The sequence below is a fragment of the Cricetulus griseus genome, chromosome 2 (genome assembly GCF_003668045.3).
Source record: "Cricetulus griseus strain 17A/GY chromosome 2, alternate assembly CriGri-PICRH-1.0, whole genome shotgun sequence".
Taxonomy (NCBI): Eukaryota; Metazoa; Chordata; class Mammalia; order Rodentia; family Cricetidae; genus Cricetulus; species Cricetulus griseus.
The window spans coordinates 434,620,065-434,847,700 of NC_048595.1; the positions used below are offsets into that span (position 1 = coordinate 434,620,065).

Here is a 227,636-nt window from a genome sequence, read left to right on the forward strand (position 1 = left end):
ACCAGATGTCTCCATCTCCTCCTTCCCTCATCCACACTCCCCCACTCAGGGTCAGACCTGGGTTTGTTTGCCTGGTTCTGCTCACAGTCCCAAAGACATCAGTCCGGAATAGATGGCCCCTGAAGGGTAGGACTGATACAGGCCGGATCTTGCAATTTTTCTTATGTTCTTTTACTGAAAAATAGTATTTTCCCCATACAGTATGTATTTCTGGGAATGGAGTCTGCCCTTGGAGAAAACTAAGTTTTTGTTTGCTAGTGGCTATCAGTTGGAGATAGATTCTGGCTTAGAGATGGGGGTATGTGTTCACTTCTCCTTTCAGCTCTAGGTCTCCAACTGGTAGAGGCCTATGCAGGCCCTTTGTCTGCTGCTGCCGTGGTCTCTGTGAATCCATATGTGCATCAGTCCCATTGGGTCTAGAATGTCTCATTTCTTTGATGTCTTCCATTCACTCTGGCTCTTATACTCTTTCTGCCTTCTCTGCTGCAGTTCCCCAAGCCCTGGAACTTGGAATTTGATGGAGACATCTTTTTCTGAATGAGTGTTCCAAAGTCTCTCACTCTGCATATTTTCTGGCTATTGGTCTCTATTTTTTCCCATCTCTGATGATAGCTGAGCAAGGCATCCATCTATGAATATAGCAGAATATCATTAGGAGTCATTTTATTGCCACGTTCCTATAGTAGAATAGTAGTATTTGGTTTTCCCCTAGGTCCCTGGCTTATCTAGTCTCAGGTTCTTGGCCACACAGACAGTTTTGGGCATGGGTTCCATCTCATTGAGTTGGCCTTAACTCACATCAGATATTGGTTGGTTACTCCCACAAGTTTAGCGCCACTATTGCACCAGCGTATCTTGAAAACAGGTCGCTCTTGTAGATTGAAGGGTTTGAAGCTGGGTTGGTGTCTACCTTTCTCCTTTGGTAGCGTGCAGAATACCTTCCAGTATAATGAATGCTGGTCTGTATATGTGAAAGGTTGTAGGACAGCACCAGCTCAACTTCTCCATTTCCTTGTGTTTTCAATCCATCAGTAGCTGAATGCATGAATGTGGAATTCAGGATCGAGATACACTGGGTATGCTAATTATGTTTTCCTTGTTATTTGTGTTGTTTAGACTTTCTATTTTTTACATTACTTTTTGTTACCTAGGTCTACTGTGAACTAAGAAAACACATGAGAATCTCTTTCTAACATATATTCCACCCATGCTTTGTTATATAAAATTGTTTTTTCTATATGCATAAAAACTCTATTCTTAGGCATGCATATTCTCCAAACTGTTAAATCCTCACTCTGAATCACATTCTTCATAATATTAAAGGATTCATACAGTTATTAAGATGCCCAGTTGATAGGACCTATGATAGTTCTGTTTCCTTTCCATTCACCTTTTCCTTGGTATTCATATTAAGTTTATAATATCTGTTATTACACTTTAAATGTACTTTGAAGTCTATAGATTGGTTTATCAGCTATAAATGATATAATTCACCTCTTTACCCAAGAGATCAAAGAAGTTCCGTTAAGTTCATCTAAACAAACTCCATTCTCTATCCACTAACTGTCCTTTCAGTGTGGCTCCAGCCTTCTTTCACATGTTGTGTTGCTTAGAAACAAGGACACCTTTGTAATCCTGTGAGAGCACCAGATAGAGCCCATGACTGTGAGAACTAAAAGGTATGGAGCCATTTTGGAACCTTAAGAGTTTAGCTTTGGAGCAACCAGACAGAGCTGGGCTGAAAGCAGAAGCCTAAACACTTGAGGAGACAACATTGTCCACAGGCAAAAAAAGAGGGTACCTAGCATGGTAACAGTAGAATAGAGCAAGGCAGACTTGTCAGCGAACATATCCAATGTTCCCTGAAGATGCTAAAGAACGAGAGCAAAGCCTTCGGGGGTCGGGGGTGAAGTCTCTCGATTCAGTGAGGAGACTGAATCACAAAATGTTAGTTTCAATAGTAATGTGGTTATGGTGACCCCCAGGCTAGACAGGTTCTGAAACATTTGGACAGCATCTAAAATTAAATGTGACTTGATGGCAAAACACATTTTCCATAGGTAAACAGTGAGGTTTCTTTGAAGAGAAATTTGGGAGGTCATGGTGCACACGTGGAGCTCTTGTGCAGTGCTTACAGATGAACACATCTGCCTTTAGTCACTGAAGTCAGAACTGAACAAAGAAGAAACTGTTTATCCAAACACCAATTCATTTGAATTAAATTGAACCTCATTTTATAGCCTTTGTCTTTCTGCCCTATTCTGTGATATACACATGACAATACACACATGCATATGTGCACACACTCACTCACTTTCCCATAATGTGTCTTAGGATCTCTCTCTCTCTCTCTCTCTCTCTCTCTCTCTCTCTCTCTCTCTCTCTCTCTCTCTGTGTGTGTGTGTGTGTGTGTGTGTGTGTGTGTGTGTGTGTGTGTGTGTGCATGCGCGCGTGCGCGTTTGCCTGCGCACAAATGTGCAGGCATGTAAACGCACTGTTCATGTGAATGTGGTGAATACATGCCACAGTGAGTGTGTGGAGGCCGGTGGCTCTAACCTTCCACCTTCTTTGAGACAGGTCCTTTCATCGTCATAGTATACTAAGCTAGTAGGCCCGTGGATTTCCCAGGATTTCTTCTTTGCTTCCCATTTAGCTGTGGGAACCTTGGGATCACAGCATTTGGATTTTTGTGGGTTCTGAAAAGCCAAATTTAGGACCTCACACCCACTGAGCCACCTCCCTGAGCCCAGTGTCCTGGGATTTCTTGTTCCCTCCCTAGCTGTTCTTCCAATAAAAGCCAGAAAAACAGTCCTCTTGTCACAGACACTTTCCTGTCCAGCCCCATCCCACTCCTTCCTCCTCTGAACGGCCCCAATGCTTCATCTCTGTCTCTCAGAGAGCTTATCTCTTTCTTCTCCATGCTACAGCTGCTTGTGTTATTGTACAGGGAAAAGAAGAGGAAAGAAAGCCTGTTGGCTCTAGAGGCAGACACATCTGAGGATGGAACCCAGGTCCATTCTTCACTTGGTGGGTGGCCTTGGGAACGCACCAACTCCTGGGAGCCTCCAGTTTTTGTTTGGCAAAACATGAATTAGTCCTCTCTCTCAGAATTGGTTTAAGAATTTGCAATAATATACGTAAAGCAGTGCTTGGTAGAATGTAAAAAGAAAGCAGTCCGTATCATTATTTGGATTGTTACTGGTGATGTAATTTTAGTTATTTCTAACATCCTCTAATTATTTATCCACTTGTTTGGCAGATATGTCTTGATTGCAAGTTATATACCAGGCAGCAGAGACCACATGGGAACAAGCAAGGGGAACTTTAGATATATATAGAGAGAACGTAAATAAGCAAACAAATGACAGATAACTTCGGGTGAAGATAATGCTATAGAGAAATTGAAAACAAGACGTACAGTGGATAGTGATAGGAGGTACAAGGATTAGGAGAGGCCACTCCCAGAGGGAGCATTTGAGCTGAGAACCAGCTACAAAGGGAGCACCTGTCAAGGGCTCTGAAGCCAACGTGCTCTATCTCTGCAGGGCCTGGCTGGCCCGATGAGCAGCATGGGATTTTATTCCCACTGGACCTGGGATCTCTGGGAAAGCATGGCTCACTGGGTGTGCTCAGCATTATGTCTGCCATTGTGTCTGCCTCCCAGAGAGATGTTGCCCAGCAGCTGGTACTCAGGAGTCCCTGAAAAGCAGAGGTGGAAAGAGGAGGGGGAAAGAAAGGAAAGAGCAGAAAGGAAATGGAAAGAAGGGATATCAGAGGAGATCTCCAGACAGATAAATTTCATGGTTTTCAGGGACTGGAGTTCACAAAGAGATTGGCAATGGGGGGGGTTCCCCTCCGGTGAGCATTTGTTGCCATACTGATCTCTTTCCTGGGGTGGACCCAGATGGCTGCAGGGCCTGGGAAGCCAGGAGGTCTTGCTCATCAGTATCTCTGGCACTTGTCACTGGCAGTTTGGTGTCTCGGGTCGAAGATAACAACTGTCAGATGGTCTTACTGTGAAGCAATAAGCTTTCCTCTAAACAAGGAGGCAAGCCAAGCTCCAGAGAGGCTGAAGTCTGGACAAAACACACAGGCCTGGAAAGAATTAAAAGTTTGTGTGTAATTGAATGAACAAAGCACCTCAGAGAAAATGTAAGGAGTTAAAGTGAAGCACACAGTGTCCCTGACACCCTTGATCACACAAGCAAGAGAGTCATCACAAATATTTGGAAAGGGAAAAAAAAAGTAGGAATGAGGAAAGAAAAAAAATGCCAAAAGTTGGCTCAGCCCAGGAATGGAGAGAGAGAGTTGGGAGGGAATAAGAGCAGGTAACCCTCCAGACACAGGCTGAAGACTGCTCAGTATAGTGTTTCTCCAGGGTCTCCAACTCTGTGTGGTCTGGAAGACATTTCAGGGCAATGGAATCTGGTTTGGCAAGATCACCCTCTGCTCTTTAAGACTGAAAGGAGAAAAAAAAGGAAGGAAGGAAGGAAGGAAGGAAGGAAGGAAGGAAGGAAGGAAGGAAGGAAGAAGAAAGGATTATTTATGGAACTTAGACCATAATGAAGAAGAAAAACAGCCTATCCTTGAATATTTCTATTTTAAATTTTTTATCTTAATTGGAAAAAGCATGGAACTCAAACCTAGCCAGCCACAGTAACCTAAAAATTCTAGAGGATGTCCACCCCTGGACCAACATCTCCAAACAATTGTTTGCACTTCTGAACAAAGCAGCAGCATTTGGATGATCCAGAAGTGTGAAGGTGCTAGACTTGGGGATCATATAGCTAGCAAAGGGAAAAGAGATGGATTCAATTGGGGTTTCTACTAGCAGCTGTTCTTCAGGAAAAAAGCACAGTCATTGGAATGAGAGGTAGAGCTGGCTTTGTTACTGCTTACACTCACTTTCCTCATGGATGGGGTTGTGGTGGTTTGTGGGGGCAGGGAAATGGGGGTCAGCAGATCAAGGACTCTCAGGAATGCATTCTAGAAAGCAACCCAACCATGACAAGATCCCATCTTTGGCTTAATTCTGAACTTGCCTTCAGCACACAATCTTTTACCAAAAGACAGAGGTGGGGGAGGAAAGAGGAGGAGGACCTTAAATCGAGAGTTTGTCCCTCCTATAAGGACTTTTAACTTCACCGTTTGTCATGGGGTAATAGACTGTACTGATCTTTGTAAAGATGTCTAGGATGGAGTTTCAAATCGAGACATACAGTGTGTAAGCTGGGGAGGAAGTACTGCCTGCATCTAATGAGCAGCAAACTGCACTGTGAGCAATGACATCCTCAAATACAAAGAAGACAATGGCTCTCCGAACTTAAGTAGTTTTCCCATGATCTTAGCCACAGCTGTTTAATTCCAATGCCAAAGTCATTTTCTAAAAGAAAGGCTCATCTTCTTGTGACTGATCAAAAAAGCTTTAGGAAGGATTTGGGAAGACACCCCAGTTGATAACGTTTTCCTTGCAAACGTGAAGACTTATGTTTGTATAATTCCACCAGAGGGGAGATAGAGGCTGGTGAATTCCTAGAGTTCATTGTTCACCCATTCTAGTCTACATGGCAAATTCCAGACAAGTGAGAGACCCTATCTTTAAAAAAGAAAAAGAAAAAGAAATCAATAAAAGTTAGGTAGTATCTCAGGAATGACACTTAAGGCTGTCCGTTGGTCTCCACCCATATGTGCAAATAGATGTATACTTGCACACACATGCACACTTGCACACACACAAATGTACACACTTGCATACACACGCACAAATGTGCATGCCTGCACACAGAAAGCTTAAGCAACAGATTTCCATTTCATGGTCATCTTTGGAGAAAATCTGCAGTTGTTGGTTGCATTTTAAATGCTCCTAACATGTTCACACAAAGAACAAGCACACAGAGATCAGAGTCTTACCTGAAACACAGTCATGTAGTTTCTTAGAGAATGTACTTTAAATTTATAGTCTATGAAGAGCTGTACACATTTCCATATTTTTGGCTGAGATCATCTTTGTGAATTGTTGAAAATCAACACCAGACCAAGGATAGTAGAGAGTAAAACACAGACTTCCCATCAGTAGCAGCAATAGGACCTGCTTGTTGCTGGCAGAGTTAATTCTTTTCCCGAGTTAGTTCTCTTCAGGTCAGCATGAGTATGAGAGTCTATCTCAGGAGGTCAGAGCCAAGGCTATAGCTGTTGGGAAACAGTCATTCACAGAGGACATTGCAGCTCTAAGAAGGGTTTGAGTCCAGCTGTGCGTGATACCACCAGGCAATCAGTTATCTCCATGCTTTTCCACCCCAGAAGAAATCTCAAATGTGTTTACCCAGAATTTAAATTATTCAAGAAGAAAAGTACCTAGAAAAAAATTTTCAAATAAAAATAGGGGGATTGCTAGACTGGGGAAAATGTTTGTCTAGCTTGGCCAAACAGATTTTGTAGGGTTTGTTTGTTTGTTTGTTTGTTTGTTTTCTTTTTATTGAGAAAAAACCGTCTACATTTAAATCCCCCCATTCCCTCTCCCTCCTATCCTCCCATGCCCCTATCACTCCCCACCCGCTCCCAAAGGATGGTGAGGCCTTCCAGGGCATCATCAAAAGTCCATCACATCATTTGGGGGAGGGCCTAGACCCTCCTCCGTGTATCTGGCCTGAAACAGTATCCCTCAACAGAGAATGGGCCCCTGAAGTCCATTCGTGCACTAGGGATAAATACTGGTTCCACTGTTAGAGGTCCCATAGACTGCCCAGGCCTCCTAACTGGTACCCACATTCAGAGGGCTCAGTTCAGTCCAATGCTGGTTCCCCAGCTTGATGACTGGGGTCCATGTGTTCTCACTAGTTCAGGTCAGCTGGTTTCTCCAACACTGTCTTCACTCCTTTTCTCATCCCTCATCCCTCTCTACAACTGGAATCCAGAAGTATGGTTCAGTGCTTAACTGTGGGTGCCTGCTTCTGCTTCCATCAACTACTGGATGAAGGCTCTAGGATGGCAATTAAGGTAGTCATCAATCTCACTATAGGGGAAGGGCCTCAAAGGTGGCCTCTCCACTACTATCTAGATTCTTTCTTGGGGTCATTTTTGTGGATCTCTGAACATTTCCCTAGTGTCAGATTTCTCTTTAAACCTATACTAGTTCCCTCTATTAAGGTATCTCTTTTCTTGCTGTCCTCTATTCTCCCCTGTCTCAGTCTCTTGTTCTTCTCCCACCTCCTCTTCTCTCTTTGTCTTTTTCCTAACTCCTTCCCTCTCCCCCCATACTACCAATTTGCTCAGGGGTTTTTGTTATTTACCACTTCTTTGGGGGGCTATGTATTTTTCTCTTAGGGTCCTCCTTGTTTCCTACTTTCTCTGATAGTATGGATTGTAGGCTGGTATTCCTTTGCTCTACTTCTACTATCCATATATGAGTGAGTACATACCATGTTTGTATTTTTGTGACTGGGTTACCTCATGCAGGATGGTTTCTTCCAGTTCCATCCATTTGCCTGTGAATTTCAAGATTTCATGTTTTTTCCTCTGAATAATACACCATTGTGTAAATGCACCACATTTTCTCCATCCATTTGTCAGTTGAGGGGCATTACAAACTATTACAAACTGGCTATTACAAACAACACTGCTATGAATATAGTTGAACATGTGTCCTTGTTGTATGAATGTGTTTCTTTGGGGTATATGCCTAAGAGTGGAATTGCTGGATCTTGTAGTAGACTGATTCCCATTTTCCTGAGGAGTTGCCATACTGATTTCCAAAGTGGCTGTACAAGTTGGCACTCCCACCAGCAGTGGAGGAGTGTTCACCTTTCTCCTCATCCTCTCCAGCTGTCATTGGTGTTTTTTATTTTAGCCATTCTGGCTGGTGTAAGATAGTATCTCAGAGTTGTTTTGATTTGCATTTCCCTGATGGCTAAGGATTTTGAACACTTTTTTAAGTGTCTTTCAGCCATTTTAGATTCCTCTACTGAAAATCCTCTGTTTAGTTATGAACCCCACTTTTTAATCGAATTGTTTGGTGTTTTGGTGACAACTTCTTGAGTTCTTTGTATATTTTAGAAATCAGCCCTCTGTCAGATGTGGGGTTGGTGAAGATCTTTTTCCATTTTGTGGGCTTCCATTTTGTCTTGTTGACCATGTCCTTTGCCTTACAGAAGCTTCTCAGTTTTAGGAGGTCCCATGTATTAGTTGTCCATCTCAATGTCTGTGCTACTGGTCTAATGTTCAGGAAGTGATCTCCTGTATCAATTCATTCAAGAGTGCCTCCCACTTTCTCTTCTAAGAGGTTCAGTGTGGCTGGATTTATGTTGAGGTCTTTGATATATTTGGACTTAAGTTTTGTGCATGGTGATATATATGGATCTACCTTCAATCTTCTACACCAGCATCCAGTTACACCAGCACCATTTGTTCAACATGTTTTCTTTTTTCCATTGTATGTTTTTTTATCAAAAACCAGGTGTTCATAAGTGTGGGTTAATATCAGGGTTTTTAATTCGATTCCATTGGACTACCTGTCTGTTTTGTGCCAATATCAAGCTATTTTCATTACTGTAGCTGTACAGTAGATCTTGAAGTCAAGGATGGTGATGCCTCCTGAGGTTCCTTTATTGTACAAGGTTATCTTGGCTATCCTGGATCTCTTGTTTCTCCATAAAAAGTTGAGTATTGTTCTATCAAGGTCTATGAAGAATTGTGCTGGGATTTTTATGAGGATTGCACTGATCTGTATGTAGATTGCTTTTGGCAAGATTGCCATTTTTACTATGCTGATCCTACCTATCAAAGAGCATGGGAGATCTTTCCATTTTCTGGCATCTTCTTTAATTTCTTTCTTTAAAGACTCAAAGTTCTTGTTATATAGATCTTTCACTTGTTTGGTTAGGGTTACCCCGAGATATGTAGCTTGTGTCTATTGTAAAGGGTGATGTTTCTCAGATTTCTTTCACAACCCATTTATTGTCTGTATATAGTAAGGCTACTAAATTTTTTTAGTTAATCTTGAATCCTGCCACTTTGCTGAAGGTGTTTATCAGCTGTAGGAATTCCTTGGTAGAATGTTTTGGGTTACTTATGTAAACTATCATATCATCTGCAAATAGTGAAAGTTTGACTTCTTCCTTTCTAATTTGTATCCCCTTGATCTCCTTTTGCTGTCTTACTGCTCTAGCTAGCACTTCAAATACAATATCGAAGAGATATGGAGTAGACAGCCTTGTCTTGTTCCTGATTTTAGAGGAATGGCATTGAGTTTCTCTCCATTTAGTTTGATGTTGGCTTTGGTTTGTTGTATATTGCTTTTATCATGTTTAGATATGTTCCTGTTATCACTCATCTCTCCATGACGTTTACCATGATGGGGTATTGGATTTTGTCAAAGGTTTTTTCAGCATCTAGTGAGATGATCATGTGTTTTTTCTTTCTCAATTTGTTTATATGGTGGATTACATTGATGGATTTTTGTATGTTGAACCATCTCTGCATCCCTAGGAGGAAGCCTACTTGATCATGGTGGATTTTTCTGATGTGTTCTGGATTTAATTTGCCAGTATTTTATTGAGTATTTTTGCATCAATGTTCTCGAAGGATATTGGTCTGTAGTTCTGTTTCTTAGTTTTGTATTTGTGTGGCTTGGGTAACAAGGTAATTGTAGCTCTGTAAAAATAGTCTGGCAATGAACCTTCTGCTTCTATTGTGTGGAACACTTTGAGGAGTATTGGTCTTAGCTGTTCTTTGAATTTCTGTTAGAATTCTGCACGGAAGCCATCTGGCCCTGGGCTTTTGGTTGTGGGACTTTTGATGACTGTTTCTATTTCATTAGGACTTATAAGTATATTTAAATTTCTTGCCTGTCCTTTATTAAATTTTGGTAAGTGATATCTATCCAGAAAATTGTCCATTTCCTTTAAATTTTTGAATTATGTGGAGTACAGGTTTTCAAAGTATGACCTGAAGATTCTCTGGATTTCCTAAGTGTCCATTGTTATGTCCCCCTTTTCATTTCTGATTTAGTTAATTTTCTTGTTTTCTCTCTGCCTTTTAGTTAATTTGGATAAAGGTTTGTCTATCTTGTTGATTTTTCTCAAAGAAGCAACTCTTTATTACATTGGTATTATTTTCTTTGTTTCTACTTTATTGATTTCAGTGCTCAATTTGATTATTTCCTGGCATATACTCCTCTGGGGGTGAGTTTGCCTCATTTTTGTTCTAGAGCTTCCAATTGTGCTGTTAATTCTCTAGTGTGACTATTCTCTAATTTCTTAATGTGGGCTCTTGGTGCTATGAACTTTGCTCTTATAATTGCTTTCAAAGTGTCCCACAAGTTTGGGTATGTTGTGCCTTCATTCTCATTGAATTCTAGGAAGTCTTTCATTTCATTTTTTATTTCTTCCTTGACCCAGGAATGGTGCAATTGTGCATTGTTCAATTATCATGCATTTGTAGGGTTTCTGCAATTTGTGTTGTTGAATTCTAACTTTAAAACATGGTGGTCCAATAAGATATAGGGGGTTATTTCTATTTTTTTGTATCTGTTAAGGTTTGCTATGTTGTCATGTATGTGATCCGTTTTAGAGAAGGTTCTGTGTGGCACTGAGAAGGTACATTCTTTTGTGTTTGGATGGAATGTTCTATAAATGTCTGTTGGATTCAATTGGGCCATAACTTATGTTAGTTCCTTTGTTACTTTGCTAAGTTTCTGTCTGGTGGTCCTTTCTAGTGTGAGTGGGGTGCTGAAGTCTCCTACTATAAGTGTGTGGGGTTTTATGTGTGATTAAATTTTAGTAATGTTTCTTTTACGAATGTAGGTGCCTTTGTATTTGGGGCATAGATGTTCAGAATTGAGACTTCATCTTGATGTACTTTTCCTGTGATGAAATGAAATGACCTTCTTCATCTCTTTTGATTGATTTTAGTTTGAAGTCTAATTTGTTAGACATTAGGATTGCTACCCCAGCTTGTTTCTTGTGTCCATTTGATTGGAAAATCTTTTCCCAACCCTTTACTCTGAGGTACTGCCTTGTCTTTGAAGTTGAGGTGTGTTTCTTGTATGCAGCAGAAAGATGGATTCTGTCTTCATAACCATTCTGTTACCCTGTGTCTTTTTATATGTGAGTTAACACCATTAGTATTGAGGGATATTAATGACCATTGATTGTTATTTCTTGTTTGTTTTGGATTTGTTGCTGGTAGTGGTATTGTGTGTGGATTTCCCACCTCCTTTTTTCTTTTGGTGTTTGATAAAGTGGGATTATCTATTGTCTATGTTTTTGTGAGTGTAGTAAACTTCCTTGAGTTGGAGTTTTCCTTCCAGTAACTTTCTGTAGGGCTGGATTAGTGGATGTGTGTTGGTTAAGTCTGGTTTTGTCCTGGAATATTGTTTTCTCCATCTATAGTGATTGAAAGCTTTGCTGGATATAGTAGTCTGGGCTGGCATCTGGGGTCTCTTAGTGTTGGTAGACTATCTATCCAGGACCTTCTGGCTTTCAGAGTTTCCATTGAGAAATCAGGTGTAATTCTGATAGGTCCGCCTTTATATGTTACTTGACCTTTTCCTTTTGCTCCTCTTTATGGAGATGAATACTTTACATTGGTAAGGATTTTCATTTACTGATAGAACTTTAAGGTTAATTTTGTGATATTTATATTTCTCCTCTTGCTTAAGTATTGTGTTTATACCGATCTTTTAAAATGTAATGCATAATTAAATACAGATTATATAGTCACCTATAATAGTTAGAACTTATAATTAGGTTAGTTAGGTTTTCTAGATATACAGAGATGTATTTGAGATGGATAGGTATTCTTCAAACCTTTCAAAGACTTACAGAATGTATAGCATTTAAATGGTTTAGGGTTTTTCTTGGCAGTGAGACACAACTGCTCCTGGCACACCAATTATGTCAGAAAGGATGATGGGCATCAAAGAAACTCGTTATGGAGTTTGCTTTCAAAATGGCAAGATTAGCCATTTGGGCAAGAAACTGCTCTTGCCTGGACTGTTTGTTGCTACATAAACTGGACATGCAGGACCCACAAGAAAGTGACTGCTGAACTTACAAAACAAGACAGTACTGAAGTGGTTCTGCTGAAATGGAGAAGTATGCCAGACACACTGTGGCCTACAGGCTGAAGATGGATGCCCCAACGTTACAGAGGAACTTTGGGTGACTGTCCAGGTAGCGAGATGTCTCTGTCAGTAATAGAGTTTATATATCATCCTTCTGTGGTCTTTGATGGAGTTGAGGACAGATAGTTATGGTTATAGTTTTTTCCAGTTATTATACAAGATTAGTTACCCTTCTTTTTATTTAGACAGAAAAGAGATGATAGGGGAGGTCCTTCTGTATATATGATGTCTTATTGGTTAATAAATAAAGTACTATTGGCCAATAGGAAAACAAGATAGGTGGGACCAGGAGTCAAGGAGGATTCTGGGAAAGGTAGGAAAAGGAGCAGAGGCACCATGTGAGCCCAGAAAGACAGGATGCTTGCCGATGGTGTCTGATAAGATAAGTCTTATAAAATATATAGATTTATGATAATTAAGACTGAGCTAGCAGATGAGAAATCCTCATCATTGGCCAAGCAGCATTTGTACCTAATATAAGTCTCCGTGTTTTACTTGGGACCATAATGTGGCAGCCGGCGGAACTTGGGCGGCCTGGCGGAAAGCGCCCATGTGGCAGCAGGGTTCAGGCTTATTGTTACACTTCTTAATATCTTTTTCTTTATTCTGTAAGTTTGTTGTATTGATTATTATGTGGCAAGGGGACTTTTTTGTGGTCCAGTCTATTTGGTGTTCTGTAAGCTTCTGGTACTTTAAGAGGCATGCCATTCTTTAGGTTGGGAAAGTTTTCTTCTATGAGTTTGTTGAGTATGTTTTCTATACCCTTGAGCTGTGTTTCTTTGCCTTCCTCTATACCGATTATTCTCAGGTTTGGCCTTTTCATGGTGTCCCATATTTCTTAGATATTTTGTGTTAGGGATTTGTTGGACTTAAGATTTTCTTTGGTTGATGACTATTTCTTCTACTGAGTCTTCAACATCTGAGATTCTCTCTTCCCTCTCTTGTATTCTGTTGGTGATATTTACCTCTGTTGTTCCTGATCGTTTACCCAGCTTTTCTATTTCCAGCGTTCCCTCATTCTGTGTTTTCTTTATTCTTTCTATTTCAACTTTCATGCCTTGAACTGTTTGAATCTTTTCCTTTACTTCTTTGGTTTTTTTTTTTTTTTTTTTTTTTTTTTTTTTTTTTTTTTTTTTTTTTTTTTTGCTTTCATTGCGAGATTTGTTTATTTCTTGAATGACTTTGTTTGTCTTTTCCTCCATTTCCGGTATTTTTTGTTTGTTTTTTTCTTCCATTTCTTTAAGGGATTTTCTCGTTTCCTCTTTGAGGGCCCCTAATATCTTCATGAAGTTGTTTCTAAGGTCTTGCTGTGTGGAGTCCCTAGATTCTGGTGGTGTCATATTGGTCTTTCTGTTGTTGAATGTGTTATTACACTGTCGTCTTGCCATCCCCTCTTCCAGTGGGTGCAGGTGGGGTCTCTCCCTCTCCTCTTGTCTCCTGGTGAGTGTAGGTGGGCCAAGACTTCGATGTTGACAACTCTAGATGGTCCAGCCTCTCCTGGTGTTCTCCTCATGCAGAGGGGGAGCCAAGATTCAAGGTCAAACTCAAGATGGGGGAATAGGGGGGACAAGACTGCAATTCAGGCAGACTCTGGATAGTTCGGGCTGCCCAGGTGGGTCCACTACACAAGGAGCAGACCCAGGAAGTTCCAAGGAAGGGATAGAGAAATTGGGCCTAGGCAGAACCCAGACTCACCTCAACCCAAGACTTCAGTGTGGGCAGACTCCAGAGAGTCCAGGATGCCAGGGCTGGTTTACTACATGCTGAGCAGACTCAGGAAGTTCCATGAAGGGGATGGGGGGACTTGGGCCTGGGTGAAACCCAGACTCACCTCAAGCACAGGGTGTAGGGGGCCAAGCCAGATTTTGTTTTTTAACAGATGAAGTAAACCAGACTTAGATTTTGTTTTTCACATCTGGGGCATGGAATCCTGCCCATTGGAAGAGATGCCCTGTGATGGGGATAATAGAAGGATGTAAAATTAAGTGAAGAATTTCAATTTAAAGCAGAACATGCTACAGATAGGTTTTTTAAATAGCTGTTTTTAAAGTTCTATTGTTTCATCCTTGAATTGTGTATGTATTTGGCAGGGGTGGCCAGAGCAAGGGTGAGTTAGGATGAGTGTAGGGGACATGATGAAGAATATGAGTGTGCATGTGTGGGTAGAGTTAGGGTACGTGTGCATTTGCATATATTTGACAGGGAAAACTGCATTTACTTCAATGAAGAAAACCCTTAAGAATTGAGCTTAAGAGACAGCAAGACTCACTGCCATCCTTATGTAACCACAAAAGGACTAGAGAAGGAAGCCGGACCCAAGAGTGAGGAGCTGGCAAGCTAAAGCAGACTGGATATGAAGTATCAACAAGCAATTTTCCAGACATCAGTAATGTTCATTAGGATTTCAAAGGCTGTGTCTTTTTATTTCAGTTCCCATGTCTCTCAACTATTATTGGATCTGAGTTAGGATCCCATTTGACAGCCATGAATCCCTAAAGTGGTGCCATAGCTTCTACGTACCCTGAGATGAAGATGAGTTATTTGGAAAATCCTTGAACTGGTTCATTACCGGCAACAGGAGCATGACAATATTTGAAAAAAAAAAAAAGGAGGGGGTGGAGTTATGGGTGCTACCTGGGTGCTCAAAATATCTGATCTAGAAAGGACTTCTGAACACATGAACAAGACTGATGACCCCAGCCTCATGTCTTTACACAATAATAAAAGTTACACCTGAAGACAAATATTAGCGTCTGGAAACATCCCCTGTAGGACATTCCTGTCTTGCCCGCTCTACTTCCCTGCATTTCAGCCTTTGGCTCCTATGAAGAATCTGTCTTCTCCATATCTGACTGACAATTTGACAAACTCTGACTCTGGCACCTTTCTAGAAGTTGACATCTTCAGTCTGTGTATCAGCTTTATACTGGGTCCAGGCAGGTGTCTCCAAAACTGGCTGAGAGGGAACCTTAAGGAAGTTTGGAGATATATTTTAGCCACGCTGATATCAACATGACATTAAAGTCACAGAGCAGTTTCTCTGTGATACAAATCTCACAACTCACCTATGGCAGCTCTTCCACAACACTAAGTGACTATAGAAGCTTAGTGATAAAATTCAGAGGGCTTGCCCTTCCTGTCTCATCTAATGCCAGAATAGAGCACTGTTTTGTTTTGTTTTTTAAATTTAATAATCCTGGCACATTTTATCCTTGTCCTTTAGGTAACCAGATAGCTCACCATCCAGAATGGATATATCTGTCTTCTGCTCTGTAGTTGGTGGCAAGTTAGCAAACAATAATGGAAAAGAAATTCCTGCTGTTTATCCCTGATCTTTATTAAAGTCTTCTTATTTGGGGTGCCATGATATCCTTTGATGTTTCCCTGGCCTTCAAGGAAAACCGACCTCTACTTGAAAGGAAAAACCTTTAACTGGCTTCTATCATTAAAACAATTATTCTATAAAAATAGAGGCAGCAACCAGAAGCACCATCTTTGCCCCACTTCATTCAGAGCGAATTCGCCAAACTGTAAAGTAGCAGTTTAGTTTCTACTTAAGATTCTTAGGTGGATCTTTCCCCTCCTTGACAGATGTCTATCAAGGACTGGGAACTGCATCTAACATCATAGTAACTGTGGTAAGTGTGGCCACAGAGATCTTCTCTAACCATGGTCGTAGCAGGTCCTAGAGATTTCAGGGCAGGCATGCCGCCTCACGTCCCAGTTCCCCCACTTGGGAAACATTGGACCAGGTAGTAAGTACTGCACTTCATAGGCCACTGAGACTCTGTGAAAGCCACTTAACTGTGCTGCTGAATAGCACAGGCACTGTGTAATTGGACTACCACAGTTACATCCCAATGAAACTTTGGTGATAAAAACTTGACACAGACTGGATTGGAAACATCCAGCCATAGGTAGCAACCTCTGATTTGTAGACCACAGGGGTGCTAAGACTGTGGGGATTCACTAATAGGATTTTCATCCAACTTCCTTTGTATTTTAACTATTGCATTGTTTTCTTTCTCATTACAAAACCTGGGATCTAATCTTTGCAAGACTTTATAGAAAAACCATACAAATGCTACCAGGCACACTTACTCTTAGTATTTTGGAACACAATCTCCCATGTGTGTGAGGGGGGTAGGCATGTGTGTACGCATGGCTGTGTGTATGTGTGTGTGTTTTTAAGTGCTGTAATGCTGTGTAATGATATATGTGGAGATTTTCCAGATATCTTTATTCACATCCAATTTCTTTATAAATTTAAGCCAGTTTTACTAATTTCTATCTTAAGAGTTGGCTTTCTTATCAGGGCAGTGAATAACTCAAACTATTTCTTCTCTCACTTTACAATTGGGAGACATTGGTCGTTGAGACTGGGAGCAGCTTACACTCAGAGGGGATAGAAAGGATGTTGTCTATTGAACTCTATAACACATTCCTGTAAAACTGGGGCTCAGGGTTACCCTATATATATGGGTGTTAGGAAACTACTTTGATATTAACAGAGCTTTCTGAGGCCCTTGTTAAATCTGTATAACAATTCTGAGACAATAACAATTCATAACATCATGGCTGTTCTCAGTTCAATCCTCGTGATGCACTGGGCATCTATCAGAGAAGAGAGACTTCTGAATTGTGATGAGCATCAACCATCTGTTCTCAAGTCATGAGGGCTCATCCTCCAGCCCAGATGACTCTGGCACCTGTCTTCCCACTTTTCCCATTGCCATCACTGGTTGTTCTTCTGCTTATCAGATTCCATATCAGACAATATCAAAAGTCCTAATATAGACGGTTTAGTGCAGGTAGAAGCTAATACCCGAAAACACACTGGAGCTGCATGTAGCTTTCACACTTAACTCACTGTTGTTACATCTTCCGAAAATAAAGTCAAGTGTTTCTATTCTGTCACTAAAGAGAGGTATGCCTCATGAGATAAGCAAGAGAAGCAAGAAACTACAATTGACATGAATGGGCTAAACTAGACATAAAGAACATGACCATTTTAGCTTGTGTCTTGCAAGTTATAAGCTGGATAGAGCCACATTTTGAACCTCAAGGGCAAGAACAGTTGTTTCTGCAATGTGGCTAACACAAAGCAGCTGGAGGAATGCTGAGGGTGGGTGTGTGTGTGTGTGTGTGTGTGTGTGTGTGTGTGTGTGTGTGTGTGTTGCTAGGGATCAAACCCAGGGCCTCTTGCATACTAGGTAAGCACACTGTCACTGAATTATAGCCAATTTCAGTAGTTTTCAGTAGTGTTTACAATATTTGGAACATAGTTTTTAAGCACCTGTAAATGAGAGGCTTACTCTCTTATCAACGAGAACATAAAACTTGGCAGCAAACAGTGCTCACTGAGAAGCGGTTCAACCACTCAAGAACCTATGACCAGACACATACCTTTTCTCCCTCTGGGTTGTCGGGAACCAGATAATTGATGCAAATCCTGGTGTACAATAAACACTGACACTGATTTTAATAGAACCATTGAGCTCATTACAAATTCTTCTTGCCTGCTACTTCTCAAAGTCCTTTGTCAGCAACACATTACTTGCTGTACTCTGTCTCTTTATGCGTGTAAAGGTAAGAAGACAATTCTGCTATAAATCACACAATTGTTGCATTCCAACTAGACTTTCCTCTAATTAATGCTAATTAGTGATGTTCAGATGGGATTTCAATAGGCGATAAAGCGCTATTTACTCTGCAATTCTACTACAAGGGAACTATTTTGGTTTTGTTTTGTTGTTGTTGTTGTTTTGTTGTTGTTACTATAAATGGAAGAAAGCAATACCAAATAAAGATCAACTACAACTTCCAGGATGTATTAAGTCAATTTTGTGTGCTGCTTTAAAACAATGAAAATATCAGTTATCCTGTCAGGCAACTCTCTCTAGCCTTTGTACCAAATAAGTCAGTCTTGGGAGCCTCATGATCATAGAAAATAGTACATTTTAAAACTTAACCTTGAATCTGTTTCCAAGATGTCATTCAGTAGCTTAAGTTAGTCCTGACCAACAAGCTATAAAAGTCATCTTCTCTTGTAAGTTTTTAAGCAAGAAAACTCAAAAGAGCAAGGGAAAGGACTTGGCTGCTTTGACACTGGCAAACCAGGTAATTATCTCCCACAGTTCTAGATCTGTCTTTGTGGTGGTTTAAATGAGAATGTCCCCTTAGCCTCAGACATTTGAATGCTTGGTCCTGCATTGACGGTGCTATTTGGAGAGGCTTAGGAGGTGTGGTCTTGTTGGAGAAAGTATGTCACTGGGGGAAGGATTTGAGGTTTAAAAGCCTCAGGAAACCCCCCAGTGTGCTCTCTTGGGTCCCCGCTTACAGTTTAACATGTGAACGTGCAGCTCACTGCTCCAGCCACTATGTCTGCCAGCCGTCATGCTTCCCCATCATGATGGTGATGGGCTCTTATCCCTCTGGAACTATAAGCCCCAGCAAACTCTTCCTTCTGTAACCTGCCTTGGCCATGATGTTTTATCCCAGCAATAGAAAAATAATGAATACAGTGTTGTTAAGCCTTCTGGTGATAAAATCAATCCAAACTTTCCATCTGCACAGAAATTAGGATTTCCCATACTTGCCTACCAGAAAGGCCACATACTAAGGAAAAAAAATTAGTAAACATTCCTGGAGCAGTCCTAATAAGCAGTTATAATGAGCAGACAAGTTTGGGCAACATGTCCTAGCAGAGGTTCTCACTCTGACCTTTTACTAGAATCTCCCATGAACATTGAAAGCAACTAATGATGCCCAGGCCTCACTTGAAGGCCAATTGGACCATCATTTTCAGTGTTGTTCCAGTCATGGCAACTTTTTGAAATCTGCCCAAATGATAAGAAGCCAGGAATGCTTGGCATTTTTGTCTCACTTCTCAGTGTCATGTCTACTGGGACTAGCAACTCAAATCCCAGGACCATGACATACATTTGAACAGAGGGATCTGAGTGCAGATTCAAGGCTGACAAGGGTGTTCCAGTGAACAGAAATGAGAAGGCACATTCTTTTCTCTCCACATTTTCCTCCTTTGGTACCTTCAGCCATCAAGCAGAGAAAAGTCTTTATAGAGCTCTTTTTCTGTTTTGTTTTGTTTTGTTTTTTCAAGACAGGGTTTCGCCTGTCCTGGAACTAGCTCTTGTAGACCAGAATGGTCTCAAACTCATAGAGACCTACCTGCCTTTGTCTCCCAAGTGCTGGGATTAAAGGCATGTGCCACCACCATCCAGTTAGAGCTCTTTTTGTTAAGGTACTCAGCCACTGAATGCAGTCCAAGAAATGCGTAAAACACTACCTGTCCCTGTGAGCATGTGTGGAAGCATGCTCAGAGGGTAAACTGCCCATACCCTGCCATTATCCCTTGTCTGTTCCAGGTACCATAGGGAAAGACAAGAATGACTACTAAACACATCTGTGGTTCATTTAGACAGTTTTCTTTAATTAACGATGAAGACACTACAATTCTAAGTACCAGACAGAATTGGGGGTAAAAAGAATTGAACACAAGCATAACACTGTAAAGAAAGCTTGGAAAAGTGAAACACCTCTAAAGGAAAAAAAATATAAACCTGGCCTGGTACCCATTACATATATACATAATACGTTATCCACATATATACAGTAAATGTTTTGGTAGCAACATAGACCATGCGTCGGTCTTTTGAACACAGATGAAGTAGCACCGTCAATAGCACCACCAACTTCAGATGATAAACCAAACCACACACAGCAAATGGAAAGCTTGATGGCATTCGTTTGGCCCACCCTGTAGCCAAGAGGTATAAGGAAAGTAACTACACAAGAAAGATTCTTCTGGAAACTATATTCTTAGGCCAGTGGCAAAGTTCTAAAATGGACTAAAAAAAATGCTAGCACTACAGATGGATATGCAAACAGACACATTTTCCTGGGTAGTGAATTTGTTCTATGATATGGCATAATGGTTAACACTGGAGAAAGAGACAGTATAGACACAGAGAGGTTTAAATAGCAGGTGAATGGCAAAGGGATAACACACCCATCTCTTGGTGCAGACATCACAAATGCCAAGTCATTGATAAGCTGGGGAAGGGAGATAATATAATGCCTTACCCAAGTCATACATTTTAAAAATCATATTTGCTAATTATAGGCTCTTAATTAAGAGTAGGGCCAAACACCTCCAGCACCTCTCAGTCTCCTTCCAGCATCTATTTGGTGCTCTAATTGCAAGTCATGAGGGACAAATACCCAACACATCGGCTGAGCCACACTTTCTACAGGCACATGGAGGAAACTGATGGACAGAACTCCAGTAGAACCTTCCCAATCTCAGGCTGGGCTCAGGGATGACAAGGGCCCGGTGTTTTAACACTTGGTTCGACCAACTACAAGAAAGGCTGTATTCGATATTTCTAGTTAAGCCTACAGCCCAGCCTGGAATTCTTCCTGTTCCTACTAACAAGGTTATAACTGCTCACACCCCTGCAAGAACAGACTGCTTGCTATAAGTTTCTCAGCAGCCCATATATATGAGTACTGCATCACCTCCTGCTAACTAACACACGCCCTGTCCTGGCAGCACTGGTTAGTCCTGTCTTGTCACTACAAAGAAACTATTTCTTATTTGGTTCCCCCAATTGTCCTCCATGTACCTTCCAAAGAAGCCCTTTCTCCCCAGTGGTGGTGTTAATGTCTGATATCTTGTTAGAGGGCCTCTTTGTATGACCATCTCACCTGCAGAGCTCAGCCAAGGCATCATGAGGTAAATATGGGATCATTATCACCCACAGCCACAGCAAGTCACAACTGTACTATCCCTCATGGCTCTTATTGTCATTGGGGTGGTGAGCCACCTTCCCTATCTTGAAGTCACCTGTTTTAAAGGTGTTTCCAACTACATGGTATATTGCATTCAGGATGTACCGCTGATCAAATAGGACTTCTGCACTATAAAATATTGTTTCTTACAGTACAGTAAAATTGTTTCTTAATACTTTGTCTCACACATAAAAGACAGACGACAAAAGCCTAGGGAAGACAGGCCAAACCTCTCTATTTCTGGCTAGATGATTCTTGAGTAGACCACCTTTTGTAGTGACTAGATTAGTCCAGAGTGGCCCTGACCTTTGAAAGTTAGCAAGAAGTAGCCCCACATGGAGCATCGGTATTGATTGATCATTATTGACCCAGGTGGTTGATCATTAATGGAATCCCCTCATTTCCAGCTGGTTCTGGAGCTAAGATTGTGTCCAAAACAAAAGTATCATCACAGCCAGGGAATATACTTGTTCTTTTCACAAAGGAGAATTTAAAACTCTGTCTTAATCAGTCTAAGAAAGAATTCTGTGAAAGGTTGGTCATGTAAAGAAAAAGCCACTAACTTCCACATTAGCCAGAGGCCACTAGAAGCCCTGTTAACATACACCCTTGGTGGACCTGAAAATACTTGGAAATAGCTAAAAAGCCAACTCCTGTAAATAGGAAATTGAACACAAGAACTTAGCAGCTGATGATTTTAAAGTAAACCCTTCAAGGAGGCAGAGCAGGAGAATTCAGCCTGGGTACCAGCAACTTCCAGTTCCAAGGCAGCCACATTTGATGCTGTCATCAAATCCAGCTCAGGTAACTCTAGAAGAAGCTGAAGCAAGAATGGCTACCTTTGCACTATTATCGACTCAATAAAAAGCAAGAGATAGAGAAACTAGGAGTCCACTGTCCACTCTGCTCTTTTCTGTTCTCACCCCAAATGGCAATAACCCCACATGCAGAGGTGTGAAGTACAGGCTCTGTGAGAAATTATAGCCGGCTTTACAGGCAAATGTTTGGGGCTGACTTCATTCACTGTTCTCTCTTTAGTTACTCAGATCCTTGGGGAAAGAGAACAAGCAGCTTGCTTTCTTCTTACATTAGGAAGAGTTTGAGTCAGAGTGCTTAAAAACTAAAAATGACAATGAGAGTCTTTTCTTACACAATTGTAAAAAACCAACTTTCACATCAGATTTTTCAAAGCCAGTGGGATTTTCTACTGACAGCAAATGATGTCATCCAAAGAGTTCCTTGAAAACAATGTATTCTTATGACTAGAGACCTATTTACTTTAGAAACTGATGAGCATGCAAATGATTAAGATCTGCAACAATGAACATTGTACAACAGTCTGTGAGGTCCATGCCATCTGGCTGACTGAGCACTAACCCTGGCCTCAGCAGTCGGGGGTCTGTTTATCTCTGAATGGAGCAAGGGCTCCTTGACCAGTTGATCAGGGCAATGGTCACTGAAATGCCTTTCAACCCTTGCTCCTTGCTTGCAGCCCCACCTATGCAGCTCAACCCTTCCCAGAAGTAGAGAGTCGTTCCTCCCCTGAAGCAGGGCTAAATTCATAGGGACTCAGAGGGAGACTGATTGTTGGATTAATTCACTGTATTTTTAGGAAGTTTCATGGTGAGATCATTTACACTTCTGGAGGAGACATCTTCAGGTATATTCCCTGCCATTGCTATTTGATAAGGGAAAAATTCCAAGACATGTGGACTTTCCAAATAAGGAAAGGACGAGCGTTTTCACTGCTGGCTAGATGCCTCAATGGCAGGTCACTATATTTTTATGTGCTCTCTGTAAACTGCATTTTATTAGATAACCACTAAAAGCCCAGCAAACACCAGGGCAAATGGGCCTATTGCATTCATCTAAAACACACATAATACTGGAAGTTCTCATAATACATGAGATAGGGAACATAACATGGAGCCCTGGTCATGACTTTAAAAAGAAAGGAAGGGAGGGAGGGAAGAAGGAAGGAAGGAAGGAAGGAAGGAAGGAAGGAAGGAAGGAAGGAAGGAAGGACCTGGAATTTTAATTTCCAGTTAGCAAGAACACACTGTCCTAACAGCCTTCTCCAGACAATGTAAGAAATGAAACACGATGTGTACACAGAGAAAAGGGTGGGGGTGGGAGCAAAAGGCTTATAGAAGTGGGGAGGGGGAGCTCAACAGTGTCTAGTTTATTATGAACAGAAAAACATTTCCAGAATTTATAAACACCCACATTCTTCACTCCAAAGAGAGCTTTTGACTTGAAGGGATCGCTCGTGTCTCCTTCTGTCTACATATATACAATGAAAGTCTGTGGTTTCCTTTTCTTGCAATTTTGCTTCCATTCAATTACCAACTCTAAGCTGACAACTGAAAACATCCCAGTAGAATACATCCTCCTTCCGTTTGAAAAACAAAACAAAAGAAACCAAAAATTAAAAAAAAACAAAGCTAAGATTAATTTTTAAAAGGAACTCAGCTCAACATCAAGTTTATATTACAAGAGACAGTATCAGCAAGTATAACTATACAGTACAGAACCTTCTATGGCTCTATGATTCTTCTTATATTATTTTTTCTGAATTAGAATCTTAAAACAAGGTTCATACCCTAGACTACTCTTTTTTTTAGCCTCCTTTTAAGAATTTGCTCCACTCTTTACAACAGAACATCGAATACCTCAGTTCCACATCCAAAAGAAAAAAAAAAAAAAAAGATGCGCTGTAAGGAAAAGTTACATTTTCATTAAAAAAATTACACATATAAATCAAACCCTATGTTAAATATTTAATACTCTCTCCACCCAACGTGAACAGTTCCATATGAAATAATTTACAGTGGTGTTTCATGGAACACGGCTTCAGAGTAGATGAAACATACGCTGTAAAGGCGACGCGAATAAACCCATTCTCTTGCGGCATGGTGGTGGGCACACCAGCTCATTGTGGCCAGCTAAGTCCTTAAGGTTCAAGATGAAGTTTACGCAGACTCATTGTCCCGGTGTCACAGTGCTTTCTTTTTGCTTGGCACAATATAGAGCGTGCAGTTCAGTCAATGAACTCCTGAGGATTGTACAGAGTAAACAAACTGTAATGGATGCATCGTACCAGCTACTGAAGAGGAAGACGTGAGGTCCTGCTTGTGAATTGTGAAACAGTTTGAGTCTGGGTACCCATGAGTTAAAGGAGGATTTTCTGAGGTCATTTAGGTCTTCATTCTGGAAAGGAAATGGGAAAAAAAAATACGTTAAGATAGGCATCTGGTGATGTGTACTCAATCACAACATGGGAAACTCACCCCTTACAGAAGGGAGACTGTATGAGATAAACTGAAGTTATGGGCATAAGTAGTAGTGTGCACCTACATAAAACCAACACACGGTATTTAAGTTGTCTTTCAAAATGCAAGTGTTTATAGCAACTCCAAACTAAAGTAGCCAATGCTGCAGCAAGCAAATCAATGGGACCCATACATTTCAGAGTTTCGGCAACAAAGAAAATACAAAATTCTTTGGAGTTATGTTTGAAGCAAAAATGCCCATTCTAGCTCTCATTTAAAATATTATAAAATACAACGCACAATTAGAGCCTACACTCAACCTTCCAATTTAGGTGTAATAGAAGTTTATTTAGGAAAAGCATTACATTTCTTTTCCTCAATTGGTGAAAGCTCACCACAGTGGGGCAGTATCTAAAATTCCCCTTCAGGAAGGAGACTCTTTATGAACCCCTGGAAACATCTCTTGCTCTCAAGTTTTCCCTCAGACAGCCCTTCAGAAGTGCCTATTTTTCATGCACTAGGAATTTAATCTATACATTTCAATATCCACAGAGTGCCCAGAAGAGTGTGTAGCAGGGTAGATTATCATTAATACTTGTTGAATGAGAAGATGGTTACATTGAGTGCCATGGAGCACGCAAAGTTAAATTCTGCTGAAGTTTGCCTTCTAGTGGCTTCAGAAAAGCAGGCGAGTTTCATTATAAATAGACTGTGAAGCAAACAGGTGAATTTCACAACAGGTGCACACAGGCAAAAGTCTAAATGCACAAAGGAGAGGAAGAGGGCTTCTAGCTAAGAACATTAGTTAAGTACCTCTCTGACACATTTGGCTGCCTTTAGAAGAAAAGGGATAATCCAGGATGTGGAAACAGGGATTGTCACCCCAGTGTTTCTCCAAAGCTTGCCACACAGCAGGCACTTAATAAATGTGAGCTGAACAAAGGGCAGGCATGCCACAGGCTTGCCATTGAAGACATGATAGAACAAGGCTCAGGATGGGAAGAGACCGGCAATGCATCGTCCATAAGAAGGGTGCAGCTTCATAGGACTGCCAAAGATGGTAAGGGACAATCAGAGTTAAATATACAGATCTAGGGCAGGTACATGGTGAAAATCTCTATGGACAGTCCAGGAGGTCTTTATCTAATTACAGGGATAACAAAGGCACCGCTTTCAGATAAGGTCAAGGTTCACATGAGATGCAAGGAGGACGGTGGTTTCTAAAACTCACAAGCAGAAATACTGACCAATACAACTTGTTTCTCTCTCCTCCCCTTACCTCCCTCCCCCTCCTTTCTCTCTCTTTCTCTCTCTCTCTCTCTCTCTGTCTCTCTGTCTCTGTCTGTCTCTCTTTCTGCTCTCCCAGTTTTGTTTTGCAGACTGGGCCTTGCTGTGTAGCCTAGGATGTCCTTGAACTCATCAAGATCCTCCTGCCTCAGCGTTTCCAATGCTGGGATCACAGGTGTGTACCCCCAACCCTAGCCTCTGCCTCCTTTTGAACAGGTTGATTGTGTCTCTGATCCATTAACATTTACATACTGGATTTTAGATAAGTCAAAATTTACCAAAAGAAGACTCTAATTTTATGAGGAGATTTCTATTTATTTTAAAATATTAACTCTGCCTCTAAAAGACAGGCTACTTTTTACTTCCTAATAAAGACTGCCTAGAGATGCCAAAAGAAAAACAAACAAATAAAAGTGTCCTGGGTTTCTCCTTTTAACTGTAGTGAGATAGAACTTACTTCAGGGGGAGAAAGGACCAGGTCATCCAAAGCCCCAGCTGGGCTATGACACAGCCAAGTTCCAAGTTTTGGGGTTCTCATTTACTTTTAAGTTTCTCCTGAACTCCTATCAAAATATCAACAGACAGCTAGACAGAGATTCACAGCTACGGACCTAAAATTAGGCGGGCCACACTATATTAAACAACCTATGACAAAGAAACTGCCCAATATACAATGCAGAGGGGTGGGGGAGGAATGAACGGCACACAGCATGTTTTTCATTTCATATCTGGCTCTCCTCCAAAAGGGCTGAAGGAACAGCTTAGGTTGGGAACAAACTGTACTCAGGTTTATCACCACACATGCCAAACTGCATGGGTGTACAGGGCAGAGACTAGGGGACCCTGGAAGGGGAGGCAAAAAGACTTAAGTACATTGCTTTATATCACCAGGTCCTGCTCTTGTAATTTCACATAAGCATGTTCAAAAAGCAGGGGGAAAAGGCATAGCCCACGACTTTAAGAAGTCTTTTATGTAAAACCTAACAACACATACTTCAGCCACAAGTAACTCCTATTGGTGTCACCAATTTAGGAACTTAGGAAAAGATGAAAACTGGAGTTGATGTGGAGAGGACGGAACAGAAGGCTACAGAGGAAGCGGAAAGCACACACCTGCCTGGCTTCGTACAATGGTGTGAACCTGTGACTGCACTTGAAGGGAGAACTGTCCTTCACCGTGGCCCTTATGGAGTCAGTATACTTATTTGGACCATGAAGCCATTGTATGCAGCAGGGCTTATGCAACGCCTACTCAAGTTCCCATTTCTTCAGGCCTTCTTAGCCTCAGGCATGGTCTTTGCCATGGTCTCTACAGCAGCCGGTCTTAGGTCTTGGAAAGCACATTTGATCTTTGGGGATAGCCAAAAAGTGTTCATGGGCAAATATGGTGAATTAAGGGACTGAACAAGCAAGGTTGATGGTTCCCAGTGACCTATTATCTAAAGCTAGAGAGCTTCAAGACTGAAGCCACAAACGCTTAATTCTTCTCTTGCATCAGGGAGAGAGAGAGCGACTACAGACAGACCTCTCTGTGGCTTCTGCTCATCTTCCTACATCCTTATCACTACAATCTTGCAGTCTAGACAGACTGAGCCTGCAACATCCAACGCACTGAGGGGGGAAAGACTAAGCTCTAGATGTACAGGTTTTTGTAATTTAGGAATATGTTTCAAAGAAAGGAAAAGAAAGAAAAGGGTAACTGTACTGGGTTCTCACAGTCATTCAATTCAACAAATATCTTTGACAAACACAAATGCAATGATGACGCAGCCATGGGTACATGCAATGTCCTTGACCCCCACAGCCTCCATTGGCAGACACCAGTCATCCATACCAAATGTGGTCATGCTACTTTCCAAATGAAAGAGCTCACTGGCCCTATGCATAAAATGGAAAACAAATGCAACACATTTCCTCAACAGAAGACACTGTGCAAATATCAAGCAGTAATGTCTGCCATACATTCTCTCCACTTTCATCTCTGGGCTGGGGGATAGCTTCTGAACCCAGATATGTGATGCACCTGTCATGAGATTTAGTAGCAGGAAATTACACTCTGACAAACTTTCATCACCACATCAGTATCTACTGTGCCCCTCGCTGTGTATCTTCTTGTCAGATAAAACCCACCTAATCCTGCTGCCAGAAAACAAACAAAAAAATGTAATTTTTAAAGCATTATCAAAAAAATTTTAAAGCACTATCAAAGAAGTCAACACTTAAACAATGGCACTTGAGTCCAACAGATTATTGCATTTTTGCCTCCAAACAGAATTTACATCTTCCGGAACTGTACTCACTTACATTATGCCTACTCGAGCTGAAAAACAGATACTACGGCTTTTGCCTCCTTTCACATTGTTTTGGATGACTGATCACTTTTGACTGTGAAAGCTGAAAACAGCACTCAGCTACAACAGAGGTACAGGGGAAGGGTCTGTACCCTTCCAGCAGCCACTTTTAGTCTTAACTTGAATGCTTTGAAACTTGTTGCCATTCTGAGGAATCAAGTGCAACTTAGTATTAAGTGTCTGACCAGGGTTACTATTCTTGATTCTTAGGAAACAGGAATAAAAAAAAAATGGTTCTAAAGTATAGCCACAAAATAACCCTCCCTCATCTAATGATATTTTCAAAAGGTCTGCAGGGCTCAGTTTCCTTCCATGAAGATCGCTGTTTGCAATATTGCTGTGAATTTAGGAAGACAATTTCCTATCAATAAAATCCTCTACTTAAAGAAATGTGTCAAGGTCTGGGAATGTTGCTAGGACAAGAGATACTTGGTTCTTTTGGCATGTCCAAGGCCCTGGGTTCAAGTCACTGCATGCCAAAAATAGTGTCAAAACAGTACATTGGTTTTTCATTTAACGTAAATGTGTTTTTAGGAAAGTTACAACACAGAACACTGTAAAATCCAGGAAGATCTAAAGAAGGAAAAAAAAAAACATTGTTTATAATGCCTGGCAGCCATGGGTAACTGTTAATTCAGTTGTTTTAATTTCACAATTTACATGGAAGGTTTGAGATTTTGTAATCTCATTTGTGAATGTGTTTTTTAAAATGAGAAAACTAACATTAAAACCATCCTTCCTCACTTTCTCATTCTTAAAAACAGGTGAAGGGAATCATGTGAAATTATTAGCCTGTTTTTTTGTTTGTTTGTTTGTTGGTTGGTTGGTTTTTTTTTTTTTTTTTTTTTTTTTTTTGTGTGTGTGTGTGTGTGTGTGTGTGCCTATCCTGGCACTCGCTCTGGGGACCAGACTGGCCTCAAACTCACAGAGATCTGCCTGCCTCTGCCTCCCAAGTGCTGGGATTAAAGGTATGTGCCACCAACTCCCTGTTATTAGCCTGTTTTTAAAGTCACTCCAGTAGCCTATCCTTTTTCTCATCTTCCTGATTCACTGTTTGTAATTGGAAAGGGGTGGGGGGCTGCTGCTTTCCCATCTTTGCTCTCCCAACTGGGAAAAGGGAGAGAGAAGAAGTGGAAGTTTGAGAGTTCAAACATTACTGTTGGGCACTGGTCTGCCCTCCAAGATGGCAGCTGTGATGCTAACGCTAGCAACATCATGTTTCTTCTTCCATCACTTCTCTGCTTCATATTTTTAAGACTGCATCTCTCACTAAGTCTGAAGTTCCCAGATTCAGTCAGTCTAGTTGTCCAGCAAGCCTCAGGGATCTTCTTGTCTATACCTCCCAGGACTAGGTTTACTTGTACATGCCATCATGCCCAGCTTTTTAAAGGGTCTCTGGGGATTGAACTAAGATCCTCATGCTTGCACAACAAGCACTTTATCAGTGGAAACATCTCCCTGGGTTTGCAGGACTACTGTTTTCTTTCTTCCTTTCTTTTATTTTCTTTCTTTTTAAAAAAAAAATGGCTCTTTCAAGACAGGGTTTCTCTCCATAGCTTTCGCTCTCCTGGAACTCAATATGTAGACCAGGCTGGCCTCAGAGTCAGAGATCCGCCTGCCTCTGCCTCCTGAGTGCTGGGATTAAAGAGGTGTGTCACCACCACCCAGCTGTTTGCTTATTTCACACAGTTACATCTAATATCATGCCACTGTCATTCATTCCCCCAGCTCTCTCCCTAGTGCTGCTACTGCCATCAGTCCTGGTACTACTAATTTAAAAACCACAGCTTCTATAACGTTGATATATCAATATAGCATCTATAACAAACATACTCCAAGAAGACTTTTTTAAAAGCATTCTTCCATCTAGTAGATAAACCTAAAAAGTGAAGAATGGCAAAATAAAGCTCAAAAACACCAGTTGCACATGCTGTCACACTGCAGTAAATAGATAGTCCTTAATTGTAACATTTGTTCCCACACAATCTGAGATGGAGAAACGGAAGCCAACACTAAGAGGATCCTGTGACTGACAGTCAGTGCTCTAACATCCGAGTCAGATGGCAGCACCCAAGAACCAAACACCTCTCTGGAGAGGCATCTCTGCCAATTCTACCAACTGCCCACTAAGGGCGAGAAGGGAAGGGAAAGCTAAGTCCAGAGAGGTTCGAAAGGTTGGGGCACAGGAGAATCTATCTGCTGTCTAGAAGGTGGAGTTAGGAAGCATCCTGACAAGTTGAAACTTTGGAAGAAGGGAAAACTAAGAAGTGAGCAAGTATTGTCTATTCCAATGCCTTCCAGTGATCACACCAAAATAAACCGTTAGGGCTGAAGGAAAGTCAGAGGTAAGGTCTTTGATAGCTGCTACCTGACATTGAAAACTAGAAAGGCATCTAAGCTAAAGAAAGAAAACTTCTTTTCAAACTAGCCAAGACTGAGTTGGCAAGACTAGGTTTCGTGGTCTGAAATGGCAAAGGGCAACCAACCAGACCAAACCAATGTTTTAATGGAGCTGCTTAAATAGCTCTCATGCCTGGTGCCAGTCACATGGGGAGAGCCGGTGAAAATAACAAAGTTGCTGGCCAGACCTTCATGAGCACAGGGTTGCCAGGGAGAAAATCCAGGATGAAGTGCCAACATGTGAGAGGCCATCTCGCTCCAATTCCTCCTTTGTTCCTACAAAAGACTTTCTAGCAGGGCTGGTGACTTCAGGAGACCACCAAGGAAGAAAGGCAAGCTTTATTAAAAAACAGACATCAAGATCTATCTAGGAGGCAACGGAGCCTTTTGATTCCTCTGTGGCCTACCGGGGTGAATGCTGCCCCTGCTGTGGGTTCTTCTCCTAGCTTCCAATGTGCTTTTGAGGCTTCTCAAAATGATTAGGGATGGGGAGAGAAATTTAAACAAAGATGTTCAGTTCTCAGGAAGTAAAGGTGTGCTGTCAACAACAAATTTAAATAAAATTCAAAAATATTTTAAACTGAGGCGAAAGAGATGGCTCAGGGGTTACGAGCACTGGCTGCTCTTCCAGAGGTCCTGAATTCAATTCCCAGCACCCACATGACAGTTCACAACCATCTGGAACTCCAGTTCTAGGGCACCCAGAACCCTCTTTGGGCCTCTGTAGGCACCAGGAATGTATGCAGTGCACATACAAGCATAGAGACAAAACACTCATATGTAAAAGATAAAATTGATTTTAAAGCTCCCTTTGAACCAAAGTAATCTTGCATTTCTTTAATTAATTATAGGGGAGCACAATAATAAAGCAAGTGGTATCAATGGTATAACACACCCAAAATGTGGGCATGGACTCAGAAGTGAATGAACAGGATATAACGGGCTGAGCAACAGCATCCACCCCTCTCTGCCTCCTGACTGGGGATGTCACATGACCAGCTGCCTCACACTCCCACATCCCTACCATGACAGACTACATCCCTGAATCGTGACCTTAAATAAACCCTTCTGTCCTTAAGCTGCTTTGGTCATAGCAATGGGATAAGTTATATGTATGGCCACATATATGACAGGATTAAAGCAGAAAGATTTAGAAAAAGTCTTCTACAATACAAGTCTGACCATAAGTGCATGGGGTAGGAAGTCTTTCACACTCGTGGGGGGTGGGGGTTTGTTTCAACAGCATATTCTCTCTTACTGGAATTACATTCTAGTTAGTTCTAAGGTTTATATTGTAACATCACGTCACTTTTGGATTTGGGGTTTTATTTTGTTTATAATGGTCAGAACACAGGACACAGAATTTATAAATCTGTCCTGGATACAAACCAGTGGGCTTAAATTACAACGGCTTCCTTTATAATGTGGTGTAGAGAGAGTAAAAAGTGTTTGCAACACAGTTTCTGTAATTGGACAAAAGGGAAGGAGGCAGACCTATGGCTGCAACCTTCTTGCTCTCAACCTGGAGTAGGTTTCTCATGCTCACTCTGTCCCTTGAGTCTGCTTGCTCCAAGAAATCAAACCCTTTACTGCATATGAGTAAGTGTCCGGATACCCCATTGTTTCCCAACCATCATCAGTTTTTCCATAACAACTTTCGAATAGGGCCCAGAACAGACATTCACACAGACAGCCCTGGATCTGCAGAGAACTGAGGTAACAATCGTTACCGCAACTGACATCACTTTTGGCAGCAGGAGAAATAGGAAAACCTGTGTTTAATCTAGTTCCTGATTGCCTCAAATGTGAGTCGGAGTCCGCAGTATTATGGTTGTGGTTGAGTTTATGGAAGATTTTGGTAATGCAGGAAAAGTCTATGGAACCAAACAAGAGACTTTTAAAGGAACCTCGGGGTACCTCAGCAGTGTGGCCTGATTCCAGCACTGTAGGTGGTTTAAACAGGTCTACCAGAGGACAACACTACTCCCAACAGGTCCTGGAGTTCAATGTCAGGAAAACACTTTCTTTCTTCCACTAAGCACATCTATCTATCTAACATCTCCAGGAAACCCAGATGTCAAATCAAAAGGAAAGAGTTTGTCTGTTTGGCCCTGTCTCCCTTCTTACTTTGAGGAGACTGCGGGGGGAGGGGAGGCATATTGTAGTAAATTTGATCTTTGTTTGAAATTAAATGAACTGTTCTAAACTGCGGGGGGAGGAGGGGTTATCTAACTAACAACATAACATTTTCTCTCCAAAACTAATTGAAAGTACGTAAGAATATGACATCATTTCCAAACACATTAAGACCCCACAGCCCTCCCTGATCTCAACTTAAGACTCTTAAGAAAATACAATTTAGGAGTATGAGGCTAAATTTTAAACATAATCTTATCGCTCTTTGGCCTTTAAGCTACGATCAAATGCAAAGGAAATAAGGAAAGTTAGAAAACCATGCCACCCACATTTGAAAACATAAGTCCAAAGCTAAGATTCATATGAAATGGGTGGTGTTAAAGGTGAGCTACAGATATTCCTCACAATAAATCAGTGGTGTGTCCTTTGCCTGGTGTTCTATTTTCATTTCTATTGCTGCAATAAAACACTGACAACAAGCAACTTAGAGGAGAAAGGGCCTTGTTTGGCTGACAATTCCAGGCAACAGTCCATCATTGAGGGGAAGAGAAGGCAGACACTTGAAACAAGTCATATTACATCCATAGTCAAAAAGGGACAAAGGCAGGCATCCTTGCTCTCCTGCTTGCTTGTTCTTAGCCAGCTTCTTCCTTTCTCATACTGTTCAGGAACCCTTGCCTAGGGAATGGTACTGCCCACAATTGGCTGGGTCTCCTTAACATCAATTGACAATCTAGTCAATACCCAAAAGATCTGGCCACAGGCCAGCTGGATCTAGAGAATTTATTAAGACTTTAAGTGACTCTTTGATAATGAAAATTGAGCTATCACATAGATTTGATGCCTGCTAATAACTGATCGTTTTGTCTAACTCCAAACTTATTTACAAATTAAAATGTGAATGGAAACTAAGATGACTTCTATTACCTCTCTTGTTATTCTATATTCTGTGCTTTTAGGCAAGTTACTTGCTCTCCAGTTGTTCAATATTTTCATCTACAATATGGAATAACACTAATGGTTGCGCAGGGTTATCATGGACATCTGTTGAGGTGACACATGGAGTCCTCTTATTATGCACGACAGAAGTCCTGAATCTGTGGTTCTTTTGTGGCCGCTCTGATTTAAGAACTAGAAACCCTCTGCACTCAGATATTCTCTCGTGATAACTAAAAACACACCAGCTGACAACAGCTTATGGAACTAGCAAGCACAATTGAGTCCATAGACCACACTACATACAGCCAGTGGCCAGAGCTGAAGGGAGAACTGGGATACTGTTTTGGAAGAGAGATACAGTTATGAAGCATGGAAGATGGCGCAGGAAATGACAGAACAGAAAATGACAGAAAAGAAAGGCAGACAGCAGCAGAGAAGCTCACACTATGCCCTGTGGTATGATTTTATACATGGAGAAGGCACAACAGTAGCTAAAATAGCAAGACAATGGTGCTCATTTGAGGTCTTAATGCCATCTACAAAAGGTCACTCCTGCTGCTTGAATAAATTAGAAGCTGGAAGCCCCTTTGCCCTCTCTAACTCTGGTAATAAAAACTTTAACAAAGAAACTCCACAGACAAGCTTAGAGAGGTGTTCACTGGGGTGTTTTTAATACAGTTTCTAGTTCCTAAGGCGTGTTTACCATTGTGGGGGAGGAACTGGGTGGCTTAGGTTTCTAAATTCCTTCCTCCAATCTCTCATCTGAAGGAACTGAACAGGACAGTGCCCTGACCAGTCAGGGCTGCCTGAGCGACTTGAAAAGTTGAAATCTATGCCAGATACAATGAAGTCTAATTGGTGGGGGGGGGGGGGTTGAAAGACAATCTGAAAGAGTTGATAATGCGTACATGGCTGCCTGCTCTCCCAGGCCTTGGAAGAAGACACTGGTGTAGATTCCTGACTAACTGAACACAGTTCTTTATTGTCCTCACACAAAGAAACAAAATTCTCTCTGCGGGCAAAGTGGGTGACCTTTCACCTGCTGACCCCAGAGGTCCTGTGCCTTTGCTTTCATCTTTCAAGTCTCACTTCCGTTTGACTCTAGAGAAGTGCCCTCCCTGGAGTGTGTGTCTGTCTGTATGTGTGTGCGTGTGTGTGTGTGTGTGTGTGTGTGTGTGTGTGTGTGTATCTGTGTTTGCCAGCACATGTATATGTAGGCCAGAGATCAACTTTGTGTCATTCCTCAGGCATGTAACTTGTTTCCTTGAGACAGGGTCTCTCAATGGCCAGAGGGTCTCCAAACAGGCTAGGCTGGCTGGTCAGAGTGCCCCAGGGTTCCACCTGTCTCTGCCTTCCCAGCAGGGTATGATAAGGGTGTGATCCAAGCCCAGTACTTTCACATTGGCTCTGGGGATTGAAGAGGTTCTGATGTTTCAAAGACCTCTTACTAACCTAGCTATTTCCCCAGGTCCCTGTTCTTTGGAACCTGGAAAAGTCCTTGGTTTGGAATTTACTTCAGCCACATTTGAAGCTGTACTATGTTGTAGTGGTGAGCTGGTGTTCTGGCTGATCCAAAAGATCCCTGAGGACCGCTGTGTCCAATTCTTACTAAGCAGATGGTAACCACTCTTAAGGCATTGTTACAAAGGTGTGTAGATACATTACAGACAAATTGTGGCTTCCTTTATAGTCATCATGTGCTGATATTAAGAAACGGGGCTGGAGAGATGGCTCAGAGGTTAAGAGCACCAACTGCTCTTTCAGGGGTCCTGAGTTCAATTCCCAGAAACCACATGGTGGCTCACAACCATCCATTATGAGATCTGGTGCCCTCTTCTATTGTGCAGACATACATGGAAGCAGAATGTTGTATACATAATAAATAAATAAATTCTTTAAAAAAAATAGAATTCTTAAAAAAGAAAGAAAGAAAGAAAGAAAGAAAGAAATGGGGCCTTAGGACTGTCACTAAACCATGAAGGCAAAGGAGGAATGGTACCCATATAAGACATGAGAGTTTGTTGTCTATTTTGGCTTATCAGGCCACCAACAAACCAGGAAGAAGGAAGGCCTTGAGAGACAGGAGGTTATCAGTTTCTTGGATCTCTCCTTCCCCAGGTACCATAATTGTGGCAAGTAGGTATGTCTTGTTTAGCCTCCCGTATGGTTTGAATCAGAAATGTTCTTTTGGGCTTCTTTGTTTGAATACTTGGTCTAAAGTTGGTGACACTATTTTCCTTTCACAACAAGGTAGAGAAAATACCTGTCCCCACAATCAGTTGGAAACACAGGAAGATATAATAAAAGAAAGATACTGGGAACAAAGGGACAGTTTATGTAAGCCACTTGTGACAATCAGTTCTATGTCCTCAAGCATCTGGGAGTGAAAATAAAATTAGGAATTGGATTTTCACTGTTCTAGAATCAGTTGACTTTTTAGATCAATCCCAGTTCCTAATCTTAAACAGAGTGCAGCTAAATTAGAATGCTGTTACCTAGATGTTCAAAGTATCCACCTTGAAAAATTATTTACTACAAAGAAAACAAACAAACAAAGACAAACAAACAAGAGTTATGATGTAAGACTGGGACCTGAATTCCAGTTGCTCTATTGCACGTCTGCCTGGTAAGGCATTTTCAGGTCTGTTTCTTTAAATTGATCTTAAAGAAAAATAAGAAAAAGTAGTAAAATGGCCAAGAGTCCAGGTAGCATCACTGACAAGACTAGGAAGGGTCCAATATTCTAAACACACAAAAGCAATAAACACAAAGAATAAATTGATTTGTAGATGATTAAACAGTAAGCAATTCAGGCTGATCCCTAAGGTAATAACAGTAATAATAGATCTGCCTTAAATGCAGCCTCAGGAACTGCCACGGTCCCAGCATATAACAAAGAAATGACAGCTTCTATTCTTTCCAGACTGTAGCCTAGAATGCTGAAAAATGTCACACAATTTTGCCTTATTATCAGGCACTAATGGATTGTAATGAATAATTTATGAAGAACCCAAAAGTAGGCTCTCCCTAATTTTGCTTAAAAAATAACAAGAATAACAACAACAAAAAACCCAAATCACCTGAGATTTTTGCCCTAAGCCCATGCCACTAGTGGAACTGTCCTTCCCGGTCAAGTGCTCTCTTGGTGTTTTCTCCCATAAACATAGAAGGAACAGTTGTGATTGGTCAATCTCCATGACAAGCTGGTTCTTTGGGGATGTTCCTCATCTTCCCAGTTCTCCTGGGAATAATGCCCTTTAGGAATCCTCACCACAGCTTCTAGGATCTCCAAAGATTTCCCAATATACAGGATCCCCTTCCTAAAGGCCCCCAAGCAGAGGACCAGTCTTGCTCCAACTTGGCACATTTTCTACCTCAAATGCAGTCAGTATTAACTTGAGGGCCATGTGTCCTTAGTGTACAAGCTGAGACACTTCCTCATGGCCTCTCCCCTCTACTTTTGATCATTTGGCAGTTTACTAGCACTTCCTGCAAGGGGAGAGCCAAGGGACAAAAAAGAAACTCAATAAAATTCCACTTTGTATTTTTCCCATTTGAAAATGCTGTAAAAATGATTTTTTAAAAAAGTGTGTGTGTGTGTGTGTGTGTGTGTGTGTGTGTGTGTGTATGAGTGTGTGTGTGAGTGTGTGCACAAGCAATAACTAAGATAGTCTAGATGATGATGACAATGATTGCAACTTCCATTTTAAATGTCTACCTCTTATTTCTATAAATGACCACACTACCATTTTAAGAGTTCATGGGCTAATAAGAAAGGAACAGCCCAAGCAGCCCCATTCGGGACACTCTTCTGACTGTGTCCTGTTGTGCAGAGTTAGAATGATTACATGAGTTGCCCATGTACATGAGTTGTTCATGGTACTGGCTGGCAGTTAATACTGGGTAAGACTAGGAATCCTGTTCCTCCCCAAAGCAATGAATGTTCTAGCCATACACTAAGGAACCCTAATCTTACCAGTACAGCGATACAGAAAAGTAAAGCAACTCTGCTAGAGGGAGCAAGGAAGTATGATTGCCACAGTAAGTGCTGAGTAAATTTCAAGCAGCCAAATCAACCACTTACAAGATGGGGATTGTTATAAAGGGAAATTTACAGGAGAAAAGGGATGAAAATGGCATAAGATTGTTCATGGGAACAGTTCACAATGCTTCAATACTAATGGCATTCAATGAACAGGGGTTGAGGATACATAAATACTTTGTCAAAAACATTTCCACTCTACTTGGTACTTTCTAAGCTATTGTCAGGACATCAAGATTAGCCTGGGTCTTCACTTCTAAGTCAAAGTCAAGTAAAATAAGTCATGAAGATGGGGGAAACATACTTCTCATATTTTAATGTACTTAAAGTACATTAGAGTATCTCAACCCCATCCCTACTCACACCATAGCCCCCCAAATTTGTTAAAACAGAGATTCTGCTCACTAGGTCTGAGACAGTGTCCAAGTCTCTGCATCTCTAACCAGAATCCAATGGGAGCTAGGGATATCGGTCCAAAGACCACCCCATGCCAAAGGAAGGAAGGACCTATAAGGAAGGGAAAAAAAAACCCTCTGCAAAGTATAGAAGAATAAAAAGGCCCAGATGAAGGACTGTTAAGGTTAAATCATCTTAGTGTTCCCTTCCTCCAAAGGGAAAACAGGCTTCAATGGAAGTTAGAGTTCAACTGAGACATGGAAAATAAAACAAAATAACTCCAAGAAGGCTCTAGAAGTGTTGACTAGAAAAGAATGAGAAAAATCTTTCTTCTTGGGAACTCCTGAACAACCCAGACTTAGATGCCTGAAGATGATACTAGGGACAACAGTCAGAATTCTCTAAAACATAATGGCTCAACTCCTCCCACCTCTATGTACTCTCTCCCCTCTCCTCCTCTCCTTCCCTTCTTCCCATGTCAGACTGACCAAGTGTTACCTCTTCAGTGTCTTAATTTTTATCTCCATCAAGAATCACATAATGGACCTTATAGTTGACTTTATGGCCTGGATACTGGCAAACATGAAAGGCTAAAAATGATCCAACCCTCAAATCTTAGTCTTCTCTATGGCTATGACCCTGACTTTCTAACTACATAGTATCGTCCTAGAAACACAGGAAGGCTTTCTTTTTATGTACATGTCATAAACATTCCATCAGCCAGTCCTGCCCTCTCTCCTTTCTTCTATGGTAATAAATTTAAATAAATAAAAAGACTTCCACATATACTTAAAAAAAAAAAAAACAAATCTGTGTAGGATTCAGACTAACACAAAAGGAGTAAAGTTGAAGAAATTGGAATAGGGAAAAGCATCAAAAATGGTAACTGTGGTAGTCTGAATAAAACTGGCCACCATAGGCACATAGGGAGTGGCACTATTAGGAGGTGTGGCCTTGTTGGAGCAGATGCAGCATTGATGGAGGAAGTATGTCACTGAGGGTGGACTTTAAGATCTCAGATACTCAACCCAGGCCCAGTGTTATTTTCTCTTCCTGTTGCTTGCCCATCCAGATGTAAGACTCTCATCTACCTCTCAAGCTTCAAGTCTGACAGTGTGCCACCATGCTTCCTGCCATGATGACAATGGACTAAACCTCTGAACTGTATTAAGCCTCAATTAAATGCTTTCCTTGTTTTAAGAGTTTTACCCTAACTCAATACATTTCTGTCTTCACAGAGTGAATGTAGATTGCTTTAGAATCAGAGGGTCTCCTCTGAGAGACATTGAGGACTGTTTCATGCATGAGTTGCTGGGTAAAAGAAGCAGAACTAAACAGACATTGCTCACAACACAGTGAGATACTTAAAATCTGCACTGCAGTCATCTATATCCAATGAAACCATAAGGTGTGGCATGAGTCTGGCTCTCAGTACCACACTTTGATAGTTCATGGAGACTAGCAGGTCATAAGAGAGAGTCGGGTTTATTCAAAACATAAGCAGAGCTGAAATAACAAATGAGAAGTGCCTTTAGTTTGTTGTTGTTATTTTGTTTGTTTTATTGGTTGGTTTCTGTGGTCCTGGGAATTGAACCTAAGGTTTCACAATCTAAATAAACTCTACTAACCTCAACCTGGGAGATAATAATTAAACAATAAACAATAAAAAATCTTCAATTTCGAAACTTCAAAGGTGCAGGTATCAAAATAGGCTCTCATCTTCCTGGAACAACAGTCACCATCTTTCTTAATGGCAAAGACAATTCATCATGTAGGTGCCTAGGACCCAGAACCATAGCTGACTAGAGAAATCTAGAAGCAATATATTTTATTTTTAATTGGGGGAAACAATACCACCATGATGATTCAAAAGTGCCAAAGATTAAACACTATAAAGCAAGCAGGCAGTGTTTGTTCTGCAAGGCAGCAGAAAGCAGCACACTGGTCCCAGTTTCTATAGAAAAGCAGGAAGCCCTGCCTCCAGTCTTAGCTCTTCGTAAGAGTCTGTCTTCCAGACAGGAAGATTTTACTACAGTGGACAGGCATTCAGGTTTGATGGCAATTTCTCGAACAAGGCTTGTGTCTGTGATCTCATCTGAAGTGCATTTTTGTTACAGATACTCCACAGGAGCGATTCCCAAACCACTGCCAACCCATGCTATTGACATGTGGAGCAATTCACATGTGTTAATTTCCTAACAAGTTGGGGCAGAGTGAAAATGCTTTTTACCCAGGGCTGTGGGACACAACAGGAATGTCAGCCTCCTGCAAGATACCTTCTATGTGACCCACAGCCACTGACTGCTTCACTGGAAGACCTGGCTTCACTTACTAGTGGACTTCAGACAGCTTATAAATCTCAATGAACTGTGATTTCCTCGTGGAACAGGGATAAAAGTGTGGACTGAATGAGATGGTGACTGCAGACCAGAAAGCATGGAGCTTGACAATTTAGCAATCACATCACAAGTAATGTATTAGCATAAGGCTAGAAACTGTCATCAAGAAGGGACTATGCAAGGGGAAAGAAGATGAAAAGGGACATTTATTGGACACAAACTATTGCCTCTTTGCAGTTTCACATGTTTGCAAAGCGGGGAGCCTCTAAAAAAAATCACAACATCAGAACGATTACACACCACTTGATAACAGAATTTATTTTAATTTACCATGTTATCTCTGGGCATGAAGGTCCTTCCTGCCTTGCCTTTAGCCAATCATGTGTATCAATGAACCATTATTTGGATTGCACTGCTCTTAAACTAAAAAAGACACTCCAAAGCACCCATATTTGTAGAACTCATATTTTTCTACTTCATTTATGTAGAAGACAAAATCATGTCTAGGCACTGTAGCTTCATACTATATTCCAGCTACATCATGAAATATATTTTGTGAAGCTGGAAATAAGGTCACAGCAGATGAGTACCCTCAATAGTCTGTTCTTTATGTTTCCTATATCTGACACTTTAACTGGCCTTGCTGTATCAATGAGAATATATAGGCAAATCTTTAAGAACATATTCATTATCCCAAGGCCCAAGCCATTTGGTTAAGGTTATTTCAGCTAAAGCAAAGAGAACAAGCTTCGAATTTTGTGAAAGACACCCCCTAGAGCTGGCAGTAATTGAAGACAGGGATTTTTCTGGGATATGGCTGAGGGGTAACTATTTGACTAGACTACAATAGTGCTGGATTCTAAGCAGTGCCCCTCCCCCACCCCATGCCATTTCAATTTAATAAGATTCTTAAAAACTCAGTCTGCTTTTTAATGCTACAAACCATGAATCCTGATTTAGAAAATAAGGTGATTTTAGTATTGATGAGAATTGTTTTCAGTTTATAGTCATATCCTCCTCTCTTCCATTCTGGAAGCGCAGAGAGACCAAGTGTACTCCAGCCTTGCCCATAAACACAAATAAAGTTATTTAGAGTCTCCATCATCATTACAGGCTGTAGAGGTTACATGCCAACCCTATACAGAAGGACTCAATGTACATTATTTCATTTAATCCTTACACCAAGATAACACTACTGTTCTTGTTTTTAAAACAAGTAAAGGAAGGATGAGAAAGGGTGAGTATGATTCCTCAAGATCTCACAGCTAGGATATAGGGTGACTGGGATGCAAACCCCATGCTCTTAGCCACAAACTCACAGACAATGCTATAAAAAGAATGGGTGGAAGCATTGTTAGACCTTTCATCTAAATAGAGTCCATTGCAATATACAAAGTTATTTTTATAAAAAGGAAACCAGGGGTAGGCTTCATGTATACAGAGGGTAATGAGAAATTACATGCTGAAATGCCACACTGATAAACAGCAACTAAAACAAAAGCCTACCTAAGAGGCACCTACATATCAGAAATACCTTCCCTGCTGGAAAGCATCTGCAGTCTGCAAAGGAGATTGCTATCACCAAAGCATGCCTTTATCCCTTCTTGTGTGTTCTCTGGGGGACTGGTGGGGAGGGGCACTGAAAGTGCAATCCCCTCATTCCTGGATCCCAACAAACAAACACAAGGAAAGCCAAGGACAAAGACTGGGGCATGCCAGTTATGGCCCCTGTAAGGTAGAATCCTTTTTCCCCCTGTAAGGGACCCAACTATGCTTCCCCACTACTTCTGGTTAAGACCTAGTGGCCATGGGGATATTTTTATCCAGTAGTTTTCCTTCAGTCCTTCTCTTCTTTATTTAGAAAGCCAAAATAAAAAGCAGAAAAACTATACTTAGACGGTCATGAGCCATACGCTATAATAGGTAAATAGAAGTCCTTCACCATTTGAGGCCACAAAAGAACATAAGATTAAAAAGTAAACTATAAACAGCTGCATCTCCCTTCCAATTGTTTACATTCTTACACAGTCAGTTTTTAAAAATATTCCCTGTGTAGATCAAAACATGCTGTGCTTGGAGAAGAGGGAAACAGTGACGTTAGCTTTAAACTACTACACAGTTTACATACAAACAGGGCTAAGTTCATACAGAATATTCTAGTTGTCAGCAACTGAACTGAATGGCTCAAATGGAGGCCTATAATTAAGTGTGCTAATTATCTCCTAAAAAAAAAATACCCATGACACTGTTAAAATGATGTCTGGTGTGAGCGTAAGTTCGATCCACCCAGCTAGATAATTTAAAAAAAAAAATGCTTTTTCAGGTTACCAGATGCTGTGTTCTGAGGTCTAAGTGAGAGCTGGGGATGTGCCTCAGTTGGCAAAGTGCTTGCTTAGCATGCATGAGGTTCTATGTCTGAACCCCAGCACCATATACATGGGACATGGTATTTCATGCCTGTAATCCTAGCATGAAGGTAGGGACAAGAGAATTGGAAACTCAAGGTCATTCTCAGCAACATGAGCTGGAGGCCAGCCTGGCTGGGAAGTCTATGCAGCATGGGCTTGTCTGGGTGAAACTAGGTAAGTTTACACATTACCTGGCACACTGTCTTTTTGTCCCCTCCTTCCTCTCTCCCTCTGCCTTTCCCTCAGTTTTTCTTTTTTTCCTTCCACTTTAAAACATTCTTTCAACTAGTGCCATCCATCCATCCCATCAGTTCATTTCAGATGATCAGGTTTAGAAAGCTGGGTGGCTTCATACCAACCACCTTTGTGTTGTTGTTGCTAAAAATTCTTGCCTTCAAGCATCAGAACTCTAATGAAAAGCTGCCCTTAGGAGGCCAGGGAAATGACTCAACCCAGGAAAGTGCTTGCTACACAAGCCTGAAAGTGTGAGTTTGGAGCTCCAAGGCTGGGTTAAAAAGAAAAAAAAAAAAAAAAAAAAAAAGGTCTAACACTTTAATTCCAGGCCTGGGGAGGCAGAGAAAGGAGGAAGAGTCCTGGGGCTTGATGGCCAAGCCAGGCTACCAGAATCAGGAAACATCCAGTTCAGTGCCTCAATAAGTAAGATAGGGCATGATAAAGAAAAGTACCCAATATCTACCTGTCTTCCATGTTCACTCACATATAAATCCCCACATACTCATATAAGTATATATGCTGAAGGTAATTTATAGGATAATTGAAAGTAAGTGAATGTTGATCTCTTGAATAAGTACCAAATTAGAATTACAAACACAACTTGTGTTTTCTTCCAATATGATGCCGGGACAGGGATGGATCCTCTTAAATCCTCAGAGAAACTGATGTCATACAGAAAGAATTAAAGTCAACCAAGCTATTAATTTGATTTCCTCCTTCGATTCTTGCCTTGTTTGGAATGACATATAATATTTTCAAAGACACATTTATTTGCCTACATTATATTCCACAGTAAAGATAAAATTAAACCATAAAGGGCATGGAGATAGGGAGGTGGTAGAGACGGTTGAGATAAACTGATCAGACACAAATGGTTAAAATGGCATAATTAGGTAAGTAGGACACACTCCAATCATAGACTCCTAAAATATACCAAAAAATAAAATAAAAATTTAATGCTGGATGGACAAAATATCAATATTATCTTTGAAGACGTTTTAGAAGATCTTCTAGCAAAAATGTTCCTTCCACATTACAAATGATTTCATCTAGATATTGTAAAATTAGACATGCCCCACAATAATACATTCCCTTTGGTCTATCAGTCTATGCCAGAGTGTGACTTAAGAGGCCCAATGAAGTACAATGATAAAACAAAACACAACAAAACAAATCCACAGTCCAAAACTGCAGTTAAGAAGGGAAGCTTTGTAGGTTCAGAGCACAAATAAATATTACAATTAGCAAGTAATATTTGTTAGGTACCCATTTGGTTTTGAAAGACAATTCTAAATGCTCATGTCTGTAACTGTGAGAAACAACTGCTCGGTTTTTGTAATGTTATGCTGGTCAATGACAAAGCGTTTCCTGCAAATGAAATGTTCGGTTCACAGAAAACTTTTACAGGGATTTTTTTTTTTCAGCAAACAAATTTCTAAACATAGCACTTCAGTTTAATAAAAGGACACATGCATACTTGCTTCTGGAACCTAAAACTTCAAGGGCTCCGGCTCAGCTCTGATAAGCCATGGCAGAACCATGGCAGCTGGCAAATGTCCTGAGCCATCAACCACCAAACAGCTGCTGAATCAAGGCACATTCCACAACCTACTATTTCCTATAGCATGGTAAATGCTGGCATGCAAGGAAACACATGTCCTCACAAAAGCCAAATGAAGCAAACAGGAGCTTTCAGGATCAAAGCAGACACATACTTTCAAAGGTAATCTTTAAATGAATAAAGAAAAAGGTAGAAATTTGTTTCAAAGTTCTTATGAAGACAATATAATAAAAACCTTTTTTGATACAAATTAAAAACTATTGACTCCTTCATAGAAAACCCGGGGGTGTTAAATATCACCATAGAAGTTTAATAATAGTTAACAAAGCCACAAAAATACATCCGCAAGTTTCATCTCTTAACACTCTGCTAGAAGAAAAGGGAGGGAAAAAATGCTCACCCACCCTCCAAACAAGACCTTTTCATTTTTGTGAGACAATTAATTTTGTTCTGTTTATTTTATACCTTACAAGAAGATTAAAAACTAGGATTCAATAAGTGGCTTTACTAAAAGGTGGTTTGAAATATTATTCTCAAAAGCCAGCCTATGAAAATACCCAATTAAATTATAAAATGTCAATAAACTAGATCTCACAGATAGCAAATTCAATTCAGTCCACACTTCTCTACAAATATACACAGCCATGTTTTTTTTTAACCTCCTAATCTCCCGTGGCTCCATTAGTAAGCCCCTAAAAATGTAACCTGGCATTTACACTCTTGTCCATCTGGAATGTTTCCACGTTAGAGGAAACCCTTGCTCCTCTGCCTCCACAAAAGTACACAGCTGGCAAAGCCTTGCGCACATATGAGGGCAAGCACTTTTATCCATGCATGGACATGGCTCAAACATCTAATCCCTTTCTATTCGTTTCCAGATAATGCTAGGATGGGCACGTGCTTTCTTAAAAGACAGAATTCTGGACCATTATCCGACACCAGATGCTATTCTTTGTTGAAAGATACTGCAAAACAAAGTTTCAAAACTTGCCCTCAAAGCTGTCTGAAGTTCAAGGTGCCATTTTCATCACACCACATTAGAAGACCTGAAACCAAACATGTATAATGCAAAGGCCAACTTGTGAAAGTAATGTTGTGAAATCCACGGCTACCCTAGGTTCCGTCTCAGAGCGGCACTCCCATAGATGAATTTCAGTAAAGATTCAGGAATTGCTAAGGTTCTCCACACTGCTTCTGTGAAAACCAACCCTACTGGCTCAGGATGCCAGGCTAAAATTCAGAAAGTAAACTGGGTTCTGTATCAAGCTTAACCACCTACCACACTGTGGGAAGGAATGTGACGGACTCAGACAGTTCAATTCTTAACTATTGGTTTTAATGAACAAAACAGACTAATAAAATCCAGCCCTCCAGGTATTTGACAACATAATTGCTTTGGAATGCACTTCAGTATTAAATCTAGCTGTTGTAACTGAGGTTTTTGGCCGCACAACTTCAGGGGATGGTATGTATGCCTTTGTGTGTGTCAATACCAACTATACCACAAAGTTGTGCCATACACATGTGACTACAGATTTTATTTAGCCACTCTAAACCAATTTCCAAGAATGCAGTCAGTACCTTAGAACCCTACTGCATGATAGATACTTTTAAAAAAAAAAAAAAATTCTTCCCAGCCACCTTCTTCAGGCAACAGACACCTGTATTTAGAAATTTTGCTTCGTATCCAAACTTCAGTGGAGTAAACCCTACATGAAATTTCAAAGAGTATACCTCTACCTCAAGATAAAAATAAATTGTATATGATTTGGGTTCTAAATGTGAACACAACTAGAGATTTATAGACAATAAGCCAGGCATTCTGTTGTCTTAATTAAGCTCCAAATGATAAATCCAGAAATCATGGCAGATCCTTGATTCCAGTCTCCTCTTCACTGTGAATCTCCAGTGTAACTCAAGGAACTAATAGATCCTACTTAGCATGACTGTGGGTCGATTGCTACCTAGTCAGAATTTTAACCCTGCTAACCTTAATAGCCACAACTCAGGAATCGTTCCATTCAACCCAAATATTGGTCTTCTGATTTTCTTCCTCTCTGCTTTGCTATTACCTTGGCCATCCTCCCTGAAAGTGCTGTGCTCCTAGAAGAGCCATCGGATCGATAACTGAGCACAATAAGTCAGACAGAAGAACATGATTCCATGCCGGGCATTGGCGGCACACGCCTTTAATCCCAACACTCGGGAGGCAGAGGCAGGTGAATCTCTGTGAGTTTGAGGCCAGCCTGGTCTACAGAGCAAGTTCCAGGACAACCTCCAAAGCAATACAGAGAAACCCTGTCTCAAAAAAGAAAAGAAAAGAAAAACATGATTCTAATATGGATAGGAAAAGGTGCATAAGGCCACCCCTAGTTGAGGTACTATTGACAGTTAATGGCTGTTGGGAGGGGCTGGAGGACGTATTTTTCTTCAGGTGTGCAGTCCCTGGTAAGTCATCTTGATCAAGCAAATAATCCCAATACCCATGCTAATACATGATAGGGGAGGTCCTTCTGTGTATATGATTGTCTTATTGGTTGATAAATAAAGTACTGTTGGCCAATAGGAAAACAAGATAGGTGGGACCAGGAGTCAAGGAGGATTCTGGGAAAGGTAGGAGAAAGCACAGAGTCACCATGTGAGCCCGGGAAGACAGGACTTGCCACTGGCGTCCAACAAGTCTTATAAAATATATAGATTTATGATAATTAAGACTGAGCTAGCAGATGAGAAGTCCTAGTCATTGGCCAAGCAGCATTTGTACCTAATATAAGTCTCTGTGTGTTACTTAGGACCTTAACGTGGTGGCAGGCGGAACTTGGGTGGCCTGGCAGAAAGTGCCCATGTGGCAGCAGGGCTCGGGCGGCTTGGCCGAAAGACTTATTGTTACAAATGGGTGACTAAACTCTGAATTATTTAAAAACACACACACACACACACACACACACACACACACACACACACAAACACACACACATACACACACACCATGAAAGTAGGAGGATGACATGTTGAGAAGAAGGGTTCAGAGAAATAAGAGGAGAAGAGGAGGGGGTGTTTATGATAAAAATATATTAAAGTCATATATAAAGTTGTCAAATAAAAGTTATTTTAAAATATGGGTTTTATACTGTTGTGAAAAGACTCTAAAAGCCTGAAACATGTCACTAGTCACAATAAATACCAGAAAAAAAAAAAGAGAGAGGATTAGTGAGGATGGGGTTACCAACCCAAGAAAATGAAGTCAAACAGATCAAAATGATAGGCTTCTGCTGCATCAGCCTCTGGAGGAGAATTCTATGACCATTCGCCTGTTGGGCAGTACTATCAGGATCTAAACGCTATGTGTCGGATGCTCATAACAGAACACAGGCACATTTAGCTCCAGGAATGTCACCAATCCTATATCTAGAACTCTATCTTGCAAACTTTATTTCTTAGTAATTCCCTTCTGAGCCAAAAGAATCTACTTCCAACTCCATTTCCCACTTCTTGAATTATATTCCTTTCTTTCCAAACTCACTGGACAGCTTCATCAATTCCCATTTCTTTCTTAGGAAAAGATTTTCTCAAATTCACCTCCCTCTGAACCTACAGCTGAACTGAAATGGGAACCAGACATGAGATCATGCTGTAGATTTCCATTGACTAGCCAGTAACAAAGTCACAAAGAATGGCTTCCGTTGTCAGAGAGTGTTCCCTGTTCTACTCTCTCGGGGCTGGAACCATACACAGCCATCAGGGCCTGGGAGAATTTGTATGAAGACCCTGTGGGAAAGCAGCATCTTAGCTGGGTTTTCTACAAAGCTGGTTAACATCCTTCTACATCTATGGGTGTTTTCCAAAACAGCCTTGTGAGCATGAACAATTCTCTGTGAGCTCCTAAAACTGAAGACTCCATGGGGTCTTGACATCTGCCTGCTTAACAACTGATCTCAGGGTTTTAAAGCAATTACAACATTGTCTCCATCTTCTATAGCAAGACCTTCCCTCGGCCACCTCACCAGGGAAACTGAAGGTCTGTTCCACAAGTGACAGAGCTGAGACTGGAAGGGAGCTGTGCTAAAAACTAAGCGTGTTAGAAATGTGAGCCCAGTGTTTATGCTACAATGGACAGTTTATGTTGAAAACTAAAGATGAGATACTTGGGAAATAGTTATTTTATCTTATGTTTAACCTGATACAAGCTTTAGTGGATGCAGCTAACAGCAGTCCCAGAGTGAACAAAGCTATCAACAAATGATAAACATGTACTTTTTGGATGTTTTTTCCATCATGTTTCATTTTTGATTTCTCATCCCGTTTTTTACAGGACAATCAAAAAGAAGAGCACTGCCACTGAACTGCTCAGACTTCATCAGTTTTCTCAAGTCCTCCATTAATTTCACCGTGTTTTGGTCCCCACCTCAGGTATCAGAAGCACCAGAATAGTCATCATCTTTGTGCTTCTGTGCCTCCCTGTTTGCTTCACCTGACTGTGCTGGTTCATACCTGCCACCGAGATTTGTGAAACTCATGGTTCTCCGATGGCACTTTCTCTAGTTTAATGAAGCCTGGCAGTTTTTTCAAGATGCACCTTTTTCATACAGAATCAAATGGATAGAGGAGTAGATGCCATTTATTAAATAGAGTGAGTGAAGAAGACAGGAGTCCCTAGTTCATCCCTGAATATTTTTATATCTGCTTCCCTGCTAGGTCCTTAACAATTGCAGGAACTCAGATAATGAAGATCACTCTCTCCTCCCCGCCACCACATGGTAGGATTTGGTGTCATCACCCTCTAGCATGCCTCCCTGAAGCTACTAGCAATAGCTGACCACAGTCATTCAAAACAGGTATAGTCATCGAATTAGTGCCTAAAGACAAATGGTACACCCCCCAAAAAACACTGAAAGTTAATCCGACCAACATAATTTTCTATGAAACAGGAAATATCAGGATTTGAGAATGAGAGGGAAAAAGAGAACAATAAAAACCAAGCAAACCCACTATATCCAATTGGTGCGACATGTTTCTACTGTGGGCTTTAAATATTAAGGGAAAAATGCTTTGAAATATTAGGTGTTGAAGCCCGCTATTATCTAGCATACAGGACAATTAAAGGATTAAAATGAACTAACACTGTACTTCCTAAAATGTAATGAGACTTCCACACAGTGCCTGTCAACTGGTAGCCAAGTGTTATCAGCAAGGCTAAGTTTAGAGTTCATAACCTAAAAACCACTTCCAATAAAAAAAAAAGGGTGCTGAAATACCGGCATGTGGTAAAACAGGCCAGGCAGTGAGCAGGTCACATCAGGTGATATGGACTCCAGAACAAAAAGGAACAATTCAAGATATATTCAAAAACTAGGTCAGAGTATTATAGCTAGTATGACTTTGGGGGATTAAAACAATGTTCTGACCTTAGAAGTAAAGACCAGGCTATTCTTTATCATCGAGATTCAACACTGAAAAAAACGGAGCAATGTCTTGCAAGGTATGTGTCAAAAGTCACTCCAGGGTGTCTCAGTGTCCAAGTAGGATTGGTTCTAAGACCAAATTCTACTGGCAATTCTTAACAGGCGTGGTTTGGCCAATGGGCATTTTAGAGGCTAGAGCAATACATTGTTGAAGCCACTCCTAGCATTTGCCTGGCTGGTGGTACTAGGAATGAATCTATGGTAATCTAGGTAATCTCTCTACATCTAAAAGGTCCTACCCAGCTCATGGGATGTGCCAACATCAACACATAGAGAATAACAGATCATTCGGAACTATACATCTCTTCAACAGAACACCCGGTGGCATGGTGGGTGGTCCTAGCACATTTGCTAACGTTCTCCATCATACTTTGAACAGAACCTAACTTACTGTGGTCTCACAGTCTCTCCAAGGTCTGGCCCAAGTCTATTATTCCACTCCTTTTATTCCTGCTCTTCCAGATGTGCTGGGAAATGCCAGAACTGTTCACATTGCAACCTACTGCAGTTACTGAGCCCCCCTCTCAAGAAACCACCTCACCTGCATACAGTCACAGGCCTACATTCTTGCCTCAACCACACGCATATTTTTTGCTTAAACCTGCCTTCTCTCTCAAAAATAGCCCACTCTATCCTTCCTTCTTTCTCCCTTTATAGCATTCCATGTCTTTTGTGGGTCTTCCTGAAATGATGTTACTTTTGGGTGACATTCGTCTCTTCCATGACAAGAGGACACAAGCCATGAACATACAAACCTATTATTCTTTCCAATTCACCAGATACAAAGATTTGGGTTTATAGTAAACTTGAACAAATATTTACTGATATATGCTGACTACACTGAAATAGATGAATTAAATGATGAAATACTAACTAATAAGGTAGTAAAACTTGGAATGATTGAAACAAACCAAGCCTGGAGCTGGGAACATGGTTCAGTCAGTAATGTAACTGCCACATAAACGCAAACACCTGAGTGTGTCACTCCCCAGCACCTATGTAAGAAATGAGGCATGATGGTATAGGCCTGCAATCCCAATGCTAGGGGGCAGAAGCAGGAAGACACATGGGCTCACTGGCCAACTAGCTGAATCTGTGAAATCCAGGTTAATAAGAGACACCATCTCAAAACAACAAGGAAATAAAAAAACAAACAAACAAGGAGGAGAACAACAGAAGAAGATACATGAGGTAAACCTCTGGCTTCTATACACCACATATACCCATATGTCCCCCAAAAGAAAGAAAAATAAATCAAACCCAGGGAGCTACTCAAAAATTTAGTTCTTTGCATGCAACAGCTACCAAGACTACAATGAGCATGTCTCTGTATTTGTTGACTTTAAAATCCATTTGAAACTAGATCCGTATGTTATAAAGCCAATTTGAATGGCCTTGAAAATTTACTAAAATTTTGATTCTTCCTGGTAAGTGACCCATTCTCCAAAAACAATGAGGTAATGCTCCCATCACAGGACCACTCACAGTCACCATGGTTCATATAACTGTGCTCAGTGTACTTCAGTATTGTGCCATGCACCTGAGGAGACAATGAGAAAAAGGTACCTGGTAATAGAATCCTGTAACAGCAAGCTTTGAATCACCCTGAGGGTGATTTCCCACTTAACACACCAAAGACATTCGGATGATGCCAGTATTCTGAGCACAATTGGAAAGGTGTTGTGACAGGCATCAAGAATGAACAAGTCAGGCCACTACCAAGGACAGTCAATAGTAATGCAGTATGTGGACCCCGAACTTAGGGCAATCCAAATTCAATGACCCAAGAGGAAAGTAAAGCTGAACCAAGAAGTGGAATGATTTCAGAAGCAACTCTAAGGAATGTTAGGCAAAGGTTAACTAAGCCTCTAGAACTCTGTGGAAGCGCAGAGCCATTCTGGGACCTGCCCTTGCAACCAATCACAAGTATGGAAGACCTAGACAAGTAAGTCATGTCATTTTTGCCTTCCTAGGACATTCAAAGGAGTCTTAGAAACAACTTCAATTTGACAACCAGTAGCTAATAGACCTATCATGATCTGTCATTGTGGTGTCGGACTACTTTAGCAAAACTACCCTATAAGTGGGAATAGGAAGACAATGGACTTCTCTGCCAGAAAATGTTGTGTCAAAACTCCGGGAAACACTTATATGAACAACCAATCATAATCAAGTGGACTAGAAGCTTAAAAAAATTCTGAATGAATCCAGACTCTTCACTGAGTATAAAACCCAACCACAGATTGCCTAACTAATAGAGAAGGTCTGGCATTTCCAGTCTTATAGAATATAACATCACAGTGTCAACAATCACCATCTGATAAGCAGTCAAGAAGTCCATTCATCTCCCAGAAGGGAAACAGAATGTTTGAAAGGGGATACTAATAAAGTCCTACGAACCACAAGAGCAGTTTTAAAACTTCATGGTTAAGGCTGACTAAATCATAGGCAGATAATTACCAGTGCTCACAAATTACTGTTAGGTAAAACTAATAATCAAGAACTCTACATATAAAAGAGAAACATCATTTAACAAGCTACCAATAATTCCTTTAATTATTCTTATAAACTATTATTTTTTCTAACCATATATTTGAAGACCTGAATAGCTTCTTACTTGATAAAAGTTTTCAAAAGAAACTTAAAAAACATTAATTTAAAGCTAAATTTAAAATAATAATAATAATAATTAAAAGAACTGGCAAGAAGGCCTAGCAGGTAAAGGCACCTGTTACCACTCCTGATGAACTGTGGTTAATCCCCAGAAACCACATGGTAGAAGGGAAGAATTGACTCCCACAGGTTGTCCTCTAGCTTCCACATGTGTCATGGTGTACATGAGTGCATGTACACACATACACTTACAAATAAACAAATAAATATAAAAAATAACCACCATAATAATACTAAATTCAAATGTGGTCTCCTTAGCTTCCCTGGTAAATTTGCAAGATTGTGCATTTTGTCTATAAACTCCCCCACTTTGCTTTTAGCTGAGTAGTCTCACTATTTTTAAGAATGTCATCAATTATTGCATGTTTTTCTCATTAGAACATAAACTCTTAAGAGGGCAGAAAACAAGTTCTTTTGTTTTGTTTTCTAGACCAGGTCTTACAGTCTGACCCATCCTGGCCTTGAACTCAACATTATCCTTCCTGCAGAGGTCTGGTATTAGAGGCATAAACAACCATACTCCTTTTTTTTTTTTTTCCAGTAATGGGCCCAGCATCCAAACTGGTGTCTGGCATTATAAACATTTGAGGAACAAACGAAGAAACAAGCAAATCTATAACACATTCTCAACTCTGTGTTATTTTGTCCATCCACACGGCAGGCAGACTCACGAAGCTGATGGAGACCGCCCATGTGGGGGTAGGGCTCAGGCGGCTTTGGCAGAAAGATTTATCATAACAAACGTGGTTATGCAGCATATGAGTACAGAGTTATAAAAGAGACAAAATATCATATACAGGTATACCTTTAGAAGCCCAAGCATGGGAGGGAATATGAAGCTAGCAACAAACTTAAAGTGCTCTCCAATTCTACCATGAGATGACTGTACCATCTTGAGCAAGTTTCTTAACATCTCTGACCCTGAGTCTATTTAGGAGTAGAAACATTTTTACTATCCCTAAGGACACTTTCAGCTCTAACGCCTTCCAAAATAAATTTAAGAGACTTAGTCAACAATTTTTATAATCCACTCTGCAAGGACAGCAAAATGAATTCTAAACCCCAACCTGTAGGAGATTGATTCTACATTATTAACCAACCATGTTTAATCTGTAAAACTGGTGTTACAAACCCCCAGACATTATTAGCCAGTGTTTCTCCTTTGTACTCATCTTGCTTTCTTTTTTTCCTTTCCAGGTCTGCTGAAGTTGCCAGAAGTAATTTTGAAACACAAATAAGGAGAGGGAGCTAGTGGACAGCTGGCTAATACCAAGCACCTAGGCACAGAAAAGAGGGCTCAGCTTTGATACCCTGAGCACCTATGCCGTATGCCGTCATTATCCTTCTAGAAATCTCTGAAGTTAACAAACACAAGCCTGAACTATGTATGCAACTGCACATAAATGTATACTCTTCTGATAAAAACAGGGCATTTCTTAAAGTCACAAACAACATAACCACCCCAACATGTTACCCTGGAACAGAGTGGGGAATTGCAGAGGGTTTGCCTAGTTCTTGTTCTCTACAGAGCCTTCTTGTTGGGACATGTAAACTTTAGGTTCTATGGGAGATGTGGAAGAGCTGATCTAGCTTGCCTAGTAAGTAGGTGAACAATGGTATTTCTTTTATCCATCTCTTCAATATGGTCCTCCTTTCTGCCCAGCCCAGACTGTAACAGCGGATCTCCCCGGGGAGGAAAACTGAAGAGTCAGGAGTACAGATATTCATCACCAAGCGTTTTGTTGAAGGAAGAACACTCGGTACTATTTTTTATCTTCTGTAATTAACATGTAATTAAATCCACAGGAACTATATACTGTATAAGTACACACCTCTTTTTAAGTTTAATAAACATGTTTCAGTCTTTAATCCTAACATATAGTAAGTGACAGCTTATAAAATAATTTCACTCACACGGAGAACATTTTTCTTTTACTATGCCAAGCTCATGAACACAACCCAATTTCCTAGAATGTACCAACACACCATGCTCATTCCATGAAATAAATTTCTAAGCTGCAGAGTCAACAGAGAATGGATCAATTCACACCCTCAATCATGATACACCCTGAAGCCAAGAAATCAGGCAAGCTGCCTGAATTTGAAGAATATTTCTAATAAGGAAACAACCCACACCCAAAGTATCGCTGTGATCTGAAGGTGAAAGGGAGTGGGTGGGATGTGTGCAGACCACTGTGCCTGTCCCTCAACCTCCACAGGCAATTCACAGCTTACAAACATGCTTTCATTTGATCCTCAAGACAACACTGAAAGATGGATTGGGGAAATATTGCTTCCTCCACTTTTATGAGCCAGAAAATTAGGTCAAAGAATGACAGGTTCCCCCAAGGAGGCAGGAGCAGGAAGAAAAATCCACACGTTCTCTTCTTCTGACCACACTGGTTCAATTCTGTCACTGGGTCCGTTAAACGAAAGCAGCACCCTGGTATTGCATTAGAGACACATATGGAACTGGTCAGTCTGTACTCTCTAGTCACAACACACAGTCAGGGAATAAGGGGGCATCAGCAATCAGTTTTTCACTTAGCTGAACAAGGACAATAAGTGGTAGGAAACAGAGGGATCTTATCAAGACAGGAGGGGGAAAAAAGGGGGGGTAAGTTCTCCTTGTTTCCTTCCACACACACTTTTTTGAAATTTCTAATCCTCTTACAGAAGACGATTACAAGAACTCCTGGGTCAGGAAAGCAGAACTCAAGACTTAAGCTGCTCTAAGTAGCCTTATCAACAAAACAGGAAGCAATAAGTTACCACTGCAGCCTGTTTCATGTGTTATCTGTATTTTTTTTTCTTCACCACAGAAACTCAGTTAGGACACTCCCCCGGATAGAACCTTCTGCGCTTCAGCTGTCAGCTGAAGTCCTGTCATAAATAGCCCAGCACATGCAATCCTAAGCATCGGGGACACTTCGCACACAAACATAACTCAGTCACTTGGAGACTCGGGTGACAATATGGAATGTGCACAACCAAGCAGTGATGGGAATGCTATAGATGATACCACAAATGCCTGTGAGCTAATGACCTATGGGGCTCCATGTAGACTATTTCTGGAAACTTTGAAATACAAGCCATTAGGAGATACATATTCCTGTTTTTAGCACACAGCTCACAAAAGACCTTAAGATATTAACTTAAAAAAAAATTGACCAAGTGATTCATCTTAGTGAAAGGGCAATGTAAAAAGGGAAGGAAGGAAGGAAGGAAGGAAGGAAGGAAGGAAGGAAGGAAGGAAGAAAGGAAGGGAGCAAAACTCTGGGTTTGCTATTGAAAACACATTTTCCTGTCAAAAAGTATATAGCACAAAAGGGAATGTATCTGAAGAATTACATGTGTGATCCAAGGTTAAAATATATGAGACTCTCTCTCCCTCTCTCACATACATAGTTGTAAGAGATGCCAGCTATAATCTTTATGATCTACTATATCAGGAATGTTATTGCTAGAATTGCAGAACACTCTGAAACCATTTCAGAGAGGTGGTGGGGGCGGGGGGATTCTGGGTTTTCAAAGGTAAAGGAGGGAGTATGTGGAATTGCACTAGGGAGCACAAATATCATGGCTTGGAGTTTTTTGACATATTTTTTTCTGTGCACTCTAGTGACTCCCTTCTTCCCTCCTCTGTCTCCTCCAACCAAATCTTACCCAAAAGGTATAGGATTTTACCCTGGATCCCTGAGAATCACAATTGCCCTAAGATGGCACATAGAGCTCTGCTGTCAGTGAACAAAAAACACCGACATAGAGCATGTTAAAGTCAGGAGAAACAGGAAACAGGAAGCAATCTCCAGCTGGAGCCTAAGATAGTCAGGGGCAGTGCACAGTGGGAGCATGCACAGCAATGCAGGGCATGAAAACCTATGTGTTATAGGTTTCAGGAACAACCACGGGGTTTATCGAAGGTTTGAGAAGAGCCATGATTGAAAACTGAAAATGATTAAAATGAAAGGAAAACCAATGGTTGGCTTCACAAGGGTCTTCAAACACATGAAAAAAGAAACATGTCATAAAATGTCAATCGAGTGGCCAAGCAAACTGTGGTACAGCCATATGGGTTACTAATATGGGTTACTAATATGGGTTACCCATATGGGTTACTAATCATCAATAAAACAAAGGGTACATCCAAGCCATATAAAGATGTAGATCAATCTTTGATGCATATTGCTAAGTAAAAGGAGTCAGATAAAGTAGCTGACATACTATTGCAATTACCATGGCATAGAAATAATGCAGAGACTGGTGAATGCTGTAAGACTGGGGAGAGTTAAATAATGATCAGGGGTAAATCTTAAGACTAAACTACTCTGAGTGACAGTCTAATAGTGAACACAGACATTAAGCACTTTGCAAAACCCATGGTACTTTATAGCATAAACAGAGAACTCAAATGTGAGTCCAATGACCGTAGGATGGAATTCAGAATGTGACAAAAGGCTCAAACTCTACTGCAAATGCATGAAGTTACCTCACTGAAGGAGGCAGAATGGGCAGAAACTAGGTTGCCTGGAAGAAGTTTAAAACAGAGGCACTTGGATAGGACACTCCAGACTTCTGAGCCTCCCTACAGGCTGTGTGCTCTAGGGTTCCCAACTGTAGTGAGCTGTCTCCCATGGTAGTGTGGGCCTTGGTGATACAGCTATCCTTCAGTAATTATGCTCCTGTCGGTAGTCCCATACCCATACCCCTGTAAGTTTGGCTGATCATAGGATCCCTGTGTGGGCTGAGTAGGGGTGTGTGTGTGTGTGTGTGTGTGTGTGTGTGTGTGTGTGTGTGTGTGTGTGTGTGTGTGTGTATTGCATCTACCCAGGAAAAGTTTTGTCACACAACATAGTCTGAACTTGTTGATTTAAATAATGGCTTAAAGGCCTCTATTAAAAAATTTTAAATGCCTGACATATCATGCATTCCCACTAACAAAACCAGAATGAGTCATCTCGGAAGGAATGTCCTATCATAGCAGCTGTTACCCCTACAAAGATATTCTCAAAAGCAACAATATTTCCTCCAGCCAGGTATAGATTTAACAGAAATAAGCCTGAAGATATTTAATTGAAAAATACATAGTGATGCCAAATAAAAGCTTCTTGTGTAAGACCAGTTTCAAGACATTAATCTTTCCTCCCGATTTGTGTTAAGGAATATGCCAGAGAAGAGCAAATGTGTTGAATAATTTTCTCACATTATTTTTTTCAACAGACTTTTGGGAAAGGATTAATATATATGTATATATACATTATCAGTTTTGAACATAATCTTTAAAAGAAAACTTAATATCCCCTGAAAATTCGTAACATCCAACCCTGGAACATAAGCTAGAGTTCATGACCTCCATGAACATGTGGTTTAATACACACTCCTGTTCCTAGCTGCCACCTGTTCTAGATCATTCACCTTGGACAATTTCTCTCAAGCAGACACACAGATTTCAAATGTTACTTGCTTTTATTCTTTATCTTTACTTTTATTCTATATCCTTTTATTCCACATCCTTCTATATCCTTCTATATGTCTATGGCGTCAGAACACCCTGACTTTGCTTCATCTGGGAGTCAGGAGACAGCCTTAATCATGGTTGATAAAGCCACAGGCATACAGGGGTGATGAAATACTGACAAAGAGGCAGTATACAGGGTCATGAGTTTTGTAAGGAACTGCAAACTGGTGTCTCTGGTCAATCCTTCCAGTCCATGGAAGGACCCAGAAGTCCTTGTACCTTCTCTCAGGGCATCTTACTTGTCTCCCCCCTCCCCCCCCCCCCGGGAAGCTGACCCTTTACAGCTTTCTTGTTTGACCTGTTCTCGGGAGCAGAAGATGTAGGAGGGCTTGAAGTATGCACTTCAGAGAACCACTTTTAGGATGTGATAATTCACTGACTCCTCATTATAGTCATTAAGCAGAATATTCCTTCCTATCTGGTCCACAGAAATCCGAGTCTTTAGGAATTCCCCACCACACACTACACAGCCTTCTCAAAGCTGACTCCATCTACCTTGTGAGTACAGAAAACACAAAAGCAAAATGTGGAAGAGTGGAGATGTTTGAGACAATGTACAGACACATTTAGTGTCGGGGGTCAAGAATGTCATTAAGCAAATGTCTACGCTCAACAGGTAGGATCTAGTTTACAGATGATAACCTGCCTGAATATTTCCCATACATGCTCTAAAACACATGGTGCAACACTCATTCATTTCATACCTACATACCACAAACAGGATCTACCAAATGCCAACCTCATTCCACCACGTACTTGAAGGTCACCAACTGTGTGGCCACCGAGAGAAACCACCTCCCTTTATAATCAATACACACCTGTTGGAAAATATCTCCAAGCTTTAGGAATTAGCATAAATGTCAAAGGGTCTGCAAAGGGCCAACAGAAATGAATCTCTATTTAAAATAATCATAATTATGGGATAGAACTTGAGGCATTGGATACTTTATATAAAGAGCAAATGTCTTTGTTGTTACATGTACATTTACATTGTATCTTACCTTTAGTTTTCATACTTGAAATGTCAAATAATGCTATTTATTTACCATTTTTGAGGTAGGGTCTCACTAGAGAGCTGTTGCTGGTCTGGGCGCACAGAGATCCACCTGCTTCTGCCTCCCAGATGCTGGAATGTGGACACTTGCCACCAAACTCAGCCCTCAAATAGTGTTTTGTTTTGTTTTGTTTTTCAGAGGATTTTTTTATTACTTTATTTTTTTACATTCTAATCCCAGTTCCCCCTCTCTCAAATAATGTTTTAAAAAAATTGCTCCAACAGCTGGTAATTGAGCCTACACTACACATTGTATTACTTTGGACATGATACCAACTGACTTCAAAAGCAAATACCAAAATGAACTCTGGGGAACAAAAGGGGAAAGCCACAATTCTTAGCAATTGGGGTCAGTTTCCTGAACCTAACACTTTAGCAGAGTTATTAAAAATGTCCATACAGCCAAATGGATTCATTTAAATGTAATGGCTTCTTCGCCCAGCCCTCCCTACATATTTTAGCTAAGGGTCTAAATTGGCAATAATAATTCCCAAGAGGAATGAAGTAAAGTTGACACATTAGAAGGGGGCTTACGAATCACAAACTGGAGCTCACTGGCCTTTTCTAAAAACAGAGGGAACTAATACATAGCTACTTTGTAAGTACTTTTCTTATGTACTTTTTAAGTAAATTTGCTTTTGATATCTTTTATTTGTTTGTGTTCTGGGACAGGGCCTCACTATGCTGTCCTGGCTGTCCTGAAACTCCATATGTAGATCAAGGGGGCATCCAGTCCATTGAGCACCCCCTGCCTCTGTCTCCAGTGTGGTGACAGTAAAGGCATGTGCCGCCACACCCAGGGCTTTTATATCTTAAACCTCAGTGAAAATACTATGCTGTGACCTGGATCAGTGAGCTACAATTAACATCAGAAGAACTACATTAATAGAATAAAAGTCGATGAGCCGCTGTTGGGGCTGAGAAATAAATCTTGTCACAACACAGCAGAGTTTCTGTCAATCTTCAAATGAGTGGCTTAGGAAACAGGAGAAGTATCCAAGACTTTAAGATACACTGCAGGGGCTGAGGAGAGAGTTCAGCATGTAAAATGTTTGTCACCCAAGCATGAGAACCAGTGTGGCTCCCCAGCATCCACAAACGGTCGGGCATGACAGGGTGTCTCTGTAATCCCAGTATGGGAATGCAGAAAGGGGAGGCTTCTGGAGCTCACTGGCCAGCAAGTCTACCCAAAGAGGCCAGCTTCAGGCTCAGTGAAAGGCCTTATTCCAAAACCAAGAGGAGTAGCTACTATGAAAAATACTCAGTCTCTTTAATTGGGAGGGGGTTGGTAGGGGAGGAAGGGAGGGAGAAGGGAACTGGGATTGTCATGTAATTCAATCTTGTTTGTAATTCAAATATATATAATATATATATATATATATATATATATATATATATATATAAAATACTCAGTCTCAACCACTAGTCTCCACACACACACATAGGAACACACATACACCCAGGCACACACACACTCAAGGACTTGCACATACATACCCCCCCACACACACACACACAAACATTGCAATTTCAGGATGAAACACTTGTGGGATTTCTCCCACATTTTCATATCTGTATCAGATAATAAAGACTATCACAATTTTGCCTATATTTAGTACATATGATATTAATAAATCTAATTTTAGGGTTTTTTAATGTTTTACAGATGAAATGATCTAGGGTACCTAAAATATATTCATCCTATTGGCTTTTGTTGGCGATTTTCCTAAACCATTTCCTTTCTATGATCAAAGGCTCTTCTGTGAACTGTTGATGACGAGTTTTCAATTCAACTGGGCTTTTATGAGTACCAACTTGGACAGTGCAGCCCACTTATACACAGCTCACAACTTGTAGTAAGAAAAGAATGCCAGGAAGCCTGCAACCACACATGAATAAATGTTGCCACCATCCCTCAGTGAGCTTTCTGAAAGAGAGGCGGGGGCTAAGTATGCTTGAACTTGGACATTAAATACTACTATGCCTTTCTGGTCATTTAAATATATGTATATTTTTAATCTTACATTTTACAAACACAATTTACTTGTGCTGGAAATTTGTTCAGAACTCCTTAGATCTATGATGTTTTCCAGATACCTCTGTCACTATTTTTAAAAAACATTCAGCTTGCTGTAGGGGAAAGGAGCATTAAAGTCCTTGATCCTATCAACGGGGTATAGATGGAGCCCCATGAAGCTCTATTCTTACAAAGGAAGCACATTCATTAAAACGTCCACCTAAAGGGCCCAGTGAATTGGGTGGCATGTTTTTGTTTTGGTTTGGGTTTTTGTTTTGTTTTTTTGGCATGCTTGACAACACAAGGACACTTTTCAAGTGCCCATCTAACATCGTGCAGTAGGAATCGGGCTTTGAAGACATAAAGACATTCCTCCAGTGAGTTTCATGCTGCAGGCTAAAAGCATCAGCCATTCATTTTCCCCATCTTGAGACACAGTCTTCACCCATTTCAAAGGCAGAGAGACAACAAGCCTGCATGCTCTTGCTGAAGGTCATCCCTTGTAGGGACTTACTTGTGAGGGACCAAAAGCTTAAACTACAAAATAGTTTTAAAGACTGAGTTTTAGGAATATTACCTTTTTATTACACTCTAGTTCCCACTTCCTTACTTAACTTTTCTCCCAGCCCCCAAACATCTCTCTCTCTCTCTCTCTGTCTCTCTCTCTCTCTCTCTCTCTCTCTCTCTCTCTCTCTCTCTCACACACACACACACACACACACACACACAAATAGGAAACTTTAGACAAAAGAAAATAAAATGTCTTAATTATATTATCAGTGATTTCCAGGGTATTCAACTAACACTTGCAGAAATTACCTCATTTTGCATTCTTTTAAAGATAGGATATTTATTTATAATCCTTACCCTAAGCAGATGGAATGGGATCTGCTTTGTAAGGAAGTTATTGTTTACCTGAGGTTCAAAAGAGTGTTAAAACTGGGAAGAGAAGGGGCAGGTGGTTAAGTAGGGGTGGGTGGATGGGAGCCACCAAAAATCACAGTATAAATGGTACGAGTTCAACTGGCTGCACATAAAACTTTTGGGGCACCCTCCACTCACACCATCAGATACATTTTATACAGTGTCCTGTTTGGTTTTGCTCTCTGATCTCAAGAACATTTAAGGCATTTGTGATTCTGGGAAGAGAAAATGTAAATGGTGGCTGTGAGGAAGGCAGGGCAGTGTCCAGGAAAGTACTTGCCCTGGTGAGACTTAAAGCCACTGCACTGCCAGGAGCTTCACTTGTGCTCACTTGGGGACAGTTTTCTAACCCACTTGAAAGTCTCATACTCCTTTATGGCCCTCGCCTCCCACCTCTCCCCACAGTCTAGTCCTTCACCCAGCCAGTTCTAATCTGGTCCAGCTTGCTGAGTCTGCAGGTGCCAGTGGGAAAGGGATGCTGGGAAGATGTTCTCTAGCTTTAGGTTCCCTTCCTCTGACACCTTAGCTCTTGGGTCTTATGCCAGCCACCTGAGGGCTGTCAGCAAATATGATCCTCTACCAGGGACATCTGACCTCAACCTTTTGACATGGTGACACACAAGTTGTCATCTACAAAGTTCATGTTCTGTAACTGCACAATGAAGTTATCAAAATAAATAAATAATAAGTAAATAAATAAATATTTCCTAGGTTTTAAATAATTGTATACTTTTGTATTGGGCTGCGTTCAGAGCTACCCTGTTCTCTTAAGGCAAGATGGGAGGATGAGTCAGGAAGCTCCCAGGCAAGCTAGCCTGGTATACACTGAAAAGGACAACAAAGAGACCCTGTCTCAAACAAGAAAAGTTAAGGAGTAACACTCGAGGCTATCCTCTGACATCTGCACACTCACTACTGCACACAGGAACATGCAAACATATCTATACATCACACATCATACACATACATACATATTGTACAGACCCCCAAATAGATTTTGCTCACTGAACCATCTTGTTGACACAACAGCAGTTTTTTGTTTTTTTTTTTTGATTTTTAAAACAACTTATCATGGACTATATCTTTCCTGAAAGCCAGAATTAGAACTTCTTACACAAGACATATTTGCTTTCAATACAACATACATTTGAAATGAAATCATATCTCTTTGGTTAATCCAGTAAACACAATGACCACATTCTAAAGACTAAACGATACTGATAGCAACATGACCTGATTATGTCAGGGTAGATAGGAGAACTTGCATCAGAGAGTATCTGGCCAAACAAACAAAACAACTAATGGAACAGGAGTTATATGCAGCATGTAACTGCAAGAAACAAAACTAAATCATGAAATGGTAGAGAGCAATGAATGCAACTCAACCTAGTCAGGAAAACCACTAAACCTCTTCTCTATTGAGGACTGACACAACTAAATGAATGTCTGACCCAAGTATTCCAATCACCTGCCACCAGGAATGGACAGACAGTACAAGGGAAGAAAGAAAAGCACAGCCTTCTCCAAATAAACTTTTTTTTTTTTTTTTGGTTTTTTGAGACAGGGTTTCTCTGTGTAGCTTTGGAGCCTATCCTGGCACTCGCTCTGGACACCAGGCTAGCCTCGAACTCACAGAGATCCACCTGCCTCTGCCTCCTAAGTGCTAGGATTAAAGGCATGTGCTACCAACGCCTGGCTCAAATAAACATATTTTTAAAGCCTATTATTCAAACATCAGTGAGTCATGGAAAATGCACAAATGACATTTATCCAACCAAATTTATTTTAACAAATGGATTATAGCAGAGCCTGTAGCAAGAATCTTATCAAAATGGAAAACATTTCTTTCACTGTGGATGACCAGTAACTTAGTTTTGCCTACTCCACTGTTTCCCTTTCTCTGTGAATACGAGATTGTTGAAGATACTACTTACTTTGTGTAAGACAAAAATTGATGCCAACTGGTGATGCTTGGGAGCCTATCATTTCAAATAGCTTTCTATTCACTTCTTAAACTGTTTCATATTAGACCAAAGTGCACAAGAATTATACTAGGCAGCATTAAGATGTGATTCTGTTAAAAACTGGTAATTATGGTTTTTTTAAACATGTTTCAAACATAACATTTTAAAAGTTTTTAAAGTTGGCCATGTAGCTGTGGATCCATAAGGTAATGAAACAATAAGTCAAATACATAATTATAAATATAAGAGATACCTACTAATTTTAAAGCTCCCTGAAAGTAGCAGCATGAAAAAAGTCACAGAATCTTTAATGAGAAATTGTCTTCAAACCAAATTCCGGATATGTCAGTTTCCTTAAATCTTATTTCCAGGAACTCTCTAGCATGAGGAAATAATCGAGGAGAAGGCTTTCTTTAAATCAACAAAACGGAACCTTAAAATTATGAAGTGCTATTACACTGAATTACCAACCCATCACAATAAAAGGAAACATTGTTTCCATTGCAGCTAAGACATCTGACTGTAGTAGGAAGGCAGGAAAAGACTAAGTAAATAGTTTTAAATGAGAAGTATATAGGCTCTTATTCTAATGACGTATGAAGCCTATGTAGAGATGCGAATACCATGAGAACATCTGGATATATTAATAACTCCACAGCCAAGATAACACCAGGTGAGTCAACAGAATACATGTGTTAATATTTCAGCTAAGTAGTCCAAAATTCCAAAGCACAGAAGAGTCCTGGGACAGCACACACTTTGCTTGCAAGAAAAGCACAGAACTGTTTAATATACTTAAAAGGGAAAAATTAAATTCTACAAAAGGCATATGGAAAGACATCTCACAGTCCCCAGGTGGGTACCCAGAGTTCCTGTTCACTCACTGAAATGGGTATCTCACTGGAGAATTCTGATGCCTCAAATGAGAAACACTATCCATAAACTAACTACAAGAAGCAGAAGATTCCCAACAGAAGAAATGTTGAGCAATGTCACAAACCTACAGCAGTGATAGCCTGATCCACACTGTTGAGTACGATGCTCAATGTCACAGACCTACAGTGGTGACAGCCTGATCTGCGCTGTCAGGTATGACACTCCTGGTGGATGACTTCAGAAAGCAGAAAACTGCAAGTGACTTACATTAACACAGGATATTTCATTTTTAAATGAGATAAGAGGAGAATAATCTAGTCTGGAGATGACTCTAAACACTTAGATAAATACTATCAGGAGTGTTTGCCTCAAAGTCTGTTAAAATATGAAAATGGGCAGATCCCAGCACCCGGGAGGCAGAGGCAGGCAGATCTCTGTGAGTTTGAGGCCAGCCCGGTCTACAAACTAAGTTCAAGGTCAGCCAGGGCTACACAGAGAAATCCTGTCTCAGAGAAAAATACAAAACCCTCTCTAAACAAGAAAGGCCAAAAGCCAGCCCTAAATCAAAGAGCTTTCCTACCAGGCCTGCATCGGCACAAACAGAGGATGGGACACATAGGTAAGAACAGAACAGCTTGGGACCTCAAATGCACTTTCCTATGACCCCAACTACAGCTTCTGGAGAAATAATGCTCAGTACAGATGACTCATTAAAGAGTATCAGTCATTTGCTCCAAAACATCCCTATGTTTAGAGCTGCAAAGAAGGTTAGAACAATGTGGAACGAACTTCTCCAGTTACTGATGAGGAAATAGACCCAGGGAAATTAAGTGACTCGATCAAGGTCACGAGGCTAGAGCTCAAGATCTCACTCCCGGGAGCAGCTTTTTTTCCATTGCATCATTCAAGATAGCACAAACTGATTTTCCAGGAATTCTAATAGACTGGGGAGGGGCGGGGGGAGTAGCATGCTGGTTGGAGCTCAAGTTCTTTCCTGTAAGGCAATATTAGGGTTGTTCAAATAAATGGTTATTATACGGGGATATACTTTTAAAAACATAGGCTACCAAAACAGTGGCAGAAGACAAAAGGTTGAATGTTGCAGTATCTCTTTTCTGCTGCCCTCAAGAAACTTGAGTTGTTTCATACCGAAGCTGTAGGTACATTGGTTTCCACCTGTGCTTTTTCCACAGACACCTCAGGGAAACACTACCCCTGTGACTTAGGAGTCGGTGATGGAGCCTGCTGCCTGCTGCTGAGAAACCCTTTTGAGAGTAGGGGAAGTAGAAAACACTTCCATAGTTTTCTTTTCTTTCTTTTTTTTAGTGCCTTTTCCATCCCTATAGCAGCATCTCATGAAATTTTGCCATGAGGTGGAAGTATAACTACAACAAGCCCCAACAATCAGCCCAGACTGCCCTGGTGGGATATTGCTGGTCAAAAACAAATGTTTGAAAAACACACCCACTGGTCCTCAAAATCTTGAGAAAGGAACATACTCTTCAAGAGTTCCTAATGAATCCACAGACACAGTGTGCAAGCTGTAGCCTAAGCTTTCCTTGCACTACGGGTTCCCTCCTAAGAGGGGTGGGGAGGATCGATTTTCCTTGATCTTATCCAGCTCAGTTGGTTTTAAACCGCAGTACTCAATAAAGTGTATATTGTTAGTTACTGGGAAGAGAGCTTCGGGTTCTTTCAAGGCAAAGGAGTTTTTCTTAGAATGACCCCGAAGCAAGGTTTGTGTCTCCTTCTCCTCCCCCTTTAGCAAGAGACATAAACGTGAGACTCGTGAGCCAGCCCAATCAATCGCACACCACGTGCCGTCTGCAGCTCGCTCCTGTTTGCACATCAGAGATGGGAAGATGAAGGAACGGAGTCATAGTAAACCATAGTAAAGACAGGAGGGAAACAAAATGGGGCATGTCACATGGTCGCGGCCTGAATTTTTCTCAATTAAAAAGAAGAGGAAGTGAGGTGTTTCCGGCCTCTGTCAACCCGCTGCTGGGCCTTTTCATTCTTAGGATTCTGGCAGACATGCATTGGAGATGAAGCACATCGCATCCTAGACTTGGGGGCGGGAGGATGGAGATCAGCTAAGCTGCACCAAGAGGAGGGAAAGAGCTTCCCCAGTGAGGCCCCAGCCTGCCCGCCGCCCCGGCCATCACTCATGCTGATTGGCTCTTGCAAAGGCCAATCGGCACGCGGCGTTCTGCCCGCCGGTCTGAGGGGCGGAGGCTCGGCTGCCACTGCCGCCAACCTCGAGGCCTGGGAAGGGGCCCTGTGTCCCACGACGACCGAGCCAGGCGGGGGCGGGAGCCTGGAGGATCTCCTCCCGGCCGGCCGACTCTCCCACCCCGGGCGGAAGGGGGCTCGGAAGGGGGGGGGGCAAGGGCTAAGCAAAGGGGAGGTGCAGGCAGGAAGCGGAGGTGACCGGTGCGGGGTGGGGGGGAGTGCCAGGCCCCGCGGGTCTGCGCCAGCTCCAAAGGCCATGGGATGGAGAGCATGGAGGGAGGGAGGAAGAGAGGTGGTTGTGGAGGCATGGAATCCTGGAGGTCACAGCAAGGTAAAACAGGGGCAGAAACGAATGGTAAAATTCTCTTTTTAAGGACGCCTTAACAAAAGGATAACAAAAAAGAAAAAGAAAAAAAAAAAAAAAAAGGAACAACCCCGGAGGGTTGACTCCAGTCTGTGTCAGCAAAAGTGTGCTGCCAGGCTGCAGTTTCAACAGTAAAGTCAAATGTAAGGCAAATGCTGGTTAAAGGTATTTGGACCATCATGTTGAGGCCCAGAGGTTTCCTTTAGCCCTCCTCTTTCAGCTCTGAGTTAACCTGGTACAGATAGTAGGCCACAAAGACTGTACTGATGCCAGGACCATGCACTAGGAGGTGGGGACAAAGGGGATGGGGATCTTTCCACAGCACAATCTAGCAGTTCAGAACTAAGTTGGAGGTGACCCTGACATGGACCAGAGAAGGGACACAAAAAAGATTGTTGTTGAATCAGTCAAGTTCTAGCACGGAAGCTAAATGCTTCATAAATGGCTCTCCTTGAACTGACATTGAAACAAAGTAAACAAGCTGGGATATTTAAAAGAAGGGCCCAGAGAAGGTACGCACACACACACTCCTCGTGGCAGCTGTATTACTTTAACCATGCTTTCAGGTTTTTTTCTAAAACAGAGGAAGTAGCAAAGACAGCAAAGGCAGGGAAGGTTAAAATAGCTAACTGATAACTCACTGTGAGCAGAAGCTGTCTGCCACTGGCAGATCTGATTGCACTCGGCTTCTGATGACAAGTGACTAGCAAATAAAACCTTTAAACTTAGCAAAAGCAAGCACAATCGAAGTTGTACAAGCACCAGGTAGCACTACGTGCTCTGCTTGAACACACCACAACACACACACACACACACACACACACACACACACACACACACACACACACTTAAAACTTAGATACACATTGCAGAAAACTGTTTCTGTTACTTGGAAAAGCATGATCTATTGCTATTCCAGCATTGTAACAGACACAACTAATTTTTCTGGATTATCATATTTTCCCTACGAAAATTAAGAATGGAGGGTTGATCATTCAAGTCTTGGCAAGGGAGTGTGTGTGTGTGTGTGTGTGTGTGTGTGTGTGTGTGTGTGTGTGTGTGTATGTGTGTGTGTCTGCGTTCTCCACATAAGAAGGATTTTCTTTTAAATTCCTCTTAAAACAATGAAGATTCTGTTTGGTCATTTTGTTTGTTTCCTCAAAAGACCAAACATTGCTTATTCTGTTTTGTAAAACAAAATCTATAAAAAGTAAGAAAGCAGATTGGGGGGAGGATGTTTTTCTTCTCTTCTTCCTTTACCTACTGTAAACCCCAAATGTGAGTTTTGCTGGATCTGTTTGCTTCAGGTTCTTCTTACCTTATAAAGTAAGCTGTTTACAAGTTTTGCAGGAGTCCCAACCCTCAAAAACCACGCTAGAAGTAACCAAGAATTTTATGTTGTTGACAACAATACATTAAAATCTCTCTGCCTGAGTGATAAAAGAAACTATTGAAATAAATACCAATCAGATAGTTGCTTTCTTAACATCACATAAAATCTTAGTTTTAATGTTTGTGCCTCTATTTATTCCCACAAAATAGAGAATGATGGAAGCAAATCAGGACCATTTTGACCACACAATCACTCCTGTTATTTATTAACATTTCCTATTGATAAAAGCCCAAAACACAAATTAATTTCTTATGAATAGAAACTTATTAAGAAAAAGAAATGCTTTTCAATGTTCTTTCTGTGATGAATATATGAAATTCACAAGGTAATCACTTTTTCAGAATAAACTGCTTCCAATTCTGGAAAGTTCTGATTTGCCAACTCATCACATTATCTGGGAACGACACTGCTCTCCCCACAGTGACCACCAGAAAATGGGCTCACAGAACGAAGGGCAGGCTAACTTCCTATTACAAGTATTTTCTCATTTTTAATACAGCCTTGGCCACAGATGACCTAAAGCCACCTTTCAACATCTCTGAGGCATCTATTCATGAGCTAAAAGGAAAACAAATACCCTATAAATGAAGACCACACAGTTTTCCTTCTCCATTCAACACGCCCCAAAACAAACACCCGCTTTTCCCTGTTTATTTCACTAGAAAAATGTTAAGTAATCTTATAGAAAAATGTACAGTAGCCCCCAATGGTATGTGTGATGCCTCAATACAAGAAAAGGAAGTACAAGGCAATAAGGCTGGGGTGAAGTTCCATAACTCATAGCTCATAATGGGTCCCAGGCACATGGTGTTTGTTGCATATTCCATACAAAAGCAGCCATGCCTGCAAGACAGTAGGTTTGTGTGGGGGGAAAACATTTCATGAATCCTAGTACAAGAACAAAAAGAAAATGTCCCCCACAATTACTTTCTTTGGAGATGTTAGGTAGGTAAGAATTTCTCTCTAAATTCTTGTGCCTAAAAAGCTCTTACTTGTGAATCTTTTTAAGACAGCCTGAATAAAAGTCGCTGCTGTTTACATGATTTTGGTATTGTGAAATCACAGAACAAAAGTGCACACAGCCACTCGGTGAGCTTGCCCTTCAGAACTCTGAGAAAGGATCTTAAATGAGGGCTTGTTGGGCTCTGTATTAGAAAGTTCTCTGTAGCATTGTCCCTACTAAGGGCTGGCCTTAATATTTAGTCAAAAGAAAACTTTGATGTGAAGAAAATGATTCTTGACCAATCTCAGAACAGGTTTTTATAGAACACAAGTTTTACAATGCTGCAGCAGGTACTTCACTTGGGAGTTCTCAAATACAGAAGCCCTTCCGTGGCTGCTCCAACACATTTCCTTGACTATCTGCCAGGTCACTGTGGGGTGAGCATCTGTGTACCCTGACCCACCGGCCCCCACCTCCTGAATGTGTATCCTCCCCAAGGACACTGAGGGAAGGAGTGAAAAGGGACAGAGGTAAAGAACAGAATTCAAGCACCCAGGGAAATGCACTTTTGTCTTTTGACTTTGCCACCAGAGAACGCACCTGCTGTGATGTCCAGTTGAGCTATTGATGGTCCTCTGGCTGCTTCTGGAAGTTGATGCTGGCATAGGTGCTTAAATCCTCACTGGAGCGTCTGGGGGAGCTGCCCTCGTTGTTGCGTGAGGGCTGGTGAGGGGCAGGGGGTGGAAGGGGCTGCTGTTGAGAAGGGCATTCCTGAGGACGCTGTCTAACATCCTTGGCTAAATCCAGGTCTATGTAGTTAAGATTACTCTCCAAACCCCCAGCAGCCCCACACACTTGAGCCGTCTCCTTGGAGGCTCCCCCTAGATCCCCAGGTCTCAGCCACACATTCTCAAATGATGCAGAGCTGTGGCGTTTTACATCCTCACTGCTGCTGCTGCCACCGCCAGCTCCACCGCCACTGCCCCCTACTGCAGCCCCTGCTCCAAAGGACACCGTGTTGCCAGCCCGAGTAGGTGCTGAGAAGGTCTCGGAGCTGTGCCTCCTCCGGCAGCCTTGAGTGTCTGCACGAATCACTTTGGCACTCTGGTTATGGTTGGGACTGAGGTTCACTCTGGTGAATGCACTCATGCCCCCAGGTCCCTGAGGGCCTCCCAGCAGAGAAGAGTGAGCAGCCTGCTCAGCTGCGCCTTCAGGTGCAGCAGGAGAAGCAGAGGCTGTGGAGGATGAAGATGGAGCAGCCCCTGTGGTTCTGGGCAGGCTCACCTTCTCGGCGCCAATGCTTGTCCGCATGTCAGCATAGCTGACTGGGGCCACTGGTGAGGTATCCACATAGCTTTGACGAGGACAACCTATCTGCATGGTCATGTAGTCACCACGGCTACCTGGCACTGACCGGGTTGGCCTGCAAATGGTAGCAGCCCCTGGAGGTGCAGGGCCTACTCTACCCAACTCAACCCCACCACTCTCCTGCCACGTTGCCCTCCGGCCTGGCCCCAAGTCCATGTTCATGTACTCTTCTGAGCCAGTCTCTTCTCGGGGAGCTGGGTGGAGCTGGGGTGGACACCGAACCGAAGGAGAGCTGTGGGAAGTCGCCGGGCCCGCTAAATAGCCAGGCTGGCCACTCCCGAATTCAATATTCACATATTCCCCTGGGCTCTTGGGCTCGGGAGGGTGCAACGAAGGCTGCTGCTGCTCCCGTACCCGGGGTAAGGTACTTGCCTTGGGATCTCCCAAGGAGAGCCTTGTGGGCCGGGGCAGGCGGCGGTTGGTCTGTGCAGCCGTGTCTACCTTTCGGGGCCCATGGGGTTGCACGACATGGTGGTGGGGATGTGGGAGGCCGGACTCTGGCCTAGCCCCACAGTAAGCCCCACCCAGGCTGTCACTGCTGGTAGAAGAGGAAGAATCTTCTGCAGTTGCAGCATAGAGAAGGCGTCCAGAGCTAGAAGAGAGACGAAGATGCTGGTGCCTGGCACCCTCCTCTGGCTCCCCAGGGCGCTGGGTGTGCTTGAAAGACCTTGGCAATGAGTAGTAGGAGAGGACTGGCTTGTGCTGGGGATCTTCTGGGCCATAGTAGCATTCTGAGGGGCTGCTGGTGTTGGAGTCTCCCACTGGTGACATGTTCATGTAGTCGCCTGTGCAGGGCAAGAGCTTGCCACTGCCACTCTCAGTAGGGGGTTTGGAATGAGGCAGGGCATGACTATGGTGCCCCCCTACTCCATTTGTCCATGGCTTCCCGTAGCTACTCCCCGAAGCGGCTGCACCGCTGCTGCTGCTGGACCCACCTCCAATGTCAGGGGAGCAACTGCCACTGGGAGACATCATCATGTAGCCATTGGGGTCCACTCTCTGAGGGTGACGTCTGATGGGGTTAATGATCTGTTGTGGGGCAGAGACACTCTTGGGGCTCATGGGCATATAGTCCCCATTCCCTTTACGGTTGCTTGGCACTGGCGCCACCCCTGGAGACATGGGCATGTAGCCATCATCAGTGTGCAGGGTGGAGGTGTCTGGACGGTGGTGGCCCCCACGACGCTCCAAGGGGTGCATCTCGAGACCCTCTTCGGGGTAGGAGTGGGTGGGCACGAAGGCGGAATGCCGATAGCTGGGCAGTCGGCCTCCACTGCCACCTCCTGGTGGGTAGGCAGCAGGCATCATCTCTGTATACTCCTCAATAGAAGCCACTGAAGACTGCGAGGGGGTCTTCTGATGGGAAATGGTAGGGGACGTGCCTGCGGAGTGAGTTCTCTTCCGAAACCGGTTGTCCAGATCTGCTGCACTGGTGGCTTCATCCCCAGTCAACGCTGGGCTTGTCCCCAAGTTAGCACCTGGGATGTAGCGATGGCCATTGCCACCCCTAGACAAAATGTAGTGACCATTGGGAGCAGTCAGGGTGGAGGCTCCCTTGCCACCCATGCAGATATAGTTGCTCAGTTCTTCCTCACCCCTGGCTGGTGGGGTGTGACCCAGGGAATCTGGGGTGACACTGCGGAAGGAACTGCGGAAATCGCAGGGACTAGAACCATACTCATCAGAAGAGATGAAACCGCCATCACTAGGAGAACCTGACACGGAAGCACTAGATCGTCTCGGGAAGAGACAGTCTGAGGTGGAGCCATGGCCACTAGTGCTACTGGATGACAGACTTACTGGGCTGGTGGCTGAAGGTGAGCAGCGGGAAGAAGGCATAGGGATGGAGCGGCTGTGGTTGAGTGGGGGGTGAAGCCTGGAGCTCCCTCGGTGCCGATGGGCGTGGGTCCTGTTGGTGCTCGGGCTCACAGGACTACCATCCACTGATGCTGGACGGGACATGGTGCCTTCGCCATCGCTGGAGGCTCGCACTCGGAAGGAACCTGGTTTCCCTCCCACCATGCTGGCAGGGGAGGTGGCGGTGATGCTCTCAGTGCGAGATCGGCGAGTCAGCCCCACCTGGCTGGGTGGAGGGTTGTTGAGGTGGTGCCTGCGAAGGGGAACACTGATGGGGTTGGAGCAACTGGATGAAGACTGGCTTTTGCTGCGTGGGCGAAACTCATCGCTCATGGCCCGCATGGCCTCTAGAATGGTCTCATGCATGTTCTGGGCTACCACGGAGTCATCCACTTGCATCCAGAACTCGCCGGGTCCTGTCACGGCAGAACGCCCCACCTCGATGAAGAAGAAGTTCTCTGAGTGGCCACAGCGTCTGATGTTCATTAGCTGTAGCACCACAGCCGCTGCCTCGGAGTTGAGCTTCACAAAGCTGATGGTCTTGCTGGTCAGGCAGAGGCGGTAGATGCCAATTAAGTTCTTTGTCTGACCCAGACCTTTGGGTTTCAGGATAACCTGCCAGACCTCCTTGAACGCAGGTCCTGGGCCCGTGTCATAGCTCAAGTCCTCCCCTGCTTCTCCGACGCCAGAGCTGCCGCTGCAACTACCGCCGCAGCCTCCACCTCCAGCGCCGTCATGGTGGGCCTTTGCTCGGTTATGCAGCTGCAGAAGAGCCTGGTACCAGCTGTCTTGCTCAGCCTCGCTATCTGCCGCAATGGCAAAGTGTTCGTCTCGGGTGTAGAGAGCCACCAGGTGCTTGTTCTTGGAGTCAGCCCGCTTGTTGATGTTGAAACAGCTCTCCAAGGGGATCGAGCGTTTGGGGGCGCTCGACTTGTGCCGCCACTTCTTCTCGTTCTCATAGTATTCCAGGCGCGCCGGGCCCCCGGCCTCGCTGGCTGCCCGCAGTACGAAAAAGCGCTTGTGCATACTCTTGGGTTTGCGCAGGTAGCCCACCTTGCGCACGTCCGAGAAGCCATCGGTATCCGGAGGGCTCGCCATGCTGCTGCGGAGCAGAGGAAGGTGCCGAAAAACTGGGTAGGGGGAGGCTTCTCGATGCGGCCCCGCACATACACTCCGGGCTGGAGCGAGCAGGAACCCTGATTCCGAAATCCTCGCTGTTCTAGGCGCTGGGGAGGGGCAGCCGAAGGACGCGGTAGCTGCACCAAGGAAGATTGCCCGTCCCGAGTTTAAGGGCGTTTCATGCCCAGAGGGGAAGGCAGTGTATCTAGGGTGAGTGCAGCGGCGATCTTCTGAGGATCAAGTCTCCCCGAGTCTCTGCAGCCGAGAAGAAGCTAAGATGCATCCCTCGCCGCCCCTGGTCGAGTCCGGTGCAGGGAGGCAGCGGCGACCGAGGAGTCCCAGCTTGGCCCTTCAGGCGCGCGCGCCTTCCCTCCCGAGTTCCCCTCTGGAAGTAGCGATTCCCGAGGCAAATTAAATATCCTTGGGCAGGAGGAGGCGGGCTGCCAAGTCCCAACGTTGCACGGGGTTCTCCCTCCTCCTCCTTCTCCTCCTCCTCCGCCTCCTCCCACCCTCCAACCGTCCCCGCCGCCACCAGCCGCCCAAATACCAGCTCAATCGCAGAGACCGCGGCGCTGCGGCTGTGGCTGCTGCTGCTGCCGCCCGAGGACGCGTCCTCTGCAGCCCGCACTCGAGCCCATCTCGGCGGGCGGGGAAAGGGGCTTTTCCACGCGCAACGCTACTGGGCAGCTGGGGGAGCAGGGGACGGTCCAGAGGGACAGACTCATCCCTGCCCCAAGCTCCAGTCCGCAAGGGAGGAGGGGAGGGGACGAGGGAGGGAGGCGGTGGCGCGAGGGGGGCGGGCGGTAGGTTTGGGAAGAGATCGGGGGAATACGCCCGGTCCTCCGGAGGCACAGCCGCCGCAGTTACTTCTCTCCTCCCTCCTCCTCCTCCTCCTCCACCTCCTCCTCCTCCTCCTCGGAGAGTTGCCGAGAGCCCCAACCAAAACAAGCGGCGGCGGCGGCGGCGGCGGCGTCTGGCACGGCGCGCCGGCCCCCTCTGACCGCGCCGCCGTCTCACTCCCGAGGAGCAAAACACGTGACGGAGCCTCTGCTCTCGGCAGCCCGGCCTCGGCCGGGAGGCTCCAGCCAGGGTCTCTCTCTCTCCCCTTCTCGCTCTACATTCCAGGCCGAGCCCGCCCCGCGCCCGCCCCTCTCCACCCCCTGGCCGTGCCGCAGAGGCGCCCGCGCCGGGCCTTTGCTGCAGCGCTCAGGCAGCGCCCCTCCGTGGCCGGCAGAGCCCGGGGCACTGCGCCTCCTAGGCCCACGCCACCCATGGCGCCCCGGGCCCGCAGGAATCCCCGCGGTGGGAGGGCAGGCGTGTTTGGGTGGCTACCGGAAAGCAGGAGGGGAGTCTGGGAAAACGGGAGGGGGCGATCTGGGGAAGACGCAGGAGTGAGGGTGGGGGCAGTTGGGGGGGGGGTGCACTGCGGCTGCAGAGCTCCGAGTGGGAGGGCTGGGGAGGAGGGGACGTGGATGACCCTCAGCCTCTCACCCAACAGGTAACGGCGACCTCCGGGAGCCAGCTGGATGTTGGTTTCTAGGTGAGAAGCCTTGGTGGGGAGAGCTACAATTTTTTGGTAAGGTTTTCTAAAGGACTTCTTGGGCCAGCCTTCCACCTGGAATCTCCGGGTGTGCCGCGGTGAAGCACCTGGAAGGAACACAGAGGGATGCCCAAGGGCAAAGACTGTTGCTGGTTTAGGGTCTCTAGGACTCAAGACCGGGAACCTCAAGCCTGGCACCACTGAGATGGGTGGTTGATCAATTAGGAAAGGAATGAAATGTAAATGTCACAGTTTCACTCCCTTCGTGCAGGTGAACAGGAATTCATACTTATGGATTAGGGCCAAGGATGGGGGCAGAGGAAAACCAGCCACCCCTTACCACATTCTCAAGGATATTTGTAATTTTTTTAAAATGATGTTAAGGACATTCAGAATTCCCAAGTCCAAATCCCCACTCTGTACATATTAGCAAATGTTTGTTTCATAGTTTCCACGCGCACTGGACGACCCTATAAATTTTTAACCTTGACCACAAGGATAAACGGTTAGCCTGTACAGGAAAATGGGCACTTCTTGATGAAAACGGCTCAGCAGCCGAGTTGCAAAGCCTGATACTCAGTCTCGCCACAAGCAGACGATCCCCAAAGTTTTTTTTTTTTTTTTAAAGGTGACCTATAAATCAAGCAGGATGTCCCTGTCTTGCCCAGCTGGCATTAAAGACCTACAAAGGTGACGTTGGTCCCGGTGCTGACAGCCAACCCACTTTAGCCCTGGGCGGTTCTGGGTTCCCGCCTCCTTCTCCACGCCAGGAACCCCCCACAGCCTCCAGCTCTCTGGCACTGCAGAATACTCGCAGGCAGACGCAGCAGTAAAGGTGCTGGGCATGCTCAATCCACTAGACCGCCTGGCCTGTAGCATGGGAGTCAGGGAGGCAGGGGGGAGCCCGCCTCAGCCTAAAGCGGGGCGAAAGGCGGGGTGAGTTTCCTGGGGCAGCCTGCTGATTGGTGGAGTTGCCTGTCTTTCCCGTCTTGCACAGATGCGGTAGAGGGGAGACAGGGTGAGGGTACAGACTTAGGTACCAGCGCCATTCAGAGGTCTACGGCAATCGAACTGGGGTATCCCGCATCTACAGATGCCACCTCATCACGAAAGCTGGGAGCCTCTGGTTTGTCTTTTCACCTTCTCTGTCACGCAGGCTCTTCTAAACCTGGTTAATGTATTATCTGGGTACACATGTTGAATTGAAAGCCCTCCCTATTTCCCTCTGACAGCTTGGTGATGCGGGCACACATGCCCACTACAGCAAGGCTATAAATAGCAAGTAATTTGGAAGTGGTACGGAGGCAGCATCGCAGGAATCGGATTCTGAAGGTTTGGAGTGCCACAGGGAGAGGGGAGCATGCAGAGTAGAGACATGTGAAGTTGGTGTGGAAGAGTCACAGTGGAAGGTTTTGCCCAAGCCCCCCCCCCCAACAAACAAAAAAAGATAATAAACAGCTGTTTGATAGCAAGAGCAAGATCGAGATTAGGCCAAAAGGAATTTTTTTCAGGAGGGGGCCTGTAATTCACATTTTGTGGGAAAGCACTTCAAATCCATAGCTTGATTTTTTTAAAAATTTACTTCCTCCTATCCTCTATCCCCAGCCAAAAATGAACAAAGAGTAGAGGGAAAACATACTATTTTTCTTGAAGGAGGGGGTCAACCTAAAAAGCAATTTAATTTGGAAAAATTTTACAAGTCATCTTCACAAAGGGTTAAGGCTTTGATATGAAAGTAATTGTTATTATGGCTGAAGATAAAGCAAATTGCCTTGAGGTGTCCAAGGACCTGGGTTGGATTCCCAGTAGCGCGCGCGCGCACACACACACACACACACACACACACACACACACACACAGAGAGAGAGAGAGAGAGAGAGAGAGAGAGAGAGATCTACTGCCAATCTTAAAGATAGTTAATATTTAAATTGTACTACAATAAGTTCAGTTTTCTACTTTTTTAATTCACAGGTTTTGATAAGTCTGGAAATGCAAATTCACATCCGATTCATGTGAATATACAGAATAGGAACGAAGGCTTTGGTGGAATCTAAGTGAAGTCATGTTGAGCAGATACGAGTATTATCCTGTCACCTTATGCTAAATTAGACTTCTATATTGTAATGAAATACTCTCTATGAAAAATTTACAACTAACAGAAAATGCAGACCAGGCAAGCAACTGATTATCAGAATAAGCTGCTCAATGCTGCCACCTCTAGGCCAGTTAGAGACCACTTGTGAAAACAATAAAGGAAAACTGCGTTTAAAAAAAATACTGAATAGAAATAGTGTCAGAACGAAATTGGCATATTGATGTCTTGAATACAGTCATGATTGTGGGAATTAAATTTCACCTGTGTTTGGTGCATATTTTATTAAGGTATCTACAGCTACCATTAAAATAGGAAAATGGCCCATGTATGACGTTACCAAGAAAATCGTAAATATTGTCCAAGTTATTACATACTAATGAAAGAACAGTGAAAAGCTATAAGGTCATTTGGAAGTTATCGAATCACTTTATATATCACCTTTGCATCAGCAGACATGTTCCGTAATACAAATGGGTCAGCACTAGAGAAACCATTGGAATCTCAGAATTAATGTTGGCAATTTGGAACAATGCTGGAAAGAAAATGAAAACTTATGGATTTTTTTTCACTGCAGCACTATTATTACAATATACATGCTTAGTTACAAATTTCTGAAAGCCTCCCCTGAAAAAGTGATCCAAAACATAGGAGAGAGATTCTTGAAGCTTTAGTACCAAAGATACAAAATAACTGGTATCTAAAAGGTGTGTGTGCATGCACACATATTAAATATCAAGTACCTGACATTTACTCAACTGCAGAACCCAAGTCGATGAAAAAACTGGGAAAAAACTCCTTGGAGGAGAGGAGCCATGAGCTTGAACTCTTAAGAGTAGTTACAACTCATGAAGTGATTAGCAAATATTTCCCTTCATTCCAATTCTTGAAACATCTACTTGTGTGTCCAGCAGTAGGCCAAGTATTGAATTCTTTGAGCATAATGACCTGTCTGTAAGAAAAGCAGTTACTGGTGCCTAAGATCACATACAAGCAATTGTCTTCTGACTTACAAGGCATCCTTTGTGGACAATATGTGTTACAATCATGGGCCTGTACCCTTAATAATGTTCTATCTTGTCGTGAAAATCTTCTATCATTTTGGATTAGAAAAGATAATTAAAAGCGAGCTGCAAAGTCACATTTGGCCTCAGAATCTGCTAGACTGGGGTTTCTCTGACCCCAGGATCTTCTTAAAATGAAGGACCTGCTTCAGAGGATTCAGGAAGGGAGGCAAAGGGCCTGTGTTTTTAGCCTGTTCCCAGTGCTGCTGATTCCAGGGAGTTCTATTACTGATGATGAATTGAAAGGCACAATAGTAAGGTGCAATGAAATACAAGCAGGGTACTTATTTCACAGCTATATGCATGTTCAAAGAGAACAACAGCAATAAACATCCTACTTAACTGAGTGCTCACTGTTCAGGGACTTCTCTGTTCAATCACAGCTATCAAGCATAGGGAGTTATTCTTTCCAAGGTGTGATTAAAATACTGCAGATTTCTGACCTCATCCAAGCCCCTAACCAACATATCCTAGTAAAAATGTACTCATCTAAAGCAGAATTGCAAGAGACTTCTACTTAGACAAAATTTTAAGCAATATTGGCTTCTGTACAAAAGGGAAATTTTTAATTAGGTGCTATGGAATTAAATGGGCATGCAGCTTATCTATTAAAGGTCTCTATCTGTGGGCTGTTCACTACAGCTGGGTGGAGCAGGCAATGACCCATGCTTGGCTGCATCTCAGAACAGCTTTGAGAAAAATCAATTACTGGCAATCAGCTGCTCAGAATCCATCTCTGGGTTTCACCCTGTATCCTGGGGAATTCGGGGAGAGTAAATGCATTGAGCGCTCACCCAGGATTTCAGAAATATACTCATACCCTCAACAATGCCAAAACTTTTTATCATTTTGGGTACATAAAAGCATGAAATAAGTGCATGGGCCAAGTGAAAAACCAATGTCACAATTTAATTCATCCATTTCAGGAACTGTACTGACTGACACCCTTTTTCAGAGCTAAGTCCATACATGGCCTTTGTCTAAATACCTTTTCTTTTGTTTTAATTTCCTTTGCATCTTTTTAAACATGCACTTGATTGTATGTGTATGTTCGTGTAACTGCGTGCATGCCTGGAGGTCAGAATTGGGTATCAGCCCCCAAGGAGCTGAAGTTGCAGATAGTTGTGAGCCACCAGATGGGTGCTGTGAGCTGAAGCCAGGTCCTCTGTAAGAGCAGCAAATGCTCTTCACCACAGAGCCATCTCTCCAACCCTCCTGTACATCTTTATTTTAATTATGTTATTTTAATTTCTTTTTAGTTATCTTTAATACAGACTGGGAGTTTGCCATTCAATTGTATAGCTTGATAATGTCACTCTTTGGCTATGGGGCAGGGGCACAAGGACTCAGGGTTGGAAATTGAACCCAGAGTCTAGTGTCTGCTAAGCTAATCCCCTACCACTGATCTGTATCTCATCCCTCTTGTAACTCTTTATTTTGAAACAGAGACTCAGTCAGGTTCCCTGCTGGCCTTGAACACATTGTAGTACAGGCAGACTTCTAGTTTACAATATCTCTGCCTCAGCCTCCCAAATAACTGGGATTACCAACATTGAGGAAAGCATGGGGCCAGCTCCACACAGTACCTTAAATTTTTCATTCTCCTACAGTGTGCTCAGTCTAAAGTTTGATCCCAAAACTGCCTTTTAAATAGTTTGCTGATTTTTTAACATGTAAATTTCATCAATGGTGAATGTCCCATGCCCTCAAGACTGTGTGGTCAGGGTCTATATATACAACTACCCTGTACAGTATCTTTTGTTTTGTTTGGTTTAGTTTTTGGTTTTTGGTTTTTTGAGATAGGGTTTCTCTGTGGCTTTGTAGGCTGTCCTGGAACTAGCTCTTGTAGACCAGGCTGGTCTCAAACTGACAGAGATCCGCCTGCCTCTGCCTCCAGAATGCTGAGATTAAAGGCATGCACCACCACCATCCGGCTTACTGTACAGTATCTTAAACTCACCTCCACACCCCTTTTTCTCCTCACACTCTCACCTTAAATCTAAAATGATCAATTATGTCTTCTCTCTTTTTTGATATTGAAAAAAAGTCAAAATTGGGGCTCATAAAAATTTTAAAGTAGTGTTCATCACTGACTAAAGGCTTATAAATATTAGTGTCTTTGGTCTAAAAAGAAAAGAGCTCATCTGGACTCCAGAAATTATAATTACATTGCTATATGAGGTAATGTCCACTGTAACTCTGGGCAGAGGCCCTGAGATCAGAATACCCATGGAGTTACTAAAATCATAACTTGATTCAGAAATTGTGTCATTTTTGTGAGGCTGCTCAAAGGTCACAGGGCTTCATAGCCACTGCACACATGTACCCTATTAGTCAAAGAAATCAAGTCCCAGCAGAGTGAAGAGAAGGAAGTCTAGATCACATTTTTGATGAAAGGAGTGTCAAACAAGTTATAGTCACCTTTTAAAACTTATTACAGATTGGAAAGCATGGAGGGATAGAAAAGAAGCAGATGCAGGGACATGGAGAAACTCCAAGCTGAGCTAACAAATGCACATTCACACAAGAGACTGACGTTGAAAAGATGAATCTGGGCTAAAAAGTGTTAACTTTTGTAATTTTTCCAAGGTCAACTGTGATTTGTTTATTAGTGTGGGAGGATTTAAAAATTGCTAAAAACAAAAAGTATTTTTCCTGAAATAGCCTCTCAACTTTATTTTTTTGGATGTCTTTTATGTCACATTAACTAACTCAGAAAGGAACCCCAAATGTGGTTCAGGACCGTGGACAGCATCAAAAAGGGGCACTTTTCCTTAGTCTAGAAGTGTCCTTTAATGTGAAATGTTAGAGTGAGAAGCAATGGATTGCCCCGACTTCCTGAAATTTAGAAGGAATGCTTTCTCTAGATATTTAGCCAGTGCTTTCTGACTTCTCCATTGAGAGCCAGAAGTGGTGGCAGACACCTGCAATCTCAGCACTTAGGAGAACATGGCAAGAGATCACATAGGAATTCAAGGCCACTCTGGTCTAGGTAGTGAGTTTCAGGACAACCAGGGCTACAAATAAAACATGCCTTCTCAACTGCCTAATTCCCTCTAATGACAGATGGGAGGACACTGAAAGTCAATAGTCTTAAGTTGCCAACTGAAAAATGTCCAGCTTCTGGAATTTGCAATTCATAATTTGATATGACTTAAACAAATTTTCACATTATTGAGAACTATGGAATACACCAGACCACGGAAAAGGAGATTTAAGTCATACAGAGACAGCAGCCTTGAGACTGGACAACTATAAGTTCTGATCCCAAGTACCCAGATCTGTCCAGCATCATCCTAGGAATTATCTTGCCCATTCTGCACACACTTAAATTCCCCTTAATATATAGTTTCACTTTCGAGTGCATGTGTATGTGTACATTTGTAGTATTTAGGTAAAACACTAACAGTTCTAGCGAAGAGTAACAGATAAGGAAGAATGAGTATGACATGGAGCTTTCTAGAACCATGAGAAAACTGACTAAGAAAATCCAGTGGTTGACATGAAATACAGCTAAATAACTTCTTTCGCTATGGTGTGGCATAAACTAAAAATTGCTCCAGCTCCTTCAGAGTGCAGTTGAAAATGAGCTACATAAATGAAAACGAGCTCCAGTGTCTACTTCTTTCTTTCTTTCTTTCTTTTTGTTTGTTTGTTTGTTTCTGAAGACAGGGTTACTCTGTGTAGCTTTGGAGGCTGTCCTGGAACTTGCTCTGTACACCAAGCTGGTCTTGAACTCACAGAGATCTGCCTCCTGAGCACTGGGATTAAAGGTGTGTGTCACCATGCCCAGCCCAATGCCTATTTCAATTCCAGAAATAGACCCAGAAATTCCACCTTGGTTTTCTATATATGAGTGGAGAAGAATATACTAAAGTATCATTTTGTCAAAGAGAATGACTGGAAACAACACATCTGAATAGAACTTGCTAGATGATTTATGCTATTTTTCTTTAAGGAAATAGCATATAGCCATGAAAAATAATATGGTAGATCTGTATTGCTGGTATTGAGCAATCCACACTGGAGAAAGGCAGGATGCAGAACTGTGTTGCAGACACTCCCATTTATGTTTTCCACAAATGTACATGGGTGCTCTTGGATATGTAAAAACATTATAGATGCAAAGGAGAACTCTTAGGAGCCATTTTAAAAAATATTTTATATTCCATGTTTGTTTTTTAATGACACCAATGGATTACTATTTGTGTTAAGTTGCTTTATATGCAATAAAAATACAAAGCAAGATGGGTTTGGAGAGATGGGTCAGTGGTTAAGAGATGAAGATGGGGTACTGGATGCTCTTCTAGAGGACGTGGATTTGATTCCCAATGCCCATGTAACAACTCACATAACAACTTCTGAACTCCAGTTCCAGGAGATCTGATGCCTCTCTCATTTCCATGAACACCAGGCATGCACACAGTGCACAGACATACATGCAGGCAAAACACCTATACACATAAAATTTTAAATTACAAATTAAAGCAAACAAAGCAATGTTCTTAACCAGTCCAATTAAAATAAAGAACAATGAAAACTTAAATATGTATTTCTAGTTATCATTTGCTGAAGATTTTCTGTGCGGATTAAGTTTTAAGCCCTGTATACATATTATCTAATTCAATTTTTACAGCAGACCCAGGAGGGAAGTATCCTCAAACTGCAAAAAGAACCTTTGAAAAGGAAATATACTGTGATTCCAAACTCTGTCTCCAAAGACCTTCATTTTAACCATTTTTCCCTTTCACTCCTTGGCTGAACTGTTTTTGCTGGGATCTGCCTAAAATAGTTTCAGTGGATAGAAAACCAAATTGCAATTCATTGGTAACATCCAAAAAAGGATTATCTTGGGCCAACAAGATGGCTCAGAAGGTTCAGGCACTTGCTGTCAAGACTGGTAAACTGAGTTCAAGTCCAGGTCCTACATGATAGGAAGGATAGGAAGGAGATTCAACTTGTCCTCAGGTCTTCATGCTCACTGTGGCACATATGCATCCCCTCCCCCAAGTAGATATATTTAATTTTTAAGAGTTCTCTTAATATACCTAGGAAAGGAAGTAGTAAAATAAATGTTCCCATCTGTACCTGTACTCAGATTTGGTGTGTTGCTTTATTTAAACAGTTAAACAGCACCTCAGAAGCACCATCAGTGGGCAATGCAACAGTGCTCTTCCTTCCAGATAGTGGGGACACTGAATCAGGACAAGGACACCTTCAATCATTCCCATTACATAAGTAGCTCTTGTAGTGTTAGAAGGTGGTTTAGAGAAAAGGAGATCGGAGAAAGAGTGACTCTTGACATGGAATTTTGAGTGATTTAACCCATGTAGACTATGTTTTTTTTGTGTGATGAGGCAATTCATAGAATAGCTATTGGTTCAGGCGTTACGTCTGGAAGCCTGGACACAATTGGTCCTGCCTTTTATCATTCCTGTAAATAGACGGCCTACTTAGGCTTCTTCGTGTCTTGAGTACCAATAACATGGAAGTGAGAGCATCTTGTATTTGTTTATTCTTCTGTGTGTGCTTGCTTTGGATGTGCACCAGGTGCATGCAGTGTCAGAAGAGGGTCCTGAAACTGGAGTTGCAGTTAGGGGTGCTGAAAATTGAACCCAAGTCCTCTGCAAGAGCAGCAAGTGCCCTTAACTGCTGATATGAGCTCTTAAACAGATAGTTGTTACTGTTATCATCAGTGCATGGTAAGTAATAAGCCCCCAGCCATCTCTGGTGCCATTGTTTTTCATCATGAACCTTAAAGATGATTAGTTCTCATTTTCGAAACCCCTCCACTCCACCACAAAACAGAGCATTTATCAGTAAGAAACACAGAAGTGTCACAAAACTTCACCATTCTGGTTTTTGTTTGTTTGTGTCTTTTGAGCTTGGCTCTCATGTAATCCAGTCTACTGTCACATTCGCTATGTGGACAGGGGAAGGTTGGCATTATACTCCTGTTTCTATCTCTGGAGTGCTCAGAGTACAAGTTTGTTCCATCGTGGCTACCTCAAAATGTCATCCCTTAAAGGAGAGGCAAATGTTCACCAATTTGATTTTCTTCTTTTCCTGATCTGTTTTCTAAAATTTTACCTTCATGTTATTTGTTCTCCAAGTTTAGCATTTGACTAGTCCCCCCTCCTTTTTTAGGGGAGTAGTGTCTTAAAGAGGGCTGAAGAATGTTCTACAAATGGGCTGTGCAAATAATTGTAGGAAAGTCAAGAAGAACACTAGGCCTTCCATGTTATAGTTTCCATGCTGCTGCTGCTCTGACAAAACACTTTCACCAAAAACAGTTTAAGGGGGAGAGGGTGTCCTAGTTACGGTTTCTACCGCTGTGAAGATACACCATGACCATATCAACTCTTATAAAGGAAAGCATTTCTAAAGGAGCTGAGAGTTCTACATCTTGATCTGCAAGAAACAAGAAATGATTTAAGACACTGGGTGTGACCTGAGCATATATGAGACCTCAAAGCCCACCTCCACAGTGACACACTGCCTCCAATAAGGCCACACCCATTTCAACAATAGCGCCATTCCCTTTGGGGCCATTTGCTTTCAAACTACCACAAAGGGTTTATTTTGCTTACACTTACAGATCACAGTCTGCTAATGTGGAAGCTTAGGTCTAGAACTTAAGATGGAACTTAAAGGCAGGCTTCTTGCTATTGCATGTGTTAGCACCTCTAGCCAGCAAACATACAAACATTGAAGAACAGCAGGACCAAGGAGGATGCTATTCTAATTTTTAGGACTCTTGTTTATCAAAACTCTAATTTCATTTCTCTTTATAATATGTGCGTGGGTCTTTTAGCCATTACAATAAAGGTCTACAATTTGGGGTAAGTGAACAGACTAGAGAAGAGGCTGGTCATAGCCTCAACTGTTTGTTCTTAGTTATCCCCCTGCTCTGTCTCCACTTATATAATACAATGCTGAATGCACAGGTAGGGCTGCCTTTGACAAGCATCTGGCTTCTGCTTGAAGCTGGATTCAGTAACATTCTGCTGACTTGCAGGCTCCAGTGCCTCTGGCTAAGTGAGGGTCGTCACATGTGGCACCGGGTTTCATGTCAGCAGCTGACCTTCTTTTCACCTTTTTCTCCATGAACTTCTTAACTTAGTATTTCGAGAGAGATTCTGCAACACTGTCTTGCTGACTTAGATGAGTCATGGACAGATTTAATGTTACTTCGCCTCTGCTAGGAAAAAGTCAAGACCAATCCCTGTGGCCCCAAACCTAGAGGATATTTGAGTATTTTGAACCATAAGTCAGGTTGCATTTGCCATGTATGTATGGAAATGATAGGAGGAGAAAAATACAAGATGTTCAAGAAATTATCAGTTCCTCTTCTGGAGAGGGTTACCCCAAAGGTCATAAATTTCTTTTGTCTGAAGATGCTTAGGACGGTTTAAGAAATAGCCTACTTATGATCTAGGGTAATGGATAGATACTCTAATATCTTAAACTATCCTCCACATACTCAAGACTTTGTTGTTTTCAAGGCATGAAGACAAATTTTTTTAAAAAAATGGTCTAATGTCTTTTCTTGGCTTCAGTGTTTTTAAATGATGGTTTGCATTTTGACTTACATTTTTTTCTGGAAGCAAAAATAACAATTTACATTTCAATTGTAGTTTCCTCTGACACTAAAATGAATAGTTCTTTGTAAAAATGTTGGCCATTTCTGTTTCCACCTTCACCATGCTCCTCTGTCTTGTGTAAGGGTGTTTCATGAACTATATACACTCTTAACAGCACGTTTACTCCTTGAGGTCAAGAGGAAGCAGAGGTGAGGGGTTATGTTATAAGTAGATGGGTTCATTTGAGCAACATCATAAAACAAATTTCCAAAAGTTAAAACTTAGCCTAGTTATTGGCTTAACTAAAATGCCTACCTAGTAGGTTAAAGTAAGTGATTGTTTGGTTCATTCACAGACAGTTGATCTGATAGGTCTTGTTGATAGTGTTCTAATTAATGCATTATAATAGTCAATCAAAAATTACTTACTGGGCACTGATCAGGTACATTACACTGATACTCAGTAAGGAGCCTGGGGAAATAACCCTAGAAGGGATTAACTAAATGAAGACATAAACTGAAACCATAAACTAGAAGCTAATGAGGTAGACATTTGTCTTTATAAAGTGTCAACCTATACCTGTGTAATTGGGTGACCCAAATGCAATTGTGCTCAGAATCACCCAGCCAAGCACAGATCTGGAAGATCCAAATTTTACTCCTTTTAAAATTGAGGCCATTTCTGCCTGGGAGGATTGGAAAGAGACAAAAGTTAATGGTCCAATGGAATTACCATAGAGTTAGTGTGTTCTCAACGGAGTATTTCTACTAATATCTGTGTTAGCATCACTTGGTGATAGCATGTATGATGTCAGCTTGCCAGGATTCATGCGAGACCAAATGCATACAAATGCAGCATGTGTTTTTTAAGGGGATTCTTCTGTAGCAGGCAGGGTTTGATCCAGATTCTGGGAAATACTTTGTGGTTTTGCACAGATTTCCTAACCCTTTCCTGCTTGTTTTAGTACATTTGTCATGGTATCTAAAGGCTGGCTCAGAAGTGTGAGAGTTCAGACCAGAATGATGAGGCTCTTTTACAGGTGTCATTTCATTGTTATCTTATTTCATGAAATCAGAAATTGTAAATCGGGGGCCTGCTGATGGCATGTGCTTGCAATTGGTGGTCTTTTTAAGTGGACTAAATAGTATTTTAAATTAGATATTAACATAAACATTAGAAGATGATACATCAAAATATGATAGTATTATCCACATTTTTTTAAAAAAAAATCACAATTTAGGGACAATATGTTAAGTGAAATGAGCCAGACACAGAAAGGCATGTATCACATGTTTTACCTCATATGTAGAAACCACAAGAATGTTAACACAGAAATAGAATAGTGGCCATCAGAGATTGGGGGTCTGTATTATGAACCTTACGGGGTGGAAGAAAGATGATAGAATATGACAAATACATATTGTAGGTAGGTATTCAAGTAGCACACTAAACTCCATTAACATATGCAATTAGTGTGTGCTAATAAATAATAATATGATAAGCATTGGCCCCAGGTGTCTGCCTGTCCTCAGTCAGATAAAATAGAAAAGCAGCTGCCTCTTCTAATTGTCAGTTTGCCACCATCTTCCTGACACCATGGTCAAGTGTCAGGCACCATTTGTCACCAGGATGCTTTCTTGCAGCTGGCCCACCAGACTCATTTCTATCACCTGCCCAGATCCTCTAGGCGCTTGAGTTTATGACCCCTGTCTTAAAGGTGCTTCAAAGCCAATTGCATTTGAGCAGTATTTGGTGATGAAGACAGATATTCCTTATTCAGACTTGCCCTACTGCACCCCCCTGGGATACCCCTTTCTATGCTCCTGGGCAGACTCTGAACTAATTCATTTAAAGGATGCCCATTCATCAAAAGAAAGTCCAGTCTAACTCCAGCCTTTCTAAAGGGCTGTGTAATTTGCCTCGTCTAATTGATGTGCCTGCTGTACTTTGCATTTTTACAGCTCAAGAAAGAACATTGCTCACAGAGACTGATGTCTTATCATAGATAGTTATTTACAAACTTTTTATCAAAGTGAAATACTTAAAAATCACTCTGAAAAATTCCTACTTGGATAGTCGCGTGTCAGTGTAGACTCATCATCTGTAGTCAATGTGTTGGGACTGATAATAGATTAATAATGGCAGAGGCTGTGTTTGAAAGGGTAAGGCCATGTGATATCCTTATACCTGCTGAAACTGTTCTCAAAAGCAAAGTGGAAAGTTTGCACCTAACAGCCCAAGAATATCCAATAGATCCAATGTTTCTCCCATTCCATAAAAATATAAATAGCAAATATTTCATATTATTTCTCAGTAGGACCTTGAAAACTCAACATACTACTTTTCCCCCAAAATGAAATAAAACCTGACCCTGGGAAATAAGACTTCCCTCTTATTCTTTTCACTTCTTTGACTATTGACTTGAAAATAAGCCTCAAGACAATTGGAGGTAAAATTTTATAAACATAATATCAAATTGAGGTTTATGTTTGAAGTGACCTGTTCTGGTATTCTTTTTCTCCTGCAATTCACATGTAGCTATTGGCAACCTGAAGAGCAGTGCATGATTCATGATGAGTCACTTGGTTTTGAGGCTAGAGATAGGTCTCAGTAGGTAAGAGTGGTTGGTGTGCAAGCAAGAGGACCTGAGTTAGAGTCCCCAGCACCCGTGGATGCTCTCATGACTATAACCCCAGTGCTGGAGGAAGGACAGACATGAATATTATTGGGACTTTCTGGTTGCTGACTAGCTGCAGGTTCAATGAGAGACTATCTCGAGGGAATAAGATAGACAGTGATAGAACAGGAAACCCAATATCCTCATCTGTCCTCTGTGTTTGCATGGGTGCATGTATCCACACATATACATGTTTACATCACACACACACACACACACACACACACACACACACACACTGTTTTTCCTGTTTCTCCAATTTTGACTTGAAGTAGTTTGTTTCTGGCCTCCTTCTTCATGTATAAAACTTTATTCCACATCATAGCTGCATTAAGAGGATGCATACAGTGAGGTGACAGAGTACATGGTAAGGGACAGCCTTTGTTTATTTATTTTTTGGTGAGGGCACCTTTCTTCCTGTGCTGAGTTCAAAGGATCCTTAAAAAAGGCTCCTTCATTCCCGATGGTGGGATTCCATGCTCACTCTTAATGCATGGAGAGGGACTGGCCCTACCCCAACCTAATGAGCCAGACTATGTTGACTCCTCATGGGAACCCTTACCAGTGAGGAGGAGTGGATTGGGGGTGTGATGAGGGTGAGGGGAGTCAAGGGAAGTGGGAGGGAGAACTGTGGTTGGAATTAAAATGACATCAAAGAATTTTTTTAAAAAGGAAAGGTCCTTTCAGAATGAAAGAGGTGAACTCCTGTTTTCATCCTTTCTTTTAAGTAGGTTTTATTCACTCAACAAAAGGTAAGGAAAAATGGATTTTGTTTTTCCATGACAGAGCATGACAAGCTAACTGTTAATCGTTGTCGCCCAAGATTCCATCCACTGTTTTTCTCAGGTACATGTGCTTAAAAATTCCACAGAAAAGGAATTGTTTAATTTTTAACTTTTTCCTTTGAAAGCAATATTTGAAAAGTTACCAAGATGAAGAAAGAGTGGAGATGTTGCCTGAAAGTTAGCTGGTATGTGAAAGAAGAATGTTGAAGAAATATGGCCTGTAACTGGCCAGGAAGCAGACCAAACAGCATTCCTGGCATTAGCTGTGCTCTCTGCCACTGTCACTCAAGCTCTTAGATTTTGTTTTTGTGTTTTTCCCTTAAGGCAAAAAATTGAATAGAAATGGCCGAGAAGGTTGCTTTACATATATTATGTTGGGCCTTTAGGAAGTATCAGTCATAGTGTTGTACTTATAGGTGTTCATATGCTTTCCTTCAACTGATCCTGACAAAAATTCACAGAGAAAGAAACAACTACACAATAGCAGAGGCTGGCTGGTCACATGACCTAGTTCCAAAGCCACAGCTGACAGACCTGGAGTTTCTCTGACTTCAAGTTACTTGCTAAGGCAGTAGTAGGGACCAGCAGTGTTTTCACATTCTTTAAAATCAACAAATGAACCTTTTCTATATTTTTCTACCAAACTAAAAGTAACTGTTTGAGGCCAATATCGTTTACAGAGCAAGTTCCAAAACAGCTAGGGAGACACAATGAAACCTTGTATTGAAAAACCAAAAACCAAAACAAACAAAAACTGTTCTTTGCTTAGGTTTTGTCACTTCAGCAATTTGACTTCAGCAATTTTATCTTTTCCTTCCTAAACAACTTGCTGGCACTCAAAAGATTGAAATGATTCCAACTTTTGCCCTAGCTCGTTTCATTTTTCAATAGTTGTGCATGTTCATATAACGCAGGGATTTTCTTTGTCTGGAGTCATGTTTTATAGACGTCATGTCACAGGCAGTGTTTATTGAGGGTCTGTGAACTGCCATTATCTTAACCTCACTACTTTGTTCTATTCTTCAATAAAACAAAACTATACACTTTACTCTTTCCACTATTCTATACTACCAAACTTTAATAACATATATATGAGAATTTAAATATTAAAAATTATGGTGATTCCATGGCGGTGGATGTAGCTCAGTGATAGGGTACTTGGCTAGCATGCTGTGTTGTTTTGCAACAAGACTGGTCCTCATAGGCTCATATATCTGAATGCTTGGTAGAACTATTTGGGAAAGGTTAGGAAGAATGGTCTTGTTGGAGGACGAGTGTTACTGGGGGTGGCTTTGAGGCTCCAAAAGCCTATGCTCTTTTCAGTACATAGCTCTCTCTGCCTTGTGCTTGTGGGTCAGATGTAAGTTTTTCCCACAACATCATACCTGCCTGCCTGTTACCATGATAATTATGAACGCTAACCCTCTGGAACTGTATAAGCTCTAATACATGTTTTCTTTTATCTGTTGCCTTGGTCACAGTGTTTTGTCACAGCAATGGAAAAGTGGAAGAGTGGAAATATAAATAAATAAATAAATACTTTTTTGTATCTCAAAATTTTACATTTCCTTTGGCTCAGTAACTCTTACTTCCAGTTATATTTTAACACAATATCCTTTTCTTTTCCAGAATGCTATTTACTTTTTTTCCTGGATGTTAGGAGCCCAAAATTTAAAAGGAGCTTTAGAAATAATGTAATGCTATTCCATCACCTTTTGGTGGAGAATGATATATTTCAGAGCTTACATCGGGGTATAGAGATCATGGTAGAAATGAAAATCATATTTTTTCACTTTCCAATTTTATGTACTTTCTTACTCAATGTATGAGAAAAGCATTAGAAGCAAAAGCTTCTATTAGACCCACAAATAGCTTTCTAGCTTTGTGTGACAATAATTTTTAGTACAGACTGTTATAGACAGACCACCCACAGCTCCTTCCAAGCTCTGTCTATTCATTCTCTGATAATTGTTTTTGTTGTTTGTTTCTTTGGCTTATATTGCATCCATTCAATTAAATTTAAGGCTCTTGGATATTTCTTTTAAAATTATTTTTGTTGGGAGCCTTACTCTTTTGTGCATATGAATGTGTGTGCTTCCAAACTGATATGCTGAAAGCTGATATAGAATGTATTGGCATTAAGAGATTGGACTGGGTCATAAGGATGATGTAGTTGGTGTTTTCTTTGGGCAGACAACCAGCTCCCAAATAAAGACATGGAGGCTTATGATTATGAATGCTCATCCTTAGTTAAGGCTTGTCCCACTAGCTCCTTTAACTTAATGTAACCTATTTCTATTCATCTGTGTTTTGCCTTGGGGCTTTTTACCTTTCTTTCATTCTGTACATCCTACTTTCCTGCTTCCTCTGTGTCTGTCTGTCTGGTACCTTCCTCTAGTCTAAATTCTTCTCCGACTTACAATCCCTGCCTGGAAATTCCACCTATACCTCCTCCCTTGCTATGGGCCCTTCAACTTTTTATTAGATCAGTCAGGTGCCTTAGGCAGGCCAGGTAAAACAGCAACACATTTTTACATAATTAAACAAATACAACACATCATTACATAGTTAAACAAATGCAACACATTTTTTCATAGTAAAACAAATGCAACACATCTTTACATAGTTAAAAAATGTAACACATCTTTCCATTGGTGTCATGGCCAGCTTGTCTCAGCTTTAACCCACGACAGCCATGAGGTCCCGCCTGAGTGGGGATGTGTGGACCTGGAAGCTCCCAGCAACCCAAAGGCGATAAAGATCAAACACAGGCATCTTGTCATCTTCAGAGAGCTCTCAGTTCCATGTTTTGGAACTAGAGTCATTTCTTTATTAGCCATCTTTTCTGGTGTTTCTTAACCATCCTGCTAATACCACGAGGCAACCATTTCTCTCTTTGTTCCCTCGCTGCTCTCTCCTGCTCTGGCCGCTCGCCCCTTAGCTCCTAACCTTCTAGCCTCACAAGTTACTCATACCTCTGATCTCCCTGCCCAGGTGCAGGCCTATTCAGATGCTTAGGCGCATAGATATGCAAATAAAGAGGCATATTACCCAGAGGCCATGGTAAACAAAAGTAGCCCTGCTGACATTAACAATACAATAGTGGGCCGGATTATATTTTACATTTTTATTTAGTGCTTCTGTGCCATGTATACATGTGTGGTTACACATATGCCATGGAGTGAGTGAGGGAATCAATGCTAACTTGCAGCAGTTGGTTCTCTCCTTCTACCAAATGGGTCCTGAGGCTTGAATTCAGGTTATCAAGCTTAGCTGCAGGTACCTTTATCCACGAAGCCATCTTACCGGCCCAGTTTAATTATTTTAAACATATTACGTCAAATTTTGAAGGACAGACCCCTTTGAACAATTAGCAAACAATGGCAGAAATACATTTGTGTTTGGGTATTGTTTCGATAAATCTGCCAAAAGCCACCGAGCCCCACTGCCACCTGTGTGCTTTATGCTAGCCGCCCGCCCAAGTTAGGCCCAAATGAATACTCAGAAACTTGTATTAGTTACAATGCTGCTTGGTCAATGACTAGGATTCTCTTCTGTTAGCTCAATCTTAACTATCATAAACCTATGTATAAGACTTATCTTATGGGACACCTTATTGACGTCCCTCCTTGCCGGTGGATCACATTGTACCGCTGGAGCAGGAATGTAGGGGAAAAGAGGAACGCTTCCTGTTTCTCCTTCATTAAATATGAGTATCCTTGCTATGTCACTTCCTGCCTGGATCACCACTTCTCTACTACATTTCCCAGAATCCTCTTTGACTCCTAGTCCCATCTAACTAGCTGTCTCATTGGCCAAACAGTATTTTATTTAACAATCAATAAGATAAACATACACAGTACATTCCCCATCAGGGTATGTTCACAATCATACAGTTAAAATCACTTTCAGACCACAAGCTAGTAGTAAAGCTAAGCTAAAAGCTTATAGCATCCATCATCCCTAGATTTTGATTCAAGTTCTATTTGCACACTTTTCCTATTAAGAACATCCACAGCTCTTCCTCTCCCAAGAACCCATCACTGAACTTGTTTCTCATGAAGCATTTAGTGTTCATGGAGCATTTTGCAGATTTTAGGCAATCTGGTTTAGGGTACTTCCTTTGAGCTTGCAAATGGAGCATGGAAAAGCAACCCTTGGGAGCTGAAGTCAAATTTCTCATTGTGTGCATGGAAGCCTGGATATTTCAGTTGATATAAAAATAGCTGGTAGTAGAGTTTAAAATATATTAAACCAATAATTATTAAAATATAGTACACAAAATTTATTATTTCAAAAAAATAGGAATTCTAAAACTGTGTCCTATTACCCTATAAACTGAAAATCAGTGTGGTATCTCTAGGCTGGAATTGGATATAATTATCATAATAAGTTAAAATACAATAGAAGGTTTCACAGCACACTGATTGGAGAAAAAAGTGCTGAAATGGAAAAATGTAGAAAAATAAAAAATAATGAATATAATTCATAAGCAAATCATAAGTAGCTATTACTTTTGGTATTTGTAACTTAGAAAATAAAACAATAAAAATTATGGAAATAGGCACCAGAGGAAAAACAAATTAACTCTTATGTTTTGGATGATACAATCCAATGCCACCTGACTAGACATTTACCATTCAGAAGGAGAAATATTTATGAGCTAGCCATCCTATGCTCACTAGCTACAGAATCTAACCATGTCTCCTTATTTGTAAAGTATGAATTACATTCAGTGCTTGGCATATACAGGCACTTACAAATGAGAGCTAGTACCAAGTAAAATAATTAAGTAGCATCATATATTGTGTTTCCACCACTTCGATAAAAGTTGTAAGTTCATGATCTTAATTGGACAGTGGAGGTCATACTGGTGATAATAAGAGATCTTGAAGGGTGTCCAATGAGTTAAAAAGGAGTTTCATGTCTGCTAAAATAAAACTAAGCTGTAAGGAAACAGTCTGAATCCAGAGGTCTTAGCAAGTAAAGAGGTTCGAGGTTTGTGTTAAAACTTAGAGAGTCCTGGCTATTCTATTAGCATCATTCCTTCCAGGCCTGCAAGTAGGGTACAAAAGCCATAGTTCTCAATTGAAGCTCTGCCACCTAATGGTGTTGGTATGATGCTGACGACCATTAATCCACTCCAGAGAGATACCAGTCAAACTCCCCAGAGACAACCTTTGACTAACAGATTCTATGCTGTACCACTATCCCCTGAAGGGACCAGGACAAGAGAAAGAGGCTTATTTATCTTTCATGGTGGGAGGAGATGCCTCCATGGGGGAAATATAATTCATGAGGAGAGAATAAAATTTTGTTTAGTACCCCAGTATAGGGAATAATCTGTTTATGGTATAATTGGAAATTAGAAAGTGCTTGATATAGCTTTAAGCATTAAATTGTTAAGTATGTTAAAATACATGTAGAGTAGCATAAATTATTTTACTGTTATCACACTCTCCTCAGCTCCATTAGATTAATCGAGAGTTGATTGGTAAAATTGATATGCAATTACAATAATGTCCATAATCAGATTGGAATAATTAACTATCGTAGGTCGTCTTGTAAATGCAATGTTCAACTTGTATTTGGGGCTATATTTTATTGCTGATAAGATCTTTCTCATTGGCTATAAAATAAACCAATCATGATAGATTCTTAATTCTATTATAATCTTCTAAGACAATGTAAAACCTTGAGTCTGAAAGTACACATTTTCATGTAAAATTTCAATTATAACAATTTCTAAATCATGCTAATAGGTTAGATCCCATTATTAAATGGCATTTTCCCAACTAGGATTTAATAGTCTTTATTTTAAACATACACTCTATAGATTTTCCACTTGTTTTACATGCCAATGTTCTATTCCATTTAGTTAGGGATGTTGGAGATGCTAAAAATATAGACTATCTGCCAAGGAGAGCAATAGGTACAGAGTGAAGCCAGCTCTAAAAAGAGCACATTGCAGGCTGCAGAGTCATGGGTGGGGGGCTACTCAAGGATTCTTGGTGTTCAGATCATTTCACCACATGCTCCAATATGTGGCATGCAGATTCAGAAATGAGTGTCTCCCTCGATGGACTTCAGTCTTGCTTTAGTCTAATCTTGCTATGTCTATTCCTCCCCTTTGGAATATAAATATTTACTCTGTGTATAATGGAAGCATGGAAGTTACTTGGTGACTTTACAGAGCCTTACTTTGGACTTTTGAACAGTGTTGAGAAGAAGACTATGGGGACTTCTGAAGTTGGACTAACTGCGATTTTGTGTGGTCTACCAATTCCTTATAATAATGGTACAAGAGCTAGTTCCAGGACAGCCTCTAAAGCCACAGAGAAACCCTGTCTCAAAAAAAACCCCAAAATATATTGCTTTAAACGTTCAATGTTTCAAGCTGGGTGTTAGTGGCACATGCCTTTGATCCAAGCACTTGAGAAGTAAAGGCAGACAGATCTCTGTGAGTTCGAGGCCAGTCTGGGCTACTGAGCTAGTTTCAGGACCGAAAGGGCTGTTACACAGAGAAGCCTTGTCTCAAAGAACAAAACAAAAGTTCAATGTCTCTTTTAACTGTGGGATCCTGTAAAATAAAAATTAAGTTACACAGTTCTTACTACAAAGGGGAAGAACCACACATAAGCAAAACCGAAGTATAACGGTGTAGCTCCAAATCTTGAAGCTCAGTGTCTGACTTCCAGGACTCAGAACTGGATTGGGCAGTTCCAAATCTCTGTGTCTGCCATTCTCAGCATGTACAGTTTGTTCAGTAGACTCAAGCTGCCCCCGCCTCACTGGGGAGTGGCCTTGATGGTCCTAGGATCTACATGTATCCTGTATCCAGTATCCTGGAATCTCCATGACAACTGAGGATACATCTTCACCAATGGCCTATTCTGTATTTTCTTCAGGAATGTGACCCTGATGTGTGATGCCAGGTCTCAGCCAAACTCAGTGGCCTCCTATGCCTACAAAATCTGAATGTGGGAGACACTTACACATTACTGAGTTCAACTGCTAGCTTGAGATGCAGCCTTGGCTTGCCTGGACCATGGCCACCATGTGATGACTGGGAGGAACTCAGAAGATTTCACTCTATGATGCTAGACATTTTATTAATCACAGCTGACTTTTTTCAGCCCCAGGTAAACCAGCATCCATTATCCCAGTAAAACAAATCTTTTACTTCCACAAATGTTTTACTTCCATAGATTCTTAAGTCACACACACACACACACACACACACACACACACACACACCACACACACACACACACACACACACGCACAGAGGGAGAGAGAGAGAGAGAGAGAGGGGCTCGGCCCTAATAGAATCTTTGGGGAATTCTCCAATTTTCCTCTAAAATTCACAAACCCTGGACTCCATCATCTGCATTCTCAGATTTTTTACTTCTTAGACTACTAATAGTACTTCACATTGATTTTTTAAAGTAAAATCAAATTTGTATCTATACTGATCTTCACAAATATGTATCACTGAATATGTTTTGCTGATATATTCCTTTGGGATTTTATATGTATATGAAAGATATTATCTGTAGCTCTTTTTAAATATATACTCTATCATTTTATTTCAGGGTAATTGCCTCATAGGATGAGAACTGATCTTCTATATTTGGGAAGTTTACACAGAGATTTTTATCATTTTTCCTTAAATGTTTGATCAAATCCAACAGTTACTCCACTTGAATGTGGGCTTTTCTTTGTGGGTAGATTTTTAAATAATACATTTTTTAAAAAAATCTCTACGTTCCTTTATTGGAGCAAGATTCCTGATGTATATATACAGTGATGTATTTACTAAACAGAGTGCTGTGCAGAAATTACACACTACCCATCTAGACAGATTTTGGTTACACTTTGCCTGTTGATGGAATAGTTCCATTTATAAAATTTTATTCATCCAAAACTTTGAATTTGACCAGGCTGTCCATTAATCTCTGAAAAAGTGGCATTTAATTTTAGCTCTATTTTACATTAAAAGGCTTATGCATCAGGTAGCTTCTCAAAACATTATTCTCTGCACAATGGCGTTGAGCAGACAAGAGCTCTTTACCCACCCAGATTCCAAGTCACATCTGAGAGCTCCTGCTCTATACCTGGTATAGAGCACTCCTGACCACCCGCTGGACTTCATACTTGACAGCCTGCTTTCTTGGCCAGTTCACACTGCCAATGTAGACATGCCAGTAGCTGTCCTTCATACAGATGGCATTAGAGTAATAGGTCTGTAACACAGTAGGAGCAGGTATATCCAGGCAACTAAAGGCCCATTTTTTTAAAAAATGCCAAACTGAGATAAAAATAATGGGTCCAACTCCATGGTCACCCAGCTCCTGGTACTTTCCTGCTTTCATTTTCTTTTTAAATCAATCCTAAACAATGATGTCTTTTTAAATATTTACTTCTTGAACAAGTTTTGACAGTGTTACCTAAGGCCTTGTCAAGTGTATTTGCAACAGCTACCTTATTAACATAAATTTATACATAGTTTCTGATAGCCTAAATTTCTGTAGAGTGGGTCATGTGATATACCTATTTTTATGCCTAATTTGGGACACTTGTATTTTTTCTTGTTTTGTAAATGCGTCCTTTTTTAAAAAAAGCTTTTAAATTTTATTGATTTTACTTTTATTTTTCTGTGCATTAATTCCTCGTTCATGTTTGATATGTGTGTGTGTGTGTGTGTGTGTGTGTGTGTGTGTGTGTGTGTGTGTGTTGTGCTTTTTTTATTTTGTCTTAAAGACAAACTATTGGGACCCTCTCCCAAAGCAGTGCTTTAAGGCAGTAAGTGCCTTTCAGATAGTTTAGATGGAACTGGGAAATTTCAATGTTTTCTTTTTGTCCAGGTAAAAATACTTCCTAATTTTCTTTGCCTTTTTAGTCATTGAGTAATTTAATTTCCCAATATATTTCTATTGTGGAGTCCTAATTTGATTTCATTGTTACCAAAGAGGATATCCTGTATGATCCCATTCATTTTAAATTTATTCACACCTGTTTTATGACCCACCATATGGGGCTATCCAGGAGAACAGACACTTTTAAATGAGTATAAATTCTGCTGTTATTAAGTAAAGTGGTCTGCACTTACCATTTGTGTTGAGTGTTTTTTATGGCCTCTATATACTTAATGGTTTTTGGCCTAATTTCCCACCCATTACTGAGAGTATTGAAATAATAGACTTTTGCTGTCTGCCTCTCCATTCTATTATCCCCACCCCCTTTTTGCAGCTGATGGGCAGGCACGCTATCATTGGGCTACACCCTAAACTCCCAATTCTACCAATTATATTGTTGGGTACAGGGCCTTTACAGTTCTTGGATCATCTTAATGTGTTGGCTGCCTTACCACAGTGAAATCTTTTTGCCCTACAAAGACTTAATTTCCTTAAAGTCTATTTTCTGTGACCATTATAAGTGTCTTAGGGTTACTCTCTCTGTGTGTGTATACTCTGCTGTTAAGTACTGACAGTCTTGTTGTTGTTGTTGTTGGTTTTTTTGTTTTTGTTTTTTGTTTTTGTTTTTTGTTTTGAGACAGGGTTTCTCTGTGGCTTCAGAGGCTATCTTGGAACTAGCTCTTGTAGACCAGGCTGTCTTGGAACTCAGAGATCTGCCTGCCTCTACCTGCCTCCCAAGTGCTGGGATTAAGGTCTTGTGCTACCAACGCCCAGCTAAGTACCGACAGTCTCATAATACAGGATCCAATTTTACCCTATTATAATTCATAGTTGACTCATTTACTTTGCAAGCTTTTTCCTAAGAAGGATGATATCCATTCCTTAATCACCATTACTCATCGTTTCAAACAGTTTTGGGTGCAATTATTTGATTCATTAGAAGCAGTAAGAGATAAAAACAAAACTACTCCTTTACAAGATAATCCAATTTTTGGTGCATGGTGTTGTTACCTGGCATTTTTTTTTTTTTTTTACCTTCTGGCTGGATTCTGAAAGGTGGGGATGTTTGTCTGCCTTCCTGCTATTTCCCATGTGATTGTGAACTGATGAAGGAGGTAAAGCCCAGCTCCCATTTCAATGTAAGCACCACATTTTACGAACACTAGTTTGAATCAACTGGCTAATTCTAAGACTTGTTGCTTGTCCATCGAGGCTTAGGTACAATTCAAACTACCTCTTAAACTGTAAATATATGTTATATATTAAATGAAATGTGCACATTGTTATCTGACAATTAAAATACTGTTGAGCTCTTATAAACCATTATTTTATAAGGTAATGTAACAACTGTGTGCTTTTCTAATGTTAGAGGACTTATTCTGGTATTATTTAGTATTTTTAAGCCTTGTTTATTTGTAAAAATTTTACTGAATATTAAAGTTTAGGCTAGGAAATTATTACCCAGGTGACACCTTTCAAGTTAGAAGGGATTCCAACATGATACATTAGCCTCATCTTGCCTAGAACTTAAATCTAGACTGCTCAACAAATCATTTCACACAGGTGAAAGACCTTTGTTTTGAGACAGGGTCTCAGGTGGTTCAGAGTAGACTAAAACTTGCAATGCAGCAGTGGGTGTCTTGAACTCCCAATAATACTCTTTCCTTCACTTTCCAAGTGCTGAGATTACACGTGTTGTCACCATGCCTGGCAAAGTCATTAAAAAAAAGTTCGCTGTACTCTTAAATGCCAATGATACATTTTACTTATATTTAAAATAGGATAAAACTGTTTTTACTTACTTGTTGTTGTTGTTGTTGCTGTTGAGACAAGTAGTCATATAGCCTAAGCTGGTCTTGTAATTATGTAGCTGAAACTGGCCTCAAACTCCTCACCTTTCAGTCTCTACCTTCAAACTATTGCGTTTATTGGAGTGTACCACTATACCCTGCTCCCTAAGTACACTCCTAAAGTCCTATCTACAGTTTTAGGGGTTTTTTTTTTGTTGTTTTTTTTCTTATTGGAAACTTGATTTGTGGGTCTTTTAAAGTCACTTCTGCATTTAATGGCATGAAAATGACAAAAACAACCTAAGTATAGAAAGGTGTTGAGGGTGACAGAGAATAGAGGCATACTGATAGAATGAATGCATTATGATTATCAGAAGGAAAAATGAGTCCCCTCCATTTGAGAAATTGTGCTTATTTTTTCTAAGGAGATATATTTCAATGTGAAATTTACTTCCCCCTATTCACGTGGGTTTCCGTTTCCAGGAATGCAGTTTTTCATCGTCAGTCTTGGACCAACATACTCTTTACCTTAAAAGGGTTAAATTACAAGGTTCAAGAATTCATCCCTGGAGTTGCTAATAATTTTGCTATTTGAAAGTCTCAAATATATCTCCTATAAATGAGCCAGATTTCCACTTAAATTCCATCTCCAAGATAAACATTTCTAGGAAGAGTTCTATTATAAAGATAAAGCGTTTGTGGCACAGGAAGTTTTAATCCACTAACACTGCTGCTAAAACCTTTGGTAAGTCAACAAAGGGCTACCTGCACCCTGCCCTGAAAAGTGGAACTTTCCTCCAATTACTAAAAAAATGTATGCCAAAGACTGTTACTTGCATGAAATTAATGCAGCATTGCCTTTAACTGAAGCTGAGTCCTAATACACTGCCCACCAAACAGGTTCCACACTAGAAGCAGAAGGGGAAATTGCGTCATCTGACCAAAGCCTCAAATACCATCTACCTCAACCCCTTAAAGTAGGAAACACGCAAAGCAGTGCAGCCTCGGATCTGCGCTTGGGGACTGAAATGTACACCATGGCCTTGTTTTGCTGGCCTACTTTCTGGGATAAGCAGCTCTCTCGAGACCCATGTGGCGCAGACAGGGTCTCCCTGTCCACTTCGCGGGCTGCACTGGGCCAGACAGGAACTTTCTCCACCTTGAGGAGCTGGCCATAGGCGGGGCTGTTGCGCTCTGTGTGTGGTTAGTGGTCACTAGTGACTTATGGCGGTGAAGGGACACTGAGGGCTGAGCTGGACGAGCCCAATGCGTCAGCCAGAAGAGTCTGAGAAAGGTCGAATGCGGCACTGAGCATGCGCGGCCGGCCGCGCTTCTTTCCCCGGACCGCCGGAAGTGGAGCTTCCGGAATAGGCTTCCGTGCGGGAAGTGGAGCTTCGGTATTCAGAGTCCGAGCGTGATGACGCGCGTACGCGGGAATACGTGAGGACGCAGGCGGGTCTTAGAGAGAGTGAGTTTCCGCATCTGTTCGGTTGAGTTTGTGGCGTCGCTTTTGTGCGGCATGTGTCGCGGCTTTCCCGAACCGCAGATGGAGGGGCCGGGGCTGAGATCCGGGTTGGCGGGTCCGGGCGGAAGCGCTGCTTTGGGGCCAGGGTCCGCCGGGCGGAAGCGCTGCTTTGGGACCGGGCGGGAGGTCGGATCCGGCCGGCTGGTGTGGGTCTTCTCACCCCCTCAGGTTTGGGGCATGGGGGGAAACGGCACCGTCCAGTCTCAGCCGGATCACTTTCCCGGGCTTATAGAGGTCGTGGCTTCCCGATGGGCTTTTGATAGATTCCTCTGATATCAGGAAGTTTGAGGCGAAGTTGCATCAGCCACAGGGTTTGCAGTGGCTTCCGTCTCAACACGCAGACGATTACTAATTTGTGAAAGGCTGTCCCACGTTATAGGGGACAGAAATACGCCCGTAGGACTTATCTCTTTTCTGGCCCCACAAAAAGCTCGTATAGTATGCTTTTCTGTTGTTATAAATTATTTTTTTAAAGCTGTAAATATCTAGTTAAGATTCAGTTGTCAGGCTGTTTTCAATTCCCTTTCAGTAGCTTCGTGGCCCCCACTTTCTTTTTATGTGTGGGGTGTCTAGTCATCATCCCTCTCTACTTTTTGTTCTAAATCCTAACCTCCTCCTTCCTGCTTCTGTTACTGATTCTGCTTCTACTCTGCTAGTGTTCTGACTCATTCCAGGAGAGCAGGTGATCCTGAGAGAATAATCATGCTTTGGTCTCGGAGTTGCCCCATAATCAGCATCTTCTGGGAAATTGTTGGCAATACAAATTTTGGTGTCATGGCCCTTTGAGCACGACTTCTGGTTCATTCCAGTGCTAAGTTTAACGAGTAGCATAGCCGTAAATAGCACTTGTTGTGTAGTCACAGGTGATGTTTGAAGATGAAGTCACTTAACAGTGACTTCATAGTGCTAAGCATTCCACGTGAGAACAAGTGTGTAGCGCCAAAAACATTAATGTTATGCTACTCAGAAATCAGACATTACTAAGTTGCTAGACCTGGATGAAGAAAGCCTGTAGATTGTGGAGAAAGGACAAATTGCAGGGTTACATAGGAGTCTGAGTTCGTGGATATTGTGATTGCTGTATAGAGGATACTTCTTTTATCCTAGTCACGTTCTGAATAGTGAAAATGTAGACACAGGACAACTTCTTAGCTGGATGTGGTGGCTCACATCTGTAATGACAGTGTTCTGGAGGCTGAGGCAGGAGAAATTACATGTTGGAGGCCAGCCTGGGATACACAATGAGACCGTATGCAAAACAAAACAAAACAAAAACAAAACAAAACCCAAGGTTACAGCAGTAGGTGCTGATGCTAGTATTATTATGTAGCTTTTTAGAAAATGGACGGATAGTAATGGTGATAAGGTAATTTAAGGTTCTTTGGCCTTGTTGTTCCGTCAGCTTAGTTATACCAAAGGTTGGCCCAGAATTTGGTAAAGGCCAGAATGGGGTTGAAAAGAGGCGTAGAGGAGAGGCTAGCACCCCAAAGCCAAAGCTGGTAATGTTCCTGTCCTTATCTTTTGTCCTCATATGTTGTACAGCTTTATCACAGGGAATACAGTGTGGTGTCCACTTCTGTGAAGAATGGAAGTTAAGTGAAACATGCTCTCATCCTGCTCATTTTTTTCAAATTGCTACATGTAGCATTTTCTAAAAACTCCTCCTTTCTCCAAGGGTCCTCCTGGTGGAACAAAGAATCATGGAGGGTTTGAAGCTGCTGCCCTAGAGCCTAGGCTTGTTACAGTGTTGAGAAGTATCAGTGACTAACTGTGGCCTGTGTAACACATGACTTTGCCTGGACAGCACTGATACTCAAGCCATGCTGAGACTCTGGGAAACCATGGGGAGTGCATTTTCAAATAAATATGCTGCTTGGGATACCAGTTTCTGTCAGTAACAGTTAACCTTAACCATCAAAGTGATACTCTCCCGTCATGAAACATTGTTTTTCAAAGGCTCCAAGTGAGGATGTGTAGCTGCGGTTCTGAGTCAGACCAACCCTGCTTGAATCCTGTCTCCCCTGTGCATTGATTATGCCCTATAGACAAATTAGCGTCTTTCCGGTTTTAATTTCTCTCCCTGTAAAGGGGAAGTCATAGCAGCATCGCCAGCTCCTAAGTTAAATGGGATAGTGTGTTAATTGTTATTTGTTACCTCGTTATAGGTTAGGCAATGTCTCTTGTTGAAAGGGGAAGAAATGACTATCAATTCAATTCTGACTGCCCTGTTTATTTCCTAATCATCTGTTACACACGAGGTCATTTCACTACCTGGCCACTGCTCTTTTGAAGTAATGAAGATGCTAAAGTGAGAATCAGGATTTCATGCTATTGTGTGAGAGAGAAAACACTTGGAGAAAGTTACAGCTCAGTTTGGTAGAAAAACATTAGTTATTTCTAGGTATTGTTTTCATAATTTCCAGAAGATTAAAGATACTTAATGTCAAACTATCTTTGATTTTTCTTTAACTGATTTTTTTGGGTACAGAGAGCTCTGTCATGTGATGCTGTTTATGTTATAGAAGATGATACCTCTGCAAATAAATGCATAAAATTATTACTACCCATAAAATAATTGATATTTTTCAATATGTATGCTTTACCTGGAATACTGGTGTGTTCTACTTTCTTTAAAAAGTACAAAGTCTTTATGTTTTCTTCATGTTTTTTACACAACTATGAATGTATGTACATGGAATATACTTAGAGGCATTCATAGTGGGCCATACTTTTGTTTACTTTGTAGTGTATTATATGAGGGTAAGGAACAAGATATAAAAATAAATACTCTATACACTTGTATGTATACGTATATTAAAATTATTGTAAAAAGCCATTAAAATTTTGAAGCTTTTTAAAAAATGTACTTTAATGGAGTCATCATTCCATCCAAGCAATGATTCTCAGTCTTTTGTTTATTTTAACTTGGGGCCTCTTAAGCAGAAATTTACACAGAAAGTTCAAGCATTGAATGGCTCTAAGATCTGTGAAGTTGGAGGACACAGGCTTCTGATCCAGAATTCATCTAGAAAACTCGATTCTGGGGATCTGTGTGACTCACTGTGAGTGGCATAGCTCCAAGAGGGAGCTGTACCTAAAACTATGTTAAGAATCCAGGTGCTTGGAATCCTTAGACATGTCCTGCAGAGTTGCTAGATTTGTCTCCAGGGCAAGCATCTGCCTGGGTTCTCATACAGAGGCATGGGCGACTACTTAAAAACAATAACAACAACAACAAAAAAATCCCAAAACAAATACAGTCTTAAGTCTGACCCATATTTTGCAGAAATAGGATTCTGTGCAGAAAAACAACAAACCCCATAGCTTTCTAAAAATCCCTCTTACACCATGACAGCTTTATCAATATTAAAACCTCCTTAGTATTTTAAGTGTTGTTAGTATCATAAGTGACTGGGGAAGAGAAACAATGAGTCAGAAGAAGTATACAGTATTACTTGTGTACACAAGCCAGTGTTTTTGTTGTGTGACAGTATCTGGTTTTCATTCTTATGGCAAAGTAGTTTTTGTTTTGTTTTTGTTTTACTTAATAGTGACTCCCCATAAAAATAATTTCAAATCTAACCATTTGTTAGCTTGTTATTAGTAGTGGTGGTAGTAATACTGTCCTTTTCACACATTGAGAGGGGTTTCCTGGTGACAGCTGCAGAGTGGGGGAGGGGAGCCACTTTCAGTCAACCAGCTGCTCCTTGCAGCATCCTGATGGTGATATTTCAAAGCTGGTGGATAATTCTGGCTGTATTCAGAAAAGAAAATGTGTCATATTTCTGGGATGCAATAGATAGTGCGCAAGAACCCTTTGGGATCTAGATGATAGCCAACTGACAGCGTGTGCAGTCAGGCTTGCATGTCGGTGTTATTTACCAGCTAGTTTCTTGGACATTGTTACATGCACATCATAATTACAAAGCAATAAAGTCCAGTTCCATGGGGAGAAAGTCTCATTACTTTATGGACAGGAAGGGAAAATGAAAACGGAACTTCAGTGCTGTACTGCATGCTGCTTCATCTGTCTTTTTCCATGACTTTAGGAAGTAAGTGGGATTTTCTTTAGCCAATGGATAGCAAAGCAGGAAGTTCAGGATTGAGGACATGGTTTGGCCTAGGTTACACACCATATTTGACCCCTTCTGACTTTAGCTTCAGGGATGTTACACCATCCGCTGTTTCCCCAGGGTGCTAAATGACATACATTGTTTAAACCAGAGTCCCAATATTAGGCCAGCAATGAATGAAATTTATGGATGTATTTTATAGTGACTTCGGAGTGATAATATGTAATGTGTGTGCATGTCATAGCTATTCGTAATTCTGATTTTTTTTTCATTGAACAAAGTGGGGAAATACTGAAACTTTGACATCTTTCTTTCAGCAACTTTGTTGTAATGAATGAGTTGTGGTTCAAATTTTGAGCCATTATAGAAAGACGACATCTACTGCTACATAGTCTCTTCCCACTGAACCCATATTCTTTCCTTTCTGTCAAGGCATGCTAATTTTGTGTTAATAAAGGGCCTGTTAGCCTTCTAAATTTCCATCCTGAAAAGTCCTTTAATTTCTGTGAGATGGTTTTACTGTTTTGGAGAGTTTTGGGAGTCATATCATCTTCTTCCTCATGGCGTAAGGCCAGTGTTTATCCTAGTGCCACGGCCCTAGAAAACCTTCAAGCTTGCTCTGTTCTTTCCTCTGTGTGCTTGCAGACGTTTATGCAGTTTTGAAGTAGTTTTTCATCGTGTGCTAATGCTGCTGTGGAGGGCGTTGCCTTTCTAGGCTGTGGCTTCCTCAAAGGACTAACTTGTTCAACCGAGGAGTATAGACTGACACAATCATGGCTTTCATGTGGTTTCAGATACATACCCTGCCTGTTCCGGGCTCGTGGTTAATGTGTCTGTGTATGCACTGGGTGAAATGAGCACTGAATGGGTGAATCTCTGGAAAGTTCCCAGAACCCTTCCCTGAGGCCATGAGACTGAAGAAATTGAACCCTGTTCAGTTTTGTTTCTTTTCTTCTCTAGTGGATGAGTGCAGATGTTTGTCTGAAGTTCTAGGTGGACCTTCATTTATGTGTGTAGTCTAGGCTTATTTTCCATGAAGAACAGAGGCACAGAGATGCAGTAGAAAACCACTTCTGTAACAACTTCTATTTCATTCTTTTAAAAACATCAATGTGGTATACATAGACAACACAACTGAGACCCTCTGTTTTTCCTTTTGAGACTACAGTCCTCATCTACTGCTCAGCTGAGCACGCACATTGACAAGGTCTTCCTGAAGAAGTTGCTCTTGCTCGTGTCCTTAGACCCATGCTCCCTTGTCTTTTTAGGAGCGGTGTGCCCACAGCAGACTGTTGAGATACAGCCCGTGTGACCCCCACGTTCGGTTCTCTTATAGGCTAGAGCCTTTGTTAGTCTAAAGGAGACAGCAATGTTTGAAATAAACTCACACTTGCTCATAAGCACTTTTGTAAATGTGTGGCTTTTGGGGAGACATCTTGGATTACAAACAGAAGAAGCAAACCTATCTAATTGATGTGATCCAAGTAAATTAGATAAAGGCAAGAAATTTACTAGAAGCCAGGCGTTGGTGGCACACGCCTTTAATCCCAGCACTCACTCGGGAGGCAGAGGCAGGCGGATCTCTGTGAGTTCGAGACCAGCCAGATCTACAAGAACTAGTTCCAGGACAGCCTCCAAAGCCACAGAGAAACCTTGTCTCAAAAAGAAAAGAAAGAAAGAAAAAAGAAATTTACTGGAAACTGTATGGATGAGCCCAAATTGAACAGAAAATCCAGACAGCCATGCCTGAGTAAAGGTCAGTGAGAAGGAGAGCTCTGTGGGTTTGTATAGTCTTGGCCCTGTCCTTCAAGTGACTGCTGCGTTATTCCCAGTGCCATCAGCTCTGTCTACCAGTTCCAGGGCAAAGCTGTTACTCCAAGTTAGCTTACCCTTGATTGAGAGTCCCTGCTACCCAGGCAGATATCCCCAACCTGCCCCGATCACCAAGTAATTTGGGGATGTCCTGTGTACTTCATGGGAATGCACCCGGTCTTTGAAGTATGGCTGCCTTCCCCACTTGACTAGTTTTTGTGCAGAGTGGATTCGGTTCTATAAATAATTCAGAAACAGTTCATGCAGACATGAAATGAGGGTCGGCAGTGGCAGGCAGCCCTTTCTCACTGACTTGGGATCGGAAAGAGATCTGACGCAAAGCACGGATGAGACTGGAAGTCCTTAAATCCTGCTGAAGATCGTGATCATGGTTTGCTTGCACTGTGGTCCCCATGTGCTCCCCGGTTGAAGACCTCTAGCTGAGGGCTGTCAGTTGGGAAACTTTAATGAGCTCTCATTACACTGAAACTTGTGGTCTGATCGAGGAGGGACTGGCTTATGATTGATACTGGGAGTCATAAGTGTTGATGGTGCAGAAGTGGACTTGGCTCGAATTCACCTAGAGCCATGGAGCAAAATTGAGGCTTATATGCAAAATCTCGTACCCCAACTCCTCAGTCACTTCTCATGCGTCAATGTAGTCTGATAGCTAGTGTGGAGCCAATAGCAGTTTTAAAAGGAAGGGGGAAAGAAAATTTTGTCAGCTGGTATCTGGCAATTTTTTTTATTCCTAATCTCCATAAATGAAGAGTCGTTAAATTCTCCCAGTGTCAGACAATGTTGACAAAAAGTGGCTTGAGATTTTATTATACAGTTTATTTTAATTAAAAGTAATTTACTGGGCCAAAAGGTGTTTGCCATGAAAGCCTGATGATCTGAGTTCAATCCTAGGGACCAATGTGCAGGTAGGAGTGGAAACTGATTCCGTAAAGTTGTCTTCTGATTCCAATGTCCACATGAATACTGTGGCATATGCTCTCCCTCCCCAACGCCATCACATGCACTCACAATACTAGAAAATAATGATAATCCCACTTTCCCTATTCCTTCATATATTGTACTGTCTAAAAGGCATGTAAATGGAGTCACACCGCACTTCTTATATGTGTGGAATAGAATTCTTAGAAAATGTTAGGCACCATCTTATATAAACACTCAGAAGTGTTTCCAACCTCTTCCCTTAATATCTATTCTAATTTACTTATGTGTAGAAACCACCACCACCTTTTCAGTTTCTGGCTGTATGGTGTGTGTATTTAAAATCTCAGCTGGTCCTTACAAAACCAAATGAGCCCGCGTTATGCTGGAGAAAAACTGACAGTTGTCCTAGGGTTAGTTGGTTGGTGTGTTGTGCAGCTCTTTCTAAGGGTCGTGCCCTTCAACTACACTGTCCTATACCCTGTGTGTTAATATTGCTGACCTCAGATATAATTTTGTCAAAAAAGGATCAGTATGTTCCGTTTCCTCGAGCCACTCTGTTGACGCCCCCGCTTCCTGACAACTTTCATGTTATAAAACTGTGAAAATGTGTTGTGTTATCCATCACTGTGCTTCTGTTTGCTGTGCCTGTGCCAGCCGCTCCATAGTGGAGCAGTGCGCCCCGTGAAGCCTTTTGTCCTTCATGTCTCACGGCAGCCTGACAGCCAGCCTTTCATGTGGGATTCAGCAAGATTGCTTTGCATCAAACAAAACTGAAAGTTGCTTTCTAGGTGGAAAAATAATTAAATGCTTTTAAAGATGTATTTGATTAACAGGAAACTGATCTGTGTAAATTAATTAGAACTGTAATGATGTCATAGCCCTGTCTTTTGTTATTAAGCAGGTAATTGACCAGGAGTTTTGGAAGCTTATTGTAACTGACGGTTAGCAGTTTGACCTTGTGTGCCGTCTAGAGGGAAGCATGCACAATGAATGTAAATGCAGTGTGTTCACTGGGTTGCACGTGTTGTCAGGCATCTCATCTCAGGGTCTTGTTTTCATTCTCTCATTATGTCTTTGTTGAAATGGCTGGGCTAGCATATAGTCCCAAACTGGGTATTATACTTGTATCTCCCACTAAAAGCATCCGACCAAATAGAAATGTCTGTGTCCTTGAAGGACAGTAATCAAGACATGAAACCTTGGCACTTTTGGGATATATGGTCCAGTGAGCAAATATCAAATGAAAGGAATCTGGTTTTTAAAGTCTGTGTGAAAGAAGCTAAGACAAGTTGTGATGGAGGGAAATAGGGGCACACGTGATAGGTGGGGTGTTTACTCCATATTGTGATTTGGCTAAGTAAGCTAATAGTACTTAAGAATAGTGGGTATTGGGAACCCTGAACTTTGGTGAGTTCTGTTAAAGATGGGAATATCAGAATCATAAAGTAGACACTGCCAACCAACAGCTGTTCCCAGGGGTTAGGTACCCCACTCTCCCCCATGCTAACTGTACTATCAGCCCTGCCAGAGTAGAACATAGCCATTCCAAAAAAAAAAAAAAAATGATGCTATGCAGAATCACTTCAAGAACTGAAGACCTTAGAGTCATGATGGCAAGAGAACAACATAGCAACCATATTTAATGGTAGTGTGGTTTACATGCACTAAATGTAAGTCATATGTGAGTGTAGCAGAAAACATGGTACACTTTCTTCAAAAAGTCTTGGTTGGGCCTTGCTTCTGAAAGTGCTTGTCAGGAACTGCAACTTGTAACTTACTGTCCAGTGTTGGGAAGAAAATGGGATCTGAAAATGAATGAGGGAGCAGCGGGTATTGAGGAGTGTGTCCACTCTACCATTTGCCTCAGCTGGGTGCAATTGTCTGCATGCATCATATGTGGAATTCTTTCCAAATGAGTTTGAACACATTTGCTTCTTTCTTTCTTTCTTTCTTTCTTTCTTTCTTTCTTTCTTTCTTTCTTTCTTTTTTTCTTCCTTCCTTCCTTCCTTTCTTTCTTTCTTTCTTTCTTTCTTTCTTTTTCTTCTCCTCCTTCTCCTCCTCCTCCTCCTTCTCCTCCTCCCCCCTCCTCTCCTTCTGAGACAAGGTTTCTCTGAGACAAACCCTGGTTGTCCTGAAACTTGCTCTATCGACCAGGCTGGCCTCAAACTCACACAGATATGCCTGTCTCTGTCCCTCGACCTAATTGCTGGGGTAAAAGGCATACACCACCACCGCTTATTTCAAAAGATATGTTTTAGCAGAACCCACAAAACTATTTGTGATTTGTGCATTCTTTCTTGGACACCCATGTTCTCAGGGTTGATAGCACAAGCTTACTGGATCCCCCTTTAAGCCCCCTTTTCTCCTTTTACCTCCCCACCTCCTTAAGGCTTGGATCAAGCAAGGAAACAGCCCTAAGTTCTTCTAAGAATTGAACTTTGACTTATATTCTACATCAGCAAGCTTGTACATTACCAGCACATTGCTAAAAAGCATGTGTATTAGATGACACATGGCACAAGCTTGTGGCAAAGGACAGAACTAAACTCAGATGGCTGAGGCTCTCACCAGGAGAAAGACACCCACTTATCAGGTGAATGTTAGCTGTCTCTGGCTCTGCTGAAATTTTTTGCACAAGGAACACAGAGGCTGAGTGGTACTGTTTACCCATGCAAAGACGGTCCTTGGGCTCCTTGGGCAGGACCTAAGCCAGGGACACTTGAGAGTTACAACTTCCAGCTTTTCTGCAAACTGGACCATGGTCTCATTTAAAGAAGTGACACTTGAGCCACGTTATTTTAGCAAAACCCTGACTTGTCCACATGATTTGTACTGATAATCTCTGCTTTATCATGATTAGAGGGTTGGCCAGGTTAGTCTTACCCTTGAAATGAACACACAACTGGGGAAGTTGTGTGAAGATGGCAGTGGTCTCACTTACTTTTGATGTGCATTTTTAGAATAACTAGATAGGAGAATACAAATGTGTGTCTTTTTTGCAATCATTTAAAACAATAGATACTAGACTCAGAGTTTTTCAGAATGCTGGGCTGCAAAGCAGCCTGATGTTTCAGCTCAAAGAGATCGATCATTCCAGAAGTTGATGGTTTGGGGTATCCGGAGCCACAAAAGTGAAGGCTAAACCAAACTGAGCAGATGTAGGCCAGCTGGCAAGCGCAGAGTGGGGTACCATGGCCTGTGTGACCATCATATCCTTCTGATTGATCACTTTTCAAAATCCACGTTGCCTTGTGTGTGGCACTGAAGGAAGCAGGGCCCACCATGATAGAGAAGGCGTAGTGACAGGAACTTGAGGCAGCTGGTCACATTGCATCAGCTGCCAGGAAGTGGGCAGGTGACTGTAGTGTTCATCTCTCTTCCTGTTTTATTCGGTCTAGGATGCCAGCCCCTGCAGTGTTGCTGCTCACGGAAGGTGGGTCTTTGGACCTCAGTTAACCTAATCAAAACCTCATCGGCATGCCCTGAAGCTAAGCTCTTGGGTAATTCTAATCCTGTCAAGTTGAAAGAGTTAATCCTCATATCTGGGGAGCCCTGAACATTGCTCACCAATGTCAAAGCTTTTTCTGTTAATTTTGGTTAATGTCTCTATTCTCTTGGCGAGTGTAATGTTGAATCTTCTTACCGCCCCCCCCACCTCTGCAATATAATTTAACTGGTTCATTCATATACTGTTTGGTTGCTAGTGCTATGGAGGAGTTTAGAGTGTTTACTGAATCTTAGGTTCCTCTCTAGATTGTTCTGCTCACACTGATGCCCGCACAGTTCAGGTGGTTCTTTCACTCTCTACTTCTAGTTTTCAGTAGAGTAGAAAAGTTTCGATTTGAGGCTTGAGAGATGGCTCAGAGGTTAAGAGCACCGGCTGCTCTTCCAGAGGACCTGAGTTCAATTCCCAGCAACCACATGATGGCTCACAACCATCCATTATGAGATCTGATGCCCTCCTTCTGGTGTGCAGATATATATGGAAGCAGAATGTTGTATACATAATAAATAAATAAAATCTTAAGAAAAAAGTTTGGATTTTGATGTGGGAGTGGGGGGGGACTTTTGTTTTCTTACCTTATTTTTCATTTATTTAGACCATTGTGTCTCCCTCTTTAGTGGTGAGATGGGGGCAGAGGTTGGAATCTAACTTTCTGCTCTACCATCTTCCTGATTGGGTGCAGCTGATCTCACCTTTTACCAATGCTCCAACTCAGTGTTAGCTTTGCATCTTGGGTTTTGTGAAGACCACAGAACAGAACCCCCTCATCTTCCAGTCTCCACCCCCGATTGTTTTTCTTGTCTGGAATATGCAATTTTAAGGCTCAGAATAGAGGAGCACCTAATTTGTAATAGTTGTTCCATATTTAATGTAAACACATTTCATAGCTACCAACTCCCCTTTGTGTCAACAATTCTGTGTTTACACAGGTAAGGCTGCTTGCATGTCAGTGGGCTCCAAAAATCGCCCGACTCCAGAAAACCCTATCTGTAGTAGTTGGAGGTGGATCATGTGGGAAGTGATCAGGCCACTTGGGTATGAGGCATGAATGGGAGCCCTGCCTTACAGTGGGTATGAGGCATGACTAGAATTCATGCCTTATAACAAACCCAGAGGATCGCTCTGGTCTGTTCCCTAAGAGCCTCATAGAGCCTCCCTTCACAGTGACATCTCTGATCTCTGCTGTTTGTGACTTCCAAAACATTGGGAAGTGAATTTTCCTCCATCCACTGAATGGTACCTGCTTTTAGTGTGTTGAATTAAGGAATACTAAAATCATCTAACAGAAGATTTCTTTCTTTTTTTCTTTTTGGTAAGTTTTTTCATAAAAGGAAATCTTTTAAATCGTTGACATCATCACACTTTTGATGACAGATCTCATTAAGTCCTAATTAAACTTCATGATATGTGTTATAAGTACATGTTGATTTGAAATTAAACAAAATTGGTTCCTTTCACTACTGTTAAGGAATTTCTTCAGGCTTTATTTTTTCCTCTAGGAAGCATTCATATGGAAGACAAATAGGTGTCAGACATTTTGTTTTGTTTTATTTTGTTTTTACTGTGTAGCCCTGGCTGTCGTAGAAGTCACCCTGAAGACCAGGCTGGACTCAAACTCACAAAGATGCACCTGCTTCTACCTCCCGAGTTCTGGGATTACAGGCGTGCACCAATGCCTCCTGGTGGCTGTTATACTCTTCATCATAGCTTCTCATCTCCTGGCTTAAGTCAGAAGACCATGGCTGTGTAGCAGGACATTGAACTGTTTCCTGGTCTGCTCTGCCATCACAGCTTCAACAGATTTCTATTTCCATACTTAATAGACATCTGAGGCTCATGTTAGCCTGCTGTACAAGTACATATTGGGGAACGTGGCTTTCGTGAGTGTTGTGCAGATTGGCCACTGGGGCCTCTTGAAAGCATCACCCATGGCCGTGTGTTGTTGCTGTTGTGAGAACAAGCAGCCAAGGGGTGTGGCTCTTACACAGCAAAGTCTGGCTAAGAGCAGGGTGTGAGTCCTAATAGTCCAGTTTATGGATATTTTCCCTTTGGTCTTCCCTATCTGTATAAGGAAAATAGAATTTCTGTTTCAGTTTCACACCAGGACTGCTGGGAGAGTATTCATGGTTTGGAATTGGGAGCAGGCACTGTAAGCTGTATCATGTCTATACTTCACTTCCGTGCCCTCTAGTGGGAAGAAAGCCCACTTGACTGTTCACCATGGAGATGAGCGAGCCCATGTACCATCCATCTGCAGAGATGGCCTTGTTTATTAAGCACCTTGGACAGAGAAAGTGGAGGCCAGACAGTTGAGCATCCTTGAGTGTCACTGACAGAGAAGCACCACTGAGCTGTTTCTGTGGATAACCTCGAAACAGCTTCAGGGTGGGTACCAAAGCAGGCAGTTTTCTGGTTGAGTGCTGGGCAGACCACCTATTATATAAAACAGAATGCCTTCAGAAGATTATAAGAACTAAATAAAACGAAACAAATTACATGTCCACTTTTAAACTGTGTAGCTATCAGCCATTATTGCAAAGTGTATTATAGATTACCATAAGACTGTAGTTCCTAGACTGAGAGTAATGATGCTAAAGATGTTATTAGCAGATACCTAGAGTTCTTATGTTTCAGGAATTGTCAGTCATAGGTTCTGGGGAGGAGGAGGGGTCTTGTTTAGTACCTGTTTCAAAGGTGAGGCGTTCCAACATAGATTAAGATTTACTCCAGAGCTGGGTGTGGTGGTGCATACCTTTAATCCCTGTACTTTTGAGGCAGGGGCAGGTGGATCTCTGACGTTTGAGACCAGCCTGGTCTATAAATCAGGTTGAAATACAGTCAGGGCTGTTACACAGAGAAACCGTCTCTCAACAAACCTTTTTTTTTTTTTTTTTTTAAGGGATTTACTCAAGATCTTACTATCCTCAGAGCAAGTAGGTCAGGATTTAAACCAGGGCCTTTTGACCCCAAAGTCCCATCCTGTTAACCGTGACATGCTTTATGACTTTTGCAAGATCAGAAAGGTATTTGGTAGCTCACAGGGCGAGGTGGTGTGATGAAACTAGATTTTAAGCAAATTGAATCCGGCATTTTTAAAAGTAGATTAGCCAGAATATAATGTGCTGAAGACCGAAGTTTGTGAGATGTGTCGCCATATTAATACATGATTATCAATGGTTTCTCACTTGTCTGAGATATTAAATCATCGCTCCTCCAAGTTATGTTTTACCTATGTGAGCCTTCCATGTGATTGGTATTAAGACAAGCTATTGTAAGAGACACTTGGATTTCCCATTGAGGGGTGAGGAATCTTTTTAGTTGTGAAGACTCTGAAAGAGTCAAGAGAAAGGAGGAGCCATGAGTATTAAAAGCTAGGTCTTCTCACTTAAAACCACAAGAGGCAGCCAGTGAAAAGAGGCAGTCTCCAAGCTGGCACTCCATGCTGAGTGGCTGTAATAACAAAGGCTCTGAGTCTGGATGAGTTTGGAGAACCTTGTACTAAAGGACTCTCCAGACTTTAAAGAAGTCGGTGCCCTTAATTCCTCCTTTCTCTGGAGCAGAATCCAAGCTTTGTGCATTTCCATGAATAGATGCTGGGATGTAATTATTGAGAGTGCCATGGTATTCGTGAAGACTAGACTTCCATTACCTTCTTAATATAATTTGATCCCAGTATCCATGTTTTATTCATGAAGTTCGTTTTTATTCATTTCACTGTTTTCATCTCTTTATAGTTCTCCCTTAGATGGGAAGTAAGGAAACAGAGCCCTATTCTGATCCCCTTTGATTTTGTCATTAGTACAATTCAGGAAGACACTTAACAGGTTTTAGAAGGCTAGAAAAAATTGTTGTTTGTGTGCAGCTTGTCATCAGATGATTATGGCGTCTGATGAAGACTCCACACCGTCTCCCCCAGGACTCCCTATTTACTAGTCAACTTAGGTAGATGATGCTTTCTGGTAAATTGAACATGGTGTAATGATGGGAAACCATACCATCTGCTATCATATTTAATATTTAAATGTTAAGATTGGAAAGCATAATCTGTATGCCATTTTATAAAACTTTTAGTAGAGCTTTTTGAAATGCATTCATTTATCTGATTTTTGTTTGTAAGTAATCAGTTTTTTTTAATCTTGTTTTTCACTAAATGTGAATGCATCTTATACTCTTAATCTTCAGGAATATCTTGCATCGTAATTCAGATCTTCTAGGACGAAAGGAAACTACTACCTCTTCAAAAATAAAATTGTATCAGTAAGTTTTATTAAAGGAATAAAATAATTGTGTCATGGGGCTGGGTGGAAACATTCTCTTCGATTGACTCTTCAGTGACAAATAGAGAAAATAGTTTCTTAAGTTTGACTTGAAGGTTTCTAGGAATGCTTCAGGTCAGCTTATCCTGTCCTAGAGAAAGCAGGGACATTGAGCCACACAAGGGGCAAGATTCACTGGTGTTCTCTGGCAATTCTCATTGCCCTTTGGATATGTAAATGTCCTGTTTGTTATACATCACTTTGTTATCTGACTCTTGCAATTAAGAAATCAGAGATGCTTTTATGCTCAGCATGAACATTTTCTCTTTCCATAGCATTTTGCATGGTTTGCAGTAATTATAAACACCAGCCCTCTGTGTTCTTCTGAAAGGATTTTGCACTGTTTACAGGCTGATGTGCTCATCTAAGCTGTGCCGTGCTGTTGAAGGGCATTCAAGTTTCCTCTCAACATACCATATCCCAGGGGAATTGTGGTGCCAAGTTTTACAATTCAGCCAGGTGCTTTATTTGTGATTTCACCTTTCGTTTTGGTGCTTTCTTTCAATACGAGTTTGTTTGGTGATTTCTCAAGGGTAAGGGGTAAGCTGAGTTCATGTTGTGCTCTCAGCAATGCACATTAGCATTTTATCATATCAATAGTTTTCCACCATGGAGATGTATGTGCATATCACTTCATATTCACAAAACTAGAGTAAGAAACATGGATAAAAAGAAAAGGTTCTTGAGAGTATGATGGAGCCAGATGTGTTGCACTCTGCTAGAGTGAGTACACAATGGTGCATGAGTTTGAAAAAAAAAAAAGTTAAGGCAGAGTTACAGTTTGGCCCAGTAACTCTACTCCTAGGAATGTGTGTTCATACAGAAAAATAGCATACTACAATCTTGGAGTATTATGCATCATAGGGCTAGGCTGCAAACAATGGACAAGCCCATCTGCAGATAAGTAGAGAAACAAGATAATAGTGCATCTATAGATGAAACATTACTTCAACATAACAAATATTGGTGTAATACCTTTGGAAATAAGGAAAAGAAGTCAAATGCTCTGTATTGGAGAATCTCCCTTACGTGAGGTGTCCAGAATAGGCAATAGACAGAAATTAGGTGGATAATTAGTAAGATCTGGGGGAAGACAAGTATTGGGACTGCTAAAAGGCATGGGGTTTCTTTTTGACATCAAGCAAGTTCAGGAATCATGTAATTCAGGTTACATGATCTATGAGTAGACTAAAATCCCCTTTATATACTTCAAGACTGTAATTATTATGATATGTGAACTATGTCTCCATTTAAAAATTTCTAAACTTAAGTGTTTAGAAAGTTGGATATTTAGAAAGCTCTCAGTCTAGATAATAGCAGGTCATTAATAGTTGTTAATCATATTTACCTTATGATTTTTTAAAAATAATATTCATTAAGCTATATAAAACTGTTAAATGAAATTTACCAAAAGTCTCAAAGCAGTAATGGTATGCCATTGATCTTTCTCAGCTATGTAACAATGAACAGTTTCTTGGAGAGGGAGCCACACAATTTAAGATGATTTCAGGGAATTTGTTGCCCTTACAATAATACAGAGAAACCCAGTCTTCAGGGCGGCATTTAATTACTCCCATTAAGACTCTATCATGTCTGTTTCTCTTGTGGAATTAATTTTGTTAGTATCACATACCAAATTGGGAATAGAATTTATGGCTGGTGTATATTCTTGCCATTTAATGGTTTCAGTTCTTATTGAACATTTAAATCTGGAAATTGAGATATATACAGCCTTGGTAAATGATAATGGCGAAATATTTTCTGCTTTGCAAGTGGAATTGAAAATCCCTGTAATTAGTTTCTTTTCCCTTTCTACTCCTACCACCCCCACCCCCCCTTGAGACACACTGGTTTCACAAGTTATGAATTCAGTTTCTTTGTTTATTCTAGCCGTGTAGTTTTTCTTATTACATACCTGTTTAATTTTTAATTTCTCATTAAAAGTAAATATGGCTAATTTCCCCATCAATATTCAAGAAATCTTCATGTTTTTGCCACAACCTTGATATAGCGCTGTCTGGTGTACATTACTACATAATTAAAATAGCGTTTCGTTTGTCAGATAGATCTGGTGAAGTAATTTGTCAGTGCACTTTAAGTGACTCCAAGGTTTATTTCTGTGAAGTTGATACAGTGTTCTAAAGGTGGGGTAATGCACATTACATGATGGGAAGGTTGTTAAAACTGTGCAGCAAATAGAGACGATCACGAAGCTGTCCTGGTCTTCTGGTCAGATTTGAGGTCTACACCACAGGACAGAACTCATGCCTGGTTTTATGAACCTGGTCAGGAGCCCTTGACTGGAGAGCATTCCCCTAGGCTCTAGTAGGGGAATCTCCTGCTGTTGTTTTGCTGAACAATCATGTAGTCTAACTGCATTCCGAGTACTCATGTTCAAGCCCCAAAAGTGCTGTTTTTTAGCCTTCTGTCTTAGTTGTGGTCCCTATTGCTGTGATGAAACACCATGACCATAAGCAAGTTGGGGAGGAAAGGGATTCTTTGGCTTACACTTGTAGTCCATCACCAAAGGAAGCCAGGACAAGAACTCAAACAGGGCAGGAACCTGGAGTCCAGAACTGATGCAGAGGCCATAGAGGGGTGCTGTGTACTGGTTTGTTTCTTGTGGCTTGCTCAGCTTGCTTTCTTAAAGAGCCCAGGACCACCAGCCCAGGGGTGGTACCAACCACAATGAGCTAGGCCCTTCCCAAACAATCACTAATTAGGAAAATACCCTACTAGCTTGCCTACAGTCTGATCTAATGGAGGCATTTTCTTAATTGGGGTTCTCTCCTCTTAAATAACTATACCTTGTATCAAGTTGACAAAAAAGTATCTAGCACACCTTCCTCAGATACACATCTTACTGTAGCAGACATTGATTAATGCAGAAACCCATTAACTGTCCAAAAGGCTGAGAATAATCGATGGTGAAGTGTTCTGCTCCAACATGGACAACTGTAATACCTGCATTAGTAACTTTTCTATTGCTTTGATAAAATACCATGATCAAGGCAACTTATACAAGAAAGCATTAAATCGGGCTAATGGTTCCAGTGCGTTAGAATCTATGATGGCAGAGTGAAAGCACAGTGGCAGGAATAGATGAGAGCTCACATCTTAAACCTCAAAAGCAGGAGGCTGAGAACACACTGAAAATGCCATGATTCTATTGAAACTTCAAAGCCAGCCCACTATGACACACCAATAAGGACATACTCCTCCCAGCCCTTCCCAAATAGTTCTATAGCCTTGAGACCATTACTCAAGCATATGAGCCTATGGGAACCATTCTCATCCAGATCACCATAGTGCACCCTCTGAGGCTCGGAGAGCATCTTAGAAGAGGTAGGGGGAAATGCAAGACCTGAGAATGGGAGGGAGGTGTGCAGTATCAAGTTGGCTTCTGGATGTGACATAGCCACTGCACTCATGAACTCACTACACAAGACTGTACAAGATTGGGCCTGTCACACCCTTCCCCAAAGGACTATTAGCAATCAAAGCGTGTGGGGTGTTATACCACTTTCTTCAATGGTATAGCCATAGATAGATAAGTGGCCCTTGCTCCACTCAATAACTTCCTCCCACACTTGAGCAAGTAACTCTAAATTCACAAGAAGAAAACATAAAAGTGCATGGAGAGGAGGGGGGACTTGTTTACAGGGGTGCCAGTGGGAGAGGAGGGAGGGGGTGGTGTGAAGATGAGAGGAATTCATTATAAATATATAGAAGAATAAGTAATTGGAAGACATGCAGTTTGAGCCTTACTGGAATTCTGCCCTTTGTTGGACTGATTTCAACGTAAGTGATATGACCCTATGGAAATGAAAATATTAGCACTTTCCCAGTACTTCCTTTGCTTCTAGAACGTTCTAGCAGTCCTGGGGTATTACTGGTTGTTTCAGTTTAGAGCAATGGGCTCGCTTATGGTGTTAAGTATAAGCTTTTCAAATTTTTTCCTTTTAAATATTTTCCTTTTTCAGTTGAAATATAAAGCCCATGTGTGGTCTAGTGTCTAGTTACTGCTACCTGGAGTCGGGCACTGAGAAATCTCCGTGGGAAAACACACATCAGTAAATGAGCTTTATCTCTGCCTGTATTTCTACCTGACGCCCTTAACCCCCGCTGTCTGTTCTTCCTTCCAAACCCTTGATCCTTTTTATGGACGTGCTGTTAGCCTGTCTCTGCCCACTCTACCCTCTGTGCTCACTAGGTGCTTCTCATGAACAAGAACCAGTCCCTCTGCAAAGTCAATACCTTCTGGATCAGTGATTATGCTTACCAAACCACTCCGGCACATATCTCTCCATGGTTCAGGTTAGGATGGGCTCACCGGGATCTGCTTTACATCTGCGTCAGCTAGGCAGCTCTGAGTCGTAGGGTTAGCTAGCCAGTGGCCAGGACCATCGGAGGACAAGAGCCTGTGCCGACTAGCCCAGACTCTAGCCCACACAGGAACAGACACCTGCAGTTGTATCTTGGGGCTAGGTTTGGGCTTCTTGTATCATCTGCCCCTCTACTTTCTGTCATCCAAAGCGTGTCACAATGCCAGCCTCAGTCTAGAGGGTGCAGTGGAGTACCGCTGACCCACGAACTCTTCCTTGTCACTAACTCAAATGAAGTCTTTTAGACAGTAATCCTGTCTGTCACCATCAGCGTAATTGTGTGCCTGGGTTCGTGGGCTTCCTCTCTGTGCTTACAACATCCTATGGCAGTGGTTGGTATCCTTCTTGGTGACAAGTGAGCTTATAAACAAGGGCTGCATTTTTCAGCGTATGATTTGGCACATAGATAGGTTTTTTAAAAGCTTATGACAAAGAATTTAGGGAGTTGACATCAGGTAGTATGAAAATTGGGTTAGACCATAACATGTTCACAAACCTGCTTTTTGGCATTTTGAGTGTTTTCTGCTAAAAATAATAGAAGAGATAGAGAGACTTGGCAAGGATTTGCTTAAAATTGCTGTTTGCATACTGTCTTTGTGGGTTGGTTGTCATCATCCAAGTTGTCATTTTTATCTTTTTTATGTGTCTATGATGCATGCTTATGTGTGTATGGTATGTGTGTGTGTACATGTATTTGGCGTGTGTGTATGACTGACGTGTGAGTGCCAGCACACATGTGCTGTGGCATGTATGTGGGAGGTCAGAGGGCAAGCTCAGATGTTGGTCCTCCCTCTGAATGACTGGATTCAGGTTTTCATGCCTAAATAGCAAGCTTTGTACACTGAGCCTTCTCCCTAGCCCATGCCTTTTCTATTGTTATTACTGTTACTATTACTCTGTGTATATATAATGTGTATATTGTGGGTGTGCACACCACAGTGCATCTGTGTAGGTCAAGTGACAACTGTGTGGAGTTGGTTCTCTCCTTCCACCTTTTTATGGGTTCAGGGATCAAACTTAGGTTTCTAGGCTTATCTTTTAATTAATTAACTAGTTAATTAATTAAGAAAGACACATTACAAGTTCATGACCATACTGCATGCCTGTCCTTAAGTCCACTGGGCCCTGGGGTAAAATTTCTATTTTAGAATGTGGAATGAAGAAAGATGTTAGCGAAAGTAAGTGTCTCTGTTGGGATGAGAAGTAGGGCGGGCCTGTGCATGCTCATCTTCCAGTGAGTGTCCTCGCAGCAAACAGTTCCCAGCTGATGGGTATCACACGCACACTATGTGTTTCAGGTGCTGCTCCCTGCGTGCCTTCCTGGGTTCCTAATCCAACGCACTTCACCATCTGTGCTCCTGATATCCCGCCATGCAGCGGAGATCAAGAGGGATCAACGTCGGGCTCCTTATGCTACTTTCTCAAGTGGTCCATGTTGGGATCAACAATATTCCACCTGTTACCCTGGCAACCTTGGCTCTCAACATCTGGTTCTTCCTGAATCCTTTGAAGCCCCTGTACTACTCCTGCATCAGTGTGGAAAAGTGTTACCAGCAAAAAGACTGGCAGCGTTTACTGCTTTCTCCCCTGCACCATGCAGATGACTGGCATTTGTATTTCAACATGGTGTCCATGCTCTGGAAAGGAATAAAGCTGGAGAGAAGACTGGGGACCAGATGGTTTGCCTATCTCATCACCACATTTTCCCTACTTACAGGGGTGGTGTATTTGGTCTTGCAGTTCACTCTTGCCGAATTAATGAATCAACCCGACTTCAGAAGGAACTGTGCGGTCGGTTTCTCAGGTAAGGTGGACACTTTCTCAGGAAATACTTGTGAGAGCCTGTTTCCTTTCCTAGTTGGTGAGGGGACAGGATCCTGAGTGGTCAGCGGTTGCTGGGGCCTGCATCTTGAGGAGCAAACTGACTGGGGTATACGAAGGCATCGTTTAGGCTGCCCCCCAGTATGCTGCATCTGCATTCTTGGGCACTTAGGACTAGGGCCTGCCAGAAGATGGTTTTACAGTACTGGAAGCGTACAACTGGCTCCCTCATGGTAACGCTAGGGAGGGACTCATGGGTTTCTTTTCAAAAGGGTGTTCTCGAAAAACTGATTATGCCTGTGAAGCAGGCTCAGGGTTCACTTTTACCAACTTGTCTTGAGTCCAGTGAGGCATAATATACTCGTATGCAACAGATAATACTAAGCAAGTGGAATACTCACATATTGGCAGTTCAGGGGCTACATAAGCCTGGGTTCACTGTGAGCTGGTCCCCAGGCCTCAGAAGGCATCCCAGGGCAGATGAGGTCTTGACTGTATATATCTCATTTGCAGGTGAAACCTCTCAGAGTCAGCCTTCCTTTACCCCAGTACACCCAAGGATTGTAGGCATTCCTGAAGAACAAGCCCAGAAAACACTGTGCCACCTTTATCTTAGCCTGTTGTACTTGGTACCTTCCACAGTTACTCTTATGACTCATAAGCTTGAAAGGGGGAGAAATGAATTGGTCCACGGTTACCGAGAGGATGATGTTGCTTGTGCCTCTCAATAATGTCATTAAAGTAAATATCCAGTCAAGAAGGAGAGCTAGTTCAGGAGTTAAGAGTGTATACTGCTCTTCTAGAGGACCCAAGCTTCCAGCATCCTTGTTGGGCAACTCACAGTCACCTGTAACTCCAGCTCCATTGGAGTCCATACACCCTGCTTTCAGTGTTTTTCCATAGAGGCTAAAGGAATACTTGTTAGTGGTATTTGTCCATTCTTCATGTCCATATGGCATAAAATTACTGTTTTAAAGGGACAGTTCCCTGGTGTTTGATACCATTGACGAATTCCTGCTTTGTGTGTTCTGGGCTTGGAAGCAGTTTGAACTTCCATGTTGGGATCCATCAAAGGAATGGCTGCCATGCTCACTGACCGCATTCCAAAGCAGAAAGTTGGATTTATTGTTAATAGTTTTCCTGTTTGGTTTCTTTGTGCCCAGTGATTCTCTCTGAATTTGAGTTGTTGATATTGGTGTGTTCTTTATTCTCTTCTAGGAGTTTTGTTTGCTTTGAAAGTTCTTAGCAATCATTACTTCCCTGGCGGCTTTGTCAACGTTTTGGGCTTCCTTGTCCCCAACAGATTGGCTTGCTGGGCAGAGCTGGTGGCCATTCACTTTTGCACCCCAGGGTAAGTCTTTAGTGTCAGGGGATAAACACGAGGAACTTGATGATCCTTGTGGAGAAGGAATCCAAATAATAGAGGAAACAAGTTATTTTTTTATGTGGTGTTGGCCTGTAACCCCAGCATTTAGGTATCGGAGGTCAACTTGGGTTATAGAGAAACTCCCTGTCTCAAAAACTAAGACAAAAACAAAACAAGTTGCTTTTTAACAATGGAGTTTATTTTTTAACTGTGAAAACAGATTTGAGTTCCATGATTTTGATATTAGACATTCCAGGGTTGAATCCTGTCAGCTACTGAACTGTGCAATTTAGGTGTTCTAGTTTCTTCCCCTGTGACTAGGAATAAAAGATCATAGTGTACAGACTTGAGGATCAATATTAACCAGTTAGGAGTGAATTCTAATAACAATATTCTAGAGAACCACACAGATACCACAGAAAGATTAAAATAACAATAACAACAATAACAAAAAACAACATGCACACTGGTCTAAAGCTTTGGGGCCATGTTAAACTAGAAATTGTCTTGGCAATAAAATTTATACACAGTAAATGGATGACCTCTGCTGGGTGTAGTGGTTCAGTCTGTAATCTCAGCATTTAGGAGATTGAGGCAAGAGGATTGCAAGTTAGATTGCAAGGTTGCAAGGAGGATTGCAACCTCAGCTACATGTTTCAAAAACAAGACAATAACAAAACAATTGAACTCTGAACCACTTGGGGTTGAAAGGCAGCCTTAGGCTGAAACATTTATCTAATTATTCTTTATCAATAACCACCCCCCCCCCACCCCCTCACCCCCCATCCCCCCACCCCCCCCCCCCCGCCGGGAGTGAGATATTGATGTAAGAACCTGAATGGTCAGAGAAGCGGTGGAAAAGCAACTTGTGACACTCTCACCCTCACCCCGCCTTCGTTGCTCTAAAAAGGCCAAGAATCTTTCTAAGCCCCTCCCCCCCCCACACACACTACTTCCTATGTCTTTCTATACATCCTTGGTCCTCCAAAATCTCTATGGCTTTTGGTCAGCTAGTAGCTTGTTCCGCCCTCTGATTCAAAGTAAACTTTATTGGCAGTGTCGGGAGTGTCAGAGTACTATCAAAATATCCCACAACAGTATAGGCCCTGCTCTATTTATTTTGCCTTTACTCCTTTGTCAATGTGCTTCCTCAGAGGCCCCTCTGCAGAACCGTCAGGGCTCCAAGAATTACCATTTGGACCTCTAATCCTGATAAGGCATTTCCTGGAACCGTAAAAACATAGAGATGTAGAGGTTGATAGCTCCCAGTGGACAATAGACTCTTTGTGATTTCACCTCCAGACTCCCACCCATTCACTGAGCTTTGCAGTTTTGGTTCTTTCTCTGCCATTTAGACAAAGGAGGATGAATCATGTCATAAACCCCATCTCTTGTACCAGCCTCAGTTCACACAGTCTGTACTGTGCAACTGGGAGTATGGCTTGTTTGCTTATTTTTCCTGTAGGGACCTGGTCACTGCTTACACAGAAGGAGATATTTATTAATCAATCTGTCCACCTATTTATCTAAGTTTTGTTCAGCTGGGAGCTTTTATTTGGGTTTTGATTTGTATGACTTATTGGGTACGATGTCTCATTTCAGACCACGCTCCCTGTTTTGTGTGGAGGCCTAGTAACTTGGAACCTTCTTTAATGCTAATCCTCCATCATGGCAGCCATTGGCAGCTGGCGTATAAATGGCACAGATGTGGCACTGAACACCACTCATTTATAATTGTGTTGAGATTTGTGACAGTTCAAGGAAGAAAGCCCCACAAAATCTTCAAAGTTTTCTTTGATAAAGGGTGTAGTGGTGTCTGTCTCTACCTGTCACTCACAGTTTCTCTACTTCTTTAAGGAGACTTGGTTTTCTGTGTACCCAATAGGCTCTTGTCTGTGCCTAGCAGCACTCAACATTCATATGAAAATCACCCCCTCTGGTGCTTAAACTTCTATCCTATAATGAGTCCACTGGAAAACAGTGCCCTTTAATATTCTCATGCAGTGAAGCACTCACCAGGCTTGCTTTTTTTTTTTTTTTTTTTTTTTTAAATAGGATCTCCACTTACATGGACAGGGGATGATTGCATAAATACCCTTATTCTGTGTGCGGGGATGTGTGATAGCCTGAGCCCAGGAATCAAATGAAATTTCCCATCTCTAAAGCTTGAAAGAGTAAACATTTTGATTTTTAAGATTTGACTGTTTTGAATGATAAACTTCTAATATCAAAGCATCTCCCTAGGCATGTGTCCAAATACAGATTAAGCTGACCACTGGTCTGGAGAACCAAAAAAATAAGTGCTTCTTGAGGACAGATCTATTATCTCAAGAAATAAAAGAAATAGCTTTAAAAAAAAAAAAGAAAAAAGCCTGAGGTAGGGAATGGGGGAGCAGGAATGGGAGGGAAAATAAAAGGATGGGAGAAGCCAGAGCTTTGGGTACCCTCCATTGTGAGCCTTCTGGTGGTTGTCAAATAGAATTTTCATTGGGGAAACACAGTGAGTCTTTAGAACAAAGCCTGCTTTTCTTGTTAAAGCTACTTGTGGGCTGCCCTGCATATGGCAGGGAGAAAAAGTCCATCAAAGCAAACATTTGGTGCATCTCTGGGTTTCATAAAGCCATGGATGGCAACCCCCCCCCCTTGTCCTTCAGTGCCATGAAGGAGCGTGTCCAGGAAAGGCAGGCAATAGGCAGGGGGTGAACTTGACCCCAAGAGGGAAGTACTCACACTCATTTAATTTACATGGTGTCACTGCCCCTGACTGCTCAGCTTCACACTTGTCACTTCATTTCCTTTCTCTTCCTGGGACCCTGGTAGCTGCCTGTGTTTGAAGAGGTATCCCTGCTCCCAAAGCGACTCAGGATGGGTGGAAAGGGCTAGGCCACCCTCCAGCATCTTATTGATGGAAGTAAGGGGACTCTGATAGCTAGGCTTATCTTCCAGCCCAGATTAGGAATCTCTGCCGAACAGAGAGTTAGGCACAAAACAGAAGTTAGGAGGAACAAACAGCACCTAGAGTGAGACAGCCACTGAGTGGCCCAGCTAGGGGACAGAGACCAAGTGTCACAGGACCAGCAGTTCCATGCTAGCTGTGTGCCCTCAGGCAAATCTGACACCCTCCCTGTGCCTCATTGTCTCCATCTATAGAGTGAGGAAGATGAATGTTTCACCAAGAACAGATTTCATTTTATGGGCATTGAGTTTATTTGATTTGGTTCAACGTCCTCAAAGGATGGGAGAGAGGAGGGGAGGGATCAGATACAAAAGGAAAAAAAAAAAAAAAAAACCTAAGTGAGGAAAGAAACCATAATTTAGGAATCGATTTATGTTGCAAACACATCGAAACCCACAAAACTTAAGAATGTTCCCAGGCCCACCTGCAGCATTTCCCACCCAGGTTTGTGCTGCAGAATTTGTTATTCTCTTCCTATGAAAATAACCTGGTGTCCCACGCGCGCGCGCGCGCTGTATTTTCTCGCCCGGCAAGAAATACACGCAGGACACTCGGATCCTTCTGCAGACAAGCTTTAATGCATCTTGTGAGGGGAGAGCATAAGCTTACCAGAGCGGAGACTCTGAACCAAGAAAACCCATCCCTAATAAAGGCTGGCCAGCCGCCTGGGACGTGTTACCCTATGAATGGCTTCAGCTCCTCAGGCCAAATGAGCCACGGGATAGGCAGAGATCAAAGGAATGGAGATTACCCAGCGCCTGTGAAGTAATTTACATCTTGGTGTCTTCAGGCACCATTATTGTAATGGAGCATGCAGGAAACGGCCCCCTACATATCCCCCTTTTTTTATTAATTAATGAAAAGGCTTTATATTTTTACAAGCAAATAGGTCACCCATATGTTGAGGGATAGAGGTAGAGGTTGTACCTTCCCAAATCAAACATTAAGACTGTGTACAAGAGTCGCCATCAGGCTGTTAGCTTGACCCGAAGCGCTCTTGACCTGTCCTCTGCCGTTTTTCTGGGAAAGGGAGGCTCGGGGCAGGTAACCCTTATGCAGGTCAACGTACCTCTCAGAGAAGCCTGCATATTAGGCAACTCTGTGCGATGCCTTTGCTCAGCATCCCTCATTGGGGCTGCTCAAACCAGACACTCTACTCTGTGCAATGAGCCTAGGCTCCGGGTGTGCAAGAGCTGTCTGGCCGGCGGCCTATTGCTTAAGCATAGTTAGCCAAAATATAAGCGCTTGGGCGATCTCTCTTTGTTTGAGCCCTCGAGCTTACAGACCAGCCAGAGGAGTAACATCAATCCGCAAACGGCTGCATCAAACAATCCCACCCCCATCCCTTTCTCACAGACCAGCCAGAAGTAACAGCAATCCACAAACGGCTGTATCAAACAATCCCATCCCCACCCCTTTCTCTCCGGCAAGGACAGGAGTTAATCTGGATAACAATAGCGGCTCTCAACTCCTGGGGAGAGGGTGGAGTTTCAACTTTTGAAGGTCCGAAGGGGCTCTTCGGGTTGAGTCTTTCTGGGATCCACAGAGGATTTTCTTCATCCTGTGGAAAAACACATATCGCCCCCCTGGATCTTATGAGAATAGGATCCGGGCCTCTCCAAAGATCAGTTAAGATATCTTTCCATTTTACCATTTCCTTTTGGCCTTTTAGGTTTTGAGGTGAGACGCTTGGCCCGAGCGTCAATGTTTATGAGGCTTTAAAGCCCCAGGCATTCCAGGCCTTTAAGAAGTGTTGAATAGCAGGCACGGCCTTTTCCCCTATCAAAGACTGGGAAAGCCATCTGTAATTTCCTCCGCTCCTCTGATGGTAAGAAGGAGTCGGCACCAAATAATGGGGGTGCTGATGGAAGCACACCCGCTGGATTAACAGGCGGTGGCCTCATATTTGTTTTCACTTTTGGCAGCCGATATCTATCGGGGTGGTATCGTGCTGCCTCCTCCTCTAGCTCTGCTTCCTTGCTAGAGTCTAAAATCTCAGAGTCTGAGCTGCTCAGCTCCAAGGCCTCTAGTTTCATTGTAGGGCAGAGGCTAGGTTTTGAGTCTTTATTTCTCTTAAATTTACCGGGGTGTGACCGGTTATCCCCTATTTTCTCTCCCTCCTTTTTTGTTTCTTTTTTACCTAGCTGAGCTGTTTCCTCTAAAACTTTATCTCTTGAGCTTTTAGAGTCATCAGAGCTATCAAGATTTAAAGCTTTAAACTTATTTACAGAATCATCTAACAAATTATTCACTCCCTTGTCACTAGACATCCCTGGAGGTCCTTTTTTCTTATTTGTTGTTGTTTCTCTTAACAAATTATTCACTCCCTTGTCACTAGACATCCCGGGAGGTCCTTTTTCCTTATATTTTATTGTTGGGCGCGCCCCATCTCTCACCACATTCGGTTTCTGATATGTAATTTTGGACTTCTTTAAGATTGTTACAACAGTGAGAAAGGTCAAAATAGCTCCTAGTAAAAGCACAGAAGCCTCTATATTAACCTCCCAAAATAGCAACATTCCCAAGCCAAAGTCCAGAAAAAACATACCTCTCCGAATTTACCACCCTGCAGTTCTGAATCCGCCCCGTTAGAGGGGTCTCCGCGGTGCCAGAGATGTTCACATGTTCCCGGGTTTCGGCACCATATGTCCCGCGCGCGCTGTATTTTCTCGGCCGGCAAGAAATCATACGCAGGACACTCGGATCCTTCTGCAGACAAGCTTTAATGCATCTTGTGAGGGGAGAGCATAAGCTTACCAGAGCGGAGACTCTGAACCAAGAAAACCCATCCCTAATAAAGGCTGGCCAGCCGCCTGGGACGTGTTACCCTATGAATGGCTTCAGCTCCTCAGGCCAAATGAGCCACGGGATAGGCAGAGATCAAAGGAATGGAGATTACCCAGCGCCTGTGAAGTAATTTACATTTTGGTGTCTTCAGGCACCATTATTGTAATGGAGCATGCAGGAAACGGCCCCCTACAACCTGGGGCTTGAATTTCTGGAGTGAGGACATCAGGGTGTTTCAAACTCAGGTTTTTATTAACTAGTTCAGAAAACACTCTTTCATAACCTGTCATGTAACGTTGAGTTATTGTTCAGTCTGGGAAAGCCTCTATCAGGATGTTTTCATGGACAAACTATAAAACCCTGGGCTTTTCTAGTTTTGTTTTTTGCTTTTTGTTGTTGTTGGGTTTTTTTTGTTTTTGTTTTTTGCACTGACCACTCTTGGATGTTGTTTGACTCGAATGCTGTCACCTTATCGGTGGTATAATATGAGATTGATTTCTTCACTGATCCCAATACTCGGATGATTGTCAAGTGACTAAAACACTTACATAATGCCTTTAGTGTACAGTTTCCTTTGTCAGTTCAGTTCCCGGGAGTCCATGACGCTGTGTCTGACTCCTGTTTGTAGCTTGTGATAGACCTTGAAGACAGTTTAGCTTGGTCCTTACAACTGCCTAATCCCTAAGAGTATTTGTTTGGTTCCTAAAATTGAGATTGAAACTGGGACCTTTATAATGGATCATGCTGCACAAGTGTTTTGACATGGAGGAACTTCTATTTAATTTCTGTCTCGACTATTGTTCTGGTTTGTTTTGCTGCTGTGATAAAAAACAATGACCAAAAGCAACTCAAGAAAGGAAGGTTTATTTTCCTTAAAGTTTACAGTCTATCACTGATGGAAGCCAGCTCCAGGCAGCAACACTGAGACAGGACTGTTACAGAGTCCATGAAGGAACACTGCATACTGGTTTCTTCCCAATGACTTGCTCAGTCTGCTTTCTTATACACCAAGAATCCACTTGCCCAAGGGGTGCCACCATCCAAAATGAGCTGAGCCCTCCCACATCAATCATCAATTAGAAACAAATGCCCACAGACATGCCCAAAGGCCAGTCTAGTGGAGGCAATCCCTCAGTTGAGGTTCCCTCTTCCCAGGTGACTCTGGTTTGTGTGGAGTTGACAAAAACTAGCCTGTACAGCTCTCAGTGTTGAGTCTGGTGCTCATGGCTTTACATGCTTGGCAAGTGGAAGAGTTTTGCAGCCGCCAAGTTCTGACTCTGAGCTGATCACCATACTGCCAACCCTAGCTAAGCTGGGATACGTAACAGTGCCATGTGAAAACACGCCTGTGCTTCCAGTCTGTAGTGAGCATACACAGTGGGTAGTACAGCCATTTCTGGAAGCCATTTTTGCACTGTGATGATTGACTTTACACAGAAATTACAGTAGTCCATAATACATACATACATACATACATACATACATACATACATACATTACTGAACCCAAACTAAGTCTATTCTTAACTCAGCTTCCACTTAAGGGAAACCCCAAAACTGTGGCTGTCCCATCCCCATGTGACATGGGAAGAAGTGTGGAGGCTGAAATGGAAAGAGACAACAGTTCTGATTGTGGTTAAGGTATCTCATATTCACAAATTTTACAAAACTATATGTGAGCACGTGGTCAGGACCCCTCCTCCAGCTCTGACAGGGGCAGGGCCTGATACTTCAATGTCTCAGTTGTAAAAGGCTGTAACCCCCAGCAGTTATGAATGAAATCCTAAGGAAAGGAAGACTAGAGGACTGCCTCCCCCCTGTGTGTATGCTTTTGGGTCCCTTTGCAGTGTTGACTTAAACCAAAACACCTTCCCCATAGCGTCTTAATGATCTGGCAAAAGCTGCTAACTGAAATGAAATAGATAGGCATTTTAGTCTAGTGAAAGAAGAATTTAGCTCTAATTCAATGATTAAGAGGCTTCCTATGAAGGGAAGATACATGTATATGGAGGATGTGCTGGCTACTGTTACGTCACCTTGATACAAACTAGAGTTGCCTGAAAGGAGGAACCCTCAATTGAGAAAATGCCTCCATAACATCCAGCTGTAAGGCATTTTCTTAATTAGTGATTGATTTGGGGTAGGGGAATCCCATTGTGGGTAGTGCTATCCCTGAGCTGGTGGTCTATAAGAAAGCAGGCTGAACAAAGCCATGAGGAGCAAGCCAGTAAGCAGCACCCCTCCATGGTCTTTGCATCAACTCCCACTCCAGGTTGCAGCCCTCCCTGTTTGAGTTCCTTCCCTGACTTCCTTCAGTGATGGACAATAGTGTGGAAATAGAAGCCTGATTAGATGCTTTTCTCACCAACTTGCTTTTTAGCCATAGGATTTTATTTGCAGCGATAGAAACCCTAACTAGGTATATGGAGGGAAAGGTGTCTTTATTCAGTATTAGGAAATAAGACAAGCTGAGGTGTGCTTCCCTTCATAAAGGAAATAGAAATACTTCAGTCAAGAAACATGGAAGACCCTGTGGCACATCCTTGGATCTGAAGTGGACATTGTTCCCCAGACTGTTCTTTCCAACACTAGTTCCTCTGTTAGTTTCTTCAGCTTGTGTGAAGTGAAATCCAGGGGCACAGAACCGGGGCAGTAGATAGTTTCCAAGGGAACTTCAAGTAGGAGGCAACAGAGGCAGGGGAATGTAAAATTACGAACTGTCACCCTAAACAACCAGCTGTTCTCCAGGGAGCACTTTCTTGTCCCTCTATTACTAACACTGACTGTATAACATACCTGTGTCCCATTGGACAGACAGATGACAGCTCCTCCAGGTTTCTCTCCAAACTGTGAATTTTGTATGCATATTATGGGAAGGATGGAGGGACCAGGAAAGGAAGGTGAATTGAGTTTGGACAGATTTTATCTGAAGTGCCAGTTGACACACAGGGACCTAGCTACATGGTAGATTGTTAGATTTCTGTCGCTGGGATTAAGAGGTTGGGAGTGACAGTTTAGAAAGTGACTGTATATGGTGTCTCCTGCCCCATCTTTCCTTTTATAATTAGGCCACCCCAATCTGTGGCCTGGTAGAATTTTGACACATTGTTCAATAGAATCTAGTTTAAATAGTGTGCTGAGGTCAAAGCCTTTTATTTTTTTTTTCCACTCACCTTATGAGTGAGAATATTTGTCCTTGGATTCCATGTAAGAAATGTAACTTCCTTGGTCCCAGCCACCAACAGCGTCAATTCCCAGTTTGGGAGCCGTTAACTTTCAATGCAGCCTCGGGGTTTCATACTATGGCTATAGACGGTATGGAACAAAGACCAGCCACCTGGTGGTGTCTTTCTGGATTCCCGACCCACAGAATCTGAGTCTAAGGGGACAGTTCTGTGCCATGCTATGTTGGGGAGTTTTTTCTGCAGGTGTGACATCAGCAGTGAGGCAAATGGCAGGAGAAAGAGCATGAAGAGGGTGTGCCTTGGGGAGCTGGCTGGGGAAAACTGTGAGCTAAAATAAAGGAGAACCAAAGAGACTTTGACAGATCCATATGGAGCTTGTGTGGAACTGTGAGTCACATGGCAAGGTTTCAAAAGCAACAGTTTCCACTGTGATTGGAACCCTTTAAAAGTTGTGGCTGGACATGGCTTCTCATGCCCTGTTTGCAGCACAACGGAGGCAGAAGATCAAAAAGATGTTGAATTGACTTTTAGACTTTCATAGTAAGACCTCCTGGGCAGGGAAAGAAAGAAAGACATAAGGAAGACAGGGAGAGGTCTCCGAGAGGAAGGGGGGAAAGGAGTCAGAGTCAATGATGCTTGTAGGTAGTCTGGCTAAATACTATTTCAAAAGGACTTTGGTTTCAGTTTTATGTATGGATGCTCAATCAAGTCTAAAAACAGCGATGTGATAGGTTGTAAAAAAGTTGAGTTCTGTTTTAAATCTACCACTAGTTTCTTCAGCTAGACTTGAAAATATATGGATAGTGTCAGAATCTGTCTAATGGAAGAGCCCATTCAATCGCCAGGATGTTGGTGGCCATGAGAAGAACAGGCTGTGATTACAGATTGCCTGACTTTATTAGGACAAGGACTGTTTGTCCATGGAGTTTCCTAAAGACCACCAACTCTCAAAATCTGTCTGTGAAATGTGCGATTCATACCTCTTCTAAACCAGAAACACTAAGAGTAGTAGTTCAGTTGTAAGCAAAGTTGTTAACATATCTCTTTTGGAAAAAATATACCTGGTTATAGAGAGCAAAGAAGAAAAAGAGGTGTAAAGGTTTGCATGGTCCCCAGATGCCAGCGTTACGTTTCCTTGTAAACTTTTTGAAAAGTAAAAGTATTTCCAATAACAGTAAAAAATGAACAAAAACTGCTGGACACTGAGTTGAGATGTACAAGCAGGTGGTAAACATGCCAATCCAGCCATATTTGAGCCAACAAGTGTTGCAGAGAAAGCTTCTAAACAACAGCAGCCTGCCAGGTAAAAGCTCTAGAATGCATCTTGTTCTCTCCAGTTTTGGTCAGCGTTCATGATACTCTCTAAGAGTACCCAGGGCTGCTGCCTGGGATTGGGGATTTTCAAGGGAGGCTTATACTGTTTTTCAAGAAATTAATCAATTTGTATCACCTGTATTGTTAGGTTCAGCACATAGTGGCTTGTGTATGTGGGCATGCAGTCATTTGTTGTCCAGGATAAGCATGTTTCTCTAATGAGTGTCATTTTCTGCTTGTAGTACAGGATCACACATTTTATCTTTATATTGACTGAGGTTGTTGTGTTTTTCTTTCTTCCCTTTTCCTTTTCTGTGTGCATGTGGAGGCCAGAGGTTTCTATCAGGTATCTTCCCTTTTCTTTCTTTTTTCCTTTAGACCTCTCTTAACTGTGTCTGGAGCCACTAACTTAGCTAGGCTAGACTGGACCCTCCTAACTTGACTCTCCACCACCACCTGGCATTCTACGTGGATCCCAGAGACGGAAACTCAGATTCTCATGCTTGCACAGAAAGCCCTTTACCCACTGAGTCATCTCCCGAGCCCTGCTGGAGTTGAGATGGCAAATCCATGTAGAATGATGATCGTCCTGTTTCGTTTCATGGAAATTGTTTTCTCAGGCTGTTGGAGTTTAGCTCCAATCAGAATTCCAGAACTGTTTGGAGAAGATTTGTGGAGTAAGTGGGAGTTTTTTTCCTCTGTAGTCCTTGGAGATCTGGTTATGTATTTCTATCATTGTGTCTTAAGTGCTCCCATAAAGGAGTTGGCAGATTGACCCTGCCTTCCAGGAGGGCTTCCAGTTGAACAGAACTTAGTGTGGGAGCATTATTTCACCCCAAATCAAGATTCCCTTGAGATGGCTTTTATACAGAAATTTTGAAGCAAGATATTTTCCCTGTCACTATAGTTGGAACACATTAAGAGAAGGATGGTATATAAATCTTCTCCGTGGACAGGGAAACCTAATCCTGTGGAGAGATGGTCCAGCCCAGGCCTGAGCAGCTGGACTCTAATCTACCCATTCCTGCAAATGTGATAGAAGTTGGGCGTGTTCCATGTAGGGAAGACACTTGAACCTGACTGCTGAGCTGACTTTAGTTACTGCCTGCTGAGATTCAGTGTAACCTTTCCTCTGAAAATCACTTGTTTCTGGAGAGATGACTTAGACCGTCTTTGCCATGTAAGCAGGAGAACATGGATTTGGATCTCTGACACTCAAGTAAAAAGCTAGGCATATGGAGTCACTGAGATGGCTCTGTGGGCAAAGGCACCTGCTGCTCAAACCGGGTGAGCAGAGTTCAGTCCCTAGAGCCCGCATGAATAGTCAGATGTGGTGTTGCTCATCTGTAACCCCGAAGTCTACAGGGAGGTTGGAGTTGGATACGGGAGAATAGAGCACACACTCACCAGTCAGCTAGCCTGAAGTACCGAGTGTGTCAGAAATAAGAGAAAACTTGCCTCAAAAACAAGGTGGAGGGAGGGACAGAACCAACTCTGGAAAGTTGTCCTATGGCTTCCATTTTGTGCACCATGGCATGTGTGCACACATTTACATACACATGTCATACACCTGAATAATTGAAAAGCAAATGTTGGGTCCAGGGGTGCATGTCTGTAACTCCAGCTCTGGGGAGGCAGAAATAGGCATGTCCCTAGAAATTGCTGGACAGCTCTTTGCAGAATTGTCAAGCTGTAGGATAAGTGAGGTACCCTGTCTCAGAACATAAGGTGAAGAGTGATTTTGAGGATACCTTATGTTGACTCTGGCCTGTACTTGAACTTACACACACCCACACAAGTAAGTGCATATACCACATGTCCACATACATTTGAAGTAAATGAACATCATGGCATTAGGAGCTTATGGCAGTGGCTGCTCACAAGCCCCCCGTGTGTGTATGTGTGTGTGTATCTGTCTGTCTGTCTCTCTCACACACACACCACTCACACATTGTTATAAATAAGCTGAAAATGAATGAATAATAAAATGAAAACTTGCCCTTTCTCCATGTTCAAACTGAAAGATTAACATATTTACTGCAGAAAAGTTAAAAAAAAATGTATGACAATTAAGACAGTTGCAACTATAGCTAACCCCTGACCCTGGTGCACAGTTATGTTTTCTATGTTTAATGCAATCATAGAACTCCAGGAGCCTCAGATATAATGACTATTTAATGTTTTGTACTGCAATTTATTTTCCCATTTACCAGTTTTGCTGACTGGTATTACCGCCTGATGCAGACTGACAGTGTTTGTCAGTCTCCTTTGGCTTTCATAGAGTAGTTTCCATGGATATTTTCTTGTCTGTGATTTGTCTGTTTGTGTCCCCTTAAATGATTGTAAGAGATTGTGATAGATTGTGAGTGGTGAGAAAACTCAAGATGCCCTTCTTTCTGTTTTACATTTTAATTCTTTCTTTGTTCATTATGTATTTTTTTGTGTATGTGTAGGTCAGAAGACATCTCTTAAAAGTTCTCTTCCTTCATTGTGTGGGTCCCTGGAATCGAACTCAACTGGTCAGTCTTGGCCTTGGCTACAGCCACCTTTACTGAATGGCTGAACAGAAAATTCGAGGTTTTTGTTGTTTGTTTTAATTTTATGTTATGGGAGTTCTGCCTGTATGTGTTTGAATGCACCATGCATGCAGTGCCTGTGAAGGTCAGAAGACAGAGTTGGATCTTCTATAACTAGAGTTACGCACAGTTGGGAGCTGCCATGTGGGTGTCAGGAACTGAACTCGGGTCCACTGAGCCATCTCTCCTGCTCCAGGAAATCTTTCATACTGAAAAGAAGGATATAACTTTGTTTGAGGTAGATATTACAGACACAGGCCTATTTAAGTATTTTAAATCTGTTCTAAGCTGGTTTTGAACTAGCAGAAAAATTGAAAAAAAAAAGTACAAAAAAGCTCCTATATGCCACACCTCCAGTTCTTCCTATAATTAATATTTTATTTGCGTTGTGTCATTGTGTTGGCTTTATTATTGCTGTGACCAAATACTTGGCAAACAACTCGATGAAACACTTGTTCTATCTAGCTCATGGTTTCAGTCTGTGACACTTGCTTCCATGGATGCTGAATATCATGGCTGTTAGTGCTAATGGCCGTGGCTTCTTACTCCCTGGTAACAGGAAGTGGGGGTTGGGGCAAGGGCAGACATAGTTCTAAGGACATGGCCCCTGGAGACTCACTTCCTAAACTTTCCAGAACCTCCTCAGCCAGTACCACCATCTGAGGACGGAGATCATCACTGGTGAGCCTTTTGGAGTGACATTTCATACGTAAACTCTAACAGGCACATAGCTAGAAGTGCTGAGCCGGCGCTGCCACTTCATTGCTAATTCAAGTCTCTACTCTACTTGAGTCAGCCACGTCAGCTCTGGACGCCATAATGTATCATGGACTGCCCGACTTAAACAGTAGAAATCAGTCCCTCGTCCTTGAGAGGTCTGAGACTAAGGTGCCAAAGGAAAAAAAAAAAAAAAAGGTCACTAGTTAGGTATGTCTCACGGCTACCCTCTTGATGTGTCCTTAGTTCTCTTGTGATAAGTGCAGGGAGCAGTGGGGGGAAAGGAGAGGAACCAAGATGGAGAAAGGCTGTGGAGAGAGGGTGGGTGAGAAAGGAAGGGAAGGAGTGAAGAGGAAGGGCAGACGCCAGGGCACAGACATTTGCAAACTGTCTGGTGTCACGTCTTACAAGAGTACTCACCCCTTGCTCCAGGCCCTACCTTCCGGGACCTCATCTAAACTTAATTATCTTAATTATCTGGAGGGCCTTGCCTCCAGACACTCCCCATTGAGCTGCAGGGTCGTTATATCACTTCCACAAAGACACAGCTGGTCCACAGCAACTCCTGTTGCCCTTGATGGTGGCTTTACTTATTTTGTAATGAAGCTTGGGAAGTACCGTTTCTGAGCATCTGTGTGTGAGCATTTACTCTTGTCTGTTTTTGTGTCAGCCTCGTCACATAACTTGTAAGCAAGTTTTAATTTAGTCACAGGAATTCATATCATCCTATGTAATTGGACCGGCTTGCTATGGTTCCATTTAAAAACCTGTTGCAAACAGAGGTGGAAATACTTGTATAAAAGATTTCCATACTATCCTGGGCATGGGAGCTTTGGAAGACTCTGTATCTGTAAATGATTCAGGTTCTGTTTAGGGGCTGCTTTCCCCAGTCAGCCAGCTCAGGGTAACAACAGTAAGCAGTGGGTAGACTCAGGAAGCAGCTGTGGCTCCAGTTGAACGTGGGGTTGTCTGGAATAACATTCACTAAGGTGGCTGGAACTAATTGCCCATCATGCCGTGATGTGATTGTTGCTGTCTGAATGATAACACCTACTCAGTCTATACCTAACTAAACAGGCTTGTTAACGAGCCATTATGGTGACTTGGTGACGGTTGGGAGGCTTCAGTGTTGTGCGTTAGATGTTATAGGTAATGATGGTTGCAGATTATATTTAAAAGATCAACTTATTTGAAAACTGAAAAAAAAAAAGGTCGTGTTTCCTGGTTCAGCAGGTGATACCTGAACCTGATACAATGGAGCAGCCCCATGCAATAGGTTTCTCTATGTGATAGGTGATGGATTTAACATTTTATCAATTCTTTGAGAATCTCACGTGGGCACACACTGTGTTTTGATCATATTCACCTCGAACTCTTCCCCCTAACTCCCCTGATCCACCCCTTCCCAACTCCGTGTCCTCATTTTAAACAACCCACTGAGTCTAATTTGTGCCGCTTATTTGCCCATGTGTGGCCATCCACTGGAGTGTAGTCAACCCATCATCATCCATATAAAACAGGATGGTTTTTAAATAGGAAAGTTAACTACAAATGTAGTTATTACAGTGATTTGAATTTTCCACAGTAATATTTTTTCATGGAAAAAAAATAATGAAAACATGTTAAACTTATTCCTCTGCCTCCTGGTCTATTTAGAATAAGCTTTTTTGGAATTTCAGGAGACACTATTGGTGATGAGTGTTTCATGATTAAATATTCACTGTCAAATAATTAGATGATAAACCATAGCCCAGATATTGCTGATACTTTTACCTAATTCTTTCCATTTCTGTGTGAGGAGGAATGTTTCAAAATAGTGTTTCTTATATCTGCTAAATTCCCCTCCTGCAGTATTAAGTGATTTTTAGTTAAAGGTCATGGGTACTAAACAGGCAAGAGGACTGTTTGTCATTTGTATTCAGATTTGGTTCGAATTATGCAAAATGAAGACAGTGGGTGCTATGAATTGAAATCATTAGTACATCAATTATTCTGCGATAACAGCTGAGAGCAGGCTGCAGACCACATAAACGTTCCTTCCATTTAAAGTTGGATTCTCATTAGCTTATATGAGAGTGAAAGCAATTTGATTCTAATTTATCTCTTTTTAAATGGACATTGTTCCCTTCTGAATTCAAAAGGAGAACACTTTAATATTGTAGTCATTTATAGTACACAGGTCAAATAAATAACAAGTTGTATTTCTAACAGTGTGTGTTACCACTATAATTTCTATTATAGCAATTCCTTGATTCTAACACACACATCCTTTTAGTATGTAACAGGCCACGAACACAATGAGATTAACATTAGGCATCATCGGATGAGTGAGAGTATCACTTAATTAGGTATTGGTTTTTGCTTGGGTTTTTGTTGTTGTTGTTGTTTTGCTATTTTTACAAAGCTAGAGCTTTATCTTATGACTTCTGCTGTTTAGAAAATCTGATAAGAATCATTTGAAAATGCCTAAGAATATGTGAAGGAAATCATCCTTTCAGTTCTGAAATGGAGATCTTGCCTTGACGTCAGCCTCCTCAGCATCCTCTGGTTTCCGTCTCCAGCATCTCACGGTGCCAGGGTGGGATTTATACTTCTAAGCTTAAAAGTAGTGAACATAGTTTTAGATGTAGACAAAAGGAACGGAGGTTTTTTTTTTGTTTTTGTTTTTTTCAGGTCCAAATTCATTTCAAACCAAAATTAAAAGAATAAAACGCTAGAAATAAATGGGGGAAATGACTCTTTTATAATGAGCAACATGAGCTTCAAGAGAAATCCCAACAGGCAGATTGGCAAAGGCTGTTGTTTACAGAGGTAAGTCAGTGCACACTAAATGCATGGCATAAAGATTGATTTGTTAAGTAATGGGAAGTTACAGTAATGAGCCTGCTTCCTCTGTAAGTTAATAAGCCATTTAAAAAAGCCATCAGTATTACTGAGGGTCTAGTGACCCAGGCATTGATATGAAACTGGTAGACAGCACACTGGGTGGACATTCTGCAACACTCATAGATGGCAAGTGTCCAGAGCAGGAAAATAGTTTATGGCCCTTGATTTCTGAGAATCTGTACAAACTACAAATAGCCATAGACACAACAAACAAAGATGGATATCATTCTGTGCATTGACATGGACTATGGGGAGCCACTTAAATGTCCAGTCGTAGGTAAATAAATCAATAATTGTTACACAGTGGAGTATTATACAGCCATTAAAATGATGTTGTTAGAAATTAGTTTAGTAATTTGGAAGACACACATAGTAAAATAAGGGTGGGAAGTAGAATACTAGGCATTATGTATAGTATGGCTTTGACTTTATTTTTATATATTCTCATCCTAGGATGGAACCCTGAGCCTCATACATGTTAATCAAGTACTCTGCTGCTAAGCTACCACCCTCGGTTTTTGTTTTTGTTTTTCCTTCAAGGTAAAAATTAGCCATGCATAAAGGGCTAAAGAAAAACATCAAAATCTTATTAGTGGCTATCTTAGATGTATTGGTATGTTTCATCATTTTTCTTAAACTTTTTTTTCCTCCCAAATTCTTTTTCATGGTGTTTTTGTTAGCAATAGAAATATTGCTGTGATGAGATCTCATGACCACAGCATCTCTTAAAAGGAAAACATTTAATGGGGAAGCTTGCAGTTCAGATGTTGAGTCCATTATCATCATGAAACATGGCAGCATGCAGGCAGGCATGATGCTAGGAAAGGAGCTGAGAGTTCTACATCTTTATCCACAGGCAATAAAAACTGAACTAGGTGTAACTCGAGCATAGGAGACCTCAAAGCCGCCCCCACAGAGAGACACTTCCTGCAACAAGGCCACACCCACTCCAACAAAGCCACACCACCTAATAGTGCCACTCCCTATGCCTTATGGGGGTCAGTTACATTCAACAAGGCCATACCAACTCCAACAAAGGCCATACTCTACTACAACAAAGGCTCACCTCCTAATAGTGCCACTCCCTATGAGCTTGTGCGGGCCAATCACATTCAAATGCCTACACGCGCAAATATGTTATTTATAGTGGGAAAGCCAAGCCATTGGAGTATAACTAGACAGTAGCGCCTTTGCAAATCTTAATCTTTTATATGGAAGTGATCATAGCCTCTTTCAAATATTCCCATTTCCCATGTGCATTTCAGTTCTGGGAGGAAGTTTTCTGTCTATTAGTTCAATATGTTATAGCTTCACTAGGAATTTGTGCACAGTAAATTCACATGAGAATTGCTTTGAAAAGAAAATTTTGTGAGTTCTCATGATTAAAGGTCATCAATTAAATAAACATTTAATCAGCATAGCCCAGGTGGCAAGCCCATGTTTTCCATTGGGATGGGTGGTTTTAGAGCTGTATAGGGTAGGATAAAATTTTCCAGGACTCTGTGTGTCTACCTGCTGTTTCCAACCAGATCCTCAGTCTTCTTCAAAGTTACACTTGGGTTTTATTTAATGAGTTCTTACCCAGAGAACATTCAGTCCCAGTGATGGTAGGAGTTCATGGTTCTGTACCTTTCCAAGGAGGGTTGCCCAGGATAATGAACTTTTGGACTTTAATGAACCAGTTAATCTTACTTACAAGGTGGCATAAATAGGTACTGAATAATTTGAACTCTGGACAGAGGCTTCCTTTCACTCATTTCTTTAAAACAGAGATGTGAGGTGTGATGCACCATGGGTAAAAATACCCAGGACTTGTTAATGAAAGAAGGTATGCACATAATCTCTTCCAGCACACACTTTTACAGTTGCTGAAAATGCTGTTGTCAAACAGTATTTTAAAAATTGTAAGAAGTGTGTGTGTGTGTGTGTGTGTGTGTGTGTGTGTGTGTGTGTGTATGTGTCAAATGAGTTTTAAATAATTCAGCACTATGCAGACATCTGAAAATGACTTTATAAACTTGCAGTCTTCTTTTGTATTGCATATACAAGAAGGTACCATGAATTAAAAATGAACCCTCTCCCATCCATCCTGTACCAATAACCAGTGTGGAGTTGATGGATGTTTGTTGTTGCTGGTTGCATTTTCCCATTAAAGAATTGCAGTACAATCATTCCAGTAGATGCTGGGTTTTGAAAATGGAAAGCTAGGTTCCTGATAGCAGGTCCTGTCTGATTTGTCTAACACGATGGCTATCTTGTGGCTGCCTCTCCGATGCTTCCGCTCAGATCCTGAGTGCTGCAGGATCTCTGTCTCTTGAGTGCACAGACAGCGTACACTGGGAGACAGTTGCTTAACAGCGAGTGAGGGATTGTGCCCAGTGCTTGCCGGCTAGCCCTTAGTGCCTGAGCTCCACTGGAAGAAGAATTAGTCAGAAGTCACTCCTGTGTTCACTGAACAGTAGCAGGCAAGCCGCAGCGGTCACAGGTCATAGCAACTTTTAGCTACATTTAGCATTGCCTCAATAGTCATCCTTCTCTCACTCTTCCTGTCCCATTTCTTTTTTTAAAGTGTAAGAAAGGACCCCTCCCACCTTGTGAAAACTCTTTATTGGACAGTGTAATGCCACACATTGCCAAAAAGTAGCCAAGAACTACAGTTCTTCTGAAGACCAAACCCTTTTTCTCTCATTCTGCTTATGACTGTTGGGGGTGTTTTCTGTGGATAAAAATGGGAGAGGTCACACTCAGGAACTCTCTCTGATCTGCTTATCCCCAAAGAGTTAAGTGGCTCTCATAACGGTCAATTTCATGTGTGTTTATAGGGTTTGGGAAGTGACTGGAAGCCACAGAGAGAGTCGTAGTTAAAATGGAAAACACTGTTCTTCAAACACTATGTTGAGAACTTTGAGTATTACTGTGGTTGCCCTAAAAAATTACACCCCAGTGTCTCTAAGAGTACATTGCATGTGACTGCCTTTGAGTGTCCGGAACGTGCAGATTGTGGATGCTCCAGCACTTGCTCACATGGGACCCCAAGCTATGGCCACCCAATGGGAGGTACACGGCTGGGGGCAGGGCAGGTGTTCCTTATGTGCTCCACATAGTTAAGGGCCTTCTCAGGGCTGACAGCTTTAATGACTGGCCCTAGCTCCCTTTTGATCTGGATTTCTTAGATTTTTTGCATGTAATTGTTTATAAATGTTCAGTTAAGACCCCACAGTGGAAAACCAGAGCTAGGCATGCTTTCAGAAAATAGTGACAGTGATTAAATCCAGCCTATCAATGAGGAGTTGAAGAAATTTTGTTGAAGAATGCCAATCAGCAGTGTAGATTACATTTTGGAAGTGTTTTGTGGTTATGAGCATGATATTGCTAGACTTAAGCTACAGGAACAGTTTTGCAACAGTTCACCATAAATGTGTTTGTTTTTCTTGCTCCTCTGTGCAGACTCTAAATTCAAATTATACTTTTCCAGGAGCCTGCAAATCCAGCCAAGGCTGCAGAGGTTGTCCTTCAGCCTCCGGGCATGGATTTACTAGATGAATTTTCTTTTTTCAGCGTCAGAGTGCTGAGTGCCACACCTATACTTTGGCTTTCAAAGCCCTGGGTCCTGGGCTCAGCGTCTTTCTAATTTTAGCCCCTTACCTGTAAAGTGAGACAGTAATTGTATTCAAGCCATGGCCTGTTGAGAGCTACCACAGAAAATGTTGCTGCCATGTTAGTGTCTGTGTGTTGTCATCCATGGGTGCTGGTGAAATGACAGGTGAATGAAGCCCAAGGCAGTCAGAGCATACAGAGATCTTCTGGTAGTGTGTCAATTGTGGACTCCTTTGGAAGTCACTTGCTAGCAACTCTCTTGAAATATGCATGGATTTTAAAGAGTTCTTGAAGAGAATGTTCCTAGAAGTAGAGTTCTGCAGTGAGGGATCTCTGACCGGCCCTCTAGTGTGTCCACTGTTGTAGAGAATTCCTTCACATGGATTTTCGCCTATTAATGTAGTATGACTCTTATTATCACCTACACATGGGCACTTGTACTGTGTCCACCCAAAGAGTACAAGCTCTGGGATTAATGCAGTAGCTTTAATGTCTTGGTTGTTGTTCCATTGGTGTGGTGACATTTTTTTCTGTCTCCCTGTAGTCTTAGGTGCCATAGGAACTAAACCAATGTGCAGCAGACTCTTTTGTGCGACTCATCACTGATTCTTTGTTGCCTATGTCATCTTTTTCATCTCGGCCAAGGTTCTTTTGGCCACAAAAGGAAACCCCATGAACTTGATTTAACCAGAGGACAAATATTGGTTCTGTGTAAATAAAATTGCCAGTGGTGCCCACCAGGGTTCCAGGTACTTCCAATATGATATGGTTCAGAGAGTCAAACAGTCTCCACAACTGTGGACCTCCACTCCAATGTCTCCTCTGGGCTCTAATGTATCTGCTGCTAGGTAACAGGTACTCTCAGAATACTCTTAGAATATTGGCTTAAAAACACACACTAGTCAGATCCATTTCTTAGCTCGGGAGCCTGGTCATGGCTTGTCCACATGTCTGTTCAAGTTGTTCCCCGGGGCTGTAAGAAAGTTGTCAGTCAGCCCTGGTCTCATCTGGAGGCTCTATTCAGGAAGGACTTGCTTCCAGTCCTTATGGCTGTTAAAAGAACTTGCCCCCTCATTGGTTGTTGGACTAAGCCTTGCCATTAGTTGGAAGCAACTTTTTAGTTTTCTGTCTCTAGAATGGGGCCTAGTGTACCAACTCCCTTCAAAGAGGAGTCCGGTAGTGAGGTGAACATAATTATGAAAGTGATAAGCTCTATTCTACTGGTTTTCAAACAAGTCACAGGTCCTGTTCATGGGCAGAGTGAAGGTTTATCAAGGACTGAGGACCAGGAACATTCATGCAGGGAGTGAAGGGATAAGGGCCAGGAATAAGGGAACATCTCAAAGCCAACCTTCCTCACCTTCACTCTCAGAAGAGTTCCCTCTGTAGTGACAGAGGTGTCATCAACTCTCATCCTGCATTTTTCACAAGACTGTCCATTCCAGAAAGTAGAGCACAGCCATCCACTCTGGCCCACTTAAACCACAGGACTGACTGGAACGGCATTAGGTTTTTTCTAGTACTGTTAAGGATACTGAAACACCAGGGTGGAGAAACCTATAGAACTGAGTGACACTTGTTGCTATTGACCACTGTTCCATCAGGCTGATCTCATCAGCTGATTGTTCTGCCCTCTTGTTTAACATTAACAGATGGACCAATAAAGCTTTGGGGAAGCACAGTGTGATAGCGATGGCTACTCATGGTATGCAATACTGATTGCATACCTAGGTCTCTGAGTCATGGGGTAGGTAGGGCATTTCGATTTTTATTGTCAAGAGTTTTACTCATTATAGATCAGCTGATACCTAACCATAGGGATTAGAATTTGGGGTTAAAATAGCAATCTTTAATATAATAGAATAACCTAAGGGAGTAAAAGACAACACCAAAAATTACAAACAAAGCATTATCAAGGTCCAAGTAACTTTGGAAAACTCTTCATGAGATTCATATATACAGCGAGGGCTGAGAATTCACAGATAAAGATGTGGCCCTGGGAAAAGGAGCCTACCACACGTCACCATGTGTACAGTGGAAATGCACATGTCATTGCCACAACCCCACTGTTGAATCTGTCTCTGTTGCCCCTTCATCTTGAACTCCCAGTAATGGATGTCAGCGTCTTCCTGCAGCTGTAGAGAATACAGGTAGCAAAGGGCCAGTCATTGGTCGTTCTGAAAATACCTTCAAAGGACTGAGCTCATGAGAACATTATGTTTACTTCATCACAGTCGCAAATTTGAAGATCAGACTATAAACATTCTTACTCCTCTTTCATTTTTTTGTGTTTGCTTGCTGGAGGTGATGGGAAAATACTGGGGCATGTGGCTCCAGAAGTGTTTCTGTCTGTACCGATAGCAGATGGCAGATCAGTTTCACATGCCAAGTCGAGTTTACTCTCCCAGAGTATGGTATGGAAGTGATCATAGCCTCTTTCAAACATTGCCATTCCCCATGTGCATTTCAGTGGTGGGGGGAAGTTTTCTGTCTATCAGTTCAATATGTTGTAGCTTTACTAGGAATCCTAGGAATTTGTGCACAGTAAATTCACATGAGAAATGCTTTGAAAAGAAAAATTTGTGGGGTCTCATGATTAAAGATCATCAATTAAATAAACATTTAATCAGCACATTCCAGGTGGCAAGCTTATGTTTCCCATTGGGATGGGTGATTTTAGAACTGTATAGGGTTGTCATAATGATGAGTGGAGAGCTATTGGCATTTGTTGTAGTTGGGCCAAAGATGCTACCTACCTTACAGCTTGTGGGACAGTCCCCTACAAGAATGGTCCCATGTGTGTGCAGGCACATGCACACTCACAACACATATGTTCTCATGAGGGACTTGTAAAGGTGAAAAATCTGTTTATGATTATTTAAGCTAAAACCTTAATTGTGTTTTTAATGTAAATACAGAGAAGTCTTTGGGCATAGGTTTAATATATAATGACTTTTCCAGGATAATTGTAAATGTAAATTGGGTGAAAATTGCACCTTGCTCTTTTTGGTAACAAGAGTTATTTACTCTCATATGAAATCATGTCACCATTGGAACCAACATTTGATGTTAGAGTCACAGAAAGCCCTGCTGGGAAACAGCCTGTGTTTGTTATTCCCACTTCCATTTAGATTCCAAACACAGGTTTCCACTGAAGGCTTGCCCTGTGTGTCTCCTGGTAGTGTGTTGCTGGAACATTTATAATTCATATCGATTATCATGTCACTTTTTATTTTCTCGTGTTTTGACAGGGAGGATGTTATGTTGAGTTGTGATTGTGAGTGTATAACTAAACTTAAAAAAGTATGTGCATGAGGAGTGTTATTTATAAATTTCATTTTAAGAGAGTAAGGAATGTTTCTAGATTTCTGGATTATTGGGAGCATCGACTGTAGCAGCATTGTACAGTGTGTCAGCTGTAAGGCAATGACAGACAGGTGGACAGCACAGGAAACTCCAGAGTCTTTCAAGAACACAGAGGACACTGTAGGAACCAGGACTGCAATCCTAAGGGAAAGCACCCGCCCAGGGCTCTGCCTTGGTTAGCTGAGTAGGATGAGAGACACAGGGAATAGAGACTGCCAAGTCCTGAAATGTGAAAGTGTAGCTTTGCAAATGGCTTGAACTTGGGCCAGTGAAGGGCTGGGGACTGGCAAGAGAATGCTGGGGAGGATAGAAGAACACAAACCAAGGGTCCACAAACCTTGCTTGCATTTTACGGTAGCAACACTAAGCAGCTACCAAAGGATTGGGGGATTAGTATTGGTTTGCATGGTAGGCAGCCCATGTTTCTCACACTCTAGCCAGTGGAAGATTGTGTACTCTGGAAATGTCAGAGTAGACCATATAGGCTTTCTGTTACAGTTCCTGAGCTCACTGTCATTTTACAGCTTTGCCCCAGAACAAGAGTCGGGGGGAAAGGTCAGGAATGAAGATGGGGGAAGAGAAATCAAGGCTGTGTCTGCCCAGAGAAAAGTGTCTGGATAGGATGAAACTGAAGGCTTGTTAGCTGAATTCAGTGATACTTAACTTTTGTTGGAGATTAGTTTATTTTGCACACAGTTTCACTTGTTTTGCCACAGTGTTTCATTTTGCTTTGAAGGAGATTGGGAAACAACACAGATTCTGAAGATACTTAAGAGTACAGCTTCAGACATCATGGCTTTGATTTAGAGTGTTGTTTAGAAATGGAAGAAGATGTTCTTAGAACCTACCCTGACAACACAAAAATATTTGAAAGATTTATCTACCACATTAATGAGAAACAATTCTTAAACAGAGAACCTTCCTCAGCATCTACTACCCTTTCATCTCCTGAAATAACAAAATCACCAAAATGCTATTGTAAAACATCTGAAAAATAGAGCAAAGTCACCAGCCACTATTACTGTTTTTATGTCTTTCCTTAAAGTCTTGGTTTATACATGTGTTTATGTATATATGATATGTATTAGAGTGTTATATGGTGCACATAAAAATACAATGCTACACAGATATTCTAAGAGTGGAATAAAACGGAACTAGGAGCTATATTTTTGCATCATTCTTTAATGTCCAGTTTTCCAGCCATCATCCTGCTAAATACTAGACATCTGTGTTCAGTTGCCTTACCGGCATCTCAATGAGCTTATTAAAACTGAGCTCTCCAGTGCTCCCACATCCTTCCATGTCTTTCCTAGTCTCTCCCATCTCTGTTAGTGGGTCCATCAGTCATTGATAGCAGAGCTCAGAAGCCCAGATGTTTCCTTTTCCACATTCTATATACTGAATCCATCAGCAAATGCTTTCATTCTGCCTCCAAAGCAGGACCAAAAGCAACTTGAGGAGAAAAACTTATTTGGTGTGCATATCTTGAGTCACAGTCCACTAAGGAAAGCCAAGCAGGAACTCAAACTGGGCCTGAACCTGTAGGCAGGAGCTGATGCAGAGGCCATGGAGGAGTGCTGCTCACTGGCTTGCTCCTCATGCCTTGCTCAGCCTGCTTTCTTACAGCACCCAGGACCAACCAGCAATTAAGACTGTATGGGCTTGACTGTAGCCCATTCTTAGGGAGGCATAAAAAAAATTCTGTAATCACTTTAAATGGCACTTGAGGAATCACCCACCTCACCCCACTCCATGGAAAGCAAACAGCTTTTTGTCTTACACTTAACAACTTGGTTTCTGTGTCTGTCTGTCTTTCTGCCCTTCCATTTGTCTTCCTGTCTGCCTCAGTAGATTATAAGATTCAGGAAATGGGCTATGTTTTCTTGTTTATATGGTAATCAGTTGATAAATATTTGAGTAAATGAATCATTTCTTATTGACCCAGCTTAAGAAATGAATCATGTGCCTAGCATAGACAGGTGGAATTGACAACCAGGGAGTTGCCAAGAAGCATCATCTATGCTCTTGGGAAGGTTTCTCTACCTTTGCAGGACCCCCCTTCTTCTTCTTCTTCTTCTTCTTCTTATTATTATTATTATTATTGTATTATTATTATTATTATTATTATTATTGTTATTTAGTTAACATACTAAAGTTTTGTTATGATGACTTTGTATCCTGTCCTTAATGTGTCATCTTAGGGTTTCTGATGCTGTGAAGAGACACCTTGACCACAGCAACTCTTAAAAGGAAAACATTTAATTGAGGCTGGCTTGTAGGTTCAGAGGTTTAGTCCATTATTATAATGACAGGAAGCATGGCCCTCAAACAGGCATGGTCCTGGAGAAGGAACCAAGAGTCCTACATCTGGATCCACAGGCAACAGGAAGAGACCGAGACAATGGGCCTGGCTTGATCTTCTAAAACCTCAAAGCCCACCCCCTCAGTGACATACTTCCTCCAACCCCACTTCCTAATAGCGCCACTCCTTAGTGACCAAGCATTCAAATATATGAGTCTGTAGTAGGGGCCATTCCTATAGAAACAATAATATGTTAACAGACTTCACTCATTATGATCCCAGTTTTCCTTTCATTCTCTCCATTTACATTTTAGCAAGGAGTTGCCATGACCCCCCTCCAACCCCCCCTTTCCCTAATTGCTATGCAGATCTCATTTGGTAGGCCCTCCGATAGCAGTCCTTAGTAGTAGTCTCCTGCCAGTCCCATGTCTGCATTTGGCATTGTGTTGACAGTACAGGTATATAGCTCCTGCCTTTGGAGAACATCACTGTACCTGTGATGCCAAAGGTGGTGTGGAGGTATGGTAAAGCTCTTTACAGACTAAGCCCTTCCCACAATCCATGGGCAAAAATACACACTGGTTAAGTGGTCAGGGAAGGCATCAAGAGCAGAAAATGGGCCATTTAGGGACATTTTATCTTGGGGAGAAACACTAAAATATTCTCTGGTGGCATTAATATTCAGAACTGTCAGGAATGCTCACTCCATCACATACATGCACTGCTAAACTGAGACGGCTTATTTTGTTCCCCAAGGCCCAGAGCTGCTGATCAGCTCAGTTCCCAACCAGTGTTAACAGCTTTTACAGGAAGAAATTATGGCAAGTACTCAGGCCTCTTCCCTTCCTCTTTTCTTATCTTGTCCAACGCCGCGTCTCCATCAACCCCGGTCCTTAATGAGGTCATCGGCTCTGTTCATACGGTGAGACACTGTCTGTGGTAATACACTGCTTGCTGAGCCATGCTTGAGAGGACTCTGTGTTCAGCTGTGGGGAGAATTAGCCAGTTAGCAGAGGAGGACCTGGATAGCTTGACAGCTTTTCAATCACAGCTCCAGATCTGGATACTTTAACAGCAGCAAGTGAGAAGACCAGTATTTTTACAGAACAATTTATCTCATCCTTACAGATGTCCTTGTAAAGGGTGACAATCAGGGTATGGTGACGCGCTCCATAGGAAAAAAACATAATGATTTTCATGGTATCCGCATATCATTTACATAACTGAAATCTGTAGTGTCTCAGTCTTAATTTTGCTCAGAAGTTGCCTTTCCACCATCATTATTCTAGTAAGTCACATGATAACACTGATTTTTAACTTTCTGTCTTTTATTATTTTGTTTTTTTTTTTCCCTCATGTACCCATGTAAGTATGTGTCAACAAGTAAACAACAGCTACATATCTCAAAAAATGGTTGTGGCTGGGATTTTTTTTTTAACTGTAGAAACACATGACAGAAACATATATCAAAAAGCATAGCAAATTGTAAGCCAGTTAAGTAAACCAGATGTGAAACTAGAATGATGGTGGGATTATACCACATATCCAATGTAAGGAGAACACCTTAGAAGCTGGGAGACAAGACAGACCATATATGGAGGAGTGGCTGCTCCCTTTTAGCAGCAGCAGTAGGTCCTATACCTGACCTCAGACAGAGATTGCTCAAATAGAGACCTTCTAGAACACCCAGACACTAGGAAGATTTTTTTTTCCCCATTTTGAAACAATAGCCGAAAGAATTGATAAAATTTACATTTTAGCAAGGAGGAAAGTAAACCCAGAAATGAGGGATATCACTGCAGAAGCAACAACAAAACAAAAAAATTGGACAATAAACTCAAGTACTTAGCATAAATGGCTGCCTTTTGCAGTAATTTGATTACTAAAAAAAAATTTGTCACTATTCTTTTGATTTTTGTTGTGGTTGTTGTTGTTTGAGACAGTCTTTCTCTGTGGGTTTGTAGGCTGTGCTGGAACTAGCTCTTGTAGACCAGGCTGGTCTCGAACTCACAGAGATCTGCCTGCCTCTACCTCCCGAGTGCTGGGATTCACTCACTGGGAGTCACTATTGTTTTATGTTTAATTTTGAAACAAGGTCTTACTTTGTAGCCTAGGATGGTCCAGGCTGGCCTGGAACTCATGGCCATCTTTCTGTGTCTCAAATTTTGAGATGGAGGCACTAGCCCAGTGTAACAGTGTTTTCTCATATGTTGTACAGCCACCTTGGCATGAGGCCAGTCTGTGAGATGCTTCTGCTTGTAAGCAATTGCTTTCACTCCAGGTTGTTGATGTCAGTATCCATGTATAGCTGAAAACAAAGTAGCTAACCTTGAGATCAAAGTTTCTGTTGAGCATTTACAGTTACAATCATTGTGATACTTTACATTGGTTGACACATTGACAGGATCTCAACTCTTTGAGAAGGTAAGCTCTGGACACTCCTGTGAAGGACTATGTAGATTGAGTTAGCCTTTGGGAATGCCTGTGAGGGATTGTCTAAATGAGGTTAAATTAGAGAGAAAGACCATTGTTAACTGGGCTGGGGTCTTGAAGTAAATAAAACAGAAGAAAACAGAAGGGAGCTGAGTGCCAGCATTCATTACTGTCTGCAGATACATCGTAACCAACTGCTTCAAGCTATCACCAAAATAAGACTTTCTCTTTTTAAGTTATTTTTGTCTAGTATTTTATCACAACCGTAGAAAAAGTAACTAATATAGAAACTGATGCTGACAAGTGGGTCCATTGCTGTGATTCCCCTGACCATGTGATTCCCAGGCCTTTGGAGCTTGTTTGAAGGACTGTGGAAGACGTTAGATTCAGGGTTAGAAAAGCATTGGGTACCTACATAAGCAGAGCTTAACAGACCATTTTTGGTAGACTCTTGAAATACAAGGAGATGTGTACAATGGAGATCCAGCTCAGGTTTTGGAGGACAACAAGGATACTATTCAGGACTGGCTTGAGGCCATTTATGTGATACGCAATAGTGTTCTTCTCATGTTTTGGGAACACAGCAGTAATGGGGATGTGTGCCCTTCGCCACTGTATATTGCAAGTCTGACACTTGTTTTTATTTTATAGAGGCTCTTACAGATAAGAGATTGCCTAGAGTCAGTATTGGAATCAAAAGACCACGTGGGCTTTCCAAGTTGAACAAAATATATTCTGTAGTATTAAATGATCTAAGGGGACAAGAGGAGGACAGTTATGATTTAAAAGTAATGTGTTTGAGAGTCAAGTTGACAGGGGGCAGGATTGTGATTGGTTAATATTAATTATCAACTTGAAGGGGTCTAGACTCAACCAGGAGACAAGCCTGCTTATGAAGGATTCTCTAGATTAGGTTACTTGAGGTAGGGAGACCCACACTAACCATCTCACTCCTGACTGTGGGTAAGGTGTGACCAGCTGGCTCCAGCTCCTGCTGTCATGACGTGCTGTTCTCTCTAGGGAGGAGCAGAAATCAACCCTTCCTTCCTTAACTTCCTTTGGTCAGGTATTTTGTCTCAGCAAGGAGGACAGTAACTAAGACAGTCACAACACTTTGCGTTTTCAAAGCGGGTAGGTACATTTGAAGGTTGGACTGTCTTTCCCGTGTAGTCCAAGGCTTTCTTCTGTTCCCAAAGGTAACCTCTGAGCTCAGGCTCTTGCACTCAGGATGCCTGTATCTTAGAGGAAGGGAGGCATTCTAGTGAATGGTTACCAACTGCAAAGAAGAGTCATGCTACTCTTAAAACAAGCTATATTTCATTTTTTCTGTGGAGAACTTCTCCCCTTTTTTGCGTGATGTAAGATACCTAGTTTTGATTAAGATGGTATCTTCTCTTTATTTTAAAAATGAACATTTCTGTGGATCAAAGACGAAATAATAACAACCACTGCTCAGGGTTGGAGCAGGATGTGGGGTTCCGCCTTTGCTATTTTAATTATATCAGAGCAATTAGACTTATAACTCAGACTTCTGGAAACCCATTATAAAGATAAGGAATTCATTTTACTGTATTATGCTCCAAACTGTAAATGAGATTTAAGATTAACTGTCTAATAGGTTGGACTCTTAATTGAAACTTCCTTCTGTTTCATTTTTATATCTCTGCGATTCACCAGGAAGCTTGGTTTTTTAAAAGGTTTCAAAATTACCGATTCTTTAAAAAATAAGGTTCTTTTTAGTTAAACTGAAGTTAATTTCTTTTTAAACCAAAGCTTTTTTTTTTTTTTTTTTTTTTTTTTTGGTTTTTCAAGACAGAGTTTCTCTGTGTGGCTTTGGATCCTATCCTAGCACTCTCTCTGGAGACCAGGCTGCCCTCGAACTCACAGAGATCCGACTGTCTCTGCCTCCTGAGTGCCGGGATTAAAGGCGTTTGCCACCAATGCCCGGCCAAATCAAAGCTTTTTGTTCCTTTAAACTATCACTTTCTCACTTCTAACTAGGTGGAGTTGTGTGTGTTGCTGTTGATGATGGTTGAGTAACATGAACACGGGGCAGTGGGGGAGGGGCACCCTAACAAAAAGCACAGTTCCTACTGTCCTGCCCATAACATGGCAGACACTGAACCAATCCTGTATTTTATTATTGGGTTATAAATCCCATGCGGTAGATTTTTGATGAAAACAATAGCCCTCTTAGCCAGCGGAGTGTAGCTGGATGTGTGCTGCGATGAGGTAGAAGGAATATGCCTGAGGACAGGCCGTGGAGGAGTGAGTTCATGGTTTTGGCAGAGGTGCATCAGGCTTGGACTGCAGTCCACAGAGAGTGTTTGGACGTGTGGGAATGAGTACAGTGGGTCCAGGGGCTATAGGGAAGAGGTAAACAAGGCAGGAACTGGAGACAAGTGCATGCTGGGTGCTCCGTAAGTAAACCAGTAGATGTCAGAGGAAGGCAATAACGTGGCTCGCACTCTGACTGAATGCTATTTGTGGGAGTCAATGGAGAGCAAGCTCCGGGTGGCTTATTAGCTGATTTTTCTTTTGCTCATTCAACATGTATTCATCTGATGCTCACCTTGTTTTGTATCCCGTCAGGAACGCACAAGGACATGCATAGCTAGGGTGGGAAGACAGGGTACAAAAACTGCACTGGGTGTGACAAACACACAGGCTGGCGCTTACCAATTGTATGGAAGTGAGACCCCAGAAAAGAGCCAGGTTAGGGTGAAGGAGTATGTGCAAATCCGTGTGTTTAGATGGTGCCGGGCTGGCAATCGATCAGGTACTTGACATGAGGAACTCAGCCATCTTGGTGGTAAAATGTGCAGCTCAATAAATCCCTAGTAATTCTTGGGCTGAATGAACTCCACAGACATAGTCCCCAGCCCAGAGGCCTCTAGAAATACTGTTGTCTTGATAGATGTGTGCATCTAAAAATACATTTTATAAGTGATTGCCAGACTTCCATGATAATTCCAGAAGAGTAGAGTCATTCAGGGCCCAACCCACCTTCCAAGCTTGAAGTCTTTTAACTTCATGAAAACAAATGGAGGGGGTAGTACATAGGGGCATCTGCCCTGGGTTTTGGTGGCTGATTGCTCTACTAGTCAGTCATGCATAAACACACAGCTGTCTGCCGTCCCGTGAACATGGATAGACGCTGCCCCTCACAATGGCCGGGCAGTCCAGATTTAATTCTGAGCAGAGAATACTGATTTCATTGGCATTTTTGAGATGATAAGAGGTCCAGGGAAGAAATGGAAGTAATTTAATGGCTTGTCTTGACAAAAGACATCCACTGCGGAGAAACAAACACGTGTCTCGGTTAAGGAAGGGTGATGCATTTTAAATGTGTGGACGTTATTATTCATTGTCTTGTTTTGTTGTCTTTCTTTTAAGGTAGGAAATGTTGTTCTTTGGACTGAGCTAAATGCTACTCAGCATAAAAGGCTCAGTGTGGAACAAAGCATTCGGACTGTGACTAATTGGCTCGCACTGGGCTAATGAGAAGACAGAATGTCTCTAATCAGCAACAGAACAAACAGTCACTAAGGGTCTCTCTCCTTCCCTCCTAGGACTTCCTTCGCTGGGCATCTGGCTGGCATTCTTGTTGGGCTGATGTACACTCAGGGTCCTTTGAAGAAAATCATGGAGACATGTGCAGGTACAGGACAAAGCACCTCTGGCCTGACGGCAGTTAGAAGTTCCTTTTCAGGCTGGAGGGATGGTTCAGCCCTTAAAGGCTCGCTCACAATCAAAATATAAGAGTTCCTTTTCATGTTCATGTGCACAGAAACAGCCCCAAGAGTCCTCGTGGCTCATGTTGGAGACATCCTGATATACTGAGATTTTTCTTTAAACCAAGAGATGTCAAGATAGCCATCACAGGTCCTCACATTTTGCCCCACAAAAGAGAGTGCACACCCAAATTTCAATTCTGAGGTGTTCTTAAGGAACAAATGCTGGTATAGACTTTTACCCTCAGCCCTAATGCATTCACAGAAAAACTGCAATTTTCCTCAAAGCGTGAACTTACAATAATGTATTTTTCTATAAAATTCCTTGAATTAATAGATATGCCTGGCAAGGTTACATACAGAAGGAAACCAAGCCTAGACTGGCGTACCAGTAATTTGAAGAATTCAGAATGACCACCAAGTCCTTGGTGGGCAAGACATTATTGTCATGGGAAGCCAAGCCATGTAATTTATCTCTTGAGGTTTGGTCCCTGCTTTTTATTTTCTATGTTTTTTTTCCCTTGCTTTTCCCCCTCTAAATTGATGTTCAATGAAAATGTTTTATTTAGTAGCGAATGCATTTAGACCCTTTAATATAAAATAGTGTACCGTTTTTGACTTGTAAGGCAGCTGTTTTGCAAACACTTGTTTTATAGACTATGTGAATTCTAATATTTCATCTTTTATTCATAGGAAATCTTCTGAGACTATTTTACCTTTTCTTGAACCATAAATAATTTGTTTTCACAGTTTGTGCCAATGACTGTTGTTCTTGAGAACCATATAATATTCACGGCATTTGAAAGCTTTCTGGGCCCTGCTTTGCAGCCTTTATTGGCAGGTTGTTTTTACTTTGGGGTGATTTTTACAAGCTATGCTGTATCTACCCAAATTCCCATTTCTGTGCATCCCCCCCCCCCCCCCGTTACCATATCCAGTGTGCACTTGGAGGAGGCAACAGGAGCTGCCTTCACTAATGGTGCCGGCTCCATCACATTCTCAGCACAGTTGGACAGTGCCTCTCTAGTAATGAATACTAATACAGGGGAGAGTGCATCATCTCGATTCACTTTTCTGTGTCTCAAGATTTAGCAGTTCCTAAGGCTCTCTGCACATGATTGGTTTAATTTCCAAAAAGGATTTCCCCATGATTATAACATTTAAAGTTATTTAAACCTTCTTTAAGACCATAGCTGGTTTGTGTGTGTGTGTGTGTGTGTGTGTGTGTGTGCTGACATTTTTACATCAGTCTTTTTTTTAAAGTAACACAAAAGAGAATTAATTTTTAAAAATGGTCTGCAAACCATTTTCTGAGGAAAGCAGAGAAAGGACAGCTAGTGAGCCTAGAATTGAAATGACACAGAAACTTGTAGAACATTGCCAAGAGTGCAGATCCTGCTGTTTTGCTTTTCTTAAGAGAAGTCCTGGAACTTTGCCTGGGCCTCTTTCTGTCTGGTTCACCTGGGCCAGGGAAAGAAAGTCCTTTAGGAAGGGGAGGGAACATTGCTCTCCTAACACCCTTGTTAGAAGGCTTTTTCCCACCACAGCTTTTCTGTTTTTTGACAATGGCTTCAGAGCCCAAAGCCTGGTGCCCCATGAACAAGAATCACATGATGTCACTTAGCACCTGTAAGGAACCACAGTGCATGCAAATTAGTTTCACTGACACACACCTACACACACACACACACACACACACACACACACACACACACACACACACACACACCTACACACACACACACCACACACACACACACACACACCACACACACACACACACACACACACACACACACACACACACACACACACACACACACACACACACACACACTGTCCCCTCAAAGGTTGGCTTCAAACAAACGAAGTTTGTTTTAACAATTATTTAGAAATCATTTAAAGTGACCCTGGGCTAGCTCATGAAAAACTGTGTACTTGTTGGAAAGAGTAGCAGCTAAAATCTTATGACCACGATTAAAATGTGGGTTTCCTTTGTGTTTAGGCATTTTTTCCTCCACTGTTGGGTATCCAGGACAGCAGTACTACTTTAATAGTGCAGGTAAGTTCATGTCATTTAATACAGTTTAACTTGTTTTTAAAAACTACAGAATTTAGGAGCATGGAGACGCTTTTAAGATAGCATTAGTTTTGGATGTGGAATAACTCACATGGCACCCAGGTGTACCCTGACTCTTCCTAGAAACCAAATGGGGTGGGAGTAATCCAGGGTGCATCTGGTAGGCTGTTAGGGAAGATGGTAACTCAGGCATGAAACAGTCGTCTAATTGGTGTGAAGCCTCTCGTGTACAGTAAGATACATATTACCCCCAAGACTCCCACTGGCAGAGTGTTTGGATTGGTCACAGGGATACAATTCCACACTGTCTATCCCATTTGCACATCCAGAAAGGCTCTTACTTGCCCTACTAATATGCTAAGGGTCCTGCAGCAACACATAGCATCACATTGGCCAGAGACAAGAACATAAGTGATCTTGCATGTGTCCTGTAGGGGCAGTAAGATAGGATGATGATCTACCGTGCTAACTAAGGTGGTGATCCTATCTCCATCACCATCAGATTGCTAACCTATACAATTGAAGGTTCAACTCCTGCATGAGAGGAGAGCATGGGTATTTAGGACGTTTAGGTGGATGTTGCAGTAATAGGTACTTGGGTGTCGCAATGCTTTAGACTAGATGTGATTCCCCTTAGATGCTTACATTGAAATCCTAGCCCCGGGGGCTGGAGAGATGGCTCAGAGGTTAAGAGCACTGGCTACTCTTCTAGAGGTCCTGAGTTCAATTCCCAGCAATCTCATGGTGGCTCACAACCATCTGTAATGAGATCTGATTATGTATACAGAACATTGTATACATAGTTAATAAATAAATCTAAAAAAGAAAAGAAAGAAATCCTAGCCCTGATCATGACAGCAGAAATGGAGCCTATGGTATGAAATCAGATCACCATAAGGTAATGCCCTTGGTAATGCCCACATGAGGAGGACTCTAAGAACTTCCTAGTCTCCTGCTGTTTGAGGATACAGTTGGTAGCAGTCAGCAACCTAGGAGAGAAAACTCACCAGAATTAGAGCTGACATCCTAACTTGGACTAGCACAACCTGGATCCACAGCATACACTTTATAGTCATATCAGTCAACAATGGCCAGAGATTAGATTTGTGACTGGCAGCCTTTTGTATGAAGCTCCAAACAGCTAATGGTTTAGACACTAAAAGCTTTATTGCCCATTTGGCTCTGTTCTAACTAGCTGGCCGTTCCTTATATCATGAGAGCAGGCATTGACAATTCATAAACGACTGGACAATGACTGTGCCCAAAAATCTTATGAAAATAAACACTGTGTTGATTTCAAAACAAGGTTTTGATTTTGTTTGTTTTGTTTTAAATCCTGGCTTACTTAGGCCGTTAACAGTTACAACAAATTGTTGTTAATACATATCTGCTGGTTTATCTTGATTGTCAGTCTGACTTAATTGAGAGTTGCCTAAAAGATCAATAAAGGGCACATCTTGGCATGTCTGTGAAGTAATTTCCATAGTCAGTTAACTGAAGGGACATGACCTTCTTTGAATGTGGGTGATAACATCCAGTTGGCTAAAGAGCCCTTGTAATAAAAGAGGAAGAAGAATGAAGCCCACCTACTAGGACTCTCTCTCTCTCTCTCTCTCTCTCTCTCTGCATTTTGGCCCCACTGCTTCCCCTTCAATGATGGCTCTGCCTTCCCACAGGCCCCCAGCAATAGGGACAGGCAGACATGGCCTGAAACCATGAGTCAAAATATTAAGTTGCTCTCTTGGGTATTTGCTACAGTGATGAGAAAGCTAACACTGTGTGCATGTAGTATATACATATATATATATACATACATATGCATATATATGTATATATGTAAGTATGCATATGTATATATATATATATATATTGCTTTGGGTTTATTTTCCCATACAACCATACAGAGTGTTTTTGTTGTTGTTGTTGTTGTTTTATTTTTTTTTTATTTTTTTTTTTGTGGATGGGTTTCAAGGCAGGGTTTCTCTGTGTAGCTTTGGAGCCTGTCCTGTAACTCTCTCTGTAGACCAGGTTGGCCTTGAAAGCACAGAACCTGCCTGCTTCTGCCTCTGCCTCTGTCTCTGCCTCCTGAATGTTGGGATTTGCTACCACCGCCCGGACTCCATACAACTTTATTAAATCACAGACTGTTATCCAGCAGTACTCTGTGCAGATCACATTACAGAGTGATGCTATGGGCACTGTAAGAGAACAAACAGCAGACCCTCTCTTAGAGTTTATAGAGGAGGTAATTAGAGGTGGGTATATAAGGGTCAGTATATAGGCATGGGTATTCAGAGATAGGTGTACAGGCATGCGTGTTTAAAGTTGGGTATATAGGGGTGGGTGTAGGTATTTCGTGGTTGGTATATAGTTGTATGTAGAAGTGTGTATATAGGAGTGGGTGTTTAGAGGTGGGTATATAGGGGAGGGTATATTTGAGAAAAATGAAACAAAAGAGCCTGTGACACTAATTAGATGATAATAAAAGCTAAGCCATGATGTCATGTAGGTGGATAACTAGGTAGTAATCAAAGCATGTGTTGAATTTGTCCCTACTCCTGCTCGTCAGGTTCCACCTGCAGCTCTCTCCTGGAAGACTTCTACTCTCAGGGAGCATGCTCTGCCCTGTTCTTCTCTTCTCACTGCACCACAGCCTGGACAGTGCCTTTATTATCCTGTATTACCTGTTACACAATGTCTGAGAATGGTTTTCCTACTCTGCTACTAGGTTTCCAGAAAGAGCTCACTCATTCTCTTCTGTTCCTTCTAAGCAGCAGTCCAGACAGGAGTACTGACATGGAGGCAGGGTCACTGCTCTGGGAAGGAGGAACTGAGTTGCATGAGGCTGACCAGAGGAGGTGGTCAGGATAACCATCACAGTTCTACCTCTCATTGTGGTGCCCCTCCCTCATCTTGCTGACTTGTACTCTCCAGGAGGCAGAGGACAAGACAACTAACAGTTTGAAGTCGATAGAGGGAAAGGGGCTTCTCTAATGGCTCACTTTTGTAAATCTCTACAAGAAATAACAGTGGAGTCTGGGGAGAGAGTTCTGTCAGGAGAAGCTCTTGCTGCACAAGTGTAAGGACCTGAGCTTGGTCCCCAGAACCCAGGTTTAAAAATTAAGTAAATAGCAGACACAATGGCATAAACCTGTAACCCCAGCACCAAGGAGACACAAACCGGTGGGTCCTAGGGACTTTCTGACCAGCCAGTCTAGCCTGGATAGCAAACCCCAGACCACTGGGACACTGTGTCCAAAACACAGCACCATGAGGGGGAATGACACCTGAGGTTATCCTCTGGCTACCACATTCGCGTGCAAACACACACACACACACACACACACACACACACACACACACACACACACGAATGCACGAGTGCTTGTGCTCACCAGCAGCCTTCTGGGTAAAAAATACTAGCTCTACCACACTTAGGCACAGACATGGTTTGTCATGGACTTCCTGGCCCTGACAGCTGAAAACTTGAGCTTAAGAAGGCTGAGTAATTTGGTCACATTTGCACAGGTAGTGAAGGGCAAGTCTGGGACAAGGATGTGAGTCAGTGAATCACTGCCCCTGCTTATCAGTTGTCTGGGCATGTAAGATTCCCAAGCTTCTCTGACAACTGAACTTTGGGAAACAAAGTAACCTTACTTGCTGGCTCCCTTCCTCCCTCCCTCCCTCCATCTCTCCCTGCACCCTCTCCTTTGCCACATTTACTTACATTTTCTGAAACCTCTCCTTTGCCTCCTTCTCTCTTCATCTGTGAGAGGCTTTGGGGCAGCAGACACACAGACTGGAGAATTCAAGGCAGAAATCCAAACTTTTTTTTAACCTTCCTTTTTGATGACCTGTAAGATTAACATATTTATATTCCTTCCTCTGGAGTGACTGGATTTCTTCAAAGACAGCACTACAGAGGGTCCAGGTGGCCAGGCTCATGGTCATCTAAGCCACTTTGATGCGAGTGTACGTATCTCTTGCAAGTAATGATTTATTCTTAACATGGCCACTTTCAGCTAGGCCAGTTTCTCTGACCTTAGAGGTCAAAGAAACTAAGGAAGGTTTTAAAAGCTGTTACCAATTTTTCCAATCTGTGTCGTTTTTCTTGATCTCTTTACTATGAAACCCTGGAATGTGTATAGGATCAGGTGGAGCTGGTAGCAAAGTAATGATAGCCAGAAGCAGAAGCTTTTTTTTTTTTAACTATAGAGCCGAAGTATATAACTTATAAAGTATTTATCACAACATAATTTAAACTTATTGATCCTAAGTATTGGTTGTTAGATTTCTCTGCCCTTGTTTATTATGAAGACTTTAAAACACCTGATCGGGCCATTAGAAGAACAGCTGTTGAAAAGTTTTGTTTCTCATGGACCCACTATCGTAATAGATATTGATGGCATTTCGGTCTTGCTGGTGATTTATGATTGATGATACAGAACCTTTAAACCACACCAGTCCTTTTGACCTAAGGCACCAAAGTTTTCCTCATTCACTGTCTCCATGTTTTGTCTGACAAGTATGAAGTTAAGATTTTATAATATCCGTATGATCGGAGCTGTTGACTTTATTTCATCGAAACATTGCTGGGTTTTTAACAAAGAAGTAACATGTAGAAAAATGTTTTTCTATACGGAGAAAATGTTACCTAGAATCACTGCAATTAACATCCATGCAACTAAGACTCTGTCTGCACAGGCCAGTGCTGCAGAGCCTCAGGTCATTTGGGTTTCAAAGTGACTGAGAGCTAGGGCAGGTTAGGTAGGATTGCTGCTTAGTCCTTCTGCAGCACAGACATTTCCACAGGGCTTTAATAGTGATAATGAGCTATGTGGGAAAATAACCCAATATGGTTTTTGCCTTGCAATAAAATAATGAGCATTCTCTGAGACTTGGGCAGTGTCACTGCTTTGGGACTATTGAAGTATTTCAGTGACTTACCCATAAATATTCTATTAGTGTTGTCAAGTGGCTACACCTTTCATTTGGGCTCTGTGAAGTGAGTTTGTTGATTTTGGTTTGACTACTGTTGTTCTCTGCAGTGCTTAGTGTTTGGTGAAGCATATAGATAAAGCAAGCTTTATAATTATATCACATTCTCCCTTATCCTTAAGATAGAAAGCATGCTAAGAGTGTCCCTAATGCATCAGGGGACCTGAGCTTTTCTAATGATTCCATTGAGTAAAGAAGAGTTGGGTAACTCATAAAGAATAGAGTTGATTTAGCCCATGTGTCTGGAGTCTGGTACATCATCAGACATTGGCTAGGGTCTGCTCAGGGCTTCTTGCTACAACATAGAGGGTGGAGGACATCACACAGAGACAGAACAAGTGAGTTGAGGACTCTCTTTCTCCTCTCAGATAGCCGCTGGCAGCATCCTGGGAGCCAGGTCCTAATGACCCTGTCTAATCTGCATTGCTTTTCGAAGGTTCCTCCCCCATGTACTAGGGACATATGACACAGCTATCGATGTGAACAAACAGCAGTTGTTGGGTTATCATCGAAGCTGGCATGCTTTGTTGCAATTTTATTAATGAAAATAAGGATTCTAAATTGCTGACCATTTTTGCTAGTTATGAAAATCTCCCTTTCAGTCCTAGATATAGAGGGCAAGGAGATGAGGGTGAATAGGGCCAACTAAAACTAAGCATGAATGAAAATGGTATAAGGAAGCCTATGTATGGTGATAAAAAACTGGATTAATTTTTTGCCTTAAAATCATACATATTAAAGTGTTTTTAATAATAAAAAGTTCAAACATACATTTCAAAATAGATGTTCCAGTGATCAAATTTCTGAATGTAAAATTTCAACCAAGTTCTTCTGTGTTTTTCTGCAGTGTTACCAAGGTTACTGCATGTTCATGCGCTGTGTAGGTAGGATGCCATAGAGACACATGATACTGTAGCTTACAGTTTCATTAGCAAGCAAGTGTATTAATTAAGACTTGAAACATCCCCTTCAAAGACTATGATAATGACAGCATAGAGGGGGACATAGAACAGAAGATAACTCCTCTCATTATGCCAGACTGTTATCTATAAAGAGCACCTTCAAACTAATTCTGTAACCATTGACAATTAAAGAAAACACAAGGACAGGACCCAGACTGACAAAAGTTCGATAGAATCATTTTGCAAAAGCAAACTTGTTCCACTGCTGGTCTTTTGTTAATTGGTGTCTCCTGAGTGTATAAAGTATTATTTAATAAGCATGTTATCTCTTGTTCTGTTGAGTACCGATTTTTTTCAAAGTGTTATTAATTGGAAGTGCAGTGCCTGATAAAGTCATACTCAGAGAAATTGGTTTATTCATCTCAACCTTGTTATTAATTTTTGAAATAGAATACTCAGCATGGGCACTGTGGTACACACACACACACACACACACACATTGTATATATGAAACATTGGTTGTCTCTGATTGGGTAGAGCCACAAGACAGTAAAACATTCTCAGCTACTTCCCATTCTCCCACTCAAGTCAGAACGTCACAGGAAATCCTCCGGGGCAGGGGGGTGGACGGCAGCTCTAAGCTGACAAATATACTCCATAAAGCCCACTCCAGTCTTTTCTGCAGCACTTCTAGCTGCTCTCTAAGTTATTATTTCTTTTCCTCTTTAGCATGTCACACCTCATTCCTGTCCAGGTCTGTGTTGTGCACTGTGGCTGCAACAGTGACAGGATCATCACTGGCCACTCTTGTGGGGGTTTTCTCTGTATGTCATCTTTTCTTAATTACAAGATTATCATTACAATCAAAACACCGACGTGAATTATTTGTTTGTCTTTGCATATACAAAGCCAGAATTCCAAAGCAAAAGCCAAACCCATCACTGAGCTCCTGTAACCTTTTGGTTGTGCCCACAGGCCCCTCTGGCTATCAGAATCACTACCCAGATGGCAGGCCAAGGGCCTATGAAGACACTCATAGGAACTACGATGTCTACACAGCAGGACTGAGCGAGGAGGAACAGCTGGAAAGAGCATTAAGAGCTAGCCTCAGGGACCGAGGTAAGAGCCTTGCGCCCTTTGGTTATTTTAAAACCAGCCTCGTGGCAAGGCGGTCTGAAAAAGGATGATTTGGATCAAATTAAGCCTTGAATAGTTTATAAAGAAAACAAAAAAGGGTTTATAGGTGAAAAACCTGTGCAGATTGTGATCTCAAAGAATGGGATGTGATGCTGTTGTCCCACAGCCTAAGCTCCTAAGGTGCCAGACTGGATGCATTGTTAAGTGTTCTTTTTATAGACCTGCTATGCTTTGTGCTTTAACATTGAAGTCAAGAAACTTTAAAAAAAAAAAAAAAAAGGCTTAAAGTCTTAAGTACATGAGAAAGGTTAACTTTGGAATTCATAACTGTAAAGTGGCACTCTGTCACCATGTACCAAAGTCTTGGCCATGAACCTCCCTGGAATCAAATGGACTCAGGTTTGAGCCTGACTGACTCAATCTGTCCAGGAGTGGAGCCTGGGATTTTGTAAGTTTTAACATGTTTTCCGGAAGATTCTTTCACAGACTGATATCTGAGAATCAATATACCCATTTTGCTCTCTTTGCTCTGGGTTTGGCTTAGGAAGTTGATTATAGGTATCTTCATTATTGCTAGTGTAAGTTACTAAGGAGCAGCCATTTACTTAGTAGCATGTATACAGGTCTTCTGATACTTCACAGAGGGTACTGTACAGGTACGGCGTGAACACAGAGGTAGAAGATGGGACACCACCTCCTGCATGAGTAATTATAACATCAAGGATCTGCCATGAAAAGCTTCACGGTATCTTATGCTACATACTGCACTGCACAAGTAACCATAATCTCAAGTACCCAGGGGAGGCTCAGCGAGTGCTGGGGGTAAGAGGACTGCGGAGTGTGCTTAGATCTTCACAGAGGCAGAGGCAGTGGGGTGCCAGGATTTGCAGAGATGTCAAAGACATTCTTCAAAGGTGCTTTGAGTGCTGTTGCAAACAGAGAACCAAGGGGTATGATGGCACCAGCCCTTGCTTCTGAACTGAGCACTGAGAAGCTGAGCCGGGGCTGAAGTCCTGTGGTTCAACAGCCTCAGTGAAATAGAACTGTGATGATTGATTAGTCGTCAACCTAAGAAGATTTGAAATCTCCATGGGACCTCTGTTTGTCTATGAAGGTATTCCCAGGAAATGTTAAACATCCCATTTACTGTTCTCCTGGGCTAGATAAATGGAGAAAGCAGGTTCAACACCAGAATCCCTCTCTTGAGACAGGGTCTCGGGTAGCCCAGGCTGGCTCTGAGCTCCTGATTCTTCTCCATCAAAGGCATGCACCACCCACCGTTCCTGACCAGGATTCATCCAGTTGTCTAAAACACAGTTAGGAAAACAACTCGGAGAGGAGCACTGTGCTGGACAGCAAGAGAAATAAACTTAAAATCTTCTTCTATACCAATTTTAAGTATTTTTTAATGATTCATTATCTCATTTGTAAAACATTTCTGGGAAAGTAAAATCATTTTAGTTTTCCAAGTTTGTTGTTGCTTTTCCTGCCAGACACTAATAAGATCAGCCTGGTGAGAAGACTCTGGGATTATTTTGAAGCCAAGGGTTTTGTTTCTGCATCTGTGTAAACCAGTCACTTGGTTTAGGTAGATATGACCTACACTTTGAGTACAGGCACCTTTGTGGTGTGTCTCCCAATGTGAGGCTGACGCAGGCACTCTCCTGCCCAGCCACTCTCATCAACTCACCCCTGTTTCTCCTTTCCCCATTCACTAGTAAGTGTATCCTATGAATTTAAAGTTTTTTCCTTCTTTCCAGTCTCAGAAAATCACAATAGCACCTGGTATTTGACCTTGGTCCTTCAGAGGGTCTGTCTAGATCTGAGATCCCTGTGACCTTGTTTGACATGCTGTTTAACAGTGAACGCATTCCAGACCAGGATACCAGTGAAATACATTGTTAGAAGATTGCTCTTTGAAAATCAAGTTGCACAGGGCAAGTCCTCCAAGCCTGGAGGCACACCAATCCTGAGCCTGTGCATACCCCTAGACACTCCCCTTACGCTGCCCTTAAGATCTTTGTCCTGTGGTTTCTCGGGGTCTTTTCCCAGCCATCTGCCATGGTGGATGGATGAAAGGCCTGAGCTAATGGGGTTAGCTCATTAAATAACTGCAATAAAGCCTCTTGCTGTTTGCATCAAAAAAATAAAAATAGAGGAAGATTTGGGTTTTAGCCTGAACACATAGTTTACTCAATTCCAAGCTAATTGAATGAAATACAAAAAATAAGTATTCAAAAAAGTAAATATAAATGGCAATATAGGTGAATGGTTATCTTTAGCTATCATCTGTTCTAAAGAGAAAAGCAATGAAAAAGTACAGAAGAGCAATAGATATTCATACAAAACATTGGACAGAGAATGTTATTAACAAATAAAGTACTCATGTATCATGGTAATTAACACCAACCTATGTAAATAAAAAAGAAAACAATTTGGACATATAATTAAAAAAACAAAAATAAGCTGTGTGTTCAGATACAATATACTGTGTATTAGCACCCAAATTTAATGGTGGTTATAGCACAGTTTCTACATACTACTGTCCATGGCTTCAGTTGTCTGATATGGAAGGCATGTGGGGAAGGGTCAAGCAGGAGTCTTGTGCTCACTTATTTCCTAAAGAGGAGTCTTTCTAAAGAGATAATAATCCAAAATTTGTATATCTACTAATTATGAAATAATTTCATAATTTATATCAAAGTTGAGTAGATTGAAATTTGTGCAGTAATCTGAATGAAGACTAAATCATTTATAGTTTTATTGTACCATAGGAACATTATATGCCTGTTAAAAGCAACACTATTGAAAAATATAGTGGTAAAAAGTCTGATTATGATAATATTAAATGAGAAAAGAAGGGTACAAAACCCTGTGTACCATATGGTCAGCATTTTATATAATAAAAAAAAAAAACAAGAATTTTCCCATAGGAAAAAAATTTAAAAAGTAATTGTAAAAGCCCTTTTAAAATATCTCCTATGTATCTTAGTAAAACAGTGATAAAGTATTTTAAGGAAAACAAAATTGAAATTAATATAAGCTGTCTATAAGAGCAGAATTTTTGCTGTTATCTGTTACTACTTCAGGAAGTCTCCTTGGATCAGTTTTCTGGAAATTAGTTCCATATGCTATTTAGAACATTCATTGAAAGGAAAATTCTGTGGTCAAGCAAGTTTGGAAAAAATTAATTTAATAAATTAGTTCCCTTGGAGCAGAACTAATTAAAATCATTAGTATACCATTGCCACGGTGGCTCTTTATCAGAATGTAGCTCGATGTTTTATCAGCCTTGAGGGAGTGTAGACTTTGCGGGTGAGTATATTTGGGCTAGAGAGAAGGCAGATGGGAGTGTTGTCTTGACTGAGGCCTGTAAAAGTGTTTTGCACACATCATGTTTCTTTACTTCGCAGTGTTATGGTGTCTCCCAAGAACAGAGGACATCTTGCTGCTTACACACAAAACTGTTACCACATCTAAGAAAATAAGCAATAATTCTCCAACATCAAACATGTAATCCAACCCAAAACTCACAAATTTTCTTTAAAAAAAAAAATAGCTTTTCGTGTGTGTGTGTGTGTGTGTGTGTGTGTGTGTGTGTGTGTGTGTGTGTAGGTCAGAAGGCAGCTTGTAGCAGTGGACTCTGTCCTTCCACCATGGCTTCAATGATAGAATGCAGCTTACCAGGTTTGGGTGATAGGCACTTTATCTGATGAGCCATTTTACCAGCCCTGTAGCCAGTTTTTTAAGTTTTAATGTTGTATTTGATTGTTTCCTTTTTGTGTAAAAATTGCACCCTATTTTTCCTGCATTTTTTCCAGAGACTGTATTACAGTTTCTATTTCTGTGTTAATAAACAGAAGCAACTTGGGGAGAAATGGGTTTCTTTCAACTTACAATCATAGTCCTTTGTCAAAGAGTATCAGGGCAGGAACCTGGAATTGTGATCTGAAGCAGAGGTCATTGAGGAGTGCTGCTTCCTGGCTTGTTTCTTGTGGCTTTCTTAACCTGCTTTCTTACAAAACCCAGGACAAGCAGCCCACAGTGAGCTGGGCCCTCCCACATCAATCAAGAAAATGCCCCCACAGGCTCTCCTGTAGGCCAGTTGGGTGGGAGTATTTCCTTAATTGAGGTTCCTTCTTCCTAAATAACTCTTAACATATATCAAATTGACATAAAAACCAGACAGCACAATTGGCAGTTTGTCAACTCCACACAAAAACACATCCGTCCCCAAGACTGGACATGTTAATATTAGTATCACATTATAAAACACTGTAACTTTTAAAAAGTCCATGGCCTTTAAAAAAAAAATCAAACAATTTAAAAGTTCAGCCTTTTTAAAATATCCAAAGTGTCTTTCACAGTTCCTCTAACATATCCAAAGTCTCTATAAAATTACAAATGCTCTCAACTGTGGGCTCCTGTAACATCAAAAGTAGGTTATAGAATTTCTTACTCCAAGGGAAGAACCAGGTCACAGTCTGGGACCCGCTCATAACCCTCTGGTCTCCAAAGGGCTCCACTTCCCCAGTGCTGCCATTTATAGCACACAACATGGGGTCTCACAGAATCAGACTGGCTTCACACCACAGGTGCTGCTGTCCTTGGTACCAGCATCTCCAAAGTTTTGGGTCTCCACTCCACACCAATAATGACTCCTGGGTTCTCTTCAAGAACTCTGTCCCTACCCTATGGTTCCATGCTAGGCCCTTTCAATACTACTGGGGTTTCTTTTTCTTTTTTTTTGTAATTTTTTTTATTAATTCAAATTAGGAACAAGCTTACTTCACATGTCAATCCCTCCTCCCTCTCCCTCCCCCTCTCCCTCCCCTCCCCTCAACCCTCCCACTAACCTCCCACCTGTCCCCCATCCCATCCACCCTCCACTCCCCAGGCTGGGTAGGGCCCTCAACGGGTGCTCCCCACAGTCCACCACATCTTCCTGGGCCGGGCCTAGGCCCTCCCCCATGTGTCCAGACCAAGATGTGGAATGGGCTCTCAAAGTCCCTTCTTACACCAGGGAAAAATACTAATCCACTACCAGGGGCCCCCTAGAGTGCAGAGGCCTCCTCTGATATGGTATCTCTCATCCTGCTCTCCTCTATTCTTCCCCTAACTCAACATTTCTGCTAATCCATTTTCTCCTGTCCCCTCCTCTTTTCCTTCTCTCATTCTGGCAGCTCCCTCTCCCCTACCCTCATGCTCCCAATTAGCTCAGGAGATCCTGCCCCTTCCCATTCTCAGGGGTCCACGAATTTTTCCCTTAGAGTCCTTCTTGTTTCCTAGTTTCTTTGGTGAAGAGGACTGTAGGCTGGTAATCCTTTGCTCTATGTCTAAAATTCATATATGAGTGAGTACATACCATGTTTGTCTTTTTGTGACTGGGTTACCTCACTCAGGATGGTTTCTTCTAGTTCCATCCATTTGCCTGCAAATTTCAAGATTCCATTGCTTTTTTCTGCTTAGTAGTACTCAGTGTATAAATGTACCACATTTTCTCTATCCGTTCTTCAGTTGAGGGGCGTCTAGGTTGCTTCCAGCACAAACAATGCTGCTGTGAACATGGTTGAACATATGTCCCTGTTGTATGAACGTGCATTATTTGGGTATATGCCCAAGAGAGGAATTGCTGGATCTTGAGGTAGACTGATGCTTATTTTTCTGAGCAACAGCCATACTGATTTCCAAAGTGGTCTTACAAGTTTGCACTCCCACCAGCAATGGAGGAGTGTTCCTTTTTCTCTCCATCCTCTCCAGCATAGATTGTCATTGGTATTTTTGATTTTAGCCATTCTGGCCATTGTAAGATAGTATCTCAGAGTTGTTTTGAGTTGCATTTCTCTGATGGCCAAGGATTTTGAGCACTTTCTTAAGTGTCTTTCAGCCATTTCAGATTCCTCTGTTGAGAATTCTCTATTTAGTTCTGCACCCCACTTTTTAATTTCATTGTTTGGTGTTTTGGTGGCTAGCTTCTTGAGTTTCTTGAATATTTGGAAATCAGCCCTCTGTCAGCTGTAGGGTTGGTGAAGATCTTTTCCCATTCTGTGGGCTGTTATTTTGTCTTAATGACTGTGTCCTTTGCCTTACAGAACCTTCTCAGTTTCAGGAGGTCCCATTTATTAATTACAGATCTCAATGTCTGTGCTACTGGTGTAATGTTCAGGAAGTGGTCTCCTATGCCTATTCGTTCAAGGGTATCTCCCACTTTCTCTTCTAGAAGATTCAGTGTGGCTGGATTTGTGGTGAGATCTTTGACCCATTTGCATTTAAGTTTTGTGCAAGGTGACAGATATGGATCTATCTGCAATCTTCTGCATGTCCGAATCCAGTTGTGCCAGCACCATTTGTTGAATATGCTATCTTTTTTCCATTGTATAGATTTAGCATCTTTGTCAAAAATAAGTTGTTTGTAGGTGTGTGGATTAATATCAGGGTTTTCAATTTGATTCCATTGGTCTATCTGTCTATTTTTGTGCCAATACCAAGCTGTTGTCAGGACTATGGCTCTATAATAGAGCTTGAAGTCAGGGATGGTGATGCCTCCAGAAGACCCTTTATTATACAGAGTTGTTTTGACTATCCTGGGTTTTTTTGTTTTTCCATATAAAGTTGAGTATTGTTCTTTCAAGGTCTGTGAAGAACTGTGTTGGGATTTTGATGGGGATTGCATTGAATTTGTAGATTACTTTTGGTAAGATTGCCATTTTTACTATGTTGATTCTACCTATCCAAGAGCATGGCAGGTATTTCCATTTTCTGGTATCTTCTTTAACTTCTTTCTTTAAAGACTCAAAGTTCTTACTATACAAGTCTTTCACTTTTTTGGTTAGAGTTACCCCAAGATATTTTATGTTGCTTATGGATATTGTGAAGGGTAATGTTTCTCTGATTTCTTTCTCATTGCATTTATCATCTGTATATAGTAGGGCTACTGATTCTTTGAGTTAATTTTGTATCCTGCTTCTTTGCTGTAGGTGTTTATCAGCTGTAGGAGTTCCCTAGTAGAGTTTTTTGGGTCACTTATGTAGACTGTCATATCATCTGCAAATAGTGAAAGTTTGACTCCTTCCTTTCCAATTTGTATCCCTTTGATCTCCTGTTCTTGTCTTATTGCTCCAGCTAGAACTTCAAGTACAATATTGAAAAGATATGGAGAGAATGGACAGCATTGTCTTGTTCCTGATTTTAGAAGAATCGCTTTGAGTTTTAGTTTGATGTTGGCTGTTGGTTTGGTGCGCATTGCTTTTATCATGTTTAGATATGTTCCTGTTATTCCTGTTCTCTCCAAGATCTTTATCATGAAGGGATGTTGGATTTTGTCAAAGGCTTTTTCAGCATCTAGTGAGATGATCATGTGTTTTTTTTTTTTTTTCAGTTTGTTTATATGGTGGATTACATTGATGGATTTTCGTATGTTGAACCATCCTTGCATCCCTGGGATGAAGCCTACTTGATCATAGTGGATGATTTTTCTGATGTGTTCTTGGATTCGATTCACCAATATTTTGTTGAATATTTTTGCATCGATGTTCATGAGGGATATTGGTCTGTAGTTCTCTTTTTTAGTTGTATCTTTGTGTGGCTTGGGTATCAAAGTGATTGTAGCCTCGTAAAAAGAGTTTGGCAATATCCCATCTGCTTCTATTGTGTGGAACAGTTTGAGGAGTACTGGAATTAGCTCTTGTTTGAATTTCTGGTAGAATTCTGCAGTGAAGCCATCTGGCCCTGGCCTTTTTTTGGTTGGGAGGCTTTTGATGACTGTTTCTATTTCATTATGGGTTATAGGTCAATTTAAACTGCTTATCTGTTCTTGGTTTAATTTTGGTAAGTCATATTTATCCCAAAAACTGTCCATTTCCTTTAGATTTTTTAATTTTGTGGAGTACAGGTTTTCAAAGTATGACCTGATGATCCTCTGGATTTCCTCAGTGTCCCTTTTTGTTTCTGATTTTCTTGATTAGCGTGCTCTCTCTTCGTCTTTTGTTAGTTTGGATAGAGGTTTGTCTATGTTGTTGATCTTCTCAAAGAATGAACTCTTTGTTTCATTGATTCTTTGTAATGTTTTCCTAGTTTCTACATTATTGATTTCAGCCCTCAGTTTGATTATTTCCTGGCGTCTACTCCTCCCTGGTGAGTTTGCTTCTTTTTGCTCTAATGCTTTCAGTTCTGTCAATTCTCTAGTGTGACTATTCTCCAGTTTCTTCATGTGGGCACTTAGTGCTATGAACTTTCCTCTTAGCATTGCTTTCAGAGTATCCCATAAGTTTGGGTATGTTGTGTCTACATTCTCATTAAATTCTAGGAAGTCTTTAATTTCTTCTTTTTTTTTCTTCCTCAACCCAGGAATGGTGCAATTGGGTGTTATTCAATTTCCACCAGTTTGTAGGTTTTCTGCAATTTGTATTGCTGTTGAATTCTAACTTTAAAGCATGGTGATCTGATAAGATACAGGGGGTTATTTCAATTCGTTTGTATCTGTGGAGGTTTGCTTTGTTGCCAACTATGTGGTCAATTTTAGAGAAGGTGCCATGTGGCGCTGAGAAGAAGGTATATTCTTTTGTGTTTGGATGGAATGTTCTATAGATGTCTGTTAAACCCAGTTGGGTCATAACTTCTGTTAGATCCTTTGTTTCTTTGTTAAGTTTCTGTCTGGTGGTCCTGTCTAGTGGTGAAAGCGGTGTGTTGAAGTCTCCTACTATAAGTATGTGTGGTTTTATGTGTGGTTAGAGCTTTAGTAATGTTTCTTTTACAAATGTCGGTGCATTTGTATTTGGGGCATAGATGTTCAGGATTGAGACTCCATCTTGATGGACTTTTCCTGTGATGAATATGAATTGCCCTTCTTCATCTCTTTTGATTGATTTTAGTTTAAAGTCTAATTTGTTAGAGATTAGGATTGCTACACCAGCTTGTTTCTTGGGCCCATTTGATTGGAAAATCCTTTCCTAACCCTTTACTCTGAGGTGTAGTGCCTGTCTTTGAAGTTGAGGTGTGTTTCTTGTATAGAGCAGAAGGACGGATTCTGTCTTCGTATCCATTCTGTTAGCCTGTATCTTTTTATAGGCAGGTTAAGACCATTGACGTTGAGGAATATTAATGTCCATTGATTGCTGGTTCTTGTTTGTTTGGATTTATTGGTGGTGTCATTGTGTGTGGATTTCACCCTCCTGTTTCTTTTTGTGTTTGGTAAACTTGGATTATCTATTGCATATGTTTTTGTGAGTGTAGTTATCTTCATTGGGTTGGAGTTTTCCTTCCAGAACTTTCTGTAGTGCTGGATTTGTGGGAATGTATTATTTAAGTCTGATTTTGTCATGGAATATCTTGTTTTCTCCATCTATAGGGATTGAAAGTTTGCTAGGTACAATAGTCTGCATTGGCATCCAGTTTCCCTTTGTATTTGTAGGATATCTATCCAGGACCTTCTGGCTTTCAAAGTTTCCATTGAGAAGTCAGGAGTGATTCTGATAGGTCTGCCTTTATATGTAACTTGGCCTTTTTCCTTTGCTGATCTTAATATTTTCTCTTTATTCTGTAGGTTTGGTGTTTTGATTATTATGTGTCCAGGGGACTTATTTTTGTGGTCCAGTCTGTTTGGTGTTCTGTAAGTTTCTTGTACTTTCATAGGCATATCCTTTTGTAGGTTGGGGAAGTTTTCTTGTATGATTTTGTTGAATATGTTTTCTGTACCTTTGAGCTGTTTTTCTTCACCTTCTTCTATACCTATTATTAGGTTCGGCCTTTTCACTGTGTCCCATATTTCCTGAACATTTTGTGTTAGGAATTTGTTGGACTTGAGATTTTCTTTGGTCAATGACTATATATCCTCTAGAGAGTCTTCAACAACTGAGATTCTCTCTTCCATCTCTTGACTTCTATTGGTTATACTCACATCTTTAATTCCTGATCATTAATCCAGCCTTTCTATTTCCAGCATCACCTCAATCTGTGTTTTCTCTATATTTTCTATTTCAGATTTCATGCCTTGAACTGTTTCGAGTGCTTCCTTCACTTGTTTGGTTGTTTTTTCTTGGCTTTCTTTAGATTCTTTAAGACATTTGTTTATTTTTTTGATTTTGTTGGTTTTCTTTTCCTCCACTTCATGTAATTTTTTCTTTGTTTTTTCTTCTATTTTTTAAGGGATTTTCTTGTTTCCTCTTTAAAGGTCTCTATCATCTTCCTAAGATAATTTTTGAGATTCATCTCTTCTTCATCCTGTTTTGGGCTTTTCAGATCTTGCTGGCATGGAGTCATATTCTGGTGGTGTCATATTGGTCTTTCTGTTTTTGAGTGTGTTCTTATTCAGTCTTCTTCCCATGTCTTCTTCCAGTGGGTGCAGGTGGGTTCTCTCTATCTCCTCTTGTCACCTGGTGGTGTGTGTGGGCCAAGACTTCATTGTCTGCAGCTCTGGATGGTCTTGCCTCTCCTCACTAGGTAAGGGTGAGGCTGGTGGAGGAAAGGGAAAGAAAGAGTGAGGTGTTTCCAGACTCAGGGGGCTCCTCCCTGCCTGGGCAGGGTCCACTCTTAGCAGGCCCAGGCCCAGAGAGATCCTGGGTGAATGGGAAGTTGGGTAGGAGTAGGACAGGAGCAGAGGGTACACTCACCTCAGTAGGGGTCAGGCCAGTGGACAATACTGAGGTTTCTGCTACAGCTGAGGCTGCACCTTCACCAAAGGCCTCATGCAGTGCCAAGTCTCAGCTGCTCTCCGTAAACCCCTTCAATCCTGCAGCTTCATGCCACCAAAATCAGTTACATGCTTACACATGACCAGATTTGGCTATCACCCTGACATGCAGCCTTGGCCCCCTCTGGACCACAGCTTCGGTGTGCTGGTCCTGGGAAGCACTTTGCAGAAGATTTTGTTCCGGTGATGCTGGTCTCTTCAGAATCACAGCTGATTCCGTAGCCACAGCTGACCAGTGTCAATTGTTCCAGCAAAGAACAGGTTTCACTTCAGTGGGTTTTAGTATCTTACTACTCACAGTTGATTCTTCAGCCCCCGCTGACCAGAACCACGGATTCTTACTTCAAAATATTGAACGATCCCAATAGCATATTAAAGGGACTCTCAGACTTCTCTCTGGAACCTCCATTGTCTGCTCTACTGTCAGCATTATCTTCTAGGTCCCCACAGAACAGCCCAATTCCCAGAGACAGAATTCAATAGCTTTTCCAACCCAGAGATCCAAAGTCATAATACAACCCTCCCCCAAAACATGGTCAAGTCAATCATAGCAATATCCTATGAACCTGGTACCAATTTCTGTCTTAGTTAGGGTTCCTGTTGCTGTGATAAAACACCATGAACAAAAGCAACTTGGGAATGAAGGGGTTTGTTTCAGCTTACAATTTCATATCATAGTCTGTCATCGAAGGAAGTCGGGGCAAGAACCTGGAGACAGGAACTTCTGCAGAGAGCGTAGAAGAGTGTTACTTATTGGCTTGCTTCTCAGGGCTTGCTCACCCTGCTTTCTCACCAGCAGGCCAGGGGTGACACCACCCATATTAAGCTAGTGTCACCCCCCCCGCATCAATAAACAATGAAGAAACACCCCCACAGTGTTGCCCAGGTCTGGGTATATTCTCAGTTCAGGTTCCCTCTTCCCAAATGAATATAGCTTGTATCAAGTTGGCATAAAACTCGGCAGCACAGATACCAGTCCCAGGAAACTGTAAGAGGTCTACATTTTATCTGGTTATTTCTTCCTGATACATTTGAGATGTCTCTTTATTCCGTGACTCCTACATGTCATCTCTTATGTCCAGACTTCATTAGATTCTGGCTAGCCAGTTTTAGCACAGATATGACATAGATACTGTTGTGTCCTTCACAGTAGTCATGAGGAGTTAGCTACACACTCTGAGGCCCATCCCTCTTCATTTGTCTCTAAGGTGATGGAACCTTCCTCTGGTTTCTTTTGTGTCAGTATGTGGTTCCCCCTCTGTCAGTGCCAGTGATTCTGGAATCTCTTGCTCGTCTACTCTTTAGCCTTTACCCCTCTCCTCGTGGTTTTCTCTGATTTCTTACAGCAGAATTTGAGGAGGTAAGCAAGTTCCCAAGTACCACTTTAGGCTTAGGGTTTGGTGGTTTCTCAACCTTTGCAGCTCTTGAATGTACTCAAGGAAAGGTACTGTTTGGATTGTCCAGCATTGTGTCTATTGTAGTGGCAGGAGCGCTGTTCTCAGCCCTTCTCAACATTCCACTGACGGTTTCCTCCTCTGGGGTTTGAGCCAGTCATCCTTAAGGATTTATTTTAGAGTCTTCTTATTACTCATATTTATTTTTCCTTTTTGACTGAAGTACTTTAGAAACAGTAGTTCCTAAGGCCATGGTGTGTATTTATTTCTCTTTGATTCATGGGATTTTACAGTAAGGAATGTTAGTTTAACAGTTACGTTTTGTTTTTGTTTTTTTTTAAAAAAAAAAAGAGCCAGCTAAGAGAAATTCATTGGGAGAAAGAATACCAAGCCCACACCAGTTAGTTTGAGAGTCTTCTTTGGTTAAATATATTGTAAAAGTAAGTTAAGGAATCAAGGTAGCAACTTTTCAACCTCAGAATTTTCTAATATTTCCAAATAGTCCCTGCCCATAATTACAAGTCCTAATTACAAGTGCATGCCAGGAATAACACCAAAGTAGCCTTTTTAGGAGAAATAAAGAGGTCTCTATTATTTCAAGTACTCACACATTCACTTTTAGCAGAAATCTTGTCTGGTTCTGTTGGCAGTCAGCACTTCCAGATGAGTCCAGGAGGCAGCTGATACCATAATAGTAGGAAAAGCTTGGAAAAGAGCCATCTCTTTATTTGAGTCAAGAGGCATTAGCGCACTGCAGTTTTTGTTCTCTCCCCTCCCCACTCCTTGTCTGATTTCTGCTCCTCTCCCCCTTGTTCTTCTTTAATAACCTGCCACCACGTCCACCTGGCACTGGGCACAAAGTCCTGTACTTTCCCACTTCTGTCTGCCAGCCTGGGGCCTGTGTCCTGATTAAATCTGGAGCTCCTTGCTGATGTGTGGGACAACATATGAATCTTCTGTTAGATTTCTGAAAAGCACATGCCCACATCCACACTGGCTGTGCTGTAAAGCTTGTGCAAAGTACACACACACACACACACACACACACACACACACACACACACACACACACCACTGTGCAAGACACAAAGACACACTATCGAAGCCTTGGCTTGAGAATGAAGCTGATTGTGCCATAAAGGAAAAGAAATAGGCTCCCAATTAATGTCTAGCACTTTTGCTGTTGATATCTTTGAGTCCTGTTTATAATAATCATGTATTCAAAGAGATCAGCTGAGGTATGCTTTAAATGAGAAGAGATTTGTTGTAATTAAATTTATCCTTTCTCTGTAGCAACATCAAAGCATGTAAAAGTAGTGTTTGTCTTGATTATTTTACTGTGTGGGAAAATGTAAGAAAAGTGGACTAAAATCACATTCAGTGTTTCTTTTTTCGGTAATATTTATTGTGCAAAATAGTTTTCATTGTGACATACTCCTGTGTGTACATAAGTACTTTGACTGTGTTAATTGTCCCCATTACTAAGTGCAGGTTTGTTACTTTTTTTTTTTTTTGGTAGCATTAGACTGGAGGAAGGTGTGGCTAGGAGGTGTGGTGGCACAGGGGGTACCTGACACAGTGGGGAGTGAAAGGTAGGTCTCCTGTTATCCACATGAAAGGCTTCAAGAAGGTAAACTCACACAACTCTGTAAGGAAGACCTGATTTGATAAATACACACATGAGACGGCTGTATCTTAGTTGCATGGTTTTGGGAACCTCCCTTGGCTTGCCGTGGTCATTGGCAGTTGGTGGTTTATAACATATGCAAATTCCAGCTGCTGCCTTGCTTGGCTGAGGAGCGTAGCAGCCACGACAGAGATGTATAGCTAATGCTAATTCTGTGTGACCACTTAGCCTTTCGTTCTTTCTTTTAGTAATTTGATGTGTTTTCCCTGAGGAAAACTTCTACATAATAATAAAAAAAAAAGTACCATCTGCCAGATTGTCTCAAAGCAATTTCAGTGCAGAACAACGGTTGCCTTAAATGATTGGCTCTTCCTCACTCCTCTGCATGTCAGGGGCATTCATTTTCAATGAATTAAGTTTTCTCTTTGAAACCATGTTTAGGTGTGAAATTGTCCATGTAAAGAAATAGAAGTATTGCACATAGCTGCTAATCTGTAAGCGTGGAATAGAGGAATCAGAATCTGTGTGGGTCCCTTCTGGAAAGTAGGATTCTAGTTAGGGCCACCATTAAAAAGTATTAGGATAGCTGTGAGGGGTAGAGTATAAACAATATGAACATTTTGGGGGAAATTGACATGAGAAGTTCTGTGTGATTAATTTGTAATTTTCCTGAGCCCACACTTACCCATGTATGGAAAGGCATCATTCGTATGCTAATGAGCATAGTTGACAATAATAATATAGCTGGAACTGTAATGAATTAGTTCCCCTTCCCCCTTCTCCTTCCACACAGAGACTACTCACTGGGCTGCCCAGTCAGTTTTCAGAATCACTGTTGCTATGGGTAGGGTCAGGGGAGGGAGAGGCAGTGTCTCTTATTCTGTTTCGATGCAGATCTTCACCCAAGCCCTCATACTGTCAGGGCCAATTGTGAAGCACTGTGGGCTGAACTTGTGAATTAGTCTTGGTCTTTACCATGAGGTAAGAATACTCCATACTTTGATGGGCAGCAGGAAAGTAATTGACCTATTAGAGAGGCAGTAGGTAGCCTTTGACTTAAGTGAAGTGATGGCTTTGCTTGCCAACCTGTGACATCTTCTGTTACAGCAATCATGAACTACTGTCTTAACCAACAGAACAAGGAGTAGAGCTAGGGGTTTACTAATACAGTTGTTTGGATTTTCCAGTGATTTATGCAAGTTTTTAAATCTTAGAAGGTACTGATATGTATATTTATTGTTTCATAAGGTAATTTGAGAAATTATTACTGGGCTGCCACAGAGTCTTGCCATGCCTCTAAAATGTATTCATTTAGAAAAGGAACTATCAGGTAGTGTGTTTAAATTGCCTATATCTTACGTTCTCATTGATCAAGAGATGTGGAGAAGTTTTCAGAGCTTTGTACTATAACTAAAATAACGACACAGAGCAAGTAGTAACCCCTTTTTTAGATTTCAGTATATATGCTCAATAGTTGATACTTTCAGCTGATAAAATTGTATTTTAATAGAAGTTTTCTGATTTCTTTACAAACATGGTAAGCATACATCAGAATGATGTATGGCATGTCTCAAGGGTATAGCTTAATATTTTATCCTCTAATTGAGTTGCAGTTTCTTTGGGTGTTAATAAAGAGCCATGCTGTTGATTATATTAAGCATGTAACTGCCACTCATGTATGGGGAGGTGGAGATACAGTATCACTATGATCCTTTGCTTAATTTATTGCTGTGCATATATCACAATGTCATTATACCCCATAAACTAATGAAGGCTGGGATCTGTTGACTTTTTATTTAAAACATAAAATGTTTACCTTATTTCTGAACAAAATGATGGAGAACAAAACAAGCAGTATCGTTTCAAACAGAACTGGAATGTTCTAGAATAGAAACTGACCTCAGAGGCAACTAGATCTGCCATGTTGGTGTTAAATGATGGAGAGACAGAGAAGCCAAAGGTTCAGTGTCCTCATGGTCTGTTTGTCTGATAATGATGGCGTGCATCCTGCTCACAGTTTCTGCCCCAGGGAGCAGGTGTGGAGAAAGTTGGGCTCCCTTGGCCCATGTAAGGTACCTCTCTGGAAGGTGCTAAATCGCACTTCTACTTTGTGAGCTGTTCAGCCTTTGCAAAGCTGCAGAGAGACTATGCTGGTGAAGTTCACCAGCACACTTGGACACATGCTGTGAGTTTTGTGCATGTTGGCCTTTGTCTCACATGTGAGTCAGCAACACTCCGCTCCTGTACTGGAAGAAGGCCCACCTCGCTTCACAGAGCCTCGGGGTGGGTGATGCTGAAGACATACAAGAGATGGTGGGCATCTAAGCTTATAGTCATAACCAGTTATGGCCTTTTCAGTTTGGGGTAGTGTGATTGTTATAATTCAAAAGTAATACATATTCACTGTGGACAAATACAGATAAGCAAAAAGATATTTAAAGTGTAACTGGGGAGACTGGGGAGATGGTTCAGTTGGTAAAATATGTGTTGTGCATGCATGCATTCACAGGCATTCAGAGAGAGAGAGAGAGAGAGAGAGAGAGAGAGAGAGAGAGAGAGAGAGAAAGTAATCTGTAACTCTACTGCCCAGGTAAAAACTACTTCACATTTGGAGTGTGTCCTTGGAACTACCTATAAGCATTCTGTTGAAGCTCTTCCAGGTTGTTAAGTATAGATAATGAATGCTGTTAGGAAGTCTCACATGCATGCATGTCCTGTGAAGTAAGTGTTTTCAGTTATCTTCATTATTTCAGATATTAAACAGAGGCACAAGAAAATTAAGTGACTTGCCAAGAAGGGTCACATTCTAAGTAGGAAATACCAGACTAGAAGACAGATGTCTCTATGTCTACATCTAGCTAGTCTGGAAAGAGGAACCATGCAGGCTGCTGCACAGCTGTGACTTGAAGCACAGATCAGCATCAGTGTCTGCCTCCTTCAGCACAGTCAGTCTGCAAAACTGTACCAGGGGGGCGTTCACTGTCTGCAGTCATATTGTGTATTGTCACCATCTTGGATTGAGAAAGCCAAAGGCCAGGCACTGTGTGTTGCCTCTGTGGACAACTCTTTGCTAATTAAAATGAATATGTTACATAGAGAGATGGTCGTGTGTCTTTGACTCTCACCCTTAATTCTTCCTGTGGACTAAATGTGGTTCACCCATGCCAATCGTGTTGAAGTTTGATTCCTGTTGTGACATGAAAGGAGGTGTGGCCCATAGGAGATGATTAGATTGTTAGAGAACTCTTACGCTTTCCAAGCAGGAGTGGATTCTTGCTCCTGTGTAACTGAATTAGTTCCCCCAGAAGCTGGGCTGCTGTACCGAATTCCCTTCCTGTCTGTACTCGTCCTCACGTGCCTGCCTGCCCTTCCTCCTGCCAGAGATGACGTTTTAGGGCTTGCAATGGAAAACACACTGAGATGTCTGCCCCTAGATATGTGGCTCAATTCTATTGTTCTGATAGTTTGAAGGTTTTGTTTTATTTTTAGGCAAAAATTCCTGATAAGAATTTTTTTTAAATCATGAAATAAATTATTTGTTCGGGGAAGGATTTACCTCCCTATATGGGAAGGCTGCAATTTACTACTGCATAGGACACTCTGTCAGGTCAGAAGCAAGATGGTAGGGTATTATTTATTTTTGTTCAAAATTGTTGGAATGAGCATTTGGAAATTCTTTATTTTTGAGGTCAGGTCTCACTATGTTTCTTAGCCTGATCTCAAGTGGTCCTACTATGCACTAAGATTATAGAAGTGATTCACAAAGCAAAGGAGTTGCCAACATGCTCTCATGAACCTCACATGAAGTGTGCCTTCAGATGGCGTTCTGTGTAACTGCCTCACAGAATCCTCACTTGGTAATTGCATGGGACCAAGGGTTCATGTGAGAATGTTTTCTCCATCTGCTCCAGCCTCTCCTGCAATCTCGGGCTCACTTGTGTGTTCTCCCACCTGCTGTGTGCGATTAATTGTGCTGTGCCATTGATGAGCAGAAACAAGAATCGTGTTATTGGTTTCTGTGTATTATAGAATCACAAAATCCACTTTCAGAGAGGTCTAGTTTCATCACACGACAGTCCTATTTCCTCTGTCCTTCGCTCCAAAGAGCCAGATGTGAGGGCTGTACTATATGCATTTGTAGATCTTCATCAAGCTCAGGTAGAGCACAACCATGCTATTTTAATACATTTTTGTGGTCTTATAAACCCAACATTCAAGAAGTTACTGAGATTAATATAAATATTAAGCTGCTTTAAATTATATTGTAATCATTTGCCTTAGAAAATCTTGCATGGCATAATGATGCAGCAACAGGAGATAGGTTAAATAAACCATCATATAGACTAATGCTGAGCCATTAAAAAGACAAAGAAGCAAATTCACAGTTTGTCTGGTGAGAAGCAGGGTACCCATGGTGTTCATAATAAAATTTTATCTGCTCCCATCAATATCATATTTAACAAAGTATCAGTTGACTTATGCTTTCTTGTTTGGCTTATTCCAGTTCTAAACCTTCTATCAATAATATAGAACATGTATAAAGAAAAAATGTTATTAAGATAAAGCCATGCATTACCAAACTATTAAATATTTTTGCCTCACTCTTCACAATCGGCATAAATGTGAGGAGGCTGTACTTATCCTTTTATCTGTAGCCTCTGCAGAGTGTTTGTGGTGAGTAGAACAATGGAGGAGATGAAGCCACATCCTAGCCAGATCTCTCCATCCTATTGTCATTCGTTGCTTTTTTGCGGGGGGGGGGGGGGGGGGGGGGGGGTTGGTATGGCTCCTTTTCCTTTTTGTTTGTTTTCCTTGGAGTCAGGATTTCACACTCTTACCCAGGCTATGTAGCCGAGGTTGATCTCACCTTTCCTGGTTACTACACTGATTTCTATTTCTTTCTTTTCTTTTTCCTACAAAAGCATTTATTAGTAAAATGCCTAAATTATAGGCCTATAGCTCAGTGATTTTTTTTCCCATGTGCGTGTCCATCAGCCTGACCTGTTCAAAGTACTTGCCATCACCGCTCACCCTGGCAGTGGTACATGGTAATGAGACAATGGTACATGGCTGTGCATGCTTATTAGAATGGCTAAAAGAAATGCCAAATGCCGCTGGAGATGCCAGGGAACTAGCACCGTCACACGTCACTAGTGGGTATACCAAGTAGTATGCCTGAAGCCTGGCCCCTTCTAATGAAGTTAGATAATGAGTAGCACATCGCCCAGAATCCTCATGCCTACGTATACTGAAGAGTTATGTAAGTCTGCACCAAGAATGATCTTGTGACTTTTGCAGAATAGCACCGAACTGGGTGAAAGCACATAATCGTTACTGAGGGTTCCGGAACACACTAGACATTGTTTTTAGGTTGTTGTAGTTCTGCACTGGACATTTCTGTTTACCTCACAGCATACAAAACTGTAGAGCTTCAGGAGTCTTCCTGAACATGTCCTTTTCCTATCTGTTCTGCTTCTTCTCAACGAATGGTCCTGTGGAGCTTAGAAGGCTAGGATGCTGAAGGAAGATGAGTCTTTTTTTTTTTTTTTTTTGCACTACACATTATGATTCTGTGTTACTAAGAAAACAGTAAGGGTAGACCGTTAACATTGTTAACATTGCTTCAATTGGAATTATTTCCAAACCAAGGCAAAAACCAAAAACACCAGTCAATGGTTTTGTTGTTGTAGTTTGTTTTCAGTTGACTATGAAAGAAGACTGCTTGCTTTCACCTAGTGTGATGCCGAAATAACCCGTAACTAACTGGTGGGCAGTAAGGGAAATAAAGTGTTTAGTAAGTATCTTCTAGAAGGAGAAGCATCTGCGTAGAACATCCACTGTCTTCATTATATCTTTAAGTAAAATGTGCCTCTGGGGACAGGCAGGTACCTGCTTTGGCACACTGTGCTGTAACAAAGATAAATCGTAGGCCTCTGGTAATTTATTGTTGTGTAAAGGATGCTTTGGGATGAGGAGGGACATAAGCCCCTGGCCTGTATCACATGGGTCCAGCAACGCCCATTTTGAGCCTACCCCTGAGAATATGACATTTCAAAGATGACATTCCCTTCTCGTTGATAGCCTAAATTATTTGCTAATTGTTATTTCAGTGTTTGGTATAAGCATTGCACATGTGATGTAGCATGTGGACAAGCATGTGGACAATGCTTCTTGGTGTGTACAGATACATGCTTAGTCCCTGGGTTTCTTTGTGCTCTGAGGAAGGGATGCAAGAAGCCGTGGAACTATGTCTACATTTACTGCTCAGTCCTTCATGCAGTGAGGTTCAGTGGGCAGAGGCAACTGAGCCCTAGCAAAAGCTGTTCTCCAAGGGCCTTTTATGTCAACTGTCAGTTTCTACAGATTATGGTCAAACCAGCAATGGTCTCCATAATCAATGACAGACAAAAACCTTGTGACTCCAGAAAATAATATTTAATCACCAGCATGGCTCATCTTATTAGCCAGAAGAAAAAAATAACTACCCTAGCAAAGAATTTTAAACCAGAATCAAAACGTGTTTCAGCTGCCCCCCAAGAATCAGCAATTCTGTAAGTGCCCTGTGCTCTCTCCCAGACCTTGACACCAGACAAAGGAACATCATCAGAGTTAATGAGCAATTAAGATGTACTTGCCTGTCAGCTAACTAGCCTACTAATGAGACCAAATAAGCGCTGTCCTTAAAAATGCCAAAACTTGTATTTTCTAAAAACCATGCATTGTCTGCTCTCTGCAGGCAAGCACTTAATTTTGAAGAAGTAAAACAGACAGAAGAGCAAAGTGGGCAAACTCAATATCATTTACTGTAAGCTCAGAATGCAGATTCCTCCACCATCCCCCCATGAGTGGCCAAAGTGACATAATAACATCTGTCACCTTATTTATCTGAAATGTTGACAGGCAAATTACTTAGGTGCTAAACTGCCTTTTCTCAATGAATGCATGAAGTTAAAGTTTGGGTATGTTAGGTCTCTAAAAAAAAAAAAAACAGAACTTAGAGAGTAGATAGGAAGGTGGTAGATGGGTGGCTAGATAAGTAGATGAGAGGCGGAAGGGAGGAGAGGAGAGGAGGGGAGAAGAGGAGGGGAGAAGAGGAGAGTAGGAGGGGGAGGGAGAGAGAGGGAGGGGGAGGGGAGGGGAGGAGGGGGTGAGAGGGGGAGGAGGAGAGGAGGAGAGAGGGAGAGATTTATTAGAGTGTGTTACAGGTTGTGGTCTAGCAATGGCTGTCTCTTAGTAGAAAGGCCACTAACCCAGTAGTTGTTCCGTCCAAAGGGCTGCTTGTCTCAGCTGGTCTTTAATGCATGCTAGAATCTGGAAGAAGTAGGTTCTCATATCAGTGAAGGAATGCCTCAGCAGCAGGATAGATGAACTTGCCAGTGAAACAGGGCAAGCAGGCAAAAAGAGAAGTTTTCTTCTTCAGTGTCATTTTGTTTGAGTTGCCTGTAGAGGATATGGCTCAGACTTAGGGTTGGTCTTCCTCAATGAGCCACAATCAAGAAATGCCTCACAGGTGAGCCTAGCTGCTTGGGTTTTAATTGGTTCGAGATGTAGCAAAGTTGACAAGCAAGATTATCCATTAGAGGGTAAATGTGAACTTGAGTCCTAAGTTTTAATTAATGAATTCTAAACCATAGTCTATGTGTGGATGTTAGTTTCACCTTGAATGTGATGAGCAAAATGGTGGAAATGGGTAAAATCTAGGGTGGAAAGGTGAGATACTGGAGGAATGAAGTGGGCGGTGGCTGTTATATACTTTGCAGTGTGAAAACCAGGCTGGCAAATTCTCAAGTTGGAGACAGAAATAAGAACCAGGCTATGAAGAGCCTAGTGTACACAGGCTACTTTGTCCATGAGTCTAAGGATGGCCTAGACCAGTGGTTCTCAACCTTTCTAATGTTGTGACCCTTTAATATACAGTTCCTCATGTTGTGGTGACATTTTGTTGCTACTACATAACTATAATTTTGCTACCACTGTGAATCATAATGTAAATACCTGATATGAGATCCCAAAGGGTTTACAACCCACAAGTTGAGAACTGATGGTCTAAACCATTTGAGAGTTTTAAGTAGGGGAATAACTGCTGGGCTGAGACAGGAGGCTCACAAGTTTGAGGCCAGCCTGAGCTACTTATTTGGACCCCCATATAACAATAAAATAAAAGCAAACAAACAAACCCTACCCAAAGCAAAAGAAAACCATGAAGAACAAAAATTGTAAGGGAATAAGCAAATCAAACGTGTTTGGAAATCAGTGTGCTAGGTATGGAGGAGAATGGGTCTTCAGTGATGGGGAGCAACCCAGACACCATTGTGAGCGACCCATGCATGTGCATGGCTCTGAGCATGTGTGGCGCATGACTGGGAGGCTGAACTGACTGAGGCCCAAAGCTGAACAAGTGTCAGCCCCAGACCACATACTTAATCTTTATGTTACTTTGTTTTCACACTGCCTTAGGAGCTAGCAATTGTGGTATTTTTATCAGTGATAATTTAATAATTATTGGTGTTCTGGGGATGCCACAACAATATACCATAGACTGAGTGTATTAAACAGCAGAAATTCCTTCTCTCCTGTCTTCAGAAGCTGGAAGTTCAAGGCCAAGGTGCCAACAGTTCTGGCTTCTCCTGAGAATTATCTTCCTGCTTTGCAGGTGGTGACCTAACCCTCAATGTGATCTTTGTTCTGCCCCTGTGTCTCTGAGGGCCCAAATTCCCTCTTATAAGGATGCTATTCAGATTAAATAAGGGCTCATTCTAACAGCTTCTATTTTAAAGAGGAATTGCTTTGATTGACTAAAGTGTATATTAGTTCAAGAACATCATGTTTCAAAATAAATATATAGTGTGGAATAGCTCATTCAAATGAATTGGCATACTCTGTCTCTCTCTCTGTCTCTCTCTGTCTCTCTCTCCCTCTCTCTCACACACATACACACTCTCCCCCCTCTCTCTTTCTCTTTCTCTGTCTCTCTCTGTCTCTGTCTCTGTCTCTGTCTCTCTCTCATACACACACACACATACTCTCTCTCACACACACATACTCTCTTTCTCTCTCTCTCTTACACACACACACACACACACACACACACACACGCACGCACGCGCGCGCGCGCGCGCGCGCGCACACACACACACACACACACACACACACACACACACACACATGCACACACATATATTCTGTTGATCAGTATGCCGCTGCTGCTGGTACTCACATAAGCAGGTTTCATTTATCTTTCTGAACTGGCTTATTCACTTAACACAGTCAAGTCCATCATGCTATTGCAAATGCCAGGTTCCCTTTTTAAGGAGATGGCTGCTCTGCTCTGTATACATATTATTTTCTTTATTATTTATACATTCACTTAGTTTTATTCCATGCTGACTGTTGTGAATACTACCAGGCTGTAAAAGTGCAGCTGTTCCTTCAAAACACTGAATGCCGCGTCTCTAGGTAAATGCCCAGGAGAAAAGTGTCTGGATTTTATATTAGTTCTACTTCTAACTTTTTAAGGAACCTCCATGCTGTTTGTCTTAGTTGTTTTTCCTTCTGCTGAGATCAAATACCTAGACAAGAGCAGCTTCAGGGTTTCTTTTGAATCACAGTTCAAGAGTACAGTCCATCACTGCAGCAGGAGCTTGAAGGGACTGCATCAAGAGTCAGGAAGCAGAGAAGGATGAGTGAAGCAGCCAGCCTTCTCTTTTGTATGCCATCCAGCTCACACTCAAGCCCGGGCAATAGTGTATCCTCTTTTAGGGTGGCCCCCATCCTTGGTTAAACTAATCAATGAAGTCCCCAGAGCATGGCCAGAGTCCAAATGAATCAAGATTGTCCCACACAGGTGTTATTGTCTCCTTGGTGATGCTGATCCTGGCAACAACGTGTGTGTGTGTGTGTGTGTGTGTGTGTGTGTGTGTGTGTGTGTGTGTGTGTGTGTGTGTGTCCAGAGGGTGCAATCAGATTCCTTTCTCTATTGCCCACCACCTTGTTTTTGTGACAAGATTCCCTCCTGATGTGGAACTTCCTGGTTCGGCTAGACTGGCATGCCAGCAAGACCCAGGATGCCCCTGTCCCTACTTCCCTGGGGTCAACATAAGGAAGGGTTCCTTTCTCCCACATCCTCTGTAGCGTTAACCAGGCGACAGATATCTCATTGTGGTTTTAATGTGCATTTTCCTTATGTTTGGGGACACTGAACTTTTTTGCAAATACTTGTTGGGCCTATGCATGTCTGTTTTTGAGAGCTGTCTACTCAGAGCCTTTGTCTGTCTTTAGACTGGGTCATTTTTTTTTTCTTGCTGTTGAGTCATTCAAGTACTAGATATTGATATATATTCTAGACATTAATTTCTTATATCCGTAGTTTATAGACATTGTCCTCACTTTATATGTTGTCCATTCATTTTATTGATTGTTTCCTTTGCTGTGCAAGACTTTTAGCTTGAAATTCCATTTGTAATTTTTACTATTGTTAAAGTCTGTGCTTGGGGTAAGTCATATCCATATCCGTATGTACGTATGTATGTATGTATATTGTATGTATGTATGTATGTATGTATGTATGTATGTGTAATATGATCTTTTGTGGAACTTCTCTGATGGTTTTTGTTGTTGTTTCTTTCGTTTGGGTTTTAGTACTTTTATCTTTTCAGGTCTTATGCTTTCCTCCACCTGTTTTGAATTGCTTTGTATGTGATGTGAGGTACAGGTGTAAAATTATAAAATCTTCTACATGTGAGTATTCTGAAAGCCTCATTTTAACTTAATCACATCTGAGGGAAATCTAGATCTTAGGGATTTTAGGTATACATGTGTGGGGAATGCAATTCCCTGATGATAACAATACTAGCAATAGTTTTCATTTTTTACTAAGTGCTATAAATGTTTTACTAGTTTAGTTTATATGTTTGTACTCTATTCATCCCAATTTGATTGAAATTAGAAAAATTTTAGTATTAGGGTTTTTGTGAAATATTCACAAAAATTAAGCTAATCTATCTTTATAAAACACTGGATATTAATATATTTTTGGTTAATGTTAAACTAGCTTAGAAATTTCTAGTACGGGTTTTATGGTTGTTTTCAATCTTTTTAATGGCTATCTGGGAAAGGCCAAGAAATGTGATGTCTCAAAATGTTTTCCAACCTACAGGTAACATTCTTCCAACTATAAATGTAGCCTTCTCAGTTTAATGAAAACTAGAATTTAAGGACAATTTTAAGAGTGTCAGGGAAGACTTTGCCAACAACACAGTTTACCGTCAAGAAGAAGGAGCACATTTACAAATGCAATGGCCTCACTGATTTCCCATTAATAGAGATAATCTCTCCTGGTGAGTTTAGGATATATGAGTGGTGACTGTGGGTAACACAAGGAACGAGTTTGCTCATCAAGTTAGTGAAGCTATGAGTCATAGCTTCTGAGCTTCCTCAGAGCTATGAGTCCTCAACACTGGTTGCCTGGTAAGAGTAAGTTGCAAAGCTTCGTAAAATGGTCTGGCCCTTAAGTCGGAATCCGTAGCTGGTGGGGTGGGGCAAGTGAGTGTGCACAGGCAATGGAACTGAGCTTCCTTCGTCCCAGGCTTCCCAGGTGAGCTGAGCACAGCTTTGCTGGTGGGAACGGAGCTCTGAGGATCAGCTTGGCATGTTCTCCTTTCCCTCTGCATCTGTAAGGACAGAGTCACAAGCTGGGTCTTTCTGTTTGTTTCTTTGTTTGAGTCAGGGTCTCACTTATACAGCCCTGCCTGGTTTGGAAGACCAGGCTGGACTCAAACTCAGGGAGATCTGTCTGCCTCTACCTCCAGAGTGCTGGCGCTGACAGTGTGCACTATCCCGTCTAGCTATGCACCACGAACAACCAGTGTACACTTTGTTTTTGTTTTGTTTTTTAAAGTTGAAGATACACATAGCACCACCTACGTTAACAATTACCCAGCAAAGTTTGTATGTCTAAATTTAATAGTATGTGGAGAACCCATATTGTACAAGGATATGAGTAAAGTGGGTTTCTCTATCCCCTTTTTGCACATAAAGAGTTTCCTTAGGTGTCTCCATAAGGGTAAAAGAAGCCATTAAGACCCACTTTCATCACATTCCAGCTCTGATGGAAATTTATGCAATTAAGAAAATATAAAATAGCATGGATTTTAAGTATGCTGCGCTCTAGGCTTAAGACTTTTGAAGAATGTTAACATAACACAATGAATTTTAATGATTATTGCTTATAGTGCCTTTTTAAAAATGTTTGCCTTTTAACATGTTTCTTATTAGAAAGGAATGAATTTTTTTCACTCCTAATTAGAGCTGGCTACAATGTGATGGTAGGCCTGTGCCATTTAAGAAGGGCTCAGCTGACACTTAGGCTCAGAGAAAGGGCTAGTCTATGAGCTGTTTGGCAGCAGTTTGGCCTATAAAATTAAAAAGTCCTCATTAACACAGCTATTATTGGACTATCACTCTGTGAAAGCCTTGGAGATGGCTGATCCAGACTACCTTGGCACACTGCACCCTAGAAAGAGAGGTTGTCATTGGCTGAGAGCCAGATGGCCTGCCAGTCCCCAAGCTTATCCTGGAATCGGTATTGTTCTGCTCTCCATGCAGAATTGGTTCTACCATATCACCTGTATGTATCACCCTAGTTTCTGTTGCCAATAATACAGTGCTACAGACTAGGTACCTTATGAAGAAGAAAGGTCTATTTGGGCTGTAGTTATTGAGGCATAAGGTTAAGGCCCTCATCTTGTGATGGCCTCCTGTTGATGGTCTCCAGGTGATGGGAGGCATAGGACATACACTAGTACGGTCTCTCCTGTCTCTCATGAAGTCACTGGGTTTCCAGCATGCTGAGTAACGCTGTAATTCAATGGTTCTCAACCGGTGGTCACCTCTTGGGTGTCAAATGACCCTTTCATGGCATTAGGAAGGTTGATAATTCCCATCTCTAAACACCACAGCCAGATCAACTCTGCCTACGAAGAGTTTCACTGCCATGCTTTAAAGTGTATGGAAGGTGGATAAAAAGGAACCTTGAAGGCTTTAGCAGCCATGCCACTGAAGTCTGTGGAGAATTCTTCTGCAGGCTGGCTTTGGAGTCAACCAAGCCTGGAATCCTAACAGTCTCTCCTTCCCCAGTGGACAGGCATGGCAAGACTGATGGAGGTTTGCGGACAGGCAGTTATTTCTTCTGGTGCATCTGAGACACATGCCCAAGGTGGTTGGTACAGGGTACCTGGAAGAGCTCCCCACCCCCGTTTCCCTTTCTCCTCTTCCCTGATTTTACAAAGTAAACATATGTGAGGCTCACCACACCCTTTTCAAGTTCTTGCTGTCCCCATTTTTCCAGAAGAAGGAACCCTGTTGCAGAGGAGCAAAGGTCACACAGAGGGGAAATTCAGCAGTCTCTCCCATCAACTTCAGCAGTTGTTGCATTTTGCTTTCCAGTCAAGTTCAGTGATGTAAGGAAGTCCTTCCTCATCTTTGCCATTATCCTTCTCAAGTGATGACACCACCCGATTCATCCCAGAGCTGAACTTAGCGTATAGCCTGTTCGAGGAAGAACCAAGAGCAGCTTGTTAGCTAGGAACCTATCTACAGTCAGTTCCCAAGGCTCCATGTGCAATCAGTACTTCCACATCACTTAGAGCCGCTAATAAGTGAACGTCTGCATTTTCCAAGTGTCTTGATATTTACAAGTCTCATATTTTACCATAGGAAATGGCTTCAACAAGCATATTCATGTGTTGACAGTTCTAATTAATACAAGTAATTAGCCCTGACAGCAAGAAGACCCATTCATAAATTTGTTCTTCTGTTACTCTGCTCCAAACCTAATTGCAGTCTAGTCTTTAATCATTTCTATGTATGGGCAAAGGGCCATCTTACTAAATTCTTTCACCTTTACTTCTAGTAAAAAAGAATTTTATCAAAATTAGCGTATGGTTGGAAATTAATCCTTCCTCTATGCAGGAACTGGTAAAGATCAGAGATGCTGATCTTTCTGGAGAGAAATGAGCAAGAAGACAGAGGATGAACAGCAGGAAGGAAAGAAGGGAGGGAGGGAGGGAGGGAGGGAGGGAGGGAGGGAGGCAGGGAGGCAGGCAGGAGGGGAGGCAGGCAGGCAGGCAGGCAGGGAGGGAGGCAGGCAGGGAGGCAGGGAGCAGGGAGGCAGGCAGGCAGGCAGGCAGGCAGGGAGGCAGGGAGGCAGGCAGGCAGGGAGGCAGGCAGGCAGGCAGGCAGGCAGGGAGGCAGGCAGGCAGGCAGGCATCCATCCATCCAGTATGTGCTGATGATATGGAGGCCCTGGGCCCTTTATGAACATCGCTGGGAACATGGAACCCTGTAGGAAGTGCCTTCACCTCTCTCCCGAGGACTAAAACTGAGCCTGTACAGAACTCATTCATTCCAGGACTGGGCTGGGAGAGCCCATTCCTCTCACTGCCCGATGACCTCAGGGACCTCAGGAAATCCTGTTACTGTTGTTTCTTCCTTGGTGCCTCCATCTTGAGAGATCTCCTTCTGGAGGGAAGACCGTCCTGTTTCCCATCTTCCAGACTTTTCAGTTCACATGCACTTCCCAGAAGGATGGCCCTGCTGCCGCGGCCACTAACTCCGGATCCTCCACGCCACCAGCAAGCAGCTGCCTCTAATGAAACACACCCGGCTAGCTTCCTACCATCTCAGTCTTGCTGAGGCCTGAGGCCTCCTCCTCTCCTGCATTTTCCTTATGCCCCCTCCCGATCCTTCCTACTCCTCCCTGCCCTCCTAATGCCAGGAGCTCCCGCCTTCCTCACTGAGGCCTGGTGTCCCTGCATGTTCTCCTCGGCATCCTCTCTGTCCTGTCCACGTCTAAGTATCTGCTCTCCTAAAGGCTGCCTTCTAGGTCCTCTTTTCTTCTCCCAGAGCTTTAGTTACTATTTATAGGCCAGTGGCTTCCACAGTTATCTCCTCAGTGCAGATCTCTTTAGGAGCATCTGCAATTATTTATAAACTACCCCAGGACATCTCAGAAGCTGCTGTACAAACCTGGATTTGTAATTCTCTCCCACCTCTCCAGCTTGTCCATGTTGTGTCACCACCTGGCTGCAGGCAGTAGCCTAGTGCTCCTGATACGTCCCCACAGGTCCCCATGCTTCCACGTCTCCTCACCTCCAGGTGAGCTGTCATTACTCTGACCAAATGCTCAAAGTTAAAAGGGGAGCGATAGGAAGCCCCGTCACACAAGCCCTGCAGTTTGGTCCCTAGAGGACATGGGTGCCCTTAGAGCACCCATCTTTCAAAAGGATTGCCGAGGCTGCTGGGCTGTAATGATGTGTAGCGTGGTACAGTGGGTGGAATGGTCTCCCCGGAAGCTACTCCACCCAGAATCTCTGAGTGCGACTTTGTGTGCCACAAGTATCTTTGCAAATACAGTGAAGGCTCTCAAAGTGATGTCATCCTGGGTTAGTGTAGACCGGAAGTCCCATGACAAGTGTCCCCACAGAAGAGAGGAAAAGTGAAGACAGTCAGAGAAGTGTGGGTCACAGGGAGAGAGAGGTTAGCCTGCAGGTGAGCAAAAGGCCAGGAATCCACAGAAGAGAGGAAAACTGAAGATAGAGAAGCATGGGTCACAGGGAGAGAGGGGTAAGCCTGCAGATGCGCAAAAGGCCAGGAATCCCGAGGACTCCCAGTGCCCCAGCAACATGTGTTAGACTGTCTCTGCACCTCCTGGGAGATCCAATCCAACTGATACCCTGAGTTTGGACTTGTGGCTTCCAAATGGGAAAGGAAATACATTTCTATTACGTTTAGATTCTGTATCTGTTGTAATTTATTGGGGCAGTTCTAGGAAGTAGGTACAGCCATCAAGGGCAGAAGCAGAAAGGCCACTTCAGAGTCCACAGCAGAATGGGGCAATAAGATGGGGTGATCCCCACCTGGTGACATAAGAGGGGGTGCCAAGGGCTATCCTTCTGGATGGACTTCGGAGCAAAGCCTAAGGGCTTTGAGACAGTGCTTATGACTGAAAGTGAAGTGTAGAGTGCAAAGGTATTGGGCCAAAGCCACTGATAGGTTTGATTGTCATCATTAACATGCTTGTGGACCTAAAACAGGTCTGTAGGGGGAGCTGCTGTGGGATTTATATTCCCTGAGGGGCCTATGTGAGCTCCACATGGGGATGGTGAATGGGTGGTTGGGTCTGAGGTTGGGAAAGAGTTGTGGTCTAGAGATGTGTTTCTTAACACCACCACCATAGTGTGAATAATTTAAGCTCACCGGTGTGTTTAAAATCACCAGGGGAGTATAGAAGAGGCTCATGGGCTGGGTACTGGGGCAGCTACTGACTGGTTAGAAGAAAAGAAGGTTTAAGGAGGAAAAGAAACCTCTGAAAGAGGATAAGAAAAAACTGAGAGAGAGTAGAGTCCTAGAAGATTAAGTCAGGAGTTGCAAATGTCCCTGACAGCTCTGGTAAGACAAGAACTGTTGATCAGTGGGTGGCTTTTTCGTCATAGAAGAAAGCAATAACCTTGATGAACCATTCTGAAACACAGATAATGACTGGTTCATTATGGGATTTCCATGCTTGTCTCTTGATCTATCTCCCAGAGGCTCTGAGTTCCCCAGTCCTCCTCGCCTGAAACCTGGTTAAAGAATAAAAAGAAAGCACCCAATGGCCAGCATGGCCGCATTTCTACTCTAGCTTTTCCTCCTTTGTTTTGGAGAGAAACTCACTAGGCCCGAATCAGGAAATCCCTGCTGCTGGTCGTATGGGTGAGGAGCTGGTGACCTCAGTGGCACCTTCTTTAGGCTGACTTTCCTCGGGCTCTTCAACATGTGTCTTTTTCTGCTTGCAGTGCCTGACTGCCTTTGGAAAGGATTCCCCAGCGTTGGGGTGGGGATCCTCTGGAGCTCAGCTTTCTGCACTGAGGGGTGTTTGTATCTCTACTATCCAATATGGTACCAGAAGTGCTAAGCCCTGAGAATGTATTTTGTACAACTGGAAAACTGATTTTATATATATAATGTGTGTGTGTGTGTGTGTGTGTGTGTGTGTGTGTGTGTGTGTGTGTATGTGTGTGTGTGTAATAATTAAAGATCATTTAAATTTACAAAGCCCTGGCGCCCAGGGACCACTATAGAGTGTAGATCTAGAGCATTGGTTTTCAAAGTGTGAGCCTGGAATTTGCTGGTTATGTAAACTTTTGGATATGTACACCCTGGCTCAGACCTGCTCAGCAAGAAGCTCTTCCAGGGTTTCTGAAGCTCTGTGACCTAGTCTGGAATCCATACTATCATTTAAGAACCATTGCTAGGCCCCACCCTGAGGTGGGTCTGGCTGGAGCCTAGTAATGTGCTCAACCACTCATCTGGTAATTTCTCTGGGAACCAGAAGGTGGACCCAGTCCCTGTGAGGGGGCCCTGGAGCCCCACGAGTATATGCCATAAATGGCACATCCTAAATGTGTGAGTCAGCATGTCCCCAGCGTACTTTCTATGAAACCTTTTCAATGTTATCTCATGATCTAGTAACAAAGGGCTTCCCAAATGCCTGTTGAGTTAGTAAAAGAAAGCCTTGTATAAATCAGCCTAGACTAAATGTCTGGAGTTGAAAGTTCTTACCCCACCTAAAACTTTCTACCTGTCTTGGCTTCAGCAGCCCTTATAATTTACGATATTTGATTTCCACTTTTCTGATCCATAATTTGGCAAGTTGTTTGAGACATCACTAGAAGTCATTATTCTGTAGCTTGATAAATGTGTTATAATGATAAAAAGGTGATTTTTTTTTAAGTTAGATATGGGTACAGCCTGTGCTGATTCAGCACTTGGCAATGTGTGTATAGAGGGTTTGGGGTAGTCACAATCACAGGAACCAAAGTTAAAGAGAGATATGGTCACTGGTCAGGACCTGGGGCCTAGTGCTCCTTCTAGAGGACTGCCCTGTGCCGAAAAGAGAAGCAATAACCTATTCATGGCTGACATTAATAGCTTCTTGGTGACATGACTTCTGGGCCTGTGACTCACTTTGGCTGGGCTTTTTTCCTGTGAGTGTTCTATATGAGGTTTGCTGATCCTTCGGGAGCATCCCACACCATCTTGTCCTGCTCTCACATAATGTGTTCAATTCTTCTGGCACATACCTATTCATATGTAAGACTAAATACTGTGAGTTTACAAGAGCACCAGAGGTGTAAGCCTGCCTACAAACAAACAAACAAACAAACAAAAGTTACAGTGCCAGCAATAAGCTAGGGGTGTTATAAGAATGAAATAAACAATAAGAACACAGAGGAACGGTATCTAGTGTGTCAGTCAAAGTTCAACCAGGAAACGGAGCAAATGGGAGGTAGTATCAAGAGTTACTGCACAGAACTCAGTTGTGAGAGCTGAGCAGGCAAGTCCAAATTCCATAGAGTAGACCACCCTGAAGGGCAGGTCAGAGTTCTTAGGCATGACTGAGGGTGGAGTGTGTGATATGGTTTTTTTCTGCTGCTGCTCTTGGGCCTGTCATCAGCTGATTCTCTCAGGGCCATCCAGGTGGTCTAAGGTAATCTCTTTTAAGGTCAACTGGTTGTGAACTTTAAACACTCCATCAGATACCTGCACAGCAGCACCTGATTGGGGTTTGTTCTGGTCCTTGAAGAATGGCAGAGTCATCAGTGGAGATGGAGACATTCTAGACAGCTTGATGCCTGAAAGCTAACCAAAGCAAACAATGAGTAAGGCCCAGGCAGGAAAGGACAGCAGGTGTCTGGACCGGCTGGTTTTGCTAGGTAGCCTTTCTCTGACCTTCAGTTCTCATTTCCTCATCTAAAGAAACAGGTTCAGCAGTTGTTAGAACTTCTCACCAAGAAACAGTCAGATGATATTTTATGGCAATGACAGTGGTGATGTTATATTGATGTGAGCTGGAGTTCATGTGATGGAGAAAAGGCTAGTAGGAAAACAGAGCTTCTTGTTACAAGTGTCTAAAGTCTTAAGTCAAGGAAGAAAACATGAGCTAGCATGCTCTCTATTGACTTTAGTTCCCAATGACTAAATGTGAATAAGAATCCTATGTATCAGTCTATATCCAATTATTGCATAGCCATTTACTTTGGGCCTAAGTAAGCAAGCTGTGTTCTTAATACTATAAAGTATTGAACCCTTTACCTAAATAAGAAAAGGGTTAAACTGTTTACAAGAAACATGCTCCAAGTTTAGGTAACGCCTGCTATGACCAGTTGACAGTCATCAAAGAAAGCACCTGTAAAGACATGGCAGAGTGAGAACACACCGACTTCTTTCTCCCAGGGCCGGGCCCTACCAGCCGAGCTGACTCTGCCAAGCAAGTCTTCCGTAGTTTGCAAAGCCTTATGTATTTGGAAGGGAATTTAATCCATGTGTCCCTGAATCACTTTTGGCCAAGTCCTTAAGCAGTTATTTTGTAAATATGGCTTCATGTTTGAAGTCTCTGAAATGTATTTTTAGTAGATTTTCATCCTTCGCAAAGCTAACTTTTTTCTTGGTTTGTTTTCTTATTTGACACATTGTGCATCATCTCAACACATCTCACAGTAAAAGCACCAGAGAAAGCTTGGGCCCAGCAAGTCTACTGTACTGACACGGCACTCTAAAGCAGCTGGTGTTTGTTTGTAGGACTGTTAACCCTCTTTGTATGCTATATCTACGGCTGCTTCTAACCCAGTCGCATCACCTTCCAAGCCCTCTGCCACCCTGCTCCCCACATGGGCACCACAAAGAAGACTCGGGGAAAGAGAGAAAAGGAGGAAGAATGAAATCAAATTACCTCCTAAGGTCTAGTTCTATACTTTGTCATGTGATCCTTTCTTTTCAAAATTGAGTTCATTTTCCCCTTTTACCTAGTGCCATTGCCAGCCCAGAGGATTAACGGGTCTGATAAAATGTCTACAAAAGAGAGAAATAGAATTGAATTAGGAGCAATCTCCAGCTTCTTCCTGTCAGAGCAAATAGAAAGTACAAGCTACTTGGCTGAAGCTAATTGAAAAGTGGTTTCTTCTTCTTTTAACCAAAAGAAGTTTTAAAAAGAAAGTCTTTGGATTCCCATGACATGAGCTTTACCTGTGCATCCAGGTGAGGGCTTGTACGTCAAGAATACTACTGACTGTGTAGGGCAGTAGAGCAGCCATGTTTTGGGTGTGACTGAGCTCTGGATCAACCCTGACTGCCTGTGCAGGCATACAAGTGCCTCTGTCAGAGACATTCGACACCTTCAGGGACAGTGTTAGCCAGTAGACACTTTTTTCCATGGGCTCTGCTGGCCTCGAGTATTTTTCCATCTACTTTTTAGGTGTTTGTCCTTAAACCTTTCCTGGGTGCTATGTACTTGTGGCTTTGTTTAGGGTTGTTTTATGAGGGAATTGAGATCTACTTTCTTGGATACTTTGTAAGGTAGTTAATGACTGTTGGCAGGTACTAGCCTCCAATAGACTAATCTCCATGAGAGTTATAGATGTCCTGCCCAACATGTGCAACTTCTGAGGGTCTTTGTGGACTTTGAGACACACACTCCATGTCATTTCTACTATATTAAAACCTATACAATGCCATCCTTAGTCTTTTTGTTGTTGTTGTTTATTACATTTATTGATTTGTGTGTTTAGAAATTCATTGTATTTTCAAGGATAATGCAATACAGGTTATTGATGTAGTCAGTCCTTTAAAATATTCTGAATTTCTTTGGTGGGGTAAGTTTTTCTGGATTGTTTCTGATTTTATTAATTTGAGTCCTCTTTTTCTTTGTTTTGGTTATCTGCGCCAAGCCAAGAATGTGTTTTTTTTTATCTTTTCAAAACTTGGCTTTTAGATTCATTGATTCTTTGTATTGTATTCTTTGTTTCTAGTTCAATGATTTCTGCCTTAGTTTTAATTATTTCTTGCTGTCAGCTGGGTTTGGATTTGGTTTGTCTTTGTTTTTCAGCTTTTGAGTTGCATCATTAAGCCTTGTATGTGTGCTCTCACTGATCCATCCTCAGTCTTTAAATACAAATTTAAAGTATAAATATATAGAATACAAACATATGTAACCATATGTGTAGTTGAGTTGTAAATTGTTGAAATGGTGCTTTTGATAGGCATTTAGTTAAACACATTTTACTTTTTTCATAGTTAATTCATTTTGGAGTCAACTAATTATTATAGGCCTAGAGCATTTTCTCATGCCTTTCAAAAACCCATAGTCCCCCAACACTGTCCCTACAGTGGCTAAAGCCACCTGTTGCTCTTTCATTGCTTCCAGTTTCCCTCACCCTGCATATGGAAAGGACATCAGTGGTTATGCCGAGCCTCTATGGATGGCTAAACTCAAAGCCTACAGGGATGCTTCATGGTCTTGAGTTTTTAGGTCAAGGAAGGAGTTGGATATGAGGGACTTTTCCCTACCTTCATAAAAATTCTTTGGGATTCAGCCATTCTACACATCTTTATTAAAGACCTGCAGTAGTGATGCCCACTAGTTGGGCAGACTGTTCCCAGGAGCCCCATGGTCTGTCTGCTCTTACTGGGTTGAGCTCTTGTTGCTGGATAATGTAATCTTACAGACTGCTGAAATGTGACATGGCACCTAAATGTGTGTGCTCATAAAACAGGCCTCAGATGATCTTTTTATAAACATATCTAGACCATTTGATCCCAAAGTGTATCTCCCCCCTGGGAGAGATGGAGATCTTCCTAGAATCAGTTGTAGGCAGCTATTACTCTAGAGGATAATTGAGATGTTTTCTTGTGCTAGAGATGCTAGTGGCCATTGTGGGTGAGTGGTGGAGGGATGAGTGGCTCCACTAACAGAGGATGTTGGGAAGGTGACATTTTTCCAAGTTCGCGCTGTATTCTGCCTTCTCCTTTGCTTCAGCATTAACTCAAAACTGTCCCCATCTGAGGATTGGTGCTTATTTATTGAAGCTCTATCCCTGCAGGACTCTTTCATAAAATGATTCAAGGACATAACCTCTCACATTCACTCTCTCTCTCTCTCACTCCCATCAGCAGGGACTTTGTGTGTCTGAGTTGTTTTCTTTTCATTCTTTCGTTGGTTGTCATTCATTGGTACCATGAGTAACAGCCCTATGGGAAGAGCCCTGACCTGCCTCCATCACTGGCAGAATCGGCTGATCATACTTTCTTGCAATATTTCTCAAAGCTGGAGTGGACAATAAGTAAGCATATTCCATCTTGCCCCTGTGGCTTTACCTATTTATCCAACCAGCTGTGCACTCTTAGAAGTTTCCATATGGCTTCCCTGGCCTACCTGTAGCAGGAAGGCCAGTCTATTTGAGGTGACAGAAGGGTCTGGAGCCCTGATTTGTGTAGTTGGTTGTTTTTCTCTGTCTTGAATGTTCCCACTGAACTAATTTTATTTCCCACCTGCTGGGTCCCCGCTGCTGCTTATGAAATAACGCTCTGAGGCTTAATACCAATTACAATTGTTTGGCCAATGGCTCAGGCATATTACTGACTAGCTCTCACAATTAAATTAACTCATTTCTACTAATCTGTATATTGCCACCAGGCTGTGGCTTACCCATGATACTCCAGCATGTTACTCCTTCAGTGGCTACATGGCATCTCCCTGACTCCGCCTTCCTTTTCTATGCATCTCTGTTTGCATTTCCCACCTAGCTATATTCTACCTGGCCATTGGCCAAAATGGATTTATTCATCGACCAATAAAAGCAACACATATTCATAGCATGCAGAAGGATATCCCATATCAGGCTTCCTCACAGAATTTTCCCAAGCCCACTTCCTTGCCCAGTTTCAGGGCCTTGAGGCATGGCCAGTATTTTCCTCACCCATGGCTCCTTTTCCCACAGAACTGCGTATATGGACTTAAGCCTCTGGGTTTCTGAGCCTCTGGAACCTCAGCTGCTTTCCCTGCAGCTCTACGAATACTTTGCTGTCAAATGAAAGACTGAAATTTGATGTGGGATAACCTAAGCCGTTTGCTCATGTAAATCAGCGAAAAGAGAGAAACCAGTTGATTGGTAGAAGGCTAACTGCCTGCCAGGGGCACTTCTGTTATTTGTAATCTGACCTCAGAGGGAAGCCACTGTTCTGACAGGCTATGGGCCACATGAGCAAGACTGCACTGGCCATTTTAGGGACCCCCCCCTTCTCTTGATTGCTTGTTGAGCACATGCTGTTAAAGATGGTGGTTGGAGACATATCACTGTAGACCATGGAGCTAAGGGAGCTGGTTCCACTTCAAGCATGGACTGAGATACCAGTTCCTAGCCTCTGACTCTGTTTTAGCATCTGTAAGGTGTGCATACCGCCCTCTAGGGTTCACCGAGCTCCAGAATTGTACATGCATCTTAATATTGGTCTTAGTGCATGGGTCACATAGTTTTGAATGGTGTTCTCATCTCGGAGTATGATTAGAGCTGTTGTCCATCGTCTCTCAGGTAGGTCCCCTGTCTGTGACCTCATCTGTATCCCCTGGTCATACTTAAACTTAGAGGTGCCCACCCCCACCCCAGTGGTACCCCAGATAGGGAAAAATGAGGATGCCTATTCAGTTGCTTTGGCATGCAGTGTGCAGTAGTGTGACAGTCTGTGACGCACTGTTAAGGTTTATGATCCTCGACCACCTCCTACCCCCCTCTGCCTTTCCCTCTGCGTCCATCTGGGCTGTGTTGGAAACTGATGTGCCTTGTCCAAGAGGAAGGAAAACAACCAGTTGAATTCACGCATTGGGTTATTGTCTCATTTGGAAGGGAGGCGAGGGGTCAGAAGTACCCCCTCCTGCCTAGGTGTACCCATCAGCACCACAGGCAAAAGGATAAAGCGGCATGTAGGCACCTGGGCCCGAGACATGAGGACAGTGCCAATCCTCAGCCATGATTCTGCTGCCATGGTCCTGTCCCACTTTGGTAGCACTTCATCCCTGAAACCTGAGGCTTTGTGTTCCTGAACTCCACCTGGCCTCTTGAAGGTTCATCCTCTTTTTGAAGCCACCTCAAACAAGGTCACCGTGAGAGGCCTGGTGCTTGGTACAAGACATGGGGACCTGGACTATTATCAGGTTGTGGTAAGTCTGGCCCCTGGCTTTCTGTGGTTGTGTAGCCCTGTAGCTTTGTATTCAGAATGAGCCTCCAGGGTCAAGAAGGGTCACCGGGACTTGTATATCTGGTGTCTGGGCTCTGCCTGCGGTTTCCCCAGTACTCATTTTGTTGTGCACTCAGTGTGATCTTGCCTCCATGAGCGCCTCCACCTCCGCCTCTGTAAACAAGAATGTAAAGTGTGTTTGCTTTGTTCTCCAGCACCCGCCCCCTTTGTATCCAAAATAGCTGACTGGAATTCATGAGAAAGTTGTCTTCAGATGTTTATAATCCTGAAGAATCCCCTTCTGTTTTTTATATTAAAATCACTCGGATGATGGTGCTTTGTGTTGGCAAGGCTAGCCTGGCTTACACAGTGTCTGTTACAGTGTAGTACATTATGTGTAATTTGTAACCTGCCCCAGGAGCAATGGTGACCCTTGAGACACTGCCCTAGCCCTACAGCATAATTAACAGGATCAAACACAGCACTGGGGGATGGGGGAAACCCACAATGGTTATCATCTGAGGGAAAAGCTCTGATAAAAGCAGTGCACCCCAAATTATATAAAGAGCACCCCCTCTCAGGCCAGTATGCACAAATGCATTCACTGCTAACTGATGAAGCCCTTTGAGGTTTACCAGCTTGTAATTGGCACTGGGAATTGCCCTATTGCTCTTAAGTTTTACATCTTGCCTTTAAAGTTACCAGTTGTACTCTTTTGCTGTGTTCCTCCAATAACACCATTGTAAACATGAGGGCTTTGCATTTTAGCATAAATTTGAACAGTGTGTTTTGAAAGGAGTTCCCCACATCAAAGCCAGGCTGTTTGGGCATGTTTTACAAATTCTTTTCTCTATAGTATTTAAAGCTACAAATGACTCATAGACTCGCATTCCATTTACATCAGTCATACTGGCACAGCTCCTCACTGGGGCTTTACTGCCCTTAATTTTTGTGCCCTAAATCTTGAAAGCAGGTGTGGGCCTCCAGCCAAGTCAGATGCCCTTGCCTGCTGTCTTCAGATCCAAAGAAAATCTTGGAAAACATTGCATTTGCAGCAACAAACCCTAGGCTTCTTCTAGACCATTGGTTTTGTTCTTCTTTTCTTTTCTTTTCTTTTCTTTTTCTTTTCTTTCTGGCTGCACCATGACTCAGTACATAGGTCAGGCTGATCTGGAACTCACAGAGCTCTGCCTGCTTCCAAGTACTGGGATTAAAGGTATGCACCACCATGGCCGGCCGCGTTTTCTTAACTCAAATATTCTATCAACTTACTTTCTCTTCTCCAAGCACCCTAGCTTTGCACTTAAGATATTCGAATAGCATTCGGCTGAGCCAGTGGTCAGAGTGAGGGAAGTTGGTGGATCAGAGCCTTGTACTCATGGTTTTAAAAACAGCATGTCTGGATAGAAGAACACTGGGCTGGAAGCTGACTGTGCATCGGGGCTGTGGGACCACAAGTTAGAATCACAGGCTTTGGTGCTGCTGAGGTAGAGGGCACGCCAAGAGTGTGAAAGACCTTGGCTTGTGTGATTAGATGAAGGGGTGGAGGCATAAGGGAGAGAGAGAGAGAGAGAGAGAGAGAGAGAGAGAGAGAGAGAGAGAGGAGAGGAGAGGAGAGAGAGCAACTTGGAACGGGGATAATTGGGAACCAGTCGCACTCTCATGGATTTCCTTCCGGTTGGGTTCGGTTGGGTTCGAGACTCCTTTAATTCCCTTGGTCTTCAGAATATTATAGCTGTGTAGTCTCTAGATTTCTTCACTGTGCAAATAGAGTTGAGGATCAGCACAAGAACTTGTCTGAAAACAAAACTAAAGGGAAGGCTCATGTTCAAACTCGTGTGTGGCCCCACACTCAAGATGTGGTCCCCACCACAGCTGAGAGGCCACCGAGCAACTTACAGCGCATACTTGAGGTTTGGCTGGTGACGTTCAGATTCCACCAGGTGAAATGACTTGAAGAACAAAGCCAGGCAGCCATGCAGCCAGGATAGGCTGCCGAGGGAGCCGGGGGACTGTGGCGCCTCTCGGCTTGTGGGGGAAATGTGTCCCCTTTCTGGAATTCAGCATTCCTGTGCAGAAATTCGGTCACTTTTATGCTCACCTGGACACCACTCACAGACTCTCCTTTGCACACTCTACCAATGTTTCATTTTGATTTTTAGATGGGATCTTATGTAGAATAAGCTGGCCTTGGGCTTGTGATCCAGCCAAGGTTGACCTTAACCTCTCGCCTCTGTTTCCGGGGTGCTGGGGTTAAGCGAGCACCATCATACCTCACAAACTTTATCAAATCTTTTTCTTTTCCTCTTGAAACTATAGAGAGGCCTTCCAGTACATAAACTGAGTATTTAGATGTTTCCAAAAATGCTCAGACAGCAGTTTGCCCCGCCCACCCCCACCCAGTCTACATCTTCAGCTCTCCAGGATGAGTCAGTTCTAGCTTCTTAAGTTTACAAAGTTTGGTTCTGGTTTGTCACTTTCTGTTCATAAAGTAAGCTTTACCTTTCAGATAACGACGTACAGATATTTAGGAGTGACTCGCTTCCATGGTTGTCAAACCTCAATAATATAGAATGCCACCCCTCAAAATCTCAAAATCATGTTTGAGATTTAATTCTGCTCAGTTTGAGGCAATTGGGAACAAGCTATTTCAGGAGCATATAAATCTCCCTGCAAAACCCCTGGGAGGATTTGTTTGTTGAAGGTGCTGTGCTTTAGTCTCAGGGCAACCTCTTCCTGTACATGTTAACGCAGATGGAATGTATGCATGCAAACACAAGTACCTTCAAGAGCATGCATGCGTACACACATGCATTCATAGAGATGTGCACAGATGCACAGGTCTAGTGTTCATGAGGTCAGGACCCTGGGGAGGAGTGGGTTTATTAGACCAGACGGCCACACAAAGAGTGGTGAGTACACCCAGAGTTAGGTTCAATGTCGTCACACTCGGAAACACGTGCTTCTTCTAGGACACTTTATCACATCATAGAATTGGTTTTAGCCATCACAATCCCAGGCTGACTCTGACCCATATAAGAATGGCAGGGCTCTGAGGACCAAGGACTAAGGACCAAGGCTCCTGCTTGTTTGCATATTTCTCCAGAAGGCCTCTCAGGCTGCTTATCTCACAGCTTATCCACTTGGGAAGGAAACAGGGTTGGGGCGTCCTCACCTTCCAAGTTATCCACCGGGTCTTACACTCGGAAGGCATGAGCATTGTACTTCCTACAGAGTGCCTCCTTTGGCTGGTTTTCAGCCCACCCATCTTCTTGGTTTTTTTTTCTTTGTTGCTTTGGCCTGGCAGAGGATGTGGCCATAGGATGGAAGCTGCTTTCTTTCTTATGGATCTACCCTGGGCTGTCCTCCTGTAGCTGACTACCCTTGGCCTAGTCCTATGAGTAACTACCTCACTGTCATGGCCAGAGTTCCACCTGCAAGAGATGGATGCCCAGGGGGGGCTTTTAACTTTAATAATGGCTTTGAACCATCACCATGCTTCTCTGGTCCAGTAAGGTTGTCAGGGACAATTTCCCAGGTCAGGGTTTAGTTTCATAATTATGCATTGATGTCAATACATCTGGGCATGTACTTGAGCACTGACCAGGCTTGAGGTATTTGAAAAATGGATAGTATGAATATTTAAGGCCTTGAAGACAGCACTCAGTGCAATCAAACATATATATATATATATATATATATATATATAATATATATATATGACTCTCAGTCTGATTCTTGCTCCTAGATGTTTGCTAATGTGTTAAGAACTCTAGAGCCCAGGCAAATTGTGAGCTTCATAACAGACTGAGCTGTATTTCCAAAGCCTATAGCCTCCTAGCTTGCACTGTTGGAGCTCCAAGTGCTAACATGATTGGGCTCTGGTGTGGTCCCTTGCCTAGCGTGATGGCTTCCCCATTGTGCCTGTGGCAAACAGCAACTGGTCTGTTCATCCCCTTCCAAGGGCACTAGCCCCATTTTAGGGGCTCCATTGAACAACCTGCCAAAGGCTTCGCCTGCACACACAACCACAGTGAAGACTAGGTCCTCATTGTATGGACTGAGGGACGAAGGGGCAGACATCCAGTCCATAGCAGGTGTCTTTCTGAACTTGCACCAATGGGCAGGACAGCAGCAGCTACCAGAGATCCCGGGGTGAGCCACTAAGTACTCCTGGCAAAAACCACTGTGTGCATGGTAGGGATGGGAGGCTTTGCAGATCTCTAAAACTCATAGAATACTCTGTTTTTAAGTCCTGGTCAGCCCAGTGCTATGCAAGGAAAGACCCCAAGTCAAACCACATCCTGATTCTCCATCTATCCTTCCACAACCATCCACACTCTGAACTACTGTATCAGGCAAGGTCGCAGTGAGAGCTGAGTGACTCCATCTTTTCCTCACTCCCTACTCCCATTCTCTCTTCCTCCTTCCCTTCAGTCTGACATTCCCCTGGATTAGCATGCAGAGTGGGGCCAGAGCAGGTAGGAGAGCTGGGAAAAGGTAAGGGGGGTGGGTGATAGTGAATCTTGATGGTAACCATGTTTGAATTAAGAAATGCCTAGGTGTAGTGCTGGAGAGATGGCTTGGCTGTTAGGAAGGCTTACTGCTTTTGCAGGGGACCCAGGTTCAGTTCCCGGCACTCCCATGATGCCTCGCAACCACATGTAACTCCAGTTGCAGGCAATCTGGTGCCTGCCTCTGGAGAATGCTCCTGCATGCAAGTGGTACCCATATGCCCACAAAGCCTCACACACATGCACATAAATAAAAATTAACTAATTTTAGCAAAAGCGATGCCTAGATTAGCCAAACACACCTCTGTGGATGCCGACTAAATGAGTGGTTTAACCCCTTGATGGATTTATATGAATGCAGAATTTATAATACGATTGTAGTGTTAGGAGGTACCAAAGAATAGGAAGAGTACAGCTTGGTTGGAGGAAGTAGTTCACTGGGGTGTGTCTCTGATAATTGTGTCATGACCTGGCCCTATCCCACTCTTCTTTGCTCTGCTTCCTGTCCATCATGAGGTAAAGGCCCTCTGCCTCATAACTCTTGTTGCTACTATGTTCTGCCCAAGCATGTGGTGCCAAGCCACCCTGCCCTGAACTCTGAAGCCACGAGTCCAATGAATTCTTCCTCACTTCACTTGTTTCGATCAGAAATGTTGTCGCAGCAGTGAGAGTAGTAACTGACACAGGTTGGAGAGGACATGTGAACCAGTTAGCGGAACCACTGACCAAATCACCACAAATTGTATGGGTTCGTCTTTCTGATTTGGAGTAAGGGTTGGAAGGGGGCTTCTGTCTGGAGCAGTGAGCAACAGAAGGCTATGCACAAGAGCAAAATAATCTATGCACAAGAGCAAAGCTTAATTCTGACGATGGAACCAATGAGAAATCCCTATATTCTTGCCCTCTTTCTCTTTCGGTACTGTGTTAGTCTTTCCTTGGGAAGAACTGTGATGTGACATGGAAGCTGCTAGATGCTGGCAAAGAACCTGCAGACCATCCAGACAGCAAACAACTCCCTAACACTCAGTGCAACATCCTCTGTAGAGCCCATCTGTTTCAAAATGACCCTTATTCTGCTTACAATGCGGAATGCTTGGCAGACTGGAATGTGTCCTAGTTTTCCAGTCTGCAGACTCCGGGTTGTAGGCCTCTGCTGCCACCTGCTGGCAAATGCAAGTACTGAGCGAAACCTACTGGATAGTTTGAGTTGGAAGGTGGTTGGTGTCAATGGTCAGTGCACATCACTTTCACAGTCACACAGGACCTCAGTAAAAACTGAGTGTCTGGGCTCACCAGAAATCCCACCAAGCTCAAATCCATTTTTTTACCAAGTTCCCTAGCAGTCACATCCAAGAGCAATGAGGGCTACAGCATTGGGACATCAGACACTGAAGACCACAGAAGGCTGTAAGTGACTCCACTACTTCCTGCTCATCCCAAGCATGAGTGACCAGGTGGCCAATCTCATTTGAAATACTCAGTCTCCCCAGCTTATCCTGGGTGTTCTTACAGGCAAAGATTAAAGCTTTATCCTCTTGGAACTCAAAAGAAGTTTTTAGACTGGGGCTGGAGATACAGCTCAGTGGGCATGGGTGTTTCCAGAACCCATGTTGGGCCCCACAAAACCCTGTGAAACCCCAGCTCTGCCACATCCAACGCCCTCTTCTGGCCTCCACAGGTGTCTGCACATTCGTGCACATACACACAGAAAGACACACACATACATATGCATAAATAAGAGAAATAAAATGCAAGCTTAACAAAAATCTACAGTAAAGAAACTTGGCAAAAAGGTCTTTAACCAGTTGCTTAGGATTAGCTGAACTGGTCCTCCACCCTGTTGGTGCCATGTGGGACCAAGAGTTCGCTTTATTTCTGTGGCTTTTTTTCTTCCTTGTCAAAAGTTGGAACTTCAGTATAATCAAGAGGCCAACCATGAAGCAAACCTAACTGAGAAATTTCTTTTGGGTATCTGGCCAAGCAGTCAAGGTCTTAGGGAACAATGATTGACCAAGAAACACCCACAAACCAAGAGTCTAAGTGGATTGCAATTTCTTGGATTGGACCACGGGAGGAAAACTGGCAGAATCCAAGTGAAGTCTGGAAGTGAGTTCTTGGTGATATATTGATGGTTGTTTCTTAGTATTGACAAATTACTTTAATATAAGATGTCAACATCACCAGAATTGACTTTTCTGTTACCTTTGCCATTTTTATAAGTATATAAATTATTCTAATTTTAAAAAAAAAAACTTAAAAGTCATTTTTATGTTTGGGGGAGTGTAGGGTAGGGGCAGGGCACTGAATGAGACCAAATGAGTTGAAGGACACTGCCAAGGAGCACAGGATAGTGATTCCATGTCCAGCTCCCACAAGCCAGAACCAAGTATCCCCCTCCAGAGAGGGCACCCCAGTCAGGCTCTAGTCAGTGTAAATCTATACTCTCAGGGAGTAGATGCTGCCATCTCTGAAGACTCCCTGGGAAGCAGTCATGGGCACAAGTGGAAGTGTCACAAGTCTGGGCCAGCCCTCCCTGATGTCCAGAGAGAAGCGACTTGCTTGAGCTTCTGGTAGAGTTGTCGTAGTGAGCCCATACCTGGTGAACTGTACACACTCACACTAGAGGCCCAGCACCGCAGTGACAGCTCGCCAGCCCATGTCAGGCCTAACACTGAGCTTTGTTCCGAACTCTTGCATTGGAGCCATTGAATGGCTAGGATCTGGGCTCAGAGTCAGCCACCATTGGCTAACTGGTTGTTGTTTGTTGGAAATCACTGTGCCTAAGGTCAAAGCTTCTAAAGCCATAGCAGGTGGCAAGGAGCAACAGGGCCCAGCCTCATTGTGTCTCACAAGGAATGGATGCCTCTAACTTTCTGATCTCAGTTTACTATACTCTAAAATACACCTCAACTATCCTCTCCCTTGTTAAATACTGAAACTAAAACTTACTCAGAAACAACCCCAGGATCAAGGAGCAAGAGGCGAGAATAATACTCTCATCTGGGTTCTGAAGCCACTAGAATTTCTCTATCTGACCCTTTCTGTCACACCACAAACCTGCCTTCAAGAAAACCAGCTTTAAACAGACAGTGCCAAGTTCCTATGCCTTCCTGACAGATGTCAGGAAGTGCAGCTGAAGCATCAGGAAAATAAAACTTGAGCAAAAGCACCCTGGTTAGTAATAGAGAACAGCCATACCCCCTGTGCCTCTCTGTGTCTGCTGTGGACTCTTCTGGAACATCAAGAGAGACCACAACTGTAGCTACCCCAACCCCACAGCTTCTGAGAGTACTGGTATTTAAGTATGCTAAAGAGCTTTCATCCTTATAGCATTTTTTTAGATATGTTTCTTATGGATCACTCACTCCTCAATAGACCCAAAGCACAAAGTTAGCTTCTGTATTTGACCTTCAGGTTTTCAATTTTCCATTGTTAATCATGGCCTCACAGATGTCTGAAGATGTGCGTCCAGTTCTCTGTCTCCTTAGCCTCATGTGTATTAGACAGTGGGACTCAGAGTGAAGGGCATGGTGCAGCACTTGGAGAGCCTGTATCTATTTTTATTTGCCCAACGAATGTCCCTAGGTGATTTCCAGTAATAAAAACAACACAAAACAAAAATCCAAAAGAAAAGAAGGACGGGGCTTCCTGGAGATGGGCAGTCTCTTTGAACCTTCAGTCAGCTTATATGATTGGGTAAACTGAGGCACCTCCAGATGACTGGCCAAAAGCATTCTGTTGCAGATTGAAGAAAATGCTAAAGCCTTATTAACTGTACACAGAAGCCTTTGAAAAGCCATTCTTAGACTCACTGAAATGCCTCGGAAAAAAAAAAAAGTGCTAAGGGAATAAACATTTGAAGGGATTTAAGACAAACCAAGTTTCTAAAAATCTTAACACTGCACATTTTACATTAAAGTCGTTAATCGGTCATTTAAATAAATCTCATTGCAGTGAGTCTTCGTGTTGTTCAGCTGTCAGTCAGCTGCTGCCTTCTTGCTCGCTCCTCTGTGCTTCTGCAAGAAGTTATTACATAGTCTGTGTTTTCAGAATCCACAGTGAACTTCCAGTGCTGGGCTGTGCTGAGCCTTAATCCTTCTCAGAGATAGTAACTTCAGGAGGCACATCAGAGTCCTAAGTAAAATCTGACATTTGTGGAGAGTTGTAGCTAGGGCAGAAGGTAGACACTTTCCAGTGTTTTCAGACAGATCCACTGTTGGAGTCTCCAGTATGACAGTGACATCCTCAGATTTAGACTCTGGTGTTAAATGAAGGAGTAGAGTAGCACATCCATGCCGGGGGCACCATGGAACGGGAAGAGGGTTTGAGCCTGTGTCTTTGGTAAGTTTTTTTTTTTTAAAACCCTACCATCTCAATTCTTCACCTGTAAAACAGTTAAGAAAATTCTACCTGGAAAGATAAGTGATCCCAAGACTACACAAAGCAGTGTGGAACACTTCTACAAATGTAAAAATGAAGCCACTCAGATTGACCTTTATGAATTCTCTTATGGATGGTGTGGACGAAAATAGACATGCGAATTAGAAATCAGCACAGAAATAAGAAGTGGGGGAGAAGGAGGTGGGGTAAGATGGAAATGGAAGGGGGGGTGGGGGGGGGGCTAAGACTCCCAGGCAACCCAGAGGCTTCAAAGGAAAGAACATGGCTGTGAAGACCGGAGGATGAAGAAATTAGAATATTTGAAACTTGGAACAACAAGCAAGAAAGGAAGGGATGGGTATTCTGTGTCCTGGCGATCTTCTCTATTTCTACCTCCATGTTTGATTCCACGTGTTCCGTTCATAAAAGTTGACCAAGTCATATTCTCTCCCGAGAAGGATGGTAAGACCTAGGTGGGCATGTAGCAGAGGTAGACCATATGCTGCCTCTTTCTGAGAAGCAATATACCCAAACACCATGAGCCTGACAGGTTCATTTACTAAGTAGCTCCCGAGCCTGTTGACCCCAAATCCCCTGTGTTCATTAAATGGCCTCAACATTAGCCAGCTGGAGGGAAGAGAACCGTGTAACAGCAGGGCCACATTGCTCTCCATCTCAAAGCTTTTCTTTCACACTGAGATCCTAGATGAGATTGGGGGTTGCCTGTCTTGGTCAGGCCGAATGGAAATGTCAGTGTCTTACTCTCAAGTCATGACTATATTACCCTTCTCTCAAACTGTCGTAAAATATCCACATTATGAAAGTCACATGGTTTTAGGGGAAGCTATTTTGAGAGAGAGATCGTATCATAACTGAGGACTCTGAGAGTAAAGGTGCACCTAAGTGCCTACCCCCATTCAAACCTCACCTTTTGAAGCTCTTAGACCTGTTTTTTGTTTGTTTTGTTTTTTGTTTTTTGTTTTTTGTTTTTTTTGTTTTTTTTCCCCCAGCCCTTTCTGGTCTTTTTAAGTAAATGGCTTAGCAACTGTCTTTCTTGAAAGAGCACATGGGATCCATACTGCTGCCCTTGTTCCTTGACAGATATACCAAAGAATGCTAGTGATTTGCCTAGAGTTTTTATTTTCTTCTCCTTCTTTAGCCCTCTAATTTAAGGGAAAGATGGGATCCCATCCTGTGATTCACCATAGTATAATTTGAATGCCATGAGGGCTTATAAGCCCATGAATTCATCTATGAATGCCAGCAAATTAAACAACCCGATTTACACTAGTGGTGAGCAGTAGGGAAAATGGCCATCACCTCTCATCACTCTTCTGCAATAGTTATCTGGAGAAAATTGCTTCCCTCCCTTTAGCCATAAAATGTAGGGATTACTGTATTATACATAAGGGTAGAAAACTGAAAAATTTCCATCAAGAACCACAAATCAATAATCTGCATGATCTCAGTACTGGTGCTACAATTGAGGTCCTCTGAAGCATGCTCCGTGTTCCTTTGAGTAGGACTGGGGTCTGAATTCCATTTGCAGGGACATGGGGGTGAGTCTCACAAATACTAATATTCTTTGCCAGGCTCTTCAGAGCAGGGTCATTCCCCTGCCCCCCAGGTCTGTAAATGTTCATTGTGTGGTTATTTAACTAAATGGAAGAAAGGTCCATGCTGGACACTCGAGCTTCCCCAGCAGCCCAACGGCTCCTCTGTGTTACCAAAATGTACTGCCCAGTGAAGTTTGTTAATTACCTTTTGCTGTTCATTTCTTAGCAAATGTTTAGTAGCTAACAGCTCCATACATATGCAAATCGCTGCTAGAAACATTGGCAAACAGAACTTGTTTTTTAAGGAGTTACTGATCTTGGGACTTCATTTTCTGCATATGCTATGGAGTTAGTTCAAACACAGACATTTACTATGATTCCTGATGGCATTAAGGATGTAACATGTTCACTACAGGTTGCTAAGTGATATATATGCACCGCCCCTTGCAGTCCTCTTAACAGCCTCACAAGGGAGCCGAACTCACCATTCCGTTCCATAAACTAGGAGACCAAGAGCAACATGAGGGAAGCCGCTCACTCAAAGATATGTAGCTAAGAATCACTGGTTCTCAACCTTCTTAATGCTGTGACCCTTTGATATAGTCCTTCATGTTTTAGTGACCCCCCCCAACCATAAGAGTATTCCATTGCTATTTCATATGTAATTGTGTTACTGTTATTGAATCATAATGTAAATATTTGATATGTAGGATATCTGTTATGTGAACTCAAAGGGGTCACGACCCACAAGTTGAGAATTGCTACTATAAATAAAGGAGTAGGGATCCTGTAAGGTTGTTACACTCCAGAGCAGTGGAAGGCAAGCAGCCCCCTTATTCAGCAACCCCCTTATTCAGTGCCACCCCACATAGAGAAACTACCCAGGGCCTGCTTAATGAAACATCTTATCTGGGGCATGTCCATGAGTCCCAGACAGTCCCAGGAAGCTGTCTCCTGATTCTCTACCAGTGTGTTCCCATTATGAAACTGGAGACATCTGACATCTTCCACCTTTCTGAAGCTGGTCCAGGCCCTATGCTGTATCACTAAGCAACTTGAGAATATGTCAGAGACATGAGAATAAGGCTCCTTGAGACATGTGGCATTGAGGCTCCAGGAGAGAGAGTAGTAATAGATGATGTGGGTGGGTAGAAATAACAGAAATGTGTTTAAAAATCAGTGCAAAGGAAGGACCTGAGTGGCAGAGTGGACAGGAGCCTTGTTCCTGGCATCTGGCTTGACCCACAGTGCACACATGGCAAGTGAGCAGTAGGTGAGTGACTGACTGACAACTGACTCCAGATACCTCTCAGAACATCAGAGATTTGTTTACACTTAACTAAGAAGAATCAGGAGTGGCATCGAGTTTGGATCCTGGAATAAGCCATTCAGATAGTTGGGTAGCTTTGCTATCACTAGAAACGGCGTTTGAAGGGTTTTGAACATGAGGCTAACAGAGATTGTGGCACTGTGGTGCTGTTACAGAACTGGGCCATTCTGCTTTGCATTGGAATTTAAGGAAGCAGGGGCTAGGATCTTAGACCTGGGTCTTTGGTATTAGCTGAGGCTCATAAGAGCCACCATCTTATACTACACTGTCTTGGTTTTCTGTGTTCAAATGTCAGTGAGTCGTGCATGTCCATGAAGAGAAGCCCTGAGTGTGGTGGAAAGGTCACATGTGACGAGAAGGGGTGGTGTGTCACTTGTCCCCTTGACTCCGAAGTGATGGCAGTTGGGTAGGTTATCAGAGGCCAGAGAACCTTGGCTCAAGTATTGTTCCTTTCTGCACTGGCCAGGTGACCTGAGACGTCTTACTAACACTTGGTGTCCTTTACTTGGCCCATCTGTGGAACTGAGAGAACTAGATTGGGAACAAAAGCTAAGTGAAATAGGAGCCCTTGAGAGGGCTCTATAAATGGAGTGACTTTCATACCTCTCAGTGGGTAGGGATGTGATGCCTCTCCTCAGCATATGTGGCATTTCTTCTGTTGGCTAAACCTTGGTTCTCCTTGAATGCCCTGCAAATGGGTTCAGAGAGAGAGAGAGAGAAAGAAAGGAGAGAGGAGAGAGAGAAAGAACTGAACCCAAGGAACCCTCACCATCTGCCCTGCCCCATAAGTCTTTTTGCTCCTCTTTCCATAATGAGACACTCAGTCTTCCCAAAGGCAATCATGGATCATCTGTCATAGAAACACCACAGAGGACACTGGTTTCCTTTGAATCTGAGGACACTTTTCATTCCCATCGGTTTGTGTCCTGTGGCAACATTGCCACGTTGAAGCTGCTCCTGCCCACAGCTGTTCTAATAGAGTCCTTGCTCATCTGCAGTGAACTGTCAAATACTGGCCTGTGTTCATAAGTACAATTAAGCATTCGGTTGTTAAAGGCAGCTGTAAACAGCAAAGTAGGATTTGGATCTGATTACATGAAACAGTTTTTAAGCAATAAACTTGTGTTGATTTGATTCATGTATTTGCCATTTCAAAAATTCACCATTTTGAAAACAGACAAATTCCTTTATAAAAACAGCAAAAGCTGTGTCCTGTAAGACTTTGAATCTTGAAGATTCATAAAATGTTTATAGTGAAAGTTTTTTAGTGTATTTATTTACCCCCATCTTTAATCTAGGGTAAGACAGTGACTTATGTTTTGCTGTACTAAAAGGCCATAATGTAAAGGTTCATCTTTAGGGATGAACATGGGGACAAGACCTTCCCTGTTCACTTTGATTGTTCAAGTCAGGAGATACATGGGCTTCAGAGGTCATTGTCCTAGAATCTCAACGAGAGAGGACTAATTAGAAGTAAGTATCACAGTCCCTGTTAATACACAAACAATACATTAACAAAATCATACAGAAATTTCTTGAATACTTTTTGTGAGCTTTCTGTTTGACAACTAAAATTCCAGTCATGGATTGAATTGACCATTTTCAGCCTCTGATTTCAGAAATCTGTTCACCCCATCACCACCACCCAATTTGTCTGACACCACCCTATAGCTGTGACAGTTATCTACCTCGTCAATGTGAACAGCTATGAAATGTCTTTGGAAAGGAGCCATTCATAGAGGGTGAGCAAGCAAGATTGCACGCCCACTTGCTCTCCTTCAGAGGATGTAGTTATCCTCCTCATCCTCTTGTGTGGCCATGAGTTCAAAGCCTCTGCTCTCTGAGTCAGAAACATCAGTCCTGAGTGAACTGTGGTGGGTGATGTCTGCTCATAACATGTCACTCTGGAAGTCAGAAGCAAATGCTATTAATACCATATTTATTTGACAACAGCTATGTATTTGGGACTGATCCAGGAAGTGAGAGGAAAGATATGTCATAGATGTCCCCTACTATCTTAGTAGGAGGGAGCAGAGGCACACACAGATGGCGACTCTATATGGATGAATGTGGCAGCTATTGGATGAGGACAAGCAACAGAGAAAGTCTGAAAGCTAAAGAGTTTGTGTTAGGGGATGACTTCAGGGCTGGCCAGGTGTCAGAGGAAGTGAGACTTTTGGTTGATGTGGGTGATGAGAGAAAGATTTTTAGGCAGTTAGTAGGGTTTGTAGTTCGGGGAATGAAAAGGTGACATTTTATTGTCACCTCCTTACATGTACTCAACACAGGATATAAAGTTCCTTCCTGAGGTTTAGGATCAAAGACTATGTATTTCTCCTCCAAAAACTATCTCAATGTGCTAACTGAAGTACTTATACTCTCAGAGCCTATATTTGGAGTATTGTCTACAGATGGAAGAAACTCCCTCTCAGTCATGTAGCCTTTAAATATTGCCCTTGTGTTCCTGCCTGTCAGCTAGCACAGTGTGTGTGTTGTGTGGGAATGGGGTGAGTTGATTGAGACCTAAAAAAACGGACATAAAAAAACGGGGGGGCAGAACACGAATCCCTTGAGACATTATGGCACTGCCACTGGGTCAGTTAGCTCTGTGCCTGTTCTCTATTGTGTGTATTGCCCTTCTGCTCCAGGAAGGTGGGACTCATGTACCTCAGTCAGGAGTGTGTCTGGTACCCAGTCTGGTAAGACAGGTAGATTAGGAGGAGGAAAGGGGAGACCCTAGGACTGAGCAGGAGAAACCATCCAGCATAGTCAGCAGTAGGCAAGGGAGGAGTTAGTTGAGTTGGGCATAAAAAAATGAAAGCAACCCTTGAGACACATGGAAGGTTAAATGGTGGGAATTATGGAATGTGGTAGAAGAAAAATGTCAAAGTGGACTGAATATCAAGAAGCTGAGAATGGACCAAATTAAGTTCCTGGACTGAACCACACTAAAAAATATTTACTGTGTTGAAATTAGTATTGACAGCTAAAGTTGAAACATGTTAGTCATGTGTCTTTTTGACACCAAAACAGCTGGTTTTCTCCTCTTGGAATCCTAGGGTACCCAGTGCCTTATAAATGTCAGAATGATGGATAGGCAGTGTGTGATTTCCCCTTTTGGTTTCTCACTGCAGGAAATACCAGAAATGGTCCAACACCCTACGGGTTCCGACTCACGCCAGAAGAAGAAATGAGGAGACAGCGCCTCCACAGATTTGATGGCCAGTGACGTGGCACCGCGCCTGGGAAGACATGGTCCAGCTGTGTGACTGTAGCCCGTTCAGTTTACTTCCCAAACCCCTATTGGGTTTTAAACAAAAGCAGAGCACACACCATTTATCGTTGCAGAGCACTCGTGGCTGCCATGAACTGTCTGTCACTCCATGGCCCCTGTATGTCCAGATTGACATGCCCAGCTGACACATCTGGAAACTAGGCTTGCCCCGTGAAGTGCACAGCTTTCACTGGGTGGCCTGTCTGGCCCTGTGCTCACTTCTAAAACAAGAGTCACCTCTTCAGTTGGGACCAATTTCCACACTCCCCTCTTTCTTACCTGACTCTGTGTCACAGCCATTTGGGGTTGAAGACTGTGACCTTAATAGGAAGTGGTTTTTCACCAGATGAGAGGATCCTCTCTCTCTCTCTCTCTCTCTCTCTCTCTCTGTCTGTCTCCCTGGTACGCTGAATACTCAGCTTGGCAAGAGGTGTGAGGCCACGCCTGGTCCTCTCAGCGTATTTCCATGATGACGTGGCTGCCTTCCTAAGATATTCCACCCTCTTTCATGCAGGCCCCTTGGGGTACTATGTCTGCCTGCTGTTCACAGCCACCACTTTGCTCTGCATGGAGATTATCTGACTGGAGGGGACTAGGAAAGATAGAGCAGGTAGAGAAAACACCTGCTCACTCATTAGAGATCACGGGGCACCAGCAATCTGGGTCCACAGCCACCCCTCCAGGAGCAAGAGTCTTGTTTAGCTACTCCGCAAAGCAGCAGCAGGGGCCACACACAGAACAAAGCAGAGACGCACAGTGGATTTCTCACTGGGATTCCCATTTGAAGCAAGTATTTTTTCTTCATAAAAGTGCCTTTTCATTGGCCACTGTGGCTGCTGTATGTCATAAACAAGTGTCAAAAAAATGCCCCAGGGAACTGCAGTGTTTAATACACAGATTGTCCAAGTCACTTAAAGCATTTTTGTTGCTTGTGTTCTGAGAATAAAAGGACAAAGCCAGAATATGGCTCCTGAGTCACTGTTGTGGAGCATTCAGTTCAGTGGAAGTTAGGAGCAGCCAATGATGCTCCTAATTGAACTCACCATTCATGTATAGTTTCTGGTAATAAAAGTTGTAGACAGGCTTTCTTATGCACAATGCAAACGTCTACAAAAGCATACTAACTGTTGATACAGATTTGCTTTGGAGGGGGAGTGCATGGAGACTGACTTTCTTTGTTTAGAGTTTTATATTCTAGCTTTCTATATACAACAAAGTGTATGTTGCTTTCAGAAGACTAATTTATATAATAAATCAAGAACCATGTAACCAGTAAAACAGACTTAAGTACTATATGTCCATTAAGAAAATTCACAGGCCTAGCAGAGTGGCACACACCTTTAATCCCAGCACTCAGGACAAAGGGGAAGGAAGATATCTGAGATCAAAGCCAGTCTGGTTTACATATGAAGTTCTAAGCCAGGCAGAACACACACACACACACACACACACACACACACACACACGGTGAGACCTGTGTCTTGGATAAAGAGGGAAGGAGACAGTGATGGCAGAAAGGAAAGAAATTCACAGTGTATAAATAAAACTACAAACACATGCTCAACTTTAAAACGAGCTGGTGCCCAGGGTTGACATTTTGAGGCTATTAACATCTCAATTTTCCGTTGTATACATTTGACACATCTGGTGCATGCCAACTGTGCACCTCCATGTCTAGTTGTTAATAGGAATCCACCTGGAATGTCTTTGACACTTGCATATAAATGGGCTAAGCAAATCCGTGAAGTCTGAGAGCATTTGGGCAGGCTATCCAGACATTGGGGCCTGAGCACTTCACTTTAATTTGTAATCTGTATAAAGTCACAGCTAGTGTTAAGAATTATACCCATGAGCCTGGTACCTTTAAACACATTTAAGTTAGAACAGTCAGGGCTGAAGAGATGGCTCAGCAGATAAGACCACAGAACTGCTCTTCCAGAGGACCTGGGTTCAATTCCCACACCCAAGTGACAGCTCACAACTGTCAGGAACTCCAGTTCCAAGGGAATCTGACACCTTCACAACAATGCACGTAAAACAAATTTAAGTAGGTTATTTTTAAAATAAATAAATGAGAGTGGTCAAGCTCGATTATCCCTGTCTCTCAAGTGGTACATTTGCCTTCCATACCACAGTGAGAAAATGACCTACTCCCTACACAGCATCTTTGGATAGCACCTGGAGATTCTTCCCTAACCCTCTTGTCTCACTCTCCTCAGTCATGTCTGTGTGTGGTGTGGTTCTGGATGAGCCTAGAACAAGGCATGTTATTTATCTCCCCAGGCCTTCCTCCTCTTCTCCCTCACTCTACACTTAACAGGCTAACTGAATGTTATTTTTCCACCACCAAAGTTCATTTTTGATGTATTAGAACTCCATCAGCTCGTATGTGGAAATATTTTATTATTTTTTATGTAGCTTGAGTCCCATAATAGCACCTGTTTGCTTTGTTTTACTCGTTGGACACAAGACACTGGAATCCCAATTTTTGGATGGTATAGTTATAATATGCGTTTTTTTTTTATTTATGGAGTGGAATGTCACCAGATGTTTATTACAGATGTGGGAAAAGTCATTTTAGTTACAAGTGAAAAACAATTATCTTTCAGAATAAAGATGTTTTGGAAACTATAGTTATGTGATTCAAGTAATGGGTTTGTATGTAGCCAGTGGTTATTGTTTTCTTGTCTGGAATTTTTTTTATTGTTTGTTTGTTGTTACATTTTTTTGTTTGTTTTTGCCCCAACCACAATAAGGAATGCTCAGAGTTATGCCAACAAACTGGAAGTGGACTAAGAAAGACTAGCAGAAGATAATTACCTATAACAGGGAGGTAATTAGCAATGAAAACCGACTTTTAAATTTGGGTCCTTTATTAATAATCTTCCGACTGTCTTTTATGTACCCAATGTACCTAGTTCCCAAAGGTTGGTGTGTTCAGTGAGCTTAACAGACCTCATAATTCAGAATCCTTTCCTGGTTCTCAAGAAGAAAAACTAGTTAAAACCGCTTCCTCTTGATGGCTTTAGATGTGTGTTGCCTATGATCTGCAAAGTTGCCCATAAGCATGCCTGATGATGAGACTGGAGCCAAGAAGGAAAGTAACTGGACATGGTGGCATTTGACCAGGGGAACTGGCGACAGGAATGACCAGAGGTGACCCCGCACAGAGAGTGAACCTCCCTGGAGAGTTCACGATCAGGAAAGAAATGTATTCTATTACTCATAAGTATATCATTTCTTCTATCCATTCCCTTGGATCGCTACAGCAATTTTCTAACCTAACTCCCACTCCCAACTGCTCCCCCCCCCCCCCGACATCTTTTTTTCTCCTCCCATATTTTAGAATCATAGGTTCTATGGTTCAAGCTCTGAAGGACCTTGAAGCCTCTCACTTCATCACTTTGCTCAATACTTAAAATACCTCTTCACTCAGCTCTACATACTGTTGCCAGTTGGGCTTCCAAAACCCATCTTAGCAATACCACTCATAGTCTCAAATATCTTTTATTGTTTGTCTGTTGACAAACGGTAAAGGTCAGAGCTATTAACCTCAACAACTGGACTCCCAGAACCTGTGGACCTCAGCCCATTTGTTCTTAACAGCCGGCTCACTGGCCTTACCATCCAGGCTCTGAATGCTTCGGATACTGGGATCTTTTCAGGGTTGTATAAGGAATGGCATCTCCTCTCCCTCAGTCCTTTAGGTCCTCCTCATCCTATCCCCAAGTTGAGGCCTTTCCTAGAGACCATGCTCACATCACAGACGTGCTGTTTTGATTTGGTCTGCATCTCCTGGTCTTCATGTCTCACTTGGCAATGGTGACTGTGCCATGAGAGCATGTCTTCCTTCCCAGGACAGGAACTGGGAGAATACAGTCACATTTCTCTTGTCTCTCCTCACTGTGCCATCAGCATTATTTTGAAATGCCAGAACCAATAGATACTTGAGGATTGAAGTAGAAAGACGTTCATTCACATTATGAGAGGTGGTAAACCAAAGCATGGGGGGTGCAGGTGCCCCATGAAACCAGAAGAGGGCACTGGGTCCCCTGAGACTGTGAGCTGCCCTACAAGGGTGCTGTGAACCAAATTCCAGTTCTCTAAATGAGCAGCCACTATCCTTAACCACTGAGCCATTTCTCCAGGCCCCAGTATCATCACCTTACTTGTTGACATGAGTTCTCTCACTGAACTAGGCCCTGATGGGCTAGACTGTCTAGCCAGAGAGTGCAGGGACCCACCTGACTCCATCACTCTCTGTACTAGGTTGAGAGGAGAAGGACCACTTCAAGCTTGATTGCACATAGGTGTTGGGAATCCAAACTCAGATCTTCAGTTTTGTGCTACAGGTAGGTACTTTTCCAACTGAGCTATCTCCACTCCCATTAATGGATTCTAAAGCAAACTGGTTTTTCTGAGACAAGAGTCATATTTTATCACCCATTTTCAATATTCCCTATTTTTAACAAATAATTATGCCAAGAACACCCATGTCCAGCAGTGCACACTGTTATGGTTTGAATGTGAAGTGTCCCTTTGTGCTCACCCTGTCCCCCTTCAGGCTGACATGTTGCAATCTCACGATGCTGCTTAAGTGATAGAACCTAGTTGGAGTAAGCCAGTGCAGGTCCGTGCTTGCGGCCAAATGCTGATCTGGGCCACTCTTGGTCTCCCTCAGTCTGTTTCCTGGCCACGGTGAGGTGAGAAGCCTCTGCTCCATGCTCCCACAGCATGCGACTCCTCTTCACACCTCAGTTAATCCAGCAAAGCTTGAAATGAAGCTGAGACCAAATAAACTCTAGTTCTAAATCGTTTCTCTCAAGCATTTGATACAGTCATGAAAAGCTCACTAGCACAGGGAAGCTACAAGTCACAGTCTCTTACAATGTATATCTCTACAGTTGGCCTTCACACCTTCAGCCCTTCAAATAACCCTGCGAGTAGGCAGTCTCATCTTGCTTAACTAACATGACAGCTAAGATCTGTAGAGGGCTGAGACCCATAGTGCCCATCACCCATGATGGATTCGCCCCTTTTGCCTGATGCCTGATTTTATTTCTTTTCTCCACCCAACAATGAATAGAGAACTATGCTTCATGGAGCCACGGAGTCTCACTCTTCCCAACCTTGCCTCTTCCCTTCTGTCAATCCCCTTATTTTCCCTACTCAGTAAGTTTCAAGGGTAGACCAAATTACAAGGTAGACTTGAAATAAAGAGCCAGGCAGTGCTGGGATGACTAGCTGGGTAGACGGTAAGTGTTTGCCTTGAAAGCATGAGGATGAGTTAAACCTTCCAGAACCCACATTAAATAAAAGAAGCCAGGTATGCATGTAATCCCAGGACATGGAAACAGGTGAGTACCTGGGGTTCCTTGGCCAGCCACCTAGCCTCCGTGGGGAATTTCAGGTCAATGAAGATGTTATCCCCCAAAAATAAGGTGATAGCACCTAATTGATGAGCAACAATTAGGGCCTCTAGGATACATACACACACACACACACACACACACACACACACACACACACACACAAACACACACAACTTCATACATACATGCATCGGCATAGAAGAACATATACATATAAAAGGAAACCCACTTTGGCTTAAAAGAAAATACATTATCAAAAACAGTGGTTGTGGAAGCCATCACACAATTTTATATATGATGAACTTTATCATAAATGACAATACAGCAAGTATTTGTGTGTCAATAGTAGATCGGGCATCTTGCAAAAGTTGCATGATCAAAATTTTTTTTTACTTTAAAGCCATAGGTTAGAGGAAGGGATGCAGTTTATCAGACATCTTTCACATTTTCCCAATAAATCATTAAATATTTAAGCACCATAAAATTCAAGCATTTCACATGGATGTGGCAGCTAGACACCCTGGTTTAAAATGCATTATGCAGAATTTCTTGGGGATAATAGTGACGATTGTAGAATGATGATTTTTTAATGTCAATTGTTTCTTCCCTGCAGACTTACTCATAATGTCCCTGCAGGAAACTGTGATACTTTTTGTGGTACAATAACTCTGAGAATTGAAATAAAGAAGCATTCCCAAAGACGTTAAGAACTGGCTAGGTATGAATATTTCTAATCAGTAATTTATATGCCCTGTGAGAATCAACATGTAATTTTGTTGTGGGGGTGGAGGGAGACAAGAAATAGTTTTCATATTAAATACCTTATTTTAAATAGAAGATGTGACCATAACTGGTGCGTGGTGATTGTTATGCTCTAGGTAGGTAAGAATCCAACTCTAATTTTCAACATGAGTGTAATGGCCTCCCTTATAAATGAGGGGGAAATTAGCAGAAGTCCCCCATGGCAACATGCCCGGGAAGGGACACATTTGGATTGAAATCTAGGACCAACCTGTTCAGAAGTCCCCCCTTTTCCCACTATTCTTGTAGCCATACCAAGTAAAAGACAACTGTTAAATGATTCCAGTGGGCTGGTAAAACCCCTGATCATAAAGGAGAATGGTCTGTTTTGTGGCCACCTGCAGGAAGAGCAAGAGAAACTCTCTGATGAAGTTAAGTCTCCAGGGCCATTCTGCTGACTTTTTCTAAGCACTCAAAACATACATGGACTTTGTAGCAGCACCTTGGTGCCAAGAAATCCTTAAATGGTGAGGGAATACAGATTGCAGCACGAGTCATCTAATTTCAGCAAAGGTTCTTCTTCCTAGCAAATCTTGGAGCAAATGTCCTTTCTGAAATTTCAGTTCATAGAGAAGGAATTAATTGTGGAGTGAAGAGGGGTCAGTGCTTGTTGATTGGTGTTATGGTGATAATTGTATTAAGAGCTTGTGGATGTGTGGGTATGGTTAACGTTCTGATATTCCAAAGTAAGAAGGGCTTGTTATGCTGGGTACCCTTTTACCAATGAGGTCTTATATGCAGAGCTGAACATTAAAGGTGGCAGAGGAAATGGTCACTGGATGACAGAATGAGTCAACAATAGACACATTCATGTGCTAACGCTGGACATCCAAAGACTAGCAAAGCCTGGTCCCTGCCCCACAAGTGCTTCAGTTTTTAACCAGGGAATGAAAGAAATGTGCTGAGATATTAAAGAATGGAGATGGAGAGCAGAGAGCCCCCCAAGTCTCTCTGGGAAGTTCATATACCTCCTACTAATCTATTAGGATAAACATGTGTCTACCAAACCAATGGACCCAAGGGAGGACATCTATGGTAGAAAGAGGAGCCAAAGACACGCAGGTATGTGAGCATTTACAGAGCTGTGTGCAGCTGTGCTGACAAAGAGACACTCACAGACATAAGCTTCCCACTTCACAAAGGACCTTTCACCCTGTGTGAAGTCATTTGGATTTCACAGGCACTGTGGTCATTGTGGGTTTTAAGCCAAAAGATAACAAAATCTAATTTAGATGGAACTTAGAAGATGACTGGGTTTCCAAATGAGATAGCTCCTGTGAGAGGCTAGCTGGAAAGCTGTGGAGATGCAAGAAGCATGGAGAGGAGGGGTAGCAGGCCCCACAAATGTGGGGGTGTGAGTTTCAGCCTGGGGAACACACCACATGCAGCATGGACATCTGCCTGATGGACAGGTTCCACTTACCAAGACTGAGAACCCAGAAGGAAGCACCCAGTCCAGGCCTCCAAGTAATTCCCATCAGGGACCTAGGCACATTCCAGCCAGCCAAGGGTGGAGGTCTTGAAAAGGAGGTTTAGATAAGACCATCAAAGTAATAGGTTAGGATAACTACAAAGCTTAACTACAAAGTCCCCATTGAGCAAGGCTGTTCCAGAAACATTGATATATAGCCAGGTGGAAAGAGAAATAATAACTTGAAAATAACATGCTCTTCTGCCCCAAGAATGTTTTTCCTATTGTTTTGCCCTTCTGAACTATTTCAAAATACATTTCTGAACCATGCCATATTCAGAGGGAGGCATGGGATCTACGCTGTGAACTGTTTCTTGCATACTATCTCAGGAAGCTAAACTGCCCTCCTGACTCAGCCAGTCCTAATTTATTTATGAAGTGAGTTAGTATCCTAACCACAAAGTTGAAGGGTTTGATGTCATTATGTAGCAAGCAACGGCAATGTGTGCTCTAATGGCTCATCTGTTCCTCTCACCTCTTCCTAGGACATGTTCTCAGACCAAGTTCGTCATGAACTTTCAGGAGACCTGGTTTGGGGTGATAGATAAGGATTCTGGAAATATAAGAGTAATGCAAATAAAGAAGAAGTGGGCTTCAATTTCAGACACTCAAAATATTCAACATGAATAGCATGAACTCCAAATCAAATAGATCAAAAGTAGGAACTACTCTGCTACATTAAGAAAGTTATTTCATGTTAAAATAGAGACATTCAGCCCTAGTTACTACATAGTGGGTTCTAGACTAAGCTGAAGCAATGTCTTCAAAACAAACAAAGCAAAACCAAAAAACTGTTTCAAACAAACAAACAAAAAAAAAAAAGTCAAACTCCCAGCACTTTGGAGGCTCCAGGAATTTGTCAAGATTTTGAAGCCAGCCAGCGTCGGGTTATGTTGTGAGTTCTGGGCCAAGTTGAACTACAGGCTAAGATGCTAGCTTAAAAACTAATAAAATAAAATAGGCAGTATGACCAGAAAGTTCTCTTAAATAGCCATCCCACAGGCAGCCTACAGAAGGAAAAAAAAGGAAGAAAAGAAAAGAATTGCAGTCTGCATAAAGAAGTACATTGCTGACCAAAGGATGACAAAGAAAACGTGTCTTAGAAATGTTTTTAATTTCCTTTTGCTTTTACGTGTCTGTGGGTGGATATTTGTATGTGTACAGGAATGAGGACCCATGGAGGCAGAAGAGGACATGGAGTTAATGGTGACTATGAATTCAGATCTTCAGCAGGAACAGTGAGTGAGTGCTCTTAACTACCAAGCCATCTCTCCAGCCCCAGAAACAAAATTTTAATTGAGTTTTTCTTTCAATTATTCTTGAGTGCACTGAGAAGTAAGCTCTGACATGAGTGTCGCTCTCAGGGGAACATCCGTTCTTTCTATTAAAATGACAATTTTACTTTAGCTGAGGAAGGTGAGTTTCAAAAAAAAAAAAACAAAGTCTTTTCTAGCAAAGCTTTCAATTGGTGATTTATAGGGAGCCCTGGCTGAGTAGCCAGCAGACCTTATGGTGTGCAGAAAAATCACTGCAAATTGACATGGATCCTAACTGTGTGCAGGAGCGCTGCTAAGGTCCAGAGTCAAACAGCTGTCCTGCCATGATGCTAATGCAATATAAAGAATGTTTGAAAATTGGTGAGACGGATGCTCCCATTAAAAAAAAAAAAAAAAATCACGGGACACAAAATTTAGATTGGGTATCATCTTTGTTTCTGTGGGGAGAGAGCCCCATGCCTTCCTGGTGGGGTGACCCTGGCGTAAATGAATCTTCTTACCTAAGTTTAATTAAGTCAGCCCTTAATTTTCTCCCAAGTGCATAATGATAGCCCTGTCATTTCAGGAGTCAGTTGCCATTATGCACATGGAGGCTGCGCCTTGCAGGCTCTCCTGGGGAGGAGAGCAAGAGGTTTTGTACCAGCCTCTGGATTGCCAGTGTAAGCCCCATGTGGCTTCAGTCCC

At 42.2% G+C, this 227,636-nt stretch overlaps 2 protein-coding genes across 5 annotated transcripts; one reads left to right on the forward strand and one right to left on the reverse strand.

Annotated features, from left to right (window-relative positions):
- Positions 1–19,550: 19,550 nt before the first annotated feature.
- Irs1 (insulin receptor substrate 1) lies at positions 19,551–74,523 on the reverse strand. Its single transcript, XM_027397360.2, has 2 exons — positions 70,318–74,523; positions 19,551–24,142 (listed from the first exon to the last, which is right to left on the reverse strand). The coding sequence occupies exon 1, from the start codon at positions 74,038–74,040 to the stop codon at positions 70,339–70,341; it is 3,702 nt and encodes a 1,233-aa protein (XP_027253161.1). The 5' UTR covers positions 74,041–74,523; the 3' UTR covers positions 19,551–24,142; positions 70,318–70,338.
- Positions 74,524–101,831: 27,308 nt separating this feature from the next.
- On the forward strand, positions 101,832–220,664 carry LOC100756292 (rhomboid-related protein 4). Of its 4 annotated transcripts, none has more exons than XM_035441058.1 (8): positions 101,832–101,978; positions 122,367–122,872; positions 124,108–124,240; positions 155,946–156,034; positions 158,113–158,169; positions 165,063–165,206; positions 178,825–178,897; positions 217,892–220,664. In XM_035441058.1, the coding sequence occupies exons 2-8, from the start codon at positions 122,440–122,442 to the stop codon at positions 217,974–217,976; spliced, it is 1,014 nt and encodes a 337-aa protein (XP_035296949.1). In that variant the 5' UTR covers positions 101,832–101,978; positions 122,367–122,439; the 3' UTR covers positions 217,977–220,664. The 4 variants fall into 4 exon arrangements, with proteins under 4 accessions (XP_035296949.1, XP_035296951.1, XP_035296950.1 ...); XM_035441060.1 differs by lacking the exon at positions 101,832–101,978 and adding an exon at positions 102,101–102,181; XM_035441059.1 differs by lacking the exon at positions 101,832–101,978 and adding an exon at positions 102,114–102,203.
- Positions 220,665–227,636: the final 6,972 nt, after the last annotated feature.

Coding starts and splice junctions, on each gene's coding strand:
- LOC100756292 (XM_035441058.1), top strand. CDS start 122,440: ATGCAGCGGAGATCAAGAGGGATCAACGTCGGGCTCCTTATGCTACTT. Junction 122,873..124,107: donor CTGTGCGGTCGGTTTCTCAG/GTAAGGTGGACA, acceptor ATTCTCTTCTAG/GAGTTTTGTTTGCTTTGAAA. Junction 156,035..158,112: donor AATCATGGAGACATGTGCAG/GTACAGGACAAA, acceptor CTTTGTGTTTAG/GCATTTTTTCCTCCACTGTT.
- Irs1 (XM_027397360.2), bottom strand. CDS start 74,040: ATGGCGAGCCCTCCGGATACCGATGGCTTCTCGGACGTGCGCAAGGTG.